The 288,358-nt window shown below is 40.0% G+C and overlaps 1 protein-coding gene across 1 annotated transcript; it reads left to right on the plus strand.

The window, feature by feature from the left end:
• Window positions 1-20,577: 20,577 nt before the first annotated feature.
• Window positions 20,578-135,781, plus strand: LOC148481530 (vomeronasal type-2 receptor 26-like; the record flags this gene model as incomplete). The annotated part of the gene is made up of 2 exons (XM_088453287.1): window positions 20,578-20,874; window positions 134,960-135,781. Coding segments are annotated over 2 exons (1,119 nt in total), but the record flags the coding sequence as incomplete, so codon positions are not given.
• Between the last annotated feature and the right edge of the window lie 152,577 nt (window positions 135,782-288,358).

The raw sequence follows: 288,358 nt of genomic DNA on the forward strand, positions 1-288,358 counted from the left end.
TAAAGGGCCGGCTGGCTTGACCGTTAAGGGTGCTGTAACCCCCGAAAGTACACTCCAGTCCAAACCAAAAAAAAATTATTTTCTGTGTTTGTGAATTGTGTGCGCAGTAGCCGCACGTGCATCAACAAAGTAGTGCCAAGCGTGCGCCTGTGTCATAAGTAAAGGGCCGGCTGGCTTGACCGTTAAAGGGTGCTGTAACCCCCGAAAGTACACTCCAGTCCAAACCAAAAAAAAATTATTTTCTGTGTTTGTGAATTGTGTGCGCAGTAGCCGCACGTGCATCAACAAAGTAGTGCCAAGCGTGCGCCTGTGTCATAAGTAAAGGGCCGGCTGGCTTGACCGTTAAGGGTGCTGTAACCCCCGAAAGTACACTCCAGTCCAAACCAAAAAAAAATTTATTTTCTGTGTTTGTGAATTGTGTGCGCAGTAGCCGCACGTGCATCAACAAAGTAGTGCCAAGCGTGCGCCTGTGTCATAAGTAAAGGGCCGGCTGGCTTGACCGTTAAGGGTGCTGTAACCCCCAAAAGTACACTCCAGTCCAAACCAAAAAAAAAATTATTTTCTGTGTTTGTGAATTGTGTGCGCAGTAGCCGCACGTGCATCAACACAGTAGTGCCAAGCGTGCGCCTGTGTCATAAGTAAAGGGCCGGCTGGCTTGACCGTTAAGGGTGCTGTAACCCCCGAAAGTACACTCCAGTCCAAACCAAAAAAAAAATTATTTTCTGTGTTTGTGAATTGTGTGCGCAGTAGCCGCACGTGCATCAACAAAGTAGTGCCAAGCGTGCGCCTGTGTCATAAGTAAAGGGCCGGCTGGCTTGACCGTTAAAGGGTGCTGTAACCCCCGAAAGTACACTCCAGTCCAAACCAAAAAAAAATTATTTTCTGTGTTTGTGAATTGTGTGCGCAGTAGCCGCACGTGCATCAACAAAGTAGTGCCAAGCGTGCGCCTGTGTCATAAGTAAAGGGCCGGCTGGCTTGACCGTTAAGGGTGCTGTAACCCCCGAAAGTACACTCCAGTCCAAACCAAAAAAAAATTATTTTCTGTGTTTGTGAATTGTGTGCGCAGTAGCCGCACGTGCATCAACAAAGTAGTGCCAAGCGTGCGCCTGTGTCATAAGTAAAGGGCCGGCTGGCTTGACCGTTAAGGGTGCTGTAACCCCCGAAAGTACACTCCAGTCCAAACCAAAAAAAAAATTATTTTCTGTGTTTGTGAATTGTGTGCGCAGTAGCCGCACGTGCATCAACAAAGTAGTGCCAAGCGTGCGCCTGTGTCATAAGTAAAGGGCCGGCTGGCTTGACCGTTAAAGGGTGCTGTAACCCCCGAAAGTACACTCCAGTCCAAACCAAAAAAAAATTATTTTCTGTGTTTGTGAATTGTGTGCGCAGTAGCCGCACGTGCATCAACAAAGTAGTGCCAAGCGTGCGCCTGTGTCATAAGTAAAGGGCCGGCTGGCTTGACCGTTAAGGGTGTTGTAACCCCCGAAAGTACACTCCAGTCCAAACCAAAAAAAAAAATTATTTTCTGTGTTTGTGAATTGTGTGCGCAGTAGCCGCACGTGCATCAACAAAGTAGTGCCAAGCGTGCGCCTGTGTCATAAGTAAAGGGCCGGCAGGCTTGACCGTTAAAGGGTGCTGTAACCCCCAAAGTACACTCCAGTCCAAACCAAAAAAAAAATTATTTTCTGTGTTTGTGAATTGTGTGCGCAGTAGCCGCACGTGCATCAACAAAGTAGTGCCAAGCGTGCGCCTGTGTCATAAGTAAAGGGCCGGCTGGCTTGACCGTTAAAGGGTGCTGTAACCCCCGAAAGTACACTCCATTCCAAACCAAAAAAAAATTATTTTCTGTGTTTGTGAATTGTGTGCGCAGTAGCCGCACGTGCATCAACACAGTAGTGCCAAGCGTGCGCCTGTGTCATAAGTAAAGGGCCGGCTGGCTTGACCGTTAAAGGGTGCTGTAACCCCCGAAAGTACACTCCAGTCCAAACCAAAAAAAAATTATTTTCTGTGTTTGTGAATTGTGTGCGCAGTAGCCGCACGTGCATCAACAAAGTAGTGCCAAGCGTGCGCCTGTGTCATAAGTAAAGGGCCGGCTGGCTTGACCGTTAAAGGGTGCTGTAACCCACAAAGTACACTCCAGTCCAACCCCAAAAAAAATTATTTTCTGTGTTTAGCCGCACGTATATATCAAATCGATATAACATAAATGGAGGACCAAACTTTCTCCGATAAAAATAAAATAGAGAAAGATCAAGAACCACTTCCTCCTAGTGCTGAAGCTGCTGCCACTAGTCATGACATAGACGATAACATGCCATCAACGTCGTCTGCCAAGGCCGATGCCCAATGTCATAGTAGAGGGCACATACAATCCCAAATGGCAAAGTTCAGGAAAATGACCTTGAAAAAGACATTTAAATCAGCTGAAGAGAAACGTAAACTTGCCAATATGCCATTTACGACACGGAGTGGAGAGGAACGGCTAAGGTCGATCCCTAGTATGTTCATGACTAGTGGTTCAGCTTCACATGACGATGGAAGCCCTCCTCCCACTAAAAAAATCAAAAGAGTTAAGCTGGCAAAAGCACAGCGAAGAACTGTGCTTTCTAAGAAGATATCACAAATCCCCAAGGAGAGTCCAAGTGTGGTGGTGGTTGCGATGACTGACCTTCCCAGCACTGGACGGGAAGAGGTGGCTCTTTCCACCATTTGCACGCCCCCTGCAAGTGCTGAAAGGAGCACCCACAGTCCACTTGCTGATATGCAAATTGAAGATGTCACTGTTGAAGTACAACAGGATGAGGATACTGGTGTAGCTGGCGCTGAGGAGGAAGTTGGCGAGGAGGATTCTGATGGTGATGTGGTTTGTTTAAATCAGGCTCCGGGGGAGACAGTTGTTGTCCGTGGGATGAAAAAGCCCATCACGGTCATGCCTGGGCAGAAGACCAAACATTCCACCTCTTTGGTCTGGCAATATTTCTATCCAAATCCGGACAACAACTGTCTTGCCATATGTACCATATGTAAAGGTGAAATAAGTAGGGGTAGGGACGTCAACCACCTAGGAACATCCTCCCTTATACGGCACCTGCAGCGCGTTCATAAAAAGTTACTGTCAAGTTCAGAAACTTTGGCTAAGACCGTAAGCAGTCCAGGGACACCTAAATCCCGTTGTCCTGTTGTATCCAAGCGCCTGCAAACCACACCGTCAACTCCCTCCTCGTCAATTTCCTCCTTAGTTAGGATCGGAAGTAGTCCTGCAGGCCATGTCACTGGCATGACTGACTCTCCTATCCGGGATTCCTCCGGAGGATCCTGCATTGCTACGCCTACTGCTGCCGCTGCTGCTGTTGCTGCTGCTGGGAGTCGTTCATCATCCCAGAGAGGAAGTAGGAACACCACTACTTTTACTAAACAATTGACCCTCCAACAGTCCTTAGCGAGGAGGATGAAGTACGACAGCAGTCATCCTGAAGCAAAATGTATAACTGAGGCCTTGACTGCTATGTTGGTGTTAGACGTGCGTCCGGTATCCGCCATTAGTGCAGTGGGATTTAGACAATTGATGGAGGTAGTGTGTCCCCGGTTCCAAATCCCATCTAGATTCCACTTCACTAGGCAGGCGATACCGAGACTGTACAGAAACGTCAGAAAAAGTGTCCTCAGTGTCCTGAAAAATGCCGTTGTACACAATGTCCACTTAACCACGGACATGTGGACAAGTGGAACAGGGCAGACTAAGGACTATATGACTGTGACAGCCCACTGGGTAGATGTATCACCTTACGCAGCAACAGCAGCAGCGTCACCAGTAGCAGCATCTCAGAAATGCCAGCTCGTTACAAGGCAGGCTACGCTGTGTATCACCGGTTTCAGTAAGAGGCACACCGCCGACAACCTCTTAGAGAAACTGAGGGAAATCATCGCCCAGTGGCTTACCCCACTTAGACTCTCCTGGGGATTTGTGATATCTGACAACGCCACCAATATTGTGCGGGCATTACATCTGGGCAAATTCCAGCACGTCCCATGTTTTGCTCACACAATAAACTTGGTGGTGCAGAATTTTCTGAAAAGCGACAGGGGCGTGCAGGAGACGCTTTGGGTGGCCCGAAAAATTTCTGGCCACTTTCGCCATTCAGCGACTGCGTGCCGAAGACTGGAGCGCCAGCAAACACTCTTGAACCTGCCCCGCCATCACCTGAAGCAAGAGGTTGTGACGCGGTGGAACTCAACCCTCTATATGCTTCAGAGGATGGAGGAGCAGCAAAAGGCCATACAAGCCTATACATCCACCTATGACATAGGCAAAGGAGGGGGTATGCACCTGACTCAAGCGCAGTGGAGAATGATTTCCGTGTTGTGCAAGGTTCTCCAGCCCTTCGAACTTGCCACACGTGAAGTCAGTTCAGACACTGCCAGCTTGAGTCAGGTCATTCCCCTCATCAGGCTTTTGCAGAAGCAGCTGGAGAAAGTGAAGGAGGAGCTAAGACGGAGCGATTCCGCTCGGCATGTGGGACTTGTGGATGAAGCCCTTCATTCGCTTTGCCAGGATTCCAGGGTGGTCAATCTGTTGAAATCAGACCACTACGTTTTGGCCACCGTGCTCGATCCTAGGTTTAAAGCCTATGTGGTGTCTCTCTTTCCGGCCGACACAAGCCTGCAGAGGTGCAAAGACCTGCTGGTGAACACACTGTCAGCTGAAGCGGAACGTGACACGTCAACGGCTCCTTCTTCATTTTCTCCTGCAACTGGGGCTGCCAGGAAAAAACTTAGGTATCCTAAGCAACCCGCTGGCGGTGATGCAGGGCAGGCAGGACCAAGTTTGGACATCTGGTCCGGACTGAAGGACCTGGCAACAATTTCTGACATGTCTACTGTCACTGCATATGATACTGTCATCATTGACAGAATGGTGGAGGATTACATCGGTGACAGCATCCAAGTAGGCATGGCAGACAGTCCATACCTGTACTGGCAGGAAAAAGAGGCAATTTGGAGGCCCCTGTACAAACTGGCTCTATTTTACCTGAGTTGCCCCCCCTCCAGTGTGTACTCCGAAAGAGTGTTTAGTGCAGCCGGGAACCTTGTCAGCGAAAGGCGTAGGAGGTTGCTTCCACAGAATGTGGAGAAGATGATGTTCATCAAAATGAATTATCAGCTCTTCCAGGGAGACCAGCCTCCAGAAGGTACAGAGGGACCTGTGGTGGTGGATTCAAGTGGGGACGAGTTAATACTTTGTGAGGATGAGGATGTACACACTGAAGAGGGTGAGGAATCGGTGGATGAGGAGGATGAGGATGACATCTTGCCTCCATAGAGCCAGTTTGTGCAGGGACACATTAATTGCCAGCTTGTTTTGTGGGGGCCCAAACGAACCAATCATTTCAGCCACAGTTGTGTGGCAGACCCTGGCGCTGAAATGATTGGTTTGTTAAAGTGTGCATGTCCTGTTTATACAACATAAGGGTGGGTGGGAGGGCCCAAGGACAATTCCATCTTGCACCTCTTTTTTTTCTTTGCATTATGTACAGTTTGGGGCCTAGTTTTTCAAACTGCCATCCTGTCTGCCACTGCAGTTTCACGCCTAGATGGGTCACGTGTTTGTGCCGCCCACTCGTGTCGCTTAGCATAGTCATCCAGCTACCTCGGTGCAACGTTTTGGACATAAAAACACTATTGTGAGGTGTGAGGTGTTCAGAATAGACTGGAAATGAGTGGAAATTAAGGTTATTGAGGTTAATAATAGCATAGGAGCAGAAAAACCTACAAATTCTGTGATTTTAGCTGTTTTTATGCTTTTTTTAAAAAAAATACAGATCCAAAACACAAAACCCAGAACCCAAAACACGGAAGGGTGGTTTTGACAAAACCAATCCAGATCCAAAACACGAAGAAAGATCCAGATCCAAAACCAAAACACAAAACACGAAAAGTGGCCGGTGCACACCCCTAGTAATAACAGGTAATAGTGTCACACATTGCTGTATATATCACACACGCTGTGTAACACACATTGTATAATGATCAGTGACAGGTATATATGATGAGACATTAGCAGGGAACATCGGTGCAGCCAGATAGATCTGGAGTGAGTATTACACTATAATGACTGTGGTCTGTACATGAGAGGGTTATGGTGTAATAACAGGTGATAGTGTCACACATTGCTGTATATATCACACACGCTGTGTAACACACATTGTATAATGATCAGTGACAGGTATATATGATGAGACATTAGCAGGGAACATCGGTGCAGCCTGATAGATCTGGAGTGAGTATTACACTATAATGACTGTGGTCTGTACATGAGAGAGTTATGGTGTAATAACAGGTGATAGTGTCACACATTGCTTTATATATCACACATGCTGTGTAACACACATTGTATAATGATCAGTGATAGGTATATATGATGAGACATTAGCAGGGAACATCGGTGCAGCCTGATAGATCTGGAGTGAGTATTACACTATAATGACTGTGGTCTGTACATGAGAGGGTTATGGTGTAATAACAGGTGATAGTGTCACACATTGCTGTATATATCACACACGCTGTGTAACACACACTGTATAGTGATCAGTGACAGGTATATATGATGAGACATTAGCAGGGAACATCAGTACAGCCTGATAGATCTGGAGTGAGTATTACACTATAATGACTGTGGTCTGTACATGAGAGGGTTATGATGTAATATAAAAGGTGATAGTGTCACACATTGCTGTATATATCACACACGCTGTGTAACACACACTGTATAATGATCAGTGACAGGTATATATGATGAGACATTAGCAGGGAACATCGGTACAGCCAGGTAGATCTGGAGTGAGTATTACACTATAATGACTGTGGTCTGTACATGAGAGGGTTATGGTGTAATAACAGGTGATAGTGTCACACATTGCTGTATATATCACACACGCTGTGTAATACACACTGTTTAATGATTCGTGACAGGTATATATGATGAGACATTAGCAGGGAACATCGGTACAGCCAGAGAGATCTGGAGTGAGTATTATACTATAATGACTGTGGTCTGTACATGAGAGGATTATGGTGTAATAACAGGTAATAGTGTTACACATTGCTGTATATATCACACACGCTGTGTAACACACACTGTTTAATGATCAGTGACAGGTATATATGATGAGACATTAGCAGGGAACATCGGTACAGCCAGATAGATCTGGAGTGAGTATTATACTATAATGACTGTGGTCTGTACATGAGAGGATTATGGTGTAATAACAGGTAATAGTGTTACACATTGCTGTATATATCACACACGCTGTGTAACACACACTGTTTAATGATCAGTGACAGGTATATATGATGAGACATTAGCAGGGAACATCGGTACAGCCAGGTAGATCTGGAGTGAGTATTACACTGTAATGACTGTGGTCTGTACATGAGAGGATTATGGTGTAATAACAGGTAATAGTGTTACACATTTCTGTATATATCACACACGCTGTGTAACACACACTGTATAATGATCAGTGACAGGTATATATGATGAGACATTAGCAGGGAACATCGGTGCAGCCTGATAGATCTGGAGTGAGTATTACACTATAATGACTGTGGTGTGTACATGAGAGGGTTATGGTGTAATAACAGGTGATAGTGTCACACATTGCTGTATATATCACACAAGCTGTGTAACACACTTTGTATAATGATCAGTGACAGGTATATATGATGAGACATTAGCAGGGAACATCGGTGCAGCCTGATAGATCTGGAGTGAGTATTACACTATAATGACTGTGGTCTGTACATGAGAGGGTTATGGTGTAATAACAGGTGATAGTGTCACACATTGCTGTATATATCACACAGACTGTGTAACACACACTGTATAATGATCAGTGACACATATATATGATGAGACATTAGCAGGGAACATCGGTACAGCCAGATAGATCTGGAGTGAGTATTACACTATAAATGACTGTGGTCTGTACATGAGAGGGTTATGGTGTAATAACAGGTGATCGTGTCATACATTTCTGTATATATCACACACGCTGTGTAACACACACTGTATAATGATCAGTGACAGGTATATATGATGAGACATTAGCAGGGAACATCGGTGCAGCCTGATAGATCTGGAGTGAGTATTACATTATAATGATTGTGGTCTTTACTAGGGATTTGCTCCGACCCCCGTGTTTTGGTTTTGGATCTGTAGCTCCTCCATGATTTTGCATCTGGATTTGGTTATAGAAAACCACCCTTGCTTATTTTGGTTTTGGATCTATTTTTTTTTTCAAAATATCATAAAACAGCTGAAATCACATAATTTGGGCCTGTTTTTATTCCTACAATATGTTTAACCTCAATAATATTTATTTCCAGTCATTTCTAGCTAACAATATTGATTTATTCCATTTTAGGCCAAAAGGATGCATTGAGCTAGCTTGCTGAATAAGCTAAGCATCAACAGTGGTAGGCAGTAATATGTGGCAGTTCAGCTTCCAACATGAAACATAGTGGCTCTGCAGTGGCAGACAGGATGGCAGTTTAATAAACTATAAAATTAAAACGTGTCATACAGAAATGCACCAAACAGCACAAAATGCAAAGAAAAAAGGTGCAAGATAGAAATGTCCTTGGGCCCTTCCACCCACTCTTATGTTGTATATAGTATACAGGACATGCAGTTTAACAGACCATTCACTTCAGTGACAGGGACTGCCAATTGTGGTTGAAGTGATTAGTTTGTTTGGGCCCCCACAAAACAAGCTACCAACTGGCAGCTGACTTTCTGACATGCCTATTTGGATGCTATTATTAAGATAGTCTTCAACCATTCTTTGAATGGTGACCGTATCAGATGGAGTCACAGTACAAGTCTCATTAATTAGAGGCTATTCTTTTTGACCTAACCATATGTCAAAAATTGGTTGTGTCATCTGTCATCTGCATCACCAGTGGGTCTTTCTTTTGGAAAGTTAATTTTTTTTCATGGCAGCAGCACTTGCTGGAGAAACTGAAGGAGGAGCCATCACTGCATAACGTGCTGCTAGAGCTGACAATTTGCTTACATACAGCTATTTGCATCTCTTCATATCTATGTCCATTGGGATGAAAGACACAAAATGTATTGCTCTGATTAGAAGATCCTGACAACCCTTGATCCTTGCAAAGCAATAAAGGAATTAATCTTCAAGCTCAACATACTTAGTGGAATCATAACAATAGACTACTGCGCTTTAATATTTAAGCTGAGAAACCAGTACACTACACATCAAATTAAGGCATTAAAATGTATGTAATTTATTCATAAGTTAAATAAATAAATAATTATAAACAATTACAAAATAAATCCTATTAAGCATGAATAATATAAATAATATGGTACATTCAGCAATAAAAGAGTTGATCAAACTCTTATAAAAAGTACAAAGAAAAAAGAAAAATGAATACAAAATCAGTAGAATCATAAAAAGTATCCAGAATTATTATAGCCAAGAATGTATCCAATGAAGGAATAAGTATCCAAATGGTTAATACAGATTAGTGACTCTAAAAAGTTACCCCGGAGATCCTTTCAGGAAAATAAACATATAACAGTTCTCCTCTGATTATTGATAATCCGACATTGGTATATTTGAAGAAAATTATGCTGTCTAAAGGAGAGTCTGTGTCCTTATATATCAACTGCTGTGCATTAAAGTCCTGTATATCTGTATATATCCACAGCAGGTTATGGTTAGTGAATACTCACTGACACCCTGTATTCAAGGCTATACCATAGGGCGATCGGCGTACAGCAGGAAAGGACAAATCCAGTGGACCACAGGACACTCACGGCTCATATCTAGGAATGATGACAGTGGCATAGATGTAATGGTCCCCCGCAAAATGCTCGTCTTAGAGCACTGAAGCCAGCATAGATCGTAAAGCATGGAGGGAGCCGGAAATAGTGATCATGTGTGCCAGCACTGGACACGGCCAGCTCACGTTTCCAGAGCCGCCTAGCTACTTTAGATTTCAGGCTGGGGTAGAATAGGCAGCACCAGTCCGTCGACCAGTCAGGTGGTGGTCAGTGCAAGGTACCAAGCCCAGGATGGATCTCCGGTTAACGTGTGAGGGAACAGCAACGCGTTTCGGCTACTGACCATAGCCTTTTTTAAGCTGGATTGCACACCTCCATTAGTTGGACAATTTAAATTGCACCAAAGCATAAATGATTGGTTTATTAATTAATCTGGTTAACTTTTTAGTGACTCATCTTGATACTCACCTGATAGCGGTCTCATGTAATCTAAAGCCGCAATAGACACCTATTGCAGAACAATTTAAACAAAGGATATCTAAACCATAAACAATTCATCACACTATACACAAAAACACAATAATGTGCTACAATCAATTTAGCTATATTCTAATGTCCTAGAGAACATATGACATAGAATTGTCAATGTTTAATATCAAATATATATTATGCAATTAAAAGATAGATTATAATAAATATATAGCATAGTATTTGTAGACATCTATAATCTTAGAAAGAAACTTAGTTTTTATGTATTTATTCTTTTTTATTTTATATATTTATTATTTATTTGTTATTTCCATTAATATGATAAATGAAATAATTTAAATTACACAAATTGGTGAACAGGAATTAACTAGTCTAGCCACCAACTAAATTATAATAAAATAAATCAATTATAATAAAATAATGATATATCAATATCAGATGTATATTGCATATTTCAAATTTACATAGTATACAATTAAATATTCATATACAATCTAAAAATAAATATTCAAATATATAAAACATAATACCATTATAAGTTGTAATATATGACTAAAAAAACACTGTGGATGGCAATATGATGGATAATAATATAAAACCCAGGCTGATATATTTATTAAATTAGACCAAACCAGCATTTTGCTAGAAAAGTCACTCTAATTACGTATACAGATATCATTGACATTCATAAATATGGAATAATGGATGAATTAGCCTGAGATAGGAAACATGCAAATGTATCCAACCAAAAATAACTATAATGTACTAAAGGGACATGGGCATATGACATATAGATACACACAAGGTGTAGCTAAGAGAACAAAGTATTGCAAAAGATGATCCTAGGGAAGACAGAGACCCAGACAGAGAGAGAAGAAGAGGAGACATGAAGATCATCTGGAGAGGATGGGGGGATTGTGACCGCTCCATTAACCAGACAGTACATATGGGGCGATACCGACCCACCCTGCATCCCGAAGTGGAATCTTGTCATGAAATTCCATTGAGGCCATCTGGAGATAATATTTGAAGCTGAAAAATCCATTTGGATTCAGCTTCACATAATCTTTTGAATCTATCACCACCTCTAATCGTTGCACCTATATTCTCTAGCCCTATAATCCTTTGACAGGCAGGGTTCTTCTGATGAACCTCAGAGAAGTGTCTAGAGACACTTTGTGTCTCCAGGATATTAAGTTGTTGTTCACAAAAATGTTCTTTAAGGGTCCTTGTAGTGCGACCCACATATTGCATGGGACAATCACAACTCAATGAATACACCACATATGTGGATTCACAATTAATAAAACTGTTAATATAAAAAGCAATGCCGGTTTTTACTGATGAGACTTGTTTACCTTTATTAATAATATGTTTACACGTAAGGCATCTATTGTGCTTGCACGAAAAGCAACCTTTTGGTTTAGTTGGAAGGCAGGTATCGGTCCTTACTATACCTTTTTTATATTTTTATTACCATTACTAAAAGCACTTGGGTCTAAAAAGCTTTTTACGTTTCTGTTCTTTTTTAAAACAATATTCAGTTTTGGGGCAATAATATGTGAAAGGACTGGATCACATTGTAAATTCCTTTTAGATTCATTATTAAATTGAGAAATATATAGCAAAGAGGTGTCCTTTTTTTTTAGAATTAGTTGTTCTTATAGATTTATTTGCCATATCATTCTCCATGGTTTCTAGAGTTCCAACCAGTTCGTTATTATGACTGACACAGGGGGCAGTATTAGGAGACCTAGACTCATGCACACATTCGGCATGAGTCTTAACTCTCTCTATCAGCCCTAGAGGATAACCTCTCTTCAAGAAATTCACTTTCAATTTGTTAGCATGTAGATGAAAATCCTCGTCTCCACTACAATTAAGCCTAACCCTTCCCATTTGGCTCTTCGGGATGTTATCAATCCAAGGACGATAATGTCCACTAGTTTAGTGAAGGTACAAGCTGCATTCGTCATTTTTGGTGTAAAGAGTTGAGACAATTTTATCAACTACAGCTGACAAAGTGACATCCAAAAAATCAATAGAGGCGTGACTAAAGTGTGAAGTGAAACATAAATTCATAGTGTTGGTGTTCAAAAAATCAGTGAAGTTATTGGCAGAACTAATATCCCCATCCCAAATAAAAATACATTGTCTATGTACCAGCCATAGAACACCAGACTAGCTCCGCAGGTCCATCCCAAATATATTGGTCTTCAAAAGTGCCCATATATATATTGGCAAAGCTCGGAGCGAATCTGGTGCCCATGGCCATCCCGTGAATTTGCAAATAGTGGTTGGAGTAAAAAATGGTATTATTATGTGTCAAAATTAAACTAATACAATTAACCAGAAACTCAACTTGGTCTTCAAAGGTATTAATATCTCTATTTAATAGTCTCCTCACTGTCAGAATTCCAGCCTCATGCAGAATATTGGTGGAAAGTGCCCTGGACGTCCAGGGTGAAGAACCCATATCCCGGATGCCAGGTTATTGTTTTCAATGTGTCTAGTAAATCCATGGTGTCATGAATGTGTGACCTCAGAGCAACAACCTAATTTTGGAAAAAGTGATCAACGAAAAAAGATAAATTAGAAGTGAGTGAGTTGATCCCAGAAATAATAGGACACCCCGGTGGAGAAATTAAAGACTTGTGAATTTTAGGTAAATAATAAAACACCGGTGTGACAGGGTGACAAGCAAACAAAAAGTGAAATTCGCCCTTAGTGATAATGTCTCTATCTCGTGCATCATCTAATAATAATTTCAATTCCTTCTAGAATACCAATGGAGGCATCACTATTCAGTCTGGTAAAAGAAAGTGTCCTGAAGTTGATTCAACACCTCTTTAATCTGTTTTGTTGAGGATGACAACTTCACTGCTCTTGTCAGCAGGCTTAATAAAAGTAGAGGAGTCATCCTGAAGATTCCTCAGGGCCACCCTCTCCCCATGTGACAAGTTTATTTTCCCAAGATCCCTTTTTGGGTTGGAATTACATAGAGTTTAAAACTCCTTAAATGTGTTCTTATAGAACAATTGAATACTCAAGCTTTTATGACTCAAAGGAAAAAAGTTAGACTTTCTTTTAAATTTGGTTCTGTCTATGTGTAGGGAGGAACCCTGAACATCGAAAACCTTGATGTCTTCCTCCATTGTCCACCCTTCTATTTGTAGTGTTTCTAACATAGAGATACATGCTAAATCATTAGTATCCGGGAAAATAGGCTGATCATCCTCATCTAGTTTATTTGTACCTCTTTTTTTGTTATTCTTAGAAAAAAAGCACAGTTGTCAACATAGTAATCTCACATAATGGTTGAGTTCTGAAATAAATTAAATAAATTAGGGTTTGTACTGTGAGCAAAATGAAGGCCTCAGACAAAAGTTGTACTTCAGTGTCCTTCAGGGGCCACCTAATGGATAGGTTAAAAATAACTGAGTTGTCTAACAGAATCTTGGACCTCTTAGGTCTCCTCCCTCCCAGTCCCCTCTTTCCCCATCCTCTCCAGATGATCTTCATGTCTCCTCTTCTTCTCTCTCTGTATGGGTCTCCGTCTTCCCTATGATCATCTCTTGCAATACTTTGTTCTCTTAGCTTCACCTTGTGTGTATCTATATATCATATGCCCATGTCCCTTTAGTACATTATATTTATTTGTTGGTTGGATACATTTTCATGTTTCCTATCTCAGGCTAGTTCATCAATTATTTTATTTGTATGCATGTCAATGTTCTCTGTATACATAATTAGAATGACTTTTCTAGCATAATGCTGGTTTGATCTAATTTAATAAATAAACCAGCCTGGGTTTTATATTATTATCCATCATATTGCCATCCACTGTGTTTTTTAGTCATATATTACAATTTATAATGGTATTATGTTTTATATATTTGAATATTTATTTTTAGATTGTAGATGGATAGTTAGTAGTATACAATTTCATTTTTAAATATGCATTATACATCTGATTTTGATATATCTTTATTTTATTATAATTTATTTAATTTTATTCTAATTTAGTTGGTGGTTAGACTATTTAATTCCTGTTCACCAATTTATGTAATTTAAATAATATAAGTTATCATTTTAATGGAAATAACTAATAATAAATAAATAATAAATATATAAAATAAAAAAGAATAAATAAAAACTAATTTTCTTTCTAAGATTATAGATATCTACAAATACTATGATATATATTTATTATAATCTATTCTCTTTCAATTGCATAATATATATTTGATATTAAACTTTGACACTTCTATGTCATATTTTTGCTGGGACATTAGACTATAGCTAAATTAATGTAGCACATTATTGTGTTTTTGTTTATAGTGTGATGATTTGTTTATAGTTTAGATATCATCTGTTTAAATTGTTCTACAATAGGTGTCTATTGCCGCTTTAGGTTAAATGAGACCGCTATAAGCTGAGTATCAAGATGAGTCACTAAAAAGATAAACAGATTAATTAATCAACCAATCATTTATGCTTTGGTGCTATTTAAATTGTCCAACTACTGGAGGTGAGCAATCCATCTTGAAAAAGGCTACGGTCAGTAGCAGAAATGCATTGCTGCTCCCTGACACGTCAACCGGAGATCCAAAATTGGCTTGGTACCTTGCACTGACCACCACCTGACTGGTTGATGGACTGGTGCTTTCTATTTTACCCCAGCCTGAAATCTAAAGTAGCTAGGCGGCTCTGGAAATGTGAGCTGGCCGTGTCCAGTGATGGCACACATGATCACTATTTTCGGTTCCCTCCATGCTGTACCATCTATGCTGCCTTCAGTGGTCTAAGACAGGGGCTATGAGCGTTTTGCGGTGGACCATTACATCTATGCCACTGTCATCATTCTGAGATAAGAGCCGTGAGTGTCCTGTGGTGGATGATTACACTGGATTTGTCCTTTCCTGCTGTACTCCGAACACCCTAAGGCATAGCCTTGAATACAGGGTGTCAGTGAGTATTCACTACCAATATCCTGCTGTGGATATATACAGATATACAGGACATTAATGCACAGCAGTTGATATATAATTTTTTTCAAATATACCAATGTCGGGTTATATTCATTATCAATAATCAGAGGAGAACTGTTATATGTTTATTTTCCTAAAAGGATCTCCGGGGTATCTTTTTAGAGTCACTAATCTGTATCAGCCATTTGGATACTTATTCCTTCATTGGATACATTCTTGGCTATAATAATTCTGTATACTTTTTATGATTCTACTGATTTTTTATTCATTTTTCTTTGTACTTTTTATAAGCGTCTGATCAACTCTTTTATTGCTGAATATAATATATTAATTATATTCTTCATGCTTAATAGGACTTATTGTGTAATTGTTTATAATTATTTATTTATTTAATTTAGTGTGATTTGTATTTTGCTATATAGCTCTACTGAATAAATTACATATATTTTTTACCTTAATTTGATGTGTGCTGTACTAGTGTCCCAGCTTAAATATTCTATTGTTATAATTTTTGTATGTGAGGTTGACAATAACCTCTTTTTATATACTGCTGCATTAATATTTGATCCCCTTGCTCATCTAGCGCTAGGTAATTTTTTCTCATACTTAATGGATTCTCTTTGTTTTAGCTCCTCCTTAAGTTTCTTAAGCTGTTTTTCCAACATTCTAATGAGGGGAATTACCTGACTCAAGCTGGCAGTGTTTGAACTCACTTCACAGGTATCTACTTTGAATGGTTTCAGCACTCTGCACAACAAGGAAAGTATTTCCCACCTAGCTTGATTAAAGTACAGTCTACCTCCACTTCCTATGTCATACTTCGTATGTGTAGCTTTGGATGGCTTTTTGCTGTTCCTGCATCTTCTAAAGCATATAAAGGGTGGAGTTCCACTGCATAACTGCCTCTTGGTTCAGCTGGTGACAGGGCAAATTCAAAATTTTTTGCAGGTGCTGAAATCTTCTATATGCACCTGCTGAATGACAAAAATGCTTCGAAATTTTGTGGGCCATGGGTAGTCTTCTGTACTGCCCTGTCATTTTTTTTTTTACATTTTGCAAAACAAAGTTATTAGTGTGAGAAAAACATGGAACATGTTGGAATTCACCCAGCTGCAATGCTCACACAATATTGGTGGTATTGTCAGAAATCTCAAATCCTGAGGAGAATGCAAGCGGGGTAAGCCATTTTGCAATGACATCCTTGACTTTTTCTTAGAGTTTATAAGCAGTATGCCTCTTAGTGAAACCAGGTATACCCAGAGTAGCCTGCCTCTGAATGAGCTGCTGTTTCTTAGATGCTGCTGCTGCTGTTGGTGCCGCTAAAGGAAATACACCCACCCAGTGGGCTGTTACAGTCATGTAATCTTGCATTTGCCCTATTCCACTTGTCCATATACCTGTGGTTAAGTGGACAGTGAGTACAATGGCATTTTGGAGGACACTAATTAAGTTTTTTTAACATCCCTTTACAGGCTCATAATTGCTTTTCTAGTGAAGAAGAACCTAGATGGGATTTGATAGCAGGGACAGAGGACCTCAAATAACTGTTTTAAACCACTGCACTAATGGCGTATATCAGACACACATCTACTACCAGCATAGATTTTATGGCGTCAGTGATGCACTGGGCAACTAGGTGACTGCTGTCATACTTGCTCCCTCTTGCAAAGAATTGTTTAACAGTCAATTGTTTTTTAGAACTACTACTAGTAGTCTTCCTGGTCCCTTTCTGGGATGAATATCTACTCCCAGCAGCAGGTGTAGTGCTCAAGGATTCTTCTAAGGGATCAAGTATAGAAGAGGACTGAGTTAGCCTTATCAAATTGGATGCAGGACTACTTCTGATCATGATTAAAGAAATTGTTGATGAAAGTGTTGGTGGTAAAGATGCCAGGTGTTTGGATCTAGCAGAGAGAATGGATGTAGCTGACGCTGGACTGCTTGTTGTTACTTTTTTATCCAAAGTTTCTAAATTTTGCAAACACTTGTTGGATGCACTGTAGATGACGTAACAGGGAGGAGGTTCCTAGATGGTTAGGGTCCCTACCGCTACTTACTCTTGCATGACAATGGGTACAGATGACTTAACAACTGTTGTCTGGATTTGGGTAGAAATTATTCCACGTAAAAACTGGATTTTTTTGTTTTATGCCCAAGGCATGACAGTTGGCTTTTTCTTATCATGGGCAACAACTGTTTCCACTGGGGCCTGATTTACATCAACAACATCCTCATTATCAGTATCCTCATCATCAACATCCTTATTAGCATCAGCTATACAAATATCTTCCTCATCCTGGTGCACTTCCATAGAAGCATCCTCAATTTCTATGTCAGCATGTTGACTTGTGCTGCTCATCTTCACATTTGCAGAGGATGCACAAGTGGTGGAAGGAGGATCTTCTTCGACTATAGTATTCAAAAGGTCAGGCTCACACATGGCACCCACCAACACACTTAGGGCCGTATTCAATTTGGAGCGAAAAGCCATTTTCGGCAAAACTTTTTCGGCGATGATGTCATTTTCACCGATTTTATTTATCCCCATATTCAATTTCCCCGACTTTTCGCCGGTGTGAAAAGTTTGAGCATTGTAACCAGCAGAAAAGTATCGGCAATGGATGCCTGGCAGAAAAAATTGCAGAATTCTGGTTTTAGGGTGCAGACTTGCGGGGACCACCCTAAACCCTTTTTATACCCCCTTGATGCTTTGTCAAAAAAACCCAAAAAAGTACACAAAGGACACCCCAAATATCGCTATGAAAAAATGGGCAAAAAAAAAAGTTGGGGTACGAATTCAGAAACTAGCGAAATAGCCTCTGGGGGTCTGGAAGTATGGGGGATGTTTTTTTTATTGCAGGACATTGCTGAAGGTGTATTTTTTTGTGCACTTTAAAGCTTTATTTTAGTGACTTTGTACTATGCTTGCACCTATTTTCATGTACCCCAAATTTTATGGGAATACTTATTTACCCCCCCACAAAATTAAAAAATATATTCTTCATCACTTGCTCAATGACGCAAAATAGCACCTTTTGAGACCATTTAAAAACCCCAAATACCTTTAGCAGGGCTATTTGGGGGTACCCATAGTGATCCCCCATGTCAGATCATCTTTAGAGGGTGACAGGCTGATTTCCCCAAAACTGCCAGAACTTTTTGCCAATTTCCAAATTGCCGGGTCCCGTTTTCGCACATTTGCAATTGAATACGGGGATATGTGGGGATGCGCGCAATACTTTTTCGCTGGCAAAACTTCAGATGACGGCGAAAAGGCCAGACTCAGACTTTTTCACTCCAAATTGAATATGGGCCTTAGACTCTCCACAGGGATTTGTGACATTTCTGAGTGCACAGTTGGTTCCTGTGCCTTAACGATTTAATATTTTTAAAATGTCTACAGGGAGAAGGGTTTACATCATCATATGAGGCAGAACCACCAGCATTAGCCTTTCCTTACCACTTCATGAGGTGAAAGGCCTATTGCCAATTTGATGTCTTTCTGCAGCTAACTTTCCCTTTAATGTTTTTTTCTTAACTACTGTAAAAGATTGGTTCTTTGATTTTAGATGCCCTGACTTAAGCCCTGTATGCCCATGAACATCGGCTTTAGTAGATGATGTAGACGGACTAGTATCATCATGACTGGTGGCACTGGCAGCAGCTCATGTACTAGTATGTGGTTCCCACTCTCCTCTCAACTGATCGTTCTCCATATCAACAAATATGAATGAAGTGGGGTACAGCACACACGTCAATTTGTACCAATTTTATATATTACACTACGGTATCAATGACCTACAGTGTCATAATATTTTAATGAATATTACACTGCAGTTCCACTTACAGTATCACAATATTTTATATACATATACTTTTTACACATACATACACATACATTTTATATACACATGCTCACATATATATGTGTATGTAATACATATATAGTGTAGTGGATAATGACATTTACAAAGGTTGCTGGATATGATAATTGTGTTAATGATTATGATGGAAGATGATGAGATGTGAAAACGATAGAGTTAGTATTTTATTTTGTTAAAATGATAGGTAACACTATCCACGCCTCTAGTGTGGCATTAGACATACCCACTCTGGTGGAGACCTGAGTTTGCGGGGCCCAGGGGCACCGAGAGTGAGAGCATACTAATCTCCCAGGCACGGGCTTGCTGAAGAGACCCGACGGGAGCCCAGGTCCAATGCCGCCCCCCTCGTCCCTGTCAGCTGAGCAGCATAGCACAGACTGCTGTGTGCTGGGCTGCAATTAGAGAGTGCTTGCTGCTGCAGAGCAGCAGCAGTCTCCTCTGTCTGTGGAGGAGAGCAATCATCATGATCGTGCCCCCCATGTGTGTGGGTGCCTTGTGCACTGATGGACATCTTGGATGTGTGATGTGACCAGGAAGTGCTCTGCTCAGAAACTCACCAGAGCTCAGTCAGCAGCTGCAGAGGGAGGAAGAGAAGAGACAGTTTGTGATGTAAGTAGGAGAATGAAAAGACACTGAAGCTTAGTGTAGTGAGAGGTGAGTTAAAGTGAGTAGGGGGTGAGACAGGCTCCCAGCACTCTGACCAACCCCTACATGTGCCTCCATAAACCATTGACCTCACCACACATCACTGGTACCTGGTGCTCATGAAGGAGGGGGTCCAAGTACATAGAAAAGCAAAAGAAAAGGAAAAAGCTAACAAGAACAGAAAGACAGATAGGAATGAATAGCAGAGAAATTAAACAGTGACAGGGACAAAAAAATCCAAGAATGAAAAAATACAAAAAAAAGGGGGCATGGACTTGTACCCACAAGGCCACATCCCCTGATGTATGTCATTGTGGGAGAGTGACCACATGTCACACCCCCATTCTTGTCTTTATGGGGACTTGTCCAGAGCTCCGGGAGCTTTTGGGCAGCTCCCATTATCTCCCAGCACAGTGTGGGTGATACGTGTGTGTCATCCATCACTCCTGCAGTGCTGCTCAGTGACATCATCTGAGGGGGTGACACCTAGCTCTGCTAATACCCTGTGTGGACCACACCCAATAGTGATGTCACTGGTGTAGAACACTCATAGTGAAACAACTGTATATAGCTATAGAGATCTGCCTCCTTACTCTATTGTGGCAGCTGGTTAGGATTCTTGCATATGTTCTTGTATTATCTTCCTTGATGGCGCTGATTATTATACGTGCTCTATGTGATGTATAATCTCATATCTGTACATAAGAAATAATGTCATGAAATGATTTGCTGTTTAATTTAAAGAAACCATATCTAAAAATCTTGCAGCATTAACATTGAAGAGTACAGAAGCATATTGTCTTTCATATTTGCTGTTGACAAAATTAACAAGGACCCCGACCTTCTCCCCAATGTTACTCTGGGCTATCACATATATAACACTTGTGGGGATACAAAGAAATCCTTAAGCTATGTCCTGCAGATATTGTCTGGAGAAAAGAAGGAGGCTCCTAATTACTCATGTATAGAACACGGGGAAGTAGCTGGATTTGTCGGTGACTCTGGTTTCCATACAAGTCATGCGATGGCCCAGTTACTGAGTCTGTACCAGTACCCACAGGTAAGTGGTCTATCACTATGCACAGAGACACACATTACCAGCCTGGGTCACTGTGAGTAAGAGCTAGTGCTGCCTGCATGTATTATCAACACCGTCTCTGGGATAGATAGTGATCATAATAACAATAGGGAAAGGCAGTGGTTTGCTATTGTGTAACATATGAAAATAATTCCACAGATATCATTTTTGGTCAATCAGCCAACAATAAAATGTCATCAGGATTTATAACATTTGTAGTCAATGTAGCACCAATTTAGTGTCATGATGGAACCAGCCACTTCATCCTCCAATATTGTATGCTACTGTGCATGTGCAACCATACCATGCTTTCTCAGCTCTGTCCCCCATGCTATAAGAATGTGCCCCTGATAATCTCCAGCATTATACTCATATGAGATTACACGTACCTGCTGCATTATCCATGTGTCATACTGTAAACTTGTCCTGTCTGGTTATTACACCTAAGATCTGGTTAAATGTTCTACTGTGTGGACTAACCTGCATTACACACCACTGCCATCAATATCAACTGTAGGATCTGACAATACATGATGGGTCCAGGTCACCGAGCTCTCACACCGCTAATGTGTTCAGATTAATGATACCAAGAACTCTGCTACAGTGATACAGAATATGTGACAAGGAATCAAAGGATATGAGCGAGTACAGAAAATTCCTTTTTTAACAATAAGGGGTAAATTTACTAAAGTGAGAGTTTTTAGAAGCGAGTTTTAGAAGAGATGTTGCCCATAGCAACCAATCAGAATCTAGCTATTATCTTCTAGAAGGTGCTAGTTAAATGTTAAGTAGAATCTGATTGGTTGCTATGGGCAACATCTCTTCTAAAACTCACTTATAAAAACTCTCACTTTAGTAAATTTACCCCTAAGGGTGAAAATGTATAGTGCAGGAGCAAGCATGAACTTTACCAAATTAGTGAGTGCAGAGAAACACACTACATGGAAGTTAATTTTCCAATTGCAGTTAAAAAAGGAAACATTATGGAAAGTTGCTTGTATGCCCGGTGATAATCCCAATCCAAATGATGTAGATAGAGCCATGGGAACCATATGTCTAGCTGTAGAACAGCATGTGTATTCTATAATTCATGGGAAGGTAACAGTGCATGAAATGTGGATAACATAGCAGATATTCCTAATGAGTCTAATCAACCTGATGCACACTCTGGGCCTGATACGGAGATGTACACAATGGTGATTTTTATGTAGATCAAATAATTGTTTGCCATTGCAAATGTATGTCAGCCACATTGTGCATTGTTTTGCGATTTTTCCCACATGGAGTATCCATTAGCAAAGTGAGTGACAGGTAGTTAGCGTTGGGGTGTGGTAACAGGGGATGATTAGAATAACACAGGCTTGTACATCCATTTAAATGCTGTTCCATGGGCATGTATAAAGCATCCATTGTGATATCCTTTGCAGCCTGGAAGCAGCCTGCGTGTCAGGAGAGCTGCTCTACTTGAGGCAGATCAGACCTTCTGCAAGGGCTGTATGGCTGATCAATATGCATTGATGTTACCGATGTTTATTCTGGTGCACAACATTGGACAGATATGAGAAGGCAGCAGTGGGCATCACTATGCTTGGGTAAACTTTTGAACCATTAGCATATTTTTGCAGCTGCGATCTGTGTGAAATTGCAGCCTTGATCGCATTAGTGCCCATCTCTGTATTAGGCCCTATGTACAGTACTAAGCTTAACATGTGCAGGAATATGAACAATTATATAGCTAGAATGCTGCCTATATCTCAGTATTTGAATTCAGTAGGCATCCAAGTAGATAACAAGAAAGTAGTAAATGGCAATGCTGCAAAAATTACACCAGAGTTTACTTTCCTTTGGAGTCATGTGCTACAAACTACCAAAAGAGATTGTACAGAACAAGCCCAACAGAGATTGTACAGAACAAGCCCAACAGAGATTGTACAGAACAAGCCCAACAGAGATTGTACAGAACAAGCCCAACAGAGATTGTACAGAACAAGCCCAACAGAGATTGTACAGAACAAGCCCAACAGAGATTGTACAGAACAAGCCCAACAGATATTGTACAGAACAAGCCCAACAGAGATTGTACAGAACAAGCCCAACAGAGATTGTACAGAACAAGCTACTGTCACTTCAGGAGCACAAACCTGTTTACACCAATGGTCAGAATTCCATTGTATAGTCAAAGGGCATGAAACCTAAAAGGCACAAGTGCAAGTGTTTCAAGTAGTACAAAATGGGACATATGGTCTCAGAATGTAAAGCGAATGAACCAAGACGGTATTTCAGCATGCAAGCATGATAGAAAGGTATAGTCAGCACAGTCAGCCGACAATCATTACAAAGATAGCTGGTATATAGTCTCAGGAGCTATGAGGACCTTCAGCTGCAATGAAAGTTGGTTCAAGTCAATAAAGTCATGTTAGCATGTAAGCAGCAGGGGAATGGGAAATACAGTCATTAATGTTATGAATGTTGGGACAATTAATGTGTACTTGAGAATTAAAGGTGAAACAGTTATCAAAGATAGAGAATATGTCCTCTTTGTACCAGATCTAGAAATACAATAAGAAAGATTGTAAAAAAATGAGCTCCTACAACTGTATATCCTACATACTGAGGAGTGTTGTGTGATGACGCTTTATATTATAAACCATTTATGGAATAATTGCACAGCAGCCTAGGTCACATATGACATGACAATGTATAGAATCTTCTAGATGGCATTGTCCGTGTACCCAGCAACATCAGTATGTGAAAGTTGTGTGAAGGGTAAGCAAACATGTTGCCCTTTTCCTAAGTTAGCATCCAGAACTATTGTACAATTGGAACTAGTGTACATGGATGTATGTGGACCAATTGAGGTGGAGTCATTGAGTGGCAGTCATTACTTCATGACACTCATAGATGATGCTTCAAGTATGACACACATATACTTTCAGAAAACTAAGAGTAAAGCTGAAGAATACAAGAGTCTAGTAAAACACAGACAGGTCTCAAAAGAAAAGTTTTAAGTCTGATAATGGTGTAAAGTATGAAAACAGAGATCTTGCTACTTTTCTAAATAGGAATGGCATCCAACACCAGTGGGTTTGGAGCTATGTTTTTCCAATATTTACTCATAGTTGCATTCTACAACCTGTCTGCAAGATCACAGGAGGCAGAAACAAAACAGAATCAGCAGCAGGTAGAGGTGTAGCAGAGGCTACGAGAGCAGTCATACAGATGTTTAACCTCAATTGAAAAAACTTAATGAACCTGTATGAGCTCAGCTTGAGCCAGACAATGCATGGTTACAAGTTATATCCGGCTTGAACAAGTTCTCCTGGCTGTTATGCACTTTTTTTGCCATTGGGAATAATCAGGCAGTCACAGTGCATGTGGTTGGGATATCCCAATTCTTATTTAGTCAATATCTCACTCAAGTCCTGGCAGCCCTTAAGTCCCACTCCTACACCTGTATCTTCTTCCATAGTTAGGAGTTACAGTGACATGAAGTCAAGTTAGGTTTTTCTAGCATCTCAGGCATTCTTAATATCCTGGATGGTATAGACTGAACACACATTGGGTTAAGATCATCTAGGGGCAGGCAGTCAGGTTGCCGGCGGATGGGATGCCGGATGTAAATATACCAATGTCGGAATCCCGATGCCCATCAGAATGCCGCCGCTGCCATCCTGATGAGATCAAGATACCGACATCAGCATACCAACCACTGGCACACCAATCATAAGTATGCGGTTTAGGGTTAGGCCGGGGATGGGAAGGTTAGGTTTAGGGACCTCCTGAGGTGAGTTAGGCTTAGGCACTGATCAGGGAGGGTTTGGGCTAGGCTGCAGGGTAGGGAGTTAGGGTTAGGCACCACTAGGGAGGGTTAGGGCTAGGCACCACCTGGGGGAGGTTAGGGTTAGGTGCCACCCTGGGGAAGGTATCTATAATGGGTCCAGTGGGGACCCGCAATGCACACCCTGCACCATAATATACTTACCTCTTTGAAGTCCCACATCAGCATGGGGGTTTGGTGCTGTAAAAATGTTTGGAAAATGGATGTCGCTGCCATTTTCCCAGTGATCTGTAGATGCGCTATAGATCCTGTTCACACTCTAGTGCCAAGAGTCTATAACTCCAGCGCTCGCCGCGCACAGCTCAGTGCACTGCCAGGTGCCGAACAGAGGGGGGGGGGGCCATGACGGAGACTGCACATGGGCCCCCTCCTCACTAGAAATGTCCCTGGCCAGAGCACAGTAGTTACAGCAGCGCAGCAGTATGACATACCGTGTGCCCATTACCTTTCCTCTCTAGGCCCCGTCACTGCTCATCTGTACCCAGTTAATGCCACCTAATGCTTGACTGGTAAAAGTACAACTTTTGAAAGAAAAAAATTGATGACCTGCAATCATCGCATTTCGGTTTCAATCCCTACAACACTCTATACACCACATACCACCTGACAATACACACGCACACACACACACACACACATATATATATATATATATATATATATATATATATATTGTTGAAGCCGGATAATTGGCTGAGACAGGATCGGTTTAAAATTAAATCCGCAAAACACCATTTTGCGAATGGCAATGAGATGCCATTTTGCAACTGGCCGTCCAGCGCCATTTTAGTGAATCTCGCCCATTATAAGTACATAAGGCGATGCTGTTATTTAGCGTTGTGTGATTCCCATGCAATAGAAAGATGTTAAAAGACCTCATGACACTGGAGAGTTATGTACAGGTTATGCTGTGGTAAATGATGAGGAAATTATAGAAGCCGAACCTTTAGGCCCACCACACTTGGCCCAAGTGGCGGAACTGTTGGCAATAAAGAGAGCGTGTGAGTTAGCAAAAGGTAAATCTGTCAATATCTACACTGACTCTAGGTACGCCTTCGGGGTGGTACATGATTTTGGCGCTCTATGGCATCTGAGAAAATTTATGACAGCATCAGGCACACCAATTGCACATTCCAGACATATAAAAGGACTACTGACAGCAATCCAATTGCCAAAGGCAGTGGCAGTAATTAAGTGTAAAGCCCATACATGTGAAGATGATCCGGTGTCACGGGGCAACAAGAGGGCAGACAAAGCTGCAAAATGGGCAGCAGGGTTAAAAATGAATGTACCAACTGAACAAATCATGACTTTCCAAACAATTGATATGCTGAAATTAATTGAGATGCAAAATTTGTGTTCTACCCAGGAAAAGTCAGTCTGGAGGTCCAAGGGATGTGAGCAAGAGTCCTCTGGACTCTGGAGGGATGGACAAGGTAAGCCAGTGGCTCCCAAGGTGTACTACCCAAGCCTGGCTGAGGCAGCACACGGTCTGACTCACTTGGGAAAGCAAGGTATGTGAAAATTGGTGAGAGCATACTGGTGTGCACCAGGTTTTTCTTCTCAAGTGGATAATAGAGCAATGTCCTATCTGACCTGCTTGAGGAAAACATTGGGAAAATGATCCCTACCGAACCATCCCACATTCCTCTGACTGACGGACCTTTTCAGGTAATACAAATTGATTTCATCCAATTACCGCCCTGCAGGAATCTCAAGTATGTATTAGTGTGCACTGATGTGTTTTCTAAATGGGTTGAGGCAAACCCAGCTGCCACTAATACTGCTGCGTTTACTTCCAAGAAATTGTTCAGGAGTTTGTATGCAGATACGGTATCCCTAGAATTATTAAGAGTGATAGGGGTACTCATTTCACAGGTGATGTTTTTCAAAATATGTGTAAGCTGATGGGTATTAATAGTCGACTTCACACGCCCTACCGACCGCAAGCCAGTGCCAAGGTGGAAAGGATGAATGGGATTATTAAAAGCAAATTAAGTAAAATCATGTTGGAAACTGGACTGGGTTGGCCAGAAGCACTACCACTTGTCCTTCATAGTATCAGGACAACTCCTAGACCCCCTCTCAATCTGTCCCCCTTTGAAATACTGTTTGGTAGACAAACTAATTTGATTATAACTCCGCAAGAAGATTTGAAAAGTAACAACGAGGTAACTGTAAGGTATCTTATAACAATGAGTAAACAATTAAAACAGCAACAGCAGAAACTGAAATTGTTGTCACATGATATGCCTGAAACAAACTGTCATGATATTGAACCTGGAGAATTTGTTATGATCAAAAATTTCATGCATTCAGGTTGTTTGACTGATCAGTGGGAAGGTCCATATAAGGTGTTGCTGATGAGTACAACTTAATTGAAGGTGGTGGAGAGAGATACCTGGGTCCATTCCACTCACTGTAAGAAGGTCAACCAACCAGTGGAGAAACAAGGCGGAATCGAGGCAGATAACATGGACCTGTCAATCATGAATATGTTCCGGGAAGGTTAAAGGTTACAGTGAGATACCTGAGCTAAAGAAATTTGAAGATCTGTGTTTTCAGCAATGGATTGGTCTGCTATGGTTATCTTTGTGTTTTCTGCCAGAGTCCTCATTATATAAGGTTGTTTCGGGATCTCTGTTTTTTGTGACGGAGGACAGAGGACAGAGAGGGGAAGTGATGGTGATACCAATGAAATGGAGTCAGGAGAAGGAGTCAGGAGAAGGGCCAAACCCAGTACAGTAATTGTTAAGAGATCTGCTATTCTGGATACTCGGGGACAGTGTGAAGGTCTATCATCTGAGGATTATTGTATGTGTGAGTTCTGTGGGTCCCTAGTCAATGAAAGATGCATCCAACAGTGCCAACCTAAGTATAACCAGTATTGGGGTGGGTATCCTTTAGAGGATTATCATACCATGGTGGGAAAAATTTTGAACCAAACTGACTGTTGGGTGTGCTCTCACGTGCCCCAAGGACAGCATAATGTAGGATTAGTGCCATTCCCATTAAAAGTATCTGAAATTTTAGAATTACAAAAAGGGAAGACACTGGATGGAAAATTTCTTAACACCAAACCACCCCATTTTAAACTGCACCAGTACCAGGTAGACAAAATACTTTTATGTTTAAACATCACCAACTCCAAAGTACCAGGAAGTTGGGAGATGACTAGGAATAACCAGACAATGACCTTCTCACTAAGAGCTGATTGTGAGCCTATGAATTATGAACTGTTATGCACAATTAGGTCAGGTGGAAGACACTTCCGCTATAAATATACACTAAGTAACACCAAAGAAATGGTTGGCAGAATACCAGAAGGGTACTGTGCTAGGGTTATACAACCAGAAACATGTATTAGCCAGATGGGAGAACCGGCGATAGGATCATTTGTGAGGGAAATGTGTTGGATGATCATGATGTATTCTATTCCTTATGTTCTCTCTGATGATGTATATTTAATATATGTGGAAGGAAAGCATATAGCTGGCTCTCTCCGAGTTCCGAAGGTTTGTGATACTTGGGAAGAGTACTTCCAGAGGTTATGACCCTTACACATGGTGAAATGCTTGGTATTCATAAAAACACACCATCACCATATCTTCACACACAGTATGAACTCAGAGACAAAAGAAATAGGATACCTGGTGACATACATAAAGCCACACAGTTAATTAGTGAGGCAACTGGTTTTCAAGTTTTGGTAGCACTGGATCCCACCAGGATCACTCGGGGTACATTAAATTTTAGATATATCCAAGATCTTGCTAAATAGATAATATTACCGAGATGTATAGGATGACACATTCAGGTATACAGGTAGGGAGTTGCAAGCTTACAAGAAAGAACTAGTGCAACATAGACTAGTGTTAAATTATTTAACAGCTGTCACTGGAGGGTATTGCGTAACTTTGGCCACCCAATTTGGTGTAAAATGTTGCACTTACATTAAAAACGATACCAGCGATCCCAAGGAGGTGATAGACCGGAAGATGGATGAAATTCTGCAGTTAAAATTGGAATTTCAAAAGAACCATAATGCTTCAGTGGCTGAAGTAGAAGAAAAGGTAGAGGAATGGGTTTCATGGTTGAACCCAGTGAAATGGTTCTCAGGTTTAGGAGAGTGGGTCCAGGAAATGATTGCAAGTATAGGGAAACTCCTGATCCTCATACTGTTTGTCTTCATAGTAATTGCCTTATGTGTCAGGTGTGTTCCTACTGTGTTGAAATGTGGAAAATGTAAACATAAGGTAAATCGGAAGAATGAAATTATGATGATGGTCAGTAGTAACAATATGAAAACTGAGGTAAATGTAGGACTGCATTATAACTCTGAACTAGAAAGTACCATCATATGATGTAAAAGATTTAGACATGCATGAAATGTGTTATTAAAATGTTATTTTAAAACATCTTAAATAATGTAAGTCCATATTCCCCCTCAAGACTTCCTTTATAGGATTGGAGCATTCTCACATCTTTCCCATTATCTCCCAAGATCCACGGTGTGCGTATAAGGGTGTGCGTATAAGGGTAGAGACACATTATTGATGGTTTAAGAACCATCTTGTGCCATCCCATATATTAACATTAAATAATATGTCATAATGTAAGCCTAAATTAATTTTAAGTATGATAGCATGTTGTTTGCTATCAAAGAGTGGACTGTCGAAGCCGGATAATTGGCTGAGACAGGATCAGTTTAAAATTAAATCTGCATGACGCCATTTTGCAAAAGGCAATGAGACGCCATTTTGCGACTGGCCGCCCACCTCCATTTCAGTGAATCTCGCCCATTATAAGTACATACAGCGATGCTATTATTTAGCATCATGGGATTCCCACGCAATAGAAATATGTTAAAAGACCTCATCATATAAATACAGACAGTCACTAAAACATATAAAATTATCAACCCTGCAAAACACGTACCATGGTGTACTCCACAAACACATAGTCGCACAACGCTAACTATCATCTTTTCTCAATACCCCAATACTTACACACTGCACACTTACATAAAAGGTTTCCTAGTATTAAAGTGTAATATTCAAGGTTTATTCAGTATTAGTAATGTTGTGAAATAATGTTATTTGATATCTAAGGTATAGTACATGGTAAGCAGACCGTGTTTGGTATTGTGCTGATCCACTGTGTCTTTGCAGATTCTGGTATCATCGGTGAGAAGATCGCAACATGTGTCTGCAAACTATAGACCATAGAGAGTTAAACATTAAAATGTACTCTGTAATGTAACCAGCTTAGATTTATTATGCAGTGGGAAAAAGGACGCAATGGGCTGTTGGAGGCTGGATTGTGTCCATATGAACTGACCTATGAACTATATTGTAACAGAAGAACCAGGAAGAAGAACCAATGGAATCATGCCAAACTGTTCTATTGTATTGCCTATTCCTGTAAGAGTATATATGTGTGCTCTCTGAAACTAGATGCCCAGTCTGCTTGCTTTGCTGTTGATGAAGGTTTCTACTTTGATGCCGGGATCTGGGTCCAGAGCACGTGATTATGTTACGACTGTACCTTAGGTCTGTATGATTTATTTGCGCTAATTGTATTTAGATCACAGCGTGTAACTATCTGTTTTTATATTGAATAATAACTTTTTGTGCTTTGGAACCACAATCAAAGTCTGAAAGCAATTATTTCTTGTGTGACTCATAACACTAAACAGCGACAATTATTTTAGAGTGTATAGGTAGGTAGGAATCGATTAAAAAAAAATTAAAAAATAAAAATATATATAGATATATATATATATATACAGATGTACAGGACACTACATGGCATGCAACACATATCTATATCATTAGGAAGGTTATACTACAGAGCACTCAGGGGTCTAGTTACTAAGCAGTGTTAGGATACAGTGTGAGAAGTGATAAGGTGCCAGCCAATCATCTCCCAATTGTCATTTTTCAAACACAGCCTGTGACATGACAATTAGGCTGCAATGGGTGGGTGGTTCTGCCAGCTGCCACTTCAGCCCACAGCACTGGCAACATGGAGATTGGCTGCCGGCACCAATGATCCTTCCCCAAATGTGGGCAGTGGCTCATGTCCACCTCTCCCCCACCACAGTATCCAGCATTGTTTGTGCTGCACCTGCGATGCCTGCGACATGATGACATGATGTCACAGTGACACAGTCTGCCCACCCCGAGCTCAGCTCCTGGCAGCCTTGAAGTGTTAAATAATACATTTGTATTGTTGCGGAACCTTGAGGCCCGGGACGGGGGTACCCCCTAGTTGTCAGGCCAGAGGTCAATTCCCCCTCTCCCTAACTCCCCGTCTACCTAACTCCCACTCTCCCTAACTCCCCCTCTCCCTAACTCCCCCTCTCCCTAACTCACCCTCACCACTGTCTAAACCTAACCTCCACCTTATTGCCTAACAGTAACCACTAACCCTCCCCCTAACCCCAGTATTTAGCAGCAGACAGGATGCCGGTGCCAGGATTCTAACAGGTGTCGAGATTCCAGTGACAACATTTTACGTCCCGATATCCTGACTGTCAGGATGAAAAAACACATCCCCACACATACACATTCATAACACAGCACAGGTCACACCACACAGTGTATGACACAGCACAGGTCACACTACACAGTGTATAACACAGCACAGGTCACACTACACAGTGTATAACACAGCACAGGTCACACTACACAGTGTATAACACAGCACAGGTCACACTACACAGTGTATAACACAGCACAGGCCACACTATACACTGTATAACACAGCACAGGTCACACTACACAGTGTACAACACAGCACAGGTCACACTACACAGTGTACAACACAGCACAGGTCACACTACACAGTGTACAACACAGCACACGTCACACTACGCAGGATATAACACAGCACAGGCCACACATACACATTCATAACACAGCACAGGTCACACTACACAGTGTATAACACAGCACAGGTCACACTACACAGTGTATGACACAGCACAGGTCACACTACACAGTGTATGACACAGCACAGGTCACACTACACAGTGTATAACACAGCACACGTCACACTACACAGTATATAACACTGCACAGGTCACACATACACAATCATAACACAGCACAGGTCACACTACGCAGTATATAAAACAGCACACGTCACACTACACAGTGTATAACACAGCACAGGTGACAGTACACAGTGTATAACAGCGCAGGTCACACTACACAGTGTATAACAAAGCGCATGTCACACTACACAGTGTATAACACAGCGCAGGTAACAGTACACAGTGTATAACACAGCACAGGTCACACTACACAGTGTATAACACAGCACAGGTCACACAACACAGTGTATAACACAGCGCAGGTCACACTACACAGTGTATAACACAGCACAGGCCACACTACACAGTGTATGACACAGCACTGGACAGACTACACAGTGTATGACACAGCACAGGTCACACTACACAGTATATAACACAGCAAAGGCCACACATACACATTCATAACACAGCACTTGTCACACCACACAGTGTATAACACAGCACAGGTCACACTACACAGTGTATAACACAGCACAGGTCACATTACACAGTGTATAACACAGCACACGTCACACTACACAGTGTATAACACAGCACAGGTCACACTACACAGTGTATAACACAGCACACGTCACACTACACAGTGTATAACACAGCACAGGTCACACTACACAGTGTATAACACAGCACAGGTCACACTACACAGTGTATGACACAGCACAGGTCACACTACACAGTGTATAACACAGCACAGGTCACACTACACAGTATATGACACAGCACACGTCACACTACACAGTGTATAACACAGCACAGGTCACACTACACAGTGTATAACACAGCACAGGTCACACTACACAGTATATGACACAGCACAGGTCACACTACACAGTGTATATCACAGCACAGGCCACACTACACAGTGTATAACACAGCACAGGTCACACTACACAGTATATGACACTGCACAGGTCACACTACACAGTGTATAACACAGCACACGTCACACTACACAGTGTATAACACAGCACAGGTCACACTACACAGTGTATAACACAGCACAGGTCACACTACACAGTATATGACACAGCACAGGTCACACTACACAGTGTATATCACAGCACAGGCCACACTACACAGTGTATAACACAGCACAGGTCACACTACACAGTATATGACACTGCACAGGTCACACTACACAGTGTATAACACAGCACAGGTCACACTACACAGTGTATAACACAGCACACGTCACACTACACAGTGTATAACACAGCACAGGTCACACTACACAGTGAATAACACAGCACAGGTCACACTACACAGTATATGACACAGCAAAGGTCACACTACACAGTGTATATCACAGCACAGGCCACACTACACAGTGTATAACACAGCACAGGTCACACTACACAGTATATGACACTGCACAGGTCACACTACACAGTGTATAACACAGCACAGGTCACACTACACAGTGTATAACACAGCACAGGTCACACTACACATTGTATAACACAGCACAGGTCTCACTGCACAGTGTATAACACAGCACAGGCCACACTACACAGTGTTTAACACTGCACAGGTCACACTACACAGTGTATAACACAGCACAGGTCACACTACACAGTATATGACACAGCACAGGTAACACTACACAGTGTATAACAGCAGAGGTCACACTACACAGTGTATAACACAGCACAGGCCACACTACACAGTGTATAACACTGCACAGGTCCAACTACACAGTGTATAACACAGCACAGGTCACACTACACAGTATATGACACAGCACAGGTCACACTACACAGTGTATAACACTGCACAGGCCACACTACACAGTGTATAACACAACACAGGTCACACTAAACATTGTATAACACAGCACATCTCTAACTACACAGTGTATAACACAGCACAGGTCACACTTCACAGTGTATAACAGCGCAGGTCACACTACACAGTGTATAACACAGCACAGGTCACACTACACAGTGTATAACACAGCACAGGTCACACTACACAGTGTATAACACAGCACATCTCAAACTACACAGTGTATAACACAGCACAAGCCACACTACACAGTGTATAACACAGCACAGGTCACACTACACAGTGTATAACACAACACAGGTCACACTACACAGTGTATAACAGCACAGGTCACACTACACAGTGTATAACACAGCACAACTCAAACTACACAGTGTATAACACAGCACAAGCCACACTACAGAGTGTATAACACAGCACAGGTCACACTACACAGTGTATAACACAGCACAGGTCACAATACACAGTGTATAACACAGCACAGGTCACACTACATAGCGTATAACACAGGTCACACTTCACAGTATATAACTCAGCACAGGTCACACTACACAGTGTATGACACAGCACAGGTCACACTACACAGTGTATAACACAGCACAGGTCACACTACACAGTGTATAACACAGCACAGGTCACACTACACAGTGTATGACACAGCACAGGTCACACTACACAGTGTATGACACAGCACAGGTCACAGAACACAGTGTATGACACAGCACAGGTCACAGAACACAGTGTATGACACAGCACAGGTCACAGTACACAGTGTATAACACAGCACTGGTCACACTGCACAGTGTATGACACAGCACAGGTCACACTACACAGTGTATAACACAGCACAGGTCACACTACACAGTGTATAACACAGCACAGGCCATACTACACAGTGTATAACACAGCACAGGTCACACTACACAGTGTATAACACAGCACATCTCAAACTACACAGTGTATAACACAGCACAAGCCACACTACACAGTGTATAACACAGCACAGGCCACACTACACCGTGTATAACACAGCACAGGTCACACTACACAGTATATGACACAGCACAGGTCACACTACACAGTGTATAACACAGCACAGGTCACACATCACAGTGTATAAGAGCGCAGGTCACACTACACAGTGTATAACACAGCACAGGTCACACTACACAGTATATGACACAGCACAGGTCACACTACACAGTGTATAACACAGCACAGGTCACACATCACAGTGTATAAGAGCGCAGGTCACACTACACAGTGTATAACACAGCACAGGCCACACTACACAGTGTATAACACTGCACAGGTCACACTACACATTGTATAACACAGCACAGGTCACACTACACAGTGTATAACACAGCACATCTAAAGCTACCCAGTGTATAACACAGCACAAGCCACACTACACAGTGTATAACATAGCACAGGCCACACTACACAGTGTATAACAGCACAGGTCACACTACACAGTGTATAACACAACACATCTCAAACTACACAGTGTATAACACAGCACAGGTCACACTACACAGTGTATAACACAGCACATCTCAAACTACACAGTGTATAACACAGCACAGGTCACACTTCACAGTGTATAACAGCGCAGGTCACACTACACAGTGTATAACACAGCACAGGTCACACTACACAGTGTATAACACAGCACAGGTCACACTACACAGTGTATAACACAGCACATCTCAAACTACACAGTGTATAACACAGCACAAGCCACACTACACAGTGTATAACACAGCACAGGTCACACTACACAGTGTATAACACAGCACAGGTCACACTACACAGTGTATAACACAACACAGGTCACACTACACAGTGTATAACAGCACAGGTCACACTACACAGTGTATAACACAGCACATCTCAACTACACAGTGTATAACACAGCACAAGCCACACTACACAGTGTATAACACAGCACAGGTCACACTACACAGTGTATAACACAGCACAGGTCACACTACACAGTGTATAACACAGCACAGGTCACACTACACAGTGTATAACACAGCACAGGTCACACTACATAGCGTATAACACAGGTCACTCTACACAGTGTATAACACAGCACAGGTCACACTACACAGTGTATGACACAGCACAGGCCACACTACACAGTGTATGACACAGCACAGGTCACACTACACAGTGTATGACACAGCACAGGTCACACTACACAGTGTATAACACAGCACAGGTCACACTACACAGTGTATAACACAGCACAGGTCACACTACACAGTGTATGACACAGCACAGGTAACACTACACAGTGTATGACACAGCACAGGTCACACTACACAGTGTATAACACAGCACAGGTCACACTACATAGCGTATAACACAGGTCACACTACACAGTGTACAACACAGCACAGGTCACACTACACAGTGTACGACACAGCACAGGTCACACTACACAGTGTACGACACAGCACAGGTCACACTACACAGTGTACGACACAGCACAGGTCACACTACACAGTGTACGACACAGCACAGGTCACACTACAAAGTGTATGACACAGCACAGGTCACACTACATAGCGTATAACACAGGTCACACTACACAGTGTATGACACAGCACAGGTCACACTACACAGTGTATGACACAGCACAAGTCACACTACACAGTGTATGACACAGCACAGGTCACACTACACAGTGTATGACACAGCACAGGTCAGACTACATATCGTATAACACAGGTCACACTACACAGTGTACGACACAGCACAGGTCCAGTGTATGACACAGCACAGGCCACACTACACAGTGTATGACACAGCACAGGTCACACTACACAGTGTATGACACAGCACAGGTCACACTACACAGTGTATGACACAGCACAGGTCACACTACACAGTGTATGACACAGCACAGGTCACACTACACAGTGTATGACACAGCACAGGTCACACTACACAGTGTATAACACAGCACAGGTCACACTACACAGTGTATGACACAGCACAGGTAACACTACACAGTGTATGACACAGCACAGGTCACACTACACAGTGTATAACACAGCACAGGTCACACTACATAGCGTATAACACAGGTCACACTACAAGGTGTACAACACAGCACAGGTCACACTACACAGTGTACGACACAGCACAGGTCACACTACACAGTGTATGACACAGCACAGGTCACACTACACAGTGTATGACACAGCACAGGTCACACTACACAGTGTACGACACAGCACAGGTCACACTACAAAGTGTATGACACAGCACAGGTCACACTACATAGCGTATAACACAGGTCACACTACACAGTGTATGACACAGCACAGGTCACACTACACAGTGTATGACACAGCACAAGTCACACTACACAGTGTATGACACAGCACAGGTCACACTACACAGTGTATGACACAGCACAGGTCACACTACATATCGTATAACACAGGTCACACTACACAGTGTATGACACAGCACAGGTCACACTACACAGTGGATGACACAGCACAGGTCACACTACACAGTGTACGACACAGCACAGGTCACAGTACACAGTGTACAACACAGCACAGGTCACACTACACAGTGTACGACACAGCACAGGTCACACTACACAGTGTATGACACAGCACAGGTCACACTACACAGTGTATGACACAGCACAGGTCACACTACACAGTGTATGACACAGCACAGGTCACACTACACAGTGTATCACAGCACAGGTCACACTACACAGTGTATGACACAGCACAGGTCACACTACACAGTGTATGACACAGCACAGGTCACACTACATAGCGTATAACACAGGTCACACTACACAGTGTATGACACAGCACAGGTCACACTACACAGTGTATGACACAGCACAGGTCACACTACACAGTGTATGACACAGCACAGGTCACACTACACAGTGTATGACACAGCACAGGTCACACTACACAGCGTATGACACAGCACAGGTCACACTACAAAGCGTATGACACAGCACAGGTCACACTACACAGCGTATGACACAGCACAGGTCACATTACACAGCGTATGACACAGCACAGGTCACACTACAGAGTGTATGACTCAGCACATTTCACACTACACAGTGTATGACACAGCACAGGTCAATCTACACAGTGTATAACACAGCACAGGTCACACTACACAGTGTATAACACAGCACAGGTCACACTACACAGTGTATGACACAGCACAGGTCACACTACACAGTGTATGACACAGCACAGGTCACACTACACAGTGTATGACACAGCACACGTCACACTACACAGTGTATGACACAGCACAGGTCACACCACACAGTGTATGACACAGCACAGGTCACACTACACAGTGTATGACACAGCAAATGTCACACTACACAGTGTATGACACAGCACAGGTCACACTACACAGTGTATAACACAGCACAGGTCACACTACACAGTGTATAACACAGCACAGGTCACACTACACAGTGTATGACACAGCACACGTCACACTACACAGTGTATGACACAGCACAGGTCACACTACACAGTGTATGACACAGCACGGGTCACACTACATAGCGTATAACACAGGTCACACTACACAGTGTATGACACAGCACAGGTCACACTACACAGTGGATGACACAGCACAGGTCACACTACACAGTGGATGACACAGCACAGGTCACAGTACACAGTGTACAACACAGCACAGGTCACACTACACAGTGTACGACACAGCACAGGTCACACTACACAGTGTACGACACAGCACAGGTCACACTACACAGTGTACGACACAGCACAGGTCACACTACACAGTGTATGACACAGCACAGGTCACAGTACACAGTGTATGACACAGCACAGGTCACAGTACACAGTGTATGACACAGCACAGGTCACAGTACACAGTGTATGACACAGCACAGGTCACACTACACAGTGTATGACACAGCACAGGTCACAGTACACAGTGTATGACACAGCACAGGTCACACTACACAGTCTATGACACAGCACAGGCCACACTACACAGTGTATGACACAGCACAGGTCACACTACACAGTGTATGACACAGCAAATGTCACACTACACAGTGTATGACACAGCACAGGTCACACTACACAGTGTATGACACAGCACAGGTCACACTACACAGTGTATAACAGCAGAGGTCACACTACACAGTGTATAACACAGCACAGGCCACACTACACAGTGTATAACACAGCACAGGTCACACTACACAGTGTATTACAGCACAGGTCACACTACACAGTGTATAACACAGCACAGGTCACACTACACAGTATAAGACACAGGAGAGGTCTCACTACACAGTGTATAACAGCACAGGTCACACTACACAGTGCAAAACACAGCACAGGCCACACTACACAGTGCATAACACAGCACAGGTCACACTACACAGTGTGCAACACAGCACAGGTCACACTACACAGTGTGCAACACAGCACAGGTCACACTACACAGTGTACGACACAGCACAGGTCACACTACACAGTGTACGACACAGCACAGGTCACACTACACAGTGTACGACACAGCACAGGCCACACTACACAGTGTATGACACAGCACAGGCCACACTACACAGTGTATGACACAGCACAGGTCACACTACACAGTGTATGACACAGCACAGGCCACACTACACAGTGTATGACACAGAACAGGTCACACTACACAGTGTATAACAGCAGAGGTCACACTACACAGTGTATAACACAGCACAGGCCACACTACACAGTGTATAACACAGCACAGGTCACACTACACAGTGTATAACAGCACAGGTCACACTACACAGTGTATAACACAGCACAGGTCACACTACACAGTATAAGACACAGCAGAGGTCTCACTACACAGTGTATAACAGCACAGGTCACACTACACAGTGCAAAACACAGCACATGCCACACTACACAGTGCATAACACAGCACAGGTCACACAACACAGTGTACAACACAGCACAGGTCACACTACACAGTGTACAACACAGCACAGGTCACACTACACAGTGTACGACACAGCAAAGGTCACACTACACAGTGTACGACACAGCACAGGTCACACTACACAGTGTACGACACAGCAAAGGTCACACTACACAGTGTACGACACAGCACAGGTCACACTACACAGTGTATAACAGCGCAGGTCACACTACACAGTGTATAACACAGCACAGGTCACACTACACAGTGTATAACACAGCACAGGTCACACTACACAGTGTATAACACAGCACATCTCAAACTACACAGTGTATAACACAGCACAAGCCACACTACACAGTGTATAACACAGCACAGGTCACACTACACAGTGTATAACACAGCACAGGTCACACTACACAGTGTATAACACAACACAGGTCACAATACACAGTGTATAACAGCACAGGTCACACTACACAGTGTATAACACAGCACATCTCAAACTACACAGTGTATAACACAGCACAAGCCACACTACACAGTGTATAACACAGCACAGGTCACACTACACAGTGTATAACACAGCACAGGTCACACTACACAGTGTATAACACAGCACAGGTCACACTACACAGTGTATAACACAGCACAGGTCACAATACACAGTGTATAACACAGCACAGGTCACACTACACAGTGTATAACAGCACAGGTCAAACTACACAGTGTATAACACAGCACATCTCAAACTACACAGTGTATAACACAGCACAAGCCACACTACACAGTGTATAACACAGCACAGGTCACACTACACAGTGTAAAACACAGCACAGGTCACACTACACAGTGTATAACACAGCACAGGTCACACTACACAGTGTATAACACAGCACAGGTCACAATACACAGTGTATAACACAGCACAGGTCAAACTACACAGTGTATGACACAGCACAGGCCACACTACACAGTGTATGACACAGCACAGGCCACACTACACAGTGTATGACACAGCACAGGTCACACTACACAGTGTATGACACAGCACAGGTCACACTACACAGTGTATAACACAGCACAGGTCACACTACAAAGTGTATAACACAGCACAGGTCACACTACACAGTGTATGACACAGCACAGGTCACACTACACAGTGTATGACACAGCACAGGTCACACTACATAGCATATAACACAGGTCACACTACACAGTGTATAACACAGCACAGGTCACACTACATAGCGTATAACAAAGGCACACTACACAGTGTATGACACAGCACAGGTCACACTACACAGTGTATAACACAGCACAGGTCACACTACACAGTGTATGACACAGCACAGGTCACACTACACAGTGTACAACACAGCACAGGTCACACTACATAGCGTATAACACAGGTCACACTACACAGTGTATAACACAGCACAGGTCACACTACATAGCGTATAACACAGGTCACACTACACAGTGTATGACACAGCACAGGTCACACTACACAGTGTATAACACAGCACAGGTCACACTACACAGTGTATAACACAGCACAAGCCACACTACACAGTGTATAACACAGCACAGGTCACACTACACAGTGTATAACACAGCACAGGTCACACTACACAGTGTATAACACAGCACAGGTCACACTACACAGTGTATAACAGCACAGGTCACACTACACAGTGTATAACACAGCACATCTCAAACTACACAGTGTATAACACAGCACAAGCCACACTACACAGTGTATAACACAGCACAGGTCACACTACACAGTGTATAACACAGCACAGGTCCCACTACACAGTGTATAACACAGCACAGGTCACACTACACAGTGTATAACACAGCACATCTCAAACTACACAGTGTATAACACAGCACAAGCCACACTACACAGTGTATAACACAGCACAGGTCACACTACACAGTGTATAACACAGCACAGGTCACACTACACAGTGTATAACACAGCACAGGTCACAATTCACAGTGTATAACACAGCACAGGTCACACTACATAGCGTATAACACAGGTCACACTACACAGTGTATAACACAGCACAGGACACAACAACACAGTGTATGACACAGCACAGGCCACACTACACAGTGTATGACACAGCACAGGCCACACTACACAGTGTATGACACAGCACAGGTCACACTACACAGTGTATGACACAGCACAGGTCACACTACACAGTGTATAACACAGCACAGGTCACACTACACAGTGTATAACACAGCACAGGTCACACTACACAGTGTATGACACAGCACAGGTCACACTACACAGTGTATAACACAGCACAGGTCACACTACATAGCGTATAACACAGGTCACACTACACAGTGTATAACACAGCACAGGTCACACTACATAGCGTATAACACAGGTCACACTACACAGTGTATGACACAGCACATGTCACACTACACAGTGTATAACACAGCACAGGTCACACTACACAGTGTATGACACAGCACAGGTCACACTACACAGTGTATAACACAGCACAGGTCACACTACATAGCGTATAACACAGGTCACACTACACAGTGTATAACACAGCACAGGTCACACTACATAGCGTATAACACAGGTCACAATACACAGTGTACGACACAGCACAGGTCACACTACACAGTGTACACCACAGCACAGGTCACACTACACAGTGTACGACACAGCACAGGTCACACTACACAGTGTACGACACAGCACAGGTCACACTACACAGTGTACGACACAGCACAGGTCACACTACACAGTGTACGACACAGCACAGGTCACACTACACAGTGTACGACACAGCACAGGTCACACTACACAGTGTACGACACAGCACAGGTCACACTACAAAGTGTATGACACAGCACAGGTCACACTACACAGTGTATGACACAGCACAGGTCACACTACACAGTGTATGACACAGCACAGGTCACACTACACAGTGTATGACACAGCACAGGTCACACTACATAGCGTATAACACAGGTCACACTACACAGTGTATGACACAGCACAGGCCACACTACACAGTGTATGACACAGCACAGGTCACACTACACAGTGTATGACACAGCACAGGTCACACTACATAGCGTATAACACAGGTCACACTACACAGTGTATGACACAGCACAGGCCACACTACACAGTGTATAACAGCACCGGTCACACTACACAGTGTATAACAGCACAGGTCACACTACACAGTGTATAACACAGCACATCTCAAACTACACAGTGTATAACACAGCACAAGCCACACTACACAGTGTATAACACAGCACAGGTCACACTACACAGTGTATAACACAGCACAGGTCACACTACACAGTGTATAACACAGCACAGGTCACAATTCACAGTGTATAACACAGCACAGGTCACACTACATAGCGTATAACACAGGTCACACTACACAGTGTATAACACAGCACAGGTCACACTACACAGTGTATGACACAGCACAGGCCACACTACACAGTGTATGACACAGCACAGGCCACACTACACAGTGTATGACACAGCACAGGTCACACTACACAGTGTATGACACAGCACAGGTCACACTACACAGTGTATAACACAGCACAGGTCACACTACACAGTGTATAACACAGCACAGGTCACACTACACAGTGTATAACACAGCACAGGTCACACTACACAGTGTATAACACAGCACAGGTCACACTACACAGTGTATAACAGCACAGGTCAAACTACACAGTGTATAACACAGCACATCTCAAACTACACAGTGTATAACACAGCACAAGCCACACTACACAGTGTATAACACAGCACAGGTCACACTACACAGTGTAAAACACAGCACAGGTCACACTACACAGTGTATAACACAGCACAGGTCACACTACACAGTGTATAACACAGCACAGGTCACAATACACAGTGTATAACACAGCACAGGTCAAACTACACAGTGTATGACACAGCACAGGCCACACTACACAGTGTATGACACAGCACAGGCCACACTACACAGTGTATGACACAGCACAGGTCACACTACACAGTGTATGACACAGCACAGGTCACACTACACAGTGTATGACACAGCACAGGTCACACTACAAAGTGTATAACACAGCACAGGTCACACTACACAGTGTATGACACAGCACAGGTCACACTACACAGTGTATGACACAGCACAGGTCACACTACATAGCATATAACACAGGTCACACTACACAGTGTATAACACAGCACAGGTCACACTACATAGCGTATAACAAAGGTCACACTACACAGTGTATAACACAGCACAGGTCACACTACACAGTGTATGACACAGCACAGGTCACACTACACAGTGTATGACACAGCACAGGTCACACTACATAGCATATAACACAGGTCACACTACACAGTGTATGACACAGCACAGGTCACACTACACAGTGTATAACACAGCACAGGTCACACTACACAGTGTATGACACAGCACAGGTCACACTACACAGTGTACAACACAGCACAGGTCACACTACATAGCGTTTAACACAGGTCACACTACACAGTGTATAACACAGCACAGGTCACACTACATAGCGTATAACAAAGTTCACACTACACAGTGTATGACACAGCACAGGTCACACTACACAGTGTATAACACAGCACAGGTCACACTACACAGTGTATAACACAGCACAAGCCACACTACACAGTGTATAACACAGCACAGGTCACACTACACAGTGTATAACACAGCACAGGTCACACTACACAGTGTATAACACAGCACAGGTCACACTACACAGTGTATAACAGCACAGGTCACACTACACAGTGTATAACACAGCACATCTCAAACTACACAGTGTATAACACAGCACAAGCCACACTACACAGTGTATAACACAGCACAGGTCACACTACACAGTGTATAACACAGCACAGGTCACACTACACAGTGTATAACACAGCACAGGTCCCACTACACAGTGTATAACACAGCACAGGTCACACTACACAGTGTATAACACAGCACATCTCAAACTACACAGTGTATAACACAGCACAAGCCACACTACACAGTGTATAACACAGCACAGGTCACACTACACAGTGTATAACACAGCACAGGTCACACTACACAGTGTATAACACAGCACAGGTCACAATTCACAGTGTATAACACAGCACAGGTCACACTACATAGCGTATAACACAGGTCACACTACACAGTGTATAACACAGCACAGGACACAACAACACAGTGTATGACACAGCACAGGCCACACTACACAGTGTATGACACAGCACAGGCCACACTACACAGTGTATGACACAGCACAGGTCACACTACACAGTGTATGACACAGCACAGGTCACACTACACAGTGTATAACACAGCACAGGTCACACTACACAGTGTATAACACAGCACAGGTCACACTACACAGTGTATGACACAGCACAGGTCACACTACACAGTGTATAACACAGCACAGGTCACACTACATAGCGTATAACACAGGTCACACTACACAGTGTATAATACAGCACAGGTCACACTACATAGCGTATAACACAGGTCACACTACACAGTGTATGACACAGCACAGGTAACACTACACAGTGTATAACACAGCACAGTTCACACTACATAGCATATAACACAGGTCACACTACACAGTGTATAACACAGCACAGGTCACACTACACAGTGTATAACACAGCACAGGTCACACTACACAGTGTATGACACAGCACAGGTCACACTACACAGTGTATAACACAGCACAGGTCACACTACATAGCGTATAACACAGGTCACACTACACAGTGTATAACACAGCACAGGTCACACTACATAGCGTATAACACAGGTCACACTACACAGTGTACGACACAGCACAGGTCACACTACACAGTGTACACCACAGCACAGGTCACACTACACAGTGTATGACACAGCACAGGTCACACTACACAGTGTATGACACAGCACAGGTCACACTACATAGCGTATAACACAGGTCACACTACACAGTGTATGACACAGCACAGGCCACACTACACAGTGTATAACAGCACCGGTCACACTACACAGTGTATAACAGCACAGGTCACACTACACAGTGTATAACACAGCACATCTCAAACTACACAGTGTATAACACAGCACAAGCCACACTACACAGTGTATAACACAGCACAGGTCACACTACACAGTGTATAACACAGCACAGGTCACACTACACAGTGTATAACACAGCACAGGTCACAATTCACAGTGTATAACACAGCACAGGTCACACTACATAGCGTATAACACAGGTCACACTACACAGTGTATAACACAGCACAGGTCACACTACACAGTGTATGACACAGCACAGGCCACACTACACAGTGTATGACACAGCACAGGCCACACTACACAGTGTATGACACAGCACAGGTCACACTACACAGTGTATGACACTGCACAGGTCACACTACACAGTGTATAACACAGCACAGGTCACACTACACAGTGTATAACACAGCACAGGTCACACTACACAGTGAATAACACAGCACAGGTCACACTACACAGTGTATAACACAGCACAGGTCACACTACACAGTGTATAACAGCACAGGTCAAACTACACAGTGTATAACACAGCACATCTCAAACTACACAGTGTATAACACAGCACAAGCCACACTACACAGTGTATAACACAGCACAGGTCACACTACACAGTGTAAAACACAGCACAGGTCACACTACACAGTGTATAACACAGCACAGGTCACACTACACAGTGTATAACACAGCACAGGTCACAATACACAGTGTATAACACAGCACAGGTCAAACTACACAGTGTATGACACAGCACAGGCCACACTACACAGTGTATGACACAGCACAGGCAACACTACACAGTGTATGACACAGCACAGGTCACACTACACAGTGTATGACACAGCACAGGTCACACTACACAGTGTATGACACAGCACAGGTCACACTACAAAGTGTATAACACAGCACAGGTCACACTACACAGTGTATGACACAGCACAGGTCACACTACACAGTGTATGACACAGCACAGGTCACACTACATAGCATATAACACAGGTCACACTACACAGTGTATAACACAGCACAGGTCACACTACATAGCGTATAACAAAGGCACACTACACAGTGTATGACACAGCACAGGTCACACTACACAGTGTATAACACAGCACAGGTCACACTACACAGTGTATGACACAGCACAGGTCACACTACACAGTGTACAACACAGCACAGGTCACACTACATAGCGTATAACACAGGTCACACTACACAGTGTATAACACAGCACAGGTCACACTACATAGCGTATAACACAGGTCACACTACACAGTGTATGACACAGCACAGGTCACACTACACAGTGTATAACACAGCACAGGTCACACTACACAGTGTATAACACAGCACAAGCCACACTACACAGTGTATAACACAGCACAGGTCACACTACACAGTGTATAACACAGCACAGGTCACACTACACAGTGTATAACACAGCACAGGTCACACTACACAGTGTATAACAGCACAGGTCACACTACACAGTGTATAACACAGCACATCTCAAACTACACAGTGTATAACACAGCACAAGCCACACTACACAGTGTATAACACAGCACAGGTCACACTACACAGTGTATAACACAGCACAGGTCACACTACACAGTGTATAACACAGCACAGGTCCCACTACACAGTGTATAACACAGCACAGGTCACACTACACAGTGTATAACACAGCACATCTCAAACTACACAGTGTATAACACAGCACAAGCCACACTACACAGTGTATAACACAGCACAGGTCACACTACACAGTGTATAACACAGCACAGGTCACACTACACAGTGTATAACACAGCACAGGTCACAATTCACAGTGTATAACACAGCACAGGTCACACTACATAGCGTATAACACAGGTCACACTAAACAGTGTATAACACAGCACAGGACACAACAACACAGTGTATGACACAGCACAGGCCACACTACACAGTGTATGACACAGCACAGGCCACACTACACAGTGTATGACACAGCACAGGTCACACTACACAGTGTATGACACAGCACAGGTCACACTACACAGTGTATAACACAGCACAGGTCACACTACACAGTGTATAACACAGCACAGGTCACACTACACAGTGTATGACACAGCACAGGTCACACTACACAGTGTATAACACAGCACAGGTCACACTACATAGCGTATAACACAGGTCACACTACACAGTGTATAACACAGCACAGGTCACACTACATAGCGTATAACACAGGTCACACTACACAGTGTATGACACAGCACAGGTCACACTACACAGTGTATAACACAGCACAGGTCACACTACACAGTGTATGACACAGCACAGGTCACACTACACAGTGTATAACACAGCACAGGTCACACTACATAGCGTATAACACAGGTCACACTACACAGTGTATAACACAGCACAGGTCACACTACATAGCGTATAACACAGGTCACACTACACAGTGTACGACACAGCACAGGTCAAACTACACAGTGTACACCACAGCACAGGTCACACTACACAGTGTACGACACAGCACAGGTCACACTACACAGTGTATGACACAGCACAGGTCACACTACACAGTGTATGACACAGCACAGGTCACACTACAAAGTGTATAACACAGCACAGGTCACACTACACAGTGTATGACACAGCACAGGTCACACTACACAGTGTATGACACAGCACAGGTCACACTACATAGCATATAACACAGGTCACACTACACAGTGTATAACACAGCACAGGTCACACTACATAGCGTATAACAAAGGCACACTACACAGTGTATGACACAGCACAGGTCACACTATCACACTACACAGTGTATAACACAGCACAGGTCACACTACACAGTGTATGACACAGCACAGGTCACACTACACAGTGTACAACACAGCACAGGTCACACTACATAGCGTATAACACAGGTCACACTACACAGTGTATAACACAGCACAGGTCACACTACATAGCGTATAACACAGGTCACACTACACAGTGTATGACACAGCACAGGACACACTACACAGTGTATAACACAGCACAGGCCACACTACACAGTGTATAACACAGCACAAGCCACACTACACAGTGTATAACACAGCACAGGTCACACTACACAGTGTATAACACAGCACAGGTCACACTACACAGTGTATAACACAGCACAGGTCACACTACACAGTGTATAACAGCACAGGTCACACTACACAGTGTATAACACAGCACATCTCAAACTACACAGTGTATAACACAGCACAAGCCACACTACACAGTGTATAACACAGCACAGGTCACACTACACAGTGTATAACACAGCACAGGTCACACTACACAGTGTATAACACAGCACAGGTCCCACTACACAGTGTATAACACAGCACAGGTCACACTACACAGTGCATAACACAGCACATCTCAAACTACACAGTGTATAACACAGCACAAGCCACACTACACAGTGTATAACACAGCACAGGTCACACTACACAGTGTATAACACAGCACAGGTCACACTACACAGTGTATAACACAGCACAGGTCACAATTCACAGTGTATAACACAGCACAGGTCACACTACATAGCGTATAACACAGGTCACACTACACAGTGTATAACACAGCACAGGTCACACTACACAGTGTATGACACAGCACAGGCCACACTACACAGTGTATGACACAGCACAGGCCACACTACACAGTGTATGACACAGCACAGGTCACACTACACAGTGTATGACACAGCACAGGTCACACTACACAGTGTATAACACAGCACAGGTCACACTACACAGTGTATAACACAGCACAGGTCACACTACACAGTGTATAACACAGCACAGGTCACACTACACAGTGTATAACAGCACAGGTCAAACTACACAGTGTATAACACAGCACATCTCAAACTACACAGTGTATAACACAGCACAAGCCACACTACACAGTGTATAACACAGCACAGGTCACACTACACAGTGTAAAACACAGCACAGGTCACACTACACAGTGTATAACACAGCACAGGTCACACTACACAGTGTATAACACAGCACAGGTCACAATACACAGTGTATAACACAGCACAGGTCAAACTACACAGTGTATGACACAGCACAGGCCACACTACACAGTGTATGACACAGCACAGGCAACACTACACAGTGTATGACACAGCACAGGTCACACTACACAGTGTATGACACAGCACAGGTCACACTACACAGTGTATGACACAGCACAGGTCACACTACAAAGTGTATAACACAGCACAGGTCACACTACACAGTGTATGACACAGCACAGGTCACACTACACAGTGTATGACACAGCACAGGTCACACTACATAGCATATAACACAGGTCACACTACACAGTGTATAACACAGCACAGGTCACACTACATAGCGTATAACAAAGGCACACTACACAGTGTATGACACAGCACAGGTCACACTACACAGTGTATAACACAGCACAGGTCACACTACACAGTGTATGACACAGCACAGGTCACACTACACAGTGTACAACACAGCACAGGTCACACTACATAGCGTATAACACAGGTCACACTACACAGTGTATAACACAGCACAGGTCACACTACATAGCGTATAACACAGGTCACACTACACAGTGTATGACACAGCACAGGTCACACTACACAGTGTATAACACAGCACAGGTCACACTACACAGTGTATAACACAGCACAAGCCACACTACACAGTGTATAACACAGCACAGGTCACACTACACAGTGTATAACACAGCACAGGTCACACTACACAGTGTATAACACAGCACAGGTCACACTACACAGTGTATAACAGCACAGGTCACACTACACAGTGTATAACACAGCACATCTCAAACTACACAGTGTATAACACAGCACAAGCCACACTACACAGTGTATAACACAGCACAGGTCACACTACACAGTGTATAACACAGCACAGGTCACACTACACAGTGTATAACACAGCACAGGTCCCACTACACAGTGTATAACACAGCACAGGTCACACTACACAGTGTATGACACAGCACAGGTCACACTACAAAGTGTATAACACAGCACAGGTCACACTACACAGTGTATGACACAGCACAGGTCACACTACACAGTGTACAACACAGCACAGGTCACACTACATAGCGTATAACACAGGTCACACTACACAGTGTATAACACAGCACAGGTCACACTACATAGCGTATAACACAGGTCACACTACACAGTGTATGACACAGCACAGGACACACTACACAGTGTATAACACAGCACAGGCCACACTACACAGTGTATAACACAGCACAAGCCACACTACACAGTGTATAACACAGCACAGGTCACACTACACAGTGTATAACACAGCACAGGTCACACTACACAGTGTATAACACAGCACAGGTCACACTACACAGTGTATAACAGCACAGGTCACACTACACAGTGTATAACACAGCACATCTCAAACTACACAGTGTATAACACAGCACAAGCCACACTACACAGTGTATAACACAGCACAGGTCACACTACACAGTGTATAACACAGCACAGGTCACACTACACAGTGTATAACACAGCACAGGTCCCACTACACAGTGTATAACACAGCACAGGTCACACTACACAGTGCATAACACAGCACATCTCAAACTACACAGTGTATAACACAGCACAAGCCACACTACACAGTGTATAACACAGCACAGGTCACACTACACAGTGTATAACACAGCACAGGTCACACTACACAGTGTATAACACAGCACAGGTCACAATTCACAGTGTATAACACAGCACAGGTCACACTACATAGCGTATAACACAGGTCACACTACACAGTGTATAACACAGCACAGGTCACACTACACAGTGTATGACACAGCACAGGCCACACTACACAGTGTATGACACAGCACAGGCCACACTACACAGTGTATGACACAGCACAGGTCACACTACACAGTGTATGACACAGCACAGGTCACACTACACAGTGTATAACACAGCACAGGTCACACTACACAGTGTATAACACAGCACAGGTCACACTACACAGTGTATAACACAGCACAGGTCACACTACACAGTGTATAACAGCACAGGTCAAACTACACAGTGTATAACACAGCACATCTCAAACTACACAGTGTATAACACAGCACAAGCCACACTACACAGTGTATAACACAGCACAGGTCACACTACACAGTGTAAAACACAGCACAGGTCACACTACACAGTGTATAACACAGCACAGGTCACACTACACAGTGTATAACACAGCACAGGTCACAATACACAGTGTATAACACAGCACAGGTCAAACTACACAGTGTATGACACAGCACAGGCCACACTACACAGTGTATGACACAGCACAGGCAACACTACACAGTGTATGACACAGCACAGGTCACACTACACAGTGTATGACACAGCACAGGTCACACTACACAGTGTATGACACAGCACAGGTCACACTACAAAGTGTATAACACAGCACAGGTCACACTACACAGTGTATGACACAGCACAGGTCACACTACACAGTGTATGACACAGCACAGGTCACACTACATAGCATATAACACAGGTCACACTACACAGTGTATAACACAGCACAGGTCACACTACATAGCGTATAACAAAGGCACACTACACAGTGTATGACACAGCACAGGTCACACTACACAGTGTATAACACAGCACAGGTCACACTACACAGTGTATGACACAGCACAGGTCACACTACACAGTGTACAACACAGCACAGGTCACACTACATAGCGTATAACACAGGTCACACTACACAGTGTATAACACAGCACAGGTCACACTACATAGCGTATAACACAGGTCACACTACACAGTGTATGACACAGCACAGGTCACACTACACAGTGTATAACACAGCACAGGTCACACTACACAGTGTATAACACAGCACAAGCCACACTACACAGTGTATAACACAGCACAGGTCACACTACACAGTGTATAACACAGCACAGGTCACACTACACAGTGTATAACACAGCACAGGTCACACTACACAGTGTATAACAGCACAGGTCACACTACACAGTGTATAACACAGCACATCTCAAACTACACAGTGTATAACACAGCACAAGCCACACTACACAGTGTATAACACAGCACAGGTCACACTACACAGTGTATAACACAGCACAGGTCACACTACACAGTGTATAACACAGCACAGGTCCCACTACACAGTGTATAACACAGCACAGGTCACACTACACAGTGTATAACACAGCACATCTCAAACTACACAGTGTATAACACAGCACAAGCCACACTACACAGTGTATAACACAGCACAGGTCACACTACACAGTGTATAACACAGCACAGGTCACACTACACAGTGTATAACACAGCACAGGTCACAATTCACAGTGTATAACACAGCACAGGTCACACTACATAGCGTATAACACAGGTCACACTAAACAGTGTATAACACAGCACAGGACACAACAACACAGTGTATGACACAGCACAGGCCACACTACACAGTGTATGACACAGCACAGGCCACACTACACAGTGTATGACACAGCACAGGTCACACTACACAGTGTATGACACAGCACAGGTCACACTACACAGTGTATAACACAGCACAGGTCACACTACACAGTGTATAACACAGCACAGGTCACACTACACAGTGTATGACACAGCACAGGTCACACTACACAGTGTATAACACAGCACAGGTCACACTACATAGCGTATAACACAGGTCACACTACACAGTGTATAACACAGCACAGGTCACACTACATAGCGTATAACACAGGTCACACTACACAGTGTATGACACAGCACAGGTCACACTACACAGTGTATAACACAGCACAGGTCACACTACACAGTGTATGACACAGCACAGGTCACACTACACAGTGTATAACACAGCACAGGTCACACTACATAGCGTATAACACAGGTCACACTACACAGTGTATAACACAGCACAGGTCACACTACATAGCGTATAACACAGGTCACACTACACAGTGTACGACACAGCACAGGTCAAACTACACAGTGTACACCACAGCACAGGTCACACTACACAGTGTACGACACAGCACAGGTCACACTACACAGTGTACGACACAGCACAGGTCACACTACACAGTGTACGACACAGCACAGGTCAAACTACACAGTGTACGACACAGCACAGGTCACACTACACAGTGTACGACACAGCACAGGTCACACTACACAGTGTACGACACAGCACAGGTCACACTACAAAGTGTATGACACAGCACAGGTCACACTACACAGTGTATGACACAGCACAGGTCACACTACACAGTGTATGACACAGCACAGGTCACACTACACAGTGTATGACACAGCACAGGTCACACTACATAGCGTATAACACAGGTCACACTACACAGTGTATGACACAGCACAGGCCACACTACACAGTGTATGACACAGCACAGGTCACACTACACAGTGTATGACACAGCACAGGTCACACTACATAGCGTATAACACAGGTCACACTACACAGTGTATGACACAGCACAGGCCACACTACACAGTGTATAACAGCACCGGTCACACTACACAGTGTATAACAGCACAGGTCACACTACACAGTGTATAACACAGCACATCTCAAACTACACAGTGTATAACACAGCACAAGCCACACTACACAGTGTATAACACAGCACAGGTCACACTACACAGTGTATAACACAGCACAGGTCACACTACACAGTGTATAACACAGCACAGGTCACAATTCACAGTGTATAACACAGCACAGGTCACACTACATAGCGTATAACACAGGTCACACTACACAGTGTATAACACAGCACAGGTCACACTACACAGTGTATGACACAGCACAGGCCACACTACACAGTGTATGACACAGCACAGGCCACACTACACAGTGTATGACACAGCACAGGTCACACTACACAGTGTATGACACAGCACAGGTCACACTACACAGTGTATAACACAGCACAGGTCACACTACACAGTGTATAACACAGCACAGGTCACACTACACAGTGTATGACACAGCACAGGTCACACTACACAGTGTATAACACAGCACAGGTCACACTACATAGCGTATAACACAGGTCACACTACACAGTGTATAACACAGCACAGGTCACACTACATAGCGTATAACACAGGTCACACTACACAGTGTATGACACAGCACAGGTCACACTACACAGTGTATAACACAGCACAGGTCACACTACACAGTGTACACACAGCACAGGTCACACTACACAGTGTACACACATCACAGGTCACACTACACAGTGTACGACACAGCACAGGTCACACTACACAGTGTACGACACAGCACAGGTCACACTACACAGTGTACGACACAGCACAGGTCACACTACACAGTGTACGACACAGCACAGGTCACACTACACAGTGTACGACACAGCACAGGTCACACTACACAGTGTACGACACAGCACAGGTCACACTACACAGTGTACGACACAGCACAGGTCACACTACACAGTGTTTGACACAGCACAGGTCAAACTACACAGTGTACGTCACATCACAGGTCACACTACAAATTGTATGACACAGCACAGGTCACACTACACAGTGTATGACACAGCACAGGTCACACTACACAGTGTATGACACAGCACAGGTCAATCTACACAGTGTATGACACAGCACAGGTCAATCTACACAGTGTATGACACAGCACAGGTCACACTACACAGTGTATGACACAGCACAGGTCACACTACACAGTGTATGACACAGCACAGGTCAATCTACACAGTGTATGACACAGCACAGGTCACACTACACAGTGCATGACACAGCACAGGTCACACTACACATTGTATGACACAGCAGAGGTCACACTACACAGTGTATGACACAGCACAGGCCACACTACATAGTGTATGACACAGCACAGGTCAAACTAACACAGTGTATAACAGCAAAGGTCACACTACACAGTGTATAACACAGCACAGGTCACACTACACAGTATATGACACAGCAGAGGTCTCACTACACAGTGTATAACACAGCACAGGCCACACTACACAGTGCATAACACAGCACAGGTCACACTACACAGTGTATAACACAGCACAGGTCACACTACACAGTGTATAACACAGCACATCTCAAACTACACAGTGTATAACACAGCACAAGCCACACTACACAGTGTATAACACAGCACAGGCCATACTACACAGTGTATAACACAGCACAGGTCACACTACACAGTATATGACACAGCACAGGTCACACTACACAGTGTATAACACAGCACAGGTCACACATCACAGTGTATAACAGCGTAGGTCACACTACACAGTGTATAACACAGCACAGGTCACACTACACAGTGTATAACACAGCACAGGTCACACTACACAGTGTATAACACAGCACATCTCAAACTACACAGTGTATAACACAGCACAAGCCACACTACACAGTGTATAACACAGCACAGGCCACACTACACAGTGTATAACAGCACAGGTTACACTACACAGTGTATAACACAGCACATCTCAAACTACACAGTGTATAACACAGCACAAGCCACACTACACAGTGTATAGCACAGCAGAGGTCACACTACACAGTGTATAAACAGCACAGGTCACACTACACAGTGTATAACACAGCACAGGTCACACTACACAGTGTATAACACAGCACAGGTCACACTACACAGTGTATAACACAGCACTGGTCACACTACATAGCGTATAACACAGCACAGGTCAAACTACACAGTATATAACATAGCACAGGTCACAATACACAGTGTATAACACAGCACCGGTCACACTACATTGCGTATAACACAGATCACACTACACAGTGTATAACACAGCACAGGTCACACTACACAGTGTATGACACAGCACAGGTCACACTACACAGCGTATGACACAGCAGAGGCCACACTACACAGCATATGACACAGCACAGGTCACTCTACACAGCGTATGACACAGCACAGGTCTCACTACACAGTGTATGACACAGCACAGGTCACACTACACAGTGTATGACACAGCACAGGCCACACTACACAGTGTATGACACAGCACAGGCCACACTACACAGTGTATGACACAGCACAGGCCACACTACACAGTGTATGACACAGCACAGGTCACAGTACACAGTGTATGACACAGCACAGGTCACACTACACAGTGTATGACACAGCACAGGTCACACTACACAGTGTTTGACACAGCACAGGTCACACTACACAGTGTATGACACAGCACAGGTCACACTACACAGTGTATAACACAGCACAGGTCACACCACACTGTGTATAACACAGCACAGGTGACAGTACATAGCGTATAACACAGCACAGGTCACACTACACAGCGTATAACACAGCAGAGGTCACACTACACAGTGTATAACACAGCACAGGTCACACTACACAGTGTATAACACAGCATAGGTCACACTACACAGTGTATAACACAGCACAGGTCACACTACACAGTGTATGACTCAGCACAGGTCACACTACACAGTGTATGACACAGCACAGGTCACACTACACAGTGTATGACACAGCAGAGGTCACACTACACAGTGTATACCACAGCAGAGGTCACACTACACAGTGTATAACACAGCACAGGTCACACTACACAGTGTATAACACAGCACAGGCCACAGTACACAGCGTATAACACAGCACAGGTCACAGTACACAGCGTACAACACAGCACAGGTGACAGTACACAGCGTATAACACAGAATATCTCAAACTTCACAGTGTATAACACAGCACAAGCCACACTACACAGTGTATAACACAGCACAGGTCACACTACACAGCGTATAACACAGCACAGGTCACAGTACACAGCGTATAACACAGCACAGGTGACAGTACACAGCGTATAACACAGCACAGGTGACAGTACACAGCGTATAACACAGCAGAGGTCACACTACATAGCATATAACACAGCAGAGGTCACACTACACAGTGTATAACACAGCACAGGTCACAGTACACAGTGTATAACACAGCACAGGTCACAGTACACAGTGTATAACACAGCACAGGTCACAATACACAGTGTTTAACACAGCACAGGTCACACAACACAGGGTATAACACGACATAGGTCACAGTACACAGCATATAACACAGCACAGGTCACAGTACACAGCGTATAACACAGCACAGGTCACAGTACACAGCGTACAACACAGCACAGGTGACAGTACACAGCGTATAACACAGAATATCTCAAACTTCACAGTGTATAACACAGCACAAGCCACACTACACAGTGTATAACACAGCACAGGTCACACTACACAGTGTAGAAGACAGCACAGGTCACACTACACAGTGTATAACACAGCACAGGTCACACTACACAGTGTATAACACAGCACAGGTCACACTACATAGCGTATAACACAGCACAGGTCAAACTACACAGTATATAACACAGCACAGGTCACACTACACAGTGTATAACACAGCACAGGTCACACTACATAGCGTAAAACACAGGTCACACCACACAGTATATATCACAGCACAGGTCACACTACACAGTGTATGACACAGCACAGGTCACACTACACAGTGTATGACACAGCACAGGTCACACTACACAGTGTATGACACAGCACAGGTCACACTACACAGTGTATGACACAGCACAGGCCGCACTACACAGTGTAAGACACAGCATAGGCCGCACTACACAGTGTATGACACAGCACAGGTCACACTACACAGTGTATGACACAGCACAGGTCACAGTACACAGTGTATGACACAGCACAGGTGATAGTACACAGTGTATAACACAGCACAGGTCACACTACATAGCGTATAACACAGCAGAGGTCACACTACACAGTGGATAACACAGGACAGATCACACTACACAGTGTATAACACAGCACAGGTCACAGTGCACAGTGTATAACACAGCACAGGTCACACTACACAATGTATAACACAGCACAGGTCACACTACACAGTGTATAACACAGCACAGGCCACACAGTGTATAACACGACAGGTCACAGTACACAGTGTATAACACAGCACAGGTCACACTACACAGTGTATAACACGACATAGGTCACAGTACACAGTGTAAAACACAGCACAGGTCACACTACACTGTGTATAACACAGCACAGGTCACAGTACACAGTGTATGACACAGCACAGGTCACACTACACAGTGTATGACACAGCACAGGTCACACTACACAGTGTATGACACAGCACAGGTCACACTACACAGTGTATGAAACAGCAGAGGTCACACTACACAGTGTATGACACAGCACAGGTCACAGTACACAGTGTATGACAAAGCACAGGTCACACTACACCGTGTATGACACAGCACATGTCACAGTACACAGTGTATAACACAGCACAAATCACACTACACAGTGTATAACACAGCACAGGTCACAGTACACAGTGTTTGACACAGCACAGGCCACACTACACAGTGTATAACACAGCACAGGTCACACTACACAGTGTATAACACAGCACAGATCACACTACAGAGTGTATAACACAGCACAAGCCACACTACACAGTGTATAACACAGGACAGGCCACACTACACAGTGTATAACACAGCACAGGTCACACTACACAGTGTATGACACAGCACAGGTCACACTACACAGTGTATGACACAGCACAGGTCACACATCACAGTGTATAACAGCGCAGGTCACACTACACAGTGTATAACACGGCACAGGTCACAATACACAGTGTATAACACAGCACAGGTTACACTACACAGTATATGACACAGCACAGGCCACACTACACAGTGTATAACACTACAGGTCACACAACATAGCGTATAACACAGGTCACACTACACAGTGTATAACACAGCACAGGTCACACTACACAGTGTATGACACAGCACAGGTAACACTGCACAGTGTATGACACAGCACAGGCCACACTACACAGTGTATAACACAGCACAGGTCACACTACACAGTGTATGACACAGCACAGGTCACACTACACAGTGTATAACACAGCACAGGTCACACATCACAGAGTATAACAGCGCAGGTCACACTACACAGCACAGGCCACTCTACACAGCGTATGGCACAGCACTGGTCACAATACACAGTGTATAAAACTACAGGTCACACAATATAGCGTATAACACAGGTAACACTACACAGTGTATAACACAGCACAGGTCACACTACACAGCGTATGACACAGCACAGGTCACACTACACAGCGTATGACACAGCACAGGTCACACTACACAGCACAGGCCACTCTACACAGCGTATGACACAGCATAGGCCACACTACACAGCATATGACACAGCACAGGTCACACTACACAGCGTATGACACAGCACAGGTCACACTACACAGTGTATAACACGGCACAGGTCACACTACACAGTGTATAACACGGCACAGGTGACAATACACAGTGTATAACACTACAGGTCACACAACATAGCGTATAACACAGGTCACACTACACAGCATATAACACAGCACAGGTCACACTACACAGCGTATGACACAGCACAGGTCACACTACACAGCATATGACACTGCACAGGTCACACTACACAGCGTATGACGCAGCACAGGTCACACTACACAGTGTATGACACAGCACAGGCCACACTACACAGTGTATGACACAGCACAGGACACACTACACAGTGTATGACACAGCACAGGTCACACTACACAGAGTATAACAGCACAGGTCACACTACTCAGTGTATGACACAGCACAGGTCACACCACACAGTGTATGACACAGCACAGGCCACACCACTCAGTGTATAACAGCACAGGTCACACCACACAGTGTATGACACAGCACTGGTCACACCACACAGTGTATGACACAGCACAGGTCACACTACACAGTGTATGACACAGCACAGGTCACACTACACAGTGTATAACAGCACAGGTCACACTACTCAGTGTATGACACAGCACAGGTCACACTACACAGTGTATGACACAGCACAGGCCACACTACACAGTGTATAACAGCACAGGTCACACTACACAGTGTATAACACAGCACAGGTCACACTACACAGTGTATGACACAGCACAGGTCACACTACACAGTGTATAACACAGCACAGGTCACACTACACAGTGTATAACACTGCACAGGTCACACTACACAGTGTATAACACAGCACAGGTCTCACTACACAGTGTATAACAGCACAGGTCACACTACACAGTGTATAACACAGCACAGGTCACACTACACAGTGTATGACACAGCACAGGCCACACTACACAGTGTATGACACAGCACAGGTCACACTACACAGAGTATGACACAGCACAGGTCACACTACACAGTGTATGACACAGCACAGGCCACACTACACAGTGTATGACACAGCACAGGTCACACTACACAGTGTATGACACAGCACAGGCCACACTACACAGTGTATGACACAGCACAGGTCACACTACACAGTGTATGACACAGCACAGGTCACACTACACAGTGTATGACACAGCACAGTTCACACTACACAGTATATGACACAGCACAGGTCACACTACACAGTGTATAGCAGCAGAGGTCACACTACACAGTGTATAAGATAGCACAGGCCACACTACACAGTGTATAACACAGCACAGGTCACACTACACAGTGTATAACAGCACAGGTCACACTACACAGTGTATATCACAGCACAGGTCACACTACACAATGTATGACACTGCAGAGGTCTCACTACACAGTGTATAACAGCACAGGCCACACTACACAGTGTATAACACAGCACAGGCCACACTACACAGTGTATAACACAGCACAGGTCACACTACACAGTGTATAACCCAGCATATCTCAAACTACACAGTGTATAACACAGCACAGGTCACACTACACAGTGTATAACACAGCACAGGTCACACTACACAGTGTATAACACTGCACAAGCCACACTACACAGTGTATAACACAGCACAGGTCACACTACACTGGGTATAACACGACATAGGTCACACTACACAGAGTATAACACAGCACAGATCACACTACACAGTGTATGACACAGCACAGGTCACACTACACAGCGTATGACACAGCACAGGTCACACTACACAGTGTATAACACAGCACAGGTCACACTACACAGTGTATAACACAGCACTGGTCACACTACATAGCGTATAACACAGCACAGGTCAAACTACACAGTATATAACATAGCACAGGTCACAATACACAGTGTATAACACAGCACCGGTCACACTACATTGCGTATAACACAGATCACACTACACAGTGTATAACACAGCACAGGTCACACTACACAGTGTATGACACAGCACAGGTCACACTACACAGTGTATGACACAGCAGAGGCCACACTACACAGCATATGACACAGCACAGGTCACTCTACACAGCGTATGACACAGCACAGGTCTCACTACACAGTGTATGACACAGCACAGGTCACACTACACAGTGTATGACACAGCACAGGCCACACTACACAGTGTATGACACAGCACAGGCCACACTACACAGTGTATGACACAGCACAGGCCACACTACACAGTGTATGACACAGCACAGGTCACAGTACACAGTGTATGACACAGCACAGGTCACACTACACAGTGTATGACACAGCACAGGTCACACTACACAGTGTTTGACACAGCACAGGTCACACTACACAGTGTATGACACAGCACAGGTCACACTACACAGTGTATAACACAGCACAGGTCACACCACACTGTGTATAACACAGCACAGGTGACAGTACATAGCGTATAACACAGCACAGGTCACACTACACAGCGTATAACACAGCAGAGGTCACACTACACAGTGTATAACACAGCACAGGTCACACTACACAGTGTATAACACAGCATAGGTCACACTACACAGTGTATAACACAGCACAGGTCACACTACACAGTGTATGACTCAGCACAGGTCACACTACACAGTGTATGACACAGCACAGGTCACACTACACAGTGTATGACACAGCACAGGTCACACTACACAGTGTATACCACAGCAGAGGTCACACTACACAGTGTATAACACAGCACAGGTCACACTACACAGTGTATAACACAGCACAGGCCACAGTACACAGCGTATAACACAGCACAGGTCACAGTACACAGCGTACAACACAGCACAGGTGACAGTACACAGCGTATAACACAGAATATCTCAAACTTCACAGTGTATAACACAGCACAAGCCACACTACACAGTGTATAACACAGCACAGGTCACACTACACAGTGTAGAAGACAGCACAGGTCACACTACACAGTGTATAACACAGCACAGGTCACACTACACAGCGTATAACACAGCACAGGTCACAGTACACAGCGTATAACACAGCACAGGTGACAGTACACAGCGTATAACACAGCACAGGTGACAGTACACAGCGTATAACACAGCAGAGGTCACACTACATAGCATATAACACAGCAGAGGTCACACTACACAGTGTATAACACAGCACAGGTCACAGTACACAGTGTATAACACAGCACAGGTCACAGTACACAGTGTATAACACAGCACAGGTCACAATACACAGTGTTTAACACAGCACAGGTCACACAACACAGGGTATAACACGACATAGGTCACAGTACACAGCATATAACACAGCACAGGTCACAGTACACAGCGTATAACACAGCACAGGTCACAGTACACAGCATACAACACAGCACAGGTGACAGTACACAGCGTATAACACAGAATATCTCAAACTTCACAGTGTATAACACAGCACAAGCCACACTACACAGTGTATAACACAGCACAGGTCACACTACACAGTGTAGAAGACAGCACAGGTCACACTACACAGTGTATAACACAGCACAGGTCACACTACACAGTGTATAACACAGCACAGGTCACACTACATAGCGTATAACACAGCACAGGTCAAACTACACAGTATATAACACAGCACAGGTCACACTACACAGTGTATAACACAGCACAGGTCACACTACATAGCGTAAAACACAGGTCACACCACACAGTATATATCACAGCACAGGTCACACTACACAGTGTATGACACAGCACAGGTCACACTACACAGTGTATGACACAGCACAGGTCACACTACACAGTGTATGACACAGCACAGGTCACACTACACAGTGTATGACACAGCACAGGCCGCACTACACAGTGTAAGACACAGCATAGGCCGCACTACACAGTGTATGACACAGCACAGGTCACACTACACAGTGTATGACACAGCACAGGTCACAGTACACAGTGTATGACACAGCACAGGTGATAGTACACAGTGTATAACACAGCACAGGTCACACTACATAGCGTATAACACAGCAGAGGTCACACTACACAGTGGATAACACAGGACAGATCACACTACACAGTGTATAACACAGCACAGGTCACAGTGCACAGTGTATAACACAGCACAGGTCACACTACACAATGTATAACACAGCACAGGTCACACTACACAGTGTATAACACAGCACAGGCCACACAGTGTATAACACGACAGGTCACAGTACACAGTGTATAACACAGCACAGGTCACACTACACAGTGTATAACACGACATAGGTCACAGTACACAGTGTAATACACAGCACAGGTCACACTACACTGTGTATAACACAGCACAGGTCACAGTACACAGTGTATGACACAGCACAGGTCACACTACACAGTGTATGACACAGCACAGGTCACACTACACAGTGTATGACACAGCACAGGTCACACTACACAGTGTATGAAACAGCAGAGGTCACACTACACAGTGTATGACACAGCACAGGTCACAGTACACAGTGTATGACAAAGCACAGGTCACACTACACAGTGTATGACACAGCACATGTCACAGTACACAGTGTATAACACAGCACAAATCACACTACACAGTGTATAACACAGCACAGGTCACAGTACACAGTGTTTGACACAGCACAGGCCACACTACACAGTGTATAACACAGCACAGGTCACACTACACAGTGTATAACACAGCACAGATCACACTACAGAGTGTATAACACAGCACAAGCCACACTACACAGTGTATAACACAGGACAGGCCACACTACACAGTGTATAACACAGCACAGGTCACACTACACAGTGTATGACACAGCACAGGTCACACTACACAGTGTATGACACAGCACAGGTCACACATCACAGTGTATAACAGCGCAGGTCACACTACACAGTGTATAACACGGCACAGGTCACAATACACAGTGTATAACACAGCACAGGTTACACTACACAGTATATGACACAGCACAGGCCACACTACACAGTGTATAACACTACAGGTCACACAACATAGCGTATAACACAGGTCACACTACACAGTGTATAACACAGCACAGGTCACACTACACAGTGTATGACACAGCACAGGTAACACTGCACAGTGTATGACACAGCACAGGCCACACTACACAGTGTATAACACAGCACAGGTCACACTACACAGTGTATGACACAGCACAGGTCACACTACACAGTGTATAACACAGCACAGGTCACACATCACAGAGTATAACAGCGCAGGTCACACTACACAGCACAGGCCACTCTACACAGCGTATGGCACAGCACTGGTCACAATACACAGTGTATAAAACTACAGGTCACACAATATAGCGTATAACACAGGTAACACTACACAGTGTATAACACAGCACAGGTCACACTACACAGCGTATGACACAGCACAGGTCACACTACACAGCGTATGACACAGCACAGGTCACACTACACAGCACAGGCCACTCTACACAGCGTATGACACAGCATAGGCCACACTACACAGCATATGACACAGCACAGGTCACACTACACAGCGTATGACACAGCACAGGTCACACTACACAGTGTATAACACGGCACAGGTCACACTACACAGTGTATAACACGGCACAGGTGACAATACACAGTGTATAACACTACAGGTCACACAACATAGCGTATAACACAGGTCACACTACACAGCATATAACACAGCACAGGTCACACTACACAGCGTATGACACAGCACAGGTCACACTACACAGCATATGACACTGCACAGGTCACACTACACAGCGTATGACGCAGCACAGGTCACACTACACAGTGTATGACACAGCACAGGCCACACTACACAGTGTATGACACAGCACAGGACACACTACACAGTGTATGACACAGCACAGGTCACACTACACAGAGTATAACAGCACAGGTCACACTACTCAGTGTATGACACAGCACAGGTCACACCACACAGTGTATGACACAGCACAGGCCACACCACTCAGTGTATAACAGCACAGGTCACACCACACAGTGTATGACACAGCACTGGTCACACCACACAGTGTATGACACAGCACAGGTCACACTACACAGTGTATGACACAGCACAGGTCACACTACACAGTGTATAACAGCACAGGTCACACTACTCAGTGTATGACACAGCACAGGTCACACTACACAGTGTATGACACAGCACAGGCCACACTACACAGTGTATAACAGCACAGGTCACACTACACAGTGTATAACACAGCACAGGTCACACTACACAGTGTATGACACAGCACAGGTCACACTACACAGTGTATAACACAGCACAGGTCACACTACACAGTGTATAACACTGCACAGGTCACACTACACAGTGTATAACACAGCACAGGTCTCACTACACAGTGTATAACAGCACAGGTCACACTACACAGTGTATAACACAGCACAGGTCACACTACACAGTGTATGACACAGCACAGGCCACACTACACAGTGTATGACACAGCACAGGTCACACTACACAGAGTATGACACAGCACAGGTCACACTACACAGTGTATGACACAGCACAGGCCACACTACACAGTGTATGACACAGCACAGGTCACACTACACAGTGTATGACACAGCACAGGCCACACTACACAGTGTATGACACAGCACAGGTCACACTACACAGTGTATGACACAGCACAGGTCACACTACACAGTGTATGACACAGCACAGTTCACACTACACAGTATATGACACAGCACAGGTCACACTACACAGTGTATAGCAGCAGAGGTCACACTACACAGTGTATAAGATAGCACAGGCCACACTACACAGTGTATAACACAGCACAGGTCACACTACACAGTGTATAACAGCACAGGTCACACTACACAGTGTATATCACAGCACAGGTCACACTACACAATGTATGACACTGCAGAGGTCTCACTACACAGTGTATAACAGCACAGGCCACACTACACAGTGTATAACACAGCACAGGCCACACTACACAGTGTATAACACAGCACAGGTCACACTACACAGTGTATAACCCAGCATATCTCAAACTACACAGTGTATAACACAGCACAGGTCACACTACACAGTGTATAACACAGCACAGGTCACACTACACAGTGTATAACACTGCACAAGCCACACTACACAGTGTATAACACAGCACAGGTCACACTACACTGGGTATAACACGACATAGGTCACACTACACAGAGTATAACACAGCACAGATCACACTACACAGTGTATGACACAGCACAGGTCACACTACACAGCGTATGACACAGCACAGGTCACACTACAGAGTGTATGACACAGCACTGGTCACACTACACAGTGTATGACACAGCACAGGTTACACTACACAGTGTATGACACAGCACAAGTCACACTACACAGTGAATGACACAGCACAGGTCACACTACACAGTGTATAACAGCAGAGGTCACACTACACAGTGTATAACACAGCATAGGCCACACTACACAGTGTATAACACAGCAAAGGTCACACTACACAGTGTATAACAGCACAGGTCACACTACACAGTGTATAACACAGCACAGGTCACATTACACAGTGTATGATACAGCAGAGGTCTCACTACAGAGTGTATGACACAGCACTGGTCACACTACACAGTGTATGACACAGCACAGGTTACACTACACAGTGTATGACACAGCACAAGTCACACTACACAGTGAATAACACAGCACAGGTCACACTACACAGTATATGACACAGCACAGGTCACACTACACAGTGTATAACAGCAGAGGTCACACTACACAGTGTATAACACAGCATAGGCCACACTACACAGTGTATAACACAGCAAAGGTCACACTACACAGTGTATAACAGCACATGTCACACTACACAGTGTATAACACAGCACAGGTCACACTACACAGTGTATAACACAGCACAGGGCACACTACACAGTATTTGACACAGCACAGGCCACACTACACAGTGTATAACACAGCACAGGTCACACTACACAGTGTATAACACAGCACAGGTCACACTACACAGTGTATAACAGCACATTTCACACTACACAGTGTATAACACAGCACAGGTCACACTACACAGTGTATAACACAGCACAGGTCACACTACTCAGTGCATGACACAGCACAGGCCACACTATATAGCATATAACACAGCACAGGGCACACTACACAGTGTATAACACAGCACAGGTCACAGTACACAGTGTATAACACAGCACAGGTTACACTACACAGTGTATAACACAGCACAGGTCACAGTACACAGTGTATAACACAGCACAGGTCACACTACACAGTGTATAAGACAGCACAGGTCACAGTACACAGTGTATGACACAGCACAGGTCACACTACACAGTGTATGACACAGCAAAGGTCACACTACACAGTGTATAACACAGCACAGGTCACACTACACAGTATATGACAGCACAGGTCACACTACACAGCGTATAACACAGCACAGGCCACACTACACAGTGTATAACACAGCACAGGCCACACTACACAGTGTATAACACAGCACAGGCCACACTACACTGTGTATGACACAGCACAGGTCACAGCACACAGTGTATGACACAGCACAGGTCAAAGTACACAGTGTATGACACAGCACAGGTGACAGTACACAGTGTATAACAGCACAGGTCACACTACACAGTGTATGACACAGCACAGGGCACACTACACAGTGTATAACACAGCACAGGTCACAGTACACAGTGTATAACACAGCACAGGTTACACTACACAGTGTATAACACAGCACAGGTCACAGTACACAGTGTATGACACAGCACAGGTCACACTACACAGTGTATGACACAGCACAGGTCACAGTACACAGTGTATGACACAGCACAGGTCACACTACACAGTGTATAAGACAGCACAGGTCACAGTACACAGTGTATGACACAGCACAGGTCACACTACACAGTGTATAACAGCACAGGTCACACTACACAGTGTATGACACAGCACAGGTCACACTACACAGTGTATGACACAGCACAGGTCACACTAACCAGTGTATGACACAGCACAGGCCACACCACACAGTGTATGACACAGCACAGGTCACACCACACAGTGTATGACACAGCACAGGTCACACCACACAGTGTATGACACAGCACAAGCCACACTACACAGTGTATAACACAGCACAGGTCACACCACACAGTGTATGACACAGCACAGGTCACACCACACAGTGTATGACACAGCACAGGTCACACCACACAGTGTATGACACAGCACAGGTCACACTACACAGTGTATGACACAGCACAGGTCACATTACACAGTGTATGACACAGCACAGGTCACACTACACAGTGTATGACACAGCACAGGTCACACTACACAGTGTATGACACAGCACCGGTCACAGTACACAGTGTATGACACAGCACAGGTCACAGTACACAGTGTATGACACAGCACAGGTCAAAGTACACAGTGTATGACACAGCACACGTGATAGTACACAGTGTATAACACAGCACAGGTCACACTACATAGCGTATAACACAGCAGAGGTCACACTACACAGTGGATAACACAGGACAGATCACACTACACAGTGTATAACACAGCACAGGTCACAGTGCACAGTGTATAACACAGCACAGGTCACAGTACACAGTGTATAACACAGCAAAGGTCACACTACACAATGTATAACACAGCACAGGTCACACTACACAGTGTATAACACAGCACAGGTCACACTACACAGTGTATGACACAGCACAGGCCACACAGTGTATAACACGACAGGTCACAGTACACAGTGTATAACACAGCACAGGTCACACTACACAGTGTATAACACGGCACAGGTCACAGTACACAGTGTATAACACGGCACAGGTCACACTACACTGTGTATAACACGGCACAGGTCACAGTACACAGTGTATGACACAGCACAGGTCACACTACACAGTGTATGACACAGCACAGGTCACACTACACAGTGTATGACAGCACAGGTCACACTACACAGTGTATGACACAGCACAGGTCACACTACACAGTGTATGACACAGCACAGGCCACACTACACAGTGTATGACACAGCACAGGTCACACTACACAGAGTATGACAGCACAGGTCACACTACACAGTGTATGACACAGCACAGGCCACACTACACAGTGTATGACACAGCACAGGTCACACTACACAGTGTATGACACAGCATAGGTCACACTACACAGTGTATGACACAGCACAGTTCAAACTACACAGTGTATAACACAGCACAGGCCACACTACACAGTGTATAACAGAACAGGTCACACTACACAGTGTATAACACAGCACAGGTCACACTACACAGTGTATGACACAGCAGAGGTCTCACTACACAGTGAATAACAGCACAGGCCACACTACACAGTGTATAACACAGCACAAGCCACACTACACAGTGTATAACACAGCACAGGTCACACTACACTGGGTATAACACGACATAGGTCACACTACACAGTGTATAACACAGCACAGGTCACACTACACAGCGTATGACACAGCACAGGTCACAGTACACAGCGTATGACACAGCACAGGTCACAGTACACAGCGTATGACACAGCACAGGTCACAGTACACAGCGTATGACACAGCACAGGTCACAGTACACAGCGTATGACACAGCACAGGTGACAGTACACAGCGTATAACACAGCACAGGTCACACTACACAGCGTATAACACAGCAGAGGCCACACTACACAGTGGATAACACAGCACAGATCACACTACACAGTGTATAACACAGCACAGGTCACACTACACAGTGTATAACACAGCACTGGTGACACTACACAGTGTATAACACAGCACAGGTCACAGTACACAGTGTATAACACAGCACAGGTCACACTACACAGTGTATAACACAGCACAGGTCACACTACACAGTGTATGACTCAGCACAGGTTACACTACACAGTATATGACACAGCACAGGTCACACTACACAGTGTATAACACAGCACAGGTCACACTACACAGTGTATAACACAGCACAGGTCACACTACACAGTGTATAACACGACATAGGTCACAGTACACAGTGTATAACACAGCACAGGTCACACTACACTGTGTATAACACAGCACAGGTCACACTACACAGTGTATAACACAGCACAGGTCATAATACACAGTATATAACATAGCACAGGTCACACTACATAGCGTATAACACAGGTCACACTACACAGTATATAACACAGCACAGATCACACTACACAGTGTATGACACAGCACAGGTCACAGTACACAGTGTATGACACAGCACAGGTCACACTACAGAGTGTATGAAACAGCACAGGTCACACTACACAGTGTATGACACAGCACAGGTCACACTACAGTGTATGACACAGCACAGGTCACACTACACAGTGTATGACACAGCACAGGCCACACTACACAGTGTATGACACAGCACAGGTCACAGTAAACAGTGTATGACACAGCACAGGTCACACTACACAGTGTATGACACAGCACAGGTCACACTACACAGTGTATGACACAGCACAGGCCACACTACACAGTGTATAACACAGCACAGGTCACACTACACAGTGTGTAAAACAGCACAGGCCACACTTCACAGTGTATAACACAGCACAGGTCACACTACACAGTGTATAACACAGCACAGGTCACACTACACAGTGTATAACACAGCACAGGTCACACTACACAGTGTATAACACAGCACAGGTCATAAGACACAGTATATAACATAGCACAGGTCACACTACATAGCGTATAACACAGGTCACACTACACAGTATATAACACAGCACAGATCACACTACACAGTGTATGACACAGCACAGGTCACAGTACACAGTGTATGACACAGCACAGGTCACACTACACAGTGTATAACAGCAGAGGTCACACTACACAGTGTATAACACAGCACAGGCCACACTACACAGTGTATAACACAGCACAGGTCACACTACACAGTGTATAACAGCACAGGTCACACTACACAGTGTATAACACAGCACAGGTCACACTACACAATGTATGACACTGCAGAGGTCTCACTACACAGTGTATAACAGCACAGGCCACACTACACAGTGTATAACACAGCACAGGCCACACTACACAGTGTATAACACAGCACAGGTCACAGTACACAGTGTATAACACAGCACAGGTCACACTACACAGTGTATAACCCAGCATATCTCAAACTACACAGTGTATAACACAGCACAGGTCACACTAAACAGTGTATAACACAGCACAGGTCACACTACACAGTGTATAACACTGCACAAGCCACACTACACAGTGTATAACACAGCACAGGTCACACTACACTTGGTATAACATGACATAGGTCACACTACACAGTGTATAACACAGCACAGGTCACACTACACAGTGTATGACACAGCACAGGTCACACTACACAGCGTATGACACAGCACAGGTCACACTACACAGCATATGACACAGCACAGGTCACAGTACACAGCGTATGACACAGCACAGGTCACAGTACACAGCGTATGACACAGCACAGGTCAAAGTACACAGCGTATGACACAGCATAGTTGACAGTACACAGCATATAACACAGCACAGGTCACACTACACAGCATATAACACAGCAGAGGCCATACTACACAGTGGATAACACAGCACAGATCACACTACACAGTGTATAACACAGCACAAGTCACACTACACAGTGTATAACACAGCACTGGTCACACTCCACAGTGTATAACACAGCACAGGTCACAGTACACAGTGTATGACACAGCACAGGTCACATTACACAGTGTATAACACAGCACAGGTCACACTACACAGTGTATGACTCAGCACAGGTCACACTACACAGTGTATGACACAGCACAGGCCACACTACACAGTGTATGACACAGCACAGGTCACACTACACAGAGTATGACACAGCACAGGTCACACTACACAGTGTATAACACAGCACAGGTCATAATACACAGTATATAACATAGCACAGGTCACACTACATAGCGTATAACACAGGTCACACTACACAGTATATAACACAGCACAGAACACACTACACAGTGTATGACACAGCACAGGTCACAGTACACAGTGTATGACACAGCACAGGTCACACTACACAGTGTATAACAGCAGAGGTCACACTACACAGTGTATAACACAGCACTGGTGACACTACACAGTGTATAACACAGCACAGGTCACAGTACACAGTGTATAACACAGCACAGGTCACACTACACAGTGTATAACACAGCACAGGTCACACTACACAGTGTATGACTCAGCACAGGTTACACTACACAGTATATGACACAGCACAGGTCACACTACACAGTGTATAACACAGCACAGGTCACACTACACAGTGTATAACACAGCACAGGTCACACTACACAGTGTATAACACGACATAGGTCACAGTACACAGTGTATAACACAGCACAGGTCACACTACACTGTGTATAACACAGCACAGGTCACACTACACAGTGTATAACACAGCACAGGTCATAATACACAGTATATAACATAGCACAGGTCACACTACATAGCGTATAACACAGGTCACACTACACAGTATATAACACAGCACAGATCACACTACACAGTGTATGACACAGCACAGGTCACAGTACACAGTGTATGACACAGCACAGGTCACACTACAGAGTGTATGAAACAGCACAGGTCACACTACACAGTGTATGACACAGCACAGGTCACACTACAGTGTATGACACAGCACAGGTCACACTACACAGTGTATGACACAGCACAGGCCACACTACACAGTGTATGACACAGCACAGGTCACAGTAAACAGTGTATGACACAGCACAGGTCACACTACACAGTGTATGACACAGCACAGGTCACACTACACAGTGTATGACACAGCACAGGCCACACTACACAGTGTATAACACAGCACAGGTCACACTACACAGTGTGTAAAACAGCACAGGCCACACTTCACAGTGTATAACACAGCACAGGTCACACTACACAGTGTATAACACAGCACAGGTCACACTACACAGTGTATAACACAGCACAGGTCACACTACACAGTGTATAACACAGCACAGGTCATAAGACACAGTATATAACATAGCACAGGTCACACTACATAGCGTATAACACAGGTCACACTACACAGTATATAACACAGCACAGATCACACTACACAGTGTATGACACAGCACAGGTCACAGTACACAGTGTATGACACAGCACAGGTCACACTACACAGTGTATAACAGCAGAGGTCACACTACACAGTGTATAACACAGCACAGGCCACACTACACAGTGTATAACACAGCACAGGTCACACTACACAGTGTATAACAGCACAGGTCACACTACACAGTGTATAACACAGCACAGGTCACACTACACAATGTATGACACTGCAGAGGTCTCACTACACAGTGTATAACAGCACAGGCCACACTACACAGTGTATAACACAGCACAGGCCACACTACACAGTGTATAACACAGCACAGGTCACAGTACACAGTGTATAACACAGCACAGGTCACACTACACAGTGTATAACCCAGCATATCTCAAACTACACAGTGTATAACACAGCACAGGTCACACTAAACAGTGTATAACACAGCACAGGTCACACTACACAGTGTATAACACTGCACAAGCCACACTACACAGTGTATAACACAGCACAGGTCACACTACACTTGGTATAACACGACATAGGTCACACTACACAGTGTATAACACAGCACAGGTCACACTACACAGTGTATGACACAGCACAGGTCACACTACACAGCGTATGACACAGCACAGGTCACACTACACAGCATATGACACAGCACAGGTCACAGTACACAGCGTATGACACAGCACAGGTCACAGTACACAGCGTATGACACAGCACAGGTCAAAGTACACAGCGTATGACACAGCATAGTTGACAGTACACAGCATATAACACAGCACAGGTCACACTACACAGCATATAACACAGCAGAGGCCATACTACACAGTGGATAACACAGCACAGATCACACTACACAGTGTATAACACAGCACAAGTCACACTACACAGTGTATAACACAGCACTGGTCACACTCCACAGTGTATAACACAGCACAGGTCACAGTACACAGTGTATGACACAGCACAGGTCACATTACACAGTGTATAACACAGCACAGGTCACACTACACAGTGTATGACTCAGCACAGGTCACACTACACAGTGTATGACACAGCACAGGCCACACTACACAGTGTATGACACAGCACAGGTCACACTACACAGAGTATGACACAGCACAGGTCACACTACACAGTGTATGACACAGCACAAGCCACACTACACAGTGTATAACACAGCACAGGTCACACTACACAGTGTATGACACAGCACAGGTCACACTACACAGTGTATGACACAGCACAGGTCACACTACACAGTGTATGACACAGCACAGTTCACACTACACAGTATATAACACAGCACAGGTCACACTACACAGTGTATAACACAGCACAGGCAACACTACACAGTGTATAACACAGCACAGGTCACACTACACAGTGTATAACAGCACAGGTCACACTAAACAGTGTATAACACAGCACAGGTCACACTACACAGTGTATGACACAGCAGAGGTCTCACTACACAGTGTATGACACAACACAGGTCACAGTAAACAGTGTATGACACAGCACAGGTCACACTACACAGTGTATGACACAGCACAGGTCACACTACACAGTGTATGACACAGCACAGGCCACACTACACAGTGTATGACACAGCACAGGTCACACTACACAGTGTGTAAAACAGCACAGGCCACACTTCACAGTGTATAACACAGCACAGGTCACACTACACAGTGTATAACACAGCACAGGTCACACTACACAGTGTATAACACAGCACAGGTCATAATACACAGTATATAACATAGCACAGGTCACACTACATAGCGTATAACACAGGTCACACTACACAGTATATAACACAGCACAGAACACACTACACAGTGTATGACACAGCACAGGTCACAGTACACAGTGTATGACACAGCACAGGTCACACTACACAGTGTATAACAGCAGAGGTCACACTACACAGTGTATAACACAGCACAGGCCACACTACACAGTGTATAACACAGCACAGGTCACACTACACAGTGTATAACAGCACAGGTCACACTACACAGTGTATAACACAGCACAGGTCACACTACACAATGTATGACACTGCAGAGGTCTCACTACACAGTGTATAACAGCACAGGCCACACTACACAGTGTATAACACAGCACAGGCCACACTACACAGTGTATAACACAGCACAGGTCACAGTACACAGTGTATAACACAGCACAGGTCACACTACACAGTGTATAACTCAGCATATCTCAAACTACACAGTGTATAACACAGCACAGGTCACACTAAACAGTGTATAACACAGCACAGGTCACACTACACAGTGTATAACACTGCACAAGCCACACTACACAGTGTATAACACAGCACAGGTCACACTACACTGGGTATAACACGACATAGGTCACACTACACAGTGTATAACACAGCACAGGTCACACTACCCAGTGTATGACACAGCACAGGTCACACTACACAGCGTATGACACAGCACAGGTCACACTACACAGCGTATGACACAGCACAGGTCACAGTACACAGCGTATGACACAGCACAGGTCACAGTACACAGCGTATGACACAGCACAGGTCAAAGTACACAGCGTATGACACAGCATAGTTGAAAGTACACAGCATATAACACAGCACAGGTCACACTACACAGCGTATAACACAGCAGAGGCCACACTACACAGTTTATAACACAGCACAGATCACACTACACAGTGTATAACACAGCACAAGTCACACTACACAGTGTATAACACAGCACTGGTCACACTCCACAGTGTATAACACAGCACAGGTCACATTACACAGTGTATGACACAGCACAGGTCACAGTACACAGTGTATGACACAGCACAGGTCACACTACAGAGTGTATGAAACAGCACAGGTCACACTACACAGTGTATGACACAGCACAGGTCACACTACAGTGTATGACACAGCACAGGTCACACTACACAGTGTATGACACAGCACAGGCCACACTACACAGTGTATGACACAGCACAGGTCACAGTAAACAGTGTATGACACAGCACAGGTCACACTACACAGTGTATGACACAGCACAGGTCACACTACACAGTGTATGACACAGCACAGGCCACACTACACAGTGTATAACACAGCACAGGTCACACTACACAGTGTGTAAAACAGCACAGGCCACACTTCACAGTGTATAACACAGCACAGGTCACACTACACAGTGTATAACACAGCACAGGTCACACTACACAGTGTATAACACAGCACAGGTCACACTACACAGTGTATAACACAGCACAGGTCATAAGACACAGTATATAACATAGCACAGGTCACACTACATAGCGTATAACACAGGTCACACTACACAGTATATAACACAGCACAGATCACACTACACAGTGTATGACACAGCACAGGTCACAGTACACAGTGTATGACACAGCACAGGTCACACTACACAGTGTATAACAGCAGAGGTCACACTACACAGTGTATAACACAGCACAGGCCACACTACACAGTGTATAACACAGCACAGGTCACACTACACAGTGTATAACAGCACAGGTCACACTACACAGTGTATAACACAGCACAGGTCACACTACACAATGTATGACACTGCAGAGGTCTCACTACACAGTGTATAACAGCACAGGCCACACTACACAGTGTATAACACAGCACAGGCCACACTACACAGTGTATAACACAGCACAGGTCACAGTACACAGTGTATAACACAGCACAGGTCACACTACACAGTGTATAACCCAGCATATCTCAAACTACACAGTGTATAACACAGCACAGGTCACACTAAACAGTGTATAACACAGCACAGGTCACACTACACAGTGTATAACACTGCACAAGCCACACTACACAGTGTATAACACAGCACAGGTCACACTACACTTGGTATAACACGACATAGGTCACACTACACAGTGTATAACACAGCACAGGTCACACTACACAGTGTATGACACAGCACATGTCACACTACACAGCGTATGACACAGCACAGGTCACACTACACAGCATATGACACAGCACAGGTCACAGTACACAGCGTATGACACAGCACAGGTCACAGTACACAGCGTATGACACAGCACAGGTCAAAGTACACAGCGTATGACACAGCATAGTTGACAGTACACAGCATATAACACAGCACAGGTCACACTACACAGCATATAACACAGCAGAGGCCATACTACACAGTGGATAACACAGCACAGATCACACTACACAGTGTATAACACAGCACAAGTCACACTACACAGTGTATAACACAGCACTGGTCACACTCCACAGTGTATAACACAGCACAGGTCACAGTACACAGTGTATGACACAGCACAGGTCACATTACACAGTGTATAACACAGCACAGGTCACACTACACAGTGTATGACTCAGCACAGGTCACACTACACAGTGTATGACACAGCACAGGCCACACTACACAGTGTATGACACAGCACAGGTCACACTACACAGAGTATGACACAGCACAGGTCACACTACACAGTGTATGACACAGCACAAGCCACACTACACAGTGTATAACACAGCACAGGTCACACTACACAGTGTATGACACAGCACAGGTCACACTACACAGTGTATGACACAGCACAGGTCACACTACACAGTGTATGACACAGCACAGTTCACACTACACAGTATATAACACAGCACAGGTCACACTACACAGTGTATAACACAGCACAGGCAACACTACACAGTGTATAACACAGCACAGGTCACACTACACAGTGTATAACAGCACAGGTCACACTAAACAGTGTATAACACAGCACAGGTCACACTACACAGTGTATGACACAGCAGAGGTCTCACTACACAGTGTATGACACAGCACAGGTCACAGTAAACAGTGTATGACACAGCACAGGTCACACTACACAGTGTATGACACAGCACAGGTCACACTACACAGTGTATGACACAGCACAGGCCACACTACACAGTGTATGACACAGCACAGGTCACACTACACAGTGTGTAAAACAGCACAGGCCACACTTCACAGTGTATAACACAGCACAGGTCACACTACACAGTGTATAACACAGCACAGGTCACACTACACAGTGTATAACACAGCACAGGTCATAATACACAGTATATAACATAGCACAGGTCACACTACATAGCGTATAACACAGGTCACACTACACAGTATATAACACAGCACAGAACACACTACACAGTGTATGACACAGCACAGGTCACAGTACACAGTGTATGACACAGCACAGGTCACACTACACAGTGTATAACAGCAGAGGTCACACTACACAGTGTATAACACAGCACAGGCCACACTACACAGTGTATAACACAGCACAGGTCACACTACACAGTGTATAACAGCACAGGTCACACTACACAGTGTATAACACAGCACAGGTCACACTACACAATGTATGACACTGCAGAGGTCTCACTACACAGTGTATAACAGCACAGGCCACACTACACAGTGTATAACACAGCACAGGCCACACTACACAGTGTATAACACAGCACAGGTCACAGTACACAGTGTATAACACAGCACAGGTCACACTACACAGTGTATAACCCAGCATATCTCAAACTACACAGTGTATAACACAGCACAGGTCACACTAAACAGTGTATAACACAGCACAGGTCACACTACACAGTGTATAACACTGCACAAGCCACACTACACAGTGTATAACACAGCACAGGTCACACTACACTGGGTATAACACGACATAGGTCACACTACACAGTGTATAACACAGCACAGGTCACACTACCCAGTGTATGACACAGCACAGGTCACACTACACAGCGTATGACACAGCACAGGTCACACTACACAGCGTATGACACAGCACAGGTCACAGTACACAGCATATGACACAGCACAGGTCACAGTACACAGCGTATGACACAGCACAGGTCAAAGTACACAGCGTATGACACAGCATAGTTGAAAGTACACAGCATATAACACAGCACAGGTCACACTACACAGCGTATAACACAGCAGAGGCCACACTACACAGTTTATAACACAGCACAGATCACACTACACAGTGTATAACACAGCACAAGTCACACTACACAGTGTATAACACAGCACTGGTCACACTCCACAGTGTATAACACAGCACAGGTCACATTACACAGTGTATGACACAGCACAGGTCACATTACACAGTGTATAACACAGCACAGGTCACACTACACAGTGTATGACTCAGCACAGGTCACACTACACAGTGTATAACACAGCACAGGTCACACTACACAGTGTATGACTCAGCACAGGTCACACTACACAGTGTATAACACAGCACAGGCCACACTACACAGTGTATGACACAGCACAGGTCACACTACACAGAGTATGACACAGCACAGGTCACACTACACAGTGTATGACACAGCACAAGCCACACTACACAGTGTATAACACAGCACAGGTCACACTACACAGTGTATGACACAGCACAGGTCACACTACACAGTGTATGACACAGCACAGGTCACACTACACAGTGTATGACACAGCACAGTTCACACTACACAGTATATAACACAGCACAGGTCACACTACACAGTGTATAACACAGCACAGGCAACACTACACAGTGTATAACACAGCACAGGTCACACTACACAGTGTATAACAGCACAGGTCACACTAAACAGTGTATAACACAGCACAGGTCACACTACACAGTGTATGACACAGCAGAGGTCTCACTACACAGTGTATGACACAGCACAGGTCACAGTAAACAGTGTATGACACAGCACAGGTCACACTACACAGTGTATGACACAGCACAGGTCACACTACACAGTGTATGACACAGCACAGGCCACACTACACAGTGTATAACACAGCACAGGTCACACTACACAGTGTGTAAAACAGCACAGGCCACACTTCACAGTGTATAACACAGCACAGGTCACACTACACAGTGTATAACACAGCACAGGTCACACTACACAGTGTATAACACAGCACAGGTCATAATACACAGTATATAACATAGCACAGGTCACACTACATAGCGTATAACACAGGTCACACTACACAGTATATAACACAGCACAGATCACACTACACAGTGTATGACACAGAACAGGTCACAGTACACAGTGTATGACACAGCACAGGTCACACTACACAGTGTATAACAGCAGAGGTCACACTACACAGTGTATAACACAGCACAGGCCACACTACACAGTGTATAACACAGCACAGGTCACACTACACAGTGTATAACAGCACAGGTCACACTACACAGTGTATAACACAGCACAGGTCACACTACACAATGTATGACACTGCAGAGGTCTCACTACACAGTGTATAACAGCACAGGCCACACTACACAGTGTATAACACAGCACAGGCCACACTACACAGTGTATAACACAGCACAGGTCACAGTACACAGTGTATAACACAGCACAGGTCACACTACACAGTGTATAACCCAGCATATCTCAAACTACACAGTGTATAACACAGCACAGGTCACACTAAACAGTGTATAACACAGCACAGGTCACACTACACAGTGTATAACACTGCACAAGCCACACTACACAGTGTATAACACAGCACAGGTCACACTACACTGGGTATAACACGACATAGGTCACACTACACAGTGTATAACACAGCACAGGTCACACTACCCAGTGTATGACACAGCACAGGTCACACTACACAGCGTATGACACAGCACAGGTCACACTACACAGCGTATGACACAGCACAGGTCACAGTACACAGCGTATGACACAGCACAGGTCACAGTACACAGCGTATGACACAGCACAGGTCACAGTACACAGCGTATGACACAGCACAGGTCAAAGTACACAGCGTATGACACAGCACAGTTGACAGTACACAGAATATAACACAGCACAGGTCACACTACACAGCGTATAACACAGCAGAGGCCACACTACACAGTGGATAACACAGCACAGATCACACTACACAGTGTATAACACAGCACAAGTCACACTCCACAGTGTATAACACAGCACTGGTCACACTCCACAGTGTATAACACAGCACAGGTCACAGTACACAGTGTATGACACAGCACAGGTCACATTACACAGTGTATAACACAGCACAGGTCACACTACACAGTGTATGACTCAGCACAGGTCACACTACACAGTGTATGACACAGCACAGGCCACACTACACAGTGTATGACACAGCACAGGTCACACTACACAGAGTATGACACAGCACAGGTCACACTACACAGTGTATGACACAGCACAAGCCACACTACACAGTGTATAACACAGCACAGGTCACACTACACAGTGTATGACACAGCACAGGTCACACTACACAGTGTATGACACAGCACAGGTCACACTACACAGTGTATGACACAGCACAGTTCACACTACACAGTATATAACACAGCACAGGTCACACTACACAGTGTATAACACAGCACAGGCAACACTACACAGTGTATAACACAGCACAGGTCACACTACACAGTGTATAACAGCACAGGTCACACTAAACAGTGTATAACACAGCACAGGTCACACTACACAGTGTATGACACAGCAGAGGTCTCACTACACAGTGTATAACAGCACAGGCCACACTACACAGTGTATAACACAGCACAGGTCACACTACACAGTGTATAACACAGCACAGGTCACACTACACAGTGTATAACCCAGCATATCTCAAACTACACAGTGTATAACACAGCACAGGTCACACTAAACAGTGTATAACACAGCACAGGTCACACTACACAGTGTATAACACTGCACAAGCCACACTACACAGTGTATAACACAGCACAGGTCACACTACACTGGGTATAACACGACATAGGTCACACTACACAGTGTATAACACAGCACAGGTCACACTACACAGTGTATGACACTGCACAGGTCACACTACACAGCGTATGACACAGCACAGGTCACAGTACACAGCGTATGACACAGCACAGGTCACAGTACACAGCGTATGACACAGCACAGGTCAAAGTACACAGCGTATGACACAGCACAGGTGACAGTACACAGCATATAACACAGCACAGGTCACTCTACACAGCGTATAACACAGCAGAGGCCACACTACACAGTGGATAACACAGCACAGATCACACTACACAGTGTATAACACAGCACAAGTCACACTACACAGTGTATAACACAGCACTGGTCACACTACACAGTGTATAACACAGCACAGGTCACAGTCCATAGTGTATAACACAGCACAGGTCACACTACACAGTGTATAACACAGCACAGGTCACACTACACAGTGTATGACTCAGCACAGGTCACACTACACAGTATATGACACAGCACAGGTCACACTACACAGTGTATAACAAAGCACAGGTCTCACTACACAGTGTATAACACAGCACAGGTCACACTACACAGTGTATAACACAACATAGGTCACAATACACAGTGTATAACACAGCACACGTCACACTACACTGTGTATAACACAGCACAGGTCACACTACACAGTGTATAACACAGAACTGGTCACACTACACAGTGTATAACACAGCACAGGTCATAATACACAGTATATAACATAGCACAGGTCACACTACATAGCGTATAACACAGGTCACACTACACAGTATATAACACAGCACAGATCACACTACACAGTGTATGACACAGCACAGGTCCCACTACACAGTGTATGACACAGCACAGGTCACACTACACAGTGTATGACACAGCATAGGCCACACTACACAGTGTATGACACAGCACAGGTCACACTACACAGTGTATGACACCGCACAGGTCACACTACACAGTGTATAACACAGCACAGGCCACACTACACAGTGTATGACACAGCACAGGTCACACTACACAGTGTATGACACAGCACAGGTCACAGTACACAGTGTATAACAGCACAGGTCACACTACACAGTGTATAACACAGCACATCTTAAACTACACAGTGTATAACACAGCACAAGCCACACTACACAGTGTATAACACAGCACAGGTCACACTACACAGTGTATAACACAGCACAGGTCACACTACACAGTGTATAACACAGCACAGGTCACACTTCACAGTGTATAACAGCGCAGGTTACACTACACAGTGTATCTCACAGCACAGGTCACACTACACAGTGTATAACACAGCACAGGTCATACTACACAGTGTATAACACAACACAGGTCACACTACACAGTGTATAACAGCACAGGTCACACTACACAGTGTATAACACAGCACATCTTCAACTACACAGTGTATAACACAGCACAAGCCACACTAAACAGTGTATAACACAGCACAGGTCACACTACACAGTGTATAACACAGCACAGGTCACACTACACAGTGTATAACACAGCACAGGTCACACTGCACAGTGTATAACACAGCACAGGTCACTCTACATAGCGTATAACACAGCACAGGTCAAACTACACAGTATATAACACAGCACAGGTCACACTACACAGTGTATCACACAGCACAGGTCACACTACATAGCGTTTAACACAGGTCACACTACACAGTGTATGACACAGCACAGGTCACACTACACAGTGTATGACACAGCACAGGTCACAGTACACAGTGTATAACACAGCACAGGTCACAGTACACAGTGTATGACACAGCACAGGTCACACTACACAGTGTATGACACAGCACAGGTCACACTACACAGTGTATCACACAGCACAGGTCACCCTACATAGCGTTTAACACAGGTCACAGTACACAGTGTATGACACAGCACAGGTCACACTACACAGTGTATGACACAGCACAGGTCACACTACATAGTGTATAACACAGGTCACACCACACAGTATATAACGCAGCACAGGTCACACTACACAGTGTATGACACAGCTCAGGTCACACTACACAGTGTATGACACAGCACAGGTCACACTCCACAGTGTATGACACAGCACAGGCCACACTACTCAGTGTATGACACAGCACAGGTCACACTACACAGTGTAAGACACAGCACAGGCCACACTACACAGTGTATGACACAGCACAGGTCACACTACACAGTGTATGACACAGCACAGGTCACAGTACACAGTGTATGACACAGCACAGGTCACACTACACAGTGTATGACACAGCACAGGTCACACTACACAGTGTATGACACAGCACAGGTCACACTGCACAGTGTATGACACAGCACAGGTCACACTGCACAGTGTATAACAGCAGAGGTCACACTACACAGTGTATAACACAGCACAGGCCACACTACACAGTGTATAACACAGCACAGGTCACACTACACAGTGTATAACAGCACAGGTCACACTACACAGCGTATGACACAGCAGAGGTCTCACTACACAGCGTATAAAAGCACAGGTCACACTACACAGCGTATAACACAGCACAGGTCACACTACACAGCGTATAACACAGCACAGGTCACACTACACAGCGTATAACACAGCACAGGTCACACTACACAGTGTATGACACAGCACAGGTCACACTACACAGTGTATGACACAGCACAGGTCACAGTACACAGTGTATGACACAGCACAGGTCACACTACACAGTGTATAACACAGCACAGGTCACACTACACAGTGTATAACACAGCACAGGTCACACTACATAGCGTTTAACACAGATCACACTACACCGTGTATGACACAGCACAGGTCACACTACACAGTGTATGACACAGCACAGGTCACACTACACAGTGTATCACACAGCACAGGTCACACTACATAGCGTTTATCACAGGTCACACTACACAGTGTATGACACAGCACAGGTCACACTACACAGTGTATGACACAGCACAGGTCACAGTACACAGTGTATAACACAGCACAGGTCACAGTACACAGTGTATGACACAGCACAGGTCACACTACACAGTGTATGACACAGCACAGGTCACACTACACAGTGTATCACACAGCACAGGTCACCCTACATAGCGTTTAACACAGGTCACACTACACAGTGTATGACACAGCACAGGTCACACTACACAGTGTATGACACAGCACAGGTCACAGTACACAGTGTATAACACAGCACAGGTCACAGTACACAGTGTATAACACAGCACAGGTCACACTACACAGTGTATGACACAGCACAGGTCACACTACAGAGTGTATGACACAGCACTGGTCACACTACACAGTGTATGACACAGCACAGGTTACACTACACAGTGTATGACACAGCACAAGTCACACTACACAGTGAATAACACAGCACAGGTCACACTACACAGTGTATAACACAGCACAGGCAACACTACACAGTATATGACACAGCACAGGTCACACTACACAGTGTATAACAGCAGAGGTCACACTACACAGTGTATAACACAGCATAGGCCACACTACACAGTGTATAACACAGCAAAGGTCACACTACACAGTGTATAACAGCACAGGTCACACTACACAGTGTATAACACAGCACAGGTCACATTACACAGTGTATGATACAGCAGAGGTCTCACTACACAGTGTATAACAGCACAGGTCACACTACACAGTGTATAACACAGCACAGGTCACACTACACAGTGTATAACACAGCACAGGTCACACTACACAGTATTTGACACAGCACAGGCCACACTACACAGTGTATAACACAGCACAGGTCACACTACACAGTGTATAACACAGCACAGGTCACACTACACAGTGTATAACAGCACATTTCACACTACACAGTGTATAACACAGCACTGGTCACACTACACAGTGTATAACACAGCACAGGTCACACTACTCAGTACATGACACAGCACAGGTCACACTACTCAGTGCATGACACAGCACAGGCCACACTATATAGCATATAACACAGCACAGGGCACACTACACAGTGTATAACACAGCACAGGTCACAGTACACAGTGTATAACACAGCACAGGTTACACTACACAGTGTATAACACAGCACAGGTCACAGTACACAGTGTATAACACAGCACAGGTCACACTACACAGTGTATAAGACAGCACAGGTCACAGTACACAGTGTATGACACAGCACAGGTCACACTACACAGTGTATGACACAGCACAGGTCACACTACACAGTGTATAACACAGCACAGGTCACACTACACAGTATATGACAGCACAGGTCACACTACACAGCATATAACACAGCACAGGCTACACTACACAGTGTATAACACAGCACAGGTCACACTACACAGTGTATAACACAGCACAGGCCACACTACACAGTGTATAACACAGCACAGGCCACACTACACAGTGTATGACACAGCACAGGTCACAGCACACAGTGTATGACACAGCACAGGTCAAAGTACACAGTGTATGACACAGCACAGGTGACAGTACACAGTGTATGACACAGCACAGGTCACACTACACAGTGTATAACAGCACAGGTCACACTACACAGTGTATGACACAGCACAGGTCACACTACACAGTGTATGACACAGCACAGGTCACACTAACCAGTGTATGACACAGCACAGGCCACACCACACAGTGTATGACACAGCACAGGTCACACCACACAGTGTATAACACAGCACAAGCCACACTACACAGTGTATAACACAGCACAGGTCACACCACACAGTGTATGACACAGCACAGGTCACACCACACAGTGTATGACACAGCACAGGTCACACTACACAGTGTATGACACAGCACAGGTCACATTACACAGTGTATGACACAGCACAGGTCACACTACACAGTGTATGACACAGCACAGGTCACACTACACAGTGTATGACACAGCACAGGTCACAGTACACAGTGTATGACACAGCACAGGTCACAGTACACAGTGTATGACACAGCACAGGTCAAAGTACACAGTGTATGACACAGCACACGTGATAGTACACAGTGTATAACACAGCACAGGTCACACTACATAGCGTATAACACAGCAGAGGTCACACTACACAGTGGATAACACAGGACAGATCACACTACACAGTGTATAACACAGCACAGGTCACAGTGCACAGTGTATAACACAGCACAGGTCACAGTACACAGGGTATAACACAGCACAGGTCACACTACACAATGTATAACACAGCACAGGTCACACTACACAGTGTATAACACAGCACAGGTCACACTACACAGTGTATGACACAGCACAGGCCACACAGTGTATAACACGACAGGTCACAGTACACAGTGTATAACACAGCACAGGTCACACTACACAGTGTATAACACGGCACAGGTCACAGTACACAGTGTATAACACGGCACAGGTCACACTACACTGTGTATAACACGGCACAGGTCACAGTACACAGTGTATGACACGGCACAGGTCACACTACACAGTGTATGACACAGCACAGGTCACACTACACAGTGTATGACAGCACAGGTCACACTACACAGTGTATGACACAGCACAGGTCACACTACACAGTGTATGACACAGCACAGGTCACACTACACAGTGTATGACACAGCACAGGTCACACTACACAGAGTATGACACAGCACAGGTCACACTACACAGTGTATGACACAGCACAGGCCACACTACACAGTGTATGACACAGCACAGGTCACAGCACACAGTGTATGACACAGCACAGGTCAAAGTACACAGTGTATGACACAGCACAGGTGACAGTACACAGTGTATGACACAGCACAGGTCACACTACACAGTGTATAACAGCACAGGTCACACTACACAGTGTATGACACAGCACAGGTCACACTACACAGTGTATGACACAGCACAGGTCACACTAACCAGTGTATGACACAGCACAGGCCACACCACACAGTGTATGACACAGCACAGGTCACACCACACAGTGTATGACACAGCACAGGTCACACCACACAGTGTATAACACAGCACAAGCCACACTACACAGTGTATAACACAGCACAGGTCACACCACACAGTGTATGACACAGCACAGGTCACACCACACAGTGTATGACACAGCACAGGTCACACTACACAGTGTATGACACAGCACAGGTCACATTACACAGTGTATGACACAGCACAGGTCACACTACACAGTGTATGACACAGCACAGGTCACACTACACAGTGTATGACACAGCACAGGTCACAGTACACAGTGTATGACACAGCACAGGTCACAGTACACAGTGTATGACACAGCACAGGTCAAAGTACACAGTGTATGACACAGCACACGTGATAGTACACAGTGTATAACACAGCACAGGTCACACTACATAGCGTATAACACAGCAGAGGTCACACTACACAGTGGATAACACAGGACAGATCACACTACACAGTGTATAACACAGCACAGGTCACAGTGCACAGTGTATAACACAGCACAGGTCACAGTACACAGGGTATAACACAGCACAGGTCACACTACACAATGTATAACACAGCACAGGTCACACTACACAGTGTATAACACAGCACAGGTCACACTACACAGTGTATGACACAGCACAGGCCACACAGTGTATAACACGACAGGTCACAGTACACAGTGTATAACACAGCACAGGTCACACTACACAGTGTATAACACGGCACAGGTCACAGTACACAGTGTATAACACGGCACAGGTCACACTACACTGTGTATAACACGGCACAGGTCACAGTACACAGTGTATGACACGGCACAGGTCACACTACACAGTGTATGACACAGCACAGGTCACACTACACAGTGTATGACAGCACAGGTCACACTACACAGTGTATGACATAGCACAGGTCACACTACACAGTGTATGACACAGCACAGGTCACACTACACAGTGTATGACACAGCACAGGTCACACTACACAGAGTATGACACAGCACAGGTCACACTACACAGTGTATGACACAGCACAGGCCACACTACACAGTGTATGACACAGCACAGGTCACACTACACAGTGTATGACACAGCACAGGTCACACTACACAGTGTATGACACAGCACAGTTCAAACTACACAGTGTATAACACAGCACAGGTCACACTACACAGTGTATAACAGCAGAGGTCACACTACACAGTGTATAACACAGCACAGGCCACACTACACAGTGTATAACAGCACAGGTCACACTACACAGTGTATAACACAGCACAGGTCACACTACACAGTGTATGACACAGCAGAGGTCTCACTACACAGTGTATAACAGCACAGGCCACACTACACAGTGTATAACACAGCACAGGCCACACTACACAGTGTATAACACAGCACAGATCACACTACACAGTGTATAACACAGCACAGGTCACACTACACAGTGTATAACCCAGCATATCTCAAACTACACCGTGTATAACACAGCACAGGTCACACTAAACAGTGTATAACACAGCACAGGTCACAGTACACAGCGTATGACACAGCACAGGTCACAGTACACAGCGTATGACACAGCACAGGTCACAGTACACAGCGTATGACACAGCACAGGTGACAGTACACAGCGTATAACACAGCACAGGTCACACTACACAGCGTATAACACAGCAGAGGCCACACTACACAGTGGATAACAGAGCACAGATCACACTACACAGTGTATAACACAGCACAGGTCACACTACACAGTGTATAACACAGCACTGGTGACACTACACAGTGTATAACACAGCACAGGTCACAGTACATAGTGTATAACACAGCACAGGTCACACTACACAGTGTATAACACAGCACAGGTCACACTACACAGTGTATGACTCAGCACAGGTCACACTACACAGTATATGACACAGCACAGGTCACACTACACAGTGTATAACACAGCACAGGTCATACTACACAGTGTATAACACAGCACAGGTCACACTACACAGTGTATAACACGACATAGGTCACAGTACACAGTGTATAACACAGCACAGGTCACACTACACTGTGTATAACACAGCACAGGTCACACTACACAGTGTATAACACAGCACAGGTCATAATACACAGTATATAACATAGCACAGGTCACACTACATAGCATATAACACAGGTCACACTACACAGTATATTACACAGCACAGATCACACTACACAGTGTATGAAACAGCACAGGTCACAGTACACAGTGTATGACACAGCACAGGTCACACTACAAAGTGTATGAAACAGCACAGGTCACACTACACAGTGTATGACACAGCACAGGTCACACTACACAGTTTATAACACAGCACAGGTCACAATACACAGTGTATGACACAGCACAGGTCACACTACACAGTGTATGACACAGCACAGGCCACACTACACAGTGTATGACACAGCACAGGTCACAGTAAACAGTGTATGACACAGCACAGGTCACACTACACAGTGTATGACACAGCACAGGTCACACTACACAGTGTATGACACAGCACAGGCCACACTACACAGTGTATGACACAGCACAGGTCACACTACACAGTGTGTAAAACAGCACAGGCCACACTTCACAGTGTATAACATAGCACAGGTCACACTACACAGTGTATAACACAGCACAGGTCACACTACACAGTGTATAACACAGCACAGGTCATAATACACAGTATATAACATAGCACAGGTCACACTACATAGCGTATAACACAGGTCACACTACACAGTATATAACACAGCACAGATCACACTACACAGTGTATGACACAGCACAGGTCACAGTACACAGTGTATGACACAGCACAGGTCACACTACACAGTGTATGAAACAGCACAGGTCACAGTACACAATGTATGACACAGCACAGGTCACACTACAGTGTATATCACAGCACAGGCCACACTATACAGTGTATGACACAGCACAGGCCACACTACACAGTGTATGACACAGCACAGGTCACACTACAGTGTATGACACAGCACAGGCCCCACTACACAGTGTATGACACAGCACAGGTCACACTACACAGTGTATGACACAGCACAGGCCACACTACACAGTGTATGACACAGCACAGGTCACACTACACAGTGTATGACACAGCACAGGTCACAGTACACAGTGTATGACACAGCACAGGTCACACTACACAGTGTATGACACAGCACAGGCCCCACTACACAGTGTATGACACAGCACAGGTCACACTACACAGTGTATGAAACAGCACAGGTCACAGTACACAATGTATGACACAGCACAGGTCACACTACAGTGTATGACACAGCACAGGTCACACTACACAGTGTATGACACAGCACAGGTCACACTACACAGTGTATGACACAGCACAGGTCACACTACACAGTATATAACACAGCACAGATCACACTACACAGTGTATGACACAGCACAGGTCACAGTACACAGTGTATGACACAGCACAGGTCACACTACACAGTGTATGAAACAGCACAGGTCACAGTACACAATGTATGACACAGCACAGGTCACACTACAGTGTATATCACAGCACAGGCCACACTACACAGTGTATGACACAGCACAGGCCACACTACACAGTGTATGACACAGCACAGGTCACACTACAGTGTATGACACAGCACAGGTCACACTACACAGTGTATGACACAGCACAGGCCACACTACACAGTGTATGACACAGCACAGGTCACACTACACACTGTATGACACAGCACAGGTCACAGTACACAGTGTATAACACAGCACAGGTCACACTACACAGTGCATAACACAGCACAGGTCACACTACACAGTGAATAACAAAGCACAGGTCACACTACACAGTGTGTAACACAGCACAGGCCACACTTCACAGTGTATAACACAGCACAGGTCACACTACACAGTGTATAACAAAGCACAGTTCACACTACACAGTATATAACACAGCACAGGTCACACTACACAGTGTATAACAGCAGAGGTCACACTACACAGTGTATAACACAGCACAGGCCACACTACACAGTGTATAACACAGCACAGGTCACACTACACAGTGTATAACAGCACAGGTCACACTACACAGTGTATAACACAGCACAGGTCACACTACACAGTGTATAACAGCACAGGCCACACTACACAGTGTATAACACAGCACAGGTCACACTACACAGTGTATGACACAGCACAGGTCACACTACACAGTATATGACACAGCAGAGGTCTCACTACACAGTGTATAACAGCACAGGCCACAATACACAGTGTATAACACAGCACAGGTCACACTACACAGTGTATAAAACAGCACAGGTCACACTACACAGTGTATACCCAGCATATCTCAAACTACACAGTGTATAACACAGCACAGGTCACACTACACAGTGTATAACACAGCACAGGTCACACTACACAGTGTATAACACAGCACAAGCCACACTACACAGTGTATAACATAGCACAGGTCACACTACACTGGGTATAACACGACATAGGTCACACTACACAGTGTATAACACAGCACAAGCCACACTACACAGTGTATAACACAGCACAGGTCACACTACACTGGGTAAAACACGACATAGGTCTCACTACACAGTGTATGACACAGCACAGGTCACACTACACAGTGTATGACACAGCACAGGTCACAGTACACAGTGTATGACACAGCACAGGTCACAGTACACAGTGTATAACACAGCACAGGTCAAAGTACACAGTGTATAACACAGCACAGGTGACAGTACACAGTGTATAACACAGCACCGGTCACAGTACATAGTGTATAACACAGCACAGGTCACACTACACAGTGTATAACACAGCACAGGTCACACTACACAGTGTATGACTCAGCACAGGTCACACTACACAGTATATGACACAGCACAGGTCACACTACACAGTGTATAACAAAGCACAGGTCACTCTACACAGTGTATAACACAGCACAGGCCACACAGTGTATAACACGGCAGGTCACAGTACACAGTGTATAACACAGCACAGGCCACACAGTGTATAACACGACAGGTCACAGTACACAGTGTTTAACACAGCACAGGTCACACTACACAGTGTATAACATGACATAGGTCACACTACACAGTATATAACACAGCACAGGTCACAATACACAGTGTATAACATAGCACAGGTCACACTACATAGCGAATAACACAGGTCACACTACACAGTATATAACACAGCACAGATCACACTACACAGTGTATAACACAGCACAGGTCACACTACACAGTGTATAACACGACATAGGTCACAGTACACAGTGTATAACACAGCACAGGTCACACTACACTGTGTATAACACAGCACAGGTCACACTACACAGTGTATAACACAGCACAGGTCATAATACACAGTATATAACATAGCACAGGTCACACTACATAGCGTATAACACAGGTCACACTACACAGTATATAACACAGCACAGATCACACTACACAGTGTATGACACAGCACAGGTCACAGTACACAGTGTATGACACAGCACAGGTCACACTACAGAGTGTATGAAACAGCACAGGTCACACTACACAGTGTATGACACAGCACAGGTCACACTACACAGTGTATAACACAGCACAGGTCACAATACACAGTGTATGACACAGCACAGGTCACACTACACAGTGTATGACACAGCACAGGCCACACTACACAGTGTATGACACAGCACAGGTCACAGTAAACAGTGTATGACACAGCACAGGTCACACTACACAGTGTATGACACAGCACAGGTCACACTACACAGTGTATGACACAGCACAGGCCACACTACACAGTGTATAACACAGCACAGGTCACACTACACAGTGTGTAAAACAGCACAGGCCACACTTCACAGTGTATAACACAGCACAGGTCACACTACACAGTGTATAACACAGCACAGGTCACACTACACAGTGTATAACACAGCACAGGTCACACTACACAGTGTATAACACAGCACAGGTCATAATACACAGTATATAACATAGCACAGGTCACACTACATAGCGTATAACACAGGTCACACTACACAGTATATAACACAGCACAGATCACACTACACAGTGTATGACACAGCACAGGTCACAGTACACAGTGTATGACACAGCACAGGTCACAATACACAGTGTATGAAACAGCACAGGTCACAGTACACAATGTATGACACAGCACAGGTCACACTACAGTGTATATCACAGCACAGGCCACACTATACAGTGTATGACACAGCACAGGCCACACTACACAGTGTATGACACAGCACAGGTCACACTACAGTGTATGACACAGCACAGGCCATACTACACAGTGTATGACACAGCACAGGTCACACTACACAGTGTATGACACAGCACAGGCCACACTACACAGTGTATGACACAGCACAGGTCACACTACACAGTGTATGACACAGCACAGGTCACACTACACAGTGTATGACACAGCACAGGTCACACTACACAGTGTATGACACAGCACAGGCCCCACTACACAGTGTATGACACAGCACAGGTCACACTACACAGTGTATGAAACAGCACAGGTCACAGTACACAATGTATGACACAGCACAGGTCACACTACAGTGTATGACACAGCACAGGTCACACTACACAGTGTATGACACAGCACAGGTCACACTACACAGTGTATGACACAGCACAGGTCACACTACACAGTATATAACACAGCACAGATCACACTACACAGTGTATGACACAGCACAGGTCACAGTACACAATGTATGACACAGCACAGGTCACACTACAGTGTATATCACAGCACAGGCCACACTACACAGTGTATGACACAGCACAGGCCACACTACACAGTGTATGACACAGCACAGGTCACACTACAGTGTATGACACAGCACAGGTCACACTACACAGTGTATGACACAGCACAGGCCACACTACACAGTGTATGACACAGCACAGGTCACACTACACAGTGTATGACACAGCACAGGTCACAGTACACAGTGTATAACACAGCACAGGTCACACTACACAGTGCATAACACAGCACAGGTCACACTACACAGTGAATAACAAAGCACAGGTCACACTACACAGTGTGTAACACAGCACAGGCCACACTTCACAGTGTATAACACAGCACAGGTCACACTACACAGTGTATAACAAAGCACAGTTCACACTACACAGTATATAACACAGCACAGGTCACACTACACAGTGTATAACAGCAGAGGTCACACTACACAGTGTATAACACAGCATAGGCCACACTACACAGTGTATAACACAGCACAGGTCACACTACACAGTGTATAACAGCACAGGTCACACTACACAGTGTATAACAAAGCACAGGTCACACTACACAATATATGACACAGCAGAGGTCTCACTACACAGTGTATAACAGCACAGGCCACACTACACAGTGTATAACACAGCACAGGTCACACTACACAGTGTATGACACAGCACAGGTCACACTACACAGTATATGACACAGCAGAGGTCTCACTACACAGTGTATAACAGCACAGGCCACAATACACAGTGTATAACACAGCACAGGTCACACTACACAGTGTATAAAACAGCACAGGTCACACTACACAGTGTATACCCAGCATATCTCAAACTACACAGTGTATAACACAGCACAGGTCACACTACACAGTGTATAACACAGCACAGGTCACACTACACAGTGTATAACACAGCACAAGCCACACTACACAGTGTATAACACAGCACAGGTCACACTACACTGGGTATAACACGACATAGGTCACACTACACAGTGTATAACACAGCACAAGCCACACTACACAGTGTATAACACAGCACAGGTCACACTACACTGGGTATAACACGACATAGGTCTCACTACACAGTGTATGACACAGCACAGGTCACACTACACAGTGTATGACACAGCACAGGTCACAGTACACAGTGTATGACACAGCACAGGTCACAGTACACAGTGTATAACACAGCACTGGTCAAAGTACACAGTGTATAACACAGCACAGGTGACAGTACACAGTGTATAACACAGCACCGGTCACAGTACATAGTGTATAACACAGCACAGGTCACACTACACAGTGTATGACTCAGCACAGGTCACACTACACAGTATATGACACAGCACAGGTCACACTACACAGTGTATAACAAAGCACAGGTCACTCTACACAGTGTATAACACAGCACAGACCACACAGTGTATAACACGGCAGGTCACAGTACACAGTGTATAACACAGCACAGGCCACACAGTGTATAACACGACAGGTCACAGTACACAGTGTTTAACACAGCACAGGTCACACTACACAGTGTATAACATGACATAGGTCACACTACACAGTATATAACACAGCACAGGTCACAATACACAGTGTATAACATAGCACAGGTCACACTACATAGCGAATAACACAGGTCACACTACACAGTATATAACACAGCACAGATCACACTACACAGTGTATGACACAGCACAGGCCACACTACACAGTGTATGGCACAGCACAGGTCACACTACACAGTATATGACACTGCACAGGTCACACTACACAGTGTATAACACAGCACAGGTCACACTACACAGTGTATAACACAGCACAAGCCACACTACACAGTGTATAACACAGCACAGGTCACACTACACTGGGTATAACATGACATAGGTCACACTACACAGTGTATAACACAGCACAGGGCACACTACACAGTGTATGACACAGCACAGGTCACACTACACAGTGTATAACACAGCACAGGTCACAGTACACAGTGTATGACAAAGCACAGGTCACAGTACACAGTGTATGACACAGCACAGGTCACAGTACACAGTGTATAACACAGCACAGGTCACACTACATAGCGTATAACACAGCAGAGGCCACACTACACAGTGGATAACACAGCACAGATCACACTACAGAGTGTATAACACAGCACAGGTCACACTAAACAGTGTATAACACAGCACAGGTCACACTACACAGTGTATAACACAGCACAGGTCACAGTACATAGTGTATAACACAGCACAGGTCACACTACACAGTGTATAACACAGCAAGGTCACACTACACAGTGTATGACTCAGCACAGGTCACACTACACAGTGTATAACAGAGCACAGGTCACACTACACAGTGTATAACACAGCACAAGCCACACTACACAGTGTATAACACAGCACAGGTCACACTACACTGGGTATAACATGACATAGGTCACACTACACAGTGTATAACACAGCACAGGGCACACTACACAGTGTATGACACAGCATAGGTCACACTACACAGTGTATAACACAGCACAGGTCACAGTACACAGTGTATGACAAAGCACAGGTCACAGTACACAGTGTATGACACAGCACAGGTCACAGTACACAGTGTATAACACAGCACAGGTCACACTACATAGCGTATAACACAGCAGAGGCCACACTACACAGTGGATAACACAGCACAGATCACACTACAGAGTGTATAACACAGCACAGGTCACACTAAACAGTGTATAACACAGCACAGGTCACACTACACAGTGTATAACACAGCACAGGTCACAGTACATAGTGTATAACACAGCACAGGTCACACTACACAGTGTATAACACAGCAAGGTCACACTACACAGTGTATGACTCAGCACAGGTCACACTACACAGTATATGACACAGCACAGGTCACAGTACATAGTGTATAACACAGCACAGGTCACACTACACAGTGTATAACACAGCACAGGTCACACTACACATTTTAATATTACACAATATTGTTGTTTTCTATTATATATATATCTGAACAAATTGAGAACACTATCAAGAAACATTTTAATTGAGAATAGATCAAAGACAGCACTGGAACTACTATTTAATTCCAAACCACATTAACCTGCACCAAACTGGTCAGATCAAAGTAGGCATCTAATTGTCTTCTAAAAACAGCGTACCAAAATCCCGAGCCCACAAGACCCCCCAAGTCATCTAGGGACACTGTCATAGGAATGAATGGAGGAAGTACTCCAATGTTCTTAGACAATCATTGCTTCCTCCAACCAAACTGACCTTAAGTAAATTTACCTCTAAATCACTCTGCACACTTTACCCCTATTGTGTGGTATATTTGTGGCACCCCGCCAGGGTGTACTGTTCTACGAGTGGTGTGTTGGGGTTTTTTCTTACCAAGTAACACTGTCTTAGAACCTCCTTGGGTTCTTCCGGAAGGTGATAATTTAGATACAGTCAAAAGAGTATATTTATTCAAACAATTGCAGTTTAGTCAAATGGGAAATTCTACAATTAGCAATACACTTTTAACAAGTTTAAATACAACTTAGTACACACATTTGAGTCAGAAAATTGCACTGGGTACCGCAAATTTTATTAAAACCGGAACTCTGGATTCTTGATCCGACTGCGGTAATAGTAATTTAAAAGCAAACGTACATTCATACGTAATAGCATAAATGAAGAAAACTATGACCAACAACTACTTGGTGCACCAAAAGAGAAAGAGAACAACATACAATAGCCTCTAGTCCTCCCTGCATGCAAGTATAACCCTGGTTTATGGTAATATTGACAATCAGTGCCTCCACCAAAGCTGAATTAATTGGTAATATTCTGTGATAGGCTTGCTTGGGAAGCTGATCAACTATTTACTATACTGTTCCTATTATTTACAGTGTATTGGTATATTACTAGGGTTTGTGAGGTTATCTAGTACTATTACGTGTATGATCACAAATATACAATATTACAGTTTAATACTTATACCAACATCTTTTTTCATGGGTGCGGTCAGCAGTGGATCCCTACCAACACTCCTCCTGGTAAGGAAACTCACATTTAGAAATAGGTATATTTTCTTATTTACATTCTAAACAAGTGTAGTTAGATAGCATAACATTTTTAAGTGTCACACATTACAATTCATTATACATTACATTTGAGTACATACACTTTGAATAGGAAGGCACTAGCAGGTGGAGCCTATGGCCCTCATTCAGAGCCGTTCGCTATTTGCGGTCGTTCGGTTTAAAACAAGGGGTGGCTATTCAAATGATCCGTACGCACATTGCAGTCTGTTCACACCTCTAAGTCTGAACGAGCGAGCAAAACATACGCTCGTTTATTTGTTAAAAACGCCCCCTGGCCGCTCGCATCCTATGTCATGTCCGCTATTTATTAGATTAATCGAGTACATCGACCAGCGTATGAACTGCTCGCTATTCTTGTGGTTGGTGTTTGCTACCACAAATTTGCGAGCAGTTCTGGCTATAAAATAACCCAGTGACGTGAACAATGACGCTGCTGTTTTAAATATACACACCCATAAAACGCCCGTTTTGACCTTTAAGCATGCCTGCGTTCGGATCTCCACTCCCCATTTTCAAGCACCTTCCCCTGTTACCACCCACATACGCCTCATTCTGTCATTCAAAATAGCAGGCACTCGCTATATTGCGTACCAACGATTTTCGGCCGCACTGACTGGTTCGCGCATGCGTACTAAAAACCGTACGCATGCGCAGATGTGCAAACATCACTCGGAACGAGCGTACTGCCGCTAACGAGCGGCTCTGAATGAGGGCCAATATTCTTATAAGCTGCCCTATAGTACCTGCACCTAGTAATGGGTCCTTATAGAGAAAAGTCAGAGTTCTTATAACTCCAGGCTGTGATAGCAATGTTAGAAGAAGTTCGGTGGTGTAATAAGGTAAGATGAATAGTTGCCTCCTTAGAAGTATTTTCCTGAGCTGTATGAGGTGACCTCTAAGCCAGAATTAATAAGGTAGATTCCAATTATATATTACTTCAATTTAGGTCCTTTCCTAAAAGCTGTTATTACACTATGGCTGATTCACATAGCAGAAGTCATGGTAGGACTGTATGTAGGTTGATATAAATAAGTATTCCCCAACACTAGCATAAGAGGATGAATGCACGTTGTCTCTATGTGCAAAGCGTGTATTATACTAACAATATCCTTAGCTATTTCTGTTCTCACACTAATGGTGCATACACACGGTCAGATATTTCTTCAGATCTGAACGATAACGATTTAAAAAATCGTTCAATCATTCATATCTGAAGGAAAATCTGACATATCTGTCAGATCTGTCAGATGAACGATTTGAACGATGCGCGTTCCCAATGGTCGGATAACGATATCTGACATCTGATGTGTTTGCAGTCAGACTTGGACGATTCCATTCATTTTAATGCAGTCAAAAATCTTTCAAATCGTTCATCTGACAGATCTGACAGTGTGTATGCTCCATAAGAGATTGGTTGTAGTTTTAATTACCCCAAACTTGCAAGTCTATAGTATAGAGTAGACGCTTGTACTGCAGCTGATGTACTTTCCCTTCTTGAGGTATAACTGTTTAGCTGCCGTCCTATGTACTACACTGCCTGTTCCTTATTCCTCTCCTGTTATCTCCTTTTCCTAGCAGGCAGCTTTGCTCCCCCAACTCCTTTCTAAACACTATTTTGTGTTCAACCTTAAGGGGTTAAAACGCACACCACACTTTAGCTTTGTCCCGTACTGAAGGATATCTTCCCCAACTCAGCTTACTCCACTCTGCTATAAAGGACAGAGCTGCCTAATGATAGTCTGTCAGCATGTGTGTGTGCAGGGGTTAAGTTACTCACAGCTGATGAATGATGATGCCAGTCCAGAAGAAGACAGCTTTATGACTGCCTCTCAGTGCTGGCTCCAGCTGTACCCTCTACTGGCTCTGTGTGCACAGAAGGCCTCATTCAGACCCGCTCACAAGCACTATGCACTCGCAAGTGGGTCGATTGGTAGGCAGTGTGAACTAGGGATGTGCAGGCTCGGATAGGTTCGAGTTTGCACGTGGAGTTCGGATTTTTCCCTCCAAAAAACGGAACTCAGAAAGAGGCAAAACGTCATCCTGCACGGACGAACATCATCATTCCTGGACTTTTGTCCAGGAATGATGATGTTCGTCCATGCAAGATGACGTTTTGCCTCTTTCTGAGTTCCGTTTTTTTGGAGGGAAAAATCTGAACTCCACGTGCAAACTCGAACCTATCCGAGCCTGCACATCCCTAGTGTGAACGCGCGAGCCCCGGAGAGAGCGCACAAAGCACTCGCTCTGGCTCTCGCATCCAAAAGGGGTGGCTGTCGATGTTGATCGACAGCTCGTCCCGTTTGGAAGGCGGGGCGGGGGAGTGGCTGGGCAAACAGAGGAGTTACTGCAGGAACGTCTGCCGTTTGTAGGCGGCCCTACTGACATCACTCGTGATGTCAGTAGGTGGACTTCCTGCTCTATTAGAGCAGGAAGTCCACTGGGGCTTGCGGCAACGAAACCCTACCGTCCGGGTGTCATCACAAGCTCAATGATCTGGACCATCGCGACCATAGCCTGGCGGCTCGCATAAGCTGTGGGTGGTAACCCACAGCTATGTGAGCGGCTTAACGGCCTCAACTAAAAAAACAAGTGCCCGCAATGATTCAGAGCAAGTGCTCGCTTTTTGCAAGCGCCTCTGAATCAGGGTCACAGTCACTTACACTGTTACACAGGAGGCCCCACCTCTGTAGCTACAGCAGCTTCCTCTCTCCCCTGGTTCTGCCTCTTCCTGCTTACATGCAGACAGTCAGCCTGTTACTGGACGGGAGCTGGGACTTCCGGGGCAGCCCACAGTTGACGCTGCCCTGATGCTGCTTCCTCCTCTGGGACCCTATGAACACAGCTCCAGATTGCACACCGGAGATGCCTTATCTAGAATTATTGATGCCCTGTGCCAGAGAGAGCATTGGCACCCCCGCTTCATTTTTTAAATAGGCACATAAAATAGTACACCTGAAAAAGGGTGGCAAAGGGCCAGGGAAGAGATAGGAGAGGCCAGGAGATGCTGGGGATAAATAGGGACATAATATAGTGCACCTGAGAGAGGGCCATGGCCTCATGGGGAAGGACCAGGGAAGAGATAGGGGCGGCCAGGAGATGCTGGGGATAAATAGGGATATAATATAGCGCACCTGAGAGAGGGCCATGGCCTCATGTGGAAGGGCCAGGGAAGAGATAGGAGAGGCCAGGAGATGCTGGGGATAAATAGGGACATAATATAGTGCACCTGACAGAGGGCCATGGCCTCATGGGGAAGGGCCAGGGAAGAGATAGGAGAGGCCAGGAGATGCTGGGGATAAATAGGGACATAATATAGTGCACATGAGAGAGGGCCATGGCCTCATGGGGAAGGACCAGGGAAGAGATAGGGGCGGCCAGGAGATGCTGGGGATAAATAGGGATATAATATAGCGCACCTGAGAGAGGGCCATGGCCTCATGTGGAAGGGCCAGGGAAGAGATAGGAGAGGCCAGGAGATGCTGGGGATAAATAGGGACATAATATAGTGCACCTGACAGAGGGCCATGGCCTCATGGGGAAGGGCCAGGGAAGAGATAGGAGAGGCCAGGAGATGCTGGGGATAAATAGGGACATAATATAGTGCACCTGAGAGAGGGCCATGGCCTCATGGGGAAGGACCAGGGAAGAGATAGGGGCGGCCAGGAGATGCTGGGGATAAATAGGGATATAATATAGCGCACCTGAGAGAGGGCCATGGCCTCATGTGGAAGGGCCAGGGAAGAGATAGGGTAGGCCAGGAGATGCTGGGGATAAATAGGGACATAATATAGTGCACCTGAGAGAGGGCCATGGCCTCATGCAGAAGGGCCAGGGAAGAGATAGGGGAGGCCAGGAGATGCTGGGGATAAATAGGGACATAATATAGTGCACCTGAGAGAGGGCCATGGCCTCATGGGGAAGGGCCAGGGAAGAGATAGGGGAGGCCAGGAGATGCTGGGGATAAATAGGGACATAATATAGTGCACCTGAGAGAGGGCCATGGCCTCATGGGGAAGGACCAGGGAAGAGATAGGGGCGGCCAGGAGATGCTGGGGATAAATAGGGATATAATATAGCGCACCTGAGAGAGGGCCATGGCCTCATGTGGAAGGGCCAGGGAAGAGATAGGGTAGGCCAGGAGATGCTGGGGATAAATAGGGACATAATATAGTGCACCTGAGAGAGGGCATTGGCCTCATGCAGAAGGGCCAGGGAAGAGATAGGGGAGGCCAGGAGATGCTGGGGATAAATAGGGACATAATATAGTGCACCTGAGAGAGGGCCATGGCCTCATGGGGAAGGGCCAGGGAAGAGATAGGGGAGGCCAGGAGATGCTGGGGATAAATAGGGACATAATATAGTGCACCTGAGAGAGGGCCATGGCCTCATGGGGAAGGACCAGGGAAGAGATAGGGGCGGCCAGGAGATGCTGGGGATAAATAGGGATATAATATAGCGCACCTGAGAGAGGGCCATGGCCTCATGTGGAAGGGCCAGGGAAGAGATAGGGTAGGCCAGGAGATGCTGGGGATAAATAGGGACATAATATAGTGCACCTGAGAGAGGGCCATGGCCTCATGCAGAAGGGCCAGGGAAGAGATAGGGGAGGCCAGGAGATGCTGGGGATATATAGGGACATAATATAGTGCACCTGAGAGAGGGCCATGGCCTCATGGGGAAGGGCCAGGGAAGAGATAGGGGAGGCCAGGAGATGCTGGGGATAAATAGGGACATAATATAGTGCACCTGAGAGAGGGCCATGGCCTCATGGGGAAGGACCAGGGAAGAGAAAGGGGCGGCCATGAGATGCTGGGGATAAATAGGGATATAATATAGCGCACCTGAGAGAGGGCCAAGGCCTCATGTGGAAGGGCCAGGGAAGAGATAGGGGAGGCCAGGAGATGCTGGGGATAAATAGGGACATAATATAGTGCACCTGAGAGAGGGCCATGGCCTCATGCAGAAGGGCCAGGGAAGAGATAGGGGAGGCCAGGAGATGCTGGGGATAAATAGGGACATAATATAGTGCACCTGAGAGAGGGCCATGGCCTCATGGGGAAGGGCCAGGGAAGAGATAGGGGAGGCCAGGAGATGCTGGGGATAAATAGGGACATAATATAGTGCACCTGAGAGAGGGCCATGGCCTCATGGGGAAGGACCAGGGAAGAGATAGGGGCGGCCAGGAGATGCTGGGGATAAATAGGGATATAATATAGCGCACCTGAGAGAGTGCCATGGCCTCATGTGGAAGGGCCAGGGAAAAGATAGGGGAGGCCAGGAGATGCTGGGGATAAATAGGGACATAATATAGTGCACCTGAGAGAGGGCCATGGCCTCATGCAGAAGGGCCAGGGAAGAGATAGGGGAGGCCAGGAGATGCTGGGGATAAATAGGGACATAATATAGTGCACCTGAGAGAGGGCCATGGCCTCATGGGGAAGGGCCAGGGAAGAGATAGGGGAGGCCAGGAGATGCTGGGGATAAATAGGGACATAATATAGTGCACCTGAGAGAGGGCCATGGCCTCATGGGGAAGGACCAGGGAAGAGATAGGGGCGGCCAGGAGATGCTGGGGATAAATAGGGATATAATATAGCGCACCTGAGAGAGGGCCATGGCCTCATGTGGAAGGGCCAGGGAAGAGATAGGGGAGGCCAGGAGATGCTGGGGATAAATAGGGACATAATATAGTGCACCTGAGAGAGGGCCATGGCCTCATGCAGAAGGGCCAGGGAAGAGATAGGGGAGGCCAGGAGATGCTGGGGATAAATAGGGACATAATATAGTGCACCTGAGAGAGGGCCATGGCCTCATGGGGAAGGGCCAGGGAAGAGATAGGGGAGGCCAGGAGATGCTGGGGATAAATAGGGACATAATATAGTGCACCTGAGAGAGGGCCATGGCCTCATGGGGAAGGACCAGGGAAGAGATAGGGGCGGCCAGGAGATGCTGGGGATAAATAGGGATATAATATAGCGCACCTGAGAGAGGGCCATGGCCTCATGTGGAAGGGCCAGGGAAGAGATAGGGGAGGCCAGGAGATGCTGGGGATAAATAGGGACATAATATAGTGCACCTGAGAGAGGGCCATGGCCTCATGCAGAAGGGCCAGGGAAGAGATAGGGGAGGCCAGGAGATGCTGGGGATAAATAGGGACATAATATAGTGCACCTGAGAGAGGGCCATGGCCTCATGGGGAAGGGCCAGGGAAGAGATATGGGAGGCCAGGAGATGCTGGGGATAAATAGGGACATAATATAGTGCTCCTGAGTGAGGGCCATGGCCTCATGGGGAAGGACCAGGGAAGAGATAGGGGCGGCCAGGAGATGCTGGGGATAAATAGGGATATAATATAGCGCACCTGAGAGAGGGCCATGGCCTCATGTGGAAGGGCCAGGGAAGAGATAGGGGAGGCCAGGAGATGCTGGGGATAAATAGGGACATAATATAGTGCACCTGAGAGAGGGCCATGGCCTCATGCAGAAGGGCCAGGGAAGAGATAGGGGAGGCCAGGAGATGCTGGGGATAAATAGGGACATAATATAGTGCACCTGAGAGAGGGGCATGGCCTCATGGGGAAGGGCCAGGGAAGAGATAGGGGAGGCCAGGAGATGCTGGGGATAAATAGGGACATAATATAGTGCACCTGAGAGAGGGCCATGGCCTCATGGGGAAGGACCAGGGAAGAGATAGGGGCGGCCAGGAGATGCTGGGGATAAATAGGGATATAATATAGCGCACCTGAGAGAGGGCCATGGCCTCATGTGGAAGGGCCAGGGAAGAGATAGGGGAGGCCAGGAGATGCTGGGGATAAATAGGGACATAATATAGCGCACCTGAGAGAGGGCCATGGCCTCATGCAGAAGGGCCAGGGAAGAGATAGGGGAGGCTAGGAGATGCTGGGGATAAATAGGGACATAATATAGTGCACCTGAGAGAGGGCCATGGCCTCATGGGGAAGGGCCAGGGAAGAGATAGGGGAGGCCAGGAGATGCTGGGGATAAATAGGGACATAATATAGTGCACCTGAGAGAGGGCCATGGCCTCATGGGGAAGGACCAGGGAAGAGATAGGGGCGGCCAGGAGATGCTGGGGATAAATAGGGATATAATATAGCGCACCTGAGAGAGGGCCATGGCCTCATGTGGAAGGGCCAGGGAAGAGATAGGGGAGGCCAGGAGATGCTGGGGATAAATAGGGACATAATATAGTGCACCTGAGAGAGGGCCATGGCCTCATGCAGAAGGGCCAGGGAAGAGATAGGGGAGGCCAGGAGATGCTGGGGATAAATAGGGACATAATATAGTGCACCTGAGAGAGGGCCATGGCCTCATGGGGAAGGGCCAGGGAAGAGATAGGGGAGGCCAGGAGATGCTGGGGATAAATAGGGACATAATATAGTGCACCTGAGAGAGGGCCATGGCCTCATGGGGAAGGACCAGGGAAGAGACAGGGGCGGCCAGGAGATGCTGGGGATAAATAGGGATATAATATAGCGCACCTGAGAGAGGGCCATGGCCTCATGTGGAAGGGCCAGGGAAGAGATAGGGGAGGCCAGGAGATGCTGGGGATAAATAGGGACATAATATAGTGCACCTGAGAGAGGGCCATGGCCTCATGCAGAAGGGCCAGGGAAGAGATAGGGGAGGCCAGGAGATGATGGGGATAAATAGGGACATAATATAGTGCACCTGAGAGAGGGCCATGGCCTCATGGGGAAGGACCAGGGAAGAGATAGGGGCGGCCAGGATATGCTGGGGATAAATAGGGATATAATATAGCGCACCTGAGAGAGGGCCATGGCCTCATGTGGAAGGGCCAGGGAAGAGATAGGGGAGGCCAGGAGATGCTGGGGATAAATAGGGACATAATATAGTGCACCTGAGAGAGGGCCATGGCCTCATGCAGAAGGGCCATGGAAGAGATAGGGAAGGCCAGGAGATGCTGGGGATAAATAGGGACATAATATAGTGCACCTGAGAGAGGGCCATGGCCTCATGGGGAAGGACCAGGGAAGAGATAGGGGCGGCCAGGAGATGCTGGGGATAAATAGGGATATAATATAGCGCACCTGAGAGAGGGCCATGGCCTCATGTGGAAGGGCCAGGGAAGAGATAGGGGAGGCCAGGAGATGCTGGGGATAAATAGGGACATAATATAGTGCACCTGAGAGAGGGCCATGGCCTCATGGGGAAGGGTCAGGGAAGAGATAGGGGAGGCCAGGAGATGCTGGGGATAAATAGGGACATAATATATTGCACCTGAGAGAGGGCCATGGCCTCATGGGGAAGGGCCAGGGAAGAGAAAGGGGAGGCCAGGGGATGCTGGGGATAAATAGGGACATAAAATAGTGCACCTGAGAGAGGGCCATGGCCTCATGGGGAAGGGCCAGGGAAGAGATAGGGGCGGCCAGGAGATGCTGGGGATAAATATGGATATAACATAGCGCACCTGAGAGAGGGCCATGGCCTCATGTGGAAGGGCCAGGGAAGAGATAGGGGAGGCCAGGAGATGCTGGGGATAAACAGGAACATAATATAGTGCACCTGAGAGAGGGCCATGGCAACATGGGGAAGGACCAGGGAAGAGATAGGGGCGGCCAGGAGATGCTGGGGATAAATAGGGATATAATATAGCGCACCTGAGAGAGGGCCATGGCCTCATGTGGAAGGGCCAGGGAAGAGATAGGGGAGGCCAGGAGATGCTGGGGATAAATAGGGACATAATATAGTGCACCTGAGAGAGGGCCATGGCCTCATGGGGAAGGGCCAGGGAAGAGAAAGGGGAGGCCAGGAGATGCTGGGGATAAATAGGGACATAATATAGTGCACCTGAGAGAGGGCCATGGCCTCATGGGGAAGGGCCAGGGAAGAGATAGGGGAGGCCAGGAGATGCTGGGGATAAATAGGGACATAATATAGTGCACCTGAGAGAGGGCCATGGCCTCATGCGGAAAGGCCAGGGAAGAGATAGGGGAAGCCAGGAGATGCTGGGTATAAATAGGGACATAATATAGTGCACCTGAGAGAGGGCCATGGCCTCATGTGGAAGGGCCAGGGAAGAGATAGGGGAGGCCAGGAGATGCTGGGGATAAATAGGGACATAATATAGTGCACCTGAGAGATTGCCATGGCCTCATGGGGAAGGGCCAGGGAAGAGGTAGGGGAGGCCAGGAGATGCTTGGGATAAATAGGGACATAATATAGTGCACCTGAGAGAGGGCCATGGCCTCATGGGGCAGGGTCAGGGAAGAGATAGGGGAGGCCAGGAGATGCTAGGGATAAATAGGGACATAATATAGTGCACCTGAGAGAGGGCCATGGCCTCATGGGGATGGTCCAGGGAAGAGATAGGGGAGGTCAGGAGATGCTCGGGATAAAAAGGGACATAATATAGTGCATCTGAGAGATTGCCATGGCCTCATGGGGAAGGGCCAGGGAAGAGGTAAGGGAGGCCAGGAGATGCTGGGGATAAATAGGGACATAATATAGTGCACCTGAGAGAGGGCCTTGACCTCATGGGAAAGGGCCAGGGAAGAGAATGGGGAGGCCAGTAGATGCTGGGGATAAATAAGGACATAATATAGTGCACGTGAGAGATTGCCATGGCCTCATGGGGAAGGGCCAGGGAAGAGATAGGGGAGGCCAGGAGATGCTGGGGATAAATAGGGACATAATAAAGTGCACCTGAGAGATTGCCATGGCCTCATGGGGAAGGGCCAGGGAAGAGGTAGGGGAGGCCAGGAGATGCTTGGGATAAATAGGGACATAATATCGTGCACCTGAGAGAGGGCCATGGCCTCATGGGGCAGGGTCAGGGAAGAGATAGGGGAGGCCAGGAGATGCTAGGGATAAATAGGGACATAATATAGTGCACCTGAGAGAGGGCCATGGCCTCATGGGGAAGGTCCAGGGAAGAGATAGGGGAGGTCAGGAGATGCTCGGGATAAATAGGGACATAATATAGTGCACCTGAGAGATTGCCATGGCCTCATGGGGAAGGGCCAGGGAAGAGGTAAGGGAGGCCAGGAGATGCTGGGGATAAATAGGGACATAATATAGTGCACCTGAGAGAGGGCCATGGCCTCATGGGGAAGGGCCAGGGAAGAGATAGGAGAGGCCAGGAGATGCTGGGGATAAATAGGGACATAATATAGTGCACCTGAGAGAGGGCCATGGCCTCATGTGGAAGGGCCAGGGAAGAGATTGGGGATGCCAGGAGATGCTGGGGATAAATAGGGACATAAGATAGTGCACCTGAGAGAGGGCCATGGCCTCATGGGGAAGGGCCAGGGACGAGAAAGGGGAGGCCAGTAGATGCTGGGGATAAGTAAGGACATAATATAGTGCACCTGAGAGATTGCCATGGCCTCATGGGGAAGGGCCAGGGAAGAGATAGGGGAGGCCAGGAGATGCTGGGGATAAATAGGGACATAATATAGTGCACCTGAGAGATTGCCATGGCCTCATGGGGAAGGGCCAGGGAAGAGGTAGGGGAGGCCAGGAGATGCTTGGGATAAATAGGGACATAATATAGTGCACCTGAGAGAGGGCCATGGCCTCATGGGGCAGGGTCAGGGAAGAGATAGGGGAGGCCAGGAGATGCTAGGGATAAATAGGGACATAATATAGTGCACCTGAGAGAGGGCCATGGTCTCATGAGGAATGGCCAGGGAAGAGATAGGAGAGGCCAGGAGATGCTGGGAATAAATAGGGACATAATATAGTGCACCTGAGAGAGGGCCATGGTCTCATGGGGAAGGGCCAGGGAAGAGATAGGGGAGGCCAGGAGATGTTGGGGATAAATAGGGACATAATATAGTGCACCTGAGAGAGGGCCATGGCCTCATGGGGAAGGGCCAGGGAAGAGATAGGGGACACCAGGAGATGCTGGGGATAAATAGGGACATAATATAGTGCACCTGAGAGAGGGCCATGGCCTCATGGGGTAGGGCCAGGGAAGAGATAGGAGAGGCCAGGAGATGCTGGGGATAAATATGGACATAATATAGTGCACCTGAGAGAGTGCCATGGTCTCATGGGGAAGGGCCAGGGAAGAGGTAAGGGAGGCCAGGAGATGCTGGGGATAAATAGGGACATAATATAGTGCACCTGAGAGAGGGCCTTGACCTCATGGGAAAGGGCCAGGGAAGAGATAGGAGAGGCCAGGAGATGATGGGGATAAATAGGGACATAATATAGTGCACCTGAGAGAGGGCCATGGCCTCATGGGGAAGGGCCAGGGAAGAGAATGGGGAGGCCAGTAGATGCTGGGGATAAATAAGGACATAATATAGTGCACGTGAGAGATTGCCATGGCCTCATGGGGAAGGGCCAGGGAAGAGATAGGGGAGGCCAGGAGATGCTGGGGATAAATAGGGACATAATAAAGTGCACCTGAGAGATTGCCATGGCCTCATGGGGAAGGGCCAGGGAAGAGGTAGGGGAGGCCAGGAGATGCTTGGGATAAATAGGGACATAATATAGTGCACCTGAGAGAGGGCCATGGCCTCATGGGGCAGGGTCAGGGAAGAGATAGGGGAGGCCAGGAGATGCTAGGGATAAATAGGGACATAATATAGTGCACCTGAGAGAGGGCCATGGCCTCATGGGGAAGGTCCAGGGAAGAGATAGGGGAGGTCAGGAGATGCTCGGGATAAATAGGGACATAATATAGTGCACCTGAGAGATTGCCATGGCCTCATGGGGAAGGGCCAGGGAAGAGGTAAGGGAGGCCAGGAGATGCTGGGGATAAATAGGGACATAATATAGTGCACCTGAGAGAGGGCCATGGCCTCATGGGGAAGGGCCAGGGAAGAGATAGGAGAGGCCAGGAGATGCTGGGGATAAATAGGGACATAATATAGTGCACCTGAGAGAGGGCCATGGCCTCATGTGGAAGGGCCAGGGAAGAGATTGGGGATGCCAGGAGATGCTGGGGATAAATAGGGACATAATATAGTGCACCTGAGAGAGGGCCATGGCCTCATGGGGAAGGGCCAGGGACGAGAAAGGGGAGGCCAGTAGATGCTGGGGATAAGTAAGGACATAATATAGTGCACCTGAGAGATTGCCATGGCCTCATGGGGAAGGGCCAGGGAAGAGATAGGGGAGGCCAGGAGATGCTGGGGATAAATAGGGACATAATATAGTGCACCTGAGAGATTGCCATGGCCTCATGGGGAAGGGCCAGGGAAGAGGTAGGGGAGGCCAGGAGATGCTTGGGATAAATAGGGACATAATATAGTGCACCTGAGAGAGGGCCATGGCCTCATGGGGCAGGGTCAGGGAAGAGATAGGGGAGGCCAGGAGATGCTAGGGATAAATAGGGACATAATATAGTGCACCTGAGAGAGGGCCATGGCCTCATGGGGAAGGTCCAGGGAAGAGATAGGGGAGGTCAGGAGATGCTCGGGATAAATAGGGACATAATATAGTGCACCTGAGAGATTGCCATGGCCTCATGGGGAAGGGCCAGGGAAGAGATAGGGGAGGCCAGGAGATGCTGGGGATAAATAGGGACATAATATAGTGCACCTGAGAGAGGGTCATGGCCTCATGGGAAAGGGCCAGGGAAGAGATAGGAGAGGCCAGTTGATGCTGGGGATAAAAAGGGACATAATATAGTGCACCTGAGAGAGGGCCATGGCCTCATGGGGAAGGGCCAGGGAAGAGATAGGAGAGGCCAGGAGATGCTGGGGATAAATAGGGACATAATATAGTGCACCTGAGAGAGGGCCATGGTCTCATGAGGAATGGCCAGGGAAGAGATAGGAGAGGCCAGGAGATGCTGGGAATAAATAGGGACATAATATAGTGCACCTGAGAGAGGGCCATGGTCTCATGGGGAAGGGCCAGGGAAGAGATAGGGGAGGCCAGGAGATGTTGGGGATAAATAGGGACATAATATAGTGCACCTGAGAGAGGGCCATGGCCTCATGGGGAAGGGCCAGGGAAGAGATAGGGGACACCAGGAGATGCTGGGGATAAATAGGGACATAATATAGTGCACCTGAGAGAGGGCCATGGCCTCATGGGGTAGGGCCAGGGAAGAGATAGGAGAGGCCAGGAGATGCTGGGGATAAATATGGACATAATATAGTGCACCTGAGAGAGTGCCATGGTCTCATGGGGAAGGGCCAGGGTAGAGATAGGGGAGGCCAGGAGATGCTGGGGATAAAAGAAGAGAAAGCTACAAGTGAGAATGATAATAAACATGAAAAGGGACAGGCCCAACAGCGCCCCCTTCCCTGTGGTGCCCTGTGCCATGGCACTGGTCGCTCTACCCTAGTTACGGCCCTGCCCTCAGATACTGTCCGCTCTGGCCTCGCTCCCCAGAACTCCCAGCCACTGCCGCTACTGCTATGTGGCCTAGGCAGCCAGAGAGTCCCTGTGCAAGCACTCACGGGGCAACTGCAGTCTGATGCTAACACCAGAGCTCCCTCCTTATATAGCCCTTCCTGAGAGGCCACGAGCCTCTTTCCTTCCCACTCTGAGCACGAGCCCCATCCTAGCTGGCTCGTTCTGATTCTAGTAATTTCACTAGTCACTATTGGTCAGATTCTAAGCCTACTGAACCCATACCCTGTATGCTTGTTAAATAACATACACAGTGCATACATTGCTAAAATATAACATTGTTACCTAGCATGAATAAATAATACCTTAATATACTATAAATAATTAAATAATACACACTCACATATATATAGAATGTAAGCTCCTATGATCAGGGCCCTCTACCCTCTTGTGCTTCTCCTTACTCTACCTTCATCTACTTCTTACTCTCTACCAGGGCACCTAACACTTGGTTGCTTTGCGTTGTTTGTTATCTGGGTGTTATGGTCGTGAATGTATCAATGTATATTATCCATGTCCTGTAATGTATTGTATTGTACTGTAAGTCACTGTAAATCAATCTATTTGTTTATGTACTTTATAAGGCGCTGCGGAACACTTGTGGCGCCATATAAATAAACAATAATAATAATAATAATAATAATAATAATAATAATAATAATAATAATAATATATATATATATATATATATATATATATATATTTCTCCTTCATAGCCATACAGTAAACATGGCTACACAAGGGATTATCTAACTAAGGTTCAGTATTTGCAAATGTTGACCGGGTTGAAAGATAATATTGGAGGATGAGACGAAGTGTCCTCTTTTTATGGCAGATCCTGCACTGATGCTTTAATTACTTGTCTCGGGTATTAGTGTGGGGAGGCAATCGGGAAGCCGACTGCCTAAATACCGGCAGCCGGCTTACCGACTGTCTTATCTCGGCAAGGGTGAAATGTCGGGCATCTAGATGTAGACGCCCGCATTTCCCCGATGCCGGGAGACCGGCGCCCGGCATCACGCTCGTAGCTATGCCGGGCGCCGCGAGCGGACAGCCGCGGGGGGGGAGGGTTAGGTTTAGGGCTCCCGGGGGGGGACTTAGGGTTAGGCACCCCCGCGGGAGGGTTAGGCTAGTGGGAGGGAGGGTTAGGGCTAGGCACCCCCGGGGGGGACTTAGGGTTAGGCACTCCCCAGGGAACTTAGGTTTAGGCAGCAGGGAAGGGGGTGGTTAGGGTTAGGCACTTAGAGGGGGGATTAGGGATAGGCACTTGGGGGGGAAGTTAGGGTTAGGCACCCCTAAGGAGGGTTAGGGTGGTTAGGTTAGGTTAGTGGATACTTACCTATCCACGATCGGGATTTCCAGCGCTGTCAGGCTTCCGCTGCGTCGCACTCTGCTTCTGTCAGGCTGCCGCTGATGGGAATCAAACCGCCGGCCATGCGGCTGATGGTATTTCATACCAATTCCATTAGTGTGTACAAGGTATTCCTCTCTGACTCCTCTTACTGAGCAATATTGGCAACTTGCTTGGGTACAATGTTTAATGCAACACTATCCCTTTAGTAGTAGCTGTGTGGTATCTGATTAGGCTTCATTAAAGTTAATTGTAGTAATTTAGTTGCACTTTCTCCTGGCTAGACCCCCTGAGTATGGGATGACACTACATCTGCATCCAAGTAGTTAAAGCGCACACTGAAGGATGTGGATGCTCTCCCTGTATTATAATAAGTTTATAGTCTGCTTAGCAGCCTTAGATTATAGCAGAAGCAGTGGTCGAAGTGGGAATTCTGAAGAGGGGGTATGGAGGTAGCCTGTGAGCATGTCATAGAAGCACACACTAGAAATGGGTGTGGCTACTCAAAACAGGGTTGTGTCAGCATTTTCCATAATGCCTCTTTCGCCTTCCCATACTTACCCCCCTGCACCACTCATACTCTATATCTCTCTTTTAAACCATGCAGTTTTCACTCCCTGCTTCTAGAGAGGCACACAGAGGTGTTGGGGTACACAGAGGAGGTGAGGCACACAAAGGTGTTGGGGTACACAGTGGAGGTGAGGCACACAGAGGTGGTGGGGTACCCAGAGGAGGTGATGGACAAAGGGTTGTTGGGGTACACAGAGGAGGTGAGCCATACAGAGGTGGCGGGGTACACAGAGGAGGTGAGGCACACAGAAGTGGTGAGGTACACAGAGGTGATGGGGCACACAGAGGTGGGGGGGACACAGAGGAGGTGATGGACACAGGGGTGGTGGGGTACACAGAGGAGGAGAGGCATACAGAGGTGGTGGGGTACACAGAGAAGGTGAAAGACACAGGGGTGTTGGGGTACACAGAGGAGGTGAGGGACACAGAGATGGTGGGGTACACAGAGAAGGTGAAGGACACAGAGGTAGTGGGGTACACAGAGGAGGTGAGGGACACAGAGGTGGTGGGGTGCACAGAGGAGGTGAAGGACACAGAGGTGGTGGGGTACACAGAGGGAGGTGAAGGACACAGAGGTGGTAGGGTACACAGAGGAGGTGAAAGAACACAGGGGTGTTGGGTGTACACAGAGGAGGAGAGGCATACAGAGGTGGTGGGGTACACAGAGAAGGTGAAAGACACAGGGGTGTTGGGGTACACAGAGGAGGAGAGGCATACAGAGGTGGTGGGGTACACAGAGAAGGTGAAAGACACAGGGGTGTTGGGGTACACAGAGGAGGAGAGGCATACAGAGGTGGTGGGGTACACAGAGAAGGTGAAAGACACAGGGGTGTTGGGGTACACAGAGGAGGAGTGGCATACAGAGGTGGTGGGGTACACAGAGAAGGTGAAAGACACAGGGGTGTTGGGGTACACAGAGGAGGAGAGGCATACAGAGGTGGTGGGGTACACACATTACAGCAGGGATCGACAAGTCTTTGTAAAATCTAGGAGTCATCTTAAAAGTTTTCTTATTGGCTTCTGTCACCACCCCCTCTCTGATCAACTCTTTGCCCCTCCCCTCTCCCTTTCTTATTGGCTTCTGTCACCACCCCTCTCTAATCAACTCTTTGCCCCTCCCCTCTCCTTTCTTATTGGCTTCTGTCACCTCCCCTCTCTGATCAACTCTTTGCCCCTCCCCTCTCCTTTCTTATTGGCTTCTGTCACCACCCCTCTCTAATCAACTCTTTGCCCCTCCCCTCTCCTTTCTTATTGGCTTCTGTCACCACCCCTCTCTGATCGGCTCTTTGCCCCTCCCCTCTCCTTTCTTATTGGCTTCTGTCACCACCCCTCTCTAATCAACTCTTTGCCCCTCCCCTCTCCTTTCTTATTGGCTTCTGTCACCTCTCCTCTCTAATCAACTCTTTGTCCCTCCCCTCTCCTTTTCTTATAGGCTTCTGTCACCACTCCTCTCTAATCAACTCTTTGCCCCTACCCTCTCCTTTCTTATTGGCTTCTGTCACCCCTCCTCTATAATCAACTCTTTGCCCCTCCCCTCTCCTTTCTTATTGGCCTCTGTCACCACCCCTCTCTAATCAACTCTTTGCCCCTCCCCTCTCCTTTCTTATTGGCTTCTGTCACCACCCCTCTCTAATCAACTCTTTGCCCCTCCCCTCTCCTTTCTTATTGGCTTCTGTCACCACCCCTCTCTAATCAACTCTTTGCCCCTCCCCTCTCCTTTCTTATTGGCTTCTGTCACCACCCCTCTCTGATCTACTCTTTGTCCCTCCCCTCTCCTTTTCTTATTAGCTTCTGTCACCACCCCTCTCTGATCGGCTCTTTACCCCTCCCCTCTCCTTTCTTATTGGCTTCTGTCACCACCCCTCTCTAATCAACTCTTTGCCCCTCCCCTCTCCTTTCTTATTGGCTTCTGTCACCACCCCTCTCTGATCTACTCTTTGTCCCTCTACTCTCCTTTCTTATTGGCTTCTGTCACCACCCCTCTCTGATCTACTCTTTGCCCCTCTCCTCTCCTTTCTTATAGGCTTCTAACACCACACCTCTCTGATCAGCACTTTCCTCTCCTCTCTGATCCCCTCCCTCTTTCTCTCTATATTCATTCATTGCGCTTCAGTGGACATAAAAGTGACACATCTGAGGTAAAGTCCTAAACTATATGAAAACTTCAAATAAAAGGTATGAGATTAAAAAAAGTCACTGCTTTGCTATTTAAAGTAATGAGGTGTTCCCAGGCATTACCAGAAAGTATTATGGGAAAGGTATTTTAAAAATTATTACGAGACCTGAAATAATGATAATGGAGGTAGACAGAACATGACATGGTTAGTAGTAACATTAATATAGGTGCAATGTATATTTGCTAAGTATGAGCATAGCTGAGAAGGAATCTTCCCATAGGTGTCCCCACTCCAGTGACAGCTGCTTGGGGCAGTAATTACAGTAATAAGCTGTGCACCCTGTGGAATCTTACTCTTGCACATTTATTCTGTCAAATTAAGTAAAATGATCAGAATATATAATACAATCTCATCTATTAACTAATAGCAATGATTCAAAAGAGCAAAAGTCAGATCCTAGGTACTATCCATAAATAAAGCAATGCCAAAGGAGCTACCCCTTAATGTCAGATAATGTATCATCAAAGCATTCTATTTCCCAAATGGGACCTCCAGCATGATACTGCCACTGTCTGCTGTTTTCTCTTCCCTTCAATATTCTCCTGCAGGCTGGCCATACCTCACTGGCACAGTCCAGTACAGGGAGCGGGAGGGGGGGACTATGACATGCTCCTTCTCTGGGCTCCGTGTTTCCACGCTACTCCTCTACCCACCTCTATGCACGGCATCCCCTGTCACCCTCAATGTGTCCTTGTTGACCCGGGCCTTGCTTTGTCTGTACAGTGAGCAGCTATACACAGTGGTGTAAGTTCACCCCAGATGCCCGGAGGCAAGGAATAATTTGGTGCCCCCCTCCCCGTCCGCAATTCACATGCAGACAGGCTATAGATAGACAAAGGCAGCAGCTAATGGTCTGACATGGAGCTCTCCACTAGAGTAAGGTGGCTTCCCAGGTGCCATGTATTGGGTGGCCGTGACGGTACACTCCGGGTACATAATTACAACCCTAGTAGGGGTGAATATGTTGTGGACAATGGAGGAGGTGCCCCTTCAGAGCTGGAGCCCAGTGGCAGGTGCCTCCATTGTCTCCCATAGTTCAGTGGCGGATCCTCACTCCTCCGGCAATTCCACTCTCCCACCAGTAAGCACAGTGCTGTCCCCACTGCTCGCTTACCTCAGGCACCACACACTACTCTCAGCGGTCACATGCAGGCTTCTTCCTGCTCACCCCTTGCACCGCTCTGCCCCTCTATACTGTTAGCCCACTATGGGGCATTCTCTCCCACTACATAACAGCTGCATTATCTGTCCCTTGCCCTGTGCCCATCAGTCCTCACTGTCCAGAGAGGGCAGCCAGCTCCAAATTCCCCTCTGTGAGGGGTGTTAACATGTAGACATACAAATGGCACTTTTAAATAAACACGGGCATTTTGTTTTACCATAAGAACAGTGTGTGTGTATATATATATATATTAGGGGTGAGCGGGTTCGGATTTCTGAAATCCGAACCCCCCCGAGCCCCCCCGATCCGAGTCCGATCCGAGTCAGGCTCGACTTTTCCCGCCTGACTCGGATCTGAAATCGAGGCAAAACGTCATCATCCCGCCTTCCGAGTCTCGCGAAAGGCGTCGGCGCCATTTTCTCACTCGGCTGTGGACAGTGAAGAGGGAGGGTGGGAGTTAGGGCTGTGTAGTGTAGTGTAGTGTAGTGCTGCTGTTGTCCACTACTTCAAAGTCCATAGAAGCTGGCTGTGTTGTGCTGTGCTGCTGTTGTTAATAGGGGCTGTGTCCACTACTTCAAAGTCCATAGGGGCTGGCTGGACTGTGTTGTGCAGTCAGTTCTCCATAGGGGCTGTGTCCACTCCAAAGTCCTGTGCAGTGTCCCAGTCCTAAAGGGGTGCTGTAGTGTTGTCCAGGGGGTGCTCTGTCCATCAGGTGTGCTCCCCCCAAGTGCTAAAAAAATAATATATTTTCTGTGTTTGTGAATTGTGTGCGCAGTAGCCGCACGTGCATCAACAAAGTAGTGCCAAGCGTGCGCCTGTGTCATAAGTAAAATGGCCGGCTGGCTTGACCGTTAAAGGGTGCTGTAACCCCCGAAAGTACACTCCAGTCCTAACCAAAAAAAAAATTATTTTCTGTGTTTGTGAATTGTGTGCGCAGTAGCCGCACGTGCATCAACAAAGTAGTGCCAAGCGTGCGCCTGTGTCATAAGTAAAGGGCCGGCTGGCTTGACCGTTAATGGGTGCTGTAACCCCCAAAGTACACTCCAGTCCAAACCAAAAAAAAATTTATTTTCTGTGTTTGTGAATTGTGTGCGCAGTAGCCGCAGGTGCATCAACAAAGTAGTGCCAAGCGTGCGCCTGTGTCATAAGTAAAGGGCCGGCTGGCTTGACCGTTAAAGGGTGCTGTAACCCCCGAAAGTACACTCCTGTCCAAACCAAAAAAAAAATTATTTTCTGTGTTTGTGAATTGTGTGCGCAGTAGCCGCACGTGCATCAACAAAGTAGTGCCAAGCGTGCGCCTGTGTCATAAGTAAAGGGCCAGCTGGCTTGACCGTTAATGGGTGCTGTAACCCCCGAAAGTACACTCCAGTCCAAACCAAAAAAAAAATTAATTTCTGTGTTTGTGAATTGTGTGCGCAGTAGCCGCACGTGCATCAACAAAGTAGTGCCAAGCGTGCGCCTGTGTCATAAGTAAAGGGCCAGCTGGCTTGACCGTTAAGGGTGCTGTAACCCCCGAAAGTACACTCCAGTCCAAACCAAAAAAAAAATTAATTTCTGTGTTTGTGAATTGTGTGCGCAGTAGCCGCACGTGCATCAACAAAGTAGTGCCAAGCGTGCGCCTGTGTCATAAGTAAAGGGCCAGCTGGCTTGACCATTAAAGGGTGCTGTAACCCCCAAAGTACACTCCAGTCCAAACCAAAAAAAAAATTATTTTCTGTGTTTGTGAATTGTGTGCGCAGTAGCCGCACGTGCATCAACAAAGTAGTGCCAAGCGTGCGCCTGTGTCATAAGTAAAGGGCCGGCTGGCTTGACCGTTAAGGGTGCTGTAACCCCCGAAAGTACGCTCCAGTCCAAACCAAAAAAAAAATTATTTTCTGTGTTTGTGAATTGTGTGCGCAGTAGCCGCACGTGCATCAACAAAGTAGTGCCAAGCGTGCGCCTGTGTCATAAGTAAAGGGCCAGCTGGCTTGACCATTAAAGGGTGCTGTAACCCCCAAAGTACACTCCAGTCCAAACCAAAAAAAAAAATATTTTCTGTGTTTGTGAATTGTGTGCGCAGTAGCCGCACGTGCATCAACAAAGTAGTGCCAAGCGTGCGCCTGTGTCATAAGTAAAGGGCCGGCTGGCTTGACCGTTAAGGGTGCTGTAACCCCCGAAAGTACGCTCCAGTCCAAACCAAAAAAAAAATTATTTTCTGTGTTTGTGAATTGTGTGCGCAGTAGCCGCACGTGCATCAACAAAGGAGCAGCGCCAAGCGTGCGCCTGTGTCCCATAAGTAAAGAGCCGGCTGGCTCATTTCTTAAAGGCTGGTGTAACCCACAAAGTGCACTACTCTCCAGCAAAAATAAAAAAATATTTTCTGTGTTTAGCCGCACGTATATATCAAATCGATATAACATAAATGGAGGACCAAACTTTCTCCGATAAAAATAAAATAGAGAAAGATCATGAACCACTTCCTCCTAGTGCTGAAGCTGCTGCCACTAGTCATGACATAGATGATAACATGCCATCAACGTCGTCTGCCAAGGCCGATGCCCAATGTCATAGTAGAGGGCACATACTATCCCAAATGGCAAAGTTCAGGAAAATTACCTTGAAAAAAACATTTAAATCATCTGAAGAGAAACGTAAACTTGCCAATATGCCATTTACGACACGGAGTGGCAAGGAATGGCTAAGGTCTTTCCCTATGTTCATGACTAGTGGTTCAGCTTCACATGACGATGGAAGCCCTCCTCCCACTAAAAAAATCAAAAGAGTTAAGCTGGCAAAAGCACAGCGAAGAACTGTGCTTTCTAAGAAGATATCACAAATCCCCAAGGACAGTCCAAGTGTGGTGGTGGTTGCGATGCCTGACCTTCCCAGCACTGGACGGGAAGAGGTGGCTCTTTCCACCATTTGCACGCCCCCTGCAAGTGCTGAAAGGAGCACCCACAGTCCACTTGCTGATATGCAAATTGAAGATGTCACTGTTGAAGTACAACAGGATGAGGATACTGGTGTAGCTGGCACTGAGGAGGAAGTTGGCGAGGAGGATTCTGATGGTGATGTGGTTTGTTTAAATCAGGCTCCGGGGGAGACAGTTGTTGTCCGTGGGATGAAAAAGCCCATCACGGTCATGCCTGGGCAGAAGACCAAACATTCCACCTCTTTGGTCTGGCAATATTTCTATCCAAATCCGGACAACAACTGTCTTGCCATATGTACCATATGTAAAGGTGAAATAAGTAGGGGTAGGGACGTCAACCACCTAGGAACATCCTCCCTTATACGGCACCTGCAACGCGTTCATAAAAAGTTACTGTCAAGTTCTGAAACTTTGGCTAAGACCGTAAGCAGTCCAGGGACACCTAAATCACATTGTCCTGTTTTATCCAAGTGCCTGCAAACCACACCGTCAACTCCCTCCTCGTCATTTCCTCCTTAGTCAGGATCGGAAGTAGTCCTGCAGGCTATGTCACTGGCATGACTAACTCTCCTATCCGGGATTCCTCCGGAGGATCCTGCATTGCTACGCCTACTGCTGCCGCTGCTGCTGTAGCTGCTGCTGGGAGTCGTTCATCATCCCAGAGAGGAAGTAGGAACACCACTACTTTTACTAAACAATTGACCCTCCAACAGTCCTTAGCGAGGAGGATGAAGTATGACAGCAGTCATCCTGAAGCAAAACGTATAACTGAGGCCTTGACTGCTATGTTGGTGTTAGACGTGCGTCCGGTATCCGCCATTAGTGCAGTGGGATTTAGACAATTGATGGAGGTAGTGTGTCCCCGGTTCCAAATCCCGTCTAGATTCCACTTCACTAGGCAGGCGATACCGAGACTGTACAGAAACGTCAGAAAAGTGTCCTCAGTGTCCTGAAAAATGCCGTTGTACACAATGTCCACTTAACCACGGACATGTGGACAAGTGGAACAGGGCAGACTAAGGACTATATGACTGTGACAGCCCACTGGGTAGATGTATCACCTTACGCAGCAACAGCAGCAGCGTCACCAGTAGCAGCATCTCAGAAATGCCAGCTCGTTACAAGGCAGGCTACGCTGTGTATCACCGGTTTCAGTAAGAGGCACACCGCCGACAACCTCTTAGAGAAACTGAGGGAAATCATCGCCCAGTGGCTTACCCCACATAGACTCTCCTGGGGATTTGTGATATCTGACAACGCCACCAATATTGTGCGGGCATTACATCTGGGCAAATTCCAGCACGTCCCATGTTTTGCTCACACAATAAACTTGGTGGTGCAGAATTTTCTGAAAAGCGACAGGGGCGTGCAGGAGACGCTTTGGGTGGCCCAAAAAATTTCTGGCCACTTTCGCCATTCAGCGACTGCATGCCGAAGACTGGAGCACCAGCAAACACTCTTGAACCTGCCCCACCATCACCTGAAGCAAGAGGTTGTGACGCGGTGGAACTCAACCCTCTACATGCTTCAGAGGATGGAGGAGCAGCAAAAGGCCATACAAGCCTATACATCCACCTATGACATAGGCAAAGGAGGGGGTATGCACCTGGCTCAAGCGCAGTGGAGAATGATTTCCGTGTTGTGCAAGGTACTCCAGCCCTTCGAACTTGCCACACGTGAAGTCAGTTCAGACACTGCCAGCTTAAGTCAGGTCATTCCCCTCATCAGGCTTTTGCAGAAGCAGCTGGAGAAAGTGAAGGAGGAGCTAATATGGAGCGATTCCGCTCGGCATGTGGGACTTGTGGAGGAAGCCCTTCATTCGCTTTGCCAGGATTCCAGGGTGGTCAATCTGTTGAAATCAGACCACTACATTTTGGCCACCGTGCTCGATCCTATGTTTAAAGCCTATGTGGTGTCTCTCTTTCCGGCCGACACAAGCCTGCAGAGGTGCAAACACCTGCTGGTGAACACACTGTCAGCTGAAGCGGAACGTGACACGTCAACGGCTCCTTCTTCATTTTCTCCCGCAACTGGGGCTGCCAGGAAAAAACTTAGGTATCCTAAGCAACCCGCTGGTGGTGATGCAGGGCAGGCAGGACCAAGTTTGGACATTTGGTCCGGACTGAAGGACCTGGCAACAATTTCTGACATGTCTACTGTCACTGCATATGATACTGTCACCATTGACAGAATGGTGGAGGATTACATCGGTGACAGCATCCAAGTAGGCATGTCAGACAGTCCATACCTGTACTGGCAGGAAAAAGAGGCAATTTGGAGGCCCAAGAACAAACTGGCTCTATTTTACCTGAGTTGCCCCCCCTCCAGTGTGTACTCCGAAAGAGTGTTTAGTGCAGCCGGGAACCTTGTCAGCGAAAGGCGTAGGAGGTTGCTTCCACAGAATGTGGAGAAGATGATGTTCATCAAAATGAATTATCAGCTCTTCCAGGGAGACCAGCCCCAGAAGGTACAGAGGGACCTGTGGTGGTGGATTCAAGTGGGGACGAGTTAATACTTTGTGAGGATGAGGATGTACACACTGAAGAGGGTGAGGAATCGGTGGATGAGGAGGATGAGGATGACATCTTGCCTCCGTACAGCCAGTTTGTGCAGGGACACATTAATTGCCAGCTTGTTTTGTGGGGGCCCAAACGAACCAATCATTTCAGCCACAGTTGTGTGGCAGACCCTGGCGCTGAAATGATTGGTTTGTTAAAGTGTGCATGTCCTGTTTATACAACATAAGGGTGAGTGGGAGGGCCCAAGGACAATTCCATCTTGCACCTCTTTTTTTTCTTTGCATTATGTACAGTTTGGGGCCTAGTTTTTCTAACTGCCATCCTGTCTGCCACTGCAGTGTCACTCCTAGATGGGTCACGTGTTTGTGCCGCCCACTCATGTCACTTAGCATAGTCATCCAGCTACCTCGGTGCAACCTTTTGGAAATAAAAACACTATTGTGAGGTGTGAGGTGTTCAGAATAGACTGGAAATGAGTGGAAATTAAGGTTATTGAGGTTAATAATAGCATAGGAGCAGAAAAACCTACAAATTCTGTGATTTTAGCTGTTTTTATGCTTTTTTTCAAAAAAATACAGATCCAAAACACAAAACCCAGAACCCAAAACACGGAAGGGTGGTTTTGGCAAAACCAATCCAGATCCAAAACACGAAGAAAGATCCAGATCCAAAACCAAAACACAAAACACGAAAAGTGGCCGGTGCACACCCCTAATATATATATATATATATATATATATATATATATATATATATATATATATCTGGAAAGTATACACTTTAGGGGTATAACATATTTTATCAGAGAGCTGAGAAGATGGTAGAACTGGAAAAACATCAGGCCAAATTCTGCCAGCACTATATACGAGGGTGGTTCAAAAGTAATGTAACAAGACCTCTCCCACGTGTAAAGCTTTCTATTTTATTCTCATGTAGTCCACTGCTTCCCCTCATGGCCATTAGACTGAACCTCATGTCAGTCATACTGTCCCAACATCAGCAGTAAGATCATCGGTTCAGGTGTACACATGGTTACACATTGAGGTGTGTAGTGTGGTCAGATTTCTGCATCTAAAGGGCACATCGGCAGCTAAAATCAATTGCCAACTTGTTGAGGTGTATGGTGATTACTTTATGTCTACGAAGCCTCAAATTTGAAAGGAACTTCCACCATACTTCACTGTTGCCTGCAGTTACTCATTATTGTACCACTCTCCAGCCCTTCAACTCAGAACTGGCAGAAGCAAGTGGGACACAAGTACACCCATCTACTGGTCGGAGAAGTTTGGCTAGAAATGGTCTTCATGGAAGAATTGTGGCCAAAATCCAGCGACTCAACTATGCATGGAAACATAGAAACTGTGGTGCAGAAAAATGGCAGCAGGTGATCTGGGCAAATAATTAAATTTGAAATATTTGGCTGTAACAAATGGGCTGAGGAGCAGTACTATATGGAAAGTCTGCAGGAAACAGTGAAGCATGGTGGGGGTTCCTTGCAAGTTTGGGGCTGCAGTTCAGCAAATGGAGTTGGGGATTTGGTCAGGATTAATGGTGTTGTCAATGCTGAGAAATACAGGCAGGTACTTATCCATCATGCAATACTCTCAGGGAGGCGTCTGATTGGCTCCAGATTTATTCCTCAGCAGGACAATGACCTCAAACATACAGACAATGCCACTAAGAACTATCTTCAGCATATAGAAGAACAAGGAGTCCTGCAAGTGATGATATGACCCCCATAGAACCTTTATCTCAACATCATGTTGTCTGTCTGGGATTACATGAAGAGACAGAAGGATTTAAGCAAGCCTAACTCCCCAGAAGATCTGTGGCTTGTTCTCCAAAATGTTTGGATCAACATCCCTGCCGAGTTCCTTCATAAGCTGAGTGCAAGTGTACCTAGAAGAATAGAATAACTGATACTGTTTTAAAGCAAAAGGTGTTAACACCAAATATTGATTTGATAAAGATTTCTCTTCTGTTCATTTATTTAGCATTTTGTTATTTGATAAAAATAAACTATTAATACTTCTATATTTGAAAGTATTCCTTCTTTGCTGTATTTTCTCCACACCTGCCTAAAACTTTTGCACAGTACTGTATGCCCTTCTGCTTCATGGGAGGTTTCTGTCCTCCCTGAGCTCGATTATATATATATTAGGGGTGAGCGGGTTCGGATTTCTGAAATCCGAACCCCCCCGAGCACCCCCGATCCAAGGCCGATCCGAGTCAAGCTCGACTTTTCCCGCCTGACTCGGATCTGAAATCGAGGCAAAACGTCATCATCCCGTCTTCCGGGTCTCGCGGGTTTTGGATCCTATATAAGGTACCCGCGTCGGCGCCATTTTCTCACTCGGCTGTGGACAGTGAAGAGGGAGGGTGGGAGTTAGGGCTGGCTGGGCTGTGTAGTGTAGTGTAGTGCAGAGTAGTGTTCTGCTGCGCTGTGCTGCTGTTGTCCATAGGGGCTGTGTCCACTAATTCAAAGTCCATAGGGGCTGGCTGTGTTGTGCTGTGCTGCTGTTGTTAATAGGGGCTGTGTCCACTACTTCAAAGTCCATAGGGGCTGGCTGGACTGTGTTGTGCAGTCAGTTGTCCATAGGGGCTGTGTCCACTCCAAATTCCTGTTCAGTGTCCCAGTCCTAAAGGGGTGCTGTAGTGTTGTCCAGGGGGTGCTCTATCGGTCAGGGGTGCTCCCCCCAAGTGCTAAAAAAAAATATTTTCTTCTGCATTTGTGAATTGTGTGCGCAGTAGCCGCACGTGCATCAACAGAGTAGGGCCAAGCGTGCGCCTGTGTCATAAGTAAAGGGCCGGCTGGCTTGACCGTTAAAGGGTGCTGTAACCCCCAAAGTACACTCCAAACCAAATAAAAAAATATTTTCTGTGTTTGTGAATTGTGTGCGCAGTAGCCGCACGTGCATCAACAAAGTAGTGCCAAGCGTGCGCCTGTGTCATAAGTAAAGGGCCGGCTGGCTTGACCGTTAAAGGGTGCTGTAACCCCCAAAGTACACTCCAGTCCAAACCAAAGAAAAAAAAATTTCTGTGCCTGTGAATTGTGTGCGCAGTAGCTGCACGTGCATCAACAAAGTAGTGCCAAGCGTGCGCCTGTGTCATAAGTAAAGGGCCAGCTGGCTTGACCGTTAAAGGGTGCTGTAACCCCCAAAGTACACTCCAAACCAAATAAAAAAAAATTTCTGTGCCTGTGAATTGTGTGCGCAGTAGCTGCACGTGCATCAACAAAGTAGTGCCAAGCGTGCGCCTGTGTCATAAGTAAAGGGCCAGCTGGCTTGACCGTTAAAGGGTGCTGTAACCCCCAAAGTACACTCCAAACCAAAGAAAAAAAATTTTCTGTGCCTGTGAATTGTGTGCGCAGTAGCTGCACGTGCATCAACAAAGTAGTGCCAAGCGTGCGCCTGTGTCATAAGTAAAGGGCCAGCTGGCTTGACCGTTAAAGGGTGCTGTAACCCCCAAAGTACACTCCAAACCAAATAAAAAAATATTTTCTGTGTTTGTGAATTGTGTGCGCAGTAGCCGCACGTGCATCAACAAAGTAGTGCCAAGCGTGCGCCTGTGTCATAAGTAAAGGGCCGGCTGGCTTGACCATTAAAGGGTGCTGTAACCCCCAAAGTACACTCCAAACCAAATCAAAACATTTTTTCTGTGTTTGTGAATATTGTGCGCAGTAGCCGCACGTGCATCAACAAAGGAGCAGCGCCAAGCGTGCGCCTGTGTCCCATAAGTAAAGAGCCGGCTGGCTCATTTCATAAAGGGTGGTGTAACCCACAAAGTGCACTACTCTCCAGCAAAAATAAAAAAATATTTTCTGTGTTTGTGTGCGCCTTAGCCGCACGTATATATGAAATCGATATAACATAAATGGAGGACCAAACTTTCTCCGATAAAAATAAAATAGAGAAAGATCAAGGAACCACTTCCTCCTAGTGCTGAAGCTGCTGCCACTAGTCATGATATAGACGATAACATGCCATCAACGTCGTCTGCCAAGGCCGATGCCCAATGGTTAAGCTGGCAAAAGCATAGCGAAGAACTGTGCATTCTAAGAAGATATCACAAATCCCCAAGGAGAGTCCAAGTGTGGTGGTGGTTGCGATGCCTGACCTTCCCAGCACTGGACGGGAAGAGGTGGCTCTTTCCACCATTTGCACGCCCCCTGCAAGTGCTGAAAGGAGCACCCACAGTCCACTTGCTGATATGCAAATTGAAGATGTCACTGTTGAAGTACAACAGAATGAGGATACTGGTGTAGCTGGCGCTGAGGAGGAAGTTGGCGAGGAGGATTCTGATGGTGATGTGGTTTGTTTAAATCAGGCTCCGGGGGAGACAGTTGTTGTCTGTTGGATAAAAAAGCCCATCACGGTCATGCCTGGGCAGTAGACCAAACATTCCACCTCTTTGGTCTGGCAATATTTCTATCCAAATCAAGACAACAGTCTTGCCATATGTACCATATGTAAAGGTGAAATAAGTAGGGGTAGGGACGTTAACCACCTAGGAACATCCTCCCTTATACGGCACCTGCAGCGCGTTCATAAAAAGTTACTGTCAAGTTCAGAAACTTTGGCTAAGACCATAAGCAGTCCAGGGACACCTAAATCCCTTTTTCCTGTTTCATCCAAGGAATCGGTGGATGAGGAGGATGAGGATGACATCTTGCCTCCGTAGAAGCAGTTTGTGCAGGGACACATTAATTGCCAGCTTGTTTTGTGGGGGCCCAAACGAACTAATCATTTCAGCAACAGTCATGTGGCAGACCCTGGCACTGAAATGATTGGTTTATTAAGTGTGCATGTCCTATTTATACAACATAAGGGTGGGTGGGAGGGCCCAAGGACAATTCCATCTTGCACCTCTTTTTTTTCTTTGCATTATGTACTGTTTGGGGCCTAGTTTTTCAAACTGCCATCCTGTCTGCCACTGCCACTGCAGTGTCACTCCTAGATAGGCCACGTGTTTGTGCAGCCCACTCGTGTTGCTTAGCATAGTCATGCAGCTACCTCGGTGCAACCTTTTAGCCATAAAAAAAGCTTTCTAGAAAAAACACAATGAAACAAACACATAATGAAAGGACAGAGACTAGTGGATATTATACACAGTAAAACTGCGGTCATTGGCTTTCTAGAAAAAACACAATGAAACAAACACATAATGAAAGGACAGAGACTAGTGGATATTATACACAGTAAAACGGCGGTCATTGGCTTTCTAGAAAAAACACAATGAAACAAACACATAATGAAAGGACAGAGACTAGTGGATATTATACACAGTAAAACTGTAAAGCACATATCTCACATAAAAATTATGTAGTGCAGAAACAGACTACAAGAAGCAGGTATCAAAAATCAATAGTACCGGAGGCTACCTATATACAAACACACACGGCATAGAGGATCACTAGTGAATTAGAAGAAAGAGTCCCAAGCAATACGTTTATTAAGCCCATAAGGCTGTACAGTGTTCAATCTTAGGATCCATTTTGCTTCAAGCGTAGTAAGAGCTGCCACTCTGTTGCCACCCCTAGGTAATTCCAGAATGTGATCTATGATTTTGTAACGTAGAGTGGACAACTGATGTCCCATTTATTTGAAGTGTTTGTCAACCGGCTGCTCTACATCTCTTCCAGTCAAAGCCATTCGAATGGCAGACCTATGCAAGGCCACACGTTCCTTAAAGGACCGAGAAGTCATGCCTACATAACACAAAGAGCACGGGCATGTTATCAGATAAATCACAAACTTGGTGTTACAAGACAACACATGTCTGATTTTATATTTTTTGCCAGTTTGTGGATGATGGAACAAGTTGCCAGTTTGCAAAAAGTCACATGTCACGTAGGACGGACATTTATAACAGCCAGGTTTTTTATATGATGTCATGGGATCAAAGGATTTATAGTCCGTGACGTCGGCACGGACCAATAGATCTTTGAGATTCTTCCCACATCTGTAACAGACCATCGGTTGGGTCTTGCTGAAGATTGTAAGATCTTTGTTGCTTGAAATGATTGGCCATAGTGCTTTCGAAGCATGAGGCAATACCGCACTGGAAGAAGAAAAAGTCGTGACCCAAGGGAAGCGATCCTGTTTGATGTTTTTAGGTTTAGACATTAACAGATCTTCTCTATTAAGAACCAACACACATTGTTTAATTGCACTCAATTGGTTCAAAGGGTATCCCCTAGATTGAAATTTATACACATCTTTGTCTAAACGGCCCAGCAATTCATTCCTATTGCTGTTTGTGCTATTCTGATCATCTGGGAGAATGGAAGACATTTTTTAAGGGATGGAGGGTGATGACTTCCCATAACCAATAGGGTATTCCTATCTGTATCCTTTTGGAATACCGATGTTGAGATTACTCCATCCTGGATGTTGATATTCACATCTAGAAATCTATTGTAACCTTATTCCATCTTGGAGTGAATTTAATTGGAGAATCAGACTGGTTAATCTCCATCGTCAAAGACTCAAATAGATCACTGCCGCCGGACCACAGCATGAAAAAGTCATCTATATAGTGTGTGAAAAGTTTGAGGTAAGGAGTGACGTTATATGTGGCATATAACGGGGCCACATTGGACCCCATCGCACACCCATACTGCTGAAGATAGTATTCCCCATCAAACAGGAAATAATTGCATGATATTGTTAATTCCAAGAGCATCTTAAATAGCTCTTTATCAAGACCTAATGGAGATTATAAATTATTGAGAAAAGATCTCATAGCTGCCAGTCCTGCCGTGTGAGGTATAGAGGTGTACAAACTCTGTACATCCATAACACACATAATTATATTATCATTAATCATTGGAAAATCCTTTAATAAACTCAGGAAAGAAGTTGTATCCTTCAGGCATGTTGGCTGTTGAGTAACATGTGGTTGTATCAATGAGTCTAATAAAAGCGAAACCGGTTGGTACATAGAACCTTTGACGGAGATGATAGGCCGCCCTGGCGGAGGATAAATATTTTTGTGAATCTTAGGGACTGTGTAGATGACAGGAGTAATAGGATCCTTTTGTTGTATTGTTTCATAGGTTTTTTGATTAATCATTTTATCATCCTGAGCCTGTTTTAGAATGGTGTTAAGTTCTTGATGGAATTGTATAGTAGGATTGGCTGATAACTTAACATATGTATGTCAATCTGCTGTTCTAATGGAAGAGTTAGTAGAAGGTGGATCAAACTTTGATCGAGAAAGCGCTGACAAAAACGGAGTAAGGAGATTTACATTATCCAAGGGGGGCTGGTTTTGAAAAATTTTTTTACAGCAGAGATTACGTGTCATTTTATGCAAATCAACCTGCCAATTAAATTCATTGTGAGGATTAGTAGGGATGAAAGATAACCCCTTGATTAATATTTGTTGCTACGTTTTAGTCAGTGATTAAAGGTTAAAGACTAATTTTTCTTTTTGGTTGCGCCTCTTGAAAATCCTTTCATTTTGGCCACTTCTTCTGGTACAACCAAGTCTTTTGACCCTTTGGCCCGAGTGTGTATGCCTAAAGGGGCTCTTTGAGAATGGGATGACTCCGATTCCGCAACTGCGAAGTCGCTATCACTCCATGAGGATTGTTGCTCACCTGTTGGCTTATCATATCGGGCTCGCCATGATTTTTGCCCTGGGAAACTTCTCGGTCTTTGTGCTTGTCTGGTGCCCGTTAACCAATGGTACACCCGTTGTCCTCATAATCTTGTTGCACAGTTAGGAGTTTAGTTTTTTTAAACTTCAACAATTATTTTTTGTAAGCAACACACTGTGCATTTAGTTTCTGCCACCAGGATTTATGAGCTTGGTCAGCCAATAAAGAGGAATATGTAGTTTTATTTGATATTTTGTTTTTAACACTGGTAAGTTCCTTTCCAGCCTCCTCTATGACAAGGAGCATTAAATCCAGGCTGCATTTATTTAGGACAGTTACCCATCTCCTGCAAAACTCAGGGTTCATCCTATCTATTGTAGGGGTATTCCTGACCCTGAAGCCCCTAGGAATTAATTTCTGGCGGAAGTAGTCCGACAAGGTTGTACCATGGAGTAGGTAATCAATTTCCCGTTTCCTTAGTTTCAGAAGTTGATGGTAAATATCCTCCACCTGTATGTCAATCGTGTCTTCTATCAAATCAGATGAAAATAAGATGCTATTGGCTTCAGCATCTGTAAAGCACAAAGTCTCTCCCACTGGTAAATTTAAACCCACAAATTCTGTGGCAGCCATATTAGATGTCAAGGTAGACTCCATGTTTAAATCACACCTCAATGCAAAATATTCTGCAATAGTTCACCTTTCAAAAGTGTGTGGGTTCTAGCAGGAACAGAAACAATTTTTTGGGTCCCCTAACATCACTCGTTACATCAAACTTTTCACATGCTATATAGATGACCTTTTCATGCTGTGGCCCGGTGGCAGTGATCTATTTGAGTCTTTGATTATGGACATTAACCAGTCTGATTCTCCAATTAAATTCACTCATAGATGGAATAAGGTTAAAATAGATTTTCTAGATGTGAATATCAACATCCAGGATGGAGTAATCTCACCATCAGAGAGGATTCCAAAAGGATACAGATAGGAATACCCTATTGGTTATTGGAAGTCATCACCCTCCATCCCTTAAAAAAGGTCTTCCATTCTTCCAGATGATCAGAATAGTAAGTATCATCAGCAATAGGAATGAATTGCCAGGCCATTAAGATGAATTTGTGCATAAATTTTGAACTAGGGGATACCCTTTGAAGAGAAGAGAAGATCTGTTAACATCTAAACCTAAAAACATCAAACAGGATCTCTTCCCTTGGGTCACAACTTTTCTTCTTCCAGTGCGGTATTGCCTCAAGCTTCGAAAGCACTATGGCCAATCATTTCAAGTGACAAAGATCATCCGATCTCCAGCAAGACCCAACCGATGGTCTGTTACAGATGTAGAAAGAATCTCAAAGATCTATCGGTCCATGCCGACATCACGGACTATAAATCCTTGGATCCCATGACATCATATAAAAGACCGGTCTGTTATAAATGTCCGTCCTACGTGGCTTGTGGCTTTTTGCAAACTGGCAACTTGTTCCATCATCCACACACTGGCAAAAAATATAAAATCAGACGTGTTGTCTTGTAACACCAAGTTTGTGATTTATCTGATAACATGCCCTTGCTCTTTGTGTTATGTAGGCATGACTTCTCGGTCCTTTAAGGAACGTGTGGCCTTGCATAGGTCTGCCATTCCATTGGCTTTGACTGGAAGAGATGTAGAGCAGCCGGTTAACAAACATTTCAAACAAATGGGACATCAGTTGTCCACTCTACGTTACAAAATCATAAATCACATTCTGGAATTACCTAGGGTTGGCAACAGAGTGGCAGCTTTTACTACGCTTGAAGCAAAATGGATCCTAAGATTGAACACTGTACAGCCTTATGGGCTTAATAAACGTATTGCTTGGAACTCTTTCTTCTAATTCATTAGTGATCCTCTATACCGTGTGTGTTTGTATATAGGTAGCCTCCCGGTACTATTGATTTTTAATACCTGCTTCTTGTAGTCTGTTTCTGCACTACATAATTTTTATGTGAGATATGTGCTTTACAGTTTTACTGTGTATAATATCCACTAGTCTCTGTCTTTTCATTATGTGTTTGTTTCATTGTGTTTTTTCTAGGCAGCCAATGACCGCAGGAGCGTGTTAGGTTGTCTTGACAACCTCCGGAGGTGAGACGAGTGACGTCACATTGAGGGCAACTCGCGTTCTCTGGTCAGTTCAGTGGTTGCTTCACTTCTAGCGTACACTTGGTGGGGTATATAGGTAAGTGTCTGTTTATGTTTGTTTGTTTACTGTATTCCTGACGACAGGGCCAGGAGGCCTTGAATCGTTGAAATTGCATTAAATCCTTGTTAGATAACAGAAACCTTGGAGTGATGCTGTGTGTTTTGTCACATTTAGTGACTCTACACCCTGTACCTATATATATATATTCCAATGGTAAGTATAAGTGTTAGGGTTAAAGGTTATGTTTAGGCACTAAGGGGAGGTTTATGGTTAGTCTGTGGTGGAGGGAAAGGTTAGGATTAGGCTGCATGTAGAGAGGGTTAAGTTTGGGGGTAGGGAAAGGGTTAGGATACTTAACAGGTGTTTGTATCCTAACCCTGTCGGTATACTGGTATCGGGATTCTGACGGCCGGGATGCCGAGCGCCGGTATCCCGTGCCCAATCCATTTGCAGAATTGTCTGTATATCTATGCAGAAAGAACAACCCATGTGAGCTGATTGCAATGAAGCCTCCTAATAAGTTAAATATTTGTTGTGATAAAATGGGGAAACCAGCAGAGGAACACTTGTCCCTGTAATGTGCCTGGATACCTTTCTAAAACATTGTCCCCTCGTTAATCATTATACATCTATATTTGTGATGAATAAATAATAGCAATACCTACAATATTCCCCAGTATATTATGTTTTTTCAGATCAATTATGGAACCACTGACCTTGTTCTAAATGACAGAGAATTATACCCAACCTTTTACCGGATTGTCCCAGGGGATCGGGTCCGTTATGCTGCGATTGTGAAGTGTCTGCTACATTTTGGATGGAACTGGGTTGGAGTCATTACACCAAGTGATGGTAGTGGGGACATGGAACTACGAGAACTGAGTACAATGATGACCCAGCATGGGATCTGCATCGAGTTGATCATTAAATTTACTAATGATGACAACATTAACAGAAGAAAAGTGACTGAGATTGAGAAGTTAACTTCTAAAGTTATAATAATATGTGGCCTATTCTCTATAAATTATTTTAAGTATTTTGATAAATCTAAAAATATAAATGAAAATATCACACTAATCCTACATGACTCATGGATTAATGTTAAAATGATGGCAGAAACCATCTTTACATCAGTTAATTGTAGTTTAATGTTCATATTTCCCCCTAAAAATATATCCAGTATTAGTCATCATGTTAATAATGTAAACCCATCTAATCGCCCAACCGATCCACTATTGGAAGATATTTGGCTCTGGATATTTCATTGTCTTTCCCCAAACAAATTAAAAAATGTTTTTTATCAATTTATACATAACTTTTCTGGGGTGAACTGTACGGACAAAAGTCATCTTCCGCCAAATTTCTATGGAATTACTGAGTCAAAGTTGTACTATACATTCTCGGCAGTATATGGTCTGGCTCACGCTTTGCACAAACTGATACAACATGATAAAAATGCCCAGACATATGGAGTAAGACAATTAGTAAGTTATATGTATTTACTGTACACAAAGTAAGATGTTTTTGGTAGTCACGATTAATACAATATTTATACGGAACCACTTCCTGCCCTCAAATCGCGTTGGCTCTATTATTTAGATTGTGACAAGAAAGTAAATGCACCCTGGCCTAATTTGTTAAAGCTCAATGGACTGCAGCAAAGAAAGGGCCTGATTCAGGAAGGAACGCAGTTGCTAATACGCATGAAATGGGTCGATTGTTGATTACTGTGCATGCATCGCAGTGCATGTGCGTGAATAGCCCACTGTGATCGTGACTGCAGTTGCAGAGACTACACATACCCATTGCAGAGTAGTTGATAGGAAGTGCAGTTTGTGGGTGGTGACGGGGGGGGTGGTCGGCAAAATGCTGGGGTTCCAGTGCGTTTCAGCGGCACTCCATGGGTGTTCATAAATTATCAACTGTGATGCCATATGCAGCCTGAGGTCTCATAGCGTGCGCTGAAGTTAGCAATTCCTGAGTAAGGTCAGAGCTTGTGTAAGTGTGTGTGAGGCTACGATTGTGCTCGATATTACCGATGGCTTCGCAGTCTTGCTAAACATTACAGATATAACCAACAAACTAATGATACTGGCGCTTATCAGGAAAATAATAAATAAATTCAATTAAATGCACAGATGTCTGTAATTAATTAAATTGAAGCAGCAAGTCTTAAACTATGGGATTTATGAATACCCAAAAAAAGACAGAACATGAATTATTCACGGACTGCGCTAATACGCCTTATTAGTGCTTAGATCGCAGGATTCACATGCATCAAAAAACAGTCATGGCTCCACACATATAAAAATACACCCTTTTATTATAAAAAATATATATGCTTCAATTAATAAAAACAAACATTCAGTTGTCAAATACACTGTCTCTTAAATTGCAACAGTAAAACTCTAATGAGCATATAAAACTAATTAAAAAATAGTACTTGAATAAATAGTGCATTTGAGTATCTTGTGCAATCTGAATTGGAGTAATTGATGAGCACCTGCAAAAAAAGTCCAGTTGATATATTAAATTAATGTCCAGAAAAAAAGAGAAGAAAAAAAATATATATGTAAATATTGTGTCAATTGGTCTGATCAGATGTCGCTGTAAATCAATGATACCTGTCCATAGCCTATTAGGCTGTACAGTGCTACGGTGTTTGGTATAGGTGACTATAAATTGGCTTTAACCCGGCAAGTATAGCGGGCTGCACAGCTGCCAAGGGAGACAGTAGCGATTGCTGAGGCAACGTCAACCCTCATCTGGCACCCGCCGACAGTCTCTGGGAAAGCCGACCTCCTCCAAACACCGCAGCATATTACAGCCTAATAGACTATGGACAGGGATCATTGATTTACAGCAACATCTGATCAGGCCAATTGACACAATATTTGGCCTGATCAGATGTCGCTGTAAATCAATGATACCTAACAAGAAGGTGAAACGCGCGTCTGCTTGTTAGTAGGGAGCCTCCAGAGTGCACGTGGGGACTCCCGCTCTCTGGACCCACTGCCACAATACACACACAGGTATCTTTACTGTCTTTTTTCTAGGGACATCCGGTGCTGCACCACTTCACTTACTGTTCCCACTGCGCTGTCATTTGATAACAGTGGGGTGATGTGCGCTCCTTGCAGATACCGGCGCTGTCTCTCCTTTTTTTCTTCTCTTATAGTGCTGCAAGTGCCATTTACTAATACTCTATAGCAGCCTACACTAACTAATTACTTTTGGATCCAACAGAGTTGGTTTCAGACACTGCCTTACTCACTGCTCCTCACATTGTTTCTGGATATTTCCCATTCCCCAGGTATTCCACCATAATAATAGCAATGATATATCCAGTCTAGGTGAATATACAGGGGTAGCGGTGCTTATCCTCTATCACACTATTTCATACCCTCATGGTACATGTGGAGAGTCCGCTCATATCCCATTCAATACTTCGGTACATGGGATACAGAAGCCACTTATCCCCTTACCCTAAGTGAGAGGTATCGTTATACAGTAGTTTTCAGTCACAGGTTTATTATGCTTGATTTAAACCATCTTTCTAATTTCTTGTGTGTTATATGTTTATTAGTATCAGTTTATATCATCAGTATTTCTGATATATTGTATAATGCTATATAACGCTGATACTACATTTTGGACCTAGTACATCATTGTCTGGTCGTCCATACCAATACGGCGGTTGTTTGGTCCAGTCTTTATTCCAGAAATTATCTGTTGATTCAATTTAGAATTTTTCATATATATATATATATATATATATATATATATATATATATATATATATTCACCTATTAATACAATTATAAACAGCAATGATAACAGCATGTATTAATGACTACCTTATAGTCTGTTTATAACAATCCATTTCTTTATGCTGTACATGCTTTCAATTATCACCTGATGACCCTGTATAGAATGGACACTAATATGAATATGACACTAAATATGATCTTTGCCCACAAAACCTATATAGTTGCATACTGTATAATAGAAAGTATTAGCCCAAAAATAGTCTCATATCATATAAAAAGTAAAAAAAATTTTTTTTACATTTTCTATTTTTATTTCCCTATGAAAGCGCCACTATATGAAAAACCTTCATTACACAGATCCCACTGGGGAAGAGATGATCTATAATGAGAGAGGAGATCTGCCCTCTATGTGGTCTCTAGCAAACATGGTCATATATACAACTGAAATTAGACATAAATTTGTTGTAATACCCATGACCACCTTTGGAGAATTGCTAGAAGATGCGCAGGATTACCATATCAAACCAGGAAAAATTACATGGAAAAAAGGCATGGTAAGTGATTATCAAATATTCTGTATAATATAGGAACTCAGTTGATGTTTGATACAAAGCATATGTCATAGTATAAAGAAGATAATTAACTTTTCCACATTAAAATATTTTGACTGGAAAGTGAAATACACTATGTAGACAAAAATAATTAGAAATTCCCGTGTTTCAGCTGGTACTGTATATAGAGATGTTCTCAATACCTCTGTGCTCCCTACATTGTGGCAGTTCTATGGGAACAACAAATGTATTTATCGGGATGACTATGCCACCTGTCATGTTTTCAGGGTGATGCTGGACTGGTATACAGGAAATTCAGCAACCCGGATAGACTGGCAGCTCAGATTCCAGATCTTAACCCCACTAAGACTCTCTGGGACAAATTAGAGCAATGGGTGATTTCTAGGCTGACTCAATCTTCTTTAGTGTCACAGTTGGTCACTGTACTTAGGGCAGAATGGCAAAATATATCGCCTGCTGTTGTCCAGGAACTTGTAGAAAGTTTGCCAAGAAGGGTGTCTGCAGTAATCACTGCACCTGGTGACATACACAGTACTGAGGTTAATAAAATGTCATTGATCTATTTGCTCTCAGTGTCCAATCACTTTTATCTGTAGCTTCCGAGGCAAAATGCCTGAGTTAAAATTTCAAGTCACTTTCCCAGGTTGTTCTACTGATTAGACAGAAAGTAACTTTCATGGAAGGTGGAGAATCCAACTTTTATCAGTGATTAAACTGAGTATTTTACTGTGTTCTCATTATCAGGAATAACAATTACTCCAAGAAATTCAAGCAGATTGGGACAATTTGATAGACTACATAATAAAAATCTTCACAAATGTATGGAAACATTTTATACATAACACATCAAAGGGATTTATTGCAAGGTGCCGCTACTAATAGGCAGCTGCCTAGGGCACCAGCCCCTGGAAGATGCCGTTGAGCCCCCTAACAAAAGTAATGAAGGATGTTTCCAAAGATTTGTCCTTATTTACATGGCTCTGGTGGCAGCCACAACCCGTGGGATTTAATGGCCACCATTATCCTTGTCACCCTCACACACTACGGTGCCAGCCCAGGTCTCAGTGCCTTTCTCATTGCTGGCAATAGCTACAGCTCTGACAGTCATATGACTGACCAGTGCTGGGATGTGTACAATCAGTGCTGGGCAGCAACTACCCCCAGAACAAATCTTCCCTTAGTTCAAAGAATACAGACTAGGAGGAGCGAGATGGTCTGATAATTCATGTGCAGTGATTCAGGGGGGAAGTTTAAAGACATTTTATTTACAAACAATTGGCAGATGCATAGTTCCTTAATGTACCATGGGTTAGCAATGTGCTCTGCTCTACTCTGTGTGAGTCCTGCTTCTCCCCTGATGAAGACAGCTACATGTCACAACCTTTGACTAATGTAGTGGTGACTGCTATGAGTTATGTGAGCCCTGTAGGAATGAAGGTAACTGATGTGCATGGCAAGGAGGGTACTCCCAGTAGAGATGTGTGTTGTATCCATGCTTTGGGTTTGGCTCTAATATTTTTTTATTTTGGTTTTAGCTTTGTCAAAAATTCCTTTTGTGTTTTGGTTTGTAATTCATTAAAAATGGCCAAAAACAGGTTGTTCATGAATAGTCATTTACAGTGCATTTTATAAGTGAACAATTCTGAACTTTCAACACTTAATTTTTCATCAATATTGTTCAATTGTATTTTTTGATAAAGATTAGAATAAGAATAGAAATAAAATATGTGGGGACCAAATAATAAATGGATTTGTAAAACATGCAGACTTAGAGCTTCAGCTTTCATTTGGATATTCTTTTGATTTGATTAAAACAATTATAATGATTTATTTTTGATGGAGACCCTGACAGCACAGCTCACTGACTACTATAGATATAGGTAGGTATATGTGGTGAGGATGATATGTACCATATAGCAAACTCCAAAAATATATATTTTTTTTACAGTCTGCAGCAAGGCAAATAAACACCTGTTGAACTCTTGGCCTCCCAACCACAATGGCCAGTAATCAGAATTATGGCACTTTAAATCATCTAAAGAGTATACATTAGTATTCATGTCTCGAGCCAGCATCAGCCTTCCAATTGTTGGGCTTCATTACATCCCCTTCCCCACTCCCCAGCATTATCATGAATTAAAGTGTCTGCAGTTAAGGTTCTAGTAGGAGATACTGCTTCTGGTTCATAAGGAGATTGACACCACATATCAGCATAACTGGCAGTAATCAGAACTAGGAGACTATAAAGCCTCTACAGAGCAGCCATTGCCATTCAAGGATGGTGCCACCAGCAGCCTTTCTATTGTTTGGCTCTATACTTAGTCCTCAGGGCCTTGGACTGATGAGAATAACCAAAAACAAGTCCTTAACAGATGAGAAAATGCACACACTAGGGGCTAAGACAGACTGAGTGAGTCCCTCTAAAACCTTTGTTTAAAAAAAATAATATGTTAACAATAATAAGAAATTAATAATGATGTTGATAATAATGATGATGATTATATAATTTTTGTCATTATTAAATTCATTTTAATCACAATTAGTTGTCATTATCACTCAGTGTTGATTGAATTTGTTGAGAATCTTTTATTCTCTTTTTGGCTAGGTGCAAATGTAGTATACAGTATGGTATGTTATTATGAGTCTTTCTGATCAAGAAAAACAGGTTCAGGACCCACCACAAGCAGCAGCATTTATACATATTGTACAATAAATGATGATTTTGTTTTTGGTTTGGAAATTATTTGAATTGTTTGTTACTGCTCCAGCACAAATTAGTTCTAACACCACTCACATGTCACACACAAGGGGCACACAAGGTGCTATGACAGCTAGTGGGCATTAACAGTATCTGCTATTTTTTATCTTATATATAAACCTGCCTGAAGTACCCGGCATTGCCTGGGTTTAAATCTTCAAGTTATTAAATTGATCATCCCAGACCAATTGCCTCCTCTCTGTTAAGTTTTCATCCAAATCCATCCAGTGGAAAGCTCATAACAGGCTCCTTAGGTCAAAGTTCTGCCCATCATCCCCAGGTCAAAATATATGTACATAAATTGATGTGCCTTGTTTCACCTTGGTAGACTTTAGATATTTAATATTTCCATTTCCTTCATCAAATTTTAACTTAAATAATATGCTTAGTTAATGTTATGCCTCTGGGGTAAAGGAGTGTGGTAGTATGCCTTTAAATAAATTTAGTTTTTTAAGCTTTTTTTAATATGAATGAAATGAAGGTGGATTATTAGACATATGTAAACCTTTTCTCTCTACTTAAGGATTTCTTTGTAAACCACATTGGTGGTTCTTTCCTAATGTGCTAGTATCATCAGGTTGCTAGTTGAGCTCACTCCCAAGCAGGCCACATAGAACTGCCCATGTGAGAAGCAGTCCTCCCTCAAGTCAATCCCTGCCACCTTCAGCGACTGATGCTGGGACTTGTTGATGGTCATTGTAAAGTAGACCTTCAGGGGGAGCTGCAACCTCTTGAACTTGAAGAGGTAATCAGATAGTATGAGTGGTATATGATGTGTGGTAGAACACCCACTCTCCTCAAGCACAGCCTGTGAACACTGTAGTCTTGATGATGTTCCTGTGGAGGGCCTTTAATTGCAGCCTGGTGCCATTGCAGAGTTTGTGTGGGTTGAGGTATTCTGAAGCAACATCATTGGAACCCCCACTTTGAGGCGAAGCTTGTGAACTGGGAGGCCAGTAGGGTTGAGGGTGATGACGAACTCCATGGGGGAAGTGGAACATGTCATCCATTTGCACTACTGAGTCTACAGATATGAACTCCATTTCTGCCACATTGAATTACTGAAGTGTAGTGTCATTAATGACAGTAACTGTGTCATTCTTCGGGGTCAGAATGGCACACTTGCACAGCCAGTCCATTTACTTTTTTGGGGATATTGGCAGTATCAGGGTATATGATAGCTGTGAGGTCTTCTAGGGTCTAAACTACTGTGCCTAGGCCTGCAGGAGTGGACACATTTTCCTCAAACTCAGGATACTCTCCATTTCCTGTTTTGAATAGGAGTTTGGAGTGTTGGCCAGTAGAGCCATCACCCCTCAAGTGGACCATCATGTTCTTCCGTAGAGAGACTTTCTATATGAGGGGCCAGAAATATGATGCCTTGACACATGCTTAACTTCATAAACTTCAGTTTCCCTCGGTACTACTGGCAGTCTGCCGGAAGTCTTCAACTAGTAGTACGGTGACATCACTGCATCATTGCCCCTGATGTTTATGAGGGTCCTGATCAGTGCCAAAAAAAAAACCTTGTGTGCCATGGTACATTCATTCCAGACAGTGAGCTTACAGTCCTGCAGCACTTGGACCATGTTGCTCTGTCACCCAAACACCTTGGTCAAGAGGAAACATGTAACCCCTATTCAGCCCCTTAGGGTATACATTTTTAAAAATATCTGCTTAGGTCATGAAAGGAATATAATCCCCAAATTTCATGTTTTTAGATCCAGGGCTTTGGACTGATGAGTCAGTGAGTCAGGACATTTGTTTTTAGATAGATAGATAGATAGATTTATAGATAGAAATAGATAGATAGATATGAGATAGATAGATAGATAGATAGATAGATAGATAGATAGATAGATAGATAGATAGATAGAAAGATAGATAGATAGATAGATAGATAGATAGATAGATAGATAGATAGATAGATAGATAGATAGATAGATAGATAGATATGAGAGATAGATTTATAGATAGATAGATAGATAGATAGATAGATAGATAGATAGATAGATAGATAGATAGATAGATATGAGAGATAGATATGAGAGATAGATAGATATGAGAGATAGATAGATAGATAGATAGATAGATAGATATGAGAGATAGATAGATAGATAGATAGATAGATAGATAGATAGATAGATAGATAGATAGATAGATAGATAGATATTAGATAGATAGATAGATAGATAGATAGACAGATGAATTGATCAGCCATAACATTAAAACTACTGACAAGTGAAGTGAATAACATTGATTATCTTGTTACAGTGGTGCCTGTCAGGGGGGTGGGATGCATTAGGCAGCAAGTGATCACTCAGTTCTTGAAGTTGATGTGTTTGAAGAAAAATAAAAAGGCAATCATAAGGAACTCATTGACTTTGACAAAGGTCAAATTGTATACAAAGGCATACACAAAGGAATAAGATCAAGCACCAACATGTATGTATAATCCTTGCTAGTACAGAGAAATAATTATATAATTTTATACCCTAAGACTTCATAGACTTTGTCTCAAATAATAATATTTTGTATATGAAGGTGCTACCTGACAATCCTAAAATGAATCGGCAAAAATGGAGAAAAAGAAAGGATTGTAGTCTGGTGCACTAAAGGGATCACTATGGTTCAAATCAATTTCTCTGTTATCATAGTAAAATATAACTTTTATTTTTATTAATTAAAAGATAGTATCAGGTCCAAAATTATTGAAAGGCGAAATAAGTTAAAATAAATAGAGTATGTGATATATATATATATATATATATATATATATATATATATATATATAGGAAACAAAAAAGGCTGATTAAAATATCATCTGTCGTCAGTCTATTGTATGCATAAATATGGTCGTTCTGGATTTAATTAGTGTACTGTTTGTTTATTATATTCTTTGGTAATGAATCTATATTTCCTCAGTACAATTTAATATCGTGGGAAATATACTCCCAGATACTGTCAATATCAGTGTAAAATTGCCCCAGTATTGGGTGAGCTGAGAGCCTTTTATTAGTAAGATCTCAAATAAATTTAATTAGTATCCACAGAGTGTTCACTTAATTCACAATGTAGCAGTTATTTTTTCTCCACTTTTTCTCTGTTATCATAGTAAAATATAACTTTTATTTTTATTAATTAAAAGATAGTATCAGGTCCAAAATTATTGAAAGGCAAAATAAGTTAAGATAAATAGAGTATGTGATATCTATATATATATATATATATATATATATATATATATATATATATTTATATATATAGGAAACAAAAAATATCATCTGTCGTCGGTCTATTGTATGCATAAATATGGTCGTTCTGGATTTCATTAGTGTACTGTTTGTTTATTATATTCTTTGGTAATTATTCTATATTTCCTCAGTACAATTTAATAATATACTTGTTATATTTAGGATACAATTGTATCAACGTAGTAATAGCTGTTCTGCAAGTGTGTCTATAATTGTCTCCTGCTTACACATATATATGTGTATAGCACCTAAAATTTCAACTCCCTCTAGAATTACATGGTTGTAATCACAATGCTATTACTTCAATACGGGACAGTTGTTCTGCGTATGTATTCTTTTTAACACATCAATTTTAATTGCAGAATCCAACTTCCCTTTAGAAATGATAGTATCTATATATAATACAAAGTGGTCAATTAAGTCTACCTGTGAAGGTGATATACCGCTACCAATTGCTCATGTTGTCATGTGTACACGTTATATTTCTCTCATGCTGGCTTTATATATGCCGCTTAGCACTTGTACACGTAGCTACATTGACAGTATCACAGCTTCCAATCTTAATCATGTAAATACATTATACGTATTAAGCATACAATTGTGCTTATAAGACTGGCGGCAGCATGAGGTGCTGACGCGCGTTTCGCAGAGGAAAGGCTTGATAAATGGCTTGAGGAATGGCTTGATAAAGCCATTCCTCGGTGAAACACACGTCAGCACCTCATGCTGCCGCCAGTCTTATAGAGACAATTATAGACACACTTGCAGAATAGCTATTACTACGTTGATACAATTGTATCCTAAATATAACAAGTCTATTATTCTAGCAGCAAGTGGAGAAAAAATAACTGCTACATTGTGAATTAAGTGAACACTCTGTGGATACTAATTAAATTTATTTGAGATCTTACTAATAAAAAGCTCTCAGCTCACCCAATACTGGGGCAATTTTACACTGATATTGGGCCTGATTCAGACCCACTCGCGAGCGGCTGTCCGCTCGCAAGTGGGTCGATGTTATGCACTGAGCATGCGCACGACGGAGGGAGCTCCGTCGTGTGCATGCGCCAGACGCGACGAGCGAAGGAAAGTCCTTTGCTCGTTGTGTCCGATCAAAGGGGGCGTGCTGTCAATGTTGATTGACAGCACGCCTCCTTTGGTGAGCGTGCCGGGGGTGTGCCTCCCTGATGGGGGCGTTCCCACGGGAACGCCTCCCGTCAGAAGCAGGCCCACTGACATCACTAGTGATGTCAGTGGGAGTGATTTTGGCTCTGATAGAGCCAAAATCACTCCGGAGCTTGCGGTTGAAAACCTCAACCGCAGGCTCCGGCTCGCAATTTCGATGGTCGCGATGGTCTCGACAATCGTGGCCATCACAAAACACGCTCGTATAGCCTGTGGGTGGTGACCCACAGCTATACGAGCGTCCAGGAGGACGCTCCATGAAAATGGAGCCCGGCCCTCATTCAGAGCGTGCGCTCTGCTCAGAGCGTACGGCTCTGAATGAGGGCCATTGACAGTATCTGGGAGTATATTTCCCATGATATTAAATTGTACTGTGGAAATATAGATTCATTACCAAAGAATATAATAAACAAACAGTACACTAATTAAATCCAGAACGACCATATTTATGCATACAATAGACCGACGACAGATGATATTTTAATCACCCTTTTTTGTTTCCTATATATATATATATAATATATAGATATCACATACTCTATTTATTTTAACTTATTTCGCCTTTCAATAATTTTGGACCTGATACTATATTTTAATTAATAAAAATAAAAGTTATATTTTACTATGATAACAGAGAAATTGATTTGAACCATAGTGATCCCTTTAGTGCACCAGACTACAATCCTTTCTTTTTCTCCGTTTTTGCCAAAGGTCAACTTGTGATGGCTAGATGACTGGGTCAGAGCATCTCCAAAATGGCATATATATATATATATATATATATATATATTATATATTAGTGATGTGCAGGCTCGGTTTTACTCGGATTTACTCAGTTCTTATCGCCACTTTACCGCAAATTCGGATTTATTATATTGGCGATCCAAAACACATGGTAGGCGATAGCCAATAAAATGCCGTTTAGAGATCCGAGTAAATCCGAGTAAAACCGAACCTGCTCACCCCTAATATATATGTAAATAATGTGATGGGAAAAGTTGACTCTCACTTGAATTACCCACATTCCTGTGGGATCAGCTCCCTCCAAGGAAGACTAAAATTAAACCTGTGCAGTAGCAGTGGAGGTTTGGAACTCCGGGTTTTCAGGATTTCACAGGTCCAGCTGGAAGTCATCACTGGAAGACAGGAAGAGTTTAAAACTCTCATTCTCCCGATGCTCTGGGCACTGACACCGAATACCAGCCAGAGAGTGGAACTGAGTTTCTGTAGTGACAGGAATTTCAGAATTTGCTGTGATAGGAAGAATAACAGACTGTGGCTGAGTGATATTGCAGCAGAGAGAACATTAGCACTATGGGATCATTTGTTTCCACCTACTGTACATGTCTAATTACTGTGCCTGTGTGTCCAGCCTGTGTGTGTATATGGGTAGGAAGGTAGTAGGGATTCTGCACAGGACTGCCTATTTACATATGTGATATTCTCACACCAACCATAAACCGAGTACAGGACATCTTTATCTCTTTATCTCTGTCCCTACATATACTTGTTATGTACCTATATGAAAACTTGGCTTATGCAACTAATATATTGAATATTTTGAATTCCTGTCCATTTTGTTTTGTTACACAATAATCTGCTGCATTAATACCAATACTCTGTTACACAATAATCTGATGCATACTGCATTCATACCAACACTCTATTACACAATAATCTGCTCTATACTGCATTCATACCAATACTCTGATGCACAATCATCTGCTGCATACTGCACTCATACCAATACTCTGTTACACAATAAGCTGCTGCATACTGCAATCATACCAATACTCTATTACACAATAATCTGCTCTATACTGCATTCATACCAATACTCTATTACACAATAATCTGCTCTATACTGCATTCATACCAATACTCTGATGCACAATAATCTGCTGCATACTGCATTCATACCAATACTCTGTTACACAATAATCTGCTGCATACTGCATTCATACCAATACTCTGTTATACAATAATCTGCTACATACTGCACTCATACCAATACTCTGTTACACAATAATCTGCTACATACTCCATTCATACCAATACTCTGTTACACAATAATCTGCTGCATACTGAATTCATACCAATATTCTGTTGCACAATAATCTGCTGCATACTGCACACATACCAATACTCTGTTACACAATAATCTGCTGCATACTGCATTCATACCAATACTCTGTTACACAATAATCTGCTACATACTGCACTCATACCAATACTCTGTTACACAATAATCTGCTACATACTGCATTCATACCAATACTCTGTTACACAATATTCTGCTACATACTGCATTCATACCAATACACTGTTACACAATAATCTGCTGCATACTGAATTCATACCAATATTCTGTTGCACAATAATCTGCTGCATACTGCACACATACCAATACTCTGTTACACAATAAACTGCTGCATACTGCATTCATACCAATACTCTGTTACACAATAATCTGCTACATACTGCACTCATATCAATACTCTGTTACACAATAATCTGCTACATACTGCATTCATACCAATACTCTGTTACACAATATTCTGCTACATACTGCATTCATACCAATACTCTGTTACACAATAATCTGCTACATACTGCATTCATACCAATACTCTGTTACACATTAATCTGCTACATACTGCACTCATACCAATACTCTGTTACACAATAATCTGCTACATTCTGCATTCATACCAATACTCTGTTACACAATAATCTGCTGCATACTGAATTCATACCAATACTCTATTACACAATAATCTGCTACATACTGCACTCAGACCAATACTCTGTTACACAATCATCTGATGCATACTGCACTCATACCAATACTCTGTTACACAATTATCTACTACATACTGCATTCATACCAATACTCTGTTACATAATAATCTGCTGCATACTGCATTCATACCAATACTCTGTTACACAGTATTCTGCTGCATACTGCATTCATACCAATACTCTGTTACACAATAATCTGTTACATACTGCATTCATACCTGTACTCTGTTAGACAATAATCTGCTGCATACTGCATTCATACCAATACTCTGTTACACAATAATCTGATGCATACTCCATTCATACCAATACTCTGTTACACAATAATCTTCTTCATACTGCATTCATACCGATACTCTGTTACACAATAATCTGCTGCATATGGCACTCATACCAATACTCTGTTACACAATAATCTACTACATACTGCATTCATACCAATACTCTGTTACACAATAATCTGATGCATACTGCATTCATTCCAATACTCTGATGCACAATAATCTACTGCATACTGCATTCATACAAATACTATGTTACACAATAATCTGCTACGTACTGCATTCATACCAATACTCTGTTACACAATAATCTGCTTCATACTGCATTCATACCAATACTCTGTTGCACAATAATCTGCTTCATACTGCATTCATACCAATACTCTGTTACACAATAATCTGCTACATACTGCATTCATACCAATACTCTGTTACAGAATAATCTGCTACATACTGCATTCACACCAATACTCTGTTACACAATAATCTGCTGCATACTGCATTCATACCAATACTCTGTTACACAATTATCTGATGCATACTGCATTCATACCAATACTGTGTTACACAATCTGCTGCATACTGAAATTCATACCAATACTCTGCTACACAATAAACTGCTGCATACTGCACTCATACCAATACTCTGTTACAGAATAATCTGCTACATACTGCATTCATACCAATACTCTGTTATACAATTATCTGCTGCATATGGCTCTCATACCAATACTCTGTTACACAATAATCTGCTGCATACTGCATTCATACAAATACTCTGTTACACAATAAACTGCTGCATACTGCACTCATACCAATACTCTGTTACACAATATTCTGCTGCATACTTCATTCATACCAATACACTGTTACACAATAATCTGTTACATACTGCATTCATACCAGTACTCTGTTACACAATAATCTGCTGCATACTGCATTCATACCAATACTCTGTTACACAATAATCTGCTGCATTCATACCAATTCTTTGTTACACAATAATCTGATGCACACTGCATTCATACCAATACTCTGTTACACAATAATCTGATGCAAACTGCATTCATTCCAATACTCTGTTACACAATAATTTACTGCATACTGCATTCATAACATTACTCTGATACACAATAATCTGCTGCATACTGCCTACATACCAATACTCTGTTACACAATAATCTGATTCAAACTGCATTCATACCAATACTCTGTTACACAATAATCTGCTGTATATGGCACTCATACCAATACTCTGTTACACAATTATCTGCTGCATACTGCATTCATACCAATACTCTGTTACACAATATTCTGCTACATACTGCATTGATACCAATACTCTGTTACACAATAATCTGCTGCATACTGCATTCATACCAGTACTATGTTACACAATAATCTGCTGCATACTGCACTCATACCAATACTCTGATAGAGAATAGTCTACTGCATATGGCATTCATACCAATACTCTGTTACACAATAATCTGTTACATACTGCATTCATACAAGTACTCTGTTACACAATAATCTACTGCATAATGCACTCAAATCAATACTCTGTTACACAATAATCTGCTGCAAACTGCATTCGTACCAATACTCTGTTACACAATTATCTGTTACATACTGCATTCATACCAATACTCTGTTACACAATAATCTACTGCATACTGCATTCATACCAATACTCTGTTACACAATAATCTGCTGCATACTGCATTCATACCAATACTCTGTTACACAATAATCTGCTTCATACTGCATTCATAACAATTCTCTGTTACACAATAATCTGCTGCATATGGCACTCATACCAATACTCTGTTACACAATAATCTACTACATACTGCATTCATACCAATACTCTGTTACACAATAATCTGATGCATACTGCATTCATACCAATACTCTGTTACACAATAATCTACTGCATACTGCATTCATACCAATACTCTGTTACACAATAATCTGCTGCATACTGCATTCATACCAATACTCTGTTACACAATAATCTGCTTCATACTGCATTCATAACAATTCTCTGTTACACAATAATCTGCTGCATATGGCACTCATACCAATACTCTGTTACACAATAATCTACTACATACTGCATTCATACCAATACTCTGTTACACAATAATCTGATGAATACTGCATTCATACCAATACTCTGTTACACAATAATCTACTGCATACTGCATTCATACCAATACTATGTTACACAATAATCTGCTACATACTGCATTCATACCAATACTCTGTTGCACAATAATCTGCTTCATACTGCATTCATACCAACACTCTGTTACACAATAATCTGCTTCATACTGCATTCATACCAAAACTCTGTTACACAACAATCTGCAACATACTGCATTCATACCAATACTCTATTACACAATAATCTGCTTCATACTGCATTCATACCAATACTCTGTTACACAATAATCTGCTGCATACTGCATTCATACCAATACTCTGTTACACAATAATCTGCTGCATACTGCATTCATACCAATACTATGTTACACAATAATCTGCTGCATACTGCATTCATACCAATACTCTGTTACACAATAAACTGCTGCATACTGCACTTATACCAATACTCTGTTACAGAATAATTAGCTACATACTGCATTCATACCTATACTCTGTTACACAATAAGCTGCTGCATACTCTATTCATACCAATACTCTGTTACACAATTATCTGATGCATACTGCATTCATACCAATACTGTGTTACACAATAATCTGCTGCATACTGAAATTCATACCAATACTCTGTTACACAATAATCTGCTGCATACTGCATTCATACCAATACTCTGCTACACAATAATCTTCTGCATTCATACCAATACTCTGTTACACAATAATCAGATGCATATGGCACTCATACCAATACTCTGTTACACAATAATCTGATGCATATGGCACTCATACCAATACTCTGTTACACAATAATCTGCTACATACTGCATTCATACCAATACTCTGTTACACAATATTCTGCTACATACTGCATTGAAACCAATACTCTGTTACACAATAATCTGCTGCATACTGCATTCATACCAATACTCTGTTTCACAATAATCTGACGCATATGGCACTCATACCAATACTCTGTTACACAATAATCTGATGCATACTGCACTCATACCAATACTCTGTTACACAATATTCTGCTGCATTCATACCAATTCTCTGTTACACAATAATCTGATGCATACTGCATTCATACCAATACTCTGTTACACAATAATCTACTGCATACTGCATTCATACCAATACTCTGTTACACAATAATCTGCTGCATACTGCATTCATACCAATACTCTGTTACACATTAATCTGCTTCATACTGCATTCATAACAATTCTCTGTTACACAATAATCTGCTGCATATGGCACTCATACCAATACTCTGTTACACAATAATCTACTACATACTGCATTCATACCAATACTCTGTTACACAATAATCTGATGCATACTGCATTCATACCAATACTCTGTTACACAATAATCTACTGCATACTGCATTCATACCAATACTATGTTACACAATAATCTGCTACATACTGCATTCATACCAATACTCTGTTGCACAATAATCTGCTTCATACTGCATTCATACCAACACTCTGTTACACAATAATCTGCTTCATACTGCATTCATACCAAAACTCTGTTACACAACAATCTGCAACATACTGCATTCATACCAATACTCTATTACACAATAATCTGCTTCATACTGCATTCATACCAATACTCTGTTACACAATAATCTGCTGCATACTGCATTCATACCAATAATCTGTTACACAATAATCTGCTGCATACTGCATTCATACCAATACTATGTTACACAATAATCTGCTGCATACTGCATTCATACCAATACTCTGTTACACAATAAACTGCTGCATACTGCACTCATACCAATACTCTGTTACAGAATAATTAGCTACATACTGCATTCATACCTATACTCTGTTACACAATAAGCTGCTGCATACTGCATTCATACCAATACTCTGTTACACAATTATCTGATGCATACTGCATTCATACCAATACTGTGTTACACAATAATCTGCTGCATACTGAAATTCATACCAATACTCTGTTACACAATAATCTGCTGCATACTGCATTCATACCAATACTCTGCTACACAATAATCTTCTGCATTCATACCAATACTCTGTTACACAATAATCAGATGCATATGGCACTCATACCAATACTCTGTTACACAATAATCTGATGCATATGGCACTCATACCAATACTCTGTTACACAATAATCTGCTACATACTGCATTCATACCAATACTCTGTTACACAATATTCTGCTACATACTGCATTGAAACCAATACTCTGTTACACAATAATCTGCTGCATACTGCATTCATACCAATACTCTGTTTCACAATAATCTGACGCATATGGCACTCATACCAATACTCTGTTACACAATAATCTGATGCATACTGCACTCATACCAATACTCTGTTACACAATATTCTGCTGCATTCATACCAATTCTCTGTTACACAATAATCTGATGCATACTGCATTCATACCAATACTCTGTTACACAATAATCTGATGCATACTGCATTCATTCCAATACTCTGTTACACAATAATTTACTGCATACTGCATTCATACCAATACTCTGTTACACAATAATCTGATTCAAACTGCATTCATACCAATACTCTGTTACACAATAATCTGCTGCATATGGCACTCATACCAATACTCTGTTACGCAATAATCTACTACATACTGCATTCATACCAATACTCTGTTACACAATATTCTGCTACATACTGCATTGATAACAATACTCTGTTACACAATAATCTGCTGCATACTGCATTCATACCAGTACTATGTTACACCATAATCTGCTGCATACTGCACTCATACCAATACACTGTTACACAATAGTCTACTGCATATGGTATTCATACCAATACTCTGTTACACAATAATCTGTTACATACTGCATTCATACAAGTACTCTGTTACACAATAATCTGCAGCATACTGCACTCAAACCAATACTCTGTAACACAATAATCTGCTGAAAACTGCATTCATACCAATACTCTGTTACACAATAATCTGTTACATACTGCATTCATACCAATAATCTGTTACACAATAATCTACTGCATACTGCATTCATACCAATACTCTGTTACACAATAATCTGCTTCATACTGCATTCATACCAATTCTCTGTTACACAATAATATGATGCATACTGCATTCATACCAATACTCTTTTACACAATAATCTGATGCAAACTGCATTCATTCCAATACTCTGCTAAACAATAATTTACTGCATACTGCATTCATACCAATACTCTGTTAAACAATAATCTGCTGCATACTGCCTACATACCAATACTCTGTTACACAATAATCTGATTCAAACTGCATTCATACCAATACTCTGTTACACAATAATCTGCTGCATATGGCTCTCATACCAATACTCTGTTACACAATAATCTACTACATACTGTATTCATACCAATACTATGTTACACAATATTCTGCTACATACTGCATTGATACCAATACTCTGTTACACAATAATCTGCTGCATACTGCATTCATACCAATACTATGTTACACAATAATCTGCTGCATACTGCATTCATACCAATACTCTGTTACACAATAATCTGCTGCATACTGCATTCATACCAATACTCTGTTACACAATAATCTACTGCATACTGCATTCATACCAATACTCTGTTACACAATAATCTGCTGCATACTGCATTCATACCAATACTCTGTTACACATTAATCTGCTTCATACTGCATTCATAACAATTCTCTGTTACACAATAATCTGCTGCATATGGCACTCATACCAATACTCTGTTACACAATAATCTACTACATACTGCATTCATACCAATACTCTGTTACACAATAATCTGAGGCATACTGCATTCATACCAATACTCTGTTACACAATAATCTACTGCATACTGCATTCATACCAATACTATGTTACACAATAATCTGCTACATACTGCATTCATACCAATACTCTGTTGCACAATAATCTGCTTCATACTGCATTCATACCAACACTCTGTTACACAATAATCTGCTTCATACTGCATTCGTACCAAAACTCTGTTACACAACAATCTGCAACATACTGCATTCATACCAATACTCTATTACACAATAATCTGCTTCATACTGCATTCATACCAATACTCTGTTACACAATAATCTGCTGCATACTGCATTCATACCAATACTCTGTTACACAATAATCTGCTGCATACTGCATTCATACCAATACTATGTTACACAATAATCTGCTGCATACTGCATTCATACCAATACTCTGTTACACAATAAACTGCTGCATACTGCACTCATACCAATACTCTGTTACAGAATAATTAGCTACATACTGCATTCATACCTATACTCTGTTACACAATAAGCTGCTGCATACTGCATTCATACCAATACTCTGTTACACAATTATCTGATGCATACTGCATTCATACCAATACTGTGTTACACAATAATCTGCTGCATACTGAAATTCATACCAATACTCTGTTACACAATAATCTGCTGCATACTGCATTCATACCAATACTCTGCTACACAATAATCTTCTGCATTCATACCAATACTCTGTTACACAATAATCAGATGCATATGGCACTCATACCAATACTCTGTTACACAATAATCTGATGCATATGGCACTCATACCAATACTCTGTTACACAATAATCTGCTACATACTGCATTCATACCAATACTCTGTTACACAATATTCTGCTACATACTGCATTGAAACCAATACTCTGTTACACAATAATCTGCTGCATACTGCATTCATACCAATACTCTGTTTCACAATAATCTGACGCATATGGCACTCATACCAATACTCTGTTACACAATAATCTGATGCATACTGCACTCATACCAATACTCTGTTACACAATATTCTGCTGCATTCATACCAATTCTCTGTTACACAATAATCTGATGCATACTGCATTCATACCAATACTCTGTTACACAATAATCTGATGCATACTGCATTCATTCCAATACTCTGTTACACAATAATTTACTGCATACTGCATTCATACCAATACTCTGTTACACAATAATCTGATTCAAACTGCATTCATACCAATACTCTGTTACACAATAATCTGCTGCATATGGCACTCATACCAATACTCTGTTACGCAATAATCTACTACATACTGCATTCATACCAATACTCTGTTACACAATATTCTGCTACATACTGCATTGATAACAATACTCTGTTACACAATAATCTGCTGCATACTGCATTCATACCAGTACTATGTTACACCATAATCTGCTGCATACTGCACTCATACCAATACACTGTTACACAATAGTCTACTGCATATGGTATTCATACCAATACTCTGTTACACAATAATCTGTTACATACTGCATTCATACAAGTACTCTGTTACACAATAATCTGCAGCATACTGCACTCAAACCAATACTCTGTAACACAATAATCTGCTGAAAACTGCATTCATACCAATACTCTGTTACACAATAATCTGTTACATACTGCATTCATACCAATAATCTGTTACACAATAATCTACTGCATACTGCATTCATACCAATACTCTGTTAAACAATAATCTGCTTCATACTGCATTCATACCAATTCTCTGTTACACAATAATATGATGCATACTGCATTCATACCAATACTCTTTTACACAATAATCTGATGCAAACTGCATTCATTCCAATACTCTGCTAAACAATAATTTACTGCATACTGCATTCATACCAATACTCTGTTAAACAATAATCTGCTGCATACTGCCTACATACCAATACTCTGTTACACAATAATCTGATTCAAACTGCATTCATACCAATACTCTGTTACACAATAATCTGCTGCATATGGCTCTCATACCAATACTCTGTTACACAATAATCTACTACATACTGTATTCATACCAATACTATGTTACACAATATTCTGCTACATACTGCATTGATACCAATACTCTGTTACACAATAATCTGCTGCATACTGCATTCATACCAATACTCTGTTACACAATAATCTGCTGCATACTGCATTCATACCAATACTCTGTTACACAATAATCTGCTGCATACTGCATTCATACAAATACTCTGTTACACAATAAACTGCTGCATACTGCACTCATACCAATACTCTGTTACAGAATAATCTGCTACATACTGCATTCATACCAATACTCTGTTACACAATAAGATGCTGCATACTGCATTCATACCAATACTCTGTTACACAATTATCTGATGCATACTGCATTCATACCAATACTGTGTTACACAATAATCTGCTGCATACTGAAATTCATACCAATACTCTGTTACACAATAAACTGCTGTATACTTCACTCATACCAATACTCTGTTACAGAATAATCTGCTACATACTGCATTCATACCAATACTCTGTTACACAATAATCTGCTACATACTGCACTCAGACCAATACTCTGTTACACAATATTCTGCTGCATACTGCATTCATACCAATACTCTGTTACACAATAATCTGCTGCATACTGCATTCATACCAATACTCTGTTACACAATAATCTGCTGCATTCATACCAATTCTCTGTTACACAATAATCTGATGCATACTGCATTCATACCAATACTCTGTTACACAATAATCTGATGCAAACTGCATTCATTCCAATACTCTGTTACACAATAATTTACTGCATACTGCATTCATACCAATACTCTGATACACAATAATCTGCTGCATACTGCCTACATACCAATACTCTGTTACACAATAATCTGATTCAAACTGCATTCATACCAATACTCTGTTACACAATAATCTGCTGCATACTGCCTACATACCAATACTCTGTTACACAATAATCTGATTCAAACTGCATTCATACCAATACTCTGTTACACAATAATCTGCTTCATGTGGCACTCATACCAATACTCTGTTACACAATAATCTGCTGCATACTGCATTCATACCAATACTCTGTTACACAATAATCTGCTGCATACTGCATTCATACCAGTACTATGTTACACAATAATCTGCTGCATACTGCACTCATACCAATTCTCTGATACACAATAGTCTACTGCATATGGCATTCATACCAATACTCTATTACACAATAATCTGTTACATACTGCATTCATACAAGTACTCTGTTACACAATAATCTGCTGCATACTGCACTCAAACCAATACTCTGTTACACAATAATCTGCTGCAAACTGCATTCATACCAATACTCTGTTACACAATTATCTGTTACATACTGCATTCATACCAATACTCTGTTACACAATAATCTACTGCATACTGCATTCATACCAATACTCTGTTACACAATAATCTGCTGCATACTGCATTCATACCAATACTCTGTTACACAATAATCTGCTTCATACTGCATTCATACCAATACTCTGTTACACAATAATCTGCTGCATATGGCACTCATACCAATACTCTGTTACACAATAATCTACTACATACTGCATTCATACCAATACTCTGTTACACAATAATCTGATGCATACTGCATTCATACCAATACTCTGTTACACAATAATCTACTGCATTCATACCAATACTGTGTTATACAATAATCTGCTACATACTGCATTCATACCAATACTCTGTTGCACAATAATCTGCTTCATTCTGCATTCATACCAACACTCTGTTACACAATAATCTGCTTCATACTGCATTCATACCAAAACTCTGTTACACAATAATCTGTAACTACTGCATTCATACCAATACTCTATTACTCAATAATCTGCTTCATACTGCATTCATACCAATACTCTGTTACACAATAATCTGCTGCATACTGCATTCATACCATTACTCTGTTACACAATAATCTGCTGCATACTGCATTCATACCAATACTCTGTTACACAATAATCTGCTGCATACTGAATTCATACCAATACTCTGTTACACAATAATCTGCTACATACTGCACTCAGACCAATACTCTGTTACAGAATAATCTGCTGCATTCATACCAATTCTCTGTTACACAATAATCTGATGCATACTGCATTCATACCAATACTCTGTTACACAATAATCTGATGCATTCTGCATTCATACCAATACTCTGTTACACAATAATCTGCTGCATACTGCATTCATACCAATACTCTGTTACACAATAATCTGCTGCATACTGCATTCATACCAATACTCTGTTACACAATAATCTGCTGCATACTGCATTCATACCAATACTCTGTTACACAATAAACTGCTGCATACTGCACTCATACCAATACTCTGTTACAGAATAATCTGCTACATACTGCATTCATACCAATATTCTGTTACACAATAATCTGCTGCATATGGCACTCATACCAATACTCTGTTACTCAATAATCTACTACATACTGCATTCATACCAATACTCTGTTACACAATATTCTGCTACATACTGCATTGATAACAATACTCTGTTACACAATAGTCTGCTGCATACTGCATTCATACCAGTACTATGTTACACCATAATCTGCTGCATACTGCGCTCATACCAATACTCTGTTACACAATAGTCTACTGCATATCGTATTCATACCAATACTCTGTTACACAATAATCTGTTACATACTGCATTCATACAAGTACTCTGTTACACAATAATCTGCAGCATACAGCACTCAAACCAATCCTCTGTAACACAATAATCTGCTGAAAACTGCATTCATACCAATACTCTGTTACACAATAATCTGTTACATACTGCATTCATACCAATAATCTGTTACACAATAATCTACTGCATACTGCATTCATACCAATACTCTGTTATAAAAATAATCTGCTTCATTCTGCATTCATACCAATAATCTGTTACACAATAATCTGATGCATACTGCATTCATACCAATACTCTTTTACACAATAATGTGATGCAAACTGCATTCATTCCAATACTCTGTTAAACAATAATTTACTGCATACTGCATTCATACCAATACTCTGTTAAACAATAATCTGCTTCATTCTGCATTCATACCAACACTCTGTTACACAATAATCTGCTTCATACTGCATTCATACCAAAACTCTGTTACACAATAATCTGTAACTACTGCATTCATACCAATACTCTATTACTCAATAATCTGCTTCATACTGCATTCATACCAATACTCTGTTACACAATAATCTGCTGCATACTGCATTCATACCAATACTCTGTTACACAATAATCTGCTGCATACTGCATTCATACCAATACTCTGTTACACAATAATCTGCTACATACTGCACTCATACCAATACTCTGTTACAGAATAATCTGCTGCATTCATACCAATTCTCTGTTACACAATAATCTGATGCATACTGCATTCATACCAATACTCTGTTACACAATAATCTGATGCATACTGCATTCATACCAATACTCTGTTGCACAATAATCTGCTTCATACTGCATTCATACCAACACTCTGTTACACAATAATCTGCTTCATACTGCATTCATACCAAAACTCTGTTACACAACAATCTGCAACATACTGCATTCATACCAATACTCTATTACACAATAATCTGCTTCATACTGCATTCATACCAATACTCTGTTACACAATAATCTGCTGCATACTGCATTCATACCAATACTCTGTTACACAATAATCTGCTGCATACTGCATTCATACCAATACTATGTTACACAATAATCTGCTGCATACTGCATTCATACCAATACTCTGTTACACAATAAACTGCTGCATACTGCACTCATACCAATACTCTGTTACAGAATAATTAGCTACATACTGCATTCATACCTATACTCTGTTACACAATAAGCTGCTGCATACTGCATTCATACCAATACTCTGTTACACAATTATCTGATGCATACTGCATTCATACCAATACTGTGTTACACAATAATCTGCTGCATACTGAAATTCATACCAATACTCTGTTACACAATAATCTGCTGCATACTGCATTCATACCAATACTCTGCTACACAATAATCTTCTGCATTCATACCAATACTCTGTTACACAATAATCAGATGCATATGGCACTCATACCAATACTCTGTTACACAATAATCTGATGCATATGGCACTCATACCAATACTCTGTTACACAATAATCTGCTACATACTGCATTCATACCAATACTCTGTTACACAATATTCTGCTACATACTGCATTGAAACCAATACTCTGTTACACAATAATCTGCTGCATACTGCATTCATACCAATACTCTGTTTCACAATAATCTGACGCATATGGCACTCATACCAATACTCTGTTACACAATAATCTGATGCATACTGCACTCATACCAATACTCTGTTACACAATATTCTGCTGCATTCATACCAATTCTCTGTTACACAATAATCTGATGCATACTGCATTCATACCAATACTCTGTTACACAATAATCTGATGCATACTGCATTCATTCCAATACTCTGTTACACAATAATTTACTGCATACTGCATTCATACCAATACTCTGTTACACAATAATCTGATTCAAACTGCATTCATACCAATACTCTGTTACACAATAATCTGCTGCATATGGCACTCATACCAATACTCTGTTACGCAATAATCTACTACATACTGCATTCATACCAATACTCTGTTACACAATATTCTGCTACATACTGCATTGATAACAATACTCTGTTACACAATAATCTGCTGCATACTGCTTTCATACCAGTACTATGTTACACCATAATCTGCTGCATACTGCACTCATACCAATACACTGTTACACAATAGTCTACTGCATATGGTATTCATACCAATACTCTGTTACACAATAATCTGTTACATACTGCATTCATACAAGTACTCTGTTACACAATAATCTGCAACATACTGCACTCAAAACAATACTCTGTAACACAATAATCTGCTGAAAACTGCATTCATACCAATACTCTGTTACACAATAATCTGTTACATACTGCATTCATACCAATAATCTGTTACACAATAATCTACTGCATACTGCATTCATACCAATACTCTGTTACACAATAATCTGCTTCATACTGCATTCATACCAATTCTCTGTTACACAATAATATGATGCATACTGCATTCATACCAATACTCTTTTACACAATAATCTGATGCAAACTGCATTCATTCCAATACTCTGCTAAACAATAATTTACTGCATACTGCATTCATACCAATACTCTGTTAAACAATAATCTGCTGCATACTGCCTACATACCAATACTCTGTTACACAATAATCTGATTCAAACTGCATTCATACCAATACTCTGTTACACAATAATCTGCTGCATATGGCTCTCATACCAATACTCTGTTACACAATAATCTACTACATACTGTATTCATACCAATACTATGTTACACAATATTCTGCTACATACTGCATTGATACCAATACTCTGTTACACAATAATCTGCTGCATACTGCATTCATACCAATACTCTGTTACACAATAATCTGCTGCATACTGCATTCATACCAATACTCTGTTACACAATAATCTGCTGCATACTGCATTCATACAAATACTCTGTTACACAATAAACTGCTGCATACTGCACTCATACCAATACTCTGTTACAGAATAATCTGCTACATACTGCATTCATTCCAATACTCTGTTACACAATAAGATGCTGCATACTGCATTCATACCAATACTCTGTTACACAATTATCTGATGCATACTGCATTCATACCAATACTGTGTTACACAATAATCTGCTGCATACTGAAATTCATACCAATACTCTGTTACACAATAAACTGCTGTATACTTCACTCATACCAATACTCTGTTACAGAATAATCTGCTACATACTGCATTCATACCAATACTCTGTTACACAATAATCTGCTACATACTGCACTCAGACCAATACTCTGTTACACAATATTCTGCTGCATACTGCATTCATACCAATACTCTGTTACACAATAATCTGCTGCATACTGCATTCATACCAGTACTCTGTTACACGATAATCTGCTGCATACTGCATTCATACCAATACTCTGTTACACAATAATCTGCTGCATTCATACCAATTCTCTGTTACACAATAATCTGATGCATACTGCATTCATACCAATACTCTGTTACACAATAATCTGATGCAAACTGCATTCATTCCAATACTCTGTTACACAATAATTTATTGCATACTGCATTCATACCAATACTCTGATACACAATAATCTGCTGCATACTGCCTACATACCAATACTCTGTTACACAATAATCTGATTCAAACTGCATTCATACCAATACTCTGTTACACAATAATCTGCTGCATACTGCCTACATACCAATACTCTGTTACACAATAATCTGATTCAAACTGCATTCATACCAATACTCTGTTACACAATAATCTGCTTCATATGGCACTCATACCAATACTCTGTTACACAATAATCTGCTGCATACTGCATTCATACCAATACTCTGTTACACAATATTCTGCTACATACTGCATTGATACCAATACTCTGTTACACAATAATCTGCTGCATACTGCATTCATACCAGTACTATGTTACACAATAATCTGCTGCATACTGCACTCATACCAATTCTCTGATACACAATAGTCTACTGCATATGGCATTCATACCAATACTCTATTACACAATAATCTGTTACATACTGCATTCATACAAGTACTCTGTTACACAATAATCTGCTGCATACTGCACTCAAACCAATACTCTGTTACACAATAATCTGCTGCAAACTGCATTCATACCAATACTCTGTTACACAATTATCTGCTGCATACTGCATTCATACCAATACTCTGTTACACAATAATCTACTACATACTGTATTCATACCAATACTATGTTACACAATATTCTGCTACATACTGCATTGATACCAATACTCTGTTACACAATAATCTGCTGCATACTGCATTCATACCAATACTCTGTTACACAATAATCTGCTGCATACTGCATTCATACCAATACTCTGTTACACAATAATCTGCTGCATACTGCATTCATACAAATACTCTGTTACACAATAAACTGCTGCATACTGCACTCATACCAATACTCTGTTACAGAATAATCTGCTACATACTGCATTCATTCCAATACTCTGTTACACAATAAGATGCTGCATACTGCATTCATACCAATACTCTGTTACACAATTATCTGATGCATACTGCATTCATACCAATACTGTGTTACACAATAATCTGCTGCATACTGAAATTCATACCAATACTCTGTTACACAATAAACTGCTGTATACTTCACTCATACCAATACTCTGTTACAGAATAATCTGCTACATACTGCATTCATACCAATACTCTGTTACACAATAATCTGCTACATACTGCACTCAGACCAATACTCTGTTACACAATATTCTGCTGCATACTGCATTCATACCAATACTCTGTTACACAATAATCTGCTGCATACTGCATTCATACCAGTACTCTGTTACACGATAATCTGCTGCATACTGCATTCATACCAATACTCTGTTACACAATAATCTGCTGCATTCATACCAATTCTCTGTTACACAATAATCTGATGCATACTGCATTCATACCAATACTCTGTTACACAATAATCTGATGCAAACTGCATTCATTCCAATACTCTGTTACACAATAATTTACTGCATACTGCATTCATACCAATACTCTGATACACAATAATCTGCTGCATACTGCCTACATACCAATACTCTGTTACACAATAATCTGATTCAAACTGCATTCATACCAATACTCTGTTACACAATAATCTGCTGCATACTGCCTACATACCAATACTCTGTTACACAATAATCTGATTCAAACTGCATTCATACCAATACTCTGTTACACAATAATCTGCTTCATATGGCACTCATACCAATACTCTGTTACACAATAATCTGCTGCATACTGCATTCATACCAATACTCTGTTACACAATATTCTGCTACATACTGCATTGATACCAATACTCTGTTACACAATAATCTGCTGCATACTGCATTCATACCAGTACTATGTTACACAATAATCTGCTGCATACTGCACTCATACCAATTCTCTGATACACAATAGTCTACTGCATATGGCATTCATACCAATACTCTATTACACAATAATCTGTTACATACTGCATTCATACAAGTACTCTGTTACACAATAATCTGCTGCATACTGCACTCAAACCAATACTCTGTTACACAGTAATCTGCTGCAAACTGCATTCATACCAATACTCTGTTACACAATTATCTGCTGCATACTGCATTCATACCAATACTCTGTTACACAATATTCTGCTACATACTGCATTGATACCAATACTCTGTTACACAATAATCTGCTGCATACTGCATTCATACCAGTACTATGTTACACAATAATCTGCTGCATATGGCACTCATACCAATACTCTGTTACACAATAATCTACTACATACTGCATTCATACCAATACTCTGTTACACAATAATCTGATGCATACTGCATTCATACCAATACTCTGTTACACAATAATCTACTACATTCATACCAATACTGTGTTATACAATAATCTGCTACATACTGCATTCATACCAATACTCTGTTGCACAATAATCTGCTTCATTCTGCATTCATACCAACACTCTGTTACACAATAATCTGCTTCATACTGCATTCATACCAAAACTCTGTTACACAATAATCTGTAACTACTGCATTCATACCAATACTCTATTACTCAATAATCTGCTTCATACTGCATTCATACCAATACTCTGTTACACAATAATCTGCTGCATACTGCATTCATACCATTATTCTGTTACACAATAATCTGCTGCATACTGCATTCATACCAATACTCTGTTACACAATAATCTGCTGCATACTGAATTCATACCAATACTCTGTTACACAATAATCTGCTACATACTGCACTCAGACCAATACTCTGTTACAGAATAATCTGCTGCATTCATACCAATTCTCTGTTACACAATAATCTGATGCATACTGCATTCATACCAATACTCTGTTACACAATAATCTGATGCATACTGCATTCATACCAATACTCTGTTACACAATAATCTGCTGCATACTGCATTCATACCAATACTCTGTTACACAATAATCTGCTGCATACTGCATTCATACCAATACTCTGTTACACAATAATCTGCTGCATACTGCATTCATACCAATACTCTGTTACACAATAAACTGCTGCATACTGCACTCATACCAATACTCTGTTACAGAATAATCTGCTACATACTGCATTCATACCAATATTCTGTTACACAATAATCTGCTGCATATGGCACTCATACCAATACTCTGTTACTCAATAATCTACTACATACTGCATTCATACCAATACTCTGTTACACAATATTCTGCTACATACTGCATTGATAACAATACTCTGTTACACAATAATCTGCTGCATACTGCATTCATACCAGTACTATGTTACACCATAATCTGCTGCATACTGCGCTCATACCAATACTCTGTTACACAATAGTCTACTGCATATCGTATTCATACCAATACTCTGTTACACAATAATCTGTTACATACTGCATTCATACAAGTACTCTGTTACACAATAATCTGCAGCATACAGCACTCAAACCAATACTCTGTAACACAATAATCTGCTGAAAACTGCATTCATACCAATACACTGTTACACAATAATCTGTTACATACTGCATTCATACCAATAATCTGTTACACAATAATCTACTGCATACTGCATTCATACCAATACTCTGTTATAAAAATAATCTGCTTCATTCTGCATTCATACCAATAATCTGTTACACAATAATCTGATGCATACTGCATTCATACCAATACTCTTTTACACAATAATGTGATGCAAACTGCATTCATTCCAATACTCTGTTAAACAATAATTTACTGCATACTGCATTCATACCAATACTCTGTTAAACAATAATCTGCTTCATTCTGCATTCATACCAACACTCTGTTACACAATAATCTGCTTCATACTGCATTCATACCAAAACTCTGTTACACAATAATCTGTAACTACTGCATTCATACCAATACTCTATTACTCAATAATCTGCTTCATACTGCATTCATACCAATACTCTGTTACACAATAATCTGATGCATATTGCATTCATACCAATACTCTGTTACACAATAATCTACTACATACTGCATTCATACCAATACTCTGTTACACAATAATCTGATGCATACTGCATTCATACCAATACTCTGTTACACAATAATCTACTACATACTGCATTCATACCAATACTCTGTTACACAATAATCTGATGCATACTGCATTCATACCAATACTCTGTTACACAATAATCTACTACATTCATACCAATACTGTGTTATACAATAATCTGCTACATACTGCATTCATACCAATACTCTGTTGCACAATAATCTGCTTCATTCTGCATTCATACCAACACTCTGTTACACAATAATCTGCTTCATACTGCATTCATACCAAAACTCTGTTACACAATAATCTGTAACTACTGCATTCATACCAATACTCTATTACTCAATAATCTGCTTCATACTGCATTCATACCAATACTCTGTTACACAATAATCTGCTGCATACTGCATTCATACCATTATTCTGTTACACAATAATCTGCTGCATACTGCATTCATACCAATACTCTGTTACACAATAATCTGCTGCATACTGAATTCATACCAATACTCTGTTACACAATAATCTGCTACATACTGCACTCAGACCAATACTCTGTTACAGAATAATCTGCTGCATTCATACCAATTCTCTGTTACACAATAATCTGATGCATACTGCATTCATACCAATACTCTGTTACACAATAATCTGATGCATACTGCATTCATACCAATACTCTGTTACACAATAATCTGCTGCATACTGCATTCATACCAATACTCTGTTACACAATAATCTGCTGCATACTGCATTCATACCAATACTCTGTTACACAATAATCTGCTGCATACTGCATTCATACCAATACTCTGTTACACAATAAACTGCTGCATACTGCACTCATACCAATACTCTGTTACAGAATAATCTGCTACATACTGCATTCATACCAATATTCTGTTACACAATAATCTGCTGCATATGGCACTCATACCAATACTCTGTTACTCAATAATCTACTACATACTGCATTCATACCAATACTCTGTTACACAATATTCTGCTACATACTGCATTGATAACAATACTCTGTTACACAATAATCTGCTGCATACTGCATTCATACCAGTACTATGTTACACCATAATCTGCTGCATACTGCGCTCATACCAATACTCTGTTACACAATAGTCTACTGCATATCGTATTCATACCAATACTCTGTTACACAATAATCTGTTACATACTGCATTCATACAAGTACTCTGTTACACAATAATCTGCAGCATACAGCACTCAAACCAATACTCTGTAACACAATAATCTGCTGAAAACTGCATTCATACCAATACACTGTTACACAATAATCTGTTACATACTGCATTCATACCAATAATCTGTTACACAATAATCTACTGCATACTGCATTCATACCAATACTCTGTTATAAAAATAATCTGCTTCATTCTGCATTCATACCAATAATCTGTTACACAATAATCTGATGCATACTGCATTCATACCAATACTCTTTTACACAATAATGTGATGCAAACTGCATTCATTCCAATACTCTGTTAAACAATAATTTACTGCATACTGCATTCATACCAATACTCTGTTAAACAATAATCTGCTTCATTCTGCATTCATACCAACACTCTGTTACACAATAATCTGCTTCATACTGCATTCATACCAAAACTCTGTTACACAATAATCTGTAACTACTGCATTCATACCAATACTCTATTACTCAATAATCTGCTTCATACTGCATTCATACCAATACTCTGTTACACAATAATCTGATGCATATTGCATTCATACCAATACTCTGTTACACAATAATCTACTACATACTGCATTCATACCAATACTCTGTTACACAATAATCTGATGCATACTGCATTCATACCAATACTCTGTTACACAATAATCTACTACATACTGCATTCATACCAATACTCTGTTACACAATAATCTGATGCATACTGCATTCATACCAATACTCTGTTACACAATAATCTACTACATTCATACCAATACTGTGTTATACAATAATCTGCTACATACTGCATTCATACCAATACTCTGTTGCACAATAATCTGCTTCATTCTGCATTCATACCAACACTCTGTTACACAATAATCTGCTTCATACTGCATTCATACCAAAACTCTGTTACACAATAATCTGTAACTACTGCATTCATACCAATACTCTATTACTCAATAATCTGCTTCATACTGCATTCATACCAATACTCTGTTACACAATAATCTGCTGCATACTGCATTCATACCATTACTCTGTTACACAATAATCTGCTGCATACTGCATTCATACCAATACTCTGTTACACAATAATCTGCTGCATACTGAATTCATACCAATACTCTGTTACACAATAATCTGCTACATACTGCACTCAGACCAATACTCTGTTACAGAATAATCTGCTGCATTCATACCAATTCTCTGTTACACAATAATCTGATGCATACTGCATTCATACCAATACTCTGTTACACAATAATCTGATGCATACTGCATTCATACCAATACTCTGTTACACAATAATCTGCTGCATACTGCATTCATACCAATACTCTGTTACACAATAATCTGCTGCATACTGCATTCATACCAATACTCTGTTACACAATAATCTGCTGCATACTGCATTCATACCAATACTCTGTTACACAATAAACTGCTGCATACTGCACTCATACCAATACTCTGTTACAGAATAATCTGCTACATACTGCATTCATACCAATATTCTGTTACACAATAATCTGCTGCATATGGCACTCATACCAATACTCTGTTACTCAATAATCTACTACATACTGCATTCATACCAATACTCTGTTACACAATATTCTGCTACATACTGCATTGATAACAATACTCTGTTACACAATAATCTGCTGCATACTGCATTCATACCAGTACTATGTTACACCATAATCTGCTGCATACTGCGCTCATACCAATACTCAGTTACACAATAGTCTACTGCATATCGTATTCATACCAATACTCTGTTACACAATAATCTGTTACATACTGCATTCATACAAGTACTCTGTTACACAATAATCTGCAGCATACAGCACTCAAACCAATACTCTGTAACACAATAATCTGCTGAAAACTGCATTCATACCAATACTCTGTTACACAATAATCTGTTACATACTGCATTCATACCAATAATCTGTTACACAATAATCTACTGCATACTGCATTCATACCAATACTCTGTTATAAAAATAATCTGCTTCATTCTGCATTCATACCAATAATCTGTTACACAATAATCTGATGCATACTGCATTCATACCAATACTCTTTTACACAATAATGTGATGCAAACTGCATTCATTCCAATACTCTGTTAAACAATAATTTACTGCATACTGCATTCATACCAATACTCTGTTAAACAATAATCTGCTTCATTCTGCATTCATACCAACACTCTGTTACACAATAATCTGCTTCATACTGCATTCATACCAAAACTCTGTTACACAATAATCTGTAACTACTGCATTCATACCAATACTCTATTACTCAATAATCTGCTTCATACTGCATTCATACCAATACTCTGTTACACAATAATCTGATGCATACTGCATTCATACCAATACTCTGTTACACAATAATCTGCTGCATACTGCATTCATACCAATACTCTGTTACACAATAATCTGCTGCATACTGCATTCATACCAATACTCTGTTACACAATAATCTGCTGCATACTGCATTCATACCAATACTCTGTTACACAATAATCTGCTGCATACTGCATTCATACCAATACTCTGTTACACAATAATCTGCTGCATACTGAATTCATACCAATACTCTGTTACACAATAATCTGCTACATACTGCACTCAGACCAATACTCTGTTACAGAATAATCTGCTGCATTCATACCAATTCTCTGTTACACAATAATCTGATGCATACTGCATTCATACCAATACTCTGTTACACAATAATCTGATGCATACTGCATTCATACCAATACTCTGTTACACAATAATCTGCTGCATACTGCATTCATACCAATACTCTGTTACACAATAATCTGCTGCATACTGCATTCATACCAATACTCTGTTACACAATAATCTGCTGCATTCTGCATTCATACCAATACTCTGTTACACAATAAACTGCTGCATACTGCACTCATACCAATACTCTGTTACAGAATAATCTGCTACATACTGCATTCATACCAATATTCTGTTACACAATAATCTGCTGCATATGGCACTCATACCAATACTCTGTTACTCAATAATCTACTACATACTGCATTCATACCAATACTCTGTTACACAATATTCTGCTACATACTGCATTGATAACAATACTCTGTTACACAATAATCTGCTGCATACTGCATTCATACCAGTACTATGTTACACCATAATCTGCTGCATACTGCACTCATACCAATACTCTGTTACACAATAGTCTACTGCATATGGTATTCATACCAATACTCTGTTACACAATAATCTGTTACATACTGCATTCATACAAGTACTCTGTTACACAATAATCTGCAGCATACAGCACTCAAACCAATACTCTGTAACACAATAATCTGCTGAAAACTGCATTCATACCAATACTCTGTTACACAATAATCTGTTACATACTGCATTCATACCAATAATCTGTTACACAATAATCTACTGCATACTGCATTCATACCAATACTCTGTTATAAAAATAATCTGCTTCATTCTGCATTCATACCAATAATCTGTTACACAATAATCTGATGCATACTGCATTCATACCAATACTCTTTTACACAATAATGTGATGCAAACTGCATTCATTCCAATACTCTGTTAAACAATAATCTGCTTCATTCTGCATTCATACCAACACTCTGTTACACAATAATCTGCTTCATACTGCATTCATACCAAAACTCTGTTACACAATAATCTGTAACTACTGCATTCATACCAATACTCTATTACTCAATAATCTGCTTCATACTGCATTCATACCAATACTCTGTTACACAATAATCTGCTGTATACTTCACTCATACCAATACTCTGTTACAGAATAATCTGCTACATACTGCATTCATACCAATTCTCTGTTACACAATAATCTGCTACATACTGCACTCAGACCAATACTCTGTTACACAATATTCTGCTGCATACTGCATTCATACCAATACTCTGTTACACAATAATCTGCTGCATACTGCATTCATACCAGTACTCTGTTACACGATAATCTGCTGCATACTGCATTCATACCAATACTCTGTTACACAATAATCTGCTGCATTCATACCAATTCTCTGTTACACAATAATCTGATGCATACTGCATTCATACCAATACTCTGTTACACAATAATCTGATGCAAACTGCATTCATTCCAATACTCTGTTACACAATAATTTACTGCATACTGCATTCATACCAATACTCTGATACACAATAATCTGCTGCATACTGCCTACATACCAATACTCTGTTACACAATAATCTGATTCAAACTGCATTCATACCAATACTCTGTTACACAATAATCTGCTGCATACTGCCTACATACCAATACTCTGTTACACAATAATCTGATTCAAACTGCATTCATACCAATACTCTGTTACACAATAATCTGCTGCATACTGCATTCATACCAATACTCTGTTACACAATATTCTGCTACATACTGCATTGATACCAATACTCTGTTACACAATAATCTGCTGCATACTGCATTCATACCAGAACTATGTTACACAATAATCTGCTGCATACTGCACTCATACCAATACTCTGATACACAATAGTCTACTGCATATGGCATTCATACCAATACTCTATTACACAATAATCTGTTACATACTGCATTCATACAAGTACTCTGTTACACAATAATCTGCTGCATACTGCACTCAAACCAATACTCTGTTACACAATAATCTGCTGCAAACTGCATTCATACCAATACTCTGTTACACAATTATCTGTTACATACAGCATTCATACCAATACTCTGTTACACAATAATCTACTGCATACTGCATTCATACCAATACTCTGTTACACAATAATCTGCTGCATACTGCATTCATACCAATACTCTGTTACACAATAATCTGCTTCGTACTGCATTCATAACAATACTCTGTTACACAATAATCTGCTGCATATGGCACTCATACCAATACTCTGTTACACAATAATCTACTACATACTGCATTCATACCAATACTCTGTTACACAATAATCTGATGCATACTGCATTCATACCAATACTCTGTTACACAATAAACTACTGCATTCATACCAATACTGTGTTACACAATAATCTGCTACATACTGCATTCATACCAATACTCTGTTGCACAATAATCTGCTTCATACTGCATTCATACCAACACTCTGTTACACAATAATCTGCTTCATACTGCATTCATACCAAAACTCTGTTACACAATAATCTGTAACTACTGCATTCATACCAATACTCTATTACTCAATAATCTGCTTCATACTGCATTCATACCAATACTCTGTTACAAAATAATCTGCTGCATACTGCATTCATACCAATACTCTGTTACACAATAATCTGCTGCATACTGAATTCATACCAATACTCTGTTACACAATAATCTGCTACATACTGCACTCAGACCAATACTCTGTTACAGAATAATTTGCTGCATTCATACCAATTCTCTGTTACACAATAATCTGATGCATACTGCATTCATACCAATACTCTGTTACACAATAATCTGCTGCATACTGCATTCATACCAATACTCTGTTACACAATAATCTGCTGCATACTGCATTCATACCAATACTCTGTTAAACAATAATCTGCTGCATAATGCATTCATACCAATACTCTGTTACACAATAAACTGCTGCATACTGCACTCATACCAATACTCTGTTACAGAATAATCTGCTACATACTGCATTCATACCAATACTCTGTTACACAATAAGCTGCTGCATACTGCATTCATACCAATACTCTGTTACACAATTATCTGATATATACTGCATTCATACCAATACTGTGTTACACAATAATCTGCTGCATACTGAAGTTCATACCAATACTCTGTTACACAATAATCTGCTGCATTCTGCATTCATACCAATACTCTGCAACAAAATAATCTGCTGCATTCATACCAATACTCTGTTACACAATAATCAGATGCATATGGCACTCATACCAATACTCTGTTACACAATAATCTGCTGAATACTGCATTCATACAAATACTCTGTTACACAATAAACTGCTGCATACTGCACTCATACCAATACTCTGTTACAGAATAATCTGCGACATACTGCATTCATATCAATACTCTGTTACACAATAAGATGCTGCATACTGCATTCAAACCAATACTCTGTTACACAATTATCTGATGCATACTGCATTCATACCAATACTGTGTTACACAATACTCTGCTGCATACTGAAATTCATACCAATACTCTGTTACACAATAAACTGCTGTATACTGCATTCATACCAATACTCTGTTACATAATAATCTGCTGCATACTGCATTCATACCAATACTCTGTTACACAATATTCTGCTGCATACTGCATTCATACCAATACTATGTTACACAATAATCTGTTACATACTGCATTCATACCAGTACTCTGTTACACAGTAATCTGCTGCATACTGCATTCATACCAATATTCTGTTACACAATAATCTGCTGCATTCATACCAATTCTCTGTTACACAATAATCTGATGCATACTGCATTCATACCAATACTCTGTTACACAATAATCTGATGCAAACTGCATTCATTCCAATACTCTGTTACACAATAATTTACTGCATACTGCATTCATACCAATTCTCTGATACACAATAATCTGCTGCATACTGCCTACATACCAATACTCTGTTACACAATAATCTGCTGCATACTGCATTCATACAAATACTCTGTTAAACAATAATCTGCTTCATTCTGCATTCATACCAACACTCTGTTACACAATAATCTGCTTCATACTGCATTCATACCAAAACTCTGTTACACAATAATCTGTAACTACTGCATTCATACCAATACTCTATTACTCAATAATCTGCTTCATACTGCATTCATACCAATACTCTGTTACACAATAATCTGCTGCATACTGCATTCATACCAATACTCTGTTACACAATAATCTGCTGCATACTGCATTCATACCAATACTCTGTTACACAATAATCTGCTACATACTGCACTCAGACCAATACTCTGTTACAGAATAATCTGCTGCATTCATACCAATTCTCTGTTACACAATAATCTGATGCATACTGCATTCATACCAATACTCTGTTACACAATAATCTGATGCATACTGCATTCATACCAATACTCTGTTACACAATAATCTGCTGCATACTGCATTCATACCAATACTCTGTTACACAATAATCTGCTGCATACTGCATTCATACCAATACTCTGTTACACAATAATCTGCTGCATACTGCATTCATACCAATACTCTGTTACACAATAAACTGCTGCATACTGCACTCATACCAATACTCTGTTACAGAATAATCTGCTACATACTGCATTCATACCAATATTCTGTTACACAATAATCTGCTGCATATGGCACTCATACCAATACTCTGTTACTCAATAATCTACTACATACTGCATTCATACCAATACTCTGTTACACAATATTCTGCTACATACTGCATTGATAACAATACTCTGTTACACAATAATCTGCTGCATACTGCATTCATACCAGTACTATGTTACACCATAATCTGCTGCATACTGCACTCATACCAATACTCTGTTACACAATAGTCTACTGCATATGGTATTCATACCAATACTCTGTTACACAATAATCTGTTACATACTGCATTCATACAAGTACTCTGTTACACAATAATCTGCAGCATACAGCACTCAAACCAATACTCTGTAACACAATAATCTGCTGAAAACTGCATTCATACCAATACTCTGTTACACAATAATCTGTTACATACTGCATTCATACCAATAATCTGTTACACAATAATCTACTGCATACTGCATTCATACCAATACTCTGTTATAAAAATAATCTGCTTCATTCTGCATTCATACCAATAATCTGTTACACTATAATCTGATGCATACTGCATTCATACCAATACTCTTTTACACAATAATGTGATGCAAACTGCATTCATTCCAATACTCTGTTAAACAATAATTTACTGCATACTGCATTCATACCAATACTCTGTTAAACAATAATCTGCTTCATTCTGCATTCATACCAACACTCTGTTACACAATAATCTGCTTCATACTGCATTCATACCAAAACTCTGTTACACAATAATCTGTAACTACTGCATTCATACCAATACTCTATTACTCAATAATCTGCTTCATACTGCATTCATACCAATACTCTGTTACACAATAATCTGCTGCATACTGCATTCATACCAATACTCTGTTACACAATAATCTGCTGCATACTGCATTCATACCAATACTCTGTTACACAATAATCTGCTACATACTGCACTCAGACCAATACTCTGTTACAGAATAATCTGCTGCATTCATACCAATTCTCTGTTACACAATAATCTGATGCATACTGCATTCATACCAATACTCTGTTACACAATAATCTGATGCATACTGCATTCATACCAATACTCTGTTACACAATAATCTGCTGCATACTGCATTCATACCAATACTCTGTTACACAATAATCTGCTGCATACTGCATTCATACCAATACTCTGTTACACAATAATCTGCTGCATACTGCATTCATACCAATACTCTGTTACACAATAATCTGCTGCATACTGCATTCATACCAATACTCTGTTACACAATAATCTGCTGCATACTGCATTCATACCAATACTCTGTTACACAATAAACTGCTGCATACTGCACTCATACCAATACTCTGTTACAGAATAATCTGCTACATACTGCATTCATACCAATACTCTGTTACACAATAATCTGCTGCATATGGCACTCATACCAATACTCTGTTACTCAATAATCTACTACATACTGCATTCATACCAATACTCTGTTACACAATATTTTGCTACATACTGCATTGATAACAATACTCTGTTACACAATAATCTGCTGCATACTGCATTCATACCAGTACTATGTTACACCATAATCTGCTGCATACTGCACTCATACCAATACTCTGTTACACAATAGTCTACTGCATATGGTATTCATACCAATACTCTGTTACACAATAATCTGTTACATACTGCATTCATACAAGTACTCTGTTACACAATAATCTGCAGCATACTGCACTCAAACCAATACTCTGTAACACAATAATCTGCTGAAAACTGCATTCATACCAATACTCTGTTACACAATAATCTGTTACATACTGCATTCATACCAATAATCTGTTACACAATAATCTACTGCATACTGCATTCATACCAATACTCTGTTACACAATAATCTGCTTCATACTGCATTCATACCAATTCTCTGTTACACAATAATATGATGCATACTGCATTCATACCAATACTCTTTTACACAATAATCTGATGCAAACTGCATTCATTCCAATACTCTGTTAAACAATAATTTACTACATACTGCATTCATACCAATACTCTGTTAAACAATAATCTGCTGCATACTGCCTACATACCAATACTCTGTTACACAATAATCTGATTCAAACTGCATTGATACCAATACTCTGTTACACAATAATCTGCTGCATATGGCTCTCATACCAATACTCTGTTACACAATTATCTGATGCATACTGCATTCATACCAATACTGTGTTACACAATAATCTGCTGCATACTGCATTCATACAAATACTCTGTTACACAATAAACTGCTGTATACTTCACTCATACCAATACTCTGTTACAGAATAATCTGCTACATACTGCATTCATACCAATTCTCTGTTACACAATAATCTGCTACATACTGCACTCAGACCAATACTCTGTTACACAATATTCTGCTGCATACTGCATTCATACCAATACTTTGTTACACAATAATCTGCTGCATACTGCATTCATACCAGTACTCTGTTACACGATAATCTGCTGCATACTGCATTCATACCAATACTCTGTTAAACAATAATCTGCTGCATTCATACCAATTCTCTGTTACACAATAATCTGATGCATACTGCATTCATACCAATACTCTGTTACACAATAATCTGATGCAAACTGCATTCATTCCAATACTCTGTTACACAATAATTTACTGCATACTGCATTCATACCAATACTCTGATACACAATAATCTGCTGCATACTGCCTACATACCAATACTCTGTTACACAATAATCTGATTCAAACTGCATTCATACCAATACTCTGTTACACAATAATCTGCTGCATACTGCCTACATACCAATACTCTGTTACACAATAATCTGATTCAAACTGCATTCATACCAATACTCTGTTACACAATAATCTGCTGCATACTGCATTCATACCAATACTCTGTTACACAATATTCTGCTACATACTGCATTGATACCAATACTCTGTTACACAATAATCTGCTGCATACTGCATTCATACCAGTACTATGTTACACAATAATCTGCTGCATACTGCACTCATACCAATACTCTGATACACAATAGTCTACTGCATATGGCATTCATACCAATACTCTATTACACAATAATCTGTTACATACTGCATTCATACAAGTACTCTGTTACACAATAATCTGCTGCATACTGCACTCAAACCAATACTCTGTTACACAATAATCTGCTGCAAACTGCATTCATACCAATACTCTGTTACACAATTATCTGTTACATACTGCATTCATACCAATACTCTGTTACACAATAATCTTCTGCATACTGCATTCATACCAATACTCTGTTACACAATAATCTGCTGCATACTGCATTCATACCAATACTCTGTTACACAATAATCTGCTTCATACTGCATTCATAACAATACTCTGTTACACAATAATCTGCTGCATATGGCACTCATACCAATACTCTGTTACACAATAATCTACTACATACTGCATTCATACCAATACTCTGTTACACAATAATCTGATGCATACTGCATTCATACCAATACTCTGTTACACAATAATCTACTGCATTCATACCAATACTGTGTTACACAATAATCTGCTACATACTGCATTCATACCAATACTCTGTTGCACAATAATCTGCTTCATACTGCATTCATACCAACACTCTGTTACACAATAATCTGCTTCATACTGCATTCATACCAAAACTCTGTTACACAATAATCTGCTTCATACTGCATTCATACCAATACTCTGTTACACAATAATCTGCTGCATACTGCATTCATACCAATACTCTGTTACACAATAATCTGCTGCATACTGAATTCATACCAATACTCTGTTACACAATAATCTGCTACATACTGCACTCAGACCAATACTCTGTTACAGAATAATTTGCTGCATTCATACCAATTCTCTGTTACACAATAATCTGATGCATACTGCATTCATACCAATACTCTGTTACACAATAATCTGCTGCATACTGCATTCATACCAATACTCTGTTACACAATAATCTGCTGCATACTGCATTCATACCAATACTCTGTTAAACAATAATCTGCTGCATACTGCATTCATACCAATACTCTGTTACACAATAAACTGCTGCATACTGCACTCATACCAATACTCTGTTACAGAATAATCTGCTACATACTGCATTCATACCAATACTCTGTTACACAATAAGCTGCTGCATACTGCATTCATACCAATACTGTGTTACACAATAATCTGCTGCATACTGAAATTCATACCAATACTCTGTTACACAATAATCTGCTGCATTCTGCATTCATACCAATACTCTGCAACACAATAATCTGCTGCATTCATACCAATACTCTGTTACACAATAATCAGATGCATATGGCACTCATACCAATACTCTGTTACACAATAATCTGCTGAATACTGCATTCATACAAATACTCTGTTACACAATAAACTGCTGCATACTGCACTCATACCAATACTCTGTTACAGAATAATCTGCTACATACTGCATTCATATCAATACTCTGTTACACAATAAGATGCTGCATACTGCATTCAAACCAATACTCTGTTACACAATTATCTGATGCATACTGCATTCATACCAATACTGTGTTACACAATACTCTGCTGCATACTGAAATTCATACCAATACTCTGTTACACAATAAACTGCTGTATACTGCATTCATACCAATACTCTGTTACATAATAATCTGCTGCATACTGCATTCATACCAATACTCTGTTACACAATATTCTGCTGCATACTGCATTCATACCAATACTATGTTACACAATAATCTGTTACATACTGCATTCATACCAGTACTCTGTTACACAGTAATCTGCTGCATACTGCATTCATACCAATATTCTGTTACACAATAATCTGCTGCATTCATACCAATTCTCTGTTACACAATAATCTGATGCATACTGCATTCATACCAATACTCTGTTACACAATAATCTGATGCAAACTGCATTCATTCCAATACTCTGTTACACAATAATTTACTGCATACTGCATTCATACCAATTCTCTGATACACAATAATCTGCTGCATACTGCATTCATACAAATACTCTGTTAAACAATAATCTGCTTCATTCTGCATTCATACCAACACTCTGTTACACAATAATCTGCTTCATACTGCATTCATACCAAAACTCTGTTACACAATAATCTGTAACTACTGCATTCATACCAATACTCTATTACTCAATAATCTGCTTCATACTGCATTCATACCAATACTCTGTTACACAATAATCTGCTGCATACTGCATTCATACCAATACTCTGTTACACAATAATCTGCTGCATACTGCATTCATACCAATACTCTGTTACACAATAATCTGCTACATACTGCACTCAGACCAATACTCTGTTACAGAATAATCTGCTGCATTCATACCAATTCTCTGTTACACAATAATCTGATGCATACTGCATTCATACCAATACTCTGTTACACAATAATCTGATGCATACTGCATTCATACCAATACTCTGTTACACAATAATCTGCTGCATACTGCATTCATACCAATACTCTGTTACACAATAATCTGCTGCATACTGCATTCATACCAATACTCTGTTACACAATAAACTGCTGCATACTGCACTCATACCAATACTCTGTTACAGAATAATCTGCTACATACTGCATTCATACCAATACTCTGTTACACAATAATCTGCTGCATATGGCACTCATACCAATACTCTGTTACTCAATAATCTACTACATACTGCATTCATACCAATACTCTGTTACACAATATTTTGCTACATACTGCATTGATAACAATACTCTGTTACACAATAATCTGCTGCATACTGCATTCATACCAGTACTATGTTACACCATAATCTGCTGCATACTGCACTCATACCAATACTCTGTTACACAATAGTCTACTGCATATGGTATTCATACCAATACTCTGTTACACAATAATCTGTTACATACTGCATTCATACAAGTACTCTGTTACACAATAATCTGCAGCATACTGCACTCAAACCAATACTCTGTAACACAATAATCTGCTGAAAACTGCATTCATACCAATACTCTGTTACACAATAATCTGTTACATACTGCATTCATACCAATAATGTGTTACACAATAATCTACTGCATACTGCATTCATACCAATACTCTGTTACACAATAATATGATGCATACTGCATTCATACCAATACTCTTTTACACAATAATCTGATGCAAACTGCATTCATTCCAATACTCTGTTAAACAATAATTTACTACATACTGCATTCATACCAATACTCTGTTAAACAATAATCTGCTGCATACTGCCTACATACCAATACTCTGTTACACAATAATCTGATTCAAACTGCATTGATACCAATACTCTGTTACACAATAATCTGCTGCATATGGCTCTCATACCAATACTCTGTTACACAATTATCTGATGCATACTGCATTCATACCAATACTGTGTTACACAATAATCTGCTGCATACTGCATTCATACAAATACTCTGTTACACAATAAACTGCTGTATACTTCACTCATACCAATACTCTGTTACAGAATAATCTGCTACATACTGCATTCATACCAATTCTCTGTTACACAATAATCTGCTACATACTGCACTCAGACCAATACTCTGTTACACAATATTCTGCTGCATACTGCATTCATACCAATACTTTGTTACACAATAATCTGCTGCATACTGCATTCATACCAGTACTCTGTTACACGATAATCTGCTGCATACTGCATTCATACCAATACTCTGTTAAACAATAATCTGCTGCATTCATACCAATTCTCTGTTACACAATAATCTGATGCATACTGCATTCATACCAATACTCTGTTACACAATAATCTGATGCAAACTGCATTCATTCCAATACTCTGTTACACAATAATTTACTGCATACTGCATTCATACCAATACTCTGATACACAATAATCTGCTGCATACTGCCTACATACCAATACTCTGTTACACAATAATCTGATTCAAACTGCATTCATACCAATACTCTGTTACACAATAATCTGCTGCATACTGCCTACATACCAATACTCTGTTACACAATAATCTGATTCAAACTGCATTCATACCAATACTCTGTTACACAATAATCTGCTGCATACTGCATTCATACCAATACTCTGTTACACAATATTCTGCTACATACTGCATTGATACCAATACTCTGTTACACAATAATCTGCTGCATACTGCATTCATACCAGTACTATGTTACACAATAATCTGCTGCATACTGCACTCATACCAATACTCTGATACACAATAGTCTACTGCATATGGCATTCATACCAATACTCTATTACACAATAATCTGTTACATACTGCATTCATACAAGTACTCTGTTACACAATAATCTGCTGCATACTGCACTCAAACCAATACTCTGTTACACAATAATCTGCTGCAAACTGCATTCATACCAATACTCTGTTACACAATTATCTGTTACATACTGCATTCATACCAATACTCTGTTACACAATAATCTTCTGCATACTGCATTCATACCAATACTCTGTTACACAATAATCTGCTGCATACTGCATTCATACCAATACTCTGTTACACAATAATCTGCTTCATACTGCATTCATAACAATACTCTGTTACACAATAATCTGCTGCATATGGCACTCATACCAATACTCTGTTACACAATAATCTACTACATACTGCATTCATACCAATACTCTGTTACACAATAATCTGATGCATACTGCATTCATACCAATACTCTGTTACACAATAATCTACTGCATTCATACCAATACTGTGTTACACAATAATCTGCTACATACTGCATTCATACCAATACTCTGTTGCACAATAATCTGCTTCATACTGCATTCATACCAACACTCTGTTACACAATAATCTGCTTCATACTGCATTCATACCAAAACTCTGTTACACAATAATCTGCTTCATACTGCATTCATACCAATACTCTGTTACACAATAATCTGCTGCATACTGCATTCATACCAATACTCTGTTACACAATAATCTGCTGCATACTGAATTCATACCAATACTCTGTTACACAATAATCTGCTACATACTGCACTCAGACCAATACTCTGTTACAGAATAATTTGCTGCATTCATACCAATTCTCTGTTACACAATAATCTGATGCATACTGCATTCATACCAATACTCTGTTACACAATAATCTGCTGCATACTGCATTCATACCAATACTCTGTTACACAATAATCTGCTGCATACTGCATTCATACCAATACTCTGTTAAACAATAATCTGCTGCATACTGCATTCATACCAATACTCTGTTACACAATAAACTGCTGCATACTGCACTCATACCAATACTCTGTTACAGAATAATCTGCTACATACTGCATTCATACCAATACTCTGTTACACAATAAGCTGCTGCATACTGCATTCATACCAATACTGTGTTACACAATAATCTGCTGCATACTGAAATTCATACCAATACTCTGTTACACAATAATCTGCTGCATTCTGCATTCATACCAATACTCTGCAACACAATAATCTGCTGCATTCATACCAATACTCTGTTACACAATAATCAGATGCATATGGCACTCATACCAATACTCTGTTACACAATAATCTGCTGAATACTGCATTCATACAAATACTCTGTTACACAATAAACTGCTGCATACTGCACTCATACCAATACTCTGTTACAGAATAATCTGCTACATACTGCATTCATATCAATACTCTGTTACACAATAAGATGCTGCATACTGCATTCAAACCAATACTCTGTTACACAATTATCTGATGCATACTGCATTCATACCAATACTGTGTTACACAATACTCTGCTGCATACTGAAATTCATACCAATACTCTGTTACACAATAAACTGCTGTATACTGCATTCATACCAATACTCTGTTACATAATAATCTGCTGCATACTGCATTCATACCAATACTCTGTTACACAATATTCTGCTGCATACTGCATTCATACCAATACTATGTTACACAATAATCTGTTACATACTGCATTCATACCAGTACTCTGTTACACAATAATCTGCTGCATACTGCATTCATACCAATACTCTGTTACACAATAATCTGCTGCATTCATACCAATTCTCTGTTACACAATAATCTGATGCATACTGCATTCATACCAATACTCTGTTACACAATAATCTGATGCAAACTGCATTCATTCCAATACTGTGTTACACAATACTCTGCTGCATACTGAAATTCATACCAATACTCTGTTACACAATAAACTGCTGTATACTGCATTCATACCAATACTCTGTTACATAATAATCTGCTGCATACTGCATTCATACCAATACTCTGTTACACAATATTCTGCTGCATACTGCATTCATACCAATACTCTGTTACACAATAATCTGCTGCATACTGCATTCATACCAATACTCTGTTACACAATAATCTGCTACATACTGCACTCAGACCAATACTCTGTTACAGAATAATCTGCTGCATTCATACCAATTCTCTGTTACACAATAATCTGATGCATACTGCATTCATACCAATACTCTGTTACACAATAATCTGATGCATACTGCATTCATACCAATACTCTGTTACACAATAATCTGCTGCATACTGCATTCATACCAATACTCTGTTACACAATAATCTGCTGCATACTGCATTCATACCAATACTCTGTTACACAATAATCTGCTGCATACTGCATTCATACCAATACTCTGTTACACAATAAACTGCTGCATACTGCACTCATACCAATACTCTGTTACAGAATAATCTGCTACATACTGCATTCATACCAATATTCTGTTACACAATAATCTGCTGCATATGGCACTCATACCAATACTCTGTTACTCAATAATCTACTACATACTGCATTCATACCAATACTCTGTTACACAATATTCTGCTACATACTGCATTGATAACAATACTCTGTTACACAATAATCTGCTGCATACTGCATTCATACCAGTACTATGTTACACCATAATCTGCTGCATACTGCACTCATACCAATACTCTGTTACACAATAGTCTACTGCATATGGTATTCATACCAATACTCTGTTACACAATAATCTGTTACATACTGCATTCATACAAGTACTCTGTTACACAATAATCTGCAGCATACAGCACTCAAACCAATACTCTGTAACACAATAATCTGCTGAAAACTGCATTCATACCAATACTCTGTTACACAATAATCTGTTACATACTGCATTCATACCAATAATCTGTTACACAATAATCTACTGCATACTGCATTCATACCAATACTCTGTTATAAAAATAATCTGCTTCATTCTGCATTCATACCAATAATCTGTTACACTATAATCTGATGCATACTGCATTCATACCAATACTCTTTTACACAATAATGTGATGCAAACTGCATTCATTCCAATACTCTGTTAAACAATAATTTACTGCATACTGCATTCATACCAATACTCTGTTAAACAATAATCTGCTTCATTCTGCATTCATACCAACACTCTGTTACACAATAATCTGCTTCATACTGCATTCATACCAAAACTCTGTTACACAATAATCTGTAACTACTGCATTCATACCAATACTCTATTACTCAATAATCTGCTTCATACTGCATTCATACCAATACTCTGTTACACAATAATCTGCTGCATACTGCATTCATACCAATACTCTGTTACACAATAATCTGCTGCATACTGCATTCATACCAATACTCTGTTACACAATAATCTGCTACATACTGCACTCAGACCAATACTCTGTTACAGAATAATCTGCTGCATTCATACCAATTCTCTGTTACACAATAATCTGATGCATACTGCATTCATACCAATACTCTGTTACACAATAATCTGATGCATACTGCATTCATACCAATACTCTGTTACACAATAATCTGCTGCATACTGCATTCATACCAATACTCTGTTACACAATAATCTGCTGCATACTGCATTCATACCAATACTCTGTTACACAATAAACTGCTGCATACTGCACTCATACCAATACTCTGTTACAGAATAATCTGCTACATACTGCATTCATACCAATACTCTGTTACACAATAATCTGCTGCATATGGCACTCATACCAATACTCTGTTACTCAATAATCTACTGCATACTGCATTCATACCAATACTCTGTTACACAATATTTTGCTACATACTGCATTGATAACAATACTCTGTTACACAATAATCTGCTGCATACTGCATTCATACCAGTACTATGTTACACCATAATCTGCTGCATACTGCACTCATACCAATACTCTGTTACACAATAGTCTACTGCATATGGTATTCATACCAATACTCTGTTACACAATAATCTGTTACATACTGCATTCATACCAATAATCTGTTACACAATAATCTACTGCATACTGCATTCATACCAATACTCTGTTACACAATAATATGATGCATACTGCATTCATACCAATACTCTTTTACACAATAATCTGATGCAAACTGCATTCATTCCAATACTCTGTTAAACAATAATTTACTACATACTGCATTCATACCAATACTCTGTTAAACAATAATCTGCTGCATACTGCCTACATACCAATACTCTGTTACACAATAATCTGATTCAAACTGCATTGATACCAATACTCTGTTACACAATAATCTGCTGCATATGGCTCTCATACCAATACTCTGTTACACAATTATCTGATGCATACTGCATTCATACCAATACTGTGTTACACAATAATCTGCTGCATACTGCATTCATACAAATACTCTGTTACACAATAAACTGCTGTATACTTCACTCATACCAATACTCTGTTACAGAATAATCTGCTACATACTGCATTCATACCAATTCTCTGTTACACAATAATCTGCTACATACTGCACTCAGACCAATACTCTGTTACACAATATTCTGCTGCATACTGCATTCATACCAATACTTTGTTACACAATAATCTGCTGCATACTGCATTCATACCAGTACTCTGTTACACGATAATCTGCTGCATACTGCATTCATACCAATACTCTGTTAAACAATAATCTGCTGCATTCATACCAATTCTCTGTTACACAATAATCTGATGCATACTGCATTCATACCAATACTCTGTTACACAATAATCTGATGCAAACTGCATTCATTCCAATACTCTGTTACACAATAATTTACTGCATACTGCATTCATACCAATACTCTGATACACAATAATCTGCTGCATACTGCCTACATACCAATACTCTGTTACACAATAATCTGATTCAAACTGCATTCATACCAATACTCTGTTACACAATAATCTGCTGCATACTGCCTACATACCAATACTCTGTTACACAATAATCTGATTCAAACTGCATTCATACCAATACTCTGTTACACAATAATCTGCTGCATACTGCATTCATACCAATACTCTGTTACACAATATTCTGCTACATACTGCATTGATACCAATACTCTGTTACACAATAATCTGCTGCATACTGCATTCATACCAGTACTATGTTACACAATAATCTGCTGCATACTGCACTCATACCAATACTCTGATACACAATAGTCTACTGCATATGGCATTCATACCAATACTCTATTACACAATAATCTGTTACATACTGCATTCATACAAGTACTCTGTTACACAATAATCTGCTGCATACTGCACTCAAACCAATACTCTGTTACACAATAATCTGCTGCAAACTGCATTCATACCAATACTCTGTTACACAATTATCTGTTACATACTGCATTCATACCAATACTCTGTTACACAATAATCTTCTGCATACTGCATTCATACCAATACTCTGTTACACAATAATCTGCTGCATACTGCATTCATACCAATACTCTGTTACACAATAATCTGCTTCATACTGCATTCATAACAATACTCTGTTACACAATAATCTGCTGCATATGGCACTCATACCAATACTCTGTTACACAATAATCTACTACATACTGCATTCATACCAATACTCTGTTACACAATAATCTGATGCATACTGCATTCATACCAATACTCTGTTACACAATAATCTACTGCATTCATACCAATACTGTGTTACACAATAATCTGCTACATACTGCATTCATACCAATACTCTGTTGCACAATAATCTGCTTCATACTGCATTCATACCAACACTCTGTTACACAATAATCTGCTTCATACTGCATTCATACCAAAACTCTGTTACACAATAATCTGCTTCATACTGCATTCATACCAATACTCTGTTACACAATAATCTGCTGCATACTGCATTCATACCAATACTCTGTTACACAATAATCTGCTGCATACTGAATTCATACCAATACTCTGTTACACAATAATCTGCTACATACTGCACTCAGACCAATACTCTGTTACAGAATAATTTGCTGCATTCATACCAATTCTCTGTTACACAATAATCTGATGCATACTGCATTCATACCAATACTCTGTTACACAATAATCTGCTGCATACTGCATTCATACCAATACTCTGTTACACAATAATCTGCTGCATACTGCATTCATACCAATACTCTGTTAAACAATAATCTGCTGCATACTGCATTCATACCAATACTCTGTTACACAATAAACTGCTGCATACTGCACTCATACCAATACTCTGTTACAGAATAATCTGCTACATACTGCATTCATACCAATACTCTGTTACACAATAAGCTGCTGCATACTGCATTCATACCAATACTGTGTTACACAATAATCTGCTGCATACTGAAATTCATACCAATACTCTGTTACACAATAATCTGCTGCATTCTGCATTCATACCAATACTCTGCAACACAATAATCTGCTGCATTCATACCAATACTCTGTTACACAATAATCAGATGCATATGGCACTCATACCAATACTCTGTTACACAATAATCTGCTGAATACTGCATTCATACAAATACTCTGTTACACAATAAACTGCTGCATACTGCACTCATACCAATACTCTGTTACAGAATAATCTGCTACATACTGCATTCATATCAATACTCTGTTACACAATAAGATGCTGCATACTGCATTCAAACCAATACTCTGTTACACAATTATCTGATGCATACTGCATTCATACCAATACTGTGTTACACAATACTCTGCTGCATACTGAAATTCATACCAATACTCTGTTACACAATAAACTGCTGTATACTGCATTCATACCAATACTCTGTTACATAATAATCTGCTGCATACTGCATTCATACCAATACTCTGTTACACAATATTCTGCTGCATACTGCATTCATACCAATACTATGTTACACAATAATCTGTTACATACTGCATTCATACCAGTACTCTGTTACACAATAATCTGCTGCATACTGCATTCATACCAATACTCTGTTACACAATAATCTGCTGCATTCATACCAATTCTCTGTTACACAATAATCTGATGCATACTGCATTCATACCAATACTCTGTTACACAATAATCTGATGCAAACTGCATTCATTCCAATACTGTGTTACACAATACTCTGCTGCATACTGAAATTCATACCAATACTCTGTTACACAATAAACTGCTGTATACTGCATTCATACCAATACTCTGTTACATAATAATCTGCTGCATACTGCATTCATACCAATACTCTGTTACACAATATTCTGCTGCATACTGCATTCATACCAATACTCTGTTACACAATAATCTGCTGCATACTGCATTCATACCAATACTCTGTTACACAATAATCTGCTACATACTGCACTCAGACCAATACTCTGTTACAGAATAATCTGCTGCATTCATACCAATTCTCTGTTACACAATAATCTGATGCATACTGCATTCATACCAATACTCTGTTACACAATAATCTGATGCATACTGCATTCATACCAATACTCTGTTACACAATAATCTGCTGCATACTGCATTCATACCAATACTCTGTTACACAATAATCTGCTGCATACTGCATTCATACCAATACTCTGTTACACAATAATCTGCTGCATACTGCATTCATACCAATACTCTGTTACACAATAAACTGCTGCATACTGCACTCATACCAATACTCTGTTACAGAATAATCTGCTACATACTGCATTCATACCAATATTCTGTTACACAATAATCTGCTGCATATGGCACTCATACCAATACTCTGTTACTCAATAATCTACTACATACTGCATTCATACCAATACTCTGTTACACAATATTCTGCTACATACTGCATTGATAACAATACTCTGTTACACAATAATCTGCTGCATACTGCATTCATACCAGTACTATGTTACACCATAATCTGCTGCATACTGCACTCATACCAATACTCTGTTACACAATAGTCTACTGCATATGGTATTCATACCAATACTCTGTTACACAATAATCTGTTACATACTGCATTCATACAAGTACTCTGTTACACAATAATCTGCAGCATACAGCACTCAAACCAATACTCTGTAACACAATAATCTGCTGAAAACTGCATTCATACCAATACTCTGTTACACAATAATCTGTTACATACTGCATTCATACCAATAATCTGTTACACAATAATCTACTGCATACTGCATTCATACCAATACTCTGTTATAAAAATAATCTGCTTCATTCTGCATTCATACCAATAATCTGTTACACTATAATCTGATGCATACTGCATTCATACCAATACTCTTTTACACAATAATGTGATGCAAACTGCATTCATTCCAATACTCTGTTAAACAATAATTTACTGCATACTGCATTCATACCAATACTCTGTTAAACAATAATCTGCTTCATTCTGCATTCATACCAACACTCTGTTACACAATAATCTGCTTCATACTGCATTCATACCAAAACTCTGTTACACAATAATCTGTAACTACTGCATTCATACCAATACTCTATTACTCAATAATCTGCTTCATACTGCATTCATACCAATACTCTGTTACACAATAATCTGCTGCATACTGCATTCATACCAATACTCTGTTACACAATAATCTGCTGCATACTGCATTCATACCAATACTCTGTTACACAATAATCTGCTACATACTGCACTCAGACCAATACTCTGTTACAGAATAATCTGCTGCATTCATACCAATTCTCTGTTACACAATAATCTGATGCATACTGCATTCATACCAATACTCTGTTACACAATAATCTGATGCATACTGCATTCATACCAATACTCTGTTACACAATAATCTGCTGCATACTGCATTCATACCAATACTCTGTTACACAATAATCTGCTGCATACTGCATTCATACCAATACTCTGTTACACAATAAACTGCTGCATACTGCACTCATACCAATACTCTGTTACAGAATAATCTGCTACATACTGCATTCATACCAATACTCTGTTACACAATAATCTGCTGCATATGGCACTCATACCAATACTCTGTTACTCAATAATCTACTACATACTGCATTCATACCAATACTCTGTTACACAATATTTTGCTACATACTGCATTGATAACAATACTCTGTTACACAATAATCTGCTGCATACTGCATTCATACCAGTACTATGTTACACCATAATCTGCTGCATACTGCACTCATACCAATACTCTGTTACACAATAGTCTACTGCATATGGTATTCATACCAATACTCTGTTACACAATAATCTGTTACATACTGCATTCATACAAGTACTCTGTTACACAATAATCTGCAGCATACTGCACTCAAACCAATACTCTGTAACACAATAATCTGCTGAAAACTGCATTCATACCAATACTCTGTTACACAATAATCTGTTACATACTGCATTCATACCAATAATCTGTTACACAATAATCTACTGCATACTGCATTCATACCAATACTCTGTTACACAATAATATGATGCATACTGCATTCATACCAATACTCTTTTACACAATAATCTGATGCAAACTGCATTCATTCCAATACTCTGTTAAACAATAATTTACTACATACTGCATTCATACCAATACTCTGTTAAACAATAATCTGCTGCATACTGCCTACATACCAATACTCTGTTACACAATAATCTGATTCAAACTGCATTGATACCAATACTCTGTTACACAATAATCTGCTGCATATGGCTCTCATACCAATACTCTGTTACACAATTATCTGATGCATACTGCATTCATACCAATACTGTGTTACACAATAATCTGCTGCATACTGCATTCATACAAATACTCTGTTACACAATAAACTGCTGTATACTTCACTCATACCAATACTCTGTTACAGAATAATCTGCTACATACTGCATTCATACCAATTCTCTGTTACACAATAATCTGCTACATACTGCACTCATACCAATACTCTGTTACAGAATAATCTGCTACATACTGCATTCATACCAATACTCTGTTACACAATAATCTGCTACATACTGCACTCAGACCAATACTCTGTTACAGAATAATCTGCTGCATTCATACCAATTCTCTGTTACACAATAATCTGATGCATACTGCATTCATACCAATACTCTGTTACACAATAATCTGATGCATACTGCATTCATACCAATACTCTGTTACACAATAATCTGCTGCATACTGCATTCATACCAATACTCTGTTACACAATAATCTGCTGCATACTGCATTCATACCAATACTCTGTTACACAATAATCTGCTGCATACTGCATTCATACCAATACTCTGTTACACAATAAACTGCTGCATACTGCACTCATACCAATACTCTGTTACAGAATAATCTGCTACATACTGCATTCATACCAATATTCTGTTACACAATAATCTGCTGCATATGGCACTCATACCAATACTCTGTTACTCAATAATCTACTACATACTGCATTCATACCAATACTCTGTTACACAATATTCTGCTACATACTGCATTGATAACAATACTCTGTTACACAATAATCTGCTGCATACTGCATTCATACCAGTACTATGTTACACCATAATCTGCTGCATACTGCACTCATACCAATACTCTGTTACACAATAGTCTACTGCATATGGTATTCATACCAATACTCTGTTACACAATAATCTGTTACATACTGCATTCATACAAGTACTCTGTTACACAATAATCTGCAGCATACAGCACTCAAACCAATACTCTGTAACACAATAATCTGCTGAAAACTGCATTCATACCAATACTCTGTTACACAATAATCTGTTACATACTGCATTCATACCAATAATCTGTTACACAATAATCTACTGCATACTGCATTCATACCAATACTCTGTTATAAAAATAATCTGCTTCATTCTGCATTCATACCAATAATCTGTTACACTATAATCTGATGCATACTGCATTCATACCAATACTCTTTTACACAATAATGTGATGCAAACTGCATTCATTCCAATACTCTGTTAAACAATAATTTACTGCATACTGCATTCATACCAATACTCTGTTAAACAATAATCTGCTTCATTCTGCATTCATACCAACACTCTGTTACACAATAATCTGCTTCATACTGCATTCATACCAAAACTCTGTTACACAATAATCTGTAACTACTGCATTCATACCAATACTCTATTACTCAATAATCTGCTTCATACTGCATTCATACCAATACTCTGTTACACAATAATCTGCTGCATACTGCATTCATACCAATACTCTGTTACACAATAATCTGCTGCATACTGCATTCATACCAATACTCTGTTACACAATAATCTGCTACATACTGCACTCAGACCAATACTCTGTTACAGAATAATCTGCTGCATTCATACCAATTCTCTGTTACACAATAATCTGATGCATACTGCATTCATACCAATACTCTGTTACACAATAATCTGATGCATACTGCATTCATACCAATACTCTGTTACACAATAATCTGCTGCATACTGCATTCATACCAATACTCTGTTACACAATAATCTGCTGCATACTGCATTCATACCAATACTCTGTTACACAATAAACTGCTGCATACTGCACTCATACCAATACTCTGTTACAGAATAATCTGCTACATACTGCATTCATACCAATACTCTGTTACACAATAATCTGCTGCATATGGCACTCATACCAATACTCTGTTACTCAATAATCTACTACATACTGCATTCATACCAATACTCTGTTACACAATATTTTGCTACATACTGCATTGATAACAATACTCTGTTACACAATAATCTGCTGCATACTGCATTCATACCAGTACTATGTTACACCATAATCTGCTGCATACTGCACTCATACCAATACTCTGTTACACAATAGTCTACTGCATATGGTATTCATACCAATACTCTGTTACACAATAATCTGTTACATACTGCATTCATACAAGTACTCTGTTACACAATAATCTGCAGCATACTGCACTCAAACCAATACTCTGTAACACAATAATCTGCTGAAAACTGCATTCATACCAATACTCTGTTACACAATAATCTGTTACATACTGCATTCATACCAATAATCTGTTACACAATAATCTACTGCATACTGCATTCATACCAATACTCTGTTACACAATAATATGATGCATACTGCATTCATACCAATACTCTTTTACACAATAATCTGATGCAAACTGCATTCATTCCAATACTCTGTTAAACAATAATTTACTACATACTGCATTCATACCAATACTCTGTTAAACAATAATCTGCTGCATACTGCCTACATACCAATACTCTGTTACACAATAATCTGATTCAAACTGCATTGATACCAATACTCTGTTACACAATAATCTGCTGCATATGGCTCTCATACCAATACTCTGTTACACAATTATCTGATGCATACTGCATTCATACCAATACTGTGTTACACAATAATCTGCTGCATACTGCATTCATACAAATACTCTGTTACACAATAAACTGCTGTATACTTCACTCATACCAATACTCTGTTACAGAATAATCTGCTACATACTGCATTCATACCAATTCTCTGTTACACAATAATCTGCTACATACTGCACTCATACCAATACTCTGTTACAGAATAATCTGCTACATACTGCATTCATATCAATACTCTGTTACACAATAAGATGCTGCATACTGCATTCAAACCAATACTCTGTTACACAATTATCTGATGCATACTGCATTCATACCAATACTGTGTTACACAATACTCTGCTGCATACTGAAATTCATACCAATACTCTGTTACACAATAAACTGCTGTATACTGCATTCATACCAATACTCTGTTACATAATAATCTGCTGCATACTGCATTCATACCAATACTCTGTTACACAATATTCTGCTGCATACTGCATTCATACCAATACTATGTTACACAATAATCTGTTACATACTGCATTCATACCAGTACTCTGTTACACAATAATCTGCTGCATACTGCATTCATACCAATACTCTGTTACACAATAATCTGCTGCATTCATACCAATTCTCTGTTACACAATAATCTGATGCATACTGCATTCATACCAATACTCTGTTACACAATAATCTGATGCAAACTGCATTCATTCCAATACTCTGTTACACAATAATTTACTGCATACTGCATTCATACCAATTCTCTGATACACAATAATCTGCTACATACTGCATTCATACCAATACTCTGTTACACAATAATCTGTTACATACTGCATTCATACCAGTACTCTGTTACACAATAATCTGCTGCATACTGCATTCATACCAATACTCTGTTACACAATAATCTGCTGCATTCATACCAATTCTCTGTTACACAATAATCTGATGCATACTGCATTCATACCAATACTCTGTTACACAATAATCTGATGCAAACTGCACTCATACCAATACTCTGTTACAGAATAATCTGCTACATACTGCATTCATACCAATACTCTGTTACACAATAATCTGCTGCATATGGCACTCATACCAATACTCTGTTACTCAATAATCTACTACATACTGCATTCATACCAATACTCTGTTACACAATATTTTGCTACATACTGCATTGATAACAATACTCTGTTACACAATAATCTGCTGCATACTGCATTCATACCAGTACTATGTTACACCATAATCTGCTGCATACTGCACTCATACCAATACTCTGTTACACAATAGTCTACTGCATATGGTATTCATACCAATACTCTGTTACACAATAATCTGTTACATACTGCATTCATACAAGTACTCGGTTACACAATAATCTGCAGCATACAGCACTCAAACCAATACTCTGTAACACAATAATCTTCTGAAAACTGCATTCATACCAATACTCTGTTACACAATAATCTGTTACATACTGCATTCATACCAATAATCTGTTACACAATAATCTACTGCATACTGCATTCATACCAATACTCTGTTATAAAAATAATCTGCTTCATTCTGCATTCATACCAATAATCTGTTACACTATAATCTGATGCATACTGCATTCATACCAATACTCTTTTACACAATAATGTGATGCAAACTGCATTCATTCCAATACTCTGTTAAACAATAATTTACTGCATACTGCATTCATACCAATACTCTGTTAAACAATAATCTGCTTCATTCTGCATTCATACCAACACTCTGTTACACAATAATCTGCTTCATACTGCATTCATACCAAAACTCTGTTACACAATAATCTGTAACTACTGCATTCATACCAATACTCTATTACTCAATAATCTGCTTCATACTGCATTCATACCAATACTCTGTTACACAATAATCTGCTGCATACTGCATTCATACCAATACTCTGTTACACAATAATCTGCTGCATACTGCATTCATACCAATACTCTGTTACACAATAATCTGCTACATACTGCACTCAGACCAATACTCTGTTACAGAATAATCTGCTGCATTCATACCAATTCTCTGTTACACAATAATCTGATGCATACTGCATTCATACCAATACTCTGTTACACAATAATCTGATGCATACTGCATTCATACCAATACTCTGTTACACAATAATCTGATGCATACTGCATTCATACCAATACTCTGTTACACAATAATCTGCTGCATACTGCATTCATACCAATACTCTGTTACACAATAAACTGCTGCATACTGCACTCATACCAATACTCTGTTACAGAATAATCTGCTACATACTGCATTCATACCAATACTCTGTTACACAATAATCTGCTGCATATGGCACTCATACCAATACTCTGTTACTCAATAATCTACTACATACTGCATTCATACCAATACTCTGTTACACAATATTTTGCTACATACTGCATTGATAACAATACTCTGTTACACAATAATCTGCTGCATACTGCATTCATACCAGTACTATGTTACACCATAATCTGCTGCATACTGCACTCATACCAATACTCTGTTACACAATAGTCTACTGCATATGGTATTCATACCAATACTCTGTTACACAATAATCTGTTACATACTGCATTCATACAAGTACTCTGTTACACAATAATCTGCAGCATACTGCACTCAAACCAATACTCTGTAACACAATAATCTGCTGAAAACTGCATTCATACCAATACTCTGTTACACAATAATCTGTTACATACTGCATTCATACCAATAATCTGTTACACAATAATCTACTGCATACTGCATTCATACCAATACTCTGTTACACAATAATATGATATACCAATACTCTTTTACACAATAATCTGATGCAAACTGCATTCATTCCAATACTCTGTTAAACAATAATTTACTACATACTGCATTCATACCAATACTCTGTTAAACAATAATCTGCTGCATACTGCCTACATACCAATACTCTGTTACACAATAATCTGATTCAAACTGCATTGATACCAATACTCTGTTACACAATAATCTGCTGCATATGGCTCTCATACCAATACTCTGTTACACAATTATCTGATGCATACTGCATTCATACCAATACTGTGTTACACAATAATCTGCTGCATACTGCATTCATACAAATACTCTGTTACACAATAAACTGCTGTATACTTCACTCATACCAATACTCTGTTACAGAATAATCTGCTACATACTGCATTCATACCAATTCTCTGTTACACAATAATCTGCTACATACTGCACTCATACCAATACTCTGTTACAGAATAATCTGCTACATACTGCATTCATACCAATACTCTGTTACACAATAATCTGCTACATACTGCACTCAGACCAATACTCTGTTACAGAATAATCTGCTGCATTCATACCAATTCTCTGTTACACAATAATCTGATGCATACTGCATTCATACCAATACTCTGTTACACAATAATCTGATGCATACTGCATTCATACCAATACTCTGTTACACAATAATCTGCTGCATACTGCATTCATACCAATACTCTGTTACACAATAATCTGCTGCATACTGCATTCATACCAATACTCTGTTACACAATAATCTGCTGCATACTGCATTCATACCAATACTCTGTTACACAATAAACTGCTGCATACTGCACTCATACCAATACTCTGTTACAGAATAATCTGCTACATACTGCATTCATACCAATATTCTGTTACACAATAATCTGCTGCATATGGCACTCATACCAATACTCTGTTACTCAATAATCTACTACATACTGCATTCATACCAATACTCTGTTACACAATATTCTGCTACATACTGCATTGATAACAATACTCTGTTACACAATAATCTGCTGCATACTGCATTCATACCAGTACTATGTTACACCATAATCTGCTGCATACTGCACTCATACCAATACTCTGTTACACAATAGTCTACTGCATATGGTATTCATACCAATACTCTGTTACACAATAATCTGTTACATACTGCATTCATACAAGTACTCTGTTACACAATAATCTGCAGCATACAGCACTCAAACCAATACTCTGTAACACAATAATCTGCTGAAAACTGCATTCATACCAATACTCTGTTACACAATAATCTGTTACATACTGCATTCATACCAATAATCTGTTACACAATAATCTACTGCATACTGCATTCATACCAATACTCTGTTATAAAAATAATCTGCTTCATTCTGCATTCATACCAATAATCTGTTACACTATAATCTGATGCATACTGCATTCATACCAATACTCTTTTACACAATAATGTGATGCAAACTGCATTCATTCCAATACTCTGTTAAACAATAATTTACTGCATACTGCATTCATACCAATACTCTGTTAAACAATAATCTGCTTCATTCTGCATTCATACCAACACTCTGTTACACAATAATCTGCTTCATACTGCATTCATACCAAAACTCTGTTACACAATAATCTGTAACTACTGCATTCATACCAATACTCTATTACTCAATAATCTGCTTCATACTGCATTCATACCAATACTCTGTTACACAATAATCTGCTGCATACTGCATTCATACCAATACTCTGTTACACAATAATCTGCTGCATACTGCATTCATACCAATACTCTGTTACACAATAATCTGCTACATACTGCACTCAGACCAATACTCTGTTACAGAATAATCTGCTGCATTCATACCAATTCTCTGTTACACAATAATCTGATGCATACTGCATTCATACCAATACTCTGTTACACAATAATCTGATGCATACTGCATTCATACCAATACTCTGTTACACAATAATCTGCTGCATACTGCATTCATACCAATACTCTGTTACACAATAATCTGCTGCATACTGCATTCATACCAATACTCTGTTACACAATAAACTGCTGCATACTGCACTCATACCAATACTCTGTTACAGAATAATCTGCTACATACTGCATTCATACCAATACTCTGTTACACAATAATCTGCTGCATATGGCACTCATACCAATACTCTGTTACTCAATAATCTACTACATACTGCATTCATACCAATACTCTGTTACACAATATTTTGCTACATACTGCATTGATAACAATACTCTGTTACACAATAATCTGCTGCATACTGCATTCATACCAGTACTATGTTACACCATAATCTGCTGCATACTGCACTCATACCAATACTCTGTTACACAATAGTCTACTGCATATGGTATTCATACCAATACTCTGTTACACAATAATCTGTTACATACTGCATTCATACAAGTACTCTGTTACACAATAATCTGCAGCATACTGCACTCAAACCAATACTCTGTAACACAATAATCTGCTGAAAACTGCATTCATACCAATACTCTGTTACACAATAATCTGTTACATACTGCATTCATACCAATAATCTGTTACACAATAATCTACTGCATACTGCATTCATACCAATACTCTGTTACACAATAATATGATGCATACTGCATTCATACCAATACTCTTTTACACAATAATCTGATGCAAACTGCATTCATTCCAATACTCTGTTAAACAATAATTTACTACATACTGCATTCATACCAATACTCTGTTAAACAATAATCTGCTGCATACTGCCTACATACCAATACTCTGTTACACAATAATCTGATTCAAACTGCATTGATACCAATACTCTGTTACACAATAATCTGCTGCATATGGCTCTCATACCAATACTCTGTTACACAATTATCTGATGCATACTGCATTCATACCAATACTGTGTTACACAATAATCTGCTGCATACTGCATTCATACAAATACTCTGTTACACAATAAACTGCTGTATACTTCACTCATACCAATACTCTGTTACAGAATAATCTGCTACATACTGCATTCATACCAATTCTCTGTTACACAATAATCTGCTACATACTGCACTCATACCAATACTCTGTTACAGAATAATCTGCTACATACTGCATTCATATCAATACTCTGTTACACAATAAGATGCTGCATACTGCATTCAAACCAATACTCTGTTACACAATTATCTGATGCATACTGCATTCATACCAATACTGTGTTACACAATACTCTGCTGCATACTGAAATTCATACCAATACTCTGTTACACAATAAACTGCTGTATACTGCATTCATACCAATACTCTGTTACATAATAATCTGCTGCATACTGCATTCATACCAATACTCTGTTACACAATATTCTGCTGCATACTGCATTCATACCAATACTATGTTACACAATAATCTGTTACATACTGCATTCATACCAGTACTCTGTTACACAATAATCTGCTGCATACTGCATTCATACCAATACTCTGTTACACAATAATCTGCTGCATTCATACCAATTCTCTGTTACACAATAATCTGATGCATACTGCATTCATACCAATACTCTGTTACACAATAATCTGATGCAAACTGCATTCATTCCAATACTCTGTTACACAATAATTTACTGCATACTGCATTCATACCAATTCTCTGATACACAATAATCTGCTACATACTGCATTCATACCAATACTCTGTTACACAATAATCTGTTACATACTGCATTCATACCAGTACTCTGTTACACAATAATCTGCTGCATACTGCATTCATACCAATACTCTGTTACACAATAATCTGCTGCATTCATACCAATTCTCTGTTACACAATAATCTGATGCATACTGCATTCATACCAATACTCTGTTACACAATAATCTGATGCAAACTGCACTCATACCAATACTCTGTTACAGAATAATCTGCTACATACTGCATTCATACCAATACTCTGTTACACAATAATCTGCTGCATATGGCACTCATACCAATACTCTGTTACTCAATAATCTACTACATACTGCATTCATACCAATACTCTGTTACACAATATTTTGCTACATACTGCATTGATAACAATACTCTGTTACACAATAATCTGCTGCATACTGCATTCATACCAGTACTATGTTACACCATAATCTGCTGCATACTGCACTCATACCAATACTCTGTTACACAATAGTCTACTGCATATGGTATTCATACCAATACTCTGTTACACAATAATCTGTTACATACTGCATTCATACAAGTACTCGGTTACACAATAATCTGCAGCATACTGCACTCAAACCAATACTCTGTAACACAATAATCTGCTGAAAACTGCATTCATACCAATACTCTGTTACACAATAATCTGTTACATACTGCATTCATACCAATAATCTGTTACACAATAATCTACTGCATACTGCATTCATACCAATACTCTGTTACACAATAATCTGCTTCATACTGCATTCATACCAATTCTCTGTTACACAATAATATGATGCATACTGCATTCATACCAATACTCTTTTACACAATAATCTGATGCAAACTGCATTCATTCCAATACTCTGTTAAACAATAATTTACTACATACTGCATTCATACCAATACTCTGTTAAACAATAATCTGCTGCATACTGCCTACATACCAATACTCTGTTACACAATAATCTGATTCAAACTGCATTGATACCAATACTCTGTTACACAATAATCTGCTGCATATGGCTCTCATACCAATACTCTGTTACACAATTATCTGATGCATACTGCATTCATACCAATACTGTGTTACACAATAATCTGCTGCATACTGCATTCATACAAATACTCTGTTACACAATAAACTGCTGTATACTTCAGTCATACCAATACTCTGTTACAGAATAATCTGCTACATACTGCATTCATACCAATTCTCTGTTACACAATAATCTGCTACATACTGCACTCAGACCAATACTCTGTTACACAATATTCTGCTGCATACTGCATTCATACCAATACTTTGTTACACAATAATCTGCTGCATACTGCATTCATACCAGTACTCTGTTACACGATAATCTGCTGCATACTGCATTCATACCAATACTCTGTTACACAATAATCTGCTGCATTCATACCAATTCTCTGTTACACAATAATCTGATGCATACTGCCTACATACCAATACTCTGTTACACAATAATCTGATTCAAACTGCATTCATACCAATACTCTGTTACACAATAATCTGCTGCATACTGCCTACATACCAATACTCTGTTACACAATAATCTGATTCAAACTGCATTCATACCAATACTCTGTTACACAATAATCTGCTGCATACTGCATTCATACCAATACTCTGTTACACAATATTCTGCTACATACTGCATTGATACCAATACTCTGTTACACAATAATCTGCTGCATACTGCATTCATACCAGTACTATGTTACACAATAATCTGCTGCATACTGCACTCATACCAATACTCTGATACACAATAGTCTACTGCATATGGCATTCATACCAATACTCTATTACACAATAATCTGTTACATACTGCATTCATACAAGTACTCTGTTACACAATAATCTGCTGCATACTGCACTCAAACCAATACTCTGTTACACAATAATCTGCTGCAAACTGCATTCATACCAATACTCTGTTACACAATTATCTGTTAAATACTGCATTCATACCAATACTCTGTTACACAATAATCTGCTTCATACTGCATTCATAACAATACTCTGTTACACAATAATCTGCTGCATATGGCACTCATACCAATACTCTGTTACACAATAATCTACTACATACTGCATTCATACCAATACTCTGTTACACAATAATCTGATGCATACTGCATTCATACCAATACTCTGTTACACAATAATCTACTGCATTCATACCAATACTGTGTTACACAATAATCTGCTACATACTGCATTCATACCAATACTCTGTTGCACAATAATCTGCTTCATACTGCATTCATACCAACACTCTGTTACACAATAATCTGCTTCATACTGCATTCATACCAAAACTCTGTTACAAAATAATCTGCTTCATACTGCATTCATACCAATACTCTGTTACACAATAATCTGCTGCATACTGCATTCATACCAATACTCTGTTACACAATAATCTGCTGCATACTGAATTCATACCAATACTCTGTTACACAATAATCTGCTACATACTGCACTCAGACCAATACTCTGTTACAGAATAATTTGCTGCATTCATACCAATTCTCTGTTACACAATAATCTGATGCATACTGCATTCATACCAATACTCTGTTACACAATAATCTGCTGCATACTGCATTCATACCAATACTCTGTTACACAATAATCTGCTGCATACTGCATTCATACCAATACTCTGTTAAACAATAATCTGCTGCATACTGCATTCATACCAATACTCTGTTACACAATAAACTGCTGCATACTGCACTCATACCAATACTCTGTTACAGAATAATCTGCTACATACTGCATTCATACCAATACTCTGTTACACAATAAGCTGCTGCATACTGCATTCATACCAATACTGTGTTACACAATAATCTGCTGCATACTGAAATTCATACCAATACTCTGTTACACAATAATCTGCTGCATTCTGCATTCATACCAATACTCTGCAACACAATAATCTGCTGCATTCATACCAATACTCTGTTACACAATAATCAGATGCATATGGCACTCATACCAATACTCTGTTACACAATAATCTGCTGAATACTGCATTCATACAAATACTCTGTTACACAATAAACTGCTGCATACTGCACTCATACCAATACTCTGTTACAGAATAATCTGCTACATACTGCATTCATATCAATACTCTGTTACACAATAAGATGCTGCATACTGCATTCAAACCAATACTCTGTTACACAATTATCTGATGCATACTGCATTCATACCAATACTGTGTTACACAATACTCTGCTGCATACTGAAATTCATACCAATACTTTGATACACAATAAACTGCTGTATACTGCATTCATACCAATACTCTGTTACATAATAATCTGCTGCATACTGCATTCATACCAATACTCTGTTACACAATATTCTGCTGCATAATGCATTCATACCAATACTATGTTACACAATAATCTGTTACATACTGCATTCATACCAGTACTCTGTTACACAATAATCTGCTGCATACTGCATTCATACCAATACTCTGTTACACAATAATCTGCTGCATTCATACCAATTCTCTGTTACACAATAATCTGATGCATACTGCATTCATACAAATACTCTGTTACACAATAATCTGATGCAAACTGCATTCATTCCAATACTCTGTTACACAATAATTTACTGCATACTGCATTCATACCAATTCTCTGATACACAATAATCTGCTGCATACTGCCTACATACCAATACTCTGTTACACAATAATCTGCTGCATACTGCATTCATACAAATACTCTGTTACACAATAAACTGCTGCATACTGCACTCATACCAATACTCTGTTACAGAATAATCTGCTACATACTGCATTCATACCAATACTCTGTTACACAATAAGATGCTGCATACTGCATTCATACCAATACTCTGTTACACAATTATCTGATGCATACTGCATTCATACCAATACTGTGTTACACAATAATCTGCTGCATACTGCACTCATACCAATACTCTGTTACACAATAAACTGCTGTATACTTCACTCATACCAATACTCTGTTACAGAATAATCTGCTTCATACTGCATTCATACCAATTCTCTGTTACACAATAATCTGCTACATACTGCACTCAGACCAATACTCTGTTACACAATATTCTGCTGCATACTGCATTCATACCAATACACTGTTACACAATAATCTGCTGCATACTGCATTCATACCAGTACTATGTTACACGATAATCTGCTGCATACTGCATTCATACCAATACTCTGTTACACAATAATCTGCTGCATTCATACCAATTCTCTGTTACACAATAATCTGATGCATACTGCATTCATACCAATACTCTGTTACACAATAATCTGATGCAAACTGCATTCATTCCAATACTCTGTTACACAATAATTTACTGCATACTGCATTCATACCAATACTCTGATACACAATAATCTGCTGCATACTGCCTACATACCAATACTCTGTTACACAATAATCTGATTCAAACTGCATTCATACCAATACTCTGTTACACAATAATCTGCTGCATACTGCCTACATACCAATACTCTGTTACACAATAATCTGATTCAAACTGCATTCATACCAATACTCTGTTACACAATAATCTGCTTCATATGGCACTCATACCAATACTCTGTTACACAATAATCTGCTGCATACTGCATTCATACCAATACTCTGTTACACAATATTCTGCTACATACTGCATTGATACCAATACTCTGTTACACAATAATCAGATGCATATGGCACTCATACCAATACTCTGTTACACAATAATCTGCTGCATACTGCATTCATACAAATACTCTGTTACACAATAAACTGCTGCATACTGCACTCATACCAATACTCTGTTACAGAATAATCTGCTACATACTGCATTCATATCAATACTCTGTTACACAATAATCTGCTGCATTCATACCAATTCTCTGTTACACAATAATCTGATGCATACTGCATTCATACCAATAGTCTGTTACACAATAATCTGATGCAAACTGCATTCATTCCAATACTCTGTTACACAATAATTTACTGCATACTGCATTCATACCAATTCTCTGATACACAATAATCTGCTGCATACTGCCTACATACCAATACTCTGTTACACAATAATCTGATTCAAACTGCATTCATACCAATACTCTGTTACACAATAATCTGCTGCATATGGCACTCATACCAATACTCTGTTACACAATAATCTGCTGCATACTGCATTCATACCAATACTCTGTTACACAATAATCTGCTGCATACTGCATTCATACCAATACTCTGTTACACAATAATCTGCTGCATACTGCATTCATACCAATACTCTGTTACACAATAAACTGCTGCATACTGCACTCATACCAATACTCTGTTACAGAATAATCTGCTACATACTGCATTCATACCAATACTCTGTTACACAATAATCTGCTGCATATGGCACTCATACCAATACTCTGTTACTCAATAATCTACTACATACTGCATTCATACCAATACTCTGTTACACAATATTCTGCTACATACTGCATTGATAACAATACTCTGTTACACAATAATCTGCTGCATACTGCATTCATACCAGTACTATGTTACACCATAATCTGCTGCATACTGCACTCATACCAATACTCTGTTACACAATAGTCTACTGCATATGGTATTCATACCAATACTCTGTTACACAATAATCTGTTACATACTGCATTCATACAAGTACTCTGTTACACAATAATCTGCAGTATACAGCACTCAAACCAATACTCTGTAACACAATAATCTGCTGAAAACTGCATTCATACCAATACTCTGTTACACAATAATCTGTTACATACTGCATTCATACCAATAATCTGTTACACAATAATCTACTGCATACTGCATTCATACCAATACTCTGTTATAAAAATAATCTGCTTCATACTGCATTCATACCAATACTCTGTTACACAATATTCTGCTGCATACTGCATTCATACCAATACTATGTTACACAATAATCTGTTACATACTGCATTCATACCAGTACTCTGTTACACAATAATCTGCTGCATACTGCATTCATACCAATACTCTGTTACACAATAATCTGCTGCATTCATACCAATTCTCTGTTACACAATAATCTGATGCATACTGCATTCATACCAATACTCTGTTACACAATAATCTGATGCAAACTGCATTCATTCCAATACTCTGTTACACAATAATTTACTGCATACTGCATTCATACCAATTCTCTGATACACAATAATCTGCTGCATACTGCCTACATACCAATACTCTGTTACACAATAATCTGCTGCATACTGCATTCATACAAATACTCTGTTACACAATAAACTGCTGCATACTGCACTCATACCAATACTCTGTTACAGAATAATCTGCTACATACTGCATTCATACCAATACTCTGTTACACAATAAGATGCTGCATACTGCATTCATACCAATACTCTGTTACACAATTATCTGATGCATACTGCATTCATACCAATACTGTGTTACACAATAATCTGCTGCATACTGCACTCATACCAATACTCTGTTACACAATAAACTGCTGTATACTTCACTCATACCAATACTCTGTTACAGAATAATCTGCTTCATACTGCATTCATACCAATTCTCTGTTACACAATAATCTGCTACATACTGCACTCATACCAATACTCTGTTACAGAATAATCTGCTACATACTGCATTCATACCAATACTCTGTTACACAATAATCTGCTGCATATGGCACTCATACCAATACTCTGTTACTCAATAATCTACTACATACTGCATTCATACCAATACTCTGTTACACAATATTTTGCTACATACTGCATTGATAACAATACTCTGTTACACAATAATCTGCTGCATACTGCATTCATACCAGTACTATGTTACACCATAATCTGCTGCATACTGCACTCATACCAATACTCTGTTACACAATAGTCTACTGCATATGGTATTCATACCAATACTCTGTTACACAATAATCTGTTACATACTGCATTCATACAAGTACTCGGTTACACAATAATCTGCAGCATACTGCACTCAAACCAATACTCTGTAACACAATAATCTGCTGAAAACTGCATTCATACCAATACTCTGTTACACAATAATCTGTTACATACTGCATTCATACCAATAATCTGTTACACAATAATCTACTGCATACTGCATTCATACCAATACTCTGTTACACAATAATCTGCTTCATACTGCATTCATACCAATTCTCTGTTACACAATAATATGATGCATACTGCATTCATACCAATACTCTTTTACACAATAATCTGATGCAAACTGCATTCATTCCAATACTCTGTTAAACAATAATTTACTACATACTGCATTCATACCAATACTCTGTTAAACAATAATCTGCTGCATACTGCCTACATACCAATACTCTGTTACACAATAATCTGATTCAAACTGCATTGATACCAATACTCTGTTACACAATAATCTGCTGCATATGGCTCTCATACCAATACTCTGTTACACAATTATCTGATGCATACTGCATTCATACCAATACTGTGTTACACAATAATCTGCTGCATACTGCATTCATACAAATACTCTGTTACACAATAAACTGCTGTATACTTCAGTCATACCAATACTCTGTTACAGAATAATCTGCTACATACTGCATTCATACCAATTCTCTGTTACACAATAATCTGCTACATACTGCACTCAGACCAATACTCTGTTACACAATATTCTGCTGCATACTGCATTCATACCAATACTTTGTTACACAATAATCTGCTGCATACTGCATTCATACCAGTACTCTGTTACACGATAATCTGCTGCATACTGCATTCATACCAATACTCTGTTACACAATAATCTGCTGCATTCATACCAATTCTCTGTTACACAATAATCTGATGCATACTGCCTACATACCAATACTCTGTTACACAATAATCTGATTCAAACTGCATTCATACCAATACTCTGTTACACAATAATCTGCTGCATACTGCCTACATACCAATACTCTGTTACACAATAATCTGATTCAAACTGCATTCATACCAATACTCTGTTACACAATAATCTGCTGCATACTGCATTCATACCAATACTCTGTTACACAATATTCTGCTACATACTGCATTGATACCAATACTCTGTTACACAATAATCTGCTGCATACTGCATTCATACCAGTACTATGTTACACAATAATCTGCTGCATACTGCACTCATACCAATACTCTGATACACAATAGTCTACTGCATATGGCATTCATACCAATACTCTATTACACAATAATCTGTTACATACTGCATTCATACAAGTACTCTGTTACACAATAATCTGCTGCATACTGCACTCAAACCAATACTCTGTTACACAATAATCTGCTGCAAACTGCATTCATACCAATACTCTGTTACACAATTATCTGTTAAATACTGCATTCATACCAATACTCTGTTACACAATAATCTTCTGCATACTGCATTCATACCAATACTCTGTTACACAATAATCTGCTGCATACTGCATTCATACCAATACTCTGTTACACAATAATCTGCTTCATACTGCATTCATAACAATACTCTGTTACACAATAATCTGCTGCATATGGCACTCATACCAATACTCTGTTACACAATAATCTACTACATACTGCATTCATACCAATACTCTGTTACACAATAATCTGATGCATACTGCATTCATACCAATACTCTGTTACACAATAATCTACTGCATTCATACCAATACTGTGTTACACAATAATCTGCTACATACTGCATTCATACCAATACTCTGTTGCACAATAATCTGCTTCATACTGCATTCATACCAACACTCTGTTACACAATAATCTGCTTCATACTGCATTCATACCAAAACTCTGTTACAAAATAATCTGCTTCATACTGCATTCATACCAATACTCTGTTACACAATAATCTGCTGCATACTGCATTCATACCAATACTCTGTTACACAATAATCTGCTGCATACTGAATTCATACCAATACTCTGTTACACAATAATCTGCTACATACTGCACTCAGACCAATACTCTGTTACAGAATAATTTGCTGCATTCATACCAATTCTCTGTTACACAATAATCTGATGCATACTGCATTCATACCAATACTCTGTTACACAATAATCTGCTGCATACTGCATTCATACCAATACTCTGTTACACAATAATCTGCTGCATACTGCATTCATACCAATACTCTGTTAAACAATAATCTGCTGCATACTGCATTCATACCAATACTCTGTTACACAATAAACTGCTGCATACTGCACTCATACCAATACTCTGTTACAGAATAATCTGCTACATACTGCATTCATACCAATACTCTGTTACACAATAAGCTGCTGCATACTGCATTCATACCAATACTGTGTTACACAATAATCTGCTGCATACTGAAATTCATACCAATACTCTGTTACACAATAATCTGCTGCATTCTGCATTCATACCAATACTCTGCAACACAATAATCTGCTGCATTCATACCAATACTCTGTTACACAATAATCAGATGCATATGGCACTCATACCAATACTCTGTTACACAATAATCTGCTGAATACTGCATTCATACAAATACTCTGTTACACAATAAACTGCTGCATACTGCACTCATACCAATACTCTGTTACAGAATAATCTGCTACATACTGCATTCATATCAATACTCTGTTACACAATAAGATGCTGCATACTGCATTCAAACCAATACTCTGTTACACAATTATCTGATGCATACTGCATTCATACCAATACTGTGTTACACAATACTCTGCTGCATACTGAAATTCATACCAATACTTTGTTACACAATAAACTGCTGTATACTGCATTCATACCAATACTCTGTTACATAATAATCTGCTGCATACTGCATTCATACCAATACTCTGTTACACAATATTCTGCTGCATAATGCATTCATACCAATACTATGTTACACAATAATCTGTTACATACTGCATTCATACCAGTACTCTGTTACACAATAATCTGCTGCATACTGCATTCATACCAATACTCTGTTACACAATAATCTGCTGCATTCATACCAATTCTCTGTTACACAATAATCTGATGCATACTGCATTCATACAAATACTCTGTTACACAATAATCTGATGCAAACTGCATTCATTCCAATACTCTGTTACACAATAATTTACTGCATACTGCATTCATACCAATTCTCTGATACACAATAATCTGCTGCATACTGCCTACATACCAATACTCTGTTACACAATAATCTGCTGCATACTGCATTCATACAAATACTCTGTTACACAATAAACTGCTGCATACTGCACTCATACCAATACTCTGTTACAGAATAATCTGCTACATACTGCATTCATACCAATACTCTGTTACACAATAAGATGCTGCATACTGCATTCATACCAATACTCTGTTACACAATTATCTGATGCATACTGCATTCATACCAATACTGTGTTACACAATAATCTGCTGCATACTGCACTCATACCAATACTCTGTTACACAATAAACTGCTGTATACTTCACTCATACCAATACTCTGTTACAGAATAATCTGCTTCATACTGCATTCATACCAATTCTCTGTTACACAATAATCTGCTACATACTGCACTCAGACCAATACTCTGTTACACAATATTCTGCTGCATACTGCATTCATACCAATACACTGTTACACAATAATCTGCTGCATACTGCATTCATACCAGTACTATGTTACACGATAATCTGCTGCATACTGCATTCATACCAATACTCTGTTACACAATAATCTGCTGCATTCATACCAATTCTCTGTTACACAATAATCTGATGCATACTGCATTCATACCAATACTCTGTTACACAATAATCTGATGCAAACTGCATTCATTCCAATACTCTGTTACACAATAATTTACTGCATACTGCATTCATACCAATACTCTGATACACAATAATCTGCTGCATACTGCCTACATACCAATACTCTGTTACACAATAATCTGATTCAAACTGCATTCATACCAATACTCTGTTACACAATAATCTGCTGCATACTGCCTACATACCAATACTCTGTTACACAATAATCTGATTCAAACTGCATTCATACCAATACTCTGTTACACAATAATCTGCTTCATATGGCACTCATACCAATACTCTGTTACACAATAATCTGCTGCATACTGCATTCATACCAATACTCTGTTACACAATATTCTGCTACATACTGCATTGATACCAATACTCTGTTACACAATAATCAGATGCATATGGCACTCATACCAATACTCTGTTACACAATAATCTGCTGCATACTGCATTCATACAAATACTCTGTTACACAATAAACTGCTGCATACTGCACTCATACCAATACTCTGTTACACAATAATCTGCTGCATTCATACCAATTCTCTGTTACACAATAATCTGATGCATACTGCATTCATACCAATAGTCTGTTACACAATAATCTGATGCAAACTGCATTCATTCCAATACTCTGTTACACAATAATTTACTGCATACTGCATTCATACCAATTCTCTGATACACAATAATCTGCTGCATACTGCCTACATACCAATACTCTGTTACACAATAATCTGATTCAAACTGCATTCATACCAATACTCTGTTACACAATAATCTGCTGCATATGGCACTCATACCAATACTCTGTTACACAATAATCTGCTGCATACTGCATTCATACCAATACTCTGTTACACAATAATCTGCTGCATACTGCATTCATACCAATACTCTGTTACACAATAATCTGCTGCATACTGCATTCATACCAATACTCTGTTACACAATAAACTGCTGCATACTGCACTCATACCAATACTCTGTTACAGAATAATCTGCTACATACTGCATTCATACCAATACTCTGTTACACAATAATCTGCTGCATATGGCACTCATACCAATACTCTGTTACTCAATAATCTACTACATACTGCATTCATACCAATACTCTGTTACACAATATTCTGCTACATACTGCATTGATAACAATACTCTGTTACACAATAATCTGCTGCATACTGCATTCATACCAGTACTATGTTACACCATAATCTGCTGCATACTGCACTCATACCAATACTCTGTTACACAATAGTCTACTGCATATGGTATTCATACCAATACTCTGTTACACAATAATCTGTTACATACTGCATTCATACAAGTACTCTGTTACACAATAATCTGCAGTATACAGCACTCAAACCAATACTCTGTAACACAATAATCTGCTGAAAACTGCATTCATACCAATACTCTGTTACACAATAATCTGTTACATACTGCATTCATACCAATAATCTGTTACACAATAATCTACTGCATACTGCATTCATACCAATACTCTGTTATAAAAATAATCTGCTTCATACTGCATTCATACCAATACTCTTTTACACAATAATGTGATGCAAACTGCATTCATTCCAATACTCTGTTAAACAATAATTTACTGCATACTGCATTCATACCAATACTCTGTTAAACAATAATCTGCTTCATTCTGCATTCATACCAACACTCTGTTACACAATAATCTGCTTCATACTGCATTCATACCAAAACTCTGTTACACAATAATCTGTAACTACTGCATTCATACCAATACTCTATTACTCAATAATCTGCTTCATACTGCATTCATACCAATACTCTGTTTCACAATAATCTGCTGCATACTGCATTCATACCAATACTCTATTACACAATAATCTGCTGCATACTGCATTCATACCAATACTCTGTTACACAATAATCTGCTACATACTGCACTCAGACCAATACTCTGTTACAGAATAATCTGCTGCATTCATACCAATTCTCTGTTACACAATAATCTGATGCATACTGCATTCATACCAATACTCTGTTACAAAATAATCTGATACATACTGCATTCATACCAATACTCTGTTACACAATAATCTGTTACATACTGCATTCATACAAGTACTCTGTTACACAATAATCTGCAGTATACAGCACTCAAACCAATACTCTGTAACACAATAATCTGCTGCATACTGCATTCATACCAATTCTCTGTTACACAATAATCTGCTGCATACTGCATTCATACCAATACTCTGTTACACAATAAACTGCTGCATACTGCACTCATACCAATACTCTGTTACAGAATTATCTGCTACATACTGCATTCATACCAATACTCTGTTACACAATAATCTGCTGCATATGGCACTCATACCAATACTCTGTTACTCAATAATCTACTACATACTGCATTCATACCAATACTCTGTTACACAATATTTTGCTACATACTGCATTGATAACAATACTCTGTTACACAATAATCTGCTGCATACTGCACTCAGACCAATACTCTGTTACACAATAATCTACTGCATTCATACCAATACTGTGTTACACAATAATCTGCTACATACTGCATTCATACCAATACTCTGTTGCACAATAATCTGCTTCATACTGCATTCATACCAACACTCTGTTACACAATAATCTGCTTCATACTGCATTCATACCAAAACTCTGTTACACAATAATCTGTAACTACTGCATTCATACCAATACTCTATTACTCAATAATCTGCTTCATACTGCATTCATACCAATACTCTGTTACACAATAATCTGCTGCATACTGCATTCATACCAATACTCTGTTACTCAATAATCTGCTGCATACTGAATTCATACCAATACTCTGTTACACAATAATCTGCTACATACTGCACTCAGACCAATACTCTGTTACAGAATAATTTGCTGCATTCATACCAATTCTCTGTTACACAATAATCTGATGCATACTGCATTCATACCAATACTCTGTTACACAATAATCTGGTGCATACTGCATTCATACCAATACTCTGTTACACAATAATCTGCTGCATACTGCATTCATACCAATACTCTGTTACACAATAATCTGCTGCATACTGCATTCATACCAATACTCTGTTAAACAATAATCTGCTGCATACTGCATTCATACCAATACTCTGTTACACAATAAACTGCTGCATACTGCACTCATACCAATACTCTGTTACAGAATAATCTGCTACATACTGCATTCATACCAATACTCTGTTACACAATAAGCTGCTGCATACTGCATTCATACCAATACTCTGTTACACAATTATCTGATATATACTGCATTCATACCAATACTGTGTTACACAATAATCTGCTGCATACTGAAATTCATACCAATACTCTGTTACACAATAATCTGCTGCATTCTGCATTCATACCAATACTCTGCAACACAATAATCTGCTACATTCATACCAATACTCTGTTACACAATAATCAGATGCATATGGCACTCATACCAATACTCTGTTACACAATAATCTGCTGAATTCTGCATTCATACAAATACTCTGTTACACAATAAACTGCTGCATACTGCAATCATACCAATACTCTGTTACAGAATAATCTGCTACATACTGCATTCATATCAATACTCTGTTACACAATAAGATGCTGCCTACTGCATTCAAACCAATACTCTGTTACACAATTATCTGATGCATACTGCATTCATACCAATACTGTGTTACACAATACTCTGCTGCATACTGAAATTCATACCAATACTCTGTTACACAATAAACTGCTGTATACTGCATTCATACCTATACTCTGTTACATAATAATCTGCTGCATACTGCATTCATACCAATACTCTGTTACACAATATTCTGCTGCATACTGCATTCATACCAATACTATGTTACACAATAATCTGTTACATACTGCATTCATACCAGTACTCTGTTACACAATAATCTGCTGCATACTGCATTCATACCAATACTCTGTTACACAATAATCTGCTGCATTCATACCAATTCTCTGTTACACAATAATCTGATGCATACTGCATTCATACCAATACTCTGTTACACAATAATCTGATGCAAACTGCATTCATTCCAATACTCTGTTACACAATAATTTACTGCATACTGCATTCATACCAATTCTCTGATACACAATAATCTGCTGCATACTGCCTACATACCAATACTCTGTTACACAATAATCTGCTGCATACTGCATTCATACAAATACTCTGTTACACAATAAACTGCTGCATACTGCACTCATACCAATACTCTGTTACAGAATAATCTGCTACATACTGCATTCATACCAATACTCTGTTACACAATAAGATGCTGCATTCTGCATTCATACCAATACTCTGTTACACAATTATCTGATGCATACTGCATTCATACCAATACTGTGTTACACAATAATCTGCTGCATACAGCACTCATACCAATACTCTGTTACACAATAAACTGCTGTATACTTCACTCATACCAATACTCTGTTACAGAATAATCTGCTTCATACTGCATTCATACCAATTCTCTGTTACACAATAATCTGCTACATACTGCACTCAGACCAATACTCTGTTACACAATATTCTGCTGCATACTGCATTCATACCAATACACTGTTACACAATAATCTGCTGCATACTGCATTCATACCAGTACTATGTTACACGATAATCTGCTGCATACTGCATTCATACCAATACTCTGTTACACAATAATCTGCTGCATTCATACCAATTCTCTGTTACACAATAATCTGATGCATACTGCATTCATACCAATACTCTGTTACACAATAATCTGATGCAAACTGCATTCATTCCAAAACTCTGTTACACAATAATTTACTGCATACTGCATTCATACCAATACTCTGATACACAATAATCTGCTGCATACTGCCTACATACCAATACTCTGTTACACAATAATCTGATTCAAACTGCATTCATACCAATACTCTGTTACACAATAATCTGCTGCATACTGCCTACATACCAATACTCTGTTACACAATAATCTGATTCAAACTGCATTCATACCAATACTCTGTTACACAATAATCTGCTTCATATGGCACTCATACCAATACTCTGTTACACAATTATCTGATGCATACTGCATTCATACCAATACTGTGTTACACAATACTCTGCTGCATACTGAAATTCATACCAATACTCTGTTACACAATAAACTGCTGTATACTGCATTCATACCTATACTCTGTTACATAATAATCTGCTGCATACTGCATTCATACCAATACTCTGTTACACAATATTCTGCTGCATACTGCATTCATACCAATACTATGTTACACAATAATCTGTTACATACTGCATTCATACCAGTACTCTGTTACACAATAATCTGCTGCATACTGCATTCATACCAATACTCTGTTACACAATAATCTGCTGCATTCATACCAATTCTCTGTTACACAATAATCTGATGCATACTGCATTCATACCAATACTCTGTTACACAATAATCTGATGCAAACTGCATTCATTCCAATACTCTGTTACACAATAATTTACTGCATACTGCATTCATACCAATTCTCTGATACACAATAATCTGCTGCATACTGCCTACATACCAATACTCTGTTACACAATAATCTGCTGCATACTGCATTCATACAAATACTCTGTTACACAATAAACTGCTGCATACTGCACTCATACCAATACTCTGTTACAGAATAATCTGCTACATACTGCATTCATACCAATACTCTGTTACACAATAAGATGCTGCATTCTGCATTCATACCAATACTCTGTTACACAATTATCTGATGCATACTGCATTGATACCAATACTGTGTTACACAATAATCTGCTGCATACAGCACTCATACCAACACTCTGTTACACAATAATCTGCTTCATACTGCATTCATACCAAAACTCTGTTACACAATAATCTGTAACTACTGCATTCATACCAATACTCTATTACTCAATAATCTGCTTCATACTGCATTCATACCAATACTCTGTTTCACAATAATCTGCTGCATACTGCATTCATACCAATACTCTATTACACAATAATCTGCTGCATACTGCATTCATACCAATACTCTGTTACACAATAATCTGCTACATACTGCACTCAGACCAATACTCTGTTACAGAATAATCTGCTGCATTCATACCAATTCTCTGTTACACAATAATCTGATGCATACTGCATTCATACCAATACTCTGTTACAAAATAATCTGATACATACTGCATTCATACCAATACTCTGTTACACAATAATCTGTTACATACTGCATTCATACAAGTACTCTGTTACACAATAATCTGCAGTATACAGCACTCAAACCAATACTCTGTAACACAATAATCTGCTGCATACTGCATTCATACCAATTCTCTGTTACACAATAATCTGCTGCATACTGCATTCATACCAATACTCTGTTACACAATAAACTGCTGCATACTGCACTCATACCAATACTCTGTTACAGAATTATCTGCTACATACTGCATTCATACCAATACTCTGTTACACAATAATCTGCTGCATATGGCACTCATACCAATACTCTGTTACTCAATAATCTACTACATACTGCATTCATACCAATACTCTGTTACACAATATTTTGCTACATACTGCATTGATAACAATACTCTGTTACACAATAATCTGCTGCATACTGCACTCAGACCAATACTCTGTTACACAATAATCTACTGCATTCATACCAATACTGTGTTACACAATAATCTGCTACATACTGCATTCATACCAATACTCTGTTGCACAATAATCTGTTACATACTGCATTCATACCAGTACTCTGTTACACAATAATCTGCTGCATACTGCATTCATACCAATACTCTGTTACACAATAATCTGCTGCATTCATACCAATTCTCTGTTACACAATAATCTGATGCATACTGCATTCATACCAATACACTGTTACACAATAATCTGCTGCATACTGCATTCATACCAGTACTATGTTACACGATAATCTGCTGCATACTGCATTCATACCAATACTCTGTTACACAATAATCTGCTGCATTCATACCAATTCTCTGTTACACAATAATCTGATGCATACTGCATTCATACCAATACTCTGTTACACAATAATCTGATGCAAACTGCATTCATTCCAAAACTCTGTTACACAATAATTTACTGCATACTGCATTCATACCAATACTCTGATACACAATAATCTGCTGCATACTGCCTACATACCAATACTCTGTTACACAATAATCTGATTCAAACTGCATTCATACCAATACTCTGTTACACAATAATCTGCTGCATACTGCCTACATACCAATACTCTGTTACACAATAATCTGATTCAAACTGCATTCATACCAATACTCTGTTACACAATAATCTGCTTCATATGGCACTCATACCAATACTCTGTTACACAATAATCTGCTGCATACTGCATTCATACCAATACTCTGTTACACAATATTCTGCTACATACTGCATTGATACCAATACTCTGTTACACAATAATCAGATGCATATGGCACTCATACCAATACTCTGTTACACAATAATCTGCTGCATACTGCATTCATACAAATACTCTGTTACACAATAAACTGCTGCATACTGCACTCATACCAATACTCTGTTACAGAATAATCTGCTACATACTGCATTCATATCAATACTCTGTTACAGAATAATCTGCTGCATTCATACCAATTCTCTGTTACACAATAATCTGATGCATACTGCATTCATACCAATAGTCTGTTACACAATAATCTGATGCAAACTGCATTCATTCCAATACTCTGTTACACAATAATTTACTGCATACTGCATTCATACCAATTCTCTGATACACAATAATCTGCTGCATACTGCCTACATACCAATACTCTGTTACACAATAATCTGATGCAAACTGCATTCATTCCAATACTCTGTTACACAATAATTTACTGCATACTGCATTCATACCAATTCTCTGATACACAATAATCTGCTGCATACTGCCTACATACCAATACTCTGTTACACAATAATCTGCTGCATACTGCATTCATACAAATACTCTGTTACACAATAAACTGCTGCATACTGCACTCATACCAATACTCTGTTACAGAATAATCTGCTACATACTGCATTCATACCAATACTCTGTTACACAATAAGATGCTGCATACTGCATTCATACCAATACTCTGTTACACAATTATCTGATGCATACTGCATTCATACCAATACTGTGTTACACAATAATCTGCTGCATACAGCACTCATACCAATACTCTGTTACACAATAAACTGCTGTATACTTCACTCATACCAATACTCTGTTACAGAATAATCTACTTCATACTGCATTCATACCAATTCTCTGTTACACAATAATCTGCTACATACTGCACTCAGACCAATACTCTGTTACACAATATTCTGCTGCATACTGCATTCATACCAATACACTGTTACACAATAATCTGCTGCATACTGCATTCATACCAGTACTATGTTACACGATAATCTGCTGCATACTGCATTCATACCAATACTCTGTTACACAATAATCTGCTGCATTCATACCAATTCTCTGTTACACAATAATCTGATGCAAACTGCATTCATACCAATACTCTGTTACACAATAATCTGATGCAAACTGCATTCATTCCAATACTCTGTTACACAATAATTTACTGCATACTGCATTCATACCAATACTCTGATACACAATAATCTGCTGCATACTGCCTACATACCAATACTCTGTTACACAATAATCTGATTCAAACTGCATTCATACCAATACTCTGTTACACAATAATCTGCTGCATACTGCCTACATACCAATACTCTGTTACACAATAATCTGATTCAAACTGCATTCATACCAATACTCTGTTACACAATAATCTGCTTCATATGGCACTCATACCAATACTCTGTTACACAATAATCTGCTGCATACTGCATTCATACCAATACTCTGTTACACAATATTCTGCTACATACTGCATTGATACCAATACTCTGTTACACAATAATCAGATGCATATGGCACTCATACCAATACTCTGTTACACAATAATCTGCTGCATACTGGATTCATACAAATACTCTGTTACACAATAAACTGCTGCATACTGCACTCATACCAATACTCTGTTACAGAATAATCTGCTACATACTGCATTCATATCAATACTCTGTTACAGAATAATCTGCTGCATTCATACCAATTCTCTGTTACACAATAATCTGATGCATACTGCATTCATACCAATAGTCTGTTACACAATAATCTGATGCAAACTGCATTCATTCCAATACTCTGTTACACAATAATTTACTGCATACTGCATTCATACCAATTCTCTGATACACAATAATCTGCTGCATACTGCCTACATACCAATACTCTGTTACACAATAATCTGATTCAAACTGCATTCATACCAATACTCTGTTACACAATAATCTGCTGCATATGGCACTCATACCAATACTCTGTTACACAATAATCTGCTGCATACTGCATTCATACCAATACTCTGTTACACAATATTCTGCTACATACTGCATTGATACCAATACTCTGTTACACAATAATCTGCTGCATACTGCATTCATACCAGTACTATGTTACACAATAATCTGCTTCATATGGCACTCATACCAATACTCTGTTACACAATAATCTGCTGCATACTGCATTCATACCAATACTCTGTTACACAATATTCTGCTACATACTGCATTGATACCAATACTCTGTTACACAATAATCAGATGCATATGGCACTCATACCAATACTCTGTTACACAATAATCTGCTGCATACTGGATTCATACAAATACTCTGTTACACAATAAACTGCTGCATACTGCACTCATACCAATACTCTGTTACAGAATAATCTGCTACATACTGCATTCATATCAATACTCTGTTACAGAATAATCTGCTGCATTCATACCAATTCTCTGTTACACAATAATCTGATGCATACTGCATTCATACCAATAGTCTGTTACACAATAATCTGATGCAAACTGCATTCATTCCAATACTCTGTTACACAATAATTTACTGCATACTGCATTCATACCAATTCTCTGATACACAATAATCTGCTGCATACTGCCTACATACCAATACTCTGTTACACAATAATCTGATTCAAACTGCATTCATACCAATACTCTGTTACACAATAATCTGCTGCATATGGCACTCATACCAATACTCTGTTACACAATAATCTGCTGCATACTGCATTCATACCAATACTCTGTTACACAATATTCTGCTACATACTGCATTGATACCAATACTCTGTTACACAATAATCTGCTGCATACTGCATTCATACCAGTACTATGTTACACAATAATCTGCTGCATACTGCACTCATACCAATACTCTGATACACAGTAGTCTACTGCATATGGCATTCATACCAATACTCTGTTACACAATAATCTGCTGCATACTGCACTCAAACCAATACTCTGTTACACAATAATCTGATGCAAACTGCATTCATTCCAATACTCTGTTACACAATAATTTACTGCATACTGCATTCATACCAATTCTCTGATACACAATAATCTGCTGCATACTGCCTACATACCAATACTCTGTTACACAATAATCTGATTCAAACTGCATTCATACCAATACTCTGTTACACAATAATCTGCTGCATATGGCACTCATACCAATACTCTGTTACACAATAATCTACTACATACTGCATTCATACCAATACTCTGTTACACAATAATCTGATGCATACTGCATTCATACCAATACTCTGTTACACAAAAATCTACTGCATTCATACCAATACTGTGTTACACAATAATCTGCTACATACTGCATTCATACCAATACTCTGTTGCACAATAATCTGCTTCATTCTGCATTCATACCAACACTCTGTTACACAATAATCTGCTTCATACTGCATTCATACCAAAACTCTGTTACACAATAATCTGTAACTACTGCATTCATACCAATACTCTATTACTCAATAATCTGCTTCATACTGCATTCATACCAATACTCTGTTACACAATAATCTGCTGCATACTGCATTCATACCAATACTCTGTTACACAATAATCTGCTGCATACTGCATTCATACCAATACTCTGTTACACAATAATCTGCTGCATACTGCATTCATACCAATACTCTGTTACACAATAATCTGCTGCATACTGCATTCATACCAATACTCTGTTACACAATAAACTGCTGCATACTGCACTCATACCAATACTCTGTTACAGAATAATCTGCTACATACTGCATTCATACCAATACTCTGTTACACAATAATCTGCTGCATATGGCACTCATACCAATACTCTGTTACTCAATAATCTACTACATACTGCATTCATACCAATACTCTGTTACACAATATTCTGCTACATACTGCATTGATAACAATACTCTGTTACACAATAATCTGCTGCATAGTGCATTCATACCAGTACTATGTTACACCATAATCTGCTGCATACTGCACTCATACCAATACTCTGTTACACAATAGTCTACTGCATATGGTATTCATACCAATACTCTGTTACACAATAATCTGTTACATACTGCATTCATACAAGTACTCTGTTACACAATAATCTGCAGTATACAGCACTCAAACCAATACTCTGTAACACAATAATCTGCTGAAAACTGCATTCATACCAATACTCTGTTACACAATAATCTGTTACATACTGCATTCATACCAATAATCTGTTACACAATAATCTACTGCATACTGCATTCATACCAATACTCTGTTATAAAAATAATCTGCTTCATACTGCATTCATACCAATACTCTTTTACACAATAATGTGATGCAAACTGCATTCATTCCAATACTCTGTTAAACAATAATTTACTGCATACTGCATTCATACCAATACTCTGTTAAACAATAATCTGCTTCATTCTGCATTCATACCAACACTCTGTTACACAATAATCTGCTTCATACTGCATTCATACCAAAACTCTGTTACACAATAATCTGTAACTACTGCATTCATACCAATACTCTATTACTCAATAATCTGCTTCATACTGCATTCATACCAATACTCTGTTTCACAATAATCTGCTGCATACTGCATTCATACCAATACTCTATTACACAATAATCTGCTGCATACTGCATTCATACCAATACTCTGTTACACAATAATCTGCTACATACTGCACTCAGACCAATACTCTGTTACAGAATAATCTGCTGCATTCATACCAATTCTCTGTTACACAATAATCTGATGCATACTGCATTCATACCAATACTCTGTTACAAAATAATCTGATACATACTGCATTCATACCAATACTCTGTTACACAATAATCTGCTGCATACTGCATTCATACCAATACTCTGTTACACAATAATCTGCTGCATACTGCATTCATACCAATACTCTGTTACACAATAATCTGCTGCATACTGCATTCATACCAATACTCTGTTACACAATAATCTGCTGCATACTGCATTCATACCAATTCTCTGTTACACAATAATCTGCTGCATACTGCATTCATACCAATACTCTGTTACACAATAAACTGCTGCATACTGCACTCATACCAATACTCTGTTACAGAATTATCTGCTACATACTGCATTCATACCAATACTCTGTTACACAATAATCTGCTGCATATGGCACTCATACCAATACTCTGTTACTCAATAATCTACTACATACTGCATTCATACCAATACTCTGTTACACAATATTTTGCTACATACTGCATTGATAACAATACTCTGTTACACAATAATCTGCTGCATACTGCACTCAGACCAATACTCTGTTACACAATAATCTACTGCATTCATACCAATACTGTGTTACACAATAATCTGCTACATACTGCATTCATACCAATACTCTGTTGCACAATAATCTGCTTCATACTGCATTCATACCAACACTCTGTTACACAATAATCTGCTTCATACTGCATTCATACCAAAACTCTGTTACACAATAATCTGTAACTACTGCATTCATACCAATACTCTATTACTCAATAATCTGCTTCATACTGCATTCATACCAATACTCTGTTACACAATAATCTGCTGCATACTGCATTCATACCAATACTCTGTTACACAATAATCTGCTACATACTGCACTCAGACCAATACTCTGTTACAGAATAATTTGCTGCATTCATACCAATTCTCTGTTACACAATAATCTGATGCATACTGCATTCATACCAATACTCTGTTACACAATAATCTGATGCATACTGCATTCATACCAATACTCTGTTACACAATAATCTGCTGCATACTGCATTCATACCAATACTCTGTTACACAATAATCTGCTGCATACTGCATTCATACCAATACTCTGTTAAACAATAATCTGCTGCATACTGCATTCATACCAATACTCTGTTACACAATAAACTGCTGCATACTGCACTCATACCAATACTCTGTTACAGAATAATCTGCTACATACTGCATTCATACCAATACTCTGTTACACAATAAGCTGCTGCATACTGCATTCATACCAATACTCTGTTACACAATTATCTGATATATACTGCATTCATACCAATACTGTGTTACACAATAATCTGCTGCATACTGAAATTCATACCAATACTCTGTTACACAATAATCTGCTGCATTCTGCATTCATACCAATACTCTGCAACACAATAATCTGCTGCATTCATACCAATACTCTGTTACACAATAATCAGATGCATATGGCACTCATACCAATACTCTGTTACACAATAATCTGCTGAATACTGCGTTCATACAAATACTCTGTTACACAATAAACTGCTGCATACTGCAATCATACCAATACTCTGTTACAGAATAATCTGCTACATACTGCATTCATATCAATACTCTGTTACACAATAAAATGCTGCATACTGCATTCAAACCAATACTCTGTTACACAATTATCTGATGCATACTGCATTCATACCAATACTGTGTTACACAATACTCTGCTGCATACTGAAATTCATACCAATACTCTGTTACACAATAAACTGCTGTATACTGCATTCATACCTATACTCTGTTACATAATAATCTGCTGCATACTGCATTCATACCAATACTCTGTTACACAATATTCTGCTGCATACTGCATTCATACCAATACTATGTTACACAATAATCTGTTACATACTGCATTCATACCAGTACTCTGTTACACAATAATCTGCTGCATACTGCATTCATACCAATACTCTGTTACACAATAATCTGCTGCATTCATACCAATTCTCTGTTACACAATAATCTGATGCATACTGCATTCATACCAATACTCTGTTACACAATAATCTGATGCAAACTGCATTCATTCCAATACTCTGTTACACAATAATTTACTGCATACTGCATTCATACCAATTCTCTGATACACAATAATCTGCTGCATACTGCCTACATACCAATACTCTGTTACACAATAATCTGCTGCATACTGCATTCATACAAATACTCTGTTACACAATAAACTGCTGCATACTGCACTCATACCAATACTCTGTTACAGAATAATCTGCTACATACTGCATTCATACCAATACTCTGTTACACAATAAGATGCTGCATACTGCATTCATACCAATACTCTGTTACACAATTATCTGATGCATACTGCATTCATACCAATACTGTGTTACACAATAATCTGCTGCATACAGCACTCATACCAATACTCTGTTACACAATAAACTGCTGTATACTTCACTCATACCAATACTCTGTTACAGAATAATCTGCTTCATACTGCATTCATACCAATTCTCTGTTACACAATAATCTGCTACATACTGCACTCAGACCAATACTCTGTTACACAATATTCTGCTGCATACTGCATTCATACCAATACACTGTTACACAATAATCTGCTGCATACTGCATTCATACCAGTACTCTGTTACACGATAATCTGCTGCATACTGCATTCATACCAATACTCTGTTACACAATAATCTGCTGCATTCATACCAATTCTCTGTTACACAATAATCTGATGCATACTGCATTCATACCAATACTCTGTTACACAATAATCTGATGCAAACTGCATTCATTCCAATACTCTGTTACACAATAATTTACTGCATACTGCATTCATACCAATACTCTGATACACAATAATCTGCTGCATACTGCCTACATACCAATACTCTGTTACACAATAATCTGATTCAAACTGCATTCATACCAATACTCTGTTACACAATAATCTGCTGCATACTGCCTACATACAAATACTCTGTTACACAATAATCTGATTCAAACTGCATTCATACCAATACTATGTTACACAATAATCTGCTTCATATGGTACTCATACCAATACTCTGTTACACAATAATCTGCTGCATACTGCATTCATACCAATACTCTGTTACACAATATTCTGCTACATACTGCATTGATACCAATACTCTGTTACACAATAATCAGATGCATATGGCACTCATACCAATACTCTGTTACACAATAATCTGCTGCATACTGCATTCATACAAATACTCTGTTACACAATAATCTACTGCATACTGCATTCATACCAATACTCTGTTATAAAAATAATCTGCTTCATACTGCATTCATACCAATACTCTTTTACACAATAATGTGATGCAAACTGCATTCATTCCAATACTCTGTTAAACAATAATTTACTGCATACTGCATTCATACCAATACTCTGTTAAACAATAATCTGCTTCATTCTGCATTCATACCAACACTCTGTTACACAATAATCTGCTTCATACTGCATTCATACCAAAACTCTGTTACACAATAATCTGTAACTACTGCATTCATACCAATACTCTATTACTCAATAATCTGCTTCATACTGCATTCATACCAATACTCTGTTTCACAATAATCTGCTGCATACTGCATTCATACCAATACTCTGTTACACAATAATCTGCTGCATACTGCATTCATACCAATACTCTGTTACACAATAATCTGCTACATACTGCACTCAGACCAATACTCTGTTACAGAATAATCTGCTGCATTCATACCAATTCTCTGTTACACAATAATCTGATGCATACTGCATTCATACCAATACTCTGTTACAAAATAATCTGATACATACTGCATTCATACCAATACTCTGTTACACAATAATCTGCTGCATACTGCATTCATACCAATACTCTGTTACACAATAATCTGCTGCATACTGCATTCATACCAATACTCTGTTACACAATAATCTGCTGCATACTGCATTCATACCAATACTCTGTTACACAATAATCTGCTGCATACTGCATTCATACCAATACTCTGTTACACAATAATCTGCTGCATACTGCATTCATACCAATACTCTGTTACACAATAAACTGCTGCATACTGCACTGATACCAATACTCTGTTACAGAATAATCTGCTACATACTGCATTCATACCAATACTCTGTTACACAATAATCTGCTGCATATGGCACTCATACCAATACTCTGTTACTCAATAATCTACTACATACTGCATTCATACCAATACTCTGTTACACAATATTCTGCTACATACTGCATTGATAACAATACTCTGTTACACAATAATCTGCTGCATACTGCATTCATACCAGTACTATGTTACACCATAATCTGCTGCATACTGCACTCATACCAATACTCTGTTACACAATAGTCTACTGCATATGGTATTCATACCAATACTCTGTTACACAATAATCTGTTACATACTGCATTCATACAAGTACTCTGTTACACAATAATCTGCAGTATACAGCACTCAAACCAATACTCTGTAACACAATAATCTGCTGAAAACTGCATTCATACCAATACTCTGTTACACAATAATCTGTTACATACTGCATTCATACCAATAATCTGTTACACAATAATCTACTGCATACTGCATTCATACCAATACTCTGTTATAAAAATAATCTGCTTCATACTGCATTCATACCAATACTCTTTTACACAATAATGTGATGCAAACTGCATTCATTCCAATACTCTGTTAAACAATAATTTACTGCATACTGCATTCATACCAATACTCTGTTAAACAATAATCTGCTTCATTCTGCATTCATACCAACACTCTGTTACACAATAATCTGCTTCATACTGCATTCATACCAAAACTCTGTTACACAATAATCTGTAACTACTGCATTCATACCAATACTCTATTACTCAATAATCTGCTTCATACTGCATTCATACCAATACTCTGTTTCACAATAATCTGCTGCATACTGCATTCATACCAATACTCTATTACACAATAATCTGCTGCATACTGCATTCATACCAATACTCTGTTACACAATAATCTGCTACATACTGCACTCAGACCAATACTCTGTTACAGAATAATCTGCTGCATTCATACCAATTCTCTGTTACACAATAATCTGATGCATACTGCATTCATACCAATACTCTGTTACAAAATAATCTGACACATACTGCATTCATACCAATACTCTGTTACACAATAATCTGCTGCATACTGCATTCATACCAATACTCTGTTACACAATAATCTGCTGCATACTGCATTCATACCAATACTCTGTTACACAATAATCTGCTGCATACTGCATTCATACCAATACTCTGTTACACAATAATCTGCTGCATACTGCATTCATACCAATTCTCTGTTACACAATAATCTGCTGCATACTGCATTCATACCAATACTCTGTTACACAATAAACTGCTGCATACTGCACTCATACCAATACTCTGTTACAGAATTATCTGCTACATACTGCATTCATACCAATACTCTGTTACACAATAATCTGCTGCATATGGCACTCATACCAATACTCTGTTACTCAATAATCTACTACATACTGCATTCATACCAATACTCTGTTACACAATATTTTGCTACATACTGCATTGATAACAATACTCTGTTACACAATAATCTGCTGCATACTGCACTCAGACCAATACTCTGTTACACAATAATCTACTGCATTCATACCAATACTGTGTTACACAATAATCTGCTACATACTGCATTCATACCAATACTCTGTTGCACAATAATCTGCTTCATACTGCATTCATACCAACACTCTGTTACACAATAATCTGCTTCATACTGCATTCATACCAAAACTCTGTTACACAATAATCTGTAACTACTGCATTCATACCAATACTCTATTACTCAATAATCTGCTTCATACTGCATTCATACCAATACTCTGTTACACAATAATCTGCTGCATACTGCATTCATACCAATACTCTGTTACACAATAATCTGCTGCATACTGAATTCATACCAATACTCTGTTACACAATAATCTGCTACATACTGCACTCAGACCAATACTCTGTTACAGAATAATTTGCTGCATTCATACCAATTCTCTGTTACACAATAATCTGATGCATACTGCATTCATACCAATACTCTGTTACACAATAATCTGATGCATACTGCATTCATACCAATACTCTGTTACACAATAATCTGCTGCATACTGCATTCATACCAATACTCTGTTACACAATAATCTGCTGCATACTGCATTCATACCAATACTCTGTTAAACAATAATCTGATGCATACTGCATTCATACCAATACTCTGTTACACAATAAACTGCTGCATACTGCACTCATACCAATACTCTGTTACAGAATAATCTGCTACATACTGCATTCATACCAATACTCTGTTACACAATAAGCTGCTGCATACTGCATTCATACCAATACTCTGTTAAACAATAATCTGATGCATACTGCATTCATACCAATACTCTGTTACACAATAAACTGCTGCATACTGCACTCATACCAATACTCTGTTACAGAATAATCTGCTACATACTGCATTCATACCAATACTCTGTTACACAATAAGCTGCTGCATACTGCATTCATACCAATACTCTGTTACACAATTATCTGATATATACTGCATTCATACCAATACTGTGTTACACAATAATCTGCTGCATACTGAAATTCATACCAATACTCTGTTACACAATAATCTGCTGCATTCTGCATTCATACCAATACTCTGCAACACAATAATCTGCTGCATTCATACCAATACTCTGTTACACAATAATCAGATGCATATGGCACTCATACCAATACTCTGTTACACAATAATCTGCTGAATACTGCATTCATACAAATACTCTGTTACACAATAAACTGCTGCATACTGCAATCATACCAATACTCTGTTACAGAATAATCTGCTGCATTCATACCAATTCTCTGTTACACAATAATCTGATGCATACTGCATTCATACCAATACTCTGTTACACAATAATCTGATGCAAACTGCATTCATTCCAATACTCTGTTACACAATAATTTACTGCATACTGCATTCATACCAATACTCTGATACACAATAATCTGCTGCATACTGCCTACATACCAATACTCTGTTACACAATAATCTGATTCAAACTGCATTCATACCAATACTCTGTTACACAATAATCTGCTGCATACTGCCTACATACAAATACTCTGTTACACAATAATCTGATTCAAACTGCATTCATACCAATACTATGTTACACAATAATCTGCTTCATATGGTACTCATACCAATACTCTGTTACACAATAATCTGCTGCATACTGCATTCATACCAATACTCTGTTACACAATATTCTGCTACATACTGCATTGATACCAATACTCTGTTACACAATAATCAGATGCATATGGCACTCATACCAATACTCTGTTACACAATAATCTGCTGCATACTGCATTCATACAAATACTCTGTTACACAATAAACTGCTGCATACTGCACTCATACCAATACTCTGTTACAGAATAATCTGCTACATACTGCATTCATATCAATACTCTGTTACACAATAATCTGCTGCATTCATACCAATTCTCTGTTACACAATAATCTGATGCATACTGCATTCATACCAATACTCTGTTACACAATAATCTGATGCAAACTGCATTCATTCCAATACTCTGTTACACAATAATTTACTGCATACTGCATTCATACCAATTCTCTGATACACAATAATCTGCTGCATACTGCCTACATACCAATACTCTGTTACACAATAATCTGATTCAAACTGCATTCATACCAATACTCTGTTACACAATAATCTGCTGCATATGGCACTCATACCAATACTCTGTTACACAATAATCTGCTGCATACTGCATTCATACCAATACTCTGTTACACAATATTCTGCTACATACTGCATTGATACCAATACTCTGTTACACAATAATCTGCTGCATACTGCATTCATACCAGTACTATGTTACACAATAATCTGCTGCATACTGCACTCATACCAATACTCTGATACACAATAGTCTACTGCATATGGCATTCATACCAATACTCTGTTACACAATAATCTGCTGCATACTGCACTCAAACCAATACTCTGTTACACAATAATCTGATGCAAACTGCATTCATTCCAATACTCTGTTACACAATAATTTACTGCATACTGCATTCATACCAATTCTCTGATACACAATAATCTGCTGCATACTGCCTACATACCAATACTCTGTTACACAATAATCTGATTCAAACTGCATTCATACCAATACTCTGTTACACAATAATCTGCTGCATATGGCACTCATACCAATACTCTGTTACACAATAATCTGCTGCATATGGCACTCATACCAATACTCTGTTACACAATAATCTACTACATACTGCATTCATACCAATACTCTGTTACACAATAATCTGATGCATACTGCATTCATACCAATACTCTTTTACACAATAATCTACTGCATTCATACCAATACTGTGTTACACAATAATCTGCTACATACTGCATTCATACCAATACTCTGTTGCACAATAATCTGCTTCATTCTGCATTCATACCAACACTCTGTTACACAATAATCTGCTTCATACTGCATTCATACCAAATCTCTGTTACACAATAATCTGTAACTACTGCATTCATACCAATACTCTATTACTCAATAATCTGCTTCATACTGCTTTCATACCAATACTCTGTTACACAATAATCTGCTGCATACTGCATTCATACCAATACTCTGTTACACAATAATCTGCTGCATACTGCATTCATACCAATACTCTGTTACACAATAATCTGCTGCATACTGAATTCATACCAATACTCTGTTACACAATAATCTGCTACATACTGCACTCAGACCAATACTCTGTTACAGAATAATCTGCTGCATTCATACCAATTCTCTGTTACACAATAATCTGATGCATACTGCATTCATACCAATACTCTGTTACAAAATAATCTGCTGCATACTGCATTCATACCAATACTCTGTTACACAATAATCTGCTGCATACTGCATTCATACCAATACTCTGTTACACAATAATCTGCTGCATACTGCATTCATACCAATACTCTGTTACACAAAAATCTACTGCATTCATACCAATACTGTGTTACACAATAATCTGCTACATACTGCATTCATACCAATACTCTGTTGCACAATAATCTGCTTCATTCTGCATTCATACCAACACTCTGTTACACAATAATCTGATTCAAACTGCATTCATACCAATACTCTGTTACACAATAATCTGCTGCATATGGCACTCATACCAATACTCTGTTACACAATAATCTACTACATACTGCATTCATACCAATACTCTGTTACACAATAATCTGATGCATACTGCATTCATACCAATACTCTGTTACACAAAAATCTACTGCATTCATACCAATACTGTGTTACACAATAATCTGCTACATACTGCATTCATACCAATACTCTGTTGCACAATAATCTGCTTCATTCTGCATTCATACCAACACTCTGTTACACAATAATCTGCTTCATACTGCATTCATACCAAAACTCTGTTACACAATAATCTGTAACTACTGCATTCATACCAATACTCTATTACTCAATAATCTGCTTCATACTGCATTCATACCAATACTCTGTTACACAATAATCTGCTGCATACTGCATTCATACCAATACTCTGTTACACAATAATCTGCTGCATACTGCATTCATACCAATACTCTGTTACACAATAATCTGCTGCATACTGCATTCATACCAATACTCTGTTACACAATAATCTGCTGCATACTGCATTCATACCAATACTCTGTTACACAATAAACTGCTGCATACTGCACTCATACCAATACTCTGTTACAGAATAATCTGCTACATACTGCATTCATACCAATACTCTGTTACACAATAATCTGCTGCATATGGCACTCATACCAATACTCTGTTACTCAATAATCTACTACATACTGCATTCATACCAATACTCTGTTACACAATATTCTGCTACATACTGCATTGATAACAATACTCTGTTACACAATAATCTGCTGCATAGTGCATTCATACCAGTACTATGTTACACCATAATCTGCTGCATACTGCACTCATACCAATACTCTGTTACACAATAGTCTACTGCATATGGTATTCATACCAATACTCTGTTACACAATAATCTGTTACATACTGCATTCATACAAGTACTCTGTTACACAATAATCTGCAGTATACAGCACTCAAACCAATACTCTGTAACACAATAATCTGCTGAAAACTGCATTCATACCAATACTCTGTTACACAATAATCTGTTACATACTGCATTCATACCAATAATCTGTTACACAATAATCTACTGCATACTGCATTCATACCAATACTCTGTTATAAAAATAATCTGCTTCATACTGCATTCATACCAATACTCTTTTACACAATAATGTGATGCAAACTGCATTCATTCCAATACTCTGTTAAACAATAATTTACTGCATACTGCATTCATACCAATACTCTGTTAAACAATAATCTGCTTCATTCTGCATTCATACCAACACTCTGTTACACAATAATCTGCTTCATACTGCATTCATACCAAAACTCTGTTACACAATAATCTGTAACTACTGCATTCATACCAATACTCTATTACTCAATAATCTGCTTCATACTGCATTCATACCAATACTCTGTTTCACAATAATCTGCTGCATACTGCATTCATACCAATACTCTATTACACAATAATCTGCTGCATACTGCATTCATACCAATACTCTGTTACACAATAATCTGCTACATACTGCACTCAGACCAATACTCTGTTACAGAATAATCTGCTGCATTCATACCAATTCTCTGTTACACAATAATCTGATGCATACTGCATTCATACCAATACTCTGTTACAAAATAATCTGATACATACTGCATTCATACCAATACTCTGTTACACAATAATCTGCTGCATACTGCATTCATACCAATACTCTGTTACACAATAATCTGCTGCATACTGCATTCATACCAATACTCTGTTACACAATAATCTGCTGCATACTGCATTCATACCAATACTCTGTTACACAATAATCTGCTGCATACTGCATTCATACCAATTCTCTGTTACACAATAATCTGCTGCATACTGCATTCATACCAATACTCTGTTACACAATAAACTGCTGCATACTGCACTCATACCAATACTCTGTTACAGAATTATCTGCTACATACTGCATTCATACCAATACTCTGTTACACAATAATCTGCTGCATATGGCACTCATACCAATACTCTGTTACTCAATAATCTACTACATACTGCATTCATACCAATACTCTGTTACACAATATTTTGCTACATACTGCATTGATAACAATACTCTGTTACACAATAATCTGCTGCATACTGCACTCAGACCAATACTCTGTTACACAATAATCTACTGCATTCATACCAATACTGTGTTACACAATAATCTGCTACATACTGCATTCATACCAATACTCTGTTGCACAATAATCTGCTTCATACTGCATTCATACCAACACTCTGTTACACAATAATCTGCTTCATACTGCATTCATACCAAAACTCTGTTACACAATAATCTGTAACTACTGCATTCATACCAATACTCTATTACTCAATAATCTGCTTCATACTGCATTCATACCAATACTCTGTTACACAATAATCTGCTGCATACTGCATTCATACCAATACTCTGTTACACAATAATCTGCTACATACTGCACTCAGACCAATACTCTGTTACAGAATAATTTGCTGCATTCATACCAATTCTCTGTTACACAATAATCTGATGCATACTGCATTCATACCAATACTCTGTTACACAATAATCTGATGCATACTGCATTCATACCAATACTCTGTTACACAATAATCTGCTGCATACTGCATTCATACCAATACTCTGTTACACAATAATCTGCTGCATACTGCATTCATACCAATACTCTGTTAAACAATAATCTGCTGCATACTGCATTCATACCAATACTCTGTTACACAATAAACTGCTGCATACTGCACTCATACCAATACTCTGTTACAGAATAATCTGCTACATACTGCATTCATACCAATACTCTGTTACACAATAAGCTGCTGCATACTGCATTCATACCAATACTCTGTTACACAATTATCTGATATATACTGCATTCATACCAATACTGTGTTACACAATAATCTGCTGCATACTGAAATTCATACCAATACTCTGTTACACAATAATCTGCTGCATTCTGCATTCATACCAATACTCTGCAACACAATAATCTGCTGCATTCATACCAATACTCTGTTACACAATAATCAGATGCATATGGCACTCATACCAATACTCTGTTACACAATAATCTGCTGAATACTGCGTTCATACAAATACTCTGTTACACAATAAACTGCTGCATACTGCAATCATACCAATACTCTGTTACAGAATAATCTGCTACATACTGCATTCATATCAATACTCTGTTACACAATAAGATGCTGCATACTGCATTCAAACCAATACTCTGTTACACAATTATCTGATGCATACTGCATTCATACCAATACTGTGTTACACAATACTCTGCTGCATACTGAAATTCATACCAATACTCTGTTACACAATAAACTGCTGTATACTGCATTCATACCTATACTCTGTTACATAATAATCTGCTGCATACTGCATTCATACCAATACTCTGTTACACAATATTCTGCTGCATACTGCATTCATACCAATACTATGTTACACAATAATCTGTTACATACTGCATTCATACCAGTACTCTGTTACACAATAATCTGCTGCATACTGCATTCATACCAATACTCTGTTACACAATAATCTGCTGCATTCATACCAATTCTCTGTTACACAATAATCTGATGCATACTGCATTCATACCAATACTCTGTTACACAATAATCTGATGCAAACTGCATTCATTCCAATACTCTGTTACACAATAATTTACTGCATACTGCATTCATACCAATTCTCTGATACACAATAATCTGCTGCATACTGCCTACATACCAATACTCTGTTACACAATAATCTGCTGCATACTGCATTCATACAAATACTCTGTTACACAATAAACTGCTGCATACTGCACTCATACCAATACTCTGTTACAGAATAATCTGCTACATACTGCATTCATACCAATACTCTGTTACACAATAAGATGCTGCATACTGCATTCATACCAATACTCTGTTACACAATTATCTGATGCATACTGCATTCATACCAATACTGTGTTACACAATAATCTGCTGCATACAGCACTCATACCAATACTCTGTTACACAATAAACTGCTGTATACTTCACTCATACCAATACTCTGTTACAGAATAATCTGCTTCATACTGCATTCATACCAATTCTCTGTTACACAATAATCTGCTACATACTGCACTCAGACCAATACTCTGTTACACAATATTCTGCTGCATACTGCATTCATACCAATACACTGTTACACAATAATCTGCTGCATACTGCATTCATACCATTACTCTGTTACACGATAATCTGCTGCATACTGCATTCATACCAATACTCTGTTACACAATAATCTGCTGCATTCATACCAATTCTCTGTTACACAATAATCTGATGCATACTGCATTCATACCAATACTCTGTTACACAATAATCTGATGCAAACTGCATTCATTCCAATACTCTGTTACACAATAATTTACTGCATACTGCATTCATACCAATACTCTGATACACAATAATCTGCTGCATACTGCCTACATACCAATACTCTGTTACACAATAATCTGATTCAAACTGCATTCATACCAATACTCTGTTACACAATAATCTGCTGCATACTGCCTACATACAAATACTCTGTTACACAATAATCTGATTCAAACTGCATTCATACCAATACTATGTTACACAATAATCTGCTTCATATGGTACTCATACCAATACTCTGTTACACAATAATCTGCTGCATACTGCATTCATACCAATACTCTGTTACACAATATTCTGCTACATACTGCATTGATACCAATACTCTGTTACACAATAATCAGATGCATATGGCACTCATACCAATACTCTGTTACACAATAATCTGCTGCATACTGCATTCATACAAATACTCTGTTACACAATAATCTACTGCATACTGCATTCATACCAATACTCTGTTATAAAAATAATCTGCTTCATACTGCATTCATACCAATACTCTTTTACACAATAATGTGATGCAAACTGCATTCATTCCAATACTCTGTTAAACAATAATTTACTGCATACTGCATTCATACCAATACTCTGTTAAACAATAATCTGCTTCATTCTGCATTCATACCAACACTCTGTTACACAATAATCTGCTTCATACTGCATTCATACCAAAACTCTGTTACACAATAATCTGTAACTACTGCATTCATACCAATACTCTATTACTCAATAATCTGCTTCATACTGCATTCATACCAATACTCTGTTTCACAATAATCTGCTGCATACTGCATTCATACCAATACTCTGTTACACAATAATCTGCTGCATACTGCATTCATACCAATACTCTGTTACACAATAATCTGCTACATACTGCACTCAGACCAATACTCTGTTACAGAATAATCTGCTGCATTCATACCAATTCTCTGTTACACAATAATCTGATGCATACTGCATTCATACCAATACTCTGTTACAAAATAATCTGATACATACTGCATTCATACCAATACTCTGTTACACAATAATCTGCTGCATACTGCATTCATACCAATACTCTGTTACACAATAATCTGCTGCATACTGCATTCATACCAATACTCTGTTACACAATAATCTGCTGCATACTGCATTCATACCAATACTCTGTTACACAATAATCTGCTGCATACTGCATTCATACCAATACTCTGTTACACAATAATCTGCTGCATACTGCATTCATACCAATACTCTGTTACACAATAAACTGCTGCATACTGCACTGATACCAATACTCTGTTACAGAATAATCTGCTACATACTGCATTCATACCAATACTCTGTTACACAATAATCTGCTGCATATGGCACTCATACCAATACTCTGTTACTCAATAATCTACTACATACTGCATTCATACCAATACTCTGTTACACAATATTCTGCTACATACTGCATTGATAACAATACTCTGTTACACAATAATCTGCTGCATACTGCATTCATACCAGTACTATGTTACACCATAATCTGCTGCATACTGCACTCATACCAATACTCTGTTACACAATAGTCTACTGCATATGGTATTCATACCAATACTCTGTTACACAATAATCTGTTACATACTGCATTCATACAAGTACTCTGTTACACAATAATCTGCAGTATACAGCACTCAAACCAATACTCTGTAACACAATAATCTGCTGAAAACTGCATTCATACCAATACTCTGTTACACAATAATCTGTTACATACTGCATTCATACCAATAATCTGTTACACAATAATCTACTGCATACTGCATTCATACCAATACTCTGTTATAAAAATAATCTGCTTCATACTGCATTCATACCAATACTCTTTTACACAATAATGTGATGCAAACTGCATTCATTCCAATACTCTGTTAAACAATAATTTACTGCATACTGCATTCATACCAATACTCTGTTAAACAATAATCTGCTTCATTCTGCATTCATACCAACACTCTGTTACACAATAATCTGCTTCATACTGCATTCATACCAAAACTCTGTTACACAATAATCTGTAACTACTGCATTCATACCAATACTCTATTACTCAATAATCTGCTTCATACTGCATTCATACCAATACTCTGTTTCACAATAATCTGCTGCATACTGCATTCATACCAATACTCTATTACACAATAATCTGCTGCATACTGCATTCATACCAATACTCTGTTACACAATAATCTGCTACATACTGCACTCAGACCAATACTCTGTTACAGAATAATCTGCTGCATTCATACCAATTCTCTGTTACACAATAATCTGATGCATACTGCATTCATACCAATACTCTGTTACAAAATAATCTGATACATACTGCATTCATACCAATACTCTGTTACACAATAATCTGCTGCATACTGCATTCATACCAATACTCTGTTACACAATAATCTGCTGCATACTGCATTCATACCAATACTCTGTTACACAATAATCTGCTGCATACTGCATTCATACCAATACTCTGTTACACAATAATCTGCTGCATACTGCATTCATACCAATTCTCTGTTACACAATAATCTGCTGCATACTGCATTCATACCAATACTCTGTTACACAATAAACTGCTGCATACTGCACTCATACCAATACTCTGTTACAGAATTATCTGCTACATACTGCATTCATACCAATACTCTGTTACACAATAATCTGCTGCATATGGCACTCATACCAATACTCTGTTACTCAATAATCTACTACATACTGCATTCATACCAATACTCTGTTACACAATATTTTGCTACATACTGCATTGATAACAATACTCTGTTACACAATAATCTGCTGCATACTGCACTCAGACCAATACTCTGTTACACAATAATCTACTGCATTCATACCAATACTGTGTTACACAATAATCTGCTACATACTGCATTCATACCAATACTCTGTTGCACAATAATCTGCTTCATACTGCATTCATACCAACACTCTGTTACACAATAATCTGCTTCATACTGCATTCATACCAAAACTCTGTTACACAATAATCTGTAACTACTGCATTCATACCAATACTCTATTACTCAATAATCTGCTTCATACTGCATTCATACCAATACTCTGTTACACAATAATCTGCTGCATACTGCATTCATACCAATACTCTGTTACACAATAATCTGCTGCATACTGAATTCATACCAATACTCTGTTACACAATAATCTGCTACATACTGCACTCAGACCAATACTCTGTTACAGAATAATTTGCTGCATTCATACCAATTCTCTGTTACACAATAATCTGATGCATACTGCATTCATACCAATACTCTGTTACACAATAATCTGATGCATACTGCATTCATACCAATACTCTGTTACACAATAATCTGCTGCATACTGCATTCATACCAATACTCTGTTACACAATAATCTGCTGCATACTGCATTCATACCAATACTCTGTTAAACAATAATCTGATGCATACTGCATTCATACCAATACTCTGTTACACAATAAACTGCTGCATACTGCACTCATACCAATACTCTGTTACAGAATAATCTGCTACATACTGCATTCATACCAATACTCTGTTACACAATAAGCTGCTGCATACTGCATTCATACCAATACTCTGTTACACAATTATCTGATATATACTGCATTCATACCAATACTGTGTTACACAATAATCTGCTGCATACTGAAATTCATACCAATACTCTGTTACACAATAATCTGCTGCATTCTGCATTCATACCAATACTCTGCAACACAATAATCTGCTGCATTCATACCAATACTCTGTTACACAATAATCAGATGCATATGGCACTCATACCAATACTCTGTTACACAATAATCTGCTGAATACTGCATTCATACAAATACTCTGTTACACAATAAACTGCTGCATACTGCAATCATACCAATACTCTGTTACAGAATAATCTGCTGCATTCATACCAATTCTCTGTTACACAATAATCTGATGCATACTGCATTCATACCAATACTCTGTTACACAATAATCTGATGCAAACTGCATTCATTCCAATACTCTGTTACACAATAATTTACTGCATACTGCATTCATACCAATACTCTGATACACAATAATCTGCTGCATACTGCCTACATACCAATACTCTGTTACACAATAATCTGATTCAAACTGCATTCATACCAATACTCTGTTACACAATAATCTGCTGCATACTGCCTACATACAAATACTCTGTTACACAATAATCTGATTCAAACTGCATTCATACCAATACTATGTTACACAATAATCTGCTTCATATGGTACTCATACCAATACTCTGTTACACAATAATCTGCTGCATACTGCATTCATACCAATACTCTGTTACACAATATTCTGCTACATACTGCATTGATACCAATACTCTGTTACACAATAATCAGATGCATATGGCACTCATACCAATACTCTGTTACACAATAATCTGCTGCATACTGCATTCATACAAATACTCTGTTACACAATAAACTGCTGCATACTGCACTCATACCAATACTCTGTTACAGAATAATCTGCTACATACTGCATTCATATCAATACTCTGTTACACAATAATCTGCTGCATTCATACCAATTCTCTGTTACACAATAATCTGATGCATACTGCATTCATACCAATACTCTGTTACACAATAATCTGATGCAAACTGCATTCATTCCAATACTCTGTTACACAATAATTTACTGCATACTGCATTCATACCAATTCTCTGATACACAATAATCTGCTGCATACTGCCTACATACCAATACTCTGTTACACAATAATCTGATTCAAACTGCATTCATACCAATACTCTGTTACACAATAATCTGCTGCATATGGCACTCATACCAATACTCTGTTACACAATAATCTGCTGCATACTGCATTCATACCAATACTCTGTTACACAATATTCTGCTACATACTGCATTGATACCAATACTCTGTTACACAATAATCTGCTGCATACTGCATTCATACCAGTACTATGTTACACAATAATCTGCTGCATACTGCACTCATACCAATACTCTGATACACAATAGTCTACTGCATATGGCATTCATACCAATACTCTGTTACACAATAATCTGCTGCATACTGCACTCAAACCAATACTCTGTTACACAATAATCTGATGCAAACTGCATTCATTCCAATACTCTGTTACACAATAATTTACTGCATACTGCATTCATACCAATTCTCTGATACACAATAATCTGCTGCATACTGCCTACATACCAATACTCTGTTACACAATAATCTGATTCAAACTGCATTCATACCAATACTCTGTTACACAATAATCTGCTGCATATGGCACTCATACCAATACTCTGTTACACAATAATCTGCTGCATATGGCACTCATACCAATACTCTGTTACACAATAATCTACTACATACTGCATTCATACCAATACTCTGTTACACAATAATCTGATGCATACTGCATTCATACCAATACTCTTTTACACAATAATCTACTGCATTCATACCAATACTGTGTTACACAATAATCTGCTACATACTGCATTCATACCAATACTCTGTTGCACAATAATCTGCTTCATTCTGCATTCATACCAACACTCTGTTACACAATAATCTGCTTCATACTGCATTCATACCAAATCTCTGTTACACAATAATCTGTAACTACTGCATTCATACCAATACTCTATTACTCAATAATCTGCTTCATACTGCTTTCATACCAATACTCTGTTACACAATAATCTGCTGCATACTGCATTCATACCAATACTCTGTTACACAATAATCTGCTGCATACTGCATTCATACCAATACTCTGTTACACAATAATCTGCTGCATACTGAATTCATACCAATACTCTGTTACACAATAATCTGCTACATACTGCACTCAGACCAATACTCTGTTACAGAATAATCTGCTGCATTCATACCAATTCTCTGTTACACAATAATCTGATGCATACTGCATTCATACCAATACTCTGTTACAAAATAATCTGCTGCATACTGCATTCATACCAATACTCTGTTACACAATAATCTGCTGCATACTGCATTCATACCAATACTCTGTTACACAATAATCTGCTGCATACTGCATTCATACCAATACTCTGTTACACAATAATCTGCTGCATACTGCATTCATACCAATACTCTGTTACACAATAAACTGCTGCATACTGCACTCATACCAATACTCTGTTACAGAATAATCTGCTACATACTGCATTCATACCAATACTCTGTTACACAATAATCTGCAGCATATGGCACTCATACCAATACTCTGTTACTCAATAATCTACTACATACTGCATTCATACCAATACTCTGTTACACAATATTCTGCTACATACTGCATTGATAACAATACTCTGTTACACAATAATCTGCTGCATACTGCATTCATACCAGTACTATGTTACACCATAATCTGCTGCATACTGCACTCATACCAATACTCTGTTACACAATAGTCTACTGCATATGGTATTCATACCAATACTCTGTTACACAATAATCTGTTACATACTGCATTCATACAAGTACTCTGTTACACAATAATCTGCAGTATACAGCACTCAAACCAATACTCTGTAACACAATAATCTGCTGAAAACTGCATTCATACCAATACTCTGTTACACAATAATCTGTTTCATACTGCATTCATACCAATAATCTGTTACACAATAATCTACTGCATTCTGCATTCATACCAATACTCTGTTATAAAAATAATCTGCTTCATACTGCATTCATACCAATACTCTTTTACACAATAATGTGATGCAAACTGCATTCATTCCAATACTCTGTTAAACAATAATTTACTGCATACTGCATTCATACCAATACTCTGTTAAACAATAATCTGCTTCATTCTGCATTCATACCAACACTCTGTTACACAATAATCTGCTTCATACTGCATTCATACCAAAACTCTGTTACACAATAATCTGTAACTACTGCATTCATACCAATACTCTATTACTCAATAATCTGCTTCATACTGCATTCATACCAATACTCTGTTTCACAATAATCTGCTGCATACTGCATTCATACCAATACTCTATTACACAATAATCTGCTGCATACTGCATTCATACCAATACTCTGTTACACAATAATCTGCTACATACTGCACTCAGACCAATACTCTGTTACAGAATAATCTGCTGCATTCATACCAATTCTCTGTTACACAATAATCTGATGCATACTGCATTCATACCAATACTCTGTTACAAAATAATCTGATACATACTGCATTCATACCAATACTCTGTTACACAATAATCTGCTGCATACTGCATTCATACCAATACTCTGTTACACAATAATCTGCTGCATACTGCATTCATACCAATACTCTGTTACACAATAATCTGCTGCATACTGCATTCATACCAATACTCTGTTACACAATAATCTGCTGCATACTGCATTCATACCAATTCTCTGTTACACAATAATCTGCTGCATACTGCATTCATACCAATACTCTGTTACACAATAAACTGCTGCATACTGCACTCATACCAATACTCTGTTACAGAATTATCTGCTACATACTGCATTCATACCAATACTCTGTTACACAATAATCTGCTGCATATGGCACTCATACCAATACTCTGTTACTCAATAATCTACTACATACTGCATTCATACCAATACTCTGTTACACAATATTTTGCTACATACTGCATTGATAACAATACTCTGTTACACAATAATCTGCTGCATACTGCACTCAGACCAATACTCTGTTACACAATAATCTACTGCATTCATACCAATACTGTGTTACACAATAATCTGCTACATACTGCATTCATACCAATACTCTGTTGCACAATAATCTGCTTCATACTGCATTCATACCAACACTCTGTTACACAATAATCTGCTTCATACTGCATTCATACCAAAACTCTGTTACACAATAATCTGTAACTACTGCATTCATACCAATACTCTATTACTCAATAATCTGCTTCATACTGCATTCATACCAATACTCTGATACACAATAATCTGCTGCATACTGCATTCATACCAATACTCTGTTACACAATAATCTGCTGCATACTGCATTCATACCAATACTCTGTTAAACAATAATCTGATGCATACTGCATTCATACCAATACTCTGTTACACAATAAACTGCTGCATACTGCACTCATACCAATACTCTGTTACAGAATAATCTGCTACATACTGCATTCATACCAATACTGTGTTACACAATAATCTGCTGCATACTGAAATTCATACCAATACTCTGTTACACAATAATCTGCTGCATTCTGCATTCATACCAATACTCTGCAACACAATAATCTGCTGCATTCATACCAATACTCTGTTACACAATAATCAGATGCATATGGCACTCATACCAATACTCTGTTACACAATAATCTGCTGAATACTGCATTCATACAAATACTCTGTTACACAATAAACTGCTGCATACTGCAATCATACCAATACTCTGTTACAGAATAATCTGCTACATACTGCATTCATATCAATACTCTGTTACACAATAAGATGCTGCATACTGCATTCAAACCAATACTCTGTTACACAATTATCTGATGCATACTGCATTCATACCAATACTGTGTTACACAATACTCTGCTGCATACTGAAATTCATACCAATACTCTGTTACACAATAAACTGCTGTATACTGCATTCATACCTATACTCTGTTACATAATAATCTGCTGCATACTGCATTCATACCAATACTCTGTTACACAATATTCTGCTGCATACTGCATTCATACCAATACTATGTTACACAATAATCTGTTACATACTGCATTCATACCAGTACTCTGTTACACAATAATCTGCTGCATACTGCATTCATACCAATACTCTGTTACACAATAATCTGCTGCATTCATACCAATTCTCTGTTACACAATAATCTGATGCATACTGCATTCATACCAATACTCTGTTACACAATAATCTGATGCAAACTGCATTCATTCCAATACTCTGTTACACAATAATTTACTGCATACTGCATTCATACCAATTCTCTGATACACAATAATCTGCTGCATACTGCCTACATACCAATACTCTGTTACACAATAATCTGCTGCATACTGCATTCATACAAATACTCTGTTACACAATAAACTGCTGCATACTGCACTCATACCAATACTCTGTTACAGAATAATCTGCTACATACTGCATTCATACCAATACTCTGTTACACAATAAGATGCTGCATACTGCATTCATACCAATACTCTGTTACACAATTATCTGATGCATACTGCATTCATACCAATACTGTGTTACACAATAATCTGCTGCATACAGCACTCATACCAATACTCTGTTACACAATAAACTGCTGTATACTTCACTCATACCAATACTCTGTTACACAATAATCTGCTACATACTGCACTCAGACCAATACTCTGTTACACAATATTCTGCTGCATACTGCATTCATACCAATACACTGTTACACAATAATCTGCTGCATACTGCATTCATACCAGTACTCTGTTACACGATAATCTGCTGCATACTGCATTCATACCAATACTCTGTTACACAATAATCTGCTGCATTCATACCAATTCTCTGTTACACAATAATCTGATGCATACTGCATTCATACCAATACTCTGTTACACAATAATCTGATGCAAACTGCATTCATTCCAATACTCTGTTACACAATAATTTACTGCATACTGCATTCATACCAATACTCTGATACACAATAATCTGCTGCATACTGCCTACATACCAATACCCTGTTACACAATAATCTGATTCAAACTGCATTCATACCAATACTCTGTTACACAATAATCTGCTGCATACTGCCTACATACCAATACTCTGTTACACAATAATCTGATTCAAACTGCATTCATACCAATACTATGTTACACAATAATCTGCTTCATATGGTACTCATACCAATACTCTGTTACACAATAATCTGCTGCATACTGCATTCATACCAATACTCTGTTACACAATATTCTGCTACATACTGCATTGATACCAATACTCTGTTACACAATAATCAGATGCATATGGCACTCATACCAATACTCTGTTACACAATAATCTGCTGCATACTGCATTCATACAAATACTCTGTTACACAATAAACTGCTGCATACTGCACTCATACCAATACTCTGTTACAGAATAATCTGCTACATACTGCATTCATATCAATACTCTGTTACACAATAATCTGCTGCATTCATACCAATTCTCTGTTACACAATAATCTGATGCATACTGCATTCATACCAATACTCTGTTACACAATAATCTGATGCAAACTGCATTCATTCCAATACTCTGTTACACAATAATTTACTGCATACTGCATTCATACCAATTCTCTGATACACAATAATCTGCTGCATACTGCCTACATACCAATACTCTGTTACACAATAATCTGATTCAAACTGCATTCATACCAATACTCTGTTACACAATAATCTGCTGCATATGGCACTCATACCAATACTCTGTTACACAATAATCTGCTGCATACTGCATTCATACCAATACTCTGTTACACAATATTCTGCTACATACTGCATTGATACCAATACTCTGTTACACAATAATCTGCTGCATACTGCATTCATACCAGTACTATGTTACACAATAATCTGCTGCATACTGCACTCATACCAATACTCTGATACACAATAGTCTACTGCATATGGCATTCATACCAATACTCTGTTACACAATAATCTGCTGCATACTGCACTCAAACCAATACTCTGTTACACAATAATCTGATGCAAACTGCATTCATTCCAATACTCTGTTACACAATAATTTACTGCATACTGCATTCATACCAATTCTCTGATACACAATAATCTGCTGCATACTGCCTACATACCAATACTCTGTTACACAATAATCTGATTCAAACTGCATTCATACCAATACTCTGTTACACAATAATCTGCTGCATATGGCACTCATACCAATACTCTGTTACACAATAATCTGCTGCATATGGCACTCATACCAATACTCTGTTACACAATAATCTACTACATACTGCATTCATACCAATACTCTGTTACACAATAATCTGATGCATACTGCATTCATACCAATACTCTTTTACACAATAATCTACTGCATTCATACCAATACTGTGTTACACAATAATCTGCTACATACTGCATTCATACCAATACTCTGTTGCACAATAATCTGCTTCATTCTGCATTCATACCAACACTCTGTTACACAATAATCTGCTTCATACTGCATTCATACCAAATCTCTGTTACACAATAATCTGTAACTACTGCATTCATACCAATACTCTATTACTCAATAATCTGCTTCATACTGCTTTCATACCAATACTCTGTTACACAATAATCTGCTGCATACTGCATTCATACCAATACTCTGTTACACAATAATCTGCTGCATACTGCATTCATACCAATACTCTGTTACACAATAATCTGCTGCATACTGAATTCATACCAATACTCTGTTACACAATAATCTGCTACATACTGCACTCAGACCAATACTCTGTTACAGAATAATCTGCTGCATTCATACCAATTCTCTGTTACACAATAATCTGATGCATACTGCATTCATACCAATTCTCTGTTCCACAATAATCTGATGCATACTGCATTCATACCAATACTCTGTTACACAATAATCTGCTGCATACTGCATTCATACCAATACTCTGTTACACAATAATCTGCTGCATACTGCATTCATACCAATACTCTGTTACACAATAATCTGCTGCATACTGCATTCATACAAATACTCTGTTACACAATAAACTGCTGCATACTGCACTCATACCAATACTCTGTTACAGAATAATCTGCTACATACTGCATTCATACCAATACTCTGTTACACAATAATCTCCTGCATATGGCACTCATACCAATACTCTGTTTCTCAATAATCTACTACATACTGCATTCATACCAATACTCTGTTACACAATATTCTGCTACATACTGCATTGATAACAATACTCTGTTACACAATAATCTGCTGCATACTGCATTCATACCAGTACTATGTTACACCATAATCTGCTGCATACTGCACTCATACCAATACTCTGTTACACAATAGTCTACTGCATATGGTATTCATACCAATACTCTGTTACACAATAATCTGTTACATACTGCATTCATACAAGTACTCTGTTACACAATAATCTGCAGTATACAGCACTCAAACCAATACTCTGTAACACAATAATCTGCTGAAAACTGCATTCATACCAATACTCTGTTACACAATAATCTGTTACATACTGCATTCATACCAATAATCTGTTACACAATAATCTACTGCATACTGCATTCATACCAATACTCTGTTATAAAAATAATCTGCTTCATACTGCATTCATACCAATACTATTTTACACAATAATGTGATGCAAACTGCATTCATTCCAATACTCTGTTAAACAATAATTTACTGCATACTGCATTCATACCAATACTCTGTTAAACAATAATCTGCTTCATTCTGCATTCATACCAACACTCTGTTACACAATAATCTGCTTCATACTGCATTCATACCAAAACTCTGTTACACAATAATCTGTAACTACTGCATTCATACCAATACTCTATTACTCAATAATCTGCTTCATACTGCATTCATACCAATACTCTGTTTCACAATAATCTGCTGCATACTGCATTCATACCAATACTCTGTTACACAATAATCTGCTGCATACTGCATTCATACCAATACTCTGTTACACAATAATCTGCTACATACTGCACTCAGACCAATACTCTGTTACAGAATAATCTGCTGCATTCATACCAATTCTCTGTTACACAATAATCTGATGCATACTGCATTCATACCAATACTCTGTTACAAAATAATCTGATACATACTGCATTCATACCAATACTCTGTTACACAATAATCTGCTGCATACTGCATTCATACCAATACTCTGTTACACAATAATCTGCTGCATACTGCATTCATACCAATACTCTGTTACACAATAATCTGCTGCATACTGCATTCATACCAATACTCTGTTACACAATAATCTGCTGCATACTGCATTCATACCAATACTCTGTTACACAATAATCTGCTGCATACTGCATTCATACCAATACTCTGTTACACAATAAACTGCTGCATACTGCACTGATACCAATACTCTGTTACAGAATAATCTGCTACATACTGCATTCATACCAATACTCTGTTACACAATAATCTGCTGCATATGGCACTCATACCAATACTCTGTTACTCAATAATCTACTACATACTGCATTCATACCAATACTCTGTTACACAATATTTTGCTACATACTGCATTGATAACAATACTCTCTTACACAATAATCTGCTGCATACTGCATTCATACCAGTACTATGTTACACCATAATCTGCTGCATACTGCACTCATACCAATACTCTGTTACACAATAGTCAATTGCATATGGTATTCATACCAATACTCTGTTACACAATAATCTGTTACATACTGCATTCATACAAGTACTCTGTTACACAATAATCTGCAGCATACTGCACTCAAACCAATACTCTGTAACACAATAATCTGCTGAAAACTGCATTCATACCAATACTCTGTTACACAATAATCTGTTACATACTGCATTCATACCAATAATCTGTTACACAATAATCTACTGCATACTGCATTCATACCAATACTCTGTTACACAATAATCTGCTTCATACTGCATTCATACCAATTCTCTGTTACACAATAATATGATGCATACTGCATTCATACCAATACTCTTTTACACAATAATCTGATGCAAACTGCATTCATTCCAATACTCTGTTAAACAATAATTTACTACATACTGCATTCATACCAATACTCTGTTAAACAATAATCTGCTGAATACTGCCTACACACCAATTCTCTGTTACACAATAATCTGATTCAAACTGCATTCATACCAATACTCTGTTACACAATAATCTGCTGCATATGGCTCTCATACCAATACCCTGTTACACAATTATCTGATGCATACTGCATTCATACCAATTCTCTGTTACACAATAATCTGCTACATACTGCACTCAGACCAATACTCTGTTACACAATATTCTGCTGCATACTGCATTCATACCAATACTCTGTTACACAATAATCTGCTGCATACTGCATTCATACCAGTACTCTGTTACACGATAATCTGCTGCATACTGCATTCATACCAATACTCTGTTACACAATAATCTGCTGCATTCATACCAATTCTCTGTTACACAATAATCTGATGCATACTGCATTCATACCAATACTCTGTTACACAATAATCTGATGCAAACTGCATTCATTCCAATACTCTGTTACACAATAATTTACTGCATACTGCATTCATACCAATACTCTGATACACAATAATCTGCTCCATACTGCCTACATACCAATACTCTGTTACACAATAATCTGATTCAAACTGCATTCATACCAATACTCTGTTACACAATAATCTGCTGCATACTGCCTACATACCAATACTCTGTTACACAATAATCTGATTCAAACTGCATTCATACCAATACTCTGTTACAAAATAATCTGCTGCATACTGCATTCATACCAATACTCTGTTACACAATATTCTGCTACATACTGCATTGATACCAATTCTCTGTTACACAATAATCTGCTGCATACTGCATTCATACCAGTACTATGTTACACAATAATCTGCTGCATACTGCACTCATACCAATACTCTGATACACAATAGTCTACTGCATATGGCATTCATACCAATACTCTATTACACAATAATCTGTTACATACTGCATTCATACATGTACTCTGTTACACAATAATTTGCTGCATACTGCACTCAAACCAATACTCTGTTACACAATAATCTGCTGCAAACTTCATTCATACCAATACTCTGTTACACAATTATCTGTTACATACTGCATTCATACCAATACTCTGTTACACAATAATCTACTGCATACTGCATTCATACCAATACTCTGTTACACAATAATCTGCTGCATACTGCATTCATACCAATACTCTGTTACACAATAATCTGTTTCATACTGCATTCATAACAATACTCTGTTACACAATAATCTACTACATACTGCATTCATACCAATACTCTGTTACACAATAATCTGATGCATACTGCATTCATACCAATACTCTGTTACACAATAATCTACTGCATTCATACCAATACTGTGTTACACAATAATCTGCTACATACTACATTCATACCAATACTCTGTTGCACAATAATCTGCTTCATACTGCATTCATACCAACACTCTGTTACACAATAATCTGCTTCATACTGCATTCATACCAAAACTCTGTTACACAATAATCTGTAACTACTGCATTCATACCAATACTCTATTACTCAATAATCTGCTTCATACTGCATTCATATCAATACTCTGTTACACAATAATCTGCTGCATACTGCATTCATACCAATACTCTGTTACACAATAATCTGCTGCATACTGAATTCATACCAATACTCTGTTACACAATAATCTGCTACATACTGCACTCAGACCAATACTCTGTTACAGAATAATTTGCTGCATTCATACCAATTCTCTGTTACACAATAATCTGATGCATACTGCATTCATACCAATACTCTGTTACACAATAATCTGATGCATACTGCATTCATACCAATACTCTGTTACACAATAATCTGCTGCATACTGCATTCATACCAATACTCTGTTACACAATAATCTGCTGCATACTGCATTCATACCAATACTCTGTTAAACAATAATCTGCTGCATACTGCATTCATACCAATACTTTGTTACACAATAAACTGCTGCATACTGCACTCATACCAATACTCTGTTACAGAATAATCTGCTACATACTGCATTCATACCAATACTCTGTTACACAATAAGCTGCTGCATACTGCATTCATACCAATACTCTGTTACACAATTATCTGATATATACTGCATTCATACCAATACTGTGTTACACAATAATCTGCTGCATACTGAAATTCATACCAATACTCTGTTACACAATAATCTGCTGCATTCTGCATTCATACCAATACTCTGCAACACAATAATCTGCTGCATTCATACCAATACTCTGTTACACAATAATCAGATGCATATGGCACTCATACCAATACTCTGTTACACAATAATCTGCTGAATACTGCATTCATACAAATACTCTGTTACACAATAAACTGCTGCATACTGCACTCATACCAATACTCTGTTACAGAATAATCTGCTACATACTGCATTCATATCAATACTCTGTTACACAATAAGATGCTGCATACTGCATTCAAACCAATACTCTGTTACACAATTATCTGATGCATACTGCATTCATACCAATACTGTGTTACACAATACTCTGCTGCATACTGAAATTCATACCAATACTCTGTTACACAATAAACTGCTGTATACTGCATTCATACCAATACTCTGTTACATAATAATCTGCTGCATACTGCATTCATACCAATACTCTGTTACACAATATTCTGCTGCATACTGCATTCATACCAATACTATGTTACACAATAATCTGTTACATACTGCATTCATACCAGTACTCTGTTACACAATAATCTGCTGCATACTGCATTCAAACCAATACTCTGTTACACAATAATCTGCTGCATTCATACCAATTCTCTGTTACACAATAATCTGATGCATACTGCATTCATACCAATACTCTGTTACACAATAATCTGATGCAAACTGCATTCATTCCAATACTCTGTTACACAATAATTTACTGCATACTGCATTCATACCAATTCTCTGATACACAATAATCTGCTGCATACTGCCTACATACCAATACTCTGTTACACAATAATCTGCTGCATACTGCATTCATACAAATACTCTGTTACACAATAAACTGCTGCATACTGCACTCATACCAATACTCTGTTACAGAATAATCTGCTACATACTGCATTCATACCAATACTCTGTTACACAATAAGATGCTGCATACTGCATTCATACCAATACTCTGTTACACAATTATCTGATGCATACTGCATTCATACCAATACTGTGTTACACAATAATCTGCTGCATACTGCACTCATACCAATACTCTGTTACACAATAAACTGCTGTATACTTCACTCATACCAATACTCTGTTACAGAATAATCTGCTACATACTGCATTCATACCAATTCTCTGTTACACAATAATCTGCTGCATACTGCACTCAGACCAATACTCTGTTACACAATATTCTGCTGCATACTGCATTCATACCAATACACTGTTACACAATAATCTGCTGCATACTGCATTCATACCAGTACTCTGTTACACGATAATCTGCTGCATACTGCATTCATACCAATACTCTGTTACACAATAATCTGCTGCATTCATACCAATTCTCTGTTACACAATAATCTGATGCATACTGCCTACATACCAATACTCTGTTACACAATAATCTGATTCAAACTGCATTCATACCAATACTCTGTTACACAATAATCTGATGCAAACTGCATTCATTCCAATACTCTGTTACACAATAATCTGCTGCATACTGCATTCATACCAATACTCTGTTACACAATATTCTGCTACATACTGCATTGATACCAATACTCTGTTACACAATAATCAGATGCATATGGCACTCATACCAATACTCTGTTACACAATAATCTGATGCATACTGCATTCATACAAATACTCTGTTACACAATAAACTGCTGCATACTGCACTCATACCAATACTCTGTTACAGAATAATCTGCTACATACTGCATTCATATCAATACTCTGTTACACAATAATCTGCTGCATTCATACCAATTCTCTGTTTCACAATAATCTGATGCATACTGCATTCATACCAATACTCTGTTACACAATAATCTGATGCAAACTGCATTCATTCCAATACTCTGTTACACAATAATTTACTGCATACTGCATTCATACCAATTCTCTGATACACAATAATCTGCTGCATACTGCCTACATACCAATACTCTGTTACACAATAATCTGATTCAAACTGCATTCATACCAATACTCTGTTACACAATAACCTGCTGCATATGGCACTCATACCAATACTCTGTTACACAATAATCTGCTGCATACTGCATTCATACCAATACTCTGTTACACAATATTCTGCTACATACTGCATTGATACCAATACTCTGTTACACAATAATCTGCTGCATACTGCATTCATACCAGTACTATGTTACACAATAATCTGCTGCATACTGCACTCATACCAATACTCTATTACACAATAGTCTACTGCATATGGCATTCATACCAATACTCTGTTACACAATAATCTGTTACATACTACATTCATACAAGTACTCTGTTACACAATAATCTGCTGCATACTGCACTCAAACCAATACTCTGTTACACAATAATCTGCTGCAAACTGCATTCATACCAATACTCTGTTACACAATAATCTGCTGCATACTGCATTCATACCAATACTCTGTTACACAATAATCTGCTTCATACTGCTTTCATACCAATACTCTGTTACACAATAATCTGCTGCATATGGCACTCATACCAATACTCTGTTACACAATAATCTACTACATACTGCATTCATACCAATACTCTGTTACACAATAATCTGATGCATACTGCATTCATACCAATACTCTGTTACACAATAATCTGCTGCATACTGCATTCATACCAATACTCTGTTACACAATAATCTGCTGCATACTGCATTCATACCAATACTCTGTTAAACAATAATCTGCTGCATACTGCATTCATACCAATACTTTGTTACACAATAAACTGCTGCATACTGCACTCATACCAATACTCTGTTACAGAATAATCTGCTACATACTGCATTCATACCAATACTCTGTTACACAATAAGCTGCTGCATACTGCATTCATACCAATACTCTGTTACACAATTATCTGATATATACTGCATTCATACCAATACTGTGTTACACAATAATCTGCTGCATACTGAAATTCATACCAATACTCTGTTACACAATAATCTGCTGCATTCTGCATTCATACCAATACTCTGCAACACAATAATCTGCTGCATTCATACCAATACTCTGTTACACAATAATCAGATGCATATGGCACTCATACCAATACTCTGTTACACAATAATCTGCTGAATATTGCATTCATACAAATACTCTGTTACACAATAAACTGCTGCATACTGCACTCATACCAATACTCTGTTACAGAATAATCTGCTACATACTGCATTCATATCAATACTCTGTTACACAATAAGATGCTGCATACTGCATTCAAACCAATACTCTGTTACACAATTATCTGATGCATACTGCATTCATACCAATACTGTGTTACACAATACTCTGCTGCATACTGAAATTCATACCAATACTCTGTTACACAATAAACTGCTGTATACTGCATTCATACCAATACTCTGTTACATAATAATCTGCTGCATACTGCATTCATACCAATACTCTGTTACACAATATTCTGCTGCATACTGCATTCATACCAATACTATGTTACACAATAATCTGTTACATACTGCATTCATACCAGTACTCTGTTACACAATAATCTGCTGCATACTGCATTCATACCAATACTCTGTTACACAATAATCTGCTGCATTCATACCAATTCTCTGTTACACAATAATCTGATGCATACTGCATTCATACCAATACTCTGTTACACAATAATCTGATGCAAACTGCATTCATTCCAATACTCTGTTACACAATAATTTACTGCATACTGCATTCATACCAATTCTCTGATACACAATAATCTGCTGCATACTGCCTACATACCAATACTCTGTTACACAATAATCTGCTGCATACTGCATTCATACAAATACTCTGTTACACAATAAACTGCTGCATACTGCACTCATACCAATACTCTGTTACAGAATAATCTGCTACATACTGCATTCATACCAATACTCTGTTACACAATAAGATGCTGCATACTGCATTCATACCAATACTCTGTTACACAATTATCTGATGCATACTGCATTCATACCAATACTGTGTTACACAATAATCTGCTGCACACTGCACTCATACCAATACTCTGTTACACAATAAACTGCTGTATACTTCACTCATACCAATACTCTGTTACAGAATAATCTGCTACATACTGCATTCATACCAATTCTCTGTTACACAATAATCTGCTGCATACTGCACTCAGACCAATACTCTGTTACACAATATTCTGCTGCATACTGCATTCATACCAATACACTGTTACACAATAATCTGCTGCATACTGCATTCATACCAGTACTCTGTTACACGATAATCTGCTGCATACTGCATTCATACCAATACTCTGTTACACAATAATCTGCTGCATTCATACCAATTCTCTGTTACACAATAATCTGATGCATACTGCCTACATACCAATACTCTGTTACACAATAATCTGATTCAAACTGCATTCATACCAATACTCTGTTACACAATAATCTGCTGCATACTGCCTACATACCAATACTCTGTTACACAATAATCTGATTCAAACTGCATTCATACCAATACTCTGTTACACAATAATCTGCTTCATATGGCACTCATACCAATACTCTGTTACACAATAATCTGCTGCATACTGCATTCATACCAATACTCTGTTACACAATATTCTGCTACATACTGCATTGATACCAATACTCTGTTACACAATAATCAGATGCATATGGCACTCATACCAATACTCTGTTACACAATAATCTGCTGCATACTGCATTCATACAAATACTCTGTTACACAATAAACTGCTGCATACTGCACTCATACCAATACTCTGTTACAGAATAATCTGCTACATACTGCATTCATATCAATACTCTGTTACACAATAATCTGCTGCATTCATACCAATTCTCTGTTTCACAATAATCTGATGCATACTGCATTCATACCAATACTCTGTTACACAATAATCTGATGCAAACTGCATTCATTCCAATACTCTGTTACACAATAATTTACTGCATACTGCATTCATACCAATTCTCTGATACACAATAATCTGCTGCATACTGCCTACATACCAATACTCTGTTACACAATAATCTGATTCAAACTGCATTCATACCAATACTCTGTTACACAATAACCTGCTGCATATGGCACTCATACCAATACTCTGTTACACAATAATCTGCTGCATACTGCATTCATACCAATACTCTGTTACACAATATTCTGCTACATACTGCATTGATACCAATACTCTGTTACACAATAATCTGCTGCATACTGCATTCATACCAGTACTATGTTACACAATAATCTGCTGCATACTGCACTCATACCAATACTCTATTACACAATAGTCTACTGCATATGGCATTCATACCAATACTCTGTTACACAATAATCTGTTACATACTACATTCATACAAGTACTCTGTTACACAATAATCTGCTGCATACTGCACTCAAACCAATACTCTGTTACACAATAATCTGCTGCAAACTGCATTCATACCAATACTCTGTTACACAATAATCTGCTGCATACTGCATTCATACCAATACTCTGTTACACAATAATCTGCTTCATACTGCTTTCATACCAATACTCTGTTACACAATAATCTGCTGCATATGGCACTCATACCAATACTCTGTTACACAATAATCTACTACATACTGCATTCATACCAATACTCTGTTACACAATAATCTGATGCATACTGCATTCATACCAATACTCTGTTACACAATAATCTACTGCTTACTGCATTCATAGTAATACTATCTTACACAATAATCTGCTACATACTGCATTCATACCAATACTCTGTTGCACAATAATCTGCTTCATACTGCATTCATACCAACACTCTGTTACACAATAATCTGCTTCATACTGCATTCATACCAAAACTCTGTTACACAATAATCTGCTGCATACTGCACTCAAACCAATACTCTGTTACACAATAATCTGCTGCAAACTGCATTCATACCAATACTCTGTTACACAATTATCTGTTACATACTGCATTCATACCAATACTCTGTTACACAATAATCTACTGCATACTGCATTCATACCAACACTCTGTTACACAATAATCTGCTGCATACTGCATTCATACCAATACTCTGTTACACAATAATCTGCTTCATACTGCATTCATACCAATACCCTGTTACACAATAATCTGCTGCATATGGCACTCATACCAATACTCTGTTACACAATAATCTACTACATACTGCATTCATACCAATACTCTGTTAAACAAAAATCTGATGCATACTGCATTCATACCAATACTCTGTTACACAATAATCTACTGCATACTGCATTCATACCAATACTATGTTACACAATAATCTGCTACATACTGCATTCATACCAATACTCTGTTGCACAATAATCTGCTTCATACTGCATTCATACCAACACTCTGTTACACAATAATCTGCTTCATACTGCATTCATACCAAAACTCTGTTACACAATAATCTGCTACATACTGCATTCATACCAATACTCTATTACACAATAATCTGCTTCATACAGCATTCATACCAATACTCTGTTACACAATAATCTGCTGCATACTGCATTCATACCAATACTCTGTTACACAATAATCTGCTGCATACTGCATTCATACCAATACTCTGTTACACAATAATCTGCTGCATACTGCATTCAAACCAATACTCTGTTACACAATAATCTGCTGCATTCATACCAATTCTCTGTTACACAATAATCTGATGCATACTGCATTCATACCAATACTCTGTTACACAATAATCTGATGCAAACTGCATTCATTCCAATACTCTGTTACACAATAATTTACTGCATACTGCATTCATACCAATACTCTGATACACAATAATCTGCTGCATACTGCCTACATACCAATACTCTGTTACACAATAATCTGATTCAAACTGCATTCATACCAATACTCTGTTACACAATAATCTGCTGCATACTGCCTACATACCAATACTCTGTTACACAATAATCTGATTCAAACTGCATTCATACCAATACTCTGTTACACAATAATCTGCTTCATATGGCACTCATACCAATACTCTGTTACACAATAATCTGCTGCATACTGCATTCATACCAATACTCTGTTACACAATATTCTGCTACATACTGCATTGATACCAATACTCTGTTACACAATAATCAGATGCATATGGCACTCATACCAATACTCTGTTACACAATAATCTGCTGCATACTGCATTCATACAAATACTCTGTTACACAATAAACTGCTGCATACTGCACTCATACCAATACTCTGTTACAGAATAATCTGCTACATACTGCATTCATATCAATACTCTGTGACACAATAATCTGCTGCATTTATACCAATTCTCTGTTACACAATAATCTGCTGCATACTGCATTCAAACCAATACTCTGTTACACAATAATCTGCTGCATTCATACCAATTCTCTGTTACACAATAATATGATGCATACTGCATTCATACCAATACTCTGTTACACAATAATCTGATTCAAACTGCATTCATACCAATACTCTGTTACACAATAATCTGATTCAAACTGCATTCATACCAATACTCTGTTACACAATAATCTGCTGCATACAGCATTCATACCAATACTGTGTTACACAATAATCTGCTGCATACTGCATTCATACCAATACTCTGTTACACAATAATCTGCTGCATACTGCATTCATACCAATACTCTGTTACACAATAATCTGCTGCATACTGCATTCAAACCAATACTCTGTTACACAATAATCTGCTGCATTCATACCAATTCTCTGTTACACAATAATCTGATGCATACTGCATTCATACCAATACTCTGTTACACAATAATCTGATGCAAACTGCATTCATTCCAATACTCTGTTACACAATAATTTACTGCATACTGCATTCATACCAATTCTCTGATACACAATAATCTGCTGCATACTGCCTACATACCAATACTCTGTTACACAATAATCTGATTCAAACTGCATTCATACCAATACTCTGTTACACAATAATCTGCTGCATATGGCACTCATACCAATACTCTGTTACACAATAATCTGCTGCATACTGCATTCATACCAATACTCTGTTACACAATATTCTGCTACATACTGCATTGATACCAATACTCTGTTACACAATAATCTGCTGCATACTGCATTCATACCAGTACTATGTTACACAATAATCTGCTGCATACTGCACTCATACCAATACTCTGATACACAATAGTTAACTGCATATGGCATTCATACCAATACTCTATTACACAATAATCTGTTACATACTGCATTCATACAAGTACTCTGTTACACAATAATCTGCTGCATACTGCACTCAAACCAATACTCTGTTACACAATAATCTGCTGCGAACTGCATTCATACCAATACTCTGTTACACAATAATCTGCTGCATACTGCATTCATACCAATACTCTGTTACACAATAATCTGCTTCATACTGCTTTCATACCAATACTCTGTTACACAATAATCTGCTGCATATGGCACTCATACCAATACTCTGTTACACAATAATCTACTACATACTGCATTCATACCAACACTCTGTTACACAATAATCTGATGCATACTGCATTCATACCAATACTCTGTTACACAATAATCTACTGCTTACTGCATTCATAGTAATACTATGTTGCACAATAATCTGCTTCATACTGCATTCATACTAACACTCTGTTACACAATAATCTGCTTCATACTGCATTTATACCAAAACTCTGTTACACAATAATCTGCTGCATACTGCACTCAAACCAATACTCTGTTACACAATAATCTGCTGCAAACTGCATTCATACCAATACTCTGTTACACAATTATCTGTTACATACTGCATTCATACCAATACTCTGTTACACAATAATCTACTGCATACTGCATTCATACCAACACTCTGTTACACAATAATCTGCTGCATACTGCATTCATACCAATACTCTGTTACACAATAATCTGCTTCATACTGCATTCATACCAATACCCTGTTACACAATAATCTGCTGCATATGGCACTCATACCAATACTCTGTTACACAATAATCTACTACATACTGCATTCATACCAATACTCTGTTACACAATAATCTGATGCATACTGCATTCATACCAATACTCTGTTACACAATAATCTACTGCATACTGCATTCATACCAATACTATGTTACACAATAATCTGCTACATACTGCATTCATACCAATACTCTGTTGCACAATAATCTGCTTCATACTGCATTCATACCAACACTCTGTTACACAATAATCTGCTTCATACTGCATTCATACCAAAACTCTGTTACACAATAATCTGCTACATACTGCATTCATACCAATACTCTATTACACAATAATCTGCTTCATACAGCATTCATACCAATACTCTGTTACACAATAATCTGCTGCATACTGCATTCATACCAATACTCTGTTACACAATAATCTGCTGCATACTGCACTCATACCAATACTCTGTTACACAATAATCTGCTGCATACTACATTCAAACCAATACTCTGTTACACAATAAACTGCTGCATACTGCACTCATACCAATACTCTGGTACAGAATAATCTGCTACATACTGCATTCATACCAATACTCTGTTACACAATAAACTGCTGCATACTGCATTCATACCAATACTCTGTTACACAATTATCTGATGCATACTGCATTCATACCAATACTGTGTTACACAATAATCTGCTGCATACTGAAATTCATACCAATACTCTGTTACACAATAATCTGCTGCATTCTGCGTTCATACCAATACTCTGCTACACAATAATCTGCTGCATTCATACCAATACTCTGTTACACAATAATCAGATGCATATGGCACTCATACCAATACTCTGTTACACAATAATCTGATGCATATGGCCCTCATACCAATGCTCTGTTACACAATAATCTGCTACATACTGCATTCATACCAATACTCTGTTACACAATAAGATTCTGCATACTGCATTCATACCAATACTCTGTTACACAATTATCTGATGCATACTGCATTCATACCAATACTGTGTTACACAATAATCTGCTGCATACTGAAATTCATACCAATACTCTGTTACACAATAAACTGCCGTATACTTCACTCATACCAATACTCTGTTACAGAATAATCTGCTACATACTGCATTCATACCAATACTCTGTTACACAATAATCTGCTACATACTGCACTCAGACCAATACTCTGTTACACAATAATCTGCTGCATTCATACCAATTCTCTGTTACACAATAATCTGATGCATACTGCATTCATACCAATACTCTGTTACACAATAATCTGATGCAAACTGCATTCATTCCAATACTCTGTTACACAATAATTTACTGCATACTGCATTCATACCAATACTCTGATACACAATAATCTGCTGCATACTGCCTACATACCAATACTCTGTTACACAATAATCTGATTCAAACTGCATTCATACCAATACTCTGTTACACAATAATCTGCTGCATACTGCCTACATACCAATACTCTGTTACACAATAATCTGATTCAAACTGCATTCATACCAATACTCTGTTACACAATAATCTGCTTCATATGGCACTCATACCAATACTCTGTTACACAATAATCTGCTGCATACTGCATTCATACCAATACTCTGTTACACAATAGTCTGCTACATACTGCATTGATACCAATATTCTGTTACACAATAATCTGCTGCATACTGCATTCATACCAGTACTATGTTACACAATAATCTGCTGCATACTGCACTCATACCAATACTCTGATACACAATAGTCTACTGCATATGGCATTCATACCAATACTCTATTACACAATAATCTGTTACATACTGCATTCATACAAGTACTCTGTTACACAATAATCTGCTGCATACTGCACTCAAACCAATACTCTGTTACACAATAATCTGCTGCAAGCTGCATTCATACCAATACTCTGTTACACAATTATGTGTTACATACTGCATTCATACCAATACTCTGTTACACAATAATCTACTGCATACTGCATTCATACCAATACTCTGTTACACAATAATCTGCTGCATACTGCATTCATACCAATACTCTGTTACACAATAATCTGTTCATACTGCATTCATACCAATACTCTGTTACACAATAATCTGCTGCATATGGCACTCATACCAATACTCTGTTACACAATAATCTACTACATACTGCATTCATACCAATACTCTGTTACACAATAATCTGATGCATGCTGCATTCATACCAATACTCTGTTACACAATAATCTACTGCATTCATACCAATACTGTGTTACACAATAATCTGCTACATACTGCATTCATACCAATACTCTGTTGCACAATAATCTGCTTCATACTGCATTCATACCAACACTCTGTTACACAATAATCTGCTTCATACTGCATTCATACCAAAACTCTGTTACACAATAATCTGTAACTACTGCATTCATTCAAATACTCTATTACTCAATAATCTGCTTCATACTGCATTCATACCAATACTCTGTTACACAATAATCTGCTGCATACTGCATTCATACCAATACTCTGTTACACAATTATCTGCTGCATACTGCATTCATACCAATACTCTGTTACACAATAATCTGCTGCATACTGAATTCATACCAATACTCTGTTACACAATAATCTGCTACATACTGCACTCAGACCAATACTCTGTTACAGAATAATCTGCTGCATTCATACCAATTCTCTGTTACACAATAATCTGATGCATACTGCATTCATACCAATACTCTGTTACACAATAATCTGATGCATCCTGCATTCATACCAATACTCTGTTACACAATAAACTGCTGCATACTGCATTCATACCAATACTCTGTTACACAATAATCTGCTGCATACTGCATTCATACCAATACTCTGTTACACAATAATCTGCTGCATACTGCATTCATACCAATACTCTGTTACACAATAAACTGCTGCATACTGCACTCATACCAATACTCTGTTACAGAATAATCTGCTGCATACTGCATTCATACCAATTCTCTGTTACACAATTATCTGATGCATACTGCATTCATACCAATACTGTGTTAAACAATAATCTGCTGCATACTGAAATTCATACCAATACTCTGTTACACAATAATCTGCTGCATTCTGCATTCATACCAATACTATGCAACACAATAATCTGCTGCATTCATACCAATACTCTGTTACACAATAATCAGATGCATATGGCACTCATACCAATACTCTGTTACACAATAATCTGCTGCATACTGCATTCATACAAATACTCTGTTACACAATAAACTGCTGCATACTGCACTCATACCAATACTCTGTTACAGAATAATCTGCTACATACTGCAATCATATCAATACTCTGTTACACAATAAGATGCTGCATACTGCATTCATACCAAAACTCTGTTACACAATTATCTGATGCATACTGCATTCATACCAATACTGTGTTACACAATAATCTGCTGCATACTGAAATTCATACCAATACTCTGTTACACAATAAACTGCTGTATACTTCACTCATACCAATACTCTGTTACAGAATAATCTGCTACATACTGCATTCATACCAATACTCTGTTACACAATAATCTGCTGCATACTGAATTCATACCAATACTCTGTTACACAATAATCTGCTACATACTGCACTCAGACCAATACTCTGTTACACAATAATCTGCTGCTTACTGCATTCATACCAATACTCTGTTACATAATAATCTGCTGCATACTGCATTCATACCAATACTCTGTTACACAATATTCTGCTGCATACTGCATTCAAACCAATACTATGTTACACAATAATCTGCTGCATTCATACCAATTCTCTGTTACACAATAATCTGATGCATACTGCATTCATACCAATACTCTGTTACACAATAATCTGATGCAAACTGCATTCATTCCAATACTCTGTTACACAATAATTTACTGCATTCTGCATTCATACCAATTCTCTGATACACAATAATCTGCTGCATACTGCCTACATACCAATACTCTGTTACACAATAATCTGATTCAAACTGCATTCATACCAATACTCTGTTACACAATAATCTGCTGCATATGGCACTCATACCAATACTCTGTTACACAATAATCTGCTGCATACTGCATTCATACCAATACTCTGTTACACAATATTCTGCTACATACTGCATTGATACCAATACTCTGTTACACAATAATCTGCTGCATACTGCATTCATACCAGTACTATGTTACACAATAATCTGCTGCATACTGCACTCATACCAATACTCTGATACACAATAGTCTACTGCATATGGCATTCATACCAATACTCTGTTACACAATAATCTGTTACATACTGCCTACATACCAATACTCTGTTACACAATAATCTGATTCAAACTGCATTCATACCAATACTCTGTTACACAATAATCTGCTGCATACTGCACTCAAACCAATACTCTGTTACACAATAATCTGCTGCAAACTGCATTCATACCAAAACTCTGTTACACAATAATCTGCTACATACTGCATTCATACCAATACTCTATTACACAATAATCTGCTTCATACAGCATTCATACCAATACTCTGTTACACAATAATCTGCTGCATACTGCATTCATACCAATACTCTGTTACACAATAATCTGCTGCATACTGCATTCATACCAATACTCTGTTACACAATAATCTGCTGCATACTGCATTCAAACCAATTCTCTGTTACACAATAAACTGCTGCATACTGCACTCATACCAATACTCTGGTACAGAATAATCTGCTACATACTGCATTCATACCAATACTCTGTTACACAATAAACTGCTGCATACTGCATTCATACCAATACTCTGTTACACAATTATCTGATGCATACTGCATTCATACCAATACTGTGTTACACAATAATCTGCTGCATACTGAAATTCATACCAATACTCTGTTACACAATAATCTGCTGCATTCTGCATTCATACCAATACTCTGCTACACAATAATCTGCTGCATTCATACCAATACTCTGTTACACAATAATCAGATGCATATGGCACTCATACCAATACTCTGTTACACAATAATCTGATGCATATGGCCCTCATACCAATGCTCTGTTACACAATAATCTGCTACATACTGCATTCATACCAATACTCTGTTACACAATAAGATGCTGCATACTGCATTCATACCAATACTCTGTTACACAATTATCTGATGCATACTGCATTCATACCAATACTGTGTTACACAATAATCTGCTGCATACTGAAATTCATACCAATACTCTGTTACACAATAAACTGCTGTATACTTCACTCATACCAATACTCTGTTACAGAATAATCTGCTACATACTGCATTCATACCAATACTCTGTTACACAATAATCTGCTACATACTGCACTCAGACCAATACTCTGTTACACAATAATCTGCTGTATTCATACCAATTCTCTGTTACACAATAATCTGATGCATACTGCATTCATACCAATACTCTGTTACACAATAATCTGATGCAAACTGCATTCATTCCAATACTCTGTTACACAATAATTTACTGCATACTGCATTCATACCAATACTCTGTTACACAATAATCTGCTGCAAGCTGCATTCATACCAATACTCTGTTACACAATTATGTGTTACATACTGCATTCATACCAATACTCTGTTACACAATAATCTACTGCATACTGCATTCATACCAATACTCTGTTACACAATAATCTGCTGCATACTGCATTCATACCAATACTCTGTTACACAATAATCTGTTCATACTGCATTCATACCAATACTCTGTTACACAATAATCTGCTGCATATGGCACTCATACCAATACTCTGTTACACAATAATCTACTACATACTGCATTCATACCAATACTCTGTTACACAATAATCTGATGCATGCTGCATTCATACCAATACTCTGTTACACAATAATCTACTGCATTCATACCAATACTGTGTTACACAATAATCTGCTACATACTGCATTCATACCAATACTCTGTTGCACAATAATCTGCTTCATACTGCATTCATACCAACACTCTGTTACACAATAATCTGCTTCATACTGCATTCATACCAAAACTCTGTTACACAATAATCTGTAACTACTGCATTCATTCAAATACTCTATTACTCAATAATCTGCTTCATACTGCATTCATACCAATACTCTGTTACACAATAATCTGCTGCATACTGCATTCATACCAATACTCTGTTACACAATTATCTGCTGCATACTGCATTCATACCAATACTCTGTTACACAATAATCTGCTGCATACTGAATTCATACCAATACTCTGTTACACAATAATCTGCTACATACTGCACTCAGACCAATACTCTGTTACAGAATAATCTGCTGCATTCATACCAATTCTCTGTTACACAATAATCTGATGCATACTGCATTCATACCAATACTCTGTTACACAATAATCTGATGCATCCTGCATTCATACCAATACTCTGTTACACAATAAACTGCTGCATACTGCATTCATACCAATACTCTGTTACACAATAATCTGCTGCATACTGCATTCATACCAATACTCTGTTACACAATAATCTGCTGCATACTGCATTCATACCAATACTCTGTTACACAATAAACTGCTGCATACTGCACTCATACCAATACTCTGTTACAGAATAATCTGCTGCATACTGCATTCATACCAATTCTCTGTTACACAATTATCTGATGCATACTGCATTCATACCAATACTGTGTTAAACAATAATCTGCTGCATACTGAAATTCATACCAATACTCTGTTACACAATAATCTGCTGCATTCTGCATTCATACCAATACTATGCAACACAATAATCTGCTGCATTCATACCAATACTCTGTTACACAATAATCAGATGCATATGGCACTCATACCAATACTCTGTTACACAATAATCTGCTGCATACTGCATTCATACAAATACTCTGTTACACAATAAACTGCTGCATACTGCACTCATACCAATACTCTGTTACAGAATAATCTGCTACATACTGCAATCATATCAATACTCTGTTACACAATAAGATGCTGCATACTGCATTCATACCAAAACTCTGTTACACAATTATCTGATGCATACTGCATTCATACCAATACTGTGTTACACAATAATCTGCTGCATACTGAAATTCATACCAATACTCTGTTACACAATAAACTGCTGTATACTTCACTCATACCAATACTCTGTTACAGAATAATCTGCTACATACTGCATTCATACCAATACTCTGTTACACAATAATCTGCTGCATACTGAATTCATACCAATACTCTGTTACACAATAATCTGCTACATACTGCACTCAGACCAATACTCTGTTACACAATAATCTGCTGCTTACTGCATTCATACCAATACTCTGTTACATAATAATCTGCTGCATACTGCATTCATACCAATACTCTGTTACACAATATTCTGCTGCATACTGCATTCAAACCAATACTATGTTACACAATAATCTGCTGCATTCATACCAATTCTCTGTTACACAATAATCTGATGCATACTGCATTCATACCAATACTCTGTTACACAATAATCTGATGCAAACTGCATTCATTCCAATACTCTGTTACACAATAATTTACTGCATTCTGCATTCATACCAATTCTCTGATACACAATAATCTGCTGCATACTGCCTACATACCAATACTCTGTTACACAATAATCTGATTCAAACTGCATTCATACCAATACTCTGTTACACAATAATCTGCTGCATATGGCACTCATACCAATACTCTGTTACACAATAATCTGCTGCATACTGCATTCATACCAATACTCTGTTACACAATATTCTGCTACATACTGCATTGATACCAATACTCTGTTACACAATAATCTGCTGCATACTGCATTCATACCAGTACTATGTTACACAATAATCTGCTGCATACTGCACTCATACCAATACTCTGATACACAATAGTCTACTGCATATGGCATTCATACCAATACTCTGTTACACAATAATCTGTTACATACTGCCTACATACCAATACTCTGTTACACAATAATCTGATTCAAACTGCATTCATACCAATACTCTGTTACACAATAATCTGCTGCATACTGCACTCAAACCAATACTCTGTTACACAATAATCTGCTGCAAACTGCATTCATACCAAAACTCTGTTACACAATAATCTGCTACATACTGCATTCATACCAATACTCTATTACACAATAATCTGCTTCATACAGCATTCATACCAATACTCTGTTACACAATAATCTGCTGCATACTGCATTCATACCAATACTCTGTTACACAATAATCTGCTGCATACTGCATTCATACCAATACTCTGTTACACAATAATCTGCTGCATACTGCATTCAAACCAATTCTCTGTTACACAATAAACTGCTGCATACTGCACTCATACCAATACTCTGGTACAGAATAATCTGCTACATACTGCATTCATACCAATACTCTGTTACACAATAAACTGCTGCATACTGCATTCATACCAATACTCTGTTACACAATTATCTGATGCATACTGCATTCATACCAATACTGTGTTACACAATAATCTGCTGCATACTGAAATTCATACCAATACTCTGTTACACAATAATCTGCTGCATTCTGCATTCATACCAATACTCTGCTACACAATAATCTGCTGCATTCATACCAATACTCTGTTACACAATAATCAGATGCATATGGCACTCATACCAATACTCTGTTACACAATAATCTGATGCATATGGCCCTCATACCAATGCTCTGTTACACAATAATCTGCTACATACTGCATTCATACCAATACTCTGTTACACAATAAGATGCTGCATACTGCATTCATACCAATACTCTGTTACACAATTATCTGATGCATACTGCATTCATACCAATACTGTGTTACACAATAATCTGCTGCATACTGAAATTCATACCAATACTCTGTTACACAATAAACTGCTGTATACTTCACTCATACCAATACTCTGTTACAGAATAATCTGCTACATACTGCATTCATACCAATACTCTGTTACACAATAATCTGCTACATACTGCACTCAGACCAATACTCTGTTACACAATAATCTGCTGTATTCATACCAATTCTCTGTTACACAATAATCTGATGCATACTGCATTCATACCAATACTCTGTTACACAATAATCTGATGCAAACTGCATTCATTCCAATACTCTGTTACACAATAATTTACTGCATACTGCATTCATACCAATACTCTGATACACAATAATCTGCTGCATACTGCCTACATACCAATACTCTGTTACACAATAATCTGATTCAAACTGCATTCATACCAATACTCTGTTACACAATAATCTGCTGCATACTGCCTACATACCAATACTCTGTTACACAATAATCTGATTCAAACTGCATTCATACCAATACTCTGTTACACAATAATCTGCTTCATATGGCACTCATACCAATACTCTGTTACACAATAATCTGCTGCATACTGCATTCATACCAATACTCTGTTACACAATATTCTGCTACATACTGCATTGATAACCAATACTCTGTTACACAATAATCTGCTGCATACTGCATTCATACCAGTACTATGTTACACAATAATCTGCTGCATACTGCACTCATACCAATACTCTGATACACAATAGTCTACTGCATATGGCATTCATACCAATACTCTATTACACAATAATCTGTTACATACTGCATTCATACAAGTACTCTGTTACACAATAATCTGCTGCATACTGCACTCAAACCAATACTCTGTTACACAATAATCTGCTGCAAGCTGCATTCATACCAATACTCTGTTACACAATTATGTGTTACATACTGCATTCATACCAATACTCTGTTACACAATAATCTACTGCATACTGCATTCATACCAATACTCTGTTACACAATAATCTGCTGCATACTGCATTCATACCAATACTCTGTTACACAATAATCTGTTCATACTGCATTCATACCAATACTCTGTTACACAATAATCTGCTGCATATGGCACTCATACCAATACTCTGTTACACAATAATCTACTACATACTGCATTCATACCAATACTCTGTTACACAATAATCTGATGCATGCTGCATTCATACCAATACTCTGTTACACAATAATCTACTGCATTCATACCAATACTGTGTTACACAATAATCTGCTACATACTGCATTCATACCAATACTCTGTTGCACAATAATCTGCTTCATACTGCATTCATACCAACACTCTGTTACACAATAATCTGCTGCATACTGCCTACATACCAATACTCTGTTACACAATAATCTGATTCAAACTGCATTCATACCAATACTCTGTTACACAATAATCTGCTTCATATGGCACTCATACCAATACTCTGTTACACAATAATCTGCTGCATACTGCATTCATACCAATACTCTGTTACACAATATTCTGCTACATACTGCATTGATACCAATACTCTGTTACACAATAATCTGCTGCATACTGCATTCATACCAGTACTATGTTACACAATAATCTGCTGCATACTGCACTCATACCAATACTCTGATACACAATAGTCTACTGCATATGGCATTCATACCAATACTCTATTACACAATAATCTGTTACATACTGCATTCATACAAGTACTCTGTTACACAATAATCTGCTACATACTGCATTCATACCAATACTCTGTTGCACAATAATCTGCTTCATACTGCATTCATACCAACACTCTGTTACACAATAATCTGCTGCATACTGCCTACATACCAATACTCTGTTACACAATAATCTGATTCAAACTGCATTCATACCAATACTCTGTTACACAATAATCTGCTTCATATGGCACTCATACCAATACTCTGTTACACAATAATCTGCTGCATACTGCATTCATACCAATACTCTGTTACACAATATTCTGCTACATACTGCATTGATACCAATACTCTGTTACACAATAATCTGCTGCATACTGCATTCATACCAGTACTATGTTACACAATAATCTGCTGCATACTGCACTCATACCAATACTCTGATACACAATAGTCTACTGCATATGGCATTCATACCAATACTCTATTACACAATAATCTGTTACATACTGCATTCATACAAGTACTCTGTTACACAATAATCTGCTGCATACTGCACTCAAACCAATACTCTGTTACACAATAATCTGCTGCAAGCTGCATTCATACCAATACTCTGTTACACAATTATGTGTTACATACTGCATTCATACCAATACTCTGTTACACAATAATCTGCTGCATACTGCATTCATACCAATACTCTGTTACACAATAATCTGTTCATACTGCATTCATACCAATACTCTGTTACACAATAATCTGCTGCATATGACACTCATACCAATACTCTGTTACACAATAATCTGCTGCATATGGCACTCATACCAATACTCTGTTACAATATAATCTACTACATACTGCATTCATACCAATACTCTGTTACACAATAATCTGCTGCATATGGCACTCATACCAATACTCTGTTACACAATAATCTACTACATACTGCATTCATACCAATACTCTGTTACACAATAATCTGATGCATGCTGCATTCATACCAATACTCTGTTACACAATAATCTACTGCATTCATACCAATACTGTGTTACACAATAATCTGCTACATACTGCATTCATACCAATACTCTGTTGCACAATAATCTGCTTCATACTGCATTCATACCAACACTCTGTTACACAATAATCTGCTTCATACTGCATTCATACCAAAACTCTGTTACACAATAATCTGTAACTACTGCATTCATACAAATACTCTATTACTCAATAATCTGCTTCATACTGCATTCATACCAATACTCTGTTACACAATAATCTGCTGCATACTGCATTCATACCAATACTCTGTTACACAATTATCTGCTGCATACTGCATTCATACCAATACTCTGTTACACAATAATCTGCTGCATACTGAATTCATACCAATACTCTGTTACACAATAATCTGCTACATACTGCACTCAGACCAATACTCTGTTACAGAATAATCTGCTGCATTCATACCAATTCTCTGTTACACAATAATCTGATGCATACTGCATTCATACCAATACTCTGTTACACAATAATCTGATGCATACTGCATTCATACCAATACTCTGTTACACAATAATCTGCTGCATACTGCATTCATACCAATACTCTGTTACACAATAATCTGCTGCATACTGCATTCATACCAATACTCTGTTACACAATAATCTGCTGCATACTGCATTCATACCAATACTCTGTTACACAATAAACTGCTGCATACTGCACTCATACCAATACTCTGTTACAGAATAATCTGCTACATACTGCATTCATACCAATACTCTGTTACACAATAAACTGCTGCATACTGCATTCATACCAATACTCTGTTACACAATTATCTGATGCATACTGCATTCATACCAATACTGTGTTAAACAATAATCTGCTGCATACTGAAATTCATACCAATACTCTGTTACACAATAATCTGCTGCATTCTGCATTCATACCAATACTATGCAACACAATAATCTGCTGCATTCATACCAATACTCTGTTACACAATAATCAGATACATATGGCACTCATACCAATACTCTGTTACACAATAATCTGCTGCATACTGCATTCATACAAATACTCTGTTACACAATAAACTGCTGCATACTGCACTCATACCAATACTCTGTTACAGAATAATCTGCTACATACTGCATTCATATCAATACTCTGTTACACAATAAGATGCTGCATACTGCATTCATACCAAATCTCTGTTACACAATTATCTGATGCATACTGCATTCATACCAATACTGTGTTACACAATAATCTGCTGCATACTGAAATTCATACCAATACTCTGTTACACAATAAACTGCTGTATACTTCACTCATACCAATACTCTGTTACAGAATAATCTGCTACATACTGCATTCATACCAATACTCTGTTACACAATAATCTGCTGCATACTGAATTCATACCAATACTCTGTTACACAATAATCTGCTACATACTGCACTCAGACCAATACTCTGTTACACAATAATCTGCTGCTTACTGCATTCATACCAATACTCTGTTACATAATAATCTGCTGCATACTGCATTCATACCAATACTATGTTACACAATAATCTGTTACATACTGCATTCATACCAGTACTCTGTTACACAATAATCTGCTGCATACTGCATTCATACCAATACTCTGTTACACAATAATCTGCTGCATTCATACCAATTCTCTGTTACACAATAATCTGATGCATACTGCATTCATACCAATACTCTGTTACACAATAATCTGATGCAAACTGCATTCATTCCAATACTCTGTTACACAATAATTTACTGCATTCTGCATTCATACCAATTCTCTGATACACAATAATCTGCTGCATACTGCCTACATACCAATACTCTGTTACACAATAATCTGATTCAAACTGCATTCATACCAATACTCTGTTACACAATAATCTGCTGCATATGGCACTCATACCAATACTCTGTTACACAATAATCTGCTGCATACTGCATTCATACCAATACTATGTTACACAATATTCTGCTACATACTGCATTCATACCAATACTCTGTTACACAATAATCTGCTGCATACTGCATTCATACCAGTACTATGTTACACAATAATCTGCTGCATACTGCACTCATACCAATACTCTGATACACAATAGTCTACTGCATATGGCATTCATACCAATACTCTGTTACACAATAATCTGTTACATACTACATTCATACAAGTACTCTGTTACACAATAATCTGCTGCATACTGCACTCAAACCAATACTCTGTTACACAATAATCTGCTGCAAACTGCATTCATACCAATACTCTGTTACACAATTATCTGTTACATACTGCATTCATACCAATACTCCGTTACACAATAATCTACTGCATACTGCATTCATACCAATACTCTGTTACACAATAATCTGCTGCATACTGCATTCATACCAATACTCTGTTACACAATAATCTGCTTCATACTGCATTCATACCAATACTCTGTTACACAATAATCTGCTGCATATGGCACTCATACCAATACTCTGTTACACAATAATCTACTACATACTGCATTCATACCAATACTCTGTTACACAATAATCTGATGCATACTGCATTCATACCAATACTCTGTTACACAATAATCTATTGCTTACTGCATTCATACCAATACTATGTTACACAATAATCTGCTACTTACTGCATTCATACCAATACTCTGTTGCACAATAATCTGCTTCATACTGCATTCATACCAACACTCTGTTACACAATAATCTGCTTCATACTGCATTCATACCAAAACTCTGTTACACAATAATCTGCTGCAAACTGCATTCATACCAATACTCTGTTACACAATTATCTGTTACATACTGCATTCATACCAATACTCTGTTACACAATAATCTACTGCATACTGCATTCATACAAATACTCTGTTACACAATAATCTGCTGCATACTGCATTCATACCAATACTCTGTTACACAATAATCTGCTGCTTACTGCATTCATACCAATACTCTTTTACATAATAATCTGCTGCATACTGCATTCATACCAATACTCTGTTACACAATATTCTGCTGCATACTGCATTCATACCAATACTATGTTACACAATAATCTGTTACATACTGCATTCATACCAGTACTCTGTTACACAATAATCTGCTGCATACTGCATTCATACCAATACTCTGTTACACAATAATCTGCTGCATTCATACCAATTCTCTGTTACACAATAATCTGATGCATACTGCATTCATACCAATACTCTGTTACACAATAATCTGATGCAAACTGCATTCATTCCAATACTCTGTTACACAATAATTTACTGCATTCTGCATTCATACCAATTCTCTGATACACAATAATCTGCTGCATACTGCCTACATACCAATACTCTGTTACACAATAATCTGATTCAAACTGCATTCATACCAATACTCTGTTACACAATAATCTGCTTCATATGGCACTCATACCAATACTCTGTTACACAATAATCTGCTGCATACTGCATTCATACCAATACTCTGTTACACAATATTCTGCTACATACTGCATTGATACCAATACTCTGTTACACAATAATCTGCTGCATACTGCATTCATACCAGTACTATGTTACACAATAATCTGCTGCATACTGCACTCATACCAATACTCTGATACACAATAGTCTACTGCATATGGCATTCATACCAATACTCTATTACACAATAATCTGTTACATACTGCATTCATACAAGTACTCTGTTACACAATAATCTGCTGCATACTGCACTCAAACCAATACTCTGTTACACAATAATCTGCTGCAAGCTGCATTCATACCAATACTCTGTTACACAATTATGTGTTACATACTGCATTCATACCAATACTCTGTTACACAATAATCTACTGCATACTGCATTCATACCAATACTCTGTTACACAATAATCTGCTGCATACTGCATTCATACCAATACTCTGTTACACAATAATCTGTTCATACTGCATTCATACCAATACTCTGTTACACAATAATCTGCTGCATATGACACTCATACCAATACTCTGTTACACAATAATCTGCTGCATATGGCACTCATACCAATACTCTGTTACACAATAATCTACTACATACTGCATTCATACCAATACTCTGTTACACAATAATCTGCTGCATATGGCACTCATACCAATACTCTGTTACACAATAATCTACTACATACTGCATTCATACCAATACTCTGTTACACAATAATCTGATGCATGCTGCATTCATACCAATACTCTGTTACACAATAATCTACTGCATTCATACCAATACTGTGTTACACAATAATCTGCTACATACTGCATTCATACCAATACTCTGTTGCACAATAATCTGCTTCATACTGCATTCATACCAACACTCTGTTACACAATAATCTGCTTCATACTGCATTCATACCAAAACTCTGTTACACAATAATCTGTAACTACTGCATTCATACAAATACTCTATTACTCAATAATCTGCTTCATACTGCATTCATACCAATACTCTGTTACACAATAATCTGCTGCATACTGCATTCATACCAATACTCTGTTACACAATTATCTGCTGCATACTGCATTCATACCAATACTCTGTTACACAATAATCTGCTGCATACTGAATTCATACCAATACTCTGTTACACAATAATCTGCTACATACTGCACTCAGACCAATACTCTGTTACAGAATAATCTGCTGCATTCATACCAATTCTCTGTTACACAATAATCTGATGCATACTGCATTCATACCAATACTCTGTTACACAATAATCTGATGCATACTGCATTCATACCAATACTCTGTTACACAATAATCTGCTGCATACTGCATTCATACCAATACTCTGTTACATAATAATCTGCTGCATACTGCATTCATACCAATACTCTGTTACACAATAATCTGCTGCATACTGCATTCATACCAATACTCTGTTACACAATAAACTGCTGCATACTGCACTCATACCAATACTCTGTTACAGAATAATCTGCTACATACTGCATTCATACCAATACTCTGTTACACAATAAACTGCTGCATACTGCATTCATACCAATACTCTGTTACACAATTATCTGATGCATACTGCATTCATACCAATACTGTGTTAAACAATAATCTGCTGCATACTGAAATTCATACCAATACTCTGTTACACAATAATCTGCTGCATTCTGCATTCATACCAATACTATGCAACACAATAATCTGCTGCATTCATACCAATACTCTGTTACACAATAATCAGATACATATGGCACTCATACCAATACTCTGTTACACAATAATCTGCTGCATACTGCATTCATACAAATACTCTGTTACACAATAAACTGCTGCATACTGCACTCATACCAATACTCTGTTACAGAATAATCTGCTACATACTGCATTCATATCAATACTATGTTACACAATAAGATGCAGCATACTGCATTCATACCAAATCTCTGTTACACAATTATCTGATGCATACTGCATTCATACCAATACTGTGTTACACAATAATCTGCTGCATACTGAAATTCATACCAATACTCTGTTACACAATAAACTGCTGTATACTTCACTCATACCAATACTCTGTTACAGAATAATCTGCTACATACTGCATTCATACCAATACTCTGTTACACAATAATCTGCTGCATACTGAATTCATACCAATACTCTGTTACACAATAATCTGCTACATACTGCACTCAGACCAATACTCTGTTACACAATAATCTGCTGCTTATTGCATTCATACCAATACTCTGTTACATAATAATCTGCTGCATACTGCATTCATACCAATACTATGTTACACAATAATCTGTTACATACTGCATTCATACCAGTACTCTGTTACACAATAATCTGCTGCATACTGCATTCATACCAATACTCTGTTACACAATAATCTGCTGCATTCATACCAATTCTCTGTTACACAATAATCTGATGCATACTGCATTCATACCAATACTCTGTTACACAATAATCTGATGCAAACTGCATTCATTCCAATACTCTGTTACACAATAATTTACTGCATTCTGCATTCATACCAATTCTCTGATACACAATAATCTGCTGCATACTGCCTACATACCAATACTCTGTTACACAATAATCTGATTCAAACTGCATTCATACCAATACTCTGTTACACAATAATCTGCTGCATATGGCACTCATACCAATACTCTGTTACACAATAATCTGCTGCATACTGCATTCATACCAATACTATGTTACACAATATTCTGCTACATACTGCATTCATACCAATACTCTGTTACACAATAATCTGCTGCAAACTGCATTCATACCAGTACTATGTTACACAATAATCTGCTGCATACTGCACTCATACCAATACTCTGATACACAATAGTCTACTGCATATGGCATTCATACCAATACTCTGTTACACAATAATCTGTTACATACTACATTCATACAAGTACTCTGTTACACAATAATCTGCTGCATACTGCACTCAAACCAATACTCTGTTACACAATAATCTGCTGCAAACTGCATTCATACCAATACTCTGTTACACAATTATCTGTTACATACTGCATTCATACCAATACTCTGTTACACAATAATCTACTGCATACTGCATTCATACCAATACTCTGTTACACAATAATCTGCTGCATACTGCATTCATACCAATACTCTGTTACACAATAATCTGCTTCATACTGCATTCATACCAATACTCTGTTACACAATAATCTGCTGCATATGGCTCTCATACCAATACTCTGTTACACAATAATCTACTACATACTGCATTCATACCAATACTCTGTTACACAATAATCTGATGCATACTGCATTCATACCAATACTCTGTTACACAATAATCTATTGCTTACTGCATTCATACCAATACTATGTTACACAATAATCTGCTACTTACTGCATTCATACCAATACTCTGTTGCACAATAATCTGCTTCATACTGCATTCATACCAACACTCTGTTACACAATAATCTGCTTCATACTGCATTCATACCAAAACTCTGTTACACAATAATCTGCTGCAAACTGCATTCATACCAATATCTGTTACACAATTATCTGTTACATACTGCATTCATACCAATACTCTGTTACACAATAATCTACTGCATACTGCATTCATACAAATACTCTGTTACACAATAATCTGCTGCATACTGCATTCATACCAATACTCTGTTACACAATAATCTGCTGCTTACTGCATTCATACCAATACTCTGTTACATAATAATCTGCTGCATACTGCATTCATACCAATACTCTGTTACACAATATTCTGCTGCATACTGCATTCATACCAATACTATGTTACACAATAATCTGTTACATACTGCATTCATACCAGTACTCTGTTACACAATAATCTGCTGCATACTGCATTCATACCAATACTCTGTTACACAATAATCTGCTGCATTCATACCAATTCTCTGTTACACAATAATCTGATGCATACTGCATTCATACCAATACTCTGTTACACAATAATCTGATGCAAACTGCATTCATTCCAATACTCTGTTACACAATAATTTACTGCATTCTGCATTCATACCAATTCTCTGATACACAATAATCTGCTGCATACTGCCTACATACCAATACTCTGTTACACAATAATCTGATTCAAACTGCATTCATACCAATACTCTGTTACACAATAATCTGCTGCATATGGCACTCATACCAATACTCTGTTACACAATAATCTGCTGCATACTGCATTCATACCAATACTCTGTTACACAATATTCTGCTACATACTGCATTGATACCAATACTCTGTTACGCAATAATCTGCTGCATACTGCATTCATACCAGTACTATGTTACACAATAATCTGCTGCATACTGCACTCATACCAATACTCTGATACACAATAGTCTACTGCATATGGCATTCATACCAATACTCTGTTACACAATAATCTGTTACATACTACATTCATACAAGTACTCTGTTACACAATAATCTGCTGCATACTGCACTCAAACCAATACTCTGTTACACAATAATCTGCTGCAAACTGCATTCATACCAATACTCTGTTACACAATTATCTGTTACATACTGCATTCATACCAATACTCTGTTACACAATAATCTACTGCATACTGCATTCATACCAATACTCTGTTACACAATAATCTGCTGCATACTGCATTCATACCAATACTCTGTTACACAATAATCTGCTTCATACTGCATTCATACCAATACTCTATTACACAATAATCTGATGCATATGGCACTCATACCAATACTCTGTTACACAATAATCTACTACATACTGCATTCATATCAATACTCTGTTACACAATAATCTGATGCATACTGCATTCATACCAATACTCTGTTACACAATAATCTATTGCTTACTGCATTCATACCAATACTATGTTACACAATAATCTGCTACTTACTGCATTCATACCAATACTCTGTTGCACAATAATCTGCTTCATACTGCATTCATACCAACACTCTGTTACACAATAATCTGCTTCATACTGCATTCATACCAAAACTCTGTTACACAATAATCTGCTGCATACTGCACTCAAACCAATACTCTGTTACACAATAATCTGCTGCAAACTGCATTCATACCAATACTCTGTTACACAATTATCTGTTACATACTGCATTCATACCAATACTCTGTTACACAATAATCTACTGCATACTGCATTCATACAAATACTCTGTTACACAATAATCTGCTGCATACTGCATTCATACCAATACTCTGTTACACAATAATCTGCTTCATACTGCATTCATACCAATACTCTGTTACACAATAATCTGCTGCATATGGCACTCATACCAATACTCTTACACAATAATCTACTACATACTGCATTCATACCAATACTCTGTTACACAACAATCTGATGCATACTGCATTCATACCAATACTCTGTTACACAATAATCTACTGCATACTGCATTCATACCAATACTATGTTACACAATAATCTGCTACATACTGCATTCATACCAATACTCTGTTGCACAATAATCTGCTTCATACTGCATTCATACCAACACTCTGATACACAATAATCTGCTTCATACTGCATTCATACCAAAACTCTGTTACACAATAATCTGCTACATACTGCATTCATACCAATACTCTATTACACAATAATCTGCTTCATACAGCATTCATACCAATACTCTATTACACAATAATCTGCTGCATACTGCATTCATACCAATACTCTGTTACACAATAATCTGCTGCATACTGCATTCATACCAATACTCTGTTACACAATAATCTGCTGCATACTGCATTCATACCAATACTCTGTTACACAATAAACTGCTGCATACTGCACTCATACCAATACTCTGGTACAGAATAATCTGCTACATACTGCATTCATACCAATACTCTGTTACACAATAAACTGCTGCATACTGCATTCATACCAATACTCTGTTGCACAATTATCTGATGCATACTGCATTCATACCAATACTGTGTTACACAATAATCTGCTGCATACTGAAATTCATACCAATTCTCTGTTACACAATAATCTGCTGCATTCTGCATTCATACCAATACTCTGCTACACAATAATCTGCTGCATTCATACCAATACTCTGTTACACAATAATCAGATGCATATGGCACTCATACCAATACTCTGTTACACAATAATCTGATGCATATGGCCCTCATACCAATACTCTGTTACACAATAATCTGCTACATACTGCATTCATACCAATACTCTGTTACACAATATTCTGCTACATACTGCATTGATACCAATACTCTGTTACACAATAATCTGCTGCATACTGCATTCATACCAATACTCTGTTACACAATAATCTGACGCATATGGCACTCATACCAATACTCTGTTACACAATAATCTGATGCATATGGCACTCATACCAATACTCTGTTACACAATAATCTGCTTCATACTGCATTCATACCAATACTATGTTACACAATATTCTGCTACATACTGCATTCATACCTATACTCTGTTACACAATAATCTGCTGCATACTGCATTCATACCAATTCTCTTTTACACAATAATCTGCTACATACTGCATTCATACCTATACTCTGTTACACAATAATCTGCTGCATACTGAATTCATACCAATACTCTGTTGCACAATAATCTGCTACATACTGCACTCATACCAATACTCTTACACAATAATCTGCTGCATACTGCACTCATACCAATACTCTTTTACACAATAATCTGCTGCATACTGCATTCATACCAATACTCTGTTACACAATAATCTGCTGCATACTGCATTCATACCAATACTCTTTTACACAATAACCTGCTGCATTCATACCAATACTCTGTTACACAATAATCTGATGCATATGGCACTCATACCAATACTCTGTTACACAATAATCTACTACATACTGCATTGATACCAATAGTCTGTTACACAATATTCTGCTACATACTGCATTGATACCAATACTCAGTTACCCAATAATCTGCTGCATACTGCATTCATACCAATACTCTGTTATACAATAATCTGCTACATACTACATTCATACCAATACTCTGTTACACAATAATCTGCTACATACTGCACTTAGACCAATACTCTGTTACACAATAATCTGCTGCATACTGCACTCATACCAATACTGTGTTACACATTAATCTTCTGCATTCATACCAATTCTCTGTTACACAATAATCTGATGCATACTGCATTCATACTAATACTCTGTTGCACAATAATCTGATGCATACTGCATTCATTCCAATACTCTGTTACACAATAATTTACTGCATACTGCATTCATACCAATTCTCTGTTACACAATAATCTGCTGCATACTGCCAACATACCAATACTCTGTTACACAATAATCTGATTCAAACTGCATTCATACCAATACTCTGTTACACAATAATCTGCTGCATATGGCACTCATACCAATACTCTGTTACGCAATAATCTACTACATACTGCATTCATACCAATACTCTGTTACACAATATTCTGCTACATACTGCATTGATACCAATACTTTCTTACACAATAATCTGCTGCATACTGCATTCATACCAGTACTATGTTACACCATAATCTGCTGCATACTGCACTCATACCAATACTCTGTTACACAATAGTCTACTGCATATGGTATTCATACCAATACTCTTTTACACAATAATCTGTTACATACTGCATTCATACAAGTAGTCTGTTAGACAATAATCTGCAGCATACTGCACTCAAACCAGTACTCTGTAACACAATAATCTGCTGCAAACTGCATTCATACCAATACTCTGTTACACAATAATCTGTTACATACTGCATTCATACCAATACTATGTAACACAATAATCTACTGCATACTGCATTCATACCAATACTCTGTTACACAATAATCTGCTTCATACTGCATTCATACCAATACTCTGTTACACAATAATCTGCTTCATACTGCATTCATACCAATACTCTGTTACACAATAATCTGCTACATACTGCATTCATACCAATACTCTGTTACACAATAATCTGCTTCATACTGCATTCATACCAACACTCTGTTACACAATAATCTGCTTCATACTGCATTCATACCAAAACTCTGTTACACAATAATCTGCTGCATACTGCACTCAAACCAATACTCTGTTACACAATAATCTGCTG

The sequence above is a fragment of the Taudactylus pleione genome, unplaced genomic scaffold (genome assembly GCF_031769625.1).
Source record: "Taudactylus pleione unplaced genomic scaffold, aTauple2 ptg000575l, whole genome shotgun sequence".
Lineage (NCBI taxonomy): Eukaryota > Metazoa > Chordata > Amphibia > Anura > Myobatrachidae > Taudactylus > Taudactylus pleione.